The 288358-nt window shown below is 40.8% G+C and overlaps 6 protein-coding genes across 11 annotated transcripts; 4 read left to right on the forward strand and 2 right to left on the reverse strand.

Moving 5' to 3' along the window:
* Positions 1 to 849: 849 nt before the first annotated feature.
* Positions 850 to 3458, forward strand: LOC141003926 (dynactin subunit 6-like). The gene is made up of 7 exons (XM_073475405.1): positions 850 to 884; positions 1124 to 1188; positions 1292 to 1397; positions 1480 to 1568; positions 1817 to 1864; positions 2979 to 3121; positions 3216 to 3458. The coding sequence occupies exons 1-7, from the start codon at positions 850 to 852 to the stop codon at positions 3312 to 3314; spliced, it is 585 nt and encodes a 194-aa protein (XP_073331506.1). The 3' UTR covers positions 3315 to 3458.
* Positions 3459 to 13644: 10186 nt separating this feature from the next.
* On the forward strand, positions 13645 to 51985 carry LOC141003825 (RNA-binding protein with multiple splicing-like). Of its 4 annotated transcripts, none has more exons than XM_073475292.1 (9): positions 13645 to 14075; positions 28584 to 28661; positions 29390 to 29428; positions 32289 to 32351; positions 35406 to 35556; positions 37914 to 38041; positions 40200 to 40269; positions 49024 to 49143; positions 49695 to 51985. In XM_073475292.1, the coding sequence occupies exons 1-7, from the start codon at positions 14013 to 14015 to the stop codon at positions 40260 to 40262; spliced, it is 585 nt and encodes a 194-aa protein (XP_073331393.1). In that variant the 5' UTR covers positions 13645 to 14012; the 3' UTR covers positions 40263 to 40269; positions 49024 to 49143; positions 49695 to 51985. The 4 variants fall into 4 exon arrangements, with proteins under 4 accessions (XP_073331393.1, XP_073331394.1, XP_073331395.1 ...); XM_073475293.1 differs by having other exon boundaries at positions 40200 to 40263; XM_073475294.1 differs by lacking the exon at positions 37914 to 38041.
* Positions 51986 to 58549: 6564 nt separating this feature from the next.
* Positions 58550 to 60108, reverse strand: LOC141003767 (fatty acid-binding protein, intestinal-like). Its single transcript, XM_073475209.1, has 4 exons — positions 60032 to 60108; positions 59512 to 59684; positions 58981 to 59088; positions 58550 to 58860 (listed from the first exon to the last, which is right to left on the reverse strand). Exons 1-4 carry the CDS (start codon positions 60096 to 60098, stop codon positions 58810 to 58812), a joined length of 399 nt encoding a protein of 132 aa, XP_073331310.1. The 5' UTR covers positions 60099 to 60108; the 3' UTR covers positions 58550 to 58809.
* Positions 60109 to 85942: 25834 nt separating this feature from the next.
* On the forward strand, positions 85943 to 87394 carry LOC141003747 (doublesex- and mab-3-related transcription factor A1-like). The gene is made up of 2 exons (XM_073475191.1): positions 85943 to 86408; positions 86619 to 87394. The coding sequence occupies exons 1-2, from the start codon at positions 85943 to 85945 to the stop codon at positions 87392 to 87394; spliced, it is 1242 nt and encodes a 413-aa protein (XP_073331292.1).
* Positions 87395 to 88678: 1284 nt separating this feature from the next.
* Positions 88679 to 215294, forward strand: LOC141003856 (glucosidase 2 subunit beta-like). Its single transcript, XM_073475332.1, has 15 exons — positions 88679 to 88853; positions 89264 to 89380; positions 91593 to 91688; positions 93796 to 93853; positions 94829 to 94946; positions 99795 to 99924; positions 107032 to 107098; positions 112931 to 113009; positions 129917 to 130003; positions 141225 to 141294; positions 172814 to 172883; positions 175220 to 175309; positions 193837 to 193908; positions 209091 to 209190; positions 213434 to 215294. The coding sequence occupies exons 1-15, from the start codon at positions 88772 to 88774 to the stop codon at positions 213569 to 213571; spliced, it is 1374 nt and encodes a 457-aa protein (XP_073331433.1). The 5' UTR covers positions 88679 to 88771; the 3' UTR covers positions 213572 to 215294.
* A 21295-nt stretch (positions 215295 to 236589) lies between these two features.
* On the reverse strand, positions 236590 to 267343 carry LOC141003160 (ELAV-like protein 2). Of its 3 annotated transcripts, none has more exons than XM_073474442.1 (8): positions 267258 to 267343; positions 254472 to 254562; positions 253105 to 253345; positions 247919 to 248022; positions 244486 to 244639; positions 242412 to 242637; positions 241672 to 241710; positions 236590 to 239229 (listed from the first exon to the last, which is right to left on the reverse strand). In XM_073474442.1, the coding sequence occupies exons 2-8, from the start codon at positions 254541 to 254543 to the stop codon at positions 238899 to 238901; spliced, it is 1167 nt and encodes a 388-aa protein (XP_073330543.1). In that variant the 5' UTR covers positions 254544 to 254562; positions 267258 to 267343; the 3' UTR covers positions 236590 to 238898. The 3 variants fall into 3 exon arrangements, with proteins under 3 accessions (XP_073330543.1, XP_073330544.1, XP_073330542.1); XM_073474443.1 differs by having other exon boundaries at positions 242451 to 242637; positions 253105 to 253348; XM_073474441.1 differs by having other exon boundaries at positions 253105 to 253348.
* Between the last annotated feature and the right edge of the window lie 21015 nt (positions 267344 to 288358).

The raw sequence follows: 288358 nt of genomic DNA on the forward strand, positions 1-288358 counted from the left end.
TATCTTTGAATATCTTTTGATTAACTTCTCTAATAATCAGTTGATCATTTTGTTTGTAAAACTTCTGAAAATATTGACACAAGCCGTCACAATAATGCAAAATGCAAACTGATCAAGTACAAATTTGATTGATTAAAATAATTGAAAGAAAAAAGCAGCAGGTCTTCACACTCGAGAAGCTGGAAACCTGAAATGTTTGGCATGTAAATTACTTAAATGATTATCAAATTCTTATAAAATAGTACAATATTTCCCTCTTGAGTGAAGTAAAATAGAAGCAGAAAAGAAAATACTCAAGTTAGGTACCTTCCTTGAGTAAATGTAAGTAGTTACAGCCTTCACTGGAAAAGAAAATGCTTACATTTCAAAACAATAGATGGTACACTGAGAGAAGTCACAAGAAATGGAGGCAAAACCAACATAAACACTGTTCACTATACACTGTAGATTGGTTATATACATAACTAGGTATATGGGTGGAAGGTAAATAGACACTAGGCTAAACAGGAAACATTTTGTGAAGAATATAGTTTGAGGAATGGCAGTAAAAGTATTGGGATTCTTTGTTATATTTGATAAATATTATTATAGATATGTAGCTTAAAAATGGCTTAAAATATAAGCTGATTTGTAGTTAATGAATATTAAGTAGCCTACTTGTATCAACATATAGATAAGCGGTGTAGTTTCAACATATGGATCTGTTCATTGCAGTATCCTTAAAAATGCAGTAGAGGGCAGCAAAACCTCGGGTTGACTGTTTTCAGACAAACTCAATCAACCCCGGAGCTCCAACTCTTTACAAGGATTGATAATCAATCATCGATTAATTTATTCATCATCGCAACGATGTCAGACGCGAAGCAGATCATGGCACAGAAAAGGTAAATGATTATATATTTGATCAGCTTTACATTTTCATATCATGAGATCAATTTTGAGCAATTTTAGCTGTTAGGAAATATAAATGTCGTTTCACCGTTCCGCTGCATAATCGATGGCGACACCCACATGAGCTATAGACGGCTAATTATAGAGGTAATATAATGACTGTCATTGTCTGCCTGTGATGTAGCTTTTATAGCTTTTTCAATATGAAAATATAATCTGTGTGTTGTTGCAGTGCGAAGATTGCAGCTGGAGCTGTTGTGTGTGTCGAGAGTGAAGTAAGAGGAGATGTGACCATTGGTGAGACTCTGTTGCCTCCATGTTTTTTTTATCCAGCCTGTTATTTATTTATTTATTTATTTATTTATTTATTTATTTATTTATTTATTTATTTATTTTCCAGGTGCTAGAACAGTTGTCCACCCCAAAGCTCGGATCATAGCAGAGGCAGGGCCTATTATCATCGGAGAGGGCAATCTGATAGAGGAGCAGGCACTTATTATTAACAGGTATTGTGTGTATTACAACTTAATTTCCCTGTTTGATCATTACACTTTCACCTCATCTCACCTGTGTTTTTGTCCCCTGTAGTTATCCAGAGAACATCCTGCCAGACACAGAAGGAGTGGAGCCAAAAACCATGACGATTGGCACCAACAATGTGTTTGAGGTTGGGTGTGGTATCCTTTCACTGTGCAAATATACAGGCAGCTTATTGAAGATGTGTCTGAATACATGTCAGCTGATAGAAAACAAGAATATATCTACAGGCATACCAGAATATGTGTGGAAACAGTGCTGCCCATCTGTAATTTGTCCACCAGAGAGCACTGTTTGTATCAGCTGTAAAATGTCCCACTCAGCACTTCTCTGATATAAACATACTGTGTGTTTCAGAGCGGTTAAACCTTTAACAATTCTACTTCAGTCTCTCAGGCTCTGAAAATTGGAGACAACAATGTTATTGAGTCGAAAGGTAAGTACTGTAATCACTCTCTGTGTGGCTTTTAGGAGTGTGCAACATGGATACAGTCATCTGTTATGATATGTACCAGTTTATATCTCAGTATCAGTATATATCATGGTATGGTCGATCATACTGAGAGACTGTCAGGAATGGTTGTTATTTGCTAATTTACATGGATGGAATGAAACTAAGTACCTTTACTCAAGTGGTGTACATTTTTGAGGTACTTCTGCTACGTTATACTTCCACTCCGCTATATTTTGCAGGCAAATACTGTATTTTTTTATTTGATAACTTCAGTCACTAGTTACTTTGCAGATTGCATGCTGCATCAGATATTATTTCCATCAGATTAATTAATTTTATTGGCAAATAAATTAATATTGGATCTGATAATCAGTCGACCGAAAGTATACAGCATAAACATGAAAGTAAAAATACGTATAATTCACTTTTACTTGTAGTTTTTGAGCTAAGTACATTCATCACCAGAAAATGAAATTGATCACCTGTTAAATTCATACTCCAAACAAACAGGGGGCAGGGTATCACCAAAGTAACTGCTCACTGCTTATAACTGTACATAGCTGGTTAGCTCAGTTAGCAGTGCAGCTAGCAGGCCTATTAGCGGACCTGAATCTGAGGCTCAGAGCACCAAGGAAGTGTTGATGGCATTCTGGGGGCTAATTTCTAGATAGCTAGCATGCTAACTTCATAGACTTCTTTGACATAACATCAAACGTTACATTCTGTTGATTTTTTTTTTTTACGTTTTAAACAAAAATTCCTACATATTGCACCTTTAAGTACATTTAATATCAGATACTTCAGGGCTTTTACTCAAGTTATATTCATATGGGCGACTTAATAGCTGAGTAATGAAGGTACACCATCACTTTGATATAAAAATCATATAAAAATGCATTATTACTTATTGCGGTCCTGCTTATTTATTTGCAACATTGCACACTCATAGATATTAAAGGGACATAGACCACAGTATAAATAGTATGACTAGGTTGATCAATTTAATTTATCATATTGCCTTTTAACCTTAACTTCCATGTTCCTTTGGTGCATTCCTCTAAGAAATTTGAATCTTTTTGTTGATGTTAAATCCCAGCTGATCTCGGGAGAAACGTGATTCTGACCAGTGGGTGCATCATCGGAGCGTGCTGCCAGGTCAACACGTGCGAGGTCGTGCCGGAGAACACGGTCGTGTACGGTTCAAACTGCATCAGGCGTGTGCAGAGTGAAAAGCCACAGGTCAGCCTCCCTGCCGATACTTCTCTTCGCCTCTGTGTCACGAAGTTTTGTTTTAACCAGCGGTGTTTTTTTTGTGTTTTTTTTTATCTCACAGCCTCAGACTCTACAGCTCGACTTCCTGATGAAGATCCTTCCTAACTACCACCACATGAAGAAGACAGCCAAAGGCAACAGCACACCTGTGAGGAACTGAAGATGGAGACACCAGACACTGAGACATTTCCCTCAACTTGCACTTGTCTTACACTTTAGTCTTTATAATACCTCTGACACTTAAAATGACCATCACACACTCTTTATTTTCCTCCTGTGCATGAGGAATTGCATCATCTCTGAACACGTGACAACTTCTGGCTTTGCACTTTCGCTTTCAGATCAATATTTAGACTATTTATCACATTTTTTGGACATGAAATTCTATACTTTTGTGCCATTTTCTTGTTGATCAATTATAATCATATATATTTATAATTGTTCCAATAAAGATACAAAAATGTTGCAATAAAGATTATGATAAAGATTGCATTTCTGCTTCTTTTTCTTCTTTTTTTTTTTTTTTTACCACAAGGAGGGGCTATTGAGCAACCGTTTGTCCTCCCTCTATCCTGTCTGCTCTGAAGCCTTTGTTTCATCAGGTGATAAATAGGATTTTATAATAATACAACTAAAAATAAATATATTATCATGTTTTTTATGCCAAAAATAGTCCAAAAATCAAGTTTGTGGGCCAAAAATAGTCACAACAAATGACATATTCATTGGCAACTGTTTCAAAAGTGCAATTACAGAACAAAAACAATGCCCTAAAAGATAACCTTGGGTGTGGTGGTCCCTGTCTTGGATTCAGTGGGTTGCCAGTTCTGCCCCCTCCCACCAGGGGTTGCCAAATTGGTGCCCTGGGTACACTGGGAATTCCACACAATGCCTGTTTGATTGTAATTGACACGGGCGTGGCTGCAACTTGCATTTCCGCTGCAGCATGGGCCCGACTAATCCCTGGAGCTCCCCTCCTCATGCCTGAGCCCCTTGGGTGGTGGTCCCATCTGTGCCGCAGCATCTCAGAATTGGGTGTGGATAGATGTGTGTGTATGTGTGTGTGTGTGTGGTGGAGAGTCAGTAGCGCCTCGCTGCCTGAAACACCTAGCGTAAAAAGTTCAGATGTCACATTTAACAGTTGTTTCCTTCAAACTCTTAAATCTCAAGGCCGCCGCTCTGCGGAGTTTTAAAGGCTTTGTGTCGTGCACAGTGCAGCAGCTCCCTGTAGGAGGCTCACAGCTGGTGTCGCACACTGCCAATACTCATTTGAACATGTCACGGTGGAGTCCCACAAGGAGTCCACATCAACCAGGGGCTAATTATTTCAGCCGTGGAGTGCAGCCGGGGCCACGTCTCGGCTCCTTTCCGTTCTCACCTCTTCTGCCCCCCCCCCACTACCACCGTTTTTATTTTAGGGTGTTGCCAAAGCGTCAGTCTGCTTCAATATGACAAGAGAGACAGATGCTTGGCACAGTTGCACGGATGTGCAGAGTGACAAGGACCTCATGGTGAGGGCAAGTGTGGCCTTTTAATCTGCGGTGGGTGTTTAGAGAGGCAAAATGGCTATGATGATAGCAACTCATGGCAGGAATTTGAGAGGAAGTTCAAACATGGTTCTATATTTGGAAGCAGTTATTTATATCTCTCCCTTACTGTACTGTTGTGAAACTGATTTATCAAGCCTCCACTCGTTTGTTAAAGCAGACTTTTGTGCATCGCAGTGGTATGTGCTTTTCTATTCATAGGATTATCGGCAGTCAATATTTGGCCTTTGCTACAAAATGCAGCATTCTTTGAAGAGTCAATAATATCTTATCATAAACAAAGAAGGAGGCATGAGATTTTAGTTTTATAACGCAGAGCTGGATTATGAGGAGGTTGCTGTAAAAATGTGAGTGAAACATTAAGTAAACTCACATTTCCCCACCATTTACAAACATATGAGACTGCGACTATGCGCTGTTATGGTGTGTGTTTTCTGCAGCACATACAGTTCAAGTCTCTGTGTAGACTTCCAGTCAGTCATGGTCAAACAGGCCACCAGTTGGTTTGAGAGGATAAAGGCTTTCTGACAGCTGACCTTTGCATCCAGGTCCACTCCACCTTTGAAAAGTGAAATGTGACCTATAGGCCGCAGTGATTTCCATTGCAATCCCACAGAAATAATTAATTTCATCACAACAGGGACCCTGAAACACTGGAGGTCATGCCTTTTTAGCCAAGCTAGCGACGTGGCACCGAGGATGGCAATGCCGGTCGGCGGGTCCAGACTGAAATACCTCAACAACTGTTGGATAATATACCCTGAAAGTTGGTGCATATATCCATTTTCCCCAGAGGATAAATCTTAATGACGTAGGTGATCCTCTGTCTTTTCCATGAGGTTCACGTGTTGGTTTGAGTGAAAAATCACATCAATGGACATGAATTAACAGACAATATTTTTACCTTGTAATTACACATTATACTGATATGAAGAGTTGTTGTTGTTATTTAATAAAATCATATGCAGTTTAGTCCAACACACATACATGTGCATGGTCAGGATTGATTTACATGCTGTATGCCAACTACATTATTTCAATATTCTTTTCTTTTGGGCGAAAAAACGAATACATAACATGATATGGTGACTTAATAAAAATATGATAGGACAATTAAAAGATGTAGCAAAAAGAGAAAAGTTAAAAATCAGAATAATAACAGACAATAGAAGATTCAAATCCCATGTAAGTGAAGGTCAATACACAAACTTCTGCAGCTCAAAGCAAACTGCAGAAAGCAAACTAACTTTTTTTTTTACACACATTGTTCAATAAAGATTAAAGGTGGTGGGAAAGACAAAGACGTCAAGGGCCGGGTTTTAGCTTAACCTTTTTATTGGTTCTACTGCACTACAAAACAGAAGATATAACTTCACTTACTTCCCTCTGACCTGCTTCAAGACATTTTAGGACCACTCAACGGCATTCAAAGGGAACATTATAGTTCATTACATAGGCCTGTGTCAACATTTGGGAATTCAAGCCTGGGAGACATACTTAGCGTGGTCTCTGCTCTCTACTCAACCTTTCCTCTGCCCGCTGAACCATGAAAGCTTATAGTACAGTCTAATGACACTGGTCCCCCTGACTTGCGTCTTGACGCAACTTCATGTCTTTCCATACATGAGGAGACAGTGAGGTGGTTCGAGGAGTCGAGCTCTTGTTTTTGTTCCGAGCAGGTTTCCTTCTCGTGGCTTGTCAGATTTCACACACGGCTGCACCTGATGACCCCGGCGTGCCCTTGAGGACGAATGCACGTTCTACCTCACTACTCAGTAATGTAACCCAGTTAATCACAAGAGCGCTTGTGATCTCTTTCCCTGAGAACGGAGGAAATATGATGCGGGACAACAGCGACTCATAATAAAGATGATCTTACTAAAACCAACATTTCTTTTTTCCAAAGACCTGCCTCATCAATTTGTACTTTTTGTACTTCTTGAATTATTAACATTATCTTTTCCAATTTGGCTTAGCCATTTTTCCAGCTAACAAAGACAGCCCAAACACAAAGGCACTGACGTTTGTAAGGTGACACGATCTTGAGGGATTATTTCCTGGCAGAAGTTTGCATTTCTTCCTGTGGGTGTTTGGTGATTGACAGTAAGCAGAGCATAACATCATGTGTGCACTGATTTAAAGACACTCAACACCTGCAGACTTGACTAACTGAACTAAAGAAAGACTTCTGGTTTGTTTTAGCTCAAGGGTTTATTCATGCTGGTGGAGTGGCTTCAGGGATGGTAATGTCTATCCGTGGAGTCCAGCACTTTGGTCCTGACTAAAATATCAAAACAACTGGATGAATAGCTATGAAAGAATGAGGTCTGAGCCATGGAATTATCTGGGGCCATCATGATGTCTCAAAAACGTCTGGATGAATTGCAACTTTGTACAAACAATCACTGGTGTGTGACGCGCAAAAACTTCCTGCCAGAAAACCTTTAAGGGTACCTTCTGGGTCTGTATGAGACACCAAGGGACGTGACAAAATGTTGATATTTGACACGCTCTCTTGAGCATAACACTGTCGCAACGTTTTTGAGCCCTTGATTTTTCACTTTGACCTTAGCTGTACTTTTTGTTTTTTACTGCAAAACATCAGCATGTAATATTGTCATTATAAGAATATTAGGACTCTTACATTAGCATTTAGCTTAGCACCGCTGGGAATAAGTAGGCCTGCAACCTAACATTAGCTTCAGCTGTACTTTGAGTACTTTGAGTTCAGTGCTAATTAACAAATATTAGCATGCTGCTAACACTCTAAACTAAGACGGCGAACATGTTAAACATCGTAAATGCGGAAAATCAGAAAGGTAGCATCGTCATTTTAAGAATGTTAGCTTAGCACCATAGCCTCACATTACCACTGCTGTCCTTCAGTGTTCAGTGCTGAAGCTAGTGACAATTGTAGCCTATAGCTTCTAAACATCAGCAAGCTAGCATTGTCATATGAAGAATGTAGGATGCCGACATTTGCGTTTAGCTGAGCACCACTGAGTATAAATAGGCTAGGCCTCTGCTGTAAATGTTTGCATGCTTAAACTCTAATCTAAGTGGGTGTGAACTGCTAAATATCAGCAAGCTAGCGCTGATATTTAAAAAAATCTTAGGATGCTTACGTTAGCATTTAGCTGAGCAACACTGAGTGCAAGTACAGCCTCACAAAGCTGCTGGCATGTCTGTAGGGTCTTGTTAAAGTGTGAAAGAATTTATTGCAGCAAATGGGATCCTTGAGAACAACAAATTAATAAAAACAAACAAAAAACCCTCAAGCGCTGCTGTTTAATGTTATTTCTTTTTTTTTGTCACACAGAGGTTGAGTAAACCGTACTCTTGTTGTGTAAAAGACACTAAAAAGACTGAGCAAAGCATCAAGCTTCTCACGGCCAATTAGAGCCGGTCAATCTGACCACAAATTGCTCATTGGTGATCTTAGAGGAAGATCAAAGGCCACTAAACATAAGGGAGGAACACTGTGTATAACTAAGTCAAAGGAATGGAATGGCCTGGCTCTTAGCCCAATGAGAGCCACTTACCCCACATCACTCATAAGAGTGAAGTGTGTTGCTCTGCCAAACCCAGAGCTGCTTTCTAGTCTACAGGCTTGTTTTTACAGATGACCTCTTGATGGATTTCAACATTGTTCTCCCTCTCTTTTTTTCCCCTTTTGGATGTTTTGGAGGAAGTTACTAACCGTTGAGAACAGTGATGAGGAGTCTGTGTTCATATTGAGTTGCAGGAATGCAAAGAAAGTGAAAAAGGAGGAAGAGACAAGACAACACATCATCTTTGAGTCATCTGACTGAGCGGATTGCAAGAACCGCAGGGGTCCTCCCTCGGGGATCCTCCACCGGTCAATACATCGGCATTGTGTCATGACAAATACTTGTTTTGGTGCTCATATCATGCTGGCCTTTTAGCTATGAGTCAGTGATCCAGAAGACAATATTGGATAATCTGACTGGTGTCTCAATCTTCAGTCCTGCTTTTGTTTCAGCAGAGATTCTTGCAGTATAGTTCTTATGTTTGTTATCTGGGCAACAAAAGATCCCTGGTTCTTAAAGGTCCAGTTTGTAAGATGGTCGATTGTTGAGACTCATTCCCAACTCGTCAGATACTGATGCTTTGAGTCTGTAGGTCAGGGCCAGCCACCTACAGATTCTTACTAATTAGACCATTAAAACACTAGTTGGACTATTTGGGAAATATCCTTATATCACTTTCACTACTAAATGTGAGTCTACAACCGGCAGCCAGTTAGCATAGCTTAGCATAAATACTGGAAACAGTGGGAAACAACTAGCCTGGCTGTTAACATAAACACAATCTACAGAACCTACCAGCACTTTAGCTTTTTCAGTGTTGCATTAAGGGTCGTTAATGCCGAAGCTGGGATAGTGAGTCTTTTTTATAGTCTGTTAGAGTTACAGTCCACGACCTAGGAGAGTTTCTGATGGCTTCTTAATGTGTCTTTGAGGAAATAAATTCCTAACAAGGGAAATTGTCTTCCTAACTGCCAGACAAAACTGCCTCGAAGACTCTGACGAGGACGTGTAAAGATGAAAAGAATGAGTGAACAGATGATGAGCTACAAGTTCAACTTTAATTAAAGTTTGTCATGTCTCACTTTTATAAGATTAAAGTTGGAAGGAATGAGGCCTATCTTCGGTTAGATATGTTGCGCATTCGTGGTGTCAGAATAATCCGAAAAATTGGTTCCCTCCTGCGAAAATTAACTTGAACGCCCCCTTGAGCTGCAACAACCATGAAAGTCTGCAAAAATGTTGGTACACAGCTTGCAAGTTAATGTTTGGTTGATGGTTGGAAACATTTTATTAATACACGTATCTTGTCATTTTTTTGCTAACATGTAGATTATAATATGGAATTAGTGACAAACAGTTGCTGATTCTACCTTTGGACCGAGCTATGCTATCTTATGTTTCTGCCAAGCTAACCTAACCGACTGCTGGCTGTAGCTTCGTATTTAGCGTACAGACATGATATTGGTATTGATCTTCTCATCTCACGCTTGGCAAGAAAAGCGAAAGAGGCGTATTCTCCAATATGCCTCAAACCTTTCTCTTTTCTTACGTCAAATTAACACGCGTGCTCTCTTTTGTCTCCCTGTCAACTCAAACTAAAATAACAAGCCTTCCTCACCCAGTTGAGCCAACATTGTTGTATTTTCTTACACCAGCAGTCTCTTGATAACACAAAGATATCTTCATGTAAGGCTGGACCATGTCAAAGCTTGCTGACATGTTACCCAGGACACCGTGACCAGACAGGCTCCTTGCTGCTCCTCTCCCCCACCCCAGCCTTCTGTGTGTGTGTGTGTGTGTGTGTGTTGTTGGGGGGGGGGCACCCTCCCTCTCCAAGCATCAGACCACACAGCTCAGCCCTGAGACCTGTCAAACACAGCTGGGACATCTCCCCCTTCCCGACTCCTCTCCTCTCCTCCTCCTCCCTACCTCTCCTCCCCCTCCTCGCTCCCCAGACTCCAGCAGGAAGCTTTGATACAGGGGTGTTGAGCAGCAAGGGGAGCATTTCCATTTTTATCTGCTTCGAAGACTCCAGGACCCTCCTCCCTCTCCCCTCATCCCGAACTGCTTCTCATCAGCATAAAAGAGTCTGCCATTTCCCTTCTTCATTGTACATGCTTCAGATGCGGTGTAATTGATATAGACATGATCTGGGAGGGGAAAGAGCAGAAATCTCTAAGACCGATCCATGATGACTGTTTTTCCTTCCTTTGTTGCTTTTGAGGCGCAGGTTCAGCAAAAACGACTGGCTCTGTTTTCTGCACTGGCTGTCATAAAATGGGAGCTTCTGTCCTGTGCAATAAACGTCACACAACATATAGTCAAAGTCTCCACTGCCGAGCTACTGTCAGCTCTTGAACTTTTCAACGCGGAACACAAAGTGAGGCAGTTGCTCAAAATAAATGTTTTGAAACGGGGGAGCGTTCAAGGCTGCCTTGTCACCTGATCGCTGCTTTTAAGGCTGTTTTGCACCCTGCACTGTAGACAATAATAGGTGTGCCAGTAAACTTTTTACTGTTTGCTCATCTCCTCTGTTGTTGAGACATCACTTCCATAGCTCCAGGGTCTGGCTGTTTCCCCACTCAGGGGTCATAAATCAAACAGTCTTGAGTGAGCTCACAGCGGATCAGTCCAACTTGTTATGATATTCAAATCTTGTACAATTTGCAGGTGTTGTCTCCTGTATCGCTTTACATGCACAGCCTGCCACGGCCATTGTAAATCCAGGGTGTATCTGTCTGTGATGTCTGAGGAGAAATATTTGCCTGAAAGCTACTGAAGGCCCTGATAAACCAAGAGCCACGTGAGATGTGTTAAACAGCCAGGTTGATAATTGTCTACGGCTCTGCGCGTCATTACAGATGATGGATTGTGCTGAGTGCTACATTTCAAGGGGCTGAAACAGAGAGAGGAAAGAAGGAAAATACTCTTGAAGGGTAACAAGACATCTCATGATGCCAGATGCCAGATTTACGACAGAAACTGAGTGGTATGTAACGCTGCCTGGTTGAAGGTTAAGTTGTAAACAGGTTAAGATATAGACAATTAGTGACTCTTCAAATACATGCAGTAGGTAAGTAACAGTGAGTGACAGAATACTACTACGGATAGTACAGGGTCAAAACGATAAAAAAAACAACAATGAACAAAACAGAGGCCATATATATATTTAACAAGTGTTGTTGTTGAATGTACTGTACATCTGATAGAGCCTATAGGAGGTGCATAAATTTATTAGAAATGTTTTTTGCTTCAGGTGCAGGTTCGGTCATGACTTTAGCTTATAAACTGTAGTCATGACTGTGTTATCAGTGTTCAGAAATTCAACTATTTCAACTATTTCACCATGTGTCCAAGCAGAAGAATTTTATTCCTGACAGTGTAGCGATGGTTACACATATTATTTTGGTCTCTGATCGACTTTTTTGTCGAGTGGACTTGAGGGACAGAAAGGGAAATTCCGGTATTTTTAAATCTGGGCCCAATATTTACATGTTTACGGTTGTGTTAATGATTCATACTTGCCAAAAGTTTTGGAACTGGTCCAGTAAATCCCAGCTGGCAGCTGTAACACGGCTGCAGAGGCTGCAATGTTATCATGTGGGGCAGCTCCTGTTTTTGTCACTGACCGATTGAGGCTGAATGAAACGATTTCTGTTTTTATGTAATAAGATCCCTTTTGTAACCAGAAACACAAGTCATATTAAAAGAGAAGTGTTGCTCTGAAATCTTGCAGGATGTGAGTTGTCATCGTTGGAAACGTGAGTCAGAGAGTTGGAGAGAGGAGTTTGGAGTTTACTTAGGCCTCGTCTGGAAACAAAAACGTGAACACAACACTTTTTTTGAACACAAAAGGCTTCTTTTTTGTACATTTTGTTCACAAAATTCCTTACATCTATGTCAGTGATCATTTCTGCTTTGCCAAGATAATTCATCCACCTGGTGTGGCCCATTAAGATGCTGATCAAGCAGCGTGATTACTGCGCAGGTGCCTCTGGCTCGTCAAAATAAAAGAACACTCTTAAATGTGCAGCTTTGTCTTGAAAAAAGACACTTCTAGAGGGCCACAGGATGCAGTAAAAACCTCACAAGTGAATTACAAAGCATTAATGTGACCTCAAAAGAGGTGTTTATAGCCTAACGTTAGCTTTTTAGGCTACTTCTGGATGTTTGCATTCACGCTTCAAATACCACTAAGGTGGTGTTCATCTGTGAAGATTATCTTGCCGAGCAAAACACGTGGGGAAAGTATCGAAAACTCGCCACGGAGTTTAGTCTCTGCAATAATCCAAAATCAAATTGAAAAATCCTACAGGCGCTTTTTGTTGTGGGTACCAGGGCAAGAGTGGCCTTTTATTGTGGCAAGCCAAGGCACACCTGTGCAGTAACCAAGCTGTAATCAGCATCTTGATATGCCACACCTGACAGGTGGATGGACCACCTTGGCAAGGGACAAGTAGCCTACTCACTAACACAGAATGAAACAGGATTAAACCAATTCTTTGAACAAAATTGGTAAGAAATAAGCCTTTTGTGTGCATAGAAAAGAAACCTCAGGAAGAGCCACAGAGGAGGGCTCCCTCTCCCAGGACGGACAGACATGCAATAGATGTTGCATGTACAGAACAGAACAACAAAATCACAGTTTACAAATTGCATTGACAGAATATCTCATACAAATCATATAATAAATGTAAAGTGTGCGGATCCAGGAGGACGACTGAGCAGGCCGAGTCATCGCCAAGCAGGCCCGGGCCGCACGACCTCCTCTCCACCCTGGTGACCTGGAAGAGGGCAGGCCATACAAGATAATTAGCAGTAAAAAAAAAAGAAATACAGATAGAAGGAGATAGTAAAACAGAGGAGAGCAACGATCCGGAGCGGAGCGATTCCGGATCTGTCAATATGTGAGGCGACGGGAGCCAGGAGAGGGTAGATGTGCCTGAATGAATGAAGGAAGCGACACAGCTCGCAGCTTGTGGGAACAGAAAAAAAAAAAAGTTAGAGAAATGCAACGTTAATCAGAATAAACAGATTGTTTCTTGTCGGCAGGACAATATTGGTCAGCCTATGTGGGCTTATAGGAAAACACTAACAAACACATCAGCCGGCTCAGTGCAATAATATTACAGGAATGCTGCAGTGACTAAAATAACAGCCAGCTGATCCAAAAGGCGATTGGTGATTGGCACTGATTTTTCCACCGTCGCTCGCACAGCACTTGACAAAACTTGTTAAAGCCCAGCAGACGGTGCATCCCACCCTCTCTACCCCACCCTAAACCCCTCCCTCCTCCCTCCCTCCCTCCTCTCCCCGCCTCACCCTCCCTCACAGGGAGATGAGGAGAGAAGTTTCCCTGCGGCGCAGTCCGCCGAACATTTACTGTATTTCATTTGGGGAACGGCAACAAGAGTCTGCAGGAGAGAGGCTTTCCAGGGAATGGCGCGGAATATCTGACTGCACCGCAAACAACCACTCACAGCTGACTTTTTTCCCCCCCTCCCTCACCTCTTTACAGACGAGAAGAAGAAGAAGAAAAAACAATATAAAAGAAAAAAAAAAATCTCTTACTTAATCATTGATGTCGCCAAAGTGAGCCCGGGTCAAGTAGGACAGCGGCCGCACGCTGACTGTTCGTCCGTCGAGGTCCTGGAGAAGACAGCGAGTCAGAAGCGAAAGACGACAGAAGAAGAGGAGGAAAAAGGAGGAGAAGAAGAAGAAGACAGTCCGAGTGAACGAGAGAAAAGAGTCCGACTCAGAATGAATAACAACAAAATCGAGAAGGAGAACGAGCAGAGTGAATTCACCAACCACGAAGAGGAGGTATGTGTCCGCACGGCACCTGGTCTCACTCATTTCAACGGGGCGGCTCGTGACCCGTAACGACATCTTCATAAAGCATTTATGCTAACATTATAGCGCGTTTTTAACCACCGTTTGCTACTTTATCACCTGTAGTCTCACTCTTATTGCATCCCGATAGCTTTTTAACGTGTGAACGACTCTCTCTAGTTGCGTTTTTGTGCTATTTTAGCTTGTAAAAGTTGCTAGCGTTGCTGTTATATTTATGCAGCATGTCATTCTTTAGCTAATTTGTGCACCTGTTTATTCAGAGGTATAGCCTAGCTTATAGGCTATGTAACCTAGCTGCTGCTGTATGGCAAAGTTAAAGGGCCACTATGTAATTTTGGAGAAGAAATTCAAACTCTTAAAGTTTACAATATCAATGAGGTAATAATACATACTCAGATGTATTTATTTTTTCCATAAGTGAATGAACAAGCTGTTCTCAGAATAAAATAAGGTCCCCGGAACGATGTTTGATGCCAGAAAGGTGGCAGGGTACGCCACTTATAAACAAAGTAAAACAGTATGCAATTGTGTTGTCCTTTAAGGTCAGTTTGTTTGTAGTTTCCTCCATCAAGAAAACAAAGATTTAGACAATAGAAAGTTTGTTTATTTACTTTTAGTCAATGAAGATCTTTTTTCTTCTTCTGATTAAAATTTCTTCCCCAGAACTACATTGTGCACCTTTAAGGTCCACCATGTTTCTTTTTCTTTTAAACATTTAAGCCATCGTTAAGAAAACGTGAGGAACAAAGCAGGACTTAATCACTAATAAGTAGTTTCTGAAGGGCTACATTGAAGATAATGATGAGTTAGGTTAAAAGTGTTGTTAGTTTACTGTACCATAAACCCAGACTTCACACAACACTTAAAAGCATCAGTAAAGGGAATTCAGCCGGGGGGTGGAATTAGTTTTCAAACAACTGCTGCTGCAACATGTAGGCAATGACTCTTTGTACCACTGCATAACAGTTAAGCAAGAGGTGCCTCTCTAGTCTACCAACATGACTTATTAAGTCTTAACACGCCAAAGGATGTTGTTTGTCCAAAAACAAAAAAAAAAATTGTGGTAATCTGTTTAGTTTCTCTCCAAACATGCTGGATAATAGCCCAGTTTCCTCCTCTTCTCCTCTGTAAACACTGTGGATCCATAATGTCTCCTCTTTGGTAAATAAGTTTGTAGTGGTGCTATCTTCACGAGGCGATTTTCTTTGGCACGACAGACTTGTTATTTCAGAGCTCCACACATCCGCAGCCAAGTGGTGTAAGAAAGGTATATTGGATTATATCAGATATTTCTCTCGGAGCAATTTGATTAGGGCTCGGTGTACAGTTCGTCACTTTGTAACCGAATAGCCAAACATACCCGGCCTGATGTATCATCACCATATTTGGTCCACTGTTGAGGTTACTGTGAATGCAGGGAGTCACTGTAGCACCACACAAATGAAGTCAAAAGCACTGACTTCTTGTAAACCTCATGGAGAGTTTCGTTTTGAAGCTTCTCCTTATTCTTCACCTTGTGACCTTCTGTACTCAAGAGTTCTGCTGTAATAGTTTTTCAGATCCTGTATATGTGCCAGCACATAACTCTAGGGCTCAAGTGATTTTTCTGTTTAAAAAAATTATCTTCAGATGTCATGTTTTGCCAAACCAACAGTTCAAAATGCAAAGATATTCAATTTAAAGTCATATAACAGAGAAAGGCAGCAAATCATCATGGCAAATCGTTACAACACTGCACAGCTAAACATCTTTGTCTTAACTGGAAAATGATTGAGTGTAAGCAAAAGGGTTCAAGAAAATGATTTGATTAATTTCCAATTATCAGCTCATGCATGACTCACTTTAGCATCTGACAGCTTTGTTTTAGAGCTCAAACGATTTATTGAGTAGAAAATTACCTTTCAACTCTCAGAGGTTAGGCATTTGATTATTCTGGCTTCTCAAATGTGTGGGTTTGCTTCTTCTCTTTGTTTCATATATTCTAAATTGACCATTTTTTGGCTTATGGATGGGCGGTCGGAGAAAATAAGCAATCTGAAGATGTCAGCCGGGACCGGGAATAATCATTTGTTGCAGCTCTACTTGATAAATAAATCTGGCGAACCTGGCGTCACACGAAAATAAGTTTGAAATTCTGTGAGGTCCACCAGCAGCAGGACGAGACGAGAGTCGTCTCTTGCGCTGTATAAAAGGCAGACAGAGAGACAGGGAGAGTAATGGCCAGAGGAGCCTAATGGTTGTGGGAATGTTTGGAAGCCATCCAGACTTAAATTTACTCAGGTGAATTAACGTAAGGTTGGACAGCACCACTTTATCTTCAGTGTAATGATGTGTGCAGAGGAGCAGCAAGTTTTGGGGAGACTGTACCACACACACACACACACACACACACACACACACACACACATTTACAGTCACAAGAGTGCAGGTGTAGAAATGCGAGTATGACTTGCACTTTTCTCACGTGGAAAATGAGCATTAGAGGTTAGTGTTAACTAGAGGTTAATGTAAGTATAAAACTGCTTTGCTGATGATCAAGAGACTAATTTGACATTTTCACCTTTTGTCTTTAAACACTTTTTCCATCCTCAAAGATCACAAAAGCACTAAATGCAAAATGCCAAACAGCTTTGAGCTTAATAACACTAAAGCAACCATAAACTGTGACCTTATGAGAGCCAAAGTTTAACAACCACGCTGGTATGACTCTCACATGCTGCTCAACAGTGGCATCCCCCCTCCTTCTGCACTCTGTAGTATGCGACTCAATGGATCACTGATTCGCACCAGTAAATCGCCGTGGCGAGCTCGGCTTCTCGTGGCTGCTTCACTGCTCAACCTCACACGCCATCATCACTGTACACCAAAGCTCGATGATGCTTAAATGTTTATCTTCCGCGGACCAGCGCTCACCAAACATGGCGCTGTTGCAGACGAGGTATGCAGGTTTCAGCCCACGGCAGCGTCTAATCTCACGAGCTGGTTTTGATAAGAGTTATTATCAGGTGTTCTGGATGCTTTCACATGCTGTGGCACTCAACGGCCACTGATGTAGTAGAGCTGACACGCCGTCTCCTGCATGGTAAATGTCAAAGATGCGTTTCGACCAGCTGTGGTTTCCACGCCTTGTATGGTCACGAGACCTGAAGGGGTCTTTAGAGTAGACTCCTAAAGAAGTGAACTGAAGGGGGTTTAAACAGACAGATTGTTTATGTTTGTGTGAATGTTTTGTCCTTTTTTTTAACAGTAAAGAGAGTATAAAGTATATTAGACTGAGGTGAGGTGACAAATTCCAGGCATGTTTGTGTCAACAAGATAGCTAGATATTATTTACTTATTTACTAAAAAAAAAAAAAAAATCATAATGATTTGTTGATTAATCAATCAGACAATTAGACAGTTTACAGAATTTGATTGGGAACGATTTTGTTTTTATTAATTGAGTAGTTGATTGAAAAACAAGCAATTGTAAAATAGTTTTGATAATCGATTAATCAGTTTATTAAATCTTTTACCAAAAGTATCAAATATTTGCCAGTTCCAGCTCCTGAAATGTTCAGAGTTTCTGCTTGTCTTTGACATTAAAAAGTAAATGAAGAGTCTTTGGGTTTTGGACTGTTGGACAAAAGAAGCATTTTGACGACGTCACTTTGGGCTCTATGAAATTGTGATGTGCATTTTTAGAAACAATGAATCGATTCATTGTGACAATAATTGGCAGAATAAACGCTAATCAGAATAATCATTTGTTTTAGCCCTTCTATTTAGATGATAGATTAAAACAAATCTGTTCTGACAATAAATTAAAAAACGTGGTTTGTGGATCAGTGTTTGGAAAAAACATCTGAGCACATCACCCTCGCTTTAGGCAGTCATGATGGGCATTTTTCTCTGTTTTGTAGAACAAACAATCAATCAAGCCTATTATCAGCAGATTGATCAATAATGATGATATTCATTCGTTGCTGCTTAAATTTTAATGATCAGCTAATCATTTAAGTCATCTACCAAGCAAAAAGTGTCAAATATTTGGTTCTCAGTGCGAGGATTTGCTACAGTCTTCTGTTTTATGTTGTTATAAATTGAATTTTTGTGTTCTTCAGTAACAAAAGCAATAAGAACATGTCACTTTGGCCAATTTTTCACTATTGTATTACATTTTACAGATCAAAAAGTGAATCTAATTGACAGGAAAATCATAATCTTCTTTGTGTAAAAGGATAGTACACAGTGTAAAGAGGGACTGATGGTAGAGATTAAAGGTGAGAACATTCAGTACAGGTTGTGAGTACATGGAATGCATCATAGCTAACCAAGTCACCAGACTCAGCTTCACCTTTAACCTCCTTGCTGTCAATTTCCCTCCAGCTAACTCGTGTTTATTTAAGTGGAGACCTGCCCAACCTCCTCAACCTTGGAGGTCCACATTCAAGCCGCACCTGATTTTCCACAAACGACTGAGCACAGAGTACACTTCCATTGTTTCCTCCGCAGTATGAAACCATGTTTTACTTAAATCAAAAATCATATTCACAGTTGAACGCAGCAGGAGTTTGAACCTCGTAAAACATCTGTTGATTCTAGTTCCTGGCTCACCATAAACATGTAAGTGGATCTTTACAAGCTTCCAAAGAGAAACAGAATATCACTCAAGCAAAGTTCAGCCAATGTGGCGTATCTCCCTGGGGTGTAATTGGATTGTGCCTGGCCTGCTTTGGGTATCTACCGGGTCCTCTTCAAATAGCAGGTCATGTGGCCAGTGTGACCTTTTCTGTGGAGAGACGTAGGTGGGGAGCTGTGCTTCTGCTGGAGAAGCATGGTGAAGCGGAGGGAGGCCACGTCGTTCCGTAGCACAGTGTTGTGGGCACAGTGGTCTGCACTTGAGCATGTATCTATGAAAAGGGCACGCAGATATATTAACGCTCTGTGACATAAAACGTTATCCGAGGGGAGCCTGTAGGGTAAAGTAGCCATGATAAGACCAAAGGGAAAGAATCTCACGGATTGTTGAAGACAAAAAAACAAAAAAACATTAAAAACAGAGATATACAATGAAATAAACATTCAAATATATAATTTAAAGCATGCTTACAGGCTCACACAGACAGTAAAACCCTGCTCTGAGTTTATTTATAAAAGCACGTCGGGAATTGTCATCTTATCTTAGCCATTTGTCAGCTGTGAGACAAGAGGTATTTGAAAAGACAACAACAAGGCTTAGCGTCATGAACGGCTGCTAGGCTGATGTGAGAAGACAAGAAAAAAAGTCAGAGATAAAGGAGATATTTAAATATATATACACTGTACATCTACAGCTATATATAAACTATTAAAACTGTCCACGAGCGAGGACTAAAGTCTTGTATATGGTGCTGCTTTCCTTGAAAGGCCTCATTTGTCAGCTTGTGAGTTTGCTCTGTTATTTATGACACTACACAAGTGAAGGAAGTGTCAGCTCATGCCTAGACAGCGTCAGCCATCTTCTCTTGCTTTGTCATACTGTATTTATGTGCATGTTCTGTCACCTCCGCTTAATATTGCTTACTCACACGCTATAATTATCCACCTTACAGTAACTCTCCTGTGAACTCTCATTCACACTCCTATTTTGCTCACTTTTCAGCCAACAATTCTCTAATTCATCTAATTTCTTTTCTGACAACCCTCCATCTATCCATCCATACATCCATTCTTCTCCCCCTTCTCTCTTGCTACACTTTTATCTGCCTTCCTCTGTGTTTCCTTCCCTACTTCCTTCCCTCCATCCCACCCTTTTTCTTCCTTCTCCTTATCTTGTTCTCTCACTGTTTCCTCCCTCCCTCCGCCCTGGTACTGTTTATAATTTGCCACTCTTCTTCTCCTCTTTCCTACCACTCCCTTCTTTTTTCATCCTGCTCTCTCTCTCTCTTTCTCTCTCGCGCTTGCCAATTTTAGTCCCAGTAGACAAACTCCTTATCCCTTATCGCCCCATACGTCGGAGGCTTGACCCTGAGATATCTGAACAGAAGGACCGTTTATGGTCATGGAAAGAGCCCTAAAGACGGGAGCGAGCCAGCCAGAACGGTAGCGAGGAGAAGCATGCCTGTCCCAACTATCCAGCTGAGTGCCAACAGCCTGGCCAGCGAGAGTTAGCCATCCAAGGCCAAACTGCTCAAGATTAGCTTGAAAAGATGGGACCAAAGCAAAGTCTGTGGATAAGCTTTGATGGATTAGCCCCTTAAATGCTCTAACTGGGGCTAATTATTTGTTAGGGTGTCCGTTTTAGGCTGGAAAAAAAGATTAGCTTTCTCTCTTGTCAATCCATTTCACAGAAAGTAAAGATACAATATGTTGTATCTGCTGTATATGCTGAGAGCAGAATTTACTAGTTGATTTATTTATTAGTTGATGGACAGAAGCCTATGATTTCAGTCATATTTCAAGAAAAAATACATTCAACTAACTAACCTTTAAAGTAGGTCTATGTAACTTTACAGAGTACATCAAAAGTTCTGCAAAACCCTGGTGTTTATTAAGGCAGTTTGTGTTATTCAGCCTTTTAAAAGTCACATTGTCTTGTTTTAGGGCTTTTTCACACCTAGATTGTTTGGGCCAGACTTTCTGACTTTTCAGTTTGGTCCAAACCAAAATTACAGGTGTGAAACCACGGTGCGGAGCAAACAGACGAAGAGTGGTAGTCTTGGTCTGGATCAAATTGAACCATGGTTCAGTTTGTTTCTAGTGTGAGAACATATTTTTGGATAGTTCAGACTTTAGAATCAATTACAGGAAGTTCTGGCAGGCTATCGTCAGAACCAGAAACAGGAAGAAAACTCAATAAAACAAAATGAGCCGCAGTGACAGGGACGATAAAAGGTTACCCGCTGAATTGAAAACAAACTGACGTCAAACATACACCTGTCTTCAAACCAATCAAAAGCAAGTGATGTAGATTTGCCATGTGTATTTCTTTAGTGCACGCCCATAATTGTGATGTGAAGTCAAAACTAACCAGATAAAATATATATTAAAAATGCAAACCTTGGTCCAGACATTGGTTTGGACTTTAAGGTGCGAAAAAGCCCTTAAACTAAAAACAGATCCTGAATACATTTTGAAAATGAACTGAATTTAGTGCTGAAAGTCCTAATTTTGTGTTTTTCTTTATTGTACATTGATGACATTTAGGCTTTACAGCTTTGGTTGGACAATAAAGCAATTTGAAGAGATCATAGTAGGCTTTGGAAACTTGTCATTTTTTACAATCTTTGACATGAATCCATTAAGAAAATATGTAAATAATCATTATCTTTAAGTGCTGCCACTGATAAACACAGAGGAACAGCTGCACTATCACATAAATGGAACAGCAGTAGGCTTACATTTCTTCAAGGAGACACAGAGGATGACTGAGTATCTGCTGTTGTTTTTGTCTCCACTTGCAACGGACTCTTTAACCCACTGCCCACCCAACCTCAAAACCAAACAGTGTAAGGTGTCCACTTGGGCAGGCGGCAACAAAGGGAGTCCAGGAAGGTCTGAGGAGGACTTGGCCGATTAGTCCGCGTTAATGAGCGCGTTGGAATGTTAAGTCCCTTCATCGAGGCTCATCAGATAAGAGCAAGGAAGAGGAGAGCAAACTAGTATGAAAGATTTGATCAACTCTAAGCTGACAGCCAAGAAGTCAAACTGACAATCTGCGAATGAGTCACTCTTCCACACGTCATCCAAATGACCCCTTCAGGCCTTTTTGTTGCTGTAAAAATGGTTGATAAGAAAGAAAGAGCTCATATGTGTCATTAAGACATGAAAGTATTCTTTTCCAAGTTAGATTTAAAACATGGAGAAAGGAAGAAAAGAGTGAGAGGAGTAAAAAACGCAGTGAAGTGGGCGCTTACTTGCTTTTCCTAGGTCATTTGTTTTAAATGTCTTTTAAAGGCTAACCTGTTGGAACATTTACAGGACCTCACCGAGCTGTAATTGTTGGCCGAAAGCGCTTGTGGGAGAGCGAGAGAAACAAAGAAACTCTGCTCTAAGAGCTCAGCCATGAAGCTCGGCGTGTGCTCAACCTCACAGTCGACCCCTGACCAACACAATAACCAGCGCCTAACCTGTGACCCCTGACCCTGAATGTGAAACTTGACCCGTTGAACCCCGGTGATTAACAGACAAACGGAGTCATCCATTTATGGTCGTTTGACACCTCACGGGGCCTGCAGCCTCTCACTCATCACATTCTCCAACATGAAAGATGAAGGAAGGAAAAAAAACCTTGTGAGGATGATGGAGAGCGATGCCAACACAGTGCAGTGACAAGTCAGATAGCAAAGGAGTGTGGGAGTCTGTCAGTTAGACTGTTTTTAATAACGCCACGCTCAACTGATGCAAGAAAACTCAACTTGCCCTTAGCTCACACAGGCTTATGGGTAGACTTTGATTTTAGCTCGGTCACAGCGAACCAAGACTTGTGTGTGCATTTGAAAGCAACTGCTGTGGGTGTGCGATGAAAGATTTGGGGGCTTTCTTGATTTCATATGCAGGTGATCACAGCAATGTTGCATGCACGCACATGCTACAATTGGCTACTGTACTCTCTCTATCAAGGCTTCAAGGTTAGTGCTTTGTCCTGCTGCATCTGGCTCGAAGAACCTCTATCTATTAACTTGGCCGGCGAACACGCGCATGCACACACACAGTGACGGTGAAAGAAACGCATAGTAATCATCTCACATCGCACCAAGGTCGTGTCCCTCATTTCTGTCGGAATAAACGGTCAAAAAAGCACTCAATTAAAGTCAGTGCAAATATCTGAGAAAATCACAGTATAATGAGGCATTTCAGGCAATAGGTGTAACACATTTTATCTACGTCTACAATGCAAGCTGAATAGAAATGACACATGAATAAGTTGCTAGGTCATTTAATTGGACAAATCAAGCAGCTTTTATAATGGCTGACAAATTGCATTCTGTGCTGGAGAAAAACTCAAAATGCCATAATGCAGGTTTTGAATGGTGTTCCAGTCAGTTATTGTTCCAGCCATCAAGCAGTGGTGCTGTCAATTTTGGCTTTGTTAATTAAAGCTTCATGACATTTGATAATGGGAGTGTTGTTCGATGGGAGGCTGGTCTCTCGGTTTCAGGGCCTAACTACACTTTTTCCTCTCCATGACATTTCATTAGTGAAGTCCAGAAAAACATCATTCTGCAGCTGATATTTTAAGCACCAGATGTTTGAGCTCAATGCTAAATTTATCATCCTTTGTAGTTTTGCTCCTTCATGTGGCTCACTGAAAGGATCATTTTGGTTTATTACAACTTGGATCTTATTTTTCTAAGTCGGATTGTTGTTTCTTGTGGTAGTATTGTCCTTACACAGTCAACTGATGGGATTTTAAAACACAGTAAGACAGGGCAAGAAAGACAAGCAGTCAGAAGATCAGACAGACAACCAAAATTATTTGAAGGTAAACCAAAACCAAAAACCAAAAATAATACAATTATTTCCCAAATCGTCAGTCTTAAACATCCAGACTGACTCTCTGGTTAAATCTGACCTACCGGACTTGTCGTTGAGAGATTATTACACATTTTGGTCTGGTTTGGATAGTCTGAAAATTTGTTTACAGTGATATTATTATTATTATATGATATTCTGAAAATATTAAGTTCCTTGCTCGTTGTGTCCCCAGCAGGGCAGAAACAACTGCTTGATTATTAGACCAGTTGATTGACAGAGAATTATTCAACAACTATTTTGATAATCTGTTAATCATTCTAGTAGTTGTCAAGCAATTATGCCAACAATTATCTGGTTCCAGCTTCTTCAGTGTTAATATGTCAGGCTTTTCTCAGTCATAAACAACAGTATACTGAATTTTCTACGTGTTTCAGACTATTAATCTTAACCCTTAAAAAGGAATTTGATGATGTCACCTTGGGATTTTTCACTAGTACTGTGTTTTCTCAACAGATAGAAACAGAAGACAGTCTTGGAGTAAGATCCAAGTTGTGAAAAACAAGTGTTATCCTTCAAGATAATACCTCACTTATATTGTTGAATGTTGTGAGCACAGACTCGTCACCCCCCCTTCTCCAGCCTTAGGGTGGCACCAGCAAATCTTCAAGTTGCACTGATAAGAGTATCAATAAGGTGATGACCTCATCCGGGGCTTGTGGAGTCAAGGATCTCTGATTAGAGGTACATTGATCCCCTGGGACGCGCTGCAGAAATGGCCTTAATAAGATCTGATGTTTTTGGCCCGGGGCGCCACACTCTGCTGTGCTCCGCCAAGGCGTTGCCAGGGAACTGCGCTGGTAGCCGGCTGTGAAGTACTCAGCTGGCTTGTGGTAGGTAGGGACTGCTGTTTTTGATCGAAGCCTGCCCGCTTGTTGGTGTGTGAGCATGCCATAAATGGTGAATGATTCAAAGGCCTATACCAGGCCACTCAGCACTATGGAAATGCAGGTATGTGACTCACAAAGAACTAATAAAACAAAGCCTCTAAAACCCAATAAAACAGTGGCAGAGGGTTTATCTTTGCTCTTTTACGAATCTGCAGAATCTGCTCAACCCCTGGCCTGACCTTCAGTTTAGTTTACTACATCATGAAACTTTGATGCCTCACTTTACCTGGCAGCAGTGCGTTTACAACTATCTCTACCTTTTTGGAGCTCGTCTCAAAGCGACATAAATAAAGACTCATACTGTAATCAACAGCAGATGTCTGCAGGAGGGAGCTGTTGACACATTTGCCTGTGAATCATCCCGCATCCAGCGTGTGCAGTCAGCTCCACACCGGACGCACAGCGAACTGATCATATATCACAACAGCTGACGTCAGGAAGTCTCAGGAATGAGGTTCGACACAGCCAAGAATGTCCCATTGTTCTGAGGGAGTAGAGGACTCATTGTTGTGTCTGTTTGTCTTAACTTGTGCAGCATATCCAGCTCTCAAGTGTCTATTACCCTTATGACTGGAGATAGGAGTTAAATCAAAGATGGGATCTTTGATAACTTGGTGAAGGAAACTTGGATGACTTTCTTAAGATGTGCGCCAACCTCTTTTTTGTCAAGGCACAATTTGCTGAAAAGCTATGCTATTATTACTCTAATCTTATTTGAAAGGTCAATATAGCTCGCTTATAGTCATTCTGATCCTCAGTTTCGACTTGAACCCACGTAGAGTGAAACTTAAAAGGCTTACAAGTGAAATATAAATCTGTCATCTGAACAGAAAGAGTGAGTGCAACGTCCAATGTTAAATCCTTTGGCTTTGATGTTTTTGGCATCTTTTTGTGGTCATGTGCAGCTCCAACATGATGATCACAGAACAACGAAAACCAGTCTCTGATTGAAATTCAACCTAATATTGATGCCAGTCTTTCTGACTTTGGTTGTCTATTCCTTAAATCACCTTTTTGGATTTTAAGTTTCAGCACCACCTCTATTTTTACTGCATTTTTTTTTACGACAAAACAGTTAGATTCATCTCCTCAACAGCTGTCAGTGAGTGCCCTTGCTCGTGTCTGATTGATGCCATCCTGTTCTGACTCTTTGTTCCCATGTACCTCCATATAAGGAGACCCTCTGAAAGAGTTTATGTAAACAGACCTGCCAGAGACAGAGCCCAGTGACGGCCCGGCAGGGTTCAGCTCAGATAAGATAAGATAAGAGCAAAGGTGAGAAAGTCGGCGAGCTGAGATTTGTTGGCTGGATGGCCGGTTTGGCTCTCACTCCAGCTATTGCTCCCCCAGTTGCTAAGCTCCTTTGTTTGTGTGTTGCTCTGCCTTTGGCATCAGTGGTGCGTATCAGGTTACATGTGGGAATGAGGTGTAGTGTTAGTTCAGCAGTTCCTTTGTCCCCCGAGTTGTGAATCTACTATCTAATGAATCTGGGAGCTTTGAATCTACTCTTTGTAATTGCATACCTCTAAATTCAGCCTTAAATGGAATCAGAATATTGGATAAATAATTAAATCAAACATCCACACAGTGATGTGGGTGTGCACGGTGGAGCTGTTGGAAGTCAGTTTGATGCACACAGTCTATTGTTTGATATGATGTCTCTTGTGCACTGAAGCAATTATTTTCTTGTACCAAGCCAACTTCAATTAGGCGATAATTCCAGGTATGAGGTGTGATTACTGCCTGTGCAGATAATAGAATTATCTCACAAAAACTTCAGTTTATCTATTGTTTCACACTTAGTTATCTTAGTACCACTTTATTTGATTTTTTTCACTGTTAGGTAAAGCTTAAGATGGGTTAAATGCAAAAAATAAAGCTGTTGAGTAAGTAGAAGACACATGTTGTAGTTTATAGTGAGAAATAAGTCTGTTAACAAGTCTTCCCTGTGTTGACCCTTAATTAAGGACACACACATCTACAATTACATGTAACAAGAAGAATTTTCCTTGTTTCATTGCCTCCAAAATGTAACCAGATCTGCATTCATGAGCTGTGACAGGACGTCTCAGCACCTGTGTCTTATAATGCTGCTATGTCTGTGTTTTCTAAATGTTACTGTTGGTGCTAATGCTTCTGCATATGTTGAAAGAACTACAGTAATGCTGTTCACACAAGCCTTTTTAGACATGGCAGCCAGATTGCTGATGGTGTTATTTAAGGAGTGACACTGTAAGTGGGGTTGATAACTCAAATTAACATCTTTGGCCAATTAACTTTGCCAAACAGTGTCAGTTACCCCTTTCACTATGGACCAAAAACACACACCCACAAACATCTGGCTTTTCTGTCTTCACTGGGAAAAGTACAATCACCATTCATTCCTGTGTCAAATGACTCTGCTGTAGTCATGGGTATTTGGCTCCAGAAACATGACACCCAGATGGACATGCTAATTTACACTCCTTCCCTGGCGCAATGTTGTGATGTACATTGAAGTTCCGGACATCGGTGCGGTGCTTAAATAGTTTTCCATCCATCTCCATCTGAAAAATGTTAAGAAACTACTGGCAATGGGAAAAGGAGTTTTCACCCGTTTTGACCAGGTTCATTTTGGTGTAAAAATGGTATGTGTGCCCTGAAAGTACCCACAGTATTGTAACCCAAGCCCGTAGGGTATGTTGAGCATTGAAACCAGGTAAACACCTGCAATTGTTTTTATTAGTAAAAAAGTTTTTGCCCCCTTTTTTTTAAGCAATAGAAACAGGAAGTCAATAGCCAAAATACCCTTATTAATTCTGTTGCTGAGAATTAGATAAGAATATCAATACCAAGAAGGCATTAAGAAGGCTGTGAATCTGGAGCTAGCAGCCAGTTAGCACATATGCTAGCTTCCTGAAACGATGCAATGTGTCATTTTTTGACATCTGTTTTTGGATGGATTAAACCAATAAGATATAACATGTTGATAAATGAGCTTTAGAGGTGCTGGTAGGTGGATTTAATTACCCTCTGACAGAGCCCAGGTAGCTGATCCCCTATTTCTAGTATGTTGCTAAGCTAAGCTAACTACTGGCTCCAGCTTCGGATCACATTGAATGGACATAATGCATTTACATATTTTGTTTTTTCCTTAAGAAATTAAGACCCTTTCAGTGCAGCAGAGTCTTCATTTAACCTTACCTGTCTAACATATCTGCTTAGATCATTACAAAAATACTCTGAATTAGCACCTTTGCTATTGTAATAAAGACAGTTCTGTTTGACATTTGAGTGGCAGGCCTTATGAGACATGGTGTTCAACTGCATTTCTCACATTTCAGTGCACAGAAAAGTTACAGTACATTCGTCTCATAGTTTCCAAAGCAATATTTCAAGTTTATCCTTTTTCTCAGCACATACTGTGTAGTTCCTGAGATGAGTTCACCCCCATCCACCCACTAGCCACCACTCTACTTGTCTCTTACTTACAGAGTTCATCTACCTTTTTTCATCCCTCTCTCTTTAGGCTATGTTTTAAAATAGCCGTAAATTAAGATTTACCTGCTAAAAATAGAGGTGTTACAGCCCAAAACCACACACTGCATGCATGGATATCATATTATCAACAACAACTTCTTTGCGTAGAAACACAGTTTGGAGTCACTCTCATGTTACATCCCCCCGTGGTTTCCCACCTCCTCTGACTCAGTGCAGGCCACAACAATCTTCCTCTAGTCTATCTTTGCTTGCATACAGTATACATACATTGCAATTCCCCAGCAATGCCAGCTCAAGTTGCAAGTTGAAAAGTTCAAATGTAAAACAGAGGCTAGAGCTGCGAGGGAGGATCGCCATAAAGCAAAGCAGGCTGTAGATTACACAGGAGAACACAATACACGTACTGTAGAAAAGGTGTGTGTGTTTGCTGAGCTGAAAGACATCCCTATCAGTGTTTGAAAAGTCTATCTTCTAGCCAACAGAGAACTATTTAACTCATGTTCAGTGTCCCTTTCCTCATAACCTCATCTGTTACTGTCAGGTACTCAAGGTAGCTATTTATAACCAGTGCAGGTTAATGAAAAATACATGATCTCTCTCTTGTCTTCCTCAGGTCCGAACGCTATTTGTCAGTGGGCTACCACTGGATATTAAGCCGAGGGAGCTCTATCTCCTCTTCAGACCATTTAAGGTATGTTTGTATGTTTTAAATGGATGGGCCGCAGCTATTCTTAGCAGCTTTTTCTTTCCAGCAGTCAATGGGACCTCCATTAATGGTGATGAAATAAACGGCAATGGAAACTCTCCCGCGAGGTTCAAGTGTCTGTGTTCCTAAAGCCGAGAGTCAATCACATCTTGATCCAAGGGAAGCCTGTGTGTGTGTATGTGTGTGTGTGTGTGCGTGTGTGTGTGTCATGGAAAAATGGCTCACTGCCTGTAACACGAAAACAAAGCTATTTGCTTCACCTCAGAAACCTTCACTTTGTCACAGGTACAAAGAAAGCCCTCAAGTTTAATTCAGGTGAATGCAGCTTTTTGGACCTTCGCCCAAGAATAATGCACTTTAATGGAGCAGAAGCACAGTTAAAACGAATAATAGGACAATTGTTATGCAACTAATCTCTCTTAGATAATGCTCATGGTATGTACTCGGAATAAGTGGTTTGTATCATGAGCGTTGACAGCAGTAAGTCTCGATTAATCAGGAGTCCATGTGGTCTTCATAAGAGCTCCCTGACTCATGAAACAACCAAGCTGAGTCAGTAGTAACACTGCAGTTCAAACATGTTATGCATATGCAATATTTTGGCACAAAAACAAACATTTTCTCACTACAATCTCCAAAATACCTTGTTCTACATCATATTAAAGCGTTTGTCCACCTTTTCCCATTTCTGACATTTTCTTTCTTTGTTTCAGGGCTATGAAGGCTCCTTGATAAAACTCACTTCTAAACAGGTATGCTACAAGAAACACTGCTTCTATACACAGAAACTAATGAGTGAAGGCATTGGTCAGTCTCTCACCAAGCTGTCACTGCATTCCTGCATTACCCAACTACTTGCTCATCAACACCTTAAATATCTTTGTCTCCGCTTTGTCCCATTTTTTTTTTTTTTTACCTCTGTGTTATCAGCTTGTTGACTATGAAGGATTAGCACCATTTGTCAGGAAGCACGTTGAATAGGAAAATAACTTTATCGAGGGGGGAGTGTTGCACCAACTTGCCTTTGGCTGTCGGATAGTATGCTTGTAGTCACAGACAGTCAACTCCGGTGGGATGTGCGGGGATGGGAAGGGAGACGGGAAAAGAATTTTGAGGTGTCAAAGCGAACGTTTTGACAAGAGCAGTACTGACGGTTGAGTTGTGCCTCCAGGGGCGCGGGACTGAAAATGAGCTCAGCTGGCAGGTGTCCACATCCAGAGTTAAGCAATTTAGCTTGATGTCAGTGTACTTTTTACGCATTACACCGTTTCCCATAAAGACATGACATGCTCATTAGAAGGGTTTAGGGCGATTTAGATCGAATGTGCTGAGTATAATACCCCTAAAACTAAGAACAAAGAGAAGATTTTTCCAGTAGTAAAGTCCATTTTCATCGGTTGGGGTGTGTTGTGTCTAGAGCTGCAGCAAATGATTATTCTTATTGATTAGGGATGCAACTAGCAATTATTTTCATAATTGATTATTATGTCAATTATTTTCAGAGTTAATCAATTCATTTTTTGTATTGTAAAAATGTCAAAAATTGTGAAAAATGCTCAGAATCATAAATGACAAAGAAAAGCAGCAAATCTTTACATTGTTTGTTTCACGCATAAAGTGTTCTCTTTACTGACATGATTAAAGGAGGCATATTGCTAATGCTAATTTTTAGGTTTTATAATTTTAGAATAGAATCTCTGTCTGAAATGCTCTGTTTTACCTACTTTACCTCTCTTTAAGGCCCCCCCCCCCCCCCCCCCCCCCCAAATACTAATTGGTCAGCTCACACATGCCTGAGCCAGCACCGCTAACAACAACAGAGCAGCTGTGCTATATCAACTTATTTTCTTTTGATCAGCTAATTGAAATCGAAAAATCTGCCAATTCTTTTCCTGTATTTTTCTAGTGCCCAAGATGACATCATCAGATGTCTTGTTTCGACTGACCAACAGTCTAAAATCAAACTATAAAGCTTACAATGATTGAAAACAGAAGAAGCAGTAAATCATCCTTGTCAAGAAGCTGGAAACAGAGAATTTTGGCATTTTTGCAGACCAAAAACAGACCAAAACAGTAACTTAAACACCCCCTGAAAATCATGTTGCTGCTTCAGTGGTTTTACTTCAGTGGTTTTACTTCTCACCTTGCAGCAGTGATTTACAGGTGAACATTAGGATTCTATGGCAGCGCTGTTTAATGTGGTCACAGGTGCAACATCACACAAAACCACACCCAGCATCAGTGATGGGTGTGGTGGTGTGCGGTGCTTTCAGCCTGGTGTAAAGTAAACCTTTAAATTATCATCCCCACACTTGCAGATTAATTTATTGTTGATCAAAAAATCAATAAATCAACATTGTGGCTATAATTGTGACTGAAGCTTTACAATCCAAAGGTTACACTGTCCTCTCTCAACCTGCAGGATTCCTCATTTCATAATGTAGAAAATGTGGTTTGTGCAGTTTTTGCTCTTTTTGTTTTGCCTGTTTAATGAATAAGTGAAACACTCAGCAACTCTTAGTGCACTTTGGCCTCTCTTTGCACCTTCTCAACATGCCCCATACTTTCATAATTACCATCTTCGTCAGGACAAATGTCAGCTGATGCTCATGTTCACGTCTCGCAAAGTGCTGTACAACATTCCCGCTTGCCTTTGTTTCGAACGTCCCTCCTCCCGTCTAATGACAAAGGCGATGTAAATCAATCGATCTCCCTCTCCCTCCAGTCCGAGTACACACAGCCATCTCCATATATAGCAAGAGCCAGATCTCAGACCTTTTCTATTTATATTCCTGTTACGCTTCCTCCGCCTGACGTCTTCACTTAGTCCCTCTTTCTTTTTTCTTCGTTTTTCCTCCTCCTCTTTCTCCACTTGTTCAAAATTCCCATAACCCTACACTGCTCTTCCAGATCACACGCAGCAGTGCTACCCCGTGGGAGCAACATGTTTAGAGATTTCGTTCTCTTCTCACCCCCACCTCCTCCCTATATCCCCATTCATCTACACACACACATATACTCTGCAGAAAAGTGTGTTTTTTGTTTTTATCTGACAACCAAATTGATGTCTCCAAAATACAAAACTAATAGATTTGAACAAGAATATATTGCATGGTTGTCCACTGACAGGCCTGTTCGAGGAGGTCTTGAAAACTATTTCTACCTCTCGCCTCACTCTCTTTCATTCTCATTCTCACTCTCACCTTTAACCTCTAAATTCTCATTCTCAAGCCTCCCCTCTATTTGTCTTCTCTATCTCTTCTACTTTTTCAACTTTTGCCCCCCTCTCTGCCTCACTCACACTCTTACATGCACTTTCTCGGTCTCACATTGCCCGTATTTGGGCATAGGGGAGCTGAATGATGAACTCTCCTTGTACGATGTAAGCGTCCAGCCTCCATCTCTCTCCCTCCCTCTCTCTCTTTCTCTGTCGCCACTGTTTTATAAACAGGCCGAGAGAGAGAGAGAGAAAGGCGAGGGGGGGGGGGGGTAAAAAATAAAATAATGAAAAAAAAAGAACAACATGTCTATGTCACTCAGACAGAAATGCAGACTCAGTATTCTGCCTTAAACCATGTTTCTTTCTTTTGTTCTGTCTTCTTGTCTCCCCAGCCGGTGGGGTTTGTCAGCTTTGACAGTCGATCAGAGGCGGAGGCTGCTAAGAATGCCTTGAACGTAAGTGTCATGCCCCCTTTCCTGCTCCTCTCAAGCACCAGCTCGGCGCTTGTATATCTTGTGATGACTCGAAATCGCATCTCTCTGTCTTCTGTGCAAAACGCATTTGATAGCTGGGAGATCCAGACATTTTCTATACGAAAAAAAGCCAGAAAAAGACGTGTCGTGTCTGCTCTACATACCTTATCTGTCTGAATGCTTCTGTTTGAGTAAATAAAAGCCTTTTTCTTAAAGCTTTGCCATGGATCCTGCAAGGTCAGGATGGAAATTAGCTCCTCTTCCACATATAAATAGAAGATATTGATCTAGGGTTTAATTTTAATCTCACTTATTTCAGAAGGTAGCTCAGTAGAAAGCCTTGATGAGGCAGACTCAAATATGAAACAGAGCTCGTCCACACAGGGTTTTACACAGCTCTCTTGAAACAAAGTATAGATAGACGGTAATGAACAGCAGCTCTCACACAGCTTTACTTTCCCATTGTTTTTTTAACCTGTGTAGATATACACTCCCCCTCCTATCGCTTCTTAAGTTTTTGTTGATCCCTTTGTCACAGAAAAAGATAGTTTTTAGCACCCTCCTAAAGTGGGACCGTGACAACACGAGCAGAGTCTGTCAACTTTCAGATGTTGAGATATTGGTGTGCATCAAAGGCAGAGCAGAGAGTTGAAGAAAGGATAAAAATTATCATCTTATTATGGAGCCAACAATAGTCAGACTGTTTCCACAGAATCACTCAGTGGGGCTGAGAATTGAACAGTGCTCTTGTTTTTTCGGGGGAAAGCTACGTCCCGGGGGTCATATGGAGATAAGCCAGATTTTGCAAACATCTATCTGCATATTGAAATATGGGAAAGACAGAGAAAACCAAGGGAAGGAGGGGATTTGTTTCCCCACGTAGTTCTGTTTTATTTTCTCTAAACTATGAGCGTATATAGCTTCTAAAAGAACACTCAAAATCACAAACACCAAAACTGTATAACCAGAAGTGCAAAAGAAGTGTGAAGAAGCTAAAAAAAAAAATCACATCTCAAGGTAGAGATTCAACACAGTTCAATGTGAGATGTACTCAGGCCTCATTATAGCCATGTACCTTATTATACCTCTGCAGCCTCGACTGGCAGAAGCTGCGAGTGCACTGAGCCAAGGCAATCCTAGTTAATTCCCTCCCCTTCATGAGAAGAGTCATCCCTCGCTTGTTTCAGCTCAGCCTTGCCCGAGCCTGCAGGGACGAGCCGAGAAACCCATCCCCGCAGCTTCTCGCTCTTTTGCTACAGAGAACTTCACTCTTGACTGCTTCTCTCCTCCATTGATCTGACCTTCCGTGTTTTCCTGCACGCCTTTTTACAGACAATCGAATGAGGTTAATTAGAGGATGCTTATAGTTCTTCCTGGCCTTGATACTTCCACTGCAGGCAAACAAACAGCCGCTTTGTTTTTGGATGAAAAAGACCTTTGTTGATGTCGCATTCCTCATTTTTTCTCAGGCGAAAGTTATTGAGAGGAAAAATGATTTGGGCTACTGCACATGTGGAGGTTTTTGATGTAGATCAAACCATAAGAGAGAAAAACAACCTTTTACTTGGCTTGTCATGAGCACTGGTATGTCAGAAGGCTTTTAGCATCGGCATCTCAAGAATTTGCCAAGAGTTTTGGCTCACTTTAAGCAGTGATGCTCGCTGTATGTCATGGTGAATGGCGGATTTGAAGTAATGATATTAAGTTACAATTACAGGATACAGTAGGGAGCATAGCTGGGGGCTTGTGGCTCATCTGCCTGTGGTGTAAATGACATCATGCGCTTGCCAGGTTTGTGTCATCAGGTTCTGATTTTCACCTGTCACCTGTCATCACGTGAATCGAACCAGTGTAACACTCCAATCCACAGCCAGCCATGCAGCAGGCTTCAAAGTCTAAGCAACTGAATATGTCCTCTCACTGCCAAGAATTCTGCAGTAAATTCAGTCATAAAATCCTGAAAGATGAAACGTACAGCCAGGTCCCATCGGACATCGAAACAACAGACAACAAGGCTGAGAATGCAAAAGAGGAAGACATGAATGATAACTACCTCCTCAGTGGTCTAAAATAGTCTGCTTCATCACTACTTCAAGGCACAAGTCTATCAATTGCTCTCTCTTATTTTTAACATCACCACTTCATATATGGACAAAATGATTAATATTGGCAGGTTGTTTCATGGTTCCATGTTTTTTTCCATGTTTTTCATGGTTGCTAAAGCAAAGTATTACTGTTCATCATTAAGTGTCGTCATGTGGTGAACCCTAATCTTGCTCAACAAAGACTTTGAGCAACCTTCAGGGAAAACAAGAGATATATGTAAGAACTCTTTACACAACTTGAGGAGAGATTCATAGACATTTAAATAGATTTTCACATTGCCTAAACACATTTTGCTGATGACACTGACCTCTTTCAAGACCTGGATGTGCATGAAACTCTCTTGGTTGAATTATAAATTATTAAAACATCTAAAATTCAAAAGCACAAAACATTACGAACTTAGTCAACTACAACTCCCAAGAAGCATTTGCTACAAAAACATCCAGTCACCAAACTTGCATCTGTGCAGCTGAGTGAAAGCTATAGATGAATAATTTTAGTAGTTTGCTACAACTCTGATTCGTACCTGTAACTGGCTTCTTCTTCATAGCAGCTTTAGCTGAGGATTATGGGCATCATTGTATTTAAAGGTGCAATTTGTCTCAGAGATATCTACTGAGGTTAGCATGCTAACCAGCTAGCCTCTTTCCATCCCAGTCCAATGCTCCTGTGCTAGCGGTTTAAACACCACGCTTCCCCAGAGCTCTGGGTTCCCAGTCTGTACCACTAGCTGGTGGCCAGTTCTCTTAAAGTAATAAAAATGTACCACATACATTTTTGAATAAAAAAAATAGATATATATAAAGAAAACTGTGCCAATCCTTACAGGATTTGAGATTTTTAATAAATTAGTCCAACTATTATATAGCTGTATAAAAGCCTCCTAGGAAGTAACATTTTTGCTGACACATTTTTCTGCTGGCTCTCAAGGGGGTCCGGTTTGATCCAGAGATCCCTCAGACCCTGCGGCTGGAGTTCGCCAAGGCCAACACCAAGATGGCCAAGAACAAGCTGGTTGGCACCCCCAACCCCCCTCCCTCCCAGCAGAGCCCTGGGCCAACGTTCATTGGCAGAGACCCATGTGAGTACTCCGACCATCGTCCGTCCGTCTGTCTGTCTGTCTGTCTGTCTGTCTGTCTGTCTGTCCCTGAGCTCATCATACTTTCTTTTGGTGTTGCTACTTCCTGTGGCTATGAGTTTCTCTTGTTTCGAGGTGACTGGACAGCTGTCCAGTCTCCTCAAACAACAGCTGATATGTTGTCTTTAGTGACGGAGTGTTTGTGCTCCAGCTGTGACTATACACGAAAAATGGAGATTGACTTGGCTGGTAATCACTGAAAAGATTTGTCTTGATGGTGTTGTGTTTGTCATCCCATGGAAAAAGGCTAATCAGAATCAGAATCAGAAATACTTGATGTATTGTTTATTCTAATGTTATATCTCTTAGTAATCTGTAACCAAAAATGGATCGTCTCCAAAGAGTTTCTTTGAAATCAGATTCTGTGCACTTTGGTCATAACGGTTTAACTTGATTAGAGTTCTCCCCCTTAACTACACATGCCCCCTGTTAGATTAATGATTCATAAACAGTGCATGATCGCTGTTAGCCATTGCTCTAATTATTTGGACTGAAGGTCTTTGAGTGGTAGTCGTGTATGGAATTTGCTAATTCAGCTTTGTACTTTCCCGTTTGGTTAAATATTTTTCTAAAGAGTTAAGGGCTCTGCAAGAATCAGCCATTGATAGTTGAACATAGGCCAGCTGTGGTCTTACATTCCTCCTAAATGACCAAACTGCTCTTATCTTGGATTTTTTTTTTTTTTTTTGCCAGAATGAGGGCGTGTACTTGGGGGCCTTGGTGGAAAATGGAAGGAAACGTTTAATGAAACCATGACGTAATCAGCAGGAGAGAAATTGCTGTCATTTCCTGATAAGAGATGTTTAAATCAGCCATTTTTCTGATCCTGCGATGATAAACATTTACCAGAAGAGACTGAGAGTGAAGGGAAATGCTCCTTAAGATTGTTGAGCTATCTGATGGTTCTCTCTCTGTACACTTACTCTGTACCACTCTGCTCTGTCACCGATCTCTTCACTCATGCACTATGCTCTTTTTTCACAGTCACTTTATCCTCGTCTCAGTGAGTAAATCATCATATCTGAGATGGTTTCCCCTCATATTATCCTGGATTAAGTCAACTTTACAGATTTTAGGGGTGTATAATTGGCTGTTTGCTAAGCCCTCCCTCCTTCTGTAGTGAGTGTTGCTAACGTTAGGCCTGTTAAGCTCTTCCGTTCTCACACCAGACGTGCAGTTATAATAACAGGGACAGATTTACAACTTGAGATACTTAAACATTTTTTAAACAGTATGTACTTGATCTCAAAAACGGGTAGACAAATGTAGACTATTCATTTGTAGCCAGCGAACATCAATTTAGCTGGCAGTGATGACAACTGTCACGGCTATAACGTTAGCTAACTAACTAATTAAGTTGCAAATCAAGCTCATGTTAGTTTCATGAGTTTTTTGAGAATACCTGAATTAGTAATGCTTCTGTCAAAGGGGTCCTTAATATGCACTTGATGCTGCATACTAGCTACAAGACAAAAACTGAGCCTAAAGCTACATGTCAAAAAGTTGGCATCGAGATTAGTTCATGTACCATTTAAAAAAACATTTAGTTTAAGAAACAGCAGAGAGTGTTGAGTTGCTGAGTTGAATAATGAGAGTTGTAGTATTTTAATTATGATAAGAAAACAATGTAACATCAGACCATTTCGTTCTAACGTAATCCTGTTTGGTTAGTTAGTTTTCATTGCCTACTTGTTCATATTTAAAACTGTAAGCCTATTTTTTAGGCTACTTAAAGGCAGAAGTGAAAAGGATGTGCAATAACCAACATTTTTGACGAATGTAAGTTCTGGCTTCCCAACATAGGGGAAATATTGGACAGTTGATGTGCTAGTCACGAATGAGGCTAACTTGTAACTTGTACACATAAACTAATGCTCTGAGTTAATGATGTGCTTGGAATTTAAAGGCTTACTTCGCTAGCCGACTACTTTAGGTTGTAAGCGAGTAGATGCACATGCTAACTGCAGTTTAGGCTCTGTTGGAGCAGATAAACACTGTTGTTTGGTAGTATTTTATCAGTTTTACAACAGCCCAATGCATACCACTATGTTGAGAAAGCCAAGAACTGCCACGCCTTGTAACACGAGGGAATTGACTGTACATTCGCTGTTTGAGGGACGGGTTTAGCAAACATTTGGTTTAAAGCAATGAAATGAGAGGAAGCGACTTCAGATCACCGATCCTCACCCTGCACCTCCACGACCACCTATACGACCACCACCTCCACCCTGTCTCTCTAGCCACCCACCTATCCACTGGCCACTCTCCTCACTCCACTCCTCCTCTTCTTCTTTCCACAGATGAGCTCACAGTGCCTGCTCTATATCCCAGCAGCCCAGACGTGTGGGCGTCATACCCGCTGTACCCGGCGGAGCTGTCGCCGGCCCTCCCACCCGCTTTCACCTACCCCTCCTCGCTCCACGCTCAGGTAACCTGCAAACCCATCCCCTCTTCCCCCATCACCACCACCACCTCAACCACTGCCTGTCACCTCATCCTGAGTCCACAAACAGCGGCAGCCATCAGCCCTGAAGTCACTCTCTGCTCCATCTCACAGAGCACACCTTCCAGTCTCTTTCACGCGCCAATTGACAGATCTACTGATTAGCTCCCGTCTCTGCTTGTTCTGATTAATTGTGTTTTATTGTCTCTACACACTGTCAATCAGATCAGGTAGCAGCCATCTTTTCAATGCTACATTCTTCTTTTTAACACACTAAAACGTAACAATCACATGACAACTTTAAATTGCAGTATCTGAAATATTGATGTTAATCTGTTTTGAATGTGCTCCATAAAAGCAGGATGTGGATCAGGAATTTGATACGTGGAATTTGTTTATTGGATAGTTAAATTAGTGACTTTATAAATATTTAATTTACAGAGTGTAGTCCATTTTTTTGCAGATGTGTAATGCTGTTTTAACCTTCTCTAGAGAGGAAGTGCTACCTGATCCCATTAACTTTCAGGAAATCGAACTAAACTCGACCAGTCTCACAGCTCACCATACCCTTAAACTGCATGCAGAGACAAAAGAAAGGGTTTGGCTGACTGGCAATTAATGCTGATTGCAAGCACTTTCTGACTCTGAGAAAAAATAAATAAAATTATCCTCAAAACTTAACTACTTATTTAACCACACAAGGTTCCTGCTTAGGTCTTTTAATCCTTAAAATTAGAGATAAATAATCAACATTATAGTCGGAAGTTTAAAAAGCTTGTGTTACAGTATTTTGTGGAATGAGACACTCATCTGATTTTCATAAAGTGTAGAATCAAGACAAAGAAAAGGTTTAAAATAGAGAAATCACAGCTCATAACAACTCATATCATGCCACTTTTTTTTTTTTATCTCAATTAGTGGCATCATCCATGCAGCTGAAAGCTTGAGTGGTTTGCATCATCATTTGACCATCACTGGCTCTGTTAATTAAATCCCTGTTTTTCAACCAACCATGATCCAGTTTATTGAGGTCTTCTAATCTGCACAGCTCCACTGTGAGTTCACATAAGAGTTCATTATTGATCTCTTGAAATTCTTCTCATGGAGCCTGTTCAGTGCTGGCTGACCCTGATAAGATCTCAGTATTAGACATGCTGTTTCTGAATTTTTGTGTGTTGATTTTGTTTTGAAGCTTGCCACAATTTCTCAGTACTGCTGTATTTTAAGCTCAGTTTGTCTTTTATCTCTGCTATATAGAGCATATTTCAATGTTTAATGCAGATATACGAAGGTTATTTAAGTATAAAGGCCCCTAGCAATTGCACTAAAGCTAAAGCTCCAATGATGTCAGAATTTGAAATGAGCGCAAGTTGAATCTGCCTAGCTGGCATTTTTCCATATGCGTCGGATATGTGAGCAGACACTGACACGCACAAAAAGAGAATCTGGCATTGTGATGTCAGTAGGGGGTTGTAGGTTATGTTAGCATCTCACAGCCTCTTCTGACCTAGAGAAGATGCTGATGTCAGACATAAAAATATGTATATAAATACAACACACACACAAGACTAATCAAATCTATTTTATGTTAACATGAGCTTGTCATCTTATCTAGTTAGAGTGCTGTAATGTTATTGGATCACAAAAAAACAGTATGTTTCTTTGTTGTGTCACATCATGTGAATTTCATTAAAAACAGGAAGATGATTGTGCGAGTTATGTGGAAAGTTATGACATGTGACACTTTGTAATGGGTAACTTTTTAAAGTTATTGAGTCTCAAAGCATCTTGGCCATCAAAATCAATTTAATGTAAGAGCATATTTAAAAAGCTTTATGATTTATAGCAACAGTATGTAACTTTTTTTTCACCTTAAAATAACAGCTTCAAAATCATGTTGATGGTACTGATTGGTGGATTTTGTTAGCTTGGACAGAGGCAGGCTCACTGCTTTCCCCTATTTCCTGTCTAATTGCTAAGAAGATGGTCTAAATTTTTCACAGTTTTTTCCACACAAATGATTTAAATTAAATGTTAAATTAAAGTTTGTTGTTAGCATATAAATAAATTAGCATATAAATGTATCATTTGTCTGATGTATGTGTGCGAGTATGTTGACATACGTGTGATTATGTGTGTTTAGATTCGCTGGCTCCCACCTGCAGATGGAACTCCTCAGGGATGGAAGTCCAGGCAGTTCTGCTGAAGTATGTGTGAGTAACAACACACACACACACACACACACACACACACACACTGTCTACAATGACAAAGACATGTACATTGCGCCCCGCCTTGAAAATACTTCAGTAAATGTTATGACACTTTGTTTAAACAAGAGCAGAGATTTTCCTAAACATATGTCAGGAATATCACGGGGTGTTACTCCATGCACGTGGTTTGTGCGTCAGTGAGCAGCCTTTTCTTGCCCTCCAACCTCACATGAAAAACCACACAGCTAACTGCCAAACTAGCCAACTAATTAGTCACACTTCTGCCAGACATGTAACTCACTAACACAAAACAAATTAGCCTTTTAGAAGGAAATGTGGGAGTGCAAAACCCAGTGGGTCAATGAAACCACAGGCATCATCATAAGAGATGAAAGATGCGATTTAAAGAGGAACTACATTATTTTTCTCCACTCAGGTCACAGGGAACAGTGGGTCGACTTTTCACATTGATGTGATGCTTGATCTCAGGCATCAAAGGCAGCGAGTCAAACAGAATATACAACGAGCTCCGACGCAGATGTTTTAATAAAACAGACTGGGTGGATCTCAGCAAAAATGACTAAAATGCTAATCTCAGCTGCTTTTATAGGTAATGTTGTTACAGTTAGTGGTGAAAGTCACTCTGTACGCTCAACAAAGTGAGTTGAGTATTTTAATTTTATTTTTATTAGGTAGTTGTAGTAAGTAGTTCCTTTTGGTGCAAATATTTCTTTATTTCTACATGCAGTTTTTTATATGTATGTTTCCTCTTTTACTTAAACCTGTATTAATACATTTTTGGCCACTTGGGTGCAGCATGACAAGCTGTAAACACAGCACTGACATACTATTACCTCATGTCATTATAAACGCAAACACAGAGAGACTAAGCAATGTTAGAGTTTCAGTCGAGCTTCAAGCAACCTGACCGTGAAGTCAAATATTCAATCTCTCTTCAGCTCTATTTAATTTCTGCCATAAGGGGTCTTCAAATCAAAACTTCAAAAAAGATGCTAATAGTAAGCCAGTCTGTCTGCCATTTTGCGCGAGTCAGGTAGCAAACTGTGGGTTTAGCAGAACTTTTTGCTTAAAACAGCCACTTACTATGTCTAGAAACAAATTTAAACAACAAATTGTCAGGCTGGAAAACCAAATCAATAAGCTGAAAGAGACTAAAACGCTCCATAGAGCTGAGGGGAGTGGGTTCATCACTATGAGCAACTCAGTTCACAATATCCACCTCATTCCCAGCCCCCTTGATACCTTGCGCGAATTGTGGGCACAACTTGTGTGTACAGTTACTGAACTGGAACCATCTTTTTCCATGGTAACAGGATGCTACTCTGCGTCCTTAGAGCAGTTGGTCTTCACACATTAAAATCTACGTTAGTGATTTTATCAAGTGAATACTACTAACACTATTAATATTATTTAGTCCACTTTGCCAACGCTTCTAAAGCCTTAAAAGTGCCGCAGGTGTGTTAGTTATTATACTTTGTCACTTACGCTAGGTCCACCGAGCACTGAAAGTGTCACGGATAAACATTTTGCCAGTAACCTCATGGATACACAATCATTTAATCCTTTGTCAATGTAAACACATTCAATAGTGCAAGTAAATGATTTGAATACATCAACCACCTTTAATAACGAATTAATTATGATTTGCTATGATTTCCGGACCAAATCTCCTTGTTACACTGAAATGTTTATTCTTCAAGATTAAACATGTTGAGTAGTTTTTATGGAGGAACTTATTGGTTCCACAGATCTGCCTACTGGAAGGACGCCTGATTTTTATTGTACTTGTATGTGAAGGGAATGTTTATTACTGTGTGCTTGGCTCTAACTTTGCCATAATAAACACAGAATATTGTCCTATAATAATGTTGGTGTTGTTCTGGAGATATTAGGGGGTATTTGTCATTTTGTCAAACCCTGGCAGGATGAAATACAGTTTTTAATTTAAAAGATGTTCTTGGCATTTCTGCATTATGACAAAGTACACTGTGGAGAATTATAAAGAAGACGGGACAGAAGGAGATGGAGGATGTGATGCCTCAAACGATCGTAAATGTGGAATATGCACCGTGAACTGCTGACGTACCTGGGTACTGCTGGAAGGGCCCTTTTTATGAATCTTTATTAAAAAATGATTAGCATGGGGCTTTATTTAAAATAAATTACAGATGAATTAATTGTAGTGCTGCTGCCGACGTTACACAGTGGCTTTTATTAAATCAATTTTAACCATGTGTGAGCACATGTGCTTCGCTCTGTAGTTCAGACAAACTAAACGCTGTCATGCTCGCAGAAAAACAAAACCACAAAGCACAACAAATCCCCTGCTTGTCTGTGTATATGTGTTGGCTGACTGGGTGTGTGTGTGTGTGTGTGTGTTTGCACTCGGCGCCAGTCGCACTGTCACCAGTACCCTCCCTCCAATGTCTCGGGACAGGAAGGAACATGTTCTCTCGACCCCTTAGGGAGTCAGTAGGGAGTGGGTGGGTGGGTGTTGATGGTAGCATGGAGGCTAACATTCATCAAGCTGTTGATTGGTGCTAGTCCTGTACATCGCTTTGTAACCTTGAATCATAGCGGCTTATTTCCAGAGACAGAAACATAGTGCATGAGAAACAAAGCTGTTGGAGTAATTTGATGTTTTGGGGGAGTTTGTCTCTGTTGGGGGGGTAAAGGAGAAAGGGAGTGGAGGAGGGAGGGGCTTGGAGGAAATAATTACTCCTCTATCAAACCAGGAGGAAGTCATTTGGCCGGTCAGGCTGCCCCAGTGGATACCAGCCCCTCAGTGAAACAACAACACCCCCACATCCGGCTCACAGTGGAGGGTAAAGTGAAGCCGAGACATCCAGTCAGAATGCTGTGATAATTACAGGCTGCTGCAGCAGATATACACATATGAAACACAGTCAAATTATGTAGTGAGTAGAGTACATGCCCATACATAAGGCGAGCACATACTGTAAAACAGTACGCACACAGAAAGTTTTAGTTCATCCAAATTGGAAAAAAAAAAGAAAAGAAATCTTAACTTCTACTGGTGTCCTTTCATACTTACTGTTTTGTTAATCGTTGTTCAGGTTTCTGCGACTACCCCAGTACTGAGTGAGGGGAAACAAATTTCGTATTAAGTCAGCAGCTTAATGTCTTTCCAGAAACAGTGACCTCGTTCCTCTGCAGAAACAACAGCCCTCACTGTGAGCGGTTTTCTTTGGAACTACGTTTTTCTGAAGAAAGACGACCACTGCTCACAGTGACGTCTGTGGATTATCCTGAATAACAGGGACACTGTTTGTGGAAAGAGATGCTTCTGTTGTTATAGATGTTTTTAATGCGAGCGCCACAAATTAATTCCATCCATCTCTACTTAATAGTGGTGGGGAAGGGCAGAAAAACATGTATCCAAATTTAGATATTACTAGAAGTAGTAACAAGACACGTAGCACTTGCATTTCCACACATTTTTCTGCCACTTCTGACCAAATTTAAACATTGTCTGTCTTTGGGCTGAATGAATAATATCCAATTGTGAAAGTAACCACTGTCTTTGAGATAACCTACAGTATGACGGCAGCAAGCAGCTGTTTTCCTCTGCTACCGTCAGACCTGTTAGACACACTTTTCTTCATGGTCATTTGGAAGTAGACCAAATGACCAGAAAATTACCAGAAAATTCTCACTCAGAATGTTAGACATTGCTATGTGCTCCACTTTCCAAAATCCAGACAAACCAAGCACAACAAACCATGTGACTCATTCAAACTATTACAGCTTTCACTCACACTTTTTCACCAACATGGAACTGGTTCTGTTTCAATTCGTGCACCTGATATTGAACCATTTTGAGCATTCAGACCAAAAATAAATTTGTTCGGAACTCAAAACTTTGGCAAAAATACAATTGTCTCTGAAATGAAGTGTGAACTGAGGTGGGTTTGTAATCCACAGGGCATCGTCCTTGATTACAGTGGTTCCTCTCAAAACTGATGGAAATGTGGGCTGATTTTCTAGACAGCACCAAGGTTCGATTAATCTTGCATTTGTTCTTTCTTGCTTCTGAGAAAAAATTTTTTTTTGTAATTTAGTTGGACTGACCCTTAAAGGCAAGATGTAATTTAAAAGACTGCTCCACAATAATTTCCAGTGTCCATCAACATGACATTGCACATTAACATGACCTAAAAGCCTTCTTTGTAATGCTGGATTGAGCTTAATCACACTGTGAAACATATCTCCTTAGTAGGTCTGTTTACACAGTAAAATCTAATGATACTCGTGGCTCACTGTGTCTGTCTTGCAGTCATAAATTAAAAAAGAAACGCTGGTCGCTTCCCACAATAAACTGTCAGTGTTGAGTTAGCCTTGCTGCTCTGTTTGTCCCTGATATTTTGCAGCTTTCCAAACAAACATCTCAGTTGTACGAGACCTTGTGTTTTTTGGCCCTCCTTGTCTGTTCAGTGGACACAGTAAAGTATCCGAGATGTCTCGATGTGGGCCGCGAGGAGGGTGTTAACGTATTTGTGCAATGCAGTCAGCTTGGGATAGCGCTTGTGAAACACTTAACAACAATTTTAGCTGCAAGACGACAAGAATAAACTTGAACTGAGGTTACAAAGAGATGTCTCTCTTAGTGAAGTCTGCGTTGCAGCACTATTGTACAATCTGTCTGCTATTGATGGGTCATGTGTGATAAAAAAGAGGCAGCATTTGTGACTTGTTACTCATGCTGAAGCCGTCTGGTGACAGTAAACCTTCGCAATAGGAATTAGAGCTCCACAGGCTTGCGGTTGGCAGTCGTTGTCTTGGCGTCTGAATAACAGACACCACTCATAGTTAGAGTATGTGTATTTGAAAGTGTAACCCTGGGAGATTCAAGTGTGTGTGTGTGAACAGCTGAAAGTGAGGTAGTGTTCAGGGGTCTTTAGTCATGAGTGAATTGTCCTAATCATCTGGCATCCTGCCTGTCAAGGGAAGTGTCTTTATTTGCAGCACTGCCACTTGAAGTTGAAACAGGTAGCTACACTGCTTTGTGAGTAGTTTGTGTTGTTTTAATACCCCTGGAGGCTTAGGCTAGTCATTCATCTGAATGTTTGTGAAGCTGAATTATATTTGACATTCATGCTCCGGCACAGAGCTACCTCCAAAGACAACCTAATAGTGGACATTAATGCCTAGTGAACTGGAGGGAAAGGTAATCCGGATTTTCCATCTGACAAGACATGGTGGGGGAGTGTCGAGTGTGTATGTGTGTGCACCCCTACCATGTGTACTTGTGTGTGTGTAGTCTGGCTGCCTGCCCTGAGGAGCTTTTTGGCCAATAGCCCGACAAAAACCAATGGTTCCTGTGCGATGTTGGACTAACTCCCACTGGAGAGCCGAGGGGCCAGCTGGGGCCCCTTCTAATAAGGAAGTGGGACTTTATTCGTTCACCCCCTACTGACAGATAACACACACACACACACACACACACACACACACACACACACACTCACACACACACACAAACAGGCGTACAGTATAGCTCCACTGTGGCCTCGTCCCTGCACCAGGTCTCAGGAGCTGGATACATGTCAGCAGCTGTGTTCATCACCACCCAGCTCCAGCAGCTATTGCTGGTATGTGAGAAACACAGCCAGGGCCTAAAGGCTTTTCTCCGGATTAAAGGGGCTTCAGACGGGGTTCTTTTTCATGGCCATGCTGCACAGGTAGAAATCTTGAAGGACCATATGGCTGTGCTTGCAAGGTTTAGCTTCTGATTTATAAATTCTCACTAACTGTGTTTGAATATGGGCCATACAGTTATGCATTTTTTATGTGTTCTTCCTACATACATACATTATTTTCCTTCTGACATGAAAATCGGTTTGAGGACTCTTGAAGCACATTTATGTCGTGTAATCCATCACCATGAACAGCAACTAGTCTGCATTCATTTTTGCAGTTTAAGTGCAGCTTGATTTGATTTGGGTAGAGCTACAGTACCTCCTAATGTAACAACTGATACTGAATAATTGAGGTTGCTTTGAGGTTAAATCTTTTCTAAAAAAAATCACAATATTTAAAAATAACATGACATTATAAACATGACTATGGTATTTATATAACATGCCAAATGCTGTATATAACATCACAAATGCTGTACATGTTAAATTTAAACCATATGAAGTGCAGTAGTTAATACCACAACTATTATCTTCTCTATCAATTAGTCGACTGACTTCCTTGATTAATTGTTTATTTTATAAAATGTGAGAGAACAGTGCAAAATACACATTACAATTTTCCAATACCCAAGTACACTGAGTTACATGTTTTATATAGCACACATATTTTACCTTTTTTCCTCTTTTCTTAGTGTCTGTTCTTAGTTCTTAGTTTGTCAATTAATTTTCTTTCAGTTATTCAATATTCACTTTTTAAAAACATGAACAAAATATTTGGTAGCACACTTTAAAAGGGTTTATAAATGGTAACTTCTTATTTGTACATATAATCCTTAATAATTTTGTACTTTATGCAAGGTTGTGAAAAAAATATTGATTGATTGTACCATATGTCTACTTTCCTTGCCATAAGTATCTGGACAAAAATGCATTTATTAACAGATGATTTAGCATTTATGAATAATAATCTTTTAATACCACAATTTGTAACAGCATTATCACCAAATAGAGAAGAGAGACAACCTTGGAACCCTAAATTTGTCCTCATCAATGACTTATAACTGATCTATGTCATTAACCATTAATTGAGACATTTGATACCACTTAGATTGTAAACAGGATGGAACAGGAAGGAAAGTTAACTTTGTGCTTTGCCTTTCTGTGCAAAATTTTGTGTTCACTGTGACAGATTACACAACTCAAGAGTCTGTAAATCGATTTTCATATCATACAGAACTGACTGGAAATCGATGATGCCTACAATGGAAGAAAAATACCTTTCTAAAGCACAGCAGCAATGTTGAAGAAATGGTGAGGTGTGATGTAAAGTCATAGTGATTTGTAGTTAATGAGGATATGGACTTTTAATATGGACCATTGATGGATTGAGAGCTGAAGCAAAGCACTGTCAAATGTTGAGTATAAATTTGTCTTCTTTCTTTTCATTTCCGGCACGAGATTGATGATCACTGACAACACAGAGAGGAACGTTTGCTCCATGAAGCTTAGCCGAAAAGGAAAAAAGAGGAAACAGTGCACACATTCATGAGAAATCGAGTCACCTCCCACATTCTCAAACACTACTTGTTTACCTATCTCACATTATGCGCCTGGGCCGAGTTATTGGTTGTAGCACATTAAGCCCGCAAATCACTAAACCTGTTCCTAATCCGCACAGACATGTTCAATGATCAACCCAATGTTTAACCTTGGTGTCTCAGCCAGAACAAATAGGGTGGTCTGGAAGTATGCGTCGTATTAGGTTAGCCAAGCGGCTGTATAACGCATCGATTCCCTCATCCTTGATTGAACGCGCAACAGGGCATTAGCTAGGCCAGCCGTGCCCCTCCTAAAAAAAAACGCAGTTCTCAGAACAGGAAAGAGTTCCCAATCCGTCTCCCTTCTTTTCCTGCAACAGTCTCTCTCTCTCTTCCTTTCTCTTAAGGTCATGTTTGGTTTGCTAATTGTTTATTGTTCCAAAGGGTTTCTACCCTCCTCCGAACCCGAGTTACCACGGTCTCCAAGAGATGTCTATTTTTGGTGATACATCTGGGGTTGGGTGAGGGGGTCCAAGGGTTGACCTTTTTCTCTTCGGTCTGCTGGTGGTGGTGTGGGGGTGGAGAGGGATCATGGGAGATATGGTTGTCAAGCAGAAGTTTTTAAGGCTATTGTCAGCTGACATCCTGTATGTCGCAGCTGGACTTGGAGCTTGTGGCAAAAGACGTCAACACAGTCTTTTTAAGGGTGCAGTCAGTTGATTTTTCACATCTTAATCAGTTTAGTCTCTCGTCAGAGAGTGTGCTACACTTGTTGAGAAAGCATTTGTATAATATCTTCTGTGGAGCTTTGTCAAGCCTGAGAAAATAACTTTAGAGACATCACTTTGAGTCATGTTGGCGTGGGCTAGGAGACAACACATGTTAACAGAAACTGGTGTTTTGAAGTTTGAAAGGTGTGGGTGTTAACCAGACAGAGCATCTAATGACAGATGGAGTTGTATTGTGGGAAGTGAATTAAAGAAAAATTATATTGCACCCTCTGCTCCTTCGATTTTTGCTATTTCTTTTTGCTTTTGCTTTTTTTTTCTACTCTAAGAATATCAGGCAATATATCGATATCAAATTTTGTTAGAAATACCAGTATTGGCATCAGGCTTACAAATCCAGTATCATTCGAGCTCTACTCTGGAGTACCCGAGCTACACAGAAGTACAATACAAAATCTGTAGAGTGTCCCTTTAAAGCTATACACAACTCAGCTCTATACACAGCTCTACTTTGTCATAATTTTAATGAAGGAGCTTTAAATCATGAGTGTCCTTCTGGTTTTTATACAGTTCTTGAGCTTGAAGGATTTGGCAAAAGCTTGAAAAGGTGTCATGTATTCCTTTTTTTTTAAATATGTACCCCTTAAAAATAACTAACATAAATCTGGAGTGAACAGATGCGACATATACAATCCAGTAAACAGAACCACAAAGTGTGGCTATTAAGTTGAATCAGCAAGTAAAACAGCCTCAACAGGAAACAGCTCGTTCCCTTAAGTAAAACTCTAATCTCCTTTGTGTCCTCAGGTTCCTGATGTGTGATGGTGGCCGTGGCCGGCTGTGATGGGCGTTGCTGATTGCCTCTCGTGTCCAATTAGAAACCAGGAGGACTGACCTGTCTCTGGCTCTCGGAGCAGCGTACCGTCGGTGAGTTTACAGCTTGGACTTCACAACCATTGATCCCAGCAGGCGAGGACAAAAGGTGTTAATCTCACCTCGCCACCAAGGCGACTCGACTCTCCCTTCTGGCACAATGTCTGACTGTGAAAGTGTAGATTTATGAAACAAGCTGTGAAAGCCTAGGTATTGCGCTGGCAAAGACGTCTGCTGCAATGAACATAGCAGCATCAAGCCACAGTGACAAGCGTGTCGACTTTCACCTGTGTATGTTCAGCTTTTGCTCAACAGTAAATGTTGTGAAAACAAACCAGAATCGCAGTGCAAGACATTTGTGGGATAAAAGTGTGTGTGGTCTTGGCATCACAACAAGTGAGAGACATTGCGGAGAAAACAAGAAACATATTTTTCTTGTATCCACCTTTTGTGTGTGTGATTTTATGGTTGTGCGATCATGTTTGGTGTCGTGCAACAGTTCCAAACGATCCCCTGTGTTTTCATTAGTGTGCAAGGTTCGTGTGCGGTGAACATGGCAACCTCACCCTTATTTTTTTTTTTTCCTCCCTTTTTCTCTCTCTTAGGCAGCAGCAGCCTCATGGGCCTCAGGACATACTAGACCCCAGCCTCCATCACACATCGAGCACCCCCCGCCCTCCCCAAAGTCCCTCCAACTCTTTTTTTATACTGTTACATACTCGAGATTTACCGGCAGCGCTTTGGCTACACATCCTCTGACACCTCCATGAAAGGTACCGGGCATGCATGACAAAGGCGCACACACCCTTTGTTCACCAGTTGACTGCATTGCCTGTTTAACGTTATCAGGTCTCTTGCAGTGCATTCTGTATATGCAAGTGTAAAGACAGCACAGCCAATGGAGCGCAGACACAATTTTATGCAGGATCTTTGCAAGGCCAGACGCCTGGAAGTGTGGCTAAAGCGCTGCCGGGTAATGTTATTATATGACTATAATTATTACTATTCTGTATATCATTCATATTAATGTTATTATGATTATTAAATACATGTTGAAGCATGACTTTGCAAAAAAAAGACGAAAAAAAACAATGCTGTACATTTTTAGATATTTTAAAGAAATACAAAAAGTATTTTTGTAATCAAGACAATGTTTGATTGGTTCATGTTGTGCTAAAGTGTGTGAGGAACTATAATTTTTTTTTCCTTTTGTCCCTTCCTGTTTTGTGCCATTATAAAATGGCAAGTCGCCCTGCTATACCAAAGCAGTCCTGTTGTCGGTTTGCTCATGTCTTTTCTACATACTGTGCATATTTAAGTTTGCTCGTGCGTGTCTTTTGTGTGGCGTCTTCACCCGACGAAGCCAACATATGAGTCCTTTGTCTGATGTGCTTTGGTTCACCTAAGCAGTCAATGTGAGTGAGACAAACACACCTGATCCAGCTCATAATTTTGCAGTTTGAGGTAATCAGATGTGTTGAAAGTGGCATTGACAGGAATAAGCCATCACCGGTGAAGGTAGACTGACCCCCGGAGACTGCAAAACACAGCAAACTGAGCCCAGCTATAATAAGGAATCTGCTCCTTCATTGTGTAGCAGGAGGACAGCAGCACAGTATAGAGAAACAAAAGACCAAAGGCATTTTTTTATTACACTGGAGAGCTATCTAGGCTAGTGGAATTATTCCATTTTTGACTGCTTTGTAGTCCACAATCTGATTTCTTATGAAGTATGACGTTATTTTTGCTGCATGTCTCTTTTGGTGTCACTCCAAAGAGCCACTCTGCATCTGAAAGGACATTCACTTTAAGCAATTTGTCTCTTTTGTCTATTTTTAGGGAGCCAGCGTGATTCAACCTGCTTTTGTAAATTTTGAATTTACATAGTAATGATTGGAGTGTGGAGGAAAAAAACAATCTTTTGTAATCTTGTGTATTCTGGGCCTGCAATAACGTCTTTGCTGTTTGACATATCATCGATTGATCATATTTCTGTGACATTTTGACGCCAAAATTCTCATTCATGTCGCGTTCTTACAAAAAAAACAAACAGTGATTCTTGTACTTTTCTGATGAGGCTAAGTCACATTTCACAGTAATGTGACAATCAATGGAGATACTGTAAGAAAAACAATCTACTCTGTAATGTTTAGCCCAGGTGTGTACAATCATATTGGAGTGGTTGAATCCTATAGTCAGTGTTTGTAATGAATAATAATGATATGCACATAATATCAACTGATTTTCTGAAGCAGTTTTTGCTTTTACAGACATTTTTTAAGCCAAGTGTGGCACCAAATTTAATAGAACAAGTATTTATAAGGTGTGTGTGTGCGTGTGTTTTTATGGGTATTATGTTTTTAAAGTTCATAGAAGATGCCCATCATATAATTCATTGTAAGTATTATTGTAAGTTTAATTGTATATTCATTTGGTAATTTTCTAGAGCTTCTTTTTGTGTTTGTACCTGATATATGAATACTGTTTTACCTACATAATTCACTGTGAATTCCAGAGAAAAACATGCTCTTTGAACGAATGGATCTTTTTGTGTTTTGCCAGCAGTACGGTACAGAAGTTCCTGGAAATTAATATGATGATCCCTCCTTTTTGTCAATGAGAAATATTCCTTTCAGTATACCATGTGCGTACCTGTGTGTTCTGTGCATGTTCATGGCATGTGTGTGTGTGTTCCTTTTTTTCTTTTTCCTAATGCATACAGTACTGTTGATATTTATGTACTTTAGCCGCTGTAAGGAGAAACTGTATTTCAGTGAATTGCAGAGGTTTGTTTGTTTGAAACCAAAAAAAAAAAAAAAGTAATCAAAATGAGAAGTTTTTATGAAAATGTTAAATGAAGACATTTCAGGCCATCTGCCATTAAAGATTGACGTCATCCCTGCTGTCATGCTTGATTTTTGTCTTCTTTCTGAGTATAATTGTGCTTGTCCTTCATGAAGCATACTTTAAGTTCATGTATTTCTACTTACGGAGCCCCAAAAATGAAAAAATCTCACACGAGCCAAAAACATAACTGATTAAATGATCAAATCAGATGGATAGACCATATTCACTTGGCCATTTCCCTCTGACGCTACGATCAGGGTGTGAAGCTCAAATGCTGGGTAATGTTATGCTGCTGTGTGCCATGTTGCAAGTCATATATACATACTGAATCTGACAAATTGTTATTCCAACGCTTCCCGAAAAGATGGATAGTGAAGATCTGGAGTGACTTATGGCAATTTTTCAAGGTAAATCAGCATATTAGATAACCCGGTAGATAACGTTAGTATTCCTAGCTAACATCACTTTTTAACTACATCCAGTGCGCTTCACTTCCAGGTTTAAATGAATGTGTCCAAGCTGTGTGTGTTGAATTTTCAGAATTATATAATATATTACCAAAAACAATTTTCCATGCCCTCTGCAGTTCCCGAAAACATCAACAAACACGTCATAGCTCGTGAAGGCAGCAGTGTTGTGCACTGCCATAGCTTCATTGGATAACACGTGTAACAGTAGCTTAAGAGTTTAAGCCAGCAGGCTAACACTGAAAAAGTGATCTAGTTAATGCCACTAATACATTTTTAACTTAGCTTTTGAAAAAGTGTCTATTAAAAACCACACAAAATGTTGAGGGTGACACAAAATTCAATTGAGGTCCGTTACCAGGAGGAAGTAACAGTATTTGAAGATGAAAAAGTAATGAAGACAGACATAAGCTATCGTACCTCTGAACTTCTAAGCAACATTGTTTACATTGTTTAGCATTCTTTGCCTGCTGAAACACAGTAAAAAGCAATAGCTAGCATTTGAGTCTGCATGGCATAACAATGCCTGCTACAACGCTAGCTACTGCTATATACCTGGATTATCAACATTGTGCGTGCTGCATGGTGTAGTTAGTTTGTTGGTCTGGTCGGGGTAAAGGCCCCCCATGGTATGTTCCCTCATGCACTGTCCTTGAATGCTCCGTTAATGTTCCACACACACCAATAGTCCTCGTACAGGACATACACACACCTACGCATCTCATTATCATATAAACATAAGAAGAATTGGAAATGAGGTGAGGAAAATGAGAAATGTTGCCTGGGGAAAGTAGAAAAATAGAATTATTTTATCAACTGATGAGAAGAAAATACGTTTTTTCCCTTTTATTATGTCCTTTTGTCAGTTTCGGGGCTCCAGATTCGAGGAGAATTACCAGATTTTGACGATTCGACAGTACTTGGAAGTTGCCTTTCACCCACAAAGAAATCCGACTGCTTAAAACTCAGTTTCCTCTTCCTCTCTCACACTTGTCATTGGATAACACCTCCCCCACGCTCCCAGGAGGCCATCAAAACATGATGTGGGATCCTATAAAGTGGTTTGTGTAGCAGGGGAGCTGGAGACCTCTCCCTGCCCTCTATAAGAATAGCCCACCTAACCCAGGGGCTGGCTACTCCTGAGACAGAGGCCACAGCCAATTTAGTTTCACTCTTTGCTGTCTCCACTCTCTGCTGTCTGCTCAGTCACACCAGGTGGCACGCACCAGCTTCTCACATGACACACGCTCGTCCGTGCCCGGAGGGGGTTACACACTGGGTGTCAGAGCGGAGTAAGGCTTGAGTGTAAAAAGTGCTTGAGTGTGCCTACACGGGGGCAAGGGGGACATAATCATCTGGGTGCATGCATGCATACGCCTAACTGGCAACACTTTGTAATGGTGTTACTCCCTTTGACGAGTCCATTAAAGAGGTGTTTCTGTCCTGTTTCACTCATCCTCGTCCAGCCGCAGCAGTAAGGGCCAAGGTCCATATTAAAATGTGTTCATATTTTCTCAGCGCTCAACGGTCAAAACTACATTGAAATTAAAAATCCGCTTGGGATTGACTCGGACATCAGGGCCTCTATTTTGTTTTGATGCCCCTATCAACTGTGTTGCTTGGCTCATCACAGTAAAACATTGACCACTGCTTACTCTAATAGGCAACCGTGGTATGCCATCATACACCGCTGTTGCAGACAGTGCCTGAAGAGTGTGTTGATTCAGGGTGTTCATGATACATTTAATGCTCTTATTCACAAAGCATTTGACGTTGACCCCTTAAAATCAAGCAATGTCCACTCATTACCCATTGTCAAAGATTGGTGTAATATTTTTAGGAACTTTTGAGCGATTCAGCAGCAGTTCAATGGTATAATCCGCTTTTGTAATTGTTTTATTGAATCATTTTAGAGGCCTGAATGGGTTTAAAGACTCCTCAGTAACCAAGAGAATAGTCAAAAACTAAAATCTTCACAGCCATGCTAATGGCAATCTCAAGGTTCAAAGTTCAGCGTTTCGAGGCTCATTTATTTGTCATTCTACAACACAGGTTTGTACAACAAAATGCAAATTGCAGTCAGTGTCACACAAGATTTGGCAGCAGAGTGGCTGTTATATGTGGCTATTTGGCAATGACAGTGCTAGCATGTGGACTTTGAGCAGATACTGTGTTTACTGTGTTAACCATTGTATTTTAGTGGGTTAGCATGCTAAAATTCTACCACTAAACATAAAGTACAGCCTCCCGAGCTACCAGTCCGAACCACTAGATGCACAGCTGACTGAGCTTACTAGCTAACGATAGCTAAGGTGCGCAGCAGTTAGCAGTTATCCTCGTGATATGCTGCTCCCTAATTGTTCTGAGTATGAATTTGACTGGTGGCCAATTCTTACATATTGCACCTTTAATAGAAATACTTCACATAAGGGGTTCACACATTGTTGTTCACTTTCAAACAAGGGAACGACCCGAGTGTACGATTTACTGTGTGTAATTGTGAAGCCATCATCGTACTTTTAATCACAATAGCGCTTCCAAATTACACTCCGAGCAAGTACAGTGACATGAATCTCAGGGCATTTGAGAAATCTCAGATACAGTATTCAGCACTGACTAACTGGTGACTCATTATTCAACAGCCTGCATATGTCTGTGGTCAGGTCTGCACAGTCATTGTCCAAACAGTGATTGGCCAAAAAGGCGGCTGTGTCTTCTTAGAAAGATTGCCCAACCAAGAACGCCCTGACACCTCCCCACCGCGCTGTTGCTGTCTTTTGTGATCGTTACTCTTCCAGATAAGCTGACGACTTCAGAGTGAGTCAGTGAATTTGATTTCACCACGGGGGGCAAGAGGAGGGCGAGGACTATTTTCTTCCTGCACTGTCCTCACTTTCAGTCTTTTCTCTGTCCACCTCTCACTATTTTTCCTCCTCCTCCTCCTCCTCCTCTCTCATCCACAGCTCTCATCTCCCTTGGGTGGGCCCCTGCTCCCTCGGTCTCACAGCAATCAAAACACCGAAGGCTAACTCTCCCACTACTTTCCTGTTTCTCAGTGCCTTCATGTTGCTACAGTCTGCTCTTTGATTCCAGATAAGTACAGGGAGATATTATTTTAATAATTTGAGTGGAGATCCAATAATTATGTAGGTGTGTGTTGTCTGTCTGTACAAACAGGGTGTGTGTCATACGATAACTTGGCTGAGGATGACATCATAGAAGGAGCGAGGCCCTTTCTCTGAGAAGATAAAGAGCTCCACAGTGCTACCCAATGGTTATGAAAATGCATTACAGCAATGATCTACAGTACATGACAATGTTCCCATTATCAGATACATAGATCTATTCTGTTTGTGTTAGCTATAGTAATTGTGAAGCTATTTGAAAAAAAGACACAACTTATCAAAAGTATTAGTAATTTAAAAATGGAGGCCACAAAGGTCACTTTAGACTGCAGATCCAAACACAGTCGGCCCACCAACCCATCTTGGCCTTAAAATCTGCAGGCTCACAGTCCTCCAGCCTCACAGCATCTGAGGGGTCTCAGAGGGCTGCTCTTCCCGTGGTGGGTTCAGGGGCAAACCTGTGTTCAAAGCAGCCCCTGCCTCTGCCAGATTAGCCTTGTGAGCAGCGGGTTTATACCTCCATGAAAGAGGGTGCCACTCAGGGCTCAGTGGGGGGGCTGCGATCGATTGATGCCAGACATCATCTCAGGCTGCATGGGTGTCTGTATGGATGGTTGCACCTCTGCTGTTTATTAGTTATTAACTGTGCTTGGAGGAGATTTTCTGGTGTATTTTAAATTTAGCATGGCTTTTGTTAATTTGGCAAATATGCAAACAGGAGGCTTAGGCAGCGATTCAATATTGGCATTGATCATCTCATTCTGGAATCATATTGTGATGATATGATCATAACACTGCAAAATCCTGCTGTCTTAGTGAACTGTTGGCTTTGAAATGGTAATGGTTTTGTTAAGTGTTCGACAAAATCAGCCAACAACGAAATGTTCTCTATTTGTAATATTGATAATACATTTTTTTTCATAAAATACTTTATGAGCCATTTATGAAGCAGTTGTTTATTGTAAAGTTATAGCTGATCTTTATAAACCTTTAAAATCGCTTGATAAATGGTTTAGGACACATTTCTTTGTTTGTAAACTGTGAAATAACTATTAACTTAAGTCTAAATAATTATACATTGATCCTTTTTGAAAAATGGTAACTATGAAGTCGTTCTGTCATGTTAAATTATCTCCGTATCCCTTGACGTTGGCTTTTTGTTTCTCTCTAGATAACAAGAGAAATGTATCCGTTATCATGAAAAAGCTAGCTTTAATTATCTTTATCATGAGGTCATTAAATAATTAACTTAGTGATGTCGAGATAATGGAATTATATCTTTACATCCTGAGATTATTGTATGGAAGCAGGAAAGGAAAGAATAAATGAAAACTTAGTCTTAATAAAAATAAAACATAATAAAATCAGACTAAACTGACCTAAATTGAATCATATGATTTGATAAATGAAAATGATGCTGGACCATGAGCATTTTTAATTTCATACCTAAGTTTACATCTACTTCTCCCTCTTAATGGCAGAAATGGGCTTCCATACAATAGATCATATACATATAGATACACTATATAATCAGCTCTACATTGGCCATCTCTAAAACATACAATCAATATAAGCACTCAGTACCCAGCAGGGTAGAACAGCACATCATGAACAGCAGTTAGTTTAAATCTGTCAGTGCAACTCTGAAGTAAAAGTTGGCACATATCGCCCCCCTGTGGTCGGAGAGACTCGGTGGATGTCCTCCTCATTTCTTTATTGCTCTACACTGACTGAATGTCAACAGCATGTCAACAGCCCCATCTTGTGAGAAAGTCTAGCGGTTCAGACTGACTGCTGAGGATAGCACCTAGGGGCCAGCACATGAGAGCACAAGACTCTGCTGTCATCATGTGATCAGGCTGCTGTGCAGTGGAGGCGTCAGAGTCTAAGATGCTGTATGTGTGACATTTCCCCCAGAATCGAGACAGTCGTTGTGAACTTATGGTGCTCATAAAATGTTATCACCAAGATATGATCTTTGAGCTTGATCGTGATGACTTGATATCGATTGAGTTTTATCTGTCTTGATATCGACTGACTGCCCTGAAGGAAACATGACTTGCAAGTTCAAACTTGTGGAGGACATTTATCCAGCAATGCACATTGTACTGTGATGTGTTAAGAATAACACCGGACTCAAGTGACACGCACAATTGCTTTATTGTTACAGACTACATAATATATCAGAGCCATTAGTGCAAATGGACTTGTTTCCAAAATGTTAAAAGACAATATCTAATATATTTCATGTTGTTTGGGATCAGCGATGAAGTCTAGAGTGGGATGCTCTAATTTTGAGGTAATTAACAGTACGGAAAAGTCTAGTTGTATCAAATCCTGCTGATATTTTTGGGTATTTTTTTGCCCAAAAGTGGAAGAATTGTCTCCGGCCACATTAAAGAGATTCGACAATAGCACATATTCATTGGAACTATGACATACCAATGGACTAGTCCCTCCGAAAACTGTTGACAGCTTGTTCTGTGTATTATTCTGAGTAGCTTGGCCATTGTTTCTGGAGAGATGAGCTACTATTGAATCTTTTAAATGACATTTTGAATGCCTCCCGGGTGGCAATTATAGGTGCAATGTGTAAGAATTGGCCACCTGTCAAATTCATACTCCAAACAAATAGGGGGCAGCATGTCACCAAAGTTACCGCTGACTGCTTGTGACTGTTAGTTAGTTAGCTGAGTTTGCAGTGCAGCTAGTGGCCCTATTAGCTGACTCAATACTGAGGCTCAGAGCACCATTGCATTCTGGGGGCTAACTTCTACCTAACTAGCAATGCTAACTTCATAGACTTCTTTGACAAAACGTCGAAGTTACATTCTGCTTTTTCATTTTTGTTAATTTTTTGATATGTTTTAAACTAAAATTTCTACATATTGCACCTTTAAATCTCAGAATCTGGGCAAAGAAAACTATCTGCATGGCTTGATACCACTAGAGTCTTTTAGAGCCATTTATGGGATACTTTTTGATTCTCTTTAAGACACATTAGACCGACATGCTGACTGTCTGTTCTCCCTGTTAGCTTCTTGTGTATTTTTCCTGTTATACTTTGTGTCTACACCTACTTCCAGACATGTTAACATTGATCATTTCAGTGCAATGCAGTGTTCAACTATTTAAAACATCATCATTTTTGAGGTATACGAAGTAGAATCCCATGAGAATACACTCGACTTAGCCTTGTCTTAGTGTTAGAAAATAGCTAACCACAAATCTATATATCGTGTCATCTATATAAAAATAACATATGAACTTCAGACTTCAGGTTACTGCTTCTTGAAAATCCTTTTAGCATCCACTCCCTCATAGTTGTAAGTCTGCGAGGGAAGAGAAAGAGATAGAGAGAGTGGTGTGTGTCATGTTTCAGAGAGGTTTATCGCAACTAAACAAATTAGCATAATGCATATTGTTGATGAAATGCATCTGGATCTACTGACCTGTACGAGCTCTCCTCCCACCAGAGATCTGGTGGTGGTCAGGACCTTGCTGTTGTCTTTCCTGCTGAATTTGCCTTTCAGCATGTCACCCTCCATCTCCCACGCACCCTGGGTGAAAATGTACAATGATGAGTGATAGAAGCTCTTTAAAGCTGTTGTATTACATTTATGTACATTTAATTGGCAGCATGTGTCTGCTTTTGATTGTCATTCCAGCAACTAAACATCCACTGAGTTATTATTCACTACTTTTCCATTGCTTTCAGCTTTGGCTTTATTTGGCTTCACTTGTATTTTCCCCATTAGTTAACCCTAACCCTAACCCTGACCACAACCCTAAACCTAATCCTTACCATAAACACAATCCTAACCCATAACCCTAACCCTGGCCCATAACCCTAACCCTAGTCCATCAATCTTATAAGATAAACCATCTTTTCCTACAGCAAACCATTTCCTGCTACCATCAATGAAATGACAACAGAGCACCTGAACCAGCTGCTGTCGTTTTGATAATTATAGGACACTCACCGAGACTTCGGTGCCATCAGCCAGGCTGTAGTCGAACTGGACACCCAGGGTGAAGTCGATGTCTTTGGTGCGGAATGTGCTCGACTCCTTGATGTGAAACTTGTCCCCGGTCTGCTCGATGGTGATCTTCAGGTTGTCGTGCTCCGCCAGCTTGCGCTTCACGGCATTAACGCCTTAATTGTCAACCAGAAAGAATAGAAACATGTAGCTGGACTGTTGCCATGACGGGTTGAAACGAAGGTCATTAATTGAAAGGCGACAATTTATCTTTAACTTTCCAAGCATTTGACTGTGACCACAGAAAGATCTTAAATTAGCTGCTGCTATTATTACAGGGAGCACTATAAACACCTCAAACTTATCATCAGCTCACTGCACTGTGTGATACTCACACAGCAATGTCAAAGTGAATGGAAACAAACTGTTACACACATTGCTCTCATAAACTAGATCATAAGGCCGGACACAGCACGAAAAATAGTGCTGAGGCACAGCAGGATTCAGTGTGATCCACACTCACCCATTTGCTCCATGAACTTGTCATAGTTTTCACTGCGGTCGACCTTCCAGGTTCCGTTGAACGCCATGGCTGCAGGCTCTGTGGGTTGAAGGCAGCTGGTGATGAAAGCACTAGTAGACCGTGGGATTGTGAATGCCCATTGGCCTCCATTTATATACACCCCTCCCTTCACCCTATCAACCCCCTACACCACCCCACCCTCCCTGAGTTGGCATGGAAGCTCCTCTTCTTTATCTCACTGATTATCTGTCTGCTGATGTGGCCTTTTAAAGAGTGTGTCAAATGTAGGGCGATTGCCGCACGACCTCGAGGATACACTCATAAATAACCACAGGGCAACTTCTCTTGGCGAATCTGGCACAGTTAGACACTGTCGCATTGTTCTGCGGGAGTGAGGGGGGAAAAAAAGGGAAAGGGTGGGCTGTTTGTGTGGCCATGCCCATGGCAGTCACTCAACTGAGCCCTTTTCTGTTCCTCAATCTTTTCTCTGTCACCCTGTTTGTGCCTGGCATGAAAACGAGGACTAAAGGACTATTTGACAGTGACAACTTGAGCTGGCGTCCTTACAAAAAGTAGTGGCCCAGTAGAAACAAATGGCAAGAATGGAAACGTTCTATTTGTCCAGAGTTAACAGGCCAAAGCAGTAGCATCAGTTGTGTAAACTCTGCAACATATATAAAATGTTTTTTTTGATTGGGTTTTGTTGATGTAGTATCTTTTCAATTCTAAGCAGCCAGTGGATTTAATTCATGTCTTTATGGGTATAAAAGCTTAACCTTGCTTAACCTGTTCTTATTCCTTTTAATTGATGTTAAATTATCCCAAAACGCCTATCACAGTCCAGTAAATTCAAAGCTGTTGTTGAACCATTTGGAGTGCAGGCGTGGTTTTGGGCTCTTTTGAAAGGTTATAAGCTGATTTCTTTTCCCTGAAGCTGTCAGAAACTCTGTAAGTGCTTCAGGCATTAATCTATAGGAGTCTGAACGCTGATTTATTTATTTATTTATTGCCTAAATTTTTGAATGCAAAAATAAGCCTTCAGATGACCTCCTATTAGCTGGAAAACACAGTGGGTCCACATCATATAGTCTTACATGGTCCAAGTTCAAATTCAAGAACAATATCATTGAAAATGGACATGTATGGTTCTAAAAACGCAGAATAAAATGTTGGCATTTTACTTTACACGCAAGAGTGAGCAATACAAACAATAGTAACCAACAGAGTGGCGAGCTAGTAAGTTCATCAATGTCCTTCCTCACACTTTAATATATCATTTTTATACATAAATGAATGAATGGAAGCACATGGATGACACATGGAAAACAGTAGCATTGTTTGCAAATTGTTGGCTGGTGCTGTGGACTTTAAAGTGGCAAAGTAGTTGTCATTCAGCTTGTGTCCTTGGACAACGGGGCCACTGTAGCTGCATTCTTGAGGGGAAGAGCTTTGTACTCAGAGCCCGACTGTTGGATTATGGACACTGAGAGAATACTGAATACATTGTTCACACTCAGTCACCACAACACTCCACTTCCATTTAATATAACAGCATTAGCAGAGGAGCAAATTGGGAATGAGACAGGTAAATGATACAATGACAGCATAAGTCATGTTTTAGCTATAGTAATCACAGTTCACCACTGCTACAAAATACATATTCTTTACATGCTGCATGGTTAAAAACACATGCTGTATGAGATGGGAGCTAGAGATCACGGACGAATGAGTGTAGTTTGTCTCACGTAGCAAGATGGATGTTGCTGTTAATAAAAGATGGTTGGAATCAGAATCTGGAAGCATACCTGCAGTTACATAACACCAATGGGATGTTTTTACAATTTAAGTGTAACAGTCATTACAAAGTAATGATATCATTGTATGTTGGAGTCTGATTATAGCTGTGTCTCCCATTCCGTAATCCCTTTTACAGCTGTCAATAAAGACAGTGTGGACTTTGCCTCTTTGTTGAGCTCACCTGATACAATTTGCACTATAGACTGCACCATTATGAGATTAACAGATGTAATTAGAGTTTTATAAATCTGCTTATATCAACAGAAAAACCACACCGTGTCCACCCATCATCATTGTTTATGACGATGTCGCAGCCTGTAGAGATTTCTCTCTCTGTGTGTCTCTGGGGCTGATGTTACACTTCGATGTCAAACACTGATGTAACTCTATATAATCTCACTAATGAGTCTGTTTTTAAACATGTAATTAGTCGATTGATCTGCCCCCCATATCGCTGTGTCCCGGAGGTCTTAATTACACTTATTAATGTTAACACCACATCTGGCACTTTTCCAGTGTACATTTGTGTTACATGTCTGCATTTATACAGGTAAGACAAACCCGTGGGAAACATCATGTATATCTGACAGGAGCGATCGCTGCATTATCTGGTAATTATCACTGTATTTTTTTTTTTTTCTTGTGTTTCATCACCTTGATGAACAGGGCACTGTTTAATTGGATGAAACAAGAAGCTGCATCACACACAGTCATTTAAAGAGTACTTATCGATATGGCCTTTATACAATACTGTTGTAAAAATGTTCACATGCTATAATAATAAAAGCTCAGCTGCTGACAGTGGTGGAAGAAATACACAAGTCATTTACTTAAATAAAAGCGGCAGTAACGGCAGCATAGAATTACTCTGTTACAAGTCATATATTCAATATTTTAGTAAGGTAAAAGTACAAAAGTATAGCGTCAAAATATACCTCAATTGAACAAAAGTAAAAGTACCCATATCAGAAAATGATTGGAGTATAATCATTAATAGATGATGTTGCAGCTGGTAGAGGTGGGGCTAATTATAACTCATTTATATGCTGCCTTGTATCTTAGTCATTCATTTCATTTGCTGATTAACTTTTGTACTGATAATCTGAGTTCGTAAAGTAAGGTGTCACACAATGTATCAAATAAATGTGAAGGAGTAAATAAAGGAGTCTGAAATACAATTAAGTACAAGAATAGTTAAAACTGTAATTGAGTAAATTATGTGAGTAAATGTACTGAGTTTCTCTCCACTACTTACTGCTGATAGATATTCCACATATTTTTACTGCTTCAGTGCAGTGAGGAACCAGTTAGTCAATTAATTGATCATTCAATAGTTGATTAGTTGATCAGCAAAAAAACAAAACAAACTTCTCTTTAAAATTGAATATTTATGACTAATTGAGCAGCGACCAAAGCTAAGGTTTGGAAAAAAACCCCATCTTAAGTTCATAAGTTGGTCATATTTTAAAAAGAATGAAACACTCCAGAGCTTCTGTAGGACTGTGTTAGTGAGGTCTGATCAGATTCGACTTCGCGGCAACACAAGCACAACAACACCTCGACTGGCATCACAGTTTGATCAAAGGTGACTGAACTCTGAGCGGTGCACAGAAGTTCATGACATCAGGGTTTGCTGCGGTCTGTTTTCACATCACTGTAGACTGAATATTCTATCGGCTTTGGACTGTCAGTCAGAGAACGCAAATGATTTAGACGTCCCCTTGGGCTCTGTGACATAGAGCATTTCTCTCTATTTTGTAGGTCAAACATTTAAACAATAAATAATAATAGACAATAATTGGTGAATTAGTCAAGAGTGACAATAATAGAGCCCTCGTAGCTCAAGTGGTAGTGCAGGTGACCCATGTACCAGAGGCTGAGGGTTAGAGAGCCTGTGGTCCTTTGCTTCAAGTTTACAAAAGCCCCAAACAGATTTTAAAAAATTAGATCGATTCAAGAAAAGAGATGACAAGGAAAGAAAAAGAGAAAAATACACACAATTTATCCACCCACTCGATTCATTACTGACGTTTTCAAAAAGCATTTTCCCTCAACATTGTCCCATTACTGCTGGTTCTATTTGTTTCAGTCACAGCGGACATGAAAATGTGACATTGTCATTATTAATCAGACCTTTAAAGATGCGCCCTAGATGTATCTCTCTGCTTATGTGACTAGAAGCACTCTTCAGTGATGTAGTCCTCCATCTAGTGGACCACAGACGCAGCTGCAGTGTGCGCCTCACTTCATTGTTGGCACACAGCTACAGATGCTAATGTTCATACTTGACTTTTGGGGAGTTTGGGGACTAAATTTATGTTTAACAAACCACCCTAAACTATTGAGAGTCACACGTTTGCCAATTAAAAAGCAGCATCTTAGATTTCTATCAGTTTTGGCTGCATTTTAATAATGATTTCCACTTCCTGTAAGCCAGACTTAACTTTCTGTTGCAGTCCAGAACAGCCCCAGATGCTGTAAGACATACTGTAAGAAAAAAAAACACAATCCTGTCCTAAATATATCCCTGGTGCCTCTGGAGAGTAAGTGAAAGTCAATATTATTGAGGCTCAGCAATGAGGCAATATTTGAATTTCAAATGAGCCTCAGACAGTGGAGAAAGCGAGCATTCAGTCACCCTGACGAGAGTGCGTACACGAATGGTGAAGAGGCGAGCGCATGACACAGCGTTGACAAATAGCCGCTGCATTATGCTGAATGAGAAACACTGTTTCAGAGGAGGGGAAATGGGATAATTGATCCAAATTAGGAAAGAGTGACCTAAAGCACTTTGCAAACAGGCAGCATGTGAGTGGTGTTCTTCTCACATGAAGTAGAAACGTACAATCCTGCATGTGTAAATGTGATGATTTATGCAGTCAAATGAAGGAATATGTGCAAGTCCATTTGATAGAGCGCTTTGGCTGCATAGTTTGAATGTTTTACAGCAAAGTAACAGCACTTTTTTCCTTCTATATTAAAATATTCTACTTCTCAGCATCGTGAAATCATATAAAAACAATCCTGGTAATAGCATCTCCCCTCATTCACCCCTCCATATTTATTTTCCTGCATCAGCAGTGCGTTCCAACTCTGAGAGAGGGATTACACGCCTGGCTTCGTCTACATCCTACAGCCTCTGCAGGGACTGCTGCTGCCACCCACCACAGGAGCTCGGCTGCTCCGGGGCTACCAGCATGGCTCGGGTGTGGGTTTATAAATGATCCGGGACCAGGCGCCACGCAGTGCCACCCCCCGAGCAGACCCCAGAAACAACCCTGACCTACGTACATGTACTCACAGAATTAAATAACAGCGTTACACCATAACACTTGTTAGATACAACTGTTCCTCTTTTTAGGTTTTTGCGTGTTCATAGTGCCTACAAGTAAAATATAGTGCAATAAAAACAGACAGAAGGCTCATCTTTCGGGGACTATGAATCAGATTTTGATGTTTAATTGGCCTGATGGTGGTGCACGAGTAGAGGGCAGTGGATCACTCAAAAAAAATGCATGTATAGTGTGTTATAGTGAATAAATAAGAAATGCTACAATTTCCCTGCAGTCTCCTCTAATTATCAATAAATCCACCATGGACCAGAGTTTCACAGGAGCAAAAATTTGATATAATACAGTCATTTCCCAACATGAGCTTCCCAGATAAGAACAGTAAAGACCAGTGGTTATTACGTCTCACAGTTGGAGACCAACCGACCTTATCATATAAGATGCAGTGGTGAGTTTTGTAATTATCTCCAGTAATGAAGCTGAGAGATTCTCTGGGTCTAAGTATGGAGGCAGCAGTGTGCCTATAAATCATCCCCATAATCCAAGACCGAGAGGAAAACGGCTTCAGCAGTTCAGAAGGAGACAAGGGTTGTCGACAGGATATGGCTTAATAATAAGATTGCAGCACTAAACCATGGTATGAAATTTGATGGCTATCATACCATGTAAATTTGCTTCTCGATATAGCCTTTATTTTCTTAGGAAGTGAGATTAAAATCTCTTTTACAAGTGAGACCTAGCTAAAACAGCAGCACGAAGGACAAGTCAACATCAAATCCAATCACAATAGCAGAAAACAACTTTACCTAAATTTTGATACAGATTGGTCAAATAGTTAATGTAATTAAATAGCTAAATCTTGTATTGCAAAGGTTATTTTCGGAACATTTTCTCAATCTGCAGCTGAATTCAGATCTGCATGAACAATAACCACTTATTCTTAGTTAACAATCTGTTAGCAAGTTATGAGATATCCTGTTTGTTTTAACACATACTAGCACAAAATGTCCATATATACTGTATTTATCAAGTATCTGAATATATATAAAAAACAGATAATATTTTGTATATTCATAGTAAAGATTAAAAGGAACAAATTAGTCGTCACCCTGAAGAAATTTCAGCGCATCTCTTACTGAACACCCCTCCTCTATCTTCATGATAAAATCTCTCCAGATGTCATGCGCTTGCCATTCTCTCATCCACAAATCACAGGTGTGTGCAGCTGTTCCACGCTTCATCAAGTTGTTCAGACGTGTTTTTTTTGTACGATAGCATTTAATCATAAGCAAGAAATTGTTATTATGCTGATTAAAAAGTTTTACACGAAGTTGTTGAGCTCATCCCAGAAGGTCCACGTGTGTGTCTGGTCCTTTAAAACAGAAGAAGCGATATCGTACCACCTGAGAAAGTCCTTGGAGTTGAGCGATAAATGTAAAACACAAAGCTATAATTCCCACACTCCAGCTTGATTGAAGAGATGTTAATTACAATCATCTCCTCTCCCTTTGCTGATTTTAATTTGCACTCAGTGCATTTGACCCAATTTTGTTTTAATGAAGTTGGCATTTTGAGTAAAGTTCAGGAGACGGAAATGTTTCAGCAGAGACAACTTTCTGGATTACACTGCGAGGCCTGAACTTGCAGTTCTGTATCCGACATTTTACTGTATATTGAACGACTTCAGTGTTTTTGTGCTTCTCGTGACAACTTAACACCTTCTCTTCCACAGCAGATGTCCACGTATTAACTGCCAGATCCAGCATATGTGCAAACAAACAGAGGCTTGTTCATGATGTGTGTGACCGCGGTGCAAACCTCCGACCCAAGTCGTTAAAGTGCTTAATTGTCATCAATAGCCACTAGTTATCAAACCCTCCACAATTACTCTTCCGCGGGGTATAAGGTGACTGTCCTCCAGCGTCCTGTAAGTAATACTCTGTGACAAATGTCTTCATTCTCACAAGTTTTTCTAATGCCCTCGCAGTACTTCCCACCTAATCTTGACGTTTCCTCTCCTCTCCTCGCTCACTAAGGGTTTTGTGCTGAGAGGACGAACTCTAAGCTCTTAATTGCAGGTGGTGTGTGTGTACGCTTCTCCCAATCCCAGCCCCTTTTGTTCGCGCCGCTGTGGGAGAAACAAAGGTTCCTTTTTCTACTCCCTGCCTTGACTCTCAGAAGTAGTGTGAGGATGACGAAAGGATTAAGTCAACATTTCTCATGACCTCTGAGGCCTGGGGTTGAAGGGGAGGCCTGCATGGTGCTTACAATAGGCAACCTGGCAGAGGCGTGTGTGTTTTTTGTGAAGAATTCAGCAAATAAATATTTTTTCACTACAAGCCTGAAAAACACTTCGCAGACATGCCCGTTCAATGTCATTTTATAGTGTGCCTAATATTCAGACATTCCCTCAAAACAGAAATCAAGTGCTAATATAATTCTGAGCGGTGCTGCTCCAAAAATCTCTCCCGCTGAGACTGAATGAGTCATAAAGCATGGCGCAAGGCTGCTACAGTTAACTGTTGTTGTTCATTTGTTTCCCATTACAGAAGCTCCATTTTGGCTAATTAGTCTTGACAGTAACTTTTCCCTGCGGTGTTGATTAGATCCAATTAATGACTGCAGGCAAGATGGAGGACTGGTGTCCTGAAGGAGCCATTTTCATACGTCCCTGGGTAATTCAAGCTATCCTTTTTGTCGCCACGAAGACAAAACTGTTTTTGTAGATTTTGTTCTCATTATTGTTTCAAAACTTTTGCTTAATATTCAATCAATAGTCCTGTTACTGTTTATACAGTATGTGATGTAGCTTCTGGTAGTCCAGTTGTACCTTTGGAAAAGGAGGAAGTCAGAGCGAGAAAGTCCATGGATGACGGAGGTTGGGGTGGATGGATGGCTCAAACAAAGACAGGACTTTCATTATTCGCTGTTTGTGATTGATTTTTGATTTTAAGTAGTTTTGTTGCCTGAACCACATAATGACGTCAGGTATCGATCCAGTGACCTTTTCGCAGCGTTAACCATGTAAAGAGTGTATGGCATGCAGCCTGTTGCTGGTACTCTCCCTTGCGCTCACAATTTACATTTTAGGTGTCATTAATAATTGGCATATTCAGTCTTGAGTCAGGTTTGAGGATGTGTTGGTCTTTGAGCAAAGCGCTGATTCCTTAACTTCACTTAAATACATGAATATGAAGCAGGCTGCGCTGGAGGAAAAAAAAGCACACACAAGCAAACTTTCTCTGGATTAATCAAGTTTAAATGTAAATGTAAAATGTAAATCATCTGCAAGGTTATAATTTTGTGATACAACTTTGTAAAACAACGGGAAGTTTCTTTAGGCAGTTTGTCAGTGAGCTTTCCTGACCCCTGCTCCTTTCTCCAACATTGCATCATACAGTCATTATCTTTCCACAGTAACTCATCCACATCTGCCTGCCACCTCCCATCAGTCCAGTGGAGTGGAGAGCTTTAGGGGGATTAGATCTGAAGCGAATGTCTCATCGGAAAACACCATGCCAAACTATGCATGTCGCAGGGGAGCAGATCGTCAGGACAATCTGATTAACAGTGTGAAAACGCACCTTATCTGCGATGACTTGAAACCTCCATACAAAGGCAGCAACAGCCAGAGAGAGAGAGGGAGAGAGGAGATGAGATGATTAGGGTGGAGATGGATTCGTCACGTAAGTACATCTGCCAACAAGTCACAGCAACACTTTTTCAAATCTTCCAAGAGGCCAGACTCAACACAAACCGTCTTAAAGTTTAATTAATGTGCGAAAGAACCAATAAGAGTTGTTCTGTATCTTCTATTTTTGGATTTATCTGAAATTGATCTGCAGATATGAGTAAAATTATAGTGTAAAAATTCATTATAAATATGAATAAATAAATATGCCTGTTTAAAAAAGTTACAGGCTTGTGCAACATGCAAAGTCTGCTGTTCTATGTAATCCAAATGGTTTCTTTTTTCTCTCTTTTTAGATGAAACTAAGAGAAGATCATGCCAATAATTTTACCCTTCACTAAACCAAACAACTAAAGCTCAGTTACCAAACTCGTTTAGCAAAAACATGACCAAAATATCTAAAACCTAAGGCGACACAAGGCATATTTTCACATTTTCATGTAAGAGGGGACGCTCACAGGAATCATCACCCAGCTCTGTGCTTCCTCTTAGCTGCGTTAGCTAGCATTTTAGCATCTTTAAGCCAATGTTTTTGCGATTACTTTTGGTTTTCCAGTCCACCATTCTATCTATCTGTTGAATATGAGGCTGCAACCGGCATACGGTTAGCTTAGCATAAAGACTGCTAACAGGTGGGGAAGTCATTGCTCTGCAGCTCACTAATTAATTAGTCGGTTAAAAAATTGTAGCTTAAGAACAATGTTATCTCACAAAATCAGCGTTATCATTGTCACTCTCCTACTTCAACACCTGTGTGATTTCAGTTCCGATCCCACTTTTAAACATATTCCATCATTGTTATCTAAATTTTACCCTTTATTTCCGTCAACGCTGTTGGTCCCATTTGACAGAAACCACTTTATTCCTATGCTGGTACAACAAGCCTTAACAGTATTACAGTATTTACACCAGCCACTTGGCCTATATACCTACCCCACATTTTTTTTTTCCGACATGCGGTGCGTAATGACTGCATAGCTGGGGAGAGATACTGTATGTGGGCTCCCGGTGAGCGTTGCATACAGGGCTGGTGTCGGTGTGTCTCGGAGCCCCTGATGTTTATCTGGAGATACTCTGGATTCTGATCACGGACACGCCTGCCTCCATCACCACCTGCTCGCTGAAATCCAAATAATTACCTGCGTGCTAATGTGGGTGGTGGTCCTTATCTGCAGCCAATCGCGTTGAAGCATGAAGGAATCGCTGCCATTGCTCATGGCATTGCTCATGTCTTCCAAGATGAAGATGGGAAGGGAGCTCCTATTATCAGTATTATTTTCTGCAGCTGCTCTCTCTGTACTATTTCTGAGTATTTCAGATCAATAAAAGCTTACCTTATCTTTAGTCCATGCCAAATAATGCCTTCATGAATGTGATTCTACCATTTTTACTGTCTTTTGTTGCATTGACTGCCACAAAAAAAAAAGAAAGAAGATAAACATGATTACCATAGGGAGCTGAACAGGCCTGACTTGTTAAGCGGACCAGTTTCTGATCCCAGAGATGAACCAAGATGCTGATGGACGGAGACAAATTGGCTTGTTTTGTTGGGAAAAGTGTAGCGTTCATCCGTCACCATAGGCTTGTTGACAGAACAGAAGTAGTGGTGAGTAATGGTCTGTAAATTTCGTCTTGCTGTCTGATTCATTTTGACGGGCAAGCGCTGATTTAAAGAGACAGTTTATGATGTATGGCAAGGCAGTGGAGTAAAGGGTTGTGCCTTGTCTTTACGGATGGTAAGGTTGGTCTGTTCGTCTTCCACTTTGGTTCAGACTGAAATATCTCTGGGATTAATTAGCACAAATTTTTGTACAGGCATTCGTGGTTCCCAGAGGATGAATCCTGATGACTTCGGCGATCTCCTGACTTTTCATCTAGCGACACCATGATGTTTAGATATGTTGTGGTTTTAATTGAAATGTCTAAACAACATAAACTTCATATATACATATCTGTATTTGTGAATGTATTTGTGAAATACATTGCATATATGTATGTCTTATGTATAAATAATTATATATGTGACATATACAAAAATATGTCATTTACATACATAAACATAGAAATTTGTATGGGCTGTACATATATGTCAATATATGAAATTGTTCCAATTTCTAATAGGTTTCATGTTTGTAAATATATGTACATATACAGTATGTCTTATGGGAATTCCATATACAGTATGTTATAGTGTAGGGGCCCTAATTTGTTTTCTTCCAGTGTACTTACATTTAAGTACCTAAGTGCTAATTAGCTAGTGTTAGCATACTAACCAGCTAAACTACAATAATTAACATGTTAAACAATATATCTTGTTAACGTCAGCATATAAACATTGACACTGTGAGCATGTCGCCATGCTACTGTTAGCCTTTTGCATTTAGCAAAGCTGAACAGAGCTGCTAGCATAGCTGTAGACTCTTGTCCCTCCTTGTTTTTAACATAAACCTTATTAAACATTGCACAGATAATCACGTATTTATTTTTTATTGGTCTATCTGAGCGAATATGTAAATTCTCTGAGGGCACTGTGCGTCCTTGGTTTGAAAGACTGACAGGAGGCTGGCCCAGCTCTGCAGATCTGGTCCATCCTGCTCCTGAGGTATCTCTCCACCTGTTAAAATCCCGCTCCACCCACCACTCTTAATCCCAGCATGACAGACACACAACCGGGCAGGACTCCCAGGGTCTCAACAATGCCGAACCTCCCTCAAACACAGGGGAAACATTTGGGGATTACGACGAAAAGTTTTTCAGAGTCAATCACCTAGAAAATAGAGCCCCTGAATGGATGCCCATGCCAGTATAATATATGGTCACTTAGGCACAGAAGGCCGACCAAAGAGCACAGTCAGGTGGAAGGAATACAGGCATGCTGGGAGCTGAGAATGTGAATTAAAACTCACCCACGGATAAAAAATGTGGAGCAACTTTTCTCACGTTTCCAGATCTGCTCACAATAGCTGTCAAACTGGCATGAGTCAATTGTTGCTTGGATATGCAGGAGCAAAAAGAAAAAAAAGAAAAAAGTGGTAGTGAGTGATTTGCTTGTTGCTATTCTCATTGTGCAGTGGCATAATTTTGCCGCATTTTGATGTCGAAAGTGATGAGATTTACTCCTCACGCGCACACTCCTAATGCTGATGAGTCTACTTACACAATTACTCACACAAAGTTTCATCCGCCGTCATTACTCTCTCGCAGCTCTGAATTATTCATGAGATTGGAATCTCTTGAGCGTGTGTCGCCTGCAAACTCAAAATCGCATTTTCGCATTTGTACACTCATTGCCAAGTCATGACATTGCACATATTGAGATGGATGGCAATTACTGTTCATCAGTGTTCAGCAGAATTTATTCCAAAGATGATTGAGGCCACTGAGGACATGGACGCCTGGAGCCAAATATATATAAAAAAATATTATACTGAACGACATAGAATACTTAAAATGTGGCTGCAGTTTGAGGAGGAAACTCTAATCATGATTAAATGTGAAGCAATGTTTAACTGAGATTAGCATCGTTTTATTGTCGTTATCAAACACCTCTATTGACAGTCCTATACACTGCTTAAACTGGGGAATGTGCTGCATTCTGAGTCCTACACTTCACTGCAGCCCATTTAATAAACATTCAGATTTTTCCTGCATGGCAAAATCTGATTGCATGAGGCAGTTTAATCCTAAACCTTTGGAATTTCACAATGAGATCATGAACGTGGTATGTTTGAGTTCCTCACTTCAAATGTCCATCTGATTTTCTGTGCTCAGAATGCATGTTGGAATTATCATTACAGCGTATTTTGGCCACACGTATCGGCATTGAAATCCTCATGGATATAGTAGAGTCTATTCTGGGAGACTGCTCCGACTCAGGAACAACATTTCCTTTCACAAGATTCCTAAAAGTACCGAAACCTGGAAATAAGTTCGAATTTTTGAACTTCAAGGCCCGTTGTTTGGGAGCCAGTGGGGTTGCTCATCTGGACATAGTCGGACATAGTTTGTGCGTGTATTAGAAAAAATCTTGTACTGAAATGTTATCTCAATCATTTGAATGTTCAGACACTGGCCTGAAAACACAGCACACGACACTAAAAGAGGAATTCACAGGAAATACAACGCATTTATTGTTTTTGTTTGACCTTGAACTAACTTTTCTAAGTCTTCACCACAAGAAGGTCCCTGTTTGAAGAATTTCACACCTTGTTATCTTGAGCTTGTTCCTTGTAGTGTTACCTGAATCAAAGAGCGATTGTAATCTACATGGACAGGTAAATCCACCTGACGACAGAGAACAAAACTCTGCTGTTGTCAGAATCGCCTTACTCTTAATTACACATTTGATCCTGCCCCCGTTAGCCGTCTCTGCAGATGTCAAAATCATCAATCAGTTGAATTAAACACCGAATGTTAATGTATGGGGCCTCCTGCTACTTAGAGTCTACCCAGCAAAAATGCAGCATATGCTTATGTTAAATTTATTGATAAATATCTAACAGTGTGCAGAAATCTGATTGTTAAAAAACATACCAAATCACAAATATACACTGTGCGTCATGTAACGAAGTAATTCCAAAACGATTCCTCGCAATATTAAATTCAAATTGACCAGGATTTTGAGTTGTACCCTGAAATATATTTTGACGCCACTGCTGAAAGTGGAAACAGATATAAAGCAGCATAAACACTGTAAGAGGTGAAAGTGTGTTTACCACACTAATGAAAGGGTATCACATGGAAAAATAAGAAACACAAATAAACTGTAGCGCTTAAACTGCGCTGTGCAATTACCTGAAAATTCACCTGCGTTTTTCTCAGTGGGAACCCTCTAACAAATAGGTGTTTTTCCCTGACGCGGTCACACTTTGATGTTTTTCCCTGTTGTGTTCAGCTTTTGTTGCGGGTGGACAGCCCATCTTTATTCAATGCTAGCAGGGTAGCGGGGCTTCACAAGCTTTTCCAACCACTGTTTTCACGCTTTAAAGCTTTCATCTCATTTGCTGGTCGAGGAAGTGTCATGCTGCTGCGGAGTGGTGTGTTGTTTTGTGTTGAGGGGCAGCCTCAGCTTGCCTCCCTCATCGGGGGGTTGAAGCACCCTGCTTGCTATAGGAAACCAGGCTGGCCTTAATAAGACAAAGTCCAGGCATTGATTTGACAAAATAGTATGTGGAATTAGATGTTGCAGCACAGGCAAATCACAGCTGGGGTAAAAACAATTCTCCCGTCAGGGGGCGGTCGACCCTTAGGGGACTACTGTACCCCCTGCCTACCCGAGAGGATCAAAACCAGCTCTTAAAGGAAAGAGAGACAAATTTATCAGGATGAAAATCCTCCCTATGAGTGCAAAAAGAGGAAACACATGTTAGCTTATTAGCTTAAGAGGCTAAAGGCTGATTACAATAATTCTTCCCAGTTGTTTTTGATGGGATGGTGTTTGATGATTTAAGCCTGACGATAAATCAGCTTATCAAAGAAATATTGGTATTGACGTATACAGTATGTTGTCCAATATGTGCCGGTATGAATGAAAACTTTTTAAAATGTTTTAAACTTTTGTTATTGTTTCAGTGCAAGAATATTGGCCAATATATACAGATATCGGAATTAATTTTTAAAAAAGGTAGCACTGAAGAAGTGAGAAGAAATTTAAACTAAAAAGTATTTTTTTAATCCAATAACTGAATAAACAAATTTTTTTCAGATAAAGTAAGGTCCACACTGTTTGAAACTAGAAAGGTGGCAAAAATTCTTCCCAAAACTACATAGTGCACCTTATCCGTATCGCATCAGGACCAAAAGGAAACCAGAAACCGGAAGAAAAGCTCGAAAGTGGACCTTGAATTAGAATTTTTTTTTCTCAAGGGATGAAATTTAGTGTCATGTTGTCATGTTTCACAACTTTTCTTTAAATCAATGTTAATCCACTCTTATCCTCAGGCATTCATAGAAAAAAAGCTACTTAAAAGGTGACGAACTGAGGCCTGCCATTAAAACAAACACTTGTGGAAAAAATAGTTTTCAAAGCCACTATGAAGTTAATCACTTGTCAAAGGGCTCATTATTATGGGAGAGGGACGAGCCCGACGAGAATCAGACAAAAGCGACACAGCAGAGGCACTTTAGTTTCAATGAGCCACTCTGCCAGTGCAGGGGTGACATCAGAGGTCCTCTAAGCTGTCCTTTGTATCCTTTCCTCGTACGCCTTGTCTCTTGGGCCATCCCCCTTGTTCACACCAGCAGGTCGTTTTCTCGTCCTCTCATTAAGCCCTGATCCCAAAATGAGAAGCCCTCCAAACACCACATCTGACCGTGCTGTGACCCTTTGTGTCATGCTGAGGACAAGACACAGGCATGTTCTGGTCACAGGTGTCCAACTCCGTCTCTAAATATTTGTGTTGTGTTGTACGATTTTTGTTTCAGCGGTGTTTTCTTTACATTCCAGTAACTGTTACGTTCTTGAAATGGAGATTAATGGGGATTTGGGTGGATGGTGGATGTAAGAATTGCAGGATGTTATGTGCCCTGCCTGTGGTTAAATATATGATATGTAACATTTCCACATAAAATGTATAACTAGACCTTTCTTATATATATATTGTTGAATCTTGTATACTTATCGCAAATGTTTCCAACAATGTTCAAACCCAGAGAAATCCGTAATTTTACTCAAGGTAACTTTGCGTTTCATTTGGTCGCTTGTCGCTATAACTTCCGGGAGAGAGTGAGGAAGGTAGTCACTCTTCCATGACTTTAAACTGTCAAAGACTACCTCGTCTGTGGAAATCTCTGAGTAACATCAGATAGATTGTCATCTGCAATGGTGGTTGTTTAACAGTAGAAACAACAACTACCATGATTGAGAGAAGTTACGTACTGTGCATTTAAATTGAGGCTACCAAACCACTTTGGTTGGTTTGGTTAGGTATAGGTTAGGTTGCACATTTGGTAAATTATTGAAGAAGTAAATCATTGTTTTATATTTAACACAGAATGTGATCCTTCCCTAACTAAGTGTAAGACAAGTTTAATAAACTATAGTGAAACATTTAAAATTAGTCATAACAATAGCAGAAAATACTGGGTTGATGGGCCCAATGTTCCACTCCTTGTAGATGATGCAGTTTTGTACGTTTCTGCAGTCCGGTCCTCAGAATAAAATGATATGATGACATTTTCCAACTGTAAAGAAACATAAACATATGCATTGTTGAAGTGTTGATATGATCTGTATGAAATGTACAAATATAACATATCCATGTTCTGCAGAAACCAACATGTACTCTGGCGATTGTGTTGGTTTTAACAACAACAACAGCAACAAAAACTGGCTACAGGAGACTCATGTTCCAGCTTAAATAAACACGTAACCTGTTTTGTTGTTGGAACACAATGCCCCGATATGTAACAGAGATTTGATGGAAAGGAGACACTGGTGACTGTTAAATGCCTCATGGCTTAATCCTTCCTGGTAGATGCTCAAGATGAAGATTCTCACCAACCTCATACCAACAGTGATGATTGAACATGTCACTGGATTTATTGAAGTGCTAATAATGCACCTCTGATTGTTTCATCCTGCTAGATTTACACTGAATAACACGGCCTATGTCCTGAGTTTGACTGAGCAGTCCTGAGACTTTATGATGCAACAAAAGAGCCTTTTGTCAAAGCCCTGCAAAAGTTTGTAAACAGTTTTATGACTTCAAATAAGGTGGAGTACTTTCTCACACTCTCTGAAGCCTCATGAAGAGGATCTTAACCAAAATGTGAACGATAGCGATGATAAGCTGTGCTCGCGATTCAGGACATCATGATCAGATAAATTCCCCAAAGCCTGTGAACTAAAGGTTGCAGTTCTTAGAATCTACAGCCCGCGTTCTACAATTATACAACATCTAAACTGATAAAAGGTCCCATTTATCTTGGGGTGGGGTTTCTGTAGATGTGAAGGAGCTTCAAAAAGTTCCCCAAAGATCCATACAGTCCCCCATTTGTAAATGTTTTTGAAAACGCTGCTTTGTTCACACCTGTGGTCAGCACTGTATTTTGTGTTTTTCCTTTATCTGGGTTTAATCTGCATGCAGCCAGCATTTTGCAGTCTATAGTTCTGAATAGACTGCAGTGTGTATTGTTATCTGTTCCTCTGTCTCTGTACCTGACTGGCTGTGGTTCCCTGGTGGCTTTGAACCACAACCAGGTGTCAGTCCTTGTAGATGCATGTTGCTATGGTTTGGTGCCAACTGTGCTTAATCTGAAGGAAACAAATCTTACTTGAATATCACAAAGTCGTGTCAAATCAATGTCACGAGGCTTCTGTGTAGTTTTTGGTTTCAGTGCAGATGCATTATTCTGTGTTGTGAAGTTATATGTTTCAGTTGTCAGAGTACAAAGTCAAAGTGAGACTGATTTGATCTAAAGTAGCAACAGCTAATCGAGCAGGGCTGTATCCAGGATTTTAGAAATACTGAGACAATTTTGACTCTGACTTCTGACTTTGTTAAAAAACTACTTGGATATGTAACCTATCCTTGTTTTCTGCCTAATTTAAAATATGAAAATAAAGTTGTGTAGAGGCTCATCTTTATTCATTATGTCACATCAGAACTGTATTACATGGTATGTTGACCACATTTATAAAAACAAATCCAACCTTGAGATGCTTCATTGCTTCGTTGCTTCATTAAATGTCACGTGTGCCTCTTGATGACATCATTAGAAATGTTCTGGCAAGTGTTTTGCTTTTCAATAGTCATATTCATATTTAAGAAGAAAACTATCCACAAAGACAGCAGTTGAAAAGTTTTTGAACTGGTGTTTATAGTAACACTTTTTCTTTCTTTTTTTACATTTAAAGGGAAGTGTGACATTTTTGGAAACCAGCACGGTCACGCTGCTCTGGTCATGACAGGTAAAAATAAATAACGTGCAACAAAAATAAAGAAAGTATTGTGATCTTTCTGTTCAACTGTAACAGACTTTTCACGCCTCAGTTGTTTCCTCTGTGAGAAATGAACAGAGTTCATGTGAACTCAGGTATGCTGGGACAAAGACAGCAGGGCAAGCCAGGTCAGTTTTCTAAATCTGTGCTGCAAGGTGGAGAGATACTCTGGCTCTGCTGCATCTTAGAAATAAACACAGTGTGAATAATTCAAAAAATAACATACTCAAAATGTCAGACCAGTGCTTTTGGATTTGAACCAATAAAACATTCGTAATAAAACATACATGCTGGAACAATTCACCACGTAACACACATTTACTTCTGAATGCTTCCGCTCCTCTGACGGTTTCATGTTTCCTCTAATCTCTGTGGCAACTCATATCTGATCAGTTTGCAGATGCCAGTATCTGAGACAATGTTTAACAATTTCTATGCTGTTATTGTCTGTAGCTGAAAGCCTAGAATATTTTCCCATAACACTGTGGCAGAGATGTACAGCACTGATGTCTCTGCCTGTCCTCTGCGTTCATCTGATAGCACACTCGCCTCCTGCTTTATGCTTCACCTCCCCCTTTCCTTGTACGTCTTTTTGTTCTCAACGTTGCAACAGTGAAACAGTTAACTATCACAGATCTGTGGGAAATGTTTGACCGAATGAACAACGCACGTTTAGCACGTACTTCTTTCGCCCATTTTATCTGCCTCACACATCAACTTGATATTTTGTAATCATAAAGTTTCTGTCTTGAAAAAATTATGATAAAGTTCAAATTAAAGGGTCACATTTCAAAATAAAAGTGTTTCTATCATGTTCACTCAATATCAATAAATTAAATAACTTACATAAACATTACTTGTTTATTCAAGTATAAATACAGGGTTAAGGAGAACTTCTACATAATCAAATTTATTCAGATATGATAGAAAAACTTATATTGAACTCAATGAAAGATTGATAATAAATAAAATACTTAATGTCAAATTATTTTAAAGCTGCTATTGTGACTTTTTATAAATCCTAACAATGACTCAAATCACTACTTAAAATGTAAAATGGCCCACTCATAGTGAATAACCAAGAAAAAAAATCACCCAACTCGACATTTCCTTTCAAATTTACAATGTGTTTAGGGTCTTTCAGCTGATTGTTTTGGTTTTGCAGCCTGCAACTTAAAGGTGCCATGTGTAAGAATTTGGCACCTGTCGAATTCATGCTCATTGAGGGCAGCGTACCACCAGTGTCTTTTTTTTTAGTAAACATATTAGCACTGTCAGTAATATTATACGATAAGCTACTTTTATGACCTAGCACAAAATACGTAACGTTAGCAGCTGTTTGCTAACGTTGGCTGTTTTCTAGAAAAAACATTGCCCAGGTTAATTGATTAGCATGCTTATTTCAGTAGATATCTGCAACACATAATATAAACATCTTTGATATAACATCCAAACTGTTATTTCTTCTTAATTCTGTAGACACACTTAGATAATATTTGAATCTTTTAACCTAAACTTACATATAGCTCCAGTCTCCCTTCTATTGTTAGTGCTTACCAGCAGCTAGCTAGTGAATATTGGTTTTCGGTGGCTTGAACATGTTTTTGCTGACTGTGTCATTAGCTAACATACTTTCCATAGCATTTTTATAAAGTGATAATAAACTAGTTTTTCTGAAAGAAAGCAATTAAGGTGGGTCTAAAGGACAATTCCTAAAAACAATAGGGCTGTTGAATTTCTTTCTTGCTGCTATTATTTTATAACTCTTCCAAAGCACACAGCCGACATCAGATTTAATGCTCTGAGAAGATTGTTCCAGCCTCCTCATCTGATCCAAACGACATCTGAGGACCCTCACAGCTGGAGGAAATCTTTTCAGCAAACAGAAATGAAGCAGAATCCTTTGCCATGAGGAGGACAACAGATCCTTTCACTCGAGACCCTGTAAACAACACTTTGGAGGTCTGATTGTTTGCTTATTTGTATATGAGAATGAAGAGAGGGAGAATCTCCCTTTCATTAGGGCTTTTGAGCTCAGTGACAAGCCAACTATTGCGTTTAATCTGAAATAATCAATACAATCGCTCTGTAAATGTACAAATTTGCAAAATGTGAAGCTTAAACAAAGAGTGGAGCTCATAATTGTCAAAATATTTCCTACCTATCTATCACCTCGGACATAATCACTCAAGCCTCGGGGTAAAGTGCGTATTCATATTTGCAAAGTACCAACAGAGAGTTCTTTCCCACGTTGCATCTGTCATTAACACATCCATTTCCTTGTTAATGTCTGTCAAGTGTCACATTTTTAATGAGAAAAAACACTTAGAAACTCAATTCTTCAAATCCCTCACAGAGGGTTGTGCTCATCTGCCACTAAGTTATGCATTGTTGAGCTGCAAAGCTCTCCTAGCAAGTGTATCGTTAAATAAAGAAGCGTCTTTGACAGGAAACAAACAGAGAGTGTAGCCAGAGTAAGTGCAGAACGAGGAACTCTCAGGGTTCAATCTCAGCCTGTTTAGACAGCGAAGGTTGCATTCACTGGCACCTGACCAGAACCTTTCAAGGTACTAATGCTCCCTACCCACACACACATGTGCACACGCACTCACACATATTAGCACTTAAAGCTCTTAAATGCGCGCACAAACACACACACACACACACACACATACAATGAGCCAGTATGGAAAAGCAAACCTGCATTTCCTTATAGATGCACAGTGTTGATGCAGATGTAATATGCATGATTAAAACAGGTACACATGGGTGCACACACAACCCACCCACACACACATCCAGAGCCAGTGCTCATGAGCAAACTTGGCTGTCTCTGGCCCACCATTGTTCACTGGCACTGAGGCATTGCCGGGCTAAGTGAGGGGCCCTGATGGATACCTACCAGACTCAGACCACCAGTAAAGGTGTGAGAGGAGGACAGAGGGAGTAAAAGGAGGGATACTGAATAGGGGGGAAGAAGATGGCATAAGATAGCAGAATATAGGAATAGGTGGAAAATCTATTGTCACATGCATTCAAATGCACAGGTGTGTGTATGGGTGTTATATGGATGCTCCCTTGCTTATCTGCATGGGTTGCAAAATGTCAGTCATCTTGACTGAATAGCAAAGACTCCACTGCAAGAATTGTGGGCAAGAAAGTCATAAGCTCACTTTCCAACTAACTGTATTTTTTTTAAAAAGGGAAAATAGTATAATTTCATGTAAAGTTAGCAAAACCATAGTGAGAAAATACTTGCTGCCCTGCTTTAAAACAGTTGGTTAAAGGTGCAATATGTAAGAGCTGGCCACTATTACAAATAGGGGACAGCATATAACCAGAGTTACCGCTAACGGCTGCTAACTGTAGCTGCCGTTAGCTAGTAAGCTCAGTTAAGTGTGCAGCCAGCGCTTGTATTAGCTCACTCTGCCCCAGTTTGGAGCTTGGAGCAGCGGGGGGACTGTTGGTGATGTTTACTATCGGACTATCATCTCTTACAAAGTACAAAGTGGCTGTTGGCTAACTGGTTAGCATGCTAACTTCTGTAGGTATCTCTGCAACACAGTACAGACACGTCTTGGACATAATGTAAAAACTGTTATTTCTTTAAATTCTGTTGATAATTTTAGTTAATTTTTCGAATGTTTCTTTTTTAAATCTTACATATTGCACCTTTAAAGCTGCTCTCATCAATCATTTTGTATTGAGAATGGGTCAAGTGTCTATACAAATGTTAAAGGGGTTGCTTGTGTCACAATTTAATGTATAGCACTATATTGTTAATACCGTAGATGTAACTGATAATTCTAGCTGTCAAATAAAAGTCGTATAATGAAATGTATGATATTTACCCCGTAAAATGATAAAGTTGTACCGAACGGAAACACTCATATCAAGTACAAGTATCTCTAAAGTAGTGAGTGTGTAAGCCAGATAGGTCACCTGCAATCCTGAGGGAGATTATCAGTTTGACTCTGGTGTTATCAGTGATTTCTGAAGACTCGATGCCTTTTTTTGTCAAACGTCACAAAAATGTGACTTTTGTAACAAAACATATTTCAACGTGAAAGCAAGCAACTAATCTGATCTCCAGAGAAAGATGTGTGAGGATATTTCCGTAGGATGCTGGCAAAGGCGTAACTTCTGCTCCAGGCGTTGTAAACACAGACGCCAGGTCCGACTGCGCAGCAACAGTCAACATCCCCTGGCACATAAAATGAAATTCAGAGGAAACGATCTTGAAAGCTCGACTTAAAGCAAAGTTGCTTGTTGAACTCCGCTGAGGCCACGCACGTCACATTGAACACACATCAACTTACTCTATGGTGTTTGGGTTTTTTTTTTCTTCACACAGCTTTAACACAAAAAAGTGCCACTGACATCAAACTCCAACAGTGGGGCGACATTTGAATTCACATCAAGAAAAATTAAAAAGGACTGAGTCTGTTGATCACAGCGGCCAACCTGATGGCCATCACTGGTGGCCACTCGCCCGTCAGCGGTGAAGTGGAGGCTACTGTGTGGCACTTAAACAACAAGGGTGTGAAGTGACAGATGAGAAAGTAAACACACAAAGGTCAAGATGCCTCACATGCTGCAAGAGAGGGAAATCTGTTGTAACTCGAGTGCTGGATTTTCCCGAACAATGGCGCAGTCTTGAAACTTAAGAAATGTTTATATGTCAGAGAGGTGTCAGGTGAATCATCTGTGATTCAGAGTTGGCAACAATAACATGATCTCAGTTTGACCCTTTGTGCACTCGAAGACATGCAGCTACAGAACAAAAATCTGATCTAATTGGATTAACAGTGTGACAGTATACTTAAAGGAAACCTATTATGCTTATTCGTTTTATAGATATTTCATATATGGGAGATTCATGTGCATGTAAAAGATCTTGAAAGTGAAAAAGGTCAGAGAAGCTCCTCTCTCCCACAGAAAACACTGCTCCTGAAACACCTCTTTATTTACTTTATGTCTATTGGCTAGTTTTGGTGTGTAAGAAATGATTTAGCACAGCTGCTCTGTTGCTGTTAGCGGTGCTGGCTCAGGCGTGTTTGAGCTGACCAATGACCAATCAGAGCAGACTAGGGGGCCTTAAACAGACAGGAGCTAAAACAGAGGGTTTCAGACAGAAGGGGAATACAGTGGGAATCAAATTATTAACCATAACATGTCTCCTTTAAAAATGTGATCTGAATGCACAACATCTTGCTGTTGGACATTGTATAAAGAAAAGATGTAAGTCCAGATGCCTGATTTGTGACTTAATGGCAGTCTCCTCTTCCTCTGCCCTACCTCCTCACCCCCCTCCCTCCCTCCCCCTCTCCATCTCTCTGACAGTGGGAGACATAATCAGGTTTTGTGAGATTTGGCAGTAGATTAGCAGCCACCTTGCTTCAGATAAGAAGCTGCACTGATAAAGCCCTGTCCAAGGAGGCACATGGCTGTGATTAAACACCATATCTGACATGAGCAGATCTGTTAAGAACACAATTAAGACACTGTCTAGCCGTATCTACTCTAAGTGCACTTGCCCCTGCTAATCCCAGCGTTCTGTGTTTGGCGTGAAGTTGTAAAATTCTGACTAAAAACATATCATCCGTGCAAACATTGGAACTGGACTTATACAGATAAGATTAGTATATACTAGCTGTTCTGTATAAATTAGATTATGATCAAGTCGTAGAATGACACAAACTAGAAGACTAGAGAAATGGCCTTATCGCAAGGTGAAACTGATCTGGTTTGAAGGCGCGCCTTGAAGTAATCCCATGATGCAGATAGAAACAGAAAAGGCAGTAAATGAGTAAATATAACATTACGGCTTTTATTCATAATCCAATTTATAGAAGCTTTTCCAAAACCGCTATTTTGGTACCATTTTCCTCCTCTGGGTAATTACGAATAAGACTGAAAAAGAACCTTTCTACGAGCTCAATACGCAGTGGCACACATATTTAAACAGGCTTTTCAAAACCATGCTGCTCCCAGCCACCGTTCCCAGAAGAAAACGCCCTAACTGGTCCATATAAACCGCATAAGTGGTCATGTATAGAAAGCCAGGTGAGAGCAGCTTAATGTGCCTGGATAAACTTGCCAGCCACAGATCCAAACTTCAAATTCCCCTTCACAGTGGATGAAATGATAAGGGCTGCATGTGCGTCCGCGCAGCCTCGGCATTTATTTATGCTTTTAGTATTCTTTGTTGATGGATGCATTTCAGGTTATCTTCGTGTCCTCCTGCACAGCTGGAGTGAGTCTGTACCAACCCCTATCTATCCAGGCCCATAACTTGTGGAACATCTTTCTGCAAATAGCAGACTCGCTTCTCCAAACCTCTTTCTGTATACGAGTGCATTACCGCTTTTGCTTTTGGTACTACACATGCAAACAGATTTTTTTCTTTTTATGTGTGTGTTTGCTCCTTGCATGCATTGCAATGGGACAGGTGGGCAGGTATGCTGCTGATAAAATCCAACACTTAAAGATGAAAAAAGTACCCAGAAGTCAAACTTGAGTAAAAGTAAAGATATGGTTTTAAAACATTATTTTGGTATAAGTCACCTACAGTATACAAATAATACTTGATGAAGTATTTTTCTCACAATAAATGTACTTCATTCCCGTTATCGGCGTTGACGTCATCGACCTGGCAAGCTACCAGATCCGATATTCAGCATTTTTCTGATTATCAGAATCAGTGTTTTTAATTTTTTTAATCTGATTGCTGATCAGATAGATTCATTTTTAAATGTGCTGCTTTGGCTCTGATGCAGCATGTAATCTGCAAAGTAACTAGTAACTAAAGTTATCAAATAAATGTAGTGCAGTGAAAAGTACAACATTTGCATGGAGTGGAAGTATAAAGTCGCAGAAAAATGAAAGACTCAAGTAACGTTAAAGTTTCTCAAAGTTGCACAGTACTTGAGTAAATGTACTTCTACTTCTTTTCACCAGCAATTTCAAACACCTACAGGTCTGTATGTGGTGTACGTAGTAATACTAAAGACTAATAATAGCAACGTCTGCATCATATCATCGTCTATTATACCATAAGCAGTTTCCCTGGCCTCTGCTGTTGCAGCCCTTCCTCGGAGATGCCTTTCTGGGATTCATTATCTCTGTAAAACACCACAAGGGGGTTGAGTGCTTCCATCCACTGCCTCTTTAACCCACATCCATTATTCAGAGACAGTCTAGTGGAGTCAGAACTACAGGGAGACCAAGAGAAGCCACTGATGTTTCACTCTTGCACACACACATAATTAGGAGATGTTTAATAGCTGTTAGGGTGATATTTCTGACAATTCAGTCACCATTTTTTCCTTGTTTTTGCACATGACAGAGCATATACTGTATGCAAATGTTGACGCAGACAGCGTGCTAGTCTGCAAATGCAGGACTAACAATGTTATGTGTCTCCCTTGGTGACTGCCGCTGCGTTTGTCACATTATGCCCAACTTGTTTTCTCCATGTAATAATAATAACTGTAAGGCAATCTGTCGCCTGTAACCGGATCCTGTTAGGATGGAGAAGAGTGAATGAAACATGTGACAAGGTGTGATTAGTTAGCTACCAATCTCGCTTGGTGTTTGTTGACAGATGGGTCTTTTGTCGAGGTAATTTGTTCAACAGAATAACCAGGTAGATAATTACCTGTTGCTTTTGTGGCTATTAGGGCCATTGTTGTGTTAAATCATCCTCATAGTGAATATTCATCGCTCAGTGGGGGCAGCCGAAGGGGTCATTGTATGCAGCTGACCTGAGGCAATATGTTTTTCTTGCTGATTTGAAAAAAAAAGGCTTCTTGTTTACACCTAATTCAACACCCTTTGACATGTGGTGCATTTTAAACACAAGAAATCCTTAAATCAACGAAAAACTCAATGCAGTTCTGAATGTAATTTCCCAACTTCTCACTTTTTCTTAAACTACAGCTGCGTTTAGGCTCAGTTGCATCAGATTAGACCACTATTCACCCGGGATGCAAATAAACATGATAGGGTATTAAGAGGCTGGAGCGGAAAGGGGTGTGACGAGGGTGTTGTATTTCATGTCAAACCACCTGGAGAGGAGACACTTAAGGCGCGCGGGTTGAGGGTGCCAGCGGCAGTAGAGAGACGCCACTCACTAAACAAGGCCACATCACTTGAGTGACTGCTCTGGACTTTGCATCCCCCCTCAGGAAATGGACAGCAGGATCAGACCGCTCGGCCTGGCCGGGCACACCGCCAACCCGCTCGGTGGCTTGCAGGTGCCCACGTCCCTCCTGCGCCCTCCACCTCTCTTCCTCCGGGCTTGTAACCCCACGCTGGAGAGGGGATACCCCCGCACTCCGAAGTGCGCCAGATGCAGGAACCACGGCGTGGTCTCCGCGCTCAAGGGCCACAAGCGCTTCTGTCGCTGGAGGGACTGCGTGTGCGCAAAGTGCACCCTGATCGCGGAGAGGCAGCGGGTGATGGCCGCGCAGGTGGCGCTGAGGAGGCAGCAGGCTCAGGAGGAGAGCGAGGCCCGGGAGCTCCGGCTCTTGTACCCCGGTGGGGAAACCGGGATCCCTCAGGGGTCACCCGTGGGACCCGGGGTGCCAGCAGCAACCAGCAGCGCTCCAACACCTCCGAGTTTTGATGTTTTTGGAGCAGAGAACCAAAAAGACGGTAAGATAACAATAAAATATTAATTTTTAGATTGTTTTACCTATTTCTGTCTAATAAAGTAGCTGATAATCGCTTTTATTCAAGGAAAATAGTTTATTTTGCAGTTTAAGTTACCACAAAATATAATTTTGCACATTTTTACGCACATTTGATGGACAGAACCATGCCGGAATGATTTTAAACCACTTGTTTTTCTTGTCCACATTTCAGATGACAAACTGAGCAAGTACAACTTTTATAACGGGTTCATGGGTCGACCCCTCTTTGCGCCCCAGGCCGCGTGCCTGCCCTCTCCAACAGACAGCAAGGACCTGTCTCCAAACAAGGACATAAACACCGCCTCATCCACTGAGGACAGCGCAAGTCCATCCCCGGTGTTTCACCACACGGAGAGTCCACAGAGGTCGCTTTCCTCCTCGGATCCGGAGTCTGGCAGCGAGTCGGAGAAACCCAAGCACTCCCCGAGCCTGGACCGGGACCCCACCGACATCATGGCCAAGATCTTCCCCCACCAGAAACGGGACACCCTGGAGTCTATGGTGAGAACGTGCAAGGGCGACATTGTCAGATCCATTGAACTGGCTTTGAGCTCCAAAGAGAACAAAATCGACTCCGAAAGCTTGGCTCTGTCTAGTCACCCAAACGCGCTCAGGCCTTCTGTTGGACTGCCTGGAGCGCTCGGTGCTCTGGGGAACAAGTCAGCCTTCTCCCCGCTCCACATGACGGCCGCCGGGGGAGACAGCATGTACGGGCTCAGCCCTCGCCTCGGTGTCAGCCCCCTGCGGCTGGCATATTCCTCCGCGAACGGTGGGATGGCAGGTTTCATGTCTCCATACATGACATCCGGACTGATGCCAGTGTTTCCACTGCGTCCACCTTTGGACTCATATTCCTTTCCCGGCATGATCCGAGACCTCTCTTACCTTCAGAATAAGGAGTCACTATGCAGCACGGGTCTTTACACACGACTTAATAGCGACAAATGACCAGTGAAACATTTACAAATGAAAAATGTGATTCTTTAGTTAATCTTATTGTAAACTGACTTCCAGATTTGCCTTAAAAATGCCTTTCAAGTGCCTCAAACAGCGACAATTTCCCTTTAAAACTTGTTTGTTTTTACAGTGTACATGTTGTAAAGATTGTTTTTATTAATAAAGCCATAAACAGGTGCTCTTGTCCATGATTTTGTTCTTATATTTTATCTATCTATCTATCTATCTATCTATCTATCTATCTATCTATCTATCTATCTATCTATCTACACAAAAATATTTTTTTTCCTCTTTAAAACACACATTTAGTGACAAATTCACCATATCCTACAGCTCCTTGTAGTCTGACAATGTGCCTTTCTAAAAATGTGATGGCTTTTAACAGATTTTCCATCCTCCATCTTCATATTTTCATCAGCCCATGCCTATATTAGGTGATGCAGGTTACAAATAATGAAAAAAAGGTTGGAATTTTACCATATGGAAATGTCCTTTAACATCAAGGAGTTGCAATGTTAGGCTACATGTATTAATTGTGGCCATTCAGTATTGAGCCAGTAGGCTATGTGTCTGGTTGCCAGAGTAATTACTGCCCCCTCTCGCTTTAAAGGGGCACTATGTAGTTTTGGATTTGTAACATGCACAATATTATCAAGGTAATAATACAAACTCAGAAATATAAATTTTTTCCATAAGCGAATAAACAAGCGGTTCTCAGAGGAAAATAAGACCCCCAAAACAAGGTGGCAGGGTCCGCCTAATATAAACAAAGTGAAACAGTGTGAAATTGTCCTTTAAGGTATGTTTGTTCATTCTGCCGTGAGTTTGTTTAGTTAGTTGGTTTAGGCATTAAAAAAACAACAGTCAATGAAGATATCTTCCCCAAAATTACATGGTGCACCTTTAATGAAAACTTGATACATCTGATAAAAAGTCCTCACCACCTGCTGTGCTGCAGCTACAGTAGTGAGGGGTGCATATTTGTTCACAATATTCATCACATGTTGCCTGACATGCACTTCTTACCAACTAGAAAACGTAAAACACGTTTCTTATAAATTAAAAATATATTTAACTCGGGTAAAAATGCTCAAAAACTGCTGGCTTTAAGTCTACAATGAGAATGTGAACAAGTGCATTCCTGTCTCCGCCCCAGAAAGCCATCCTCACTCATGATTGGCTAAAGCCGCCACATGCCGCTCGGATACAAACCAATAAGAAGCCCCAGGTGCGTCACGTGACCGCATGTTTCAGGAAGTCGGGACACGGGCCAGTTTGAAATGTTGAATGCATATCATGAGTTTGAAACGCGATTGAGCGGGTTTTTGTGAGGCAGAGGGGAGACGCTTTACGTTTCTGTCATCTGACATGCGTCTCCACGTTATTATCGCCGCTGTCTGTTGGTGTGGCTTCGTAGACTCGCGGAAAATAAGAGGGATATCTTCGTCCTGTGAGTTCACTGTCCCCCCCTTCTAGCTAGCTTCAAGGCTAAGCAGCTATCATCATGTTTGTAAATAACCGTGCGTGGTTCAACGTGCTGTGGCTTTGTCAGCTCACATGCTTCGACACAGACCACATGTCGCATGTTTTTGTGGAGTTGCCATCACCGCATATAGTTTCTAACAACTGTACTCGGCATTTAAAGTTTGCTCTGATGGTAGCAATACTTCCAATACTAATACCTTTAGTGTTTTTAAATAGTTCCAGTAGTATTCTTAACAAACTTAAGCGTCTTCTATCGTGAAATAAACATTACAACGTAGGAAATGTTGTTCTAAGTCTGCACATTGGGTTGAATTTCTAGCTGCAGTTCAAGGTCATCAACCTGCATCAGTGTGTAATGGTTCTGCTCTGTAACAGACAAGCGGTTCTACAGGGAGAGGAAGTCCTTTCTGTGCATCGATGGGTCCAAAGTCATCCCCTTTGAGCAGGTGAACGATGACTACTGTGACTGTGAAGATGGCTCCGATGAACCAGGTAAAAAGTTGACCCATGGCCGAGTTTACCAATGTTGGCAAACAGTGAGTCACTGTTAATAATTACTGCACACTACTTCCTGGACATAATATTAAGCATCCAGGATTGCTTTTTGTGTCATTTCTCTGTGATACAGCCCACTAACAGCTCCATATCTCCATTTTTTGGAGTTAAAGCACCACCTGTTCTTCCCTGGGGAATCAGATCCTCTGAGGATTTGCTGTTTTAAAAATTAAAAGAAGCGTTTTTGTCTGCTGATGGATTCATTAAATTAATGATTTAATTCACCATTTCAGCTCAGTGGAACAACTCCAACTCCACATGTGCACGCTCAGAGTTTTTCCAAGAAGATTACTGTGCTTTTTAAAGACTGGAATATAAATAATGTCAACCACTAGCTAAAGTACATAATCTCCTTTTGCTGCTGGGATTAGGGCTGTCATGATATCAGATTTTCACTTCATGTTTATCATGGCTTAAAGAATTCACAATAGCAATGTTACTGTGATTCTATAGAAAATAAAAAAAACCATTAATAATGCTGTGTCAAATTCATCTTTACCTTTTGTTTGTTGTGTGTTTTGTCTCTTCTGGAAACAAATTACACTTAAAATGCAGGTGTAGGGAAGTGCATGTAAGAACAATAACACTTCATGAAGTTTATGTTTTATGGCAGGTGGCAACCAGCGTATATATCAGTATTTCATTTTTAAATATCACTGTTGTTGTCAATGCTGGCATATCACGACACCCCTAGCTGGGGTAAATCCAACCACTATGACTGTCTGCTACTTAAAGGGTTACAATAAAGTGTGTTTACTGGTCTTTGGGAGTACTACTACACATGTGAAAAAAGTATCATAAAGCCTTTTGTGGCTCCAGAAGAAGCTGCATGGAATCTGATAAGTTGCCTCCAGTGATGTCACTCGGTGGCTACATTGCATTGTGGGTAATGTAGTCGCCATGTTTTGAAAAGGAAGAAGAATTTGTGTAATAAAAACAGTTGATATCTCTGGTTCTGCTGTATTGATTTTCCTTGTGTTTTTAAACTGTCCAAAATGAGTGTTACAGAAGTGCAATGATAGACCTTTGGACTGCTATTCAAAAACTTGTTGCCTACATAAAAGCACCTTTATCAGATCACATGCAGCTTCCTCCGGAGCCACAAAAGGCTTGATGCTACTTTTTCCACATATGCAGTAGAACTCCACAAGACCTGTAAACGTACTTTAATCAGCTTGAAAATTGGTGTAGTTACCCTTTAAGTGTAAACACCATAAGGAAATTATCTAGTCAATACAATATTTAAATGAGGTAGGAAAGGCAAGAGGTGATTAAATCAATATTGAGCATACACACCAAGACTTAATAGTGATTGACCCCTCATCTAAAGCCCTGAAAGTCCCACCGGTGTGATGGTTATGACAGTACTTTAGTTATTAGGCTAGTTCCACTGAGCACCGAAGTATGACCCAGTGACCCCCCAGGAAACTCATGGATACAGTTTGACTTGTATCCAATTTCCATGTAGTTCTGTATGTAGTACATTAAAGTTGCACTATGTAGTTTGGAAAAGAAATTCAAACCCAGAATCGTGATATATACATAAATATGGTAATAATAAAAACTAAAGAAATATTTATTTTTTCCATGACTGATTAAATATTAACTGTCCTTAAAGGAGAATAAGTTCCCCAGAACACTGTTTTAAGCTAGAAAGGTGGCAGGGTCCGCCAAATATAAACAAAGTAAAAACAGTAGAAATTGTGTTGTCCTTTGGAAACAGTTTTTTTCTTTATTCAGTCCTAAAAATCAAATAATAAAGAACATTCTCTTCTGACTAAAATTGCTTCCTGGAAAAAAACTTTTTAAAGTATACTTAACAAAGTCAGAATTAGCTCCTAGTCTGCATTCAAGGCAAAGTTTTCTAAGTGACAGTGCTAACAACTTAACTAAACAAGGGTTTGAGAAACACACTCAGTCTTTAAACAGTGGGCAGACTGTTTTGTTAGAAACAACCGACAAATGAATCATAAATCAACAACAAAAACATAAAAGAACTCCAGCATCATCAGTACAAGTTCCTGTTAAAAAGGTTGAAAAGGAACGTTCTGTACGTGACTCCCTGTGCATGTGTTATGACTAGTTCTGATTAGATTCATTTGTTACTGAAAGTTAGCTTGTTCTGACCTCTGCCCTTGCCCCCACATAGGCACCTCCGCCTGTCCTCGTGGCCGATTCTACTGCACCAATCTGGGTTTCCGCCCACACTACATCCCATCATCGCGAGTCAATGATGGCATCTGCGGTAAGGCTTTTTTCTATTACATTATATTGGATGAAATAATGCTCTCCTGAGAGTTGACTTTAATAAACTTAGCAGGATCTTTTTGAAGCGAGGCAACATATCAACAATGTTTTCTGCTTCAGCGTTTTTCAAGGACAACAAGGGCATCGGTGTAACTGCTGAGGGTGGTGAACAGATTGCTTCTCACGGAAAATTAAACGCTGTCTTATTTGTTCGAAATAGCTGGTGGAAATGTTTGATGCTGAACGCGCTCTAATATCTTGCCACTTAATTCATTTCATAGGTGGTAGTGGGGGGTTTAATCAAAATCTATTTTTTATCAGGCAGGAAATCGTTTTGTTTGCTTTTCCGCTTTTGTGTTGTGTTCTTCAAACACCGACATGAATTCATATTTTACATGATGTCAAGAATCGGACGTGTTGGTGTGCAAACTGTCACTCCTTTTGTGGCACAAACAAACAGATGAAGCAGACACAGCAAACAAAACCTGGCTCTCTAACACACACGTGCCGACACGCTCACTCTCCACACAGTTTTCCTTGAAAAACATCCTGTCCCTTTCCTCAAGGCCTTTCCAGATTTTTTCTTGTAAAATCCGCCACGCTCAATGCCTAATCACATAGTTTTTCAGCCCCTGCTTTCTCATCCACGTCTGTTCTCCCGTAGCTCTCCACTTTGGATAAAATCAATACATTCCGTTGTCGACATTTCCTCTCTGTCACCAGCGCTTTCAGCGGCATTCAAACTATCTCGGATAAAAAAAACAACAAAAACTGAAGGAATGAAGAATGAGAGAGCAGTAGTGGAATATTTCTCAAAGCCTCCTTTTCCCTTTACTCACTCCCACCTGTCTTCTCACACCTCCGCTGCCCTGAATGGAGCCACTTAATAGCTAACACGCCGTTGCTTTTCCCCTTCGACTGGCTGTTGAGAGATTTTCATTGGCTTCCCTGTTCTGGGCTCTAAAGCTCTCGTCCCACCGGTCGCAGATAGGGTTCTGGATCACTGATAAATGTCACAACGTGCTGACTCTCTTGGGTGAAACATGTGAGCAAAAGCCAGGTCTGAGCACTTAGAAACACCATGCAGCTGATCTAATGAGTGGTTGATCTCTAGCTCCCCTCTCTGAAACACAGATATCAGACACAAAGGTCTGATCTTCACTGAGGATGCGATCATTTTAAGGATTTAGGGCTTTAACCAACAGTTATATACGCTTACTTGCTTTCTGGCAGTGAGTTAGATGAGAAGATTTTTTCTTTCACGCTAAAATCTGTCAGATAAATTAAAGGCTACAGCAAGCAGCTGGTTAGCTTAGCTTTAAACGAATACTAGAAACTGCTGGTTTTTATTCTTCAGTTTCTGTACGGATTAAACAGACATATAACATGTTATCTATGGAGCTTTAGAGGTGCAGGTAGGCAGATTGTGTTACCTTCGGTGAGTCTGCAAGCTAACAGGAGCTAAGTGGCAATCAGTAGTGGCTTCATGTTTACCATACAGACATGAGAATGGTAAAAATCTTCCCATCTTTCTCCTGAGAAGTGAGCAAACATGTCTAGGGATTTCTTTGATGTGATGATTATTTCTATTCAAATACTAAAAGATTTCCTGAAGTTTCGTCCAAAATGTTCAGTTAACTAGCAGATATGGCAAAGAACAGCTGCAAATCCTCACATTTGAGCTTTTTGAATCAGGGATTATTTGGCATTTTCTCCTGGAAAATGACTGAAACGAGGAAGTGATCATCAAAACAGTTGCTGATTAATTTTCTGACATTTGCCAAGTTCAGCTGTTTCAGCTTTACGCTCATATCTTGTTAGTAAAATATTCTGTTTATATCAGTAAATTAAAAGATTATAGGAGTCAGACTTTTAGGGGCAAAGGTGAGTGATACCGTGCTTCCAAAGTACCTGAAATGAAAGAATTTATCGTTGCTGATGTTTTTTTTTACTTCTATATGTGTTCATATCTGTTGCCAGATTCTGTATTGATCACCTCATTTGGAATAAAGACACATTGCTCACCTCTCCTTGCTGATAACGTTGACTGCTCTTCTGTTCTCTTGTATGTGCATTGGATCGGTTTCTCCCGTGTCTCGTGCCAGATTGCTGCGATGCTTCAGATGAATACAACAGCCACGCTCACTGCCAGAACACTTGCTGGTCAGTTGAATCAAAACTGAGATTCAATATTTATAAAATAACACATGCAGATTTTGACTCCAAATATGGCATTAGAGGCCCACGCACAGCTAAAAAAGATAAACATCCAACCGGGCCATTTTACTTGGGAATTGTATCAAACAGTAGATTTTGAGTAATTAGATAAAAATGCAGCTCTTGTTAGATCCAGTTTGCTCTTAACATGAAGCTATTTATCATAGCATCAGTGTGATAGACTCTCATGTGATGGTGACTCATTCACCGTGCCACCAGGGGGCATGGTGTCACTACGATTTAAAAACGTGATGTAGTTCCGACCTCCTTTTGTAATGTATATGCATCACAATATTGTTTTGAAGGGCTCATCCATGATAAAGACAGATCTGACTCTCCACCTCATTGTACCTTAAATTGTACTCTCAATAACTCCATCCAGAGGTGTGTTTTGATGTAGATAATTCAGTTTCTACAGGATGAAAATTACATACTGCACAGACTGTATGCGTAAATAAAAATATTTATAAGAACGCAGGCTCCTGCAGGGTCATATTTATCATCTTCTCCGAGCTGCGCAGCAAAGATTGTCCAGAGTATGATGCTGAAATGTAGCCCGCTGTGTAAATGTAACTTCTAATACAGTAGCCCACTTCTTTTGTTGACAGTCCTCTGTTATTTAATTCGCTGCCACTCGGGCCAAAACCACATACAAGCAGAGTATATCTCATTATGTTTTCACAAGGTCCGCACTCATATTGTGTTTGCCAGGCTTCAAAAACAATTTAGTTCAGCCACAGAGCATCAGCCCCCATCTTATTTACTCTTCTATTTTTCCCATTTGGATTCCTGCTGCATTGTGCGGCCCTTAAAAAATTGGATTGCACCATCTCGGTGACCATAGCAGGGGTGGCTGTGGACGTTTTTCTCGGTAATGACAGGACCGTGTGTGTATGTATCCTCTGTCTCGCTCTCCTCCAGGAATCTGGGACAGAGAGAGAGAGCATACGTGGAGGGCCAGATGAGGACCTTGGACGAGGGTTTGCAACTCAAGCAGCAGCTTATTGAGGAAGGTGTGCTGCTCTGGAGGGAGAAACAGGTACACTGTATTCTGCTGAAGGAACTGTATGGCACAAAGTAGTAACAGAGGGTAGTCATCAGGGTTTTCCAGCAAAAGCTTTATCCTGTTCCTGTTGTGAGAAAACCAGTATCTTTCTGTTGTGTTTGTTTTTCACTGCTTTTCAAACTTTAGTTCAGTTTGACCTGCACAAAGTATACTCTAGGTTCATTAAGTGTTCTATATGTAGTATATGGCAGGCTATTTATTTTAAGTTGATTGTGTTACCAAAGAGAACCCATGTGATTCCAGATGTATAGGAGCCTAATAAACCAGATTGGTATATGGTAGTTTGGCCGAGTTTGGTCTCCTTCTAACTTTTTACGCTAGTTGCTAACTTTTTCATTCATGAGCACCAGCACATGTTGTAATTACGGTGCACCAAATAATACACCTTAATTAAATTTCCAAACACATTATGTAAATGGTTTTAAACAGGAATAAAGGTGCAAATACAGGTTTTCTTCATGTTTTTCTAAATCACATCACACGCAACAAGAAACAGCGAGAACCCGAATTGAGTTATGAGATAAACTGCTAGAAAAAATATTGATATTTCAACAATGTTGTAGGAATTACTGTTGATACTTAATGCAGACTTTAAAACTAGAAAAAGACATCACTTATACTGTGTTACAGTAAAACAATATCTGAAATGTGAGTCGATATATGTCTCATATCATGATAACGATGTGATATCGATATATTGCCCAGTCCTATCTGTAACCTTACTTCTGGCACACCAGGATGCAAAGTGGGTCCTGTAGCCTGCATGAAAGACTGGCCTGTTGTCAGAGCCTGTTGCAGTCAACATGGTGAACCCATGGATGCATTCTGAACTGCAGAGACTCATGTGTGTTGTGTTTCAGGCTGCGCTGCATTCAGTGAATTCATTTTGCCCTGAAATGCAGTAGCTCTGGAGTACTTGGTTGCAGTTCATTGCAGTATCTTGGGTATAATTATCCTCCTTCATGTGTTTTTCTTCCTCTTTCTGTTTTTTGTTACTAGAATTATACAAATGTACCAAAGTGTCTCTACCTACTGTGTGTAGATATTTTTCTGTTTTTCTCAACAGATTTAATTAACATTTTGCCCCGGATACTTGTGCTGCCACTCAGTCGCTGTCGTGTTATTACCTGGCTCGCTAGCTAACACACTTGATTGATAGGGACGTCGAGGTTAATTTGCTTCTCTATGTGCTACCGCTCCGAGAATTCCTGCTCTAAATGAGCAGCTTGTGCTATGTGATATTGTTTTGACCATACATGTTAATGGCATCTGCTGCTACGGGCGTCTGCTGTGCGATTTCCATCAGCAACCTTAGCCTGCTGTGCAGTTACTTTTTTTTGCCATGTCAACGTGAGATGTTCACTGTTTTCTGGTTCTTTTTTTCCAGCTACTAACACATGCATCTCTGTGTTATAGTTGGTCAATTTATGCCATTCCCTAGTGAGTGTCATGTCGTGTTTTTATGAAAATATTAAGAAATGTACCAAAAATTTGCATTTTAGTGTATCTTTTAAAGGGGCACTAGGTAGTCAGACATATTTATCTTTTCCATAACTGAATAAACAAGCTGTTCACAGAGGGAAATAAGGTCCCCAGAACACTGTTTGAAGCTAGAAAGGTGGCAGGGTCCGCCACATATAAACAAAGTAAAACAGTATGCAGTTGTGTTGTTCTTTAAGGTCAGTTTGTTTATTCAGTCATGAAAATTAAGAATTATTTGTTTTGTTTGTTTAGACATGAAGATCTTTCTTCTCTGATTAAAATTTCTTCCCCAAAACCACATAGTGCACCTTTAAGGATTTCAACTGTAACCACGCTCATTTGTAGTCTCGCTAAAGCAGCAAGCAAACGGTTCGGGGTAACGTAAACAAGTACCTGAGTCATCAAGCCCAGTTTGAATCAACATGCTCCTTTACAGAGCTTCAAGATAAGCAGGAACTACTTCACAGTTTCTCCCCTGCTCTCCATTTGCACATTTAGTTCAACAAGCACTAGGCCAAATTAGAAACTGGAGCCCTGGAGTTCGGTGCAAATTAAATTTGGCAGCTGAGGGTCTCTTTAGATGTTTGTAAGTTATATTTACTGGTTCAGCGGTCTCATTACTTAATGCATTATCTTCATTTAGGAAATTCAAGTTGCCCCCTTCCCACTGTTTGATGGTCAAGTCTCGCTCACGTACTCCACATATAAAGACAATTCTCCTTGTTTTATGGTGTATTAGTACAAAATTGTAGGAGCATTTTTCATTATTTTCATATAAAGTATATATCTGGGCTTCTGAAAGAGCTGTAAAATGTTGCTGCCCTTTCTCAGGGCTGACCTCAATCTTTGTGTTATTCTGTGCATCGATGCTGAGAGAAATTACTTTATTTCAAGGTATTTTGAAGCACTTGAGCCCCTCGATTGTGTGAAAAATGCATTTGAAGAATGTCAGGCTTGTTTAAAATATCTATCGCTTATAATGGAAGACGCAGTTAAGATACACCTTTTACGTGACAGCAGAGATTTCAACTGAAGGCCACTTTTTGTCACTCTTTTGCCAGCTGATGGTCCGTGAGTGTGTACCCTGCACTCTCCTTTTCTGTTCTCTTCTCTCTGTTTTTTTCCCCCCTCGTGTTCTTTTCTGTGTCGGCTGATTGGCAGATCGAGGTTGAAGTGTCACCCAGCCCTCCCAGCCAAGCCGCACATTGTGATATCCCCCCTCCTCTCAGCGTGCGTCTCTGTTGATACGGCAGGGTTACCTCAGGGGCATCGTCTTCAAAAAACCTTCCACAATGACCCAAAAGTGAACTCCTCCTGCGGTTCAAGGGGTTAAAGAAGACGCTTGAAAAGGATGCCGGAAAACTTTTTAATCAAATTAGAAGCCTCTACACAATGAAGTGTGGCGTGTCAGCAGTGCACGCCCCAGAACCAGCAGAAATAGGAACGCTGCTGTTAATTAAATACAAATTGGTATTCAATAAAATCCTCTTTCAGGAGGTTTGTGATTATCTTTCGGTTGATTGGCCGACTGTAAGTGCACATTTTAAAGCAGGGAACAGCAGGGAATGGTGTGCAGCATTTTGTTAGTCCTCAATCCATTTTAAGATATTTGTTTCTCTTTCCAGCACAGCTTTGTCTTAATTTTGCCAGTATTTCAGAGGAACCTACAGTGCTTTTATTGTGCAGCTTTCCAAGAGTTGAGAGAAGTCTCCAACACTGTGTACTGAATCAGCACTCCTAGGTCTTTAATCACCAAACACTATATTATTTTCACTCATCCCAGTTGTAATATTGCTTATTTTTAAGATTATTACGCAACTAACCAGATCGTTCTTTATAGAGCTCAGATTTTCAGTCCAAAAAACCTTTTGGAAATTTGAAAATCTGTGTGGAGGGACCTTTTTACATGGGTGTTATTCACAAGTAAATATGTTCCTGTACACTCAAAATGGAGCCCATAAATCACTGCAGCAAACTGAAGGTGTCTAAGCAGGTAGCGTGGCCTAGAAAGGTAGTCATCCCTGTCCGAACTGAGCAGAATCCATCACTGCATTATGAGAGTCTCTGAGGAGAGATTGGAAGGCTGTATTGACACGCATGCACACACACACACACACACACACACACACACACACACACACACACACACACACACACACACACAAACACACACAAACAAGGGGCTTCTGCTCTTTCATATTAATTGGTCCATTACAGAGAGTGATGATAGGTTATGCTCGCTTGTCAAAAGCTGTCATTTTTGGTGTGACGGCAACACCTCCTGACGCAAGTCATTTAAATAGTCTATTGTGCAGGCCCGACTGCTGTAGGACGAGTTTTTGTGTGTACATGGGCTGGTTGTGGTCTGGAGGTAGATGCAGTGACGCGTACAGAAATAGAAGGTAAGAGGAGAGGAAACGGAGACAAATTAAATCATTTGCTAATGTCATTGCAGGCGCTACTTTCTTGAAATTCTTTTAAAGCTGCAAGTCACTTATTAATGTTGTATTCCTCACAGTGCTTTGAGATAAATGCTAACATTAGCAGTTCGAATGTGCTCACAGTGATGATGCTAACATGCCAATGTTTCCCAGGTAAAATGTTCATGTTCACCCACTTTAGTTACATTAGCTGATTAGCATTAAACACAAAGTACAGCTGAGGCTTAATGGAATGTATTTAAAGCACAATTATGTAACTTTTTACCTTTAAAATAACAGCTTCAAACTCATGTTGATGGTACAGTGTCTTGTAATAGGGAAGACAAATTGTTACGTGTTTGAGAAATACAAAGTTAACCATTTGTTAACATGGTGTTTTCTATTTAGCCAGCCAATAAAATACTTTTGAACAGATCCGAAGTGATCAATAACCAACAAGCCGACACAGACACCAAATGTCCTCGCATAGCATATGGTGTTTGGTTTGTGTCATTTGTCTGTTAATGTGTAGTGGATGATAGTTTCAATGGAGCCAAGATTTAAATAATGAGATGGAAGAGTGATGGGAAACGTCCATGGGTGGTTTCATTGGTACAGAATGTTCAGAGTTTTAAGATTTTAATTGCATTTTTATTTTTTTGTGGGGATTCAGGACCAGGTCTTAAAGAGCTCAAATCCGAATTTAAATATTGTTTTTTCTGTTCAGATAGGGTCCAAAAATGAGTGACAGTATCAGGTAGAGAAATACGTTTGATTGTGCCACTGACTTGCAAACTGGCATTAAACTAGAAAGGCATGGCATTCACTAACTGTACTTTCAATCAGCCTGCAGCTTGAACATTTGCCATGTTACGCTGATCTTAGACATTGTGTTTGTCTCTATGTCGTCCCTCTTCAGGCTCAGCTCCGAGAGCTTCAGCAGGCGGCCGAGGACTTACAGATTAAATTAGAGGAACACAGGAGGAGGAAACACGAGGCCGACCGACGCAAAGAGCAAACACTGAAGGCGCTGGAAGCAGGGGACAGCGGTAAGTGTCTTGAAACCTTTAACCTGCCATGATTTGGTTCGAGTCCATTCAAAGCAATTCAATCCACAGAATTGCTCGAGTTTGTAGTTAGGTCATTGTTGCGGCGACCACAGGGCACCTTCCCTTTTATTTCAGCTCAGTCTTTCATTCAACAAAAGTAAATTGACCTTAGAACTTCAGGCTAGATGGTCAGGATGACATATGGCAGAACAGCTAGAAGGGTTAAATACAGATGCCTGCGCCATTGAAATAAATGGACTGGGAGAGGAGTGCTGAGCAACGGCATATTGCGGTCCCACAGCTGTCGCTTTTACGTTCCTCAAACCTTCAGAGAGAAGGTGCTCATGACTCACAGGAAATTCCCTTATCGCTCCGAGCACTAGCTGGCTCGGCATTTAAGTGACGTTCAGACTTGTGTGTGTGTGAATGTACAGAAATTTCGGGGCTGGATTGGAAAATGGGCTCAATCATTTTTGCATTGAAGTCCAGAAAGATTTAGAATCATTATGTGTGTATGTGTGTGTTGGGAAGGCATGAGATTGAGACTGTTGGACGGAAACTAGCTTAAACTGACAATATACCAAACAAGTGCGTCAAAACAACAAATGTATTCAGAAGAATGTCATTTGTCTACTTTTTAACGCTTAGCATTCACGTTTCTGACGTTTCTCCCTGATGTCACGAAATTCTGGTAATTGATTGTCCGTCTGCTGTCAAACGGGCGCTCAAGTGAAAGTTTTGATTGCAGTAAAGGTCATTTGACTTCACCGGTTCCACTGAGCACGCATCCATCATGCATCCCACTGCGTGTGCTGACCTTTGCTAGATGTCACACGCCCCCCTCCATGTTCTTACGCCCGTCATTCTTTACTTCCATTACAGCTCATCTTCAGGGCGTAACAACCATCAGTTTTCATTTCTGTGGTCGTGCGTTGGCATGTCTTGTCCATGTTGGCTATCTATCCAGGCTTATTATTCAGTTCTAATGACATTGTGTGTATTGCTGAAGTTGAAGGGATGCTTTTTATTTCCTGCCTGCAGATTATGACATTACATATTGATTAATACTTGAATTTTTAATGAATAAGCACCATTAATCTGTGAACAGTATAACACTTTATGGCTCCCCAAATGGCCTTACGGTTATTATTTGAGGTGGGAAGTTGCTTTCATGCACATTCTGATTTAATTGCTGGAGTTGAAAAGCAGACACAGTAAAGCAGAGATTATACAGGTGAAGTAATCGTGAAAAGATATCTTTCCGATGTGTAACTTTTACTTTTGATGGAATTTTAAACGTGATCTAGGCTAATGCACTTCAAAAGAGCAACCTAAGCAGTTGTGCTTTTACTATAGTTTCAATGTGTGGAGAGATTCTTGGATTGGAAAGCTCCTATAAAATATCAAGTAAATGGCCACAGTTATAATAACTCTTTGTCTTAGCTGACTTCCTTTACACCTCTTTTTAACCCGTAATGCACTGACGTATTGTATGAACATGTCTCCTAACATGTACAAATAGTGTGACTGCTTCCACATTATTTGTTAAATCTTATAAACAATTGCCCTAAAAGATCCTTAAACCTACACAGGACCCATGAGGACAAATATTGAGTTTATATCTCAATTAAATATAGGAACATCACAGCAAAGAAACATTGTTTTTTTCTCCCCTTTATGATCTGTCAATAGCTCATCCCAAAATAGGAATAAAAAGCCAGAAAACAAGCAGCTGAGCCTGCAAACTAGAACTTAACAGTCTTTCCCTTTACTGCTGCTGTCGCTCAAACATGTCTCCAGGGCTTCACGTGAAGTTATTGAAAAGTGTTAAAGGCCAGGTTCTTTGTACCCTTAAAGGAAATTGCAGTTTCTCATGGTGCAGTGCTTTTGTTTGGATGAAACAATAATTGCAGGATGTGTTGGGTAGGGATGTTCTAAACGACTTATTTTAGATAGATTGCGACACGTGATATACACCGATCAGCCACATCATTAAAACTACCTGCTTAATATTGTGCTGGTTCCCCTTGTGGAGCCAAAACAGCATGGACACAAGACTTCTCATGGTGTCTGACACCGGGACGTTGCCATTGGGGAGTGCCGTTGCCAGGAGGTTGTTGGGCAACATGTGACTAAAAGAAGACATGACATTTCAGTGCAAATTATGTCTATGTAATTTAAATGAGAACATTAATAAAAATAATAAGTTTAACTGACTAGTGCTTCTGGTGTCGACTAGCAATGGTAGGAACGTTTAATGGATTAGCTGACTAATAGCGCACATCCCTTGTGTTGGGGAACCGCTGTGCTAATGTGATACCATTACACAGCCCAGTGTATGATTATTACGTTTTTATGGATAGAAGACTTTTGCACATTTTCACAGATTAGTGGGAACACATAATTAAGATTCATCCTGTCATTTCATTAGCGAGCTTAGTATTTACAATTCCGTCACATTTCTGATTGAATCCTCATTGAATAACAAAGACTTTGCTGTTACTGGCTACTCAGAAAGGACGCTGATCATGTGCTTGTTTTTCGACCAAAAAAGAAAAATCCCTGTTAATGCCAACATCAATAAACTGCGGGTTCACGTGAAGGTCTCTCCCTTCTCCGGTGATGTTTATTTGATGTGATCCCCTCATATGGAGACATACTGAATTTAATGTCTGTTACTCACTTTAATGATACGCCCCAATATGCAAAGCTACACTGTCACAGAGTTCAGCCACAGTTTGAGGGGCTTTCCTCAAGTTCATCGTTAATCCAGTGGTTGACCTATTTTCAAAGCACGTTCCTACTATTCGTGTTTTCCAAAGGTACATGAGTCCAGTCGAACACACGTAGCATAAATTAAGTGTACTGAGATGGCAGCAGCTTCGTTTATTGTATCACACAGAATCCCAAAACCTTTGAAGATGTTGAATTGAAATGATAAAGTATTGAAGAAGTCTTGAAGAATGTTTTGACAGTGTCACAGTCACATTTAGCAGAGCCTAAATGATCATTTTCACATAGTCGGTCATGTCATTTTGTGTACGTGCGGGTTGTCCATTCTCTTTTGAGTCAATTTTGTCATTAGCAATTCATGAAACCACAATGTAGTGAAAAAAAATAGCGCCTTGTTCTCGCCCAGATGGTATTGTTAGACTGACCAGAACGTTTTTGATGCATGAATAAGGAAACCACATGAGCATTCATTTAGTATAAGAAGGTGTGACACTTGCAATAACAAACGCTTATCTGTTCCCCCGCCATACCTGCCTGAGGGAGATAATTATTGTTTGTCAGGGAAGACGATTATTGTTTTTACCATATTATTAGTCATTTGGCTAATTATCAGAGGAGGCCTGGAGGCACAGAATGGCCAATTTCAGAAAAATAAGACATGATGATGGAAAGACCCCATTTACACCTGACAGAAACGTGTGATCTGGATACGTTCTCTTGACAATGATACCTGATCACAGGCTTTTGAATTGACACCTGCTCTTAAAAGCACATTTTTGTTATTTGGATTCTTCCCACATTCTGATCCGACCTCAATATGCAAATGTAGGTAGGTGGAGCTAGAGGACTTGTTGAGTGTGTGTTTATCCTTCGCCTTATTATGAGACACCTTCAGATGTTTTAGTTAATACTGGCACTGGAGAGAGTTTCACACCCGTTCGCCATCTGTTTGGCCAGGTATTTATGAACTGGGGGAATTTTGTAGCACGTCTCCAGTTTTATGCTTGAACAGTGCTGTCCCTCCACAGTGCTGTTAAACATCCTGCAGAATAAATGTATTCTGGATGATCAGATCCGATAGCATTTAGATTGAATTCTGCATGCATTTACACCAGCGCTACTGTGCACTTTTCCAAAAGATATCCAGATACACATCACATGCTAATAGTAAGTGTCATAGGTTTACAGTAGGGATGTTTTTTCCCCAAGCAAAATGACCCTTTGACTCAGAACCATTGATTAAATGTGAACCTGACAATCTCCCCTCAGCCCATCAGGTCTGCTAGTGAGTTTAATGAGTGACTCATACTTTTGCCAAGTGGGTTTGCAGTATACCTACCTGTTCTTGTCTGTTTTTGCTTTGGCTCCTCTCTGCTGTTCTGTTAGATTAATGATATAGCAGCTTAAATGTTAGACTTACGCTGATATCTCTCAATAAAAAGCTGCCGTCTAGTTAGCTAAAGTTACCGTCACATACACTGCTTTACAGAATAATGTTAAAACCTAAGTCAGTGGTGCGGTGACTGTACAGGGATCTTTTTTACAGGTGGTTGACAGTTCAAAGAAGAACCCAACATAAATCTTGTAGTCTTTGAAACTCACCCCATTCTCCTTAAGGTGTCCATTTGATTCACATCATTTTTATTCTCATCAAGTCATCCCCTGACCCCTCATGTCATGTTTGAAAGCATCTGCATGTGTTGTGTATCAGTTATTCAGGTTTTTACTTGAATTCGCCACACATCTGTACATGACCAGTTACTGCAAATTTGCACAATATGTCTCGTGTTTGAGCATGTCTTCGTATATTTGCATGTCGCCCTATGTATGTGGGATGTTGCATAGGGCAGTAAGGATGTTAAGAAACATGGAACACGCAGTGAAGAAAGAATATTTGTCTCCAAGATTGTCTTTGAGGATTTCTGTTGAAGTTCCCCCGAGGTAACAAAGATGCAACAGATCCGGTGCCAAACATTTCATGTTCCTTTGATATATTCCAATTACTCCCTACAGTAAAAAATAATATAGGGACCCCTCAACTGCTGAAAATGTATATTTCCTTTGAAACACAGAAGGGGAGGCACATTTTTGATTTATCATAATGTTCTGTCTGTTTCCTTCAATACAATATGAATATTTACTTGCAGTGTCTGGAAATTTAAGACAGACCATCAATCTCAGGGAATATTCAGCAGCCTTTTACTTTTTTATTTATTTGCGAATATATTTTTGTGGCATTTTAAGCTTATATTAGAAAGACAGAGACAAAAGTCAACAAGGTTTATTCAGAATCAAACCAAGGATGTTACCGTTCACGGTCGGCACCTTAACCCTAATGGCAGTAAAAGCATAGATATCTTTTCAATATATACAGAAAACACGCTTAATGGAAATATGAAATATGCAAAGGCATATTAATTATTTGTCTAATTTTGTCCGTCACGTCTGACCTATCTTGTAAATCACTAACCGTATCACCATGTGGGAACCTTGAGAAGCTCGACTCACAGCCCTGATGAATTTGCAAACAAATTTAAATCACTAAGGCACTGATCTTGTACACTGCAAGGTTCTTATTGTGCTGCGATGTTTTCTAAATGTGATGCAGCATCGGAAACCCGCAGCATCGGAAACCCCCACCATCCGAAGCACCCTTAAGGTTAAAACACTTATTTGCAGATCTTTATAGTTACAGTATCTCCTCTTCTGTGAAAAGTTCAATGCAACACCTGCAGCCTTTTGATCCATTTCCATCTCAAAGCATTTTCTTTTCCACTCAGAAAAGGGGTAATTTCCTGCCTCGAAATATTGCTTAATAGCGTATAACAGAAAGCAAAATGTGTGTTTTTGTTAGCCTCGGAGTGCAGAGCTGACAATAACAAAGAAAGCTCTGTGTGGATAACATGGTCTGTAGCCTCGGCATAGATCTGCAGTCTCCTGCTGATATGTTCCATTTTCTCTGTTCTCTTTGTGCCTCTCTTTATTTTACGAGTGTGCTGTGCTATCGCCAGGGCAACATGGGTGGATGAGTGATGGTGTCCATTAGTAAACACAGCCCCCTATATGTGCCATCGGCCTAAAGAGCCAACGTCTTCAACCTCCCTTTTCTCTTTTTTTTTTCTCCGCCCTCCTACTCTCTCCTCACTTATTTTCCACATTCATCCCCACTCTTCCTCTTACCTTTTTACCACATGGCCCCCCACCCCACTCCATCTTGCCTTCCTCTCCTCCCTTCTCCATCTATCTATCCTCCTTATGGTTGTTTCTCATAGCTTTGGCTCCGCAGCAGAGGGAGGGACGAGACCATATCTCTTCCTCCTTGGTGCACTCATTTTTGCGAGACGGTAGCGACCAGAGGATGGGTCGAGAATGTCAAGCATTAGGTTGGGAATTGAGCGCTGCTCAAACAAAAGAATAGGCCACTAATATGACAGATGCTGCGTGTTTTGCAGGAGAATATTAGCAAATCTCGAAGCAACAAGGGGGTGAGGAATACGGCTTCTTTATAGACATTTTCTGCTGCGCAGTCTTTTTAAACTTAAATCCAAAAAGCAGCTTTATAAATATGGATTTGAGGTTCATTTTGGCAAGGCTGCATTTATGAACTGGGGTTTAGTTTTTCATCTTTTTATTTTGTACACCCTCACAACACATGCGCTCTACTGTACACTGGGTTAAAAAAAAAATGCTAATTTCACAATTAGCTTTTCTGCAATTAGTACGGGAAGGTAATTGCGGCGGATGCGCAATTAGCATTATGTAAAGTGCTTTTCCCCAGACTTAGGGGCCAATCAGTTTGCCCCTTTACATTCTCCGTTCTGCTGATGATGTGGGAGACGCTTAGTGCCGAGCATAAGAGAACTTCCTCTCCCTCCCACTCCAATGAATGCGATTCACAAAATGAATCAGCTGGGGTCACATGCTCGCTGGAATAGGGGGTTGAGGAAGTTTTTGCGTCTCCTTTTCATCTGCCTGCGAATATGAATGGAGAAGAGGGAAATCACTGTCATAGCAGCCGTTACAGCACAAAGCCTCCTGATTGCATTCTGGACTCTGACATGCCTTTTTTTTTTTTTTCCTACAGGGAAACCAAATGTTCTTGCACAGCGTGACTGACTCATTGCCTGATTGCCCAAAAACCTCCATCCCCCCCCCCCACCTCCTCCTCCACTCCCCCCCGCTCCCCCATGTTTTTAAATCTAACTCCAGCTCCATCCCTTTCTCTATCCCTGCCTCTCAGTTTGCATCCAGATGGATTAGTGTTTATAGCGGTGATTGGTGGTTGAATAGCAAATCCATCATAGCTTTGCGGAAAAGAAATATTACTTCCATCAGGTAATTTCGCATTAACCCTGATATGGTTTCTCCTTTTAGGTCTGAGACGTCAGAACAGCACAGTAACCGGCATTTTCAAGTTACTGGACAGCAATAAAGATGGCAGGTAACCAACACGCTGATTATTTCATCATTGACAGTCCAGTCCAGTTTTCTTGTCCATGCCCCTTAAATAGTTACCCCTTAAAAGTCCATGTGTATGTTTAAAATGCTGAATAAAAATAGAAATATATTCTCTTGTTAGTTGTAAAACATTCTCTGCAAAGGTTTTTAGATATTGAAGGCCACCACTGATATTTTTATACTGAATCAGTTTTTCCCTCAGGATTTTACTCTTGCCAGGGTGAAAAGGCTTCTGTCACAGTATTTAGATTGCTATGAAATCCAATACTAAAGGAATTCTTAAAGCGTATTTGCTCCCAGTTTGGGCTTTTTCTCCTCCCGCTGTGCAGTTTTAAAAATGTATCAGAGTGGGCATGAAAGCTTGGGAGTGTGGAAGAAAAAGGAACACGGTTGAAGGTTTAAAATCTAGTGTTATATTTTCCTTTTATTTCTTCTACCAAATAATCTACTGTCCTTGAACATTGTGCCAACTGAACTGCCTAATTGAACCGCCGGATGCCAAAGTGAGCAAGGTCTAGTGAAATGAATATAGCTGTGGCACATTTTGTGCTCAAATGTTGATGACCGTCCTTTTTAGGACGTCAGAGGTCATATTATGCTACTTTTCACGTTCATACTTTTATTTGTGGGTCCTGGTAGAATAGGTTTACACACTTTAATTTTCAAAAAAGACATTTTTCTTATGTGGTGCGTTGCTGCACCATCCCTTTTCACACTGTGTCTTGAACGCTCTGTTTTATCTACAGAGTGAGACGTCCTGCCTCTGTTCAATCTATGGTGAGGGTTACACATTGCACATTAATTAACGGGCAGGATGTCGCCAATCAGAGGCAGAGTAGGGCGGGTGATGCCGAGCAAGGTAGTGTGATCTAAAATAACGCAACTACAGCAGTAGCAACTGTGTGTCTGCTGACTGACTGGATACATTTGTATATATTGTGTAAACATATATGTATGTGTGTGTATATTTTATAATAAATATATACGTATAAATATTTATGCCCAAATATGCTACATAACACAATAAAGGAAAGGCAAAAACCCGAAAAGCATAATATGACCTCTTGTAAGAGTAAGCTACAAAATACAAGTTAACTCAAAAAGTAGGATGGATCTTGATATTGCTAGTTCTGAGGTGTGAAGCTATTTCTATAGCAAACTTAGCTGACTAATGTAATAGCATTCAGCTAATTACATAAAAATGCTACAAAAAATGAAAAACAATCACCCTTTAGGGCAGGTAAGTACAACACAATACATGGAAACAAAGGCAGGTTTATGTAGAGAATAAAATTTGTAATTCCTGTCAATGAGGTAAGGGGAGTTTTGGGAATTATTACCTTGTCAGATGGGGCAACAAATTCCCAGAACTCATGTTCACTCTCTTGTTATTCTTGTTGTCCTCGAGAGAAATGCTAATTCAGCAAAGTGAAACCAAAACAACATAAAAGATTAAAAAAAAGATCCATAACACTGCATTAAAATAATGACACATTTATTCTTATCTGATATCGCCCCTGCTATAAGATAAATGGGTGTTTCATAAGGACCTAATTCACATCAATATGTATATGTACTACACTCATTAGTTCCACCTTAACTTCTGATGCAGTGAAGTCTCATCAGTCTGACTTGAGTGCACACGTCTCGTTCCCTGAAACTCCCAGCACCTATTTGTTCCGCAGCAAACTTCAAAAAAAGTAATTCATTCCCGTATGTGCATTGTTTAATCTTTAAGTCCCAACAGACACACTTTTCGTCCCCCCCGCAAAAAAAAATCCCCAATCTCCCAGCTTCCCCTCGGCCACCCAAGATGATAACTTGCTGTCGTGAGCAGTGTTTAACCTCTGCCAGCTTTAAAGAGAATGGCATCCATTTTGCTCTCAGGCAAGATACTTAAATGTGCTGGTGGCTTGCAGAAAAAACAGAGCTCATGATATCCAACTAGCCTGTCCCCTTCATGCTTTTTCTCTGCTGCTATCCCCACCCTCGCTCTCCTCACCTTCCCACACCACGCCTGGAAAAAAAAAAAAATCAATACTGCTTAAGCTAACTGGGCAAATTCTCCCGGAAAGGAAGCGAGGCTGGGCATAGTAAACTGAAAGCGCTATAAAACATATGGCTGCATCGAGGAGGAAGTGCTTGTGCAGCGATTTTGCTGGGAGCACTGTGTGCCCACTTATGCATTCCTGCGCCTGGATGTGTACCATTATTCAGCCCTTCTGCACCCCCACCCTCGATTCCCTTCCCTCCCCAGCTCTGCGTCCATCCATCCACTCTATCCCCTCCATCCCAAGCGGTGTCTCTCAACGGGGCTACTGTGCTTAAACAAACACATTACTAAGCTGAAATATCTGCAAGTGCCTGCTTATTTCTACACAGCCATTGTTTCAGACTGTCAGTCAATGGCATCCGGTGAGATGGCCATCTTGAGGCAGGACATGTATTGATGCTCATTTGAATAAAGGAGCGGGTCGGAGGCTCTGTATATGTATGCTACATCACCATTTTTTCTGAAAGCCTCTGCAGCTCACATGCCCAGGTGTCAAGCTCGATTTAGTCGCCGTTAAATGATAAATGCAAAGTCCATAGTCACCGGTATATACCTGATGCTCGCACACCACCAGGCAATTTGCTGACTTTGAACCGGATTAGCATGCACATTGCAGACTCTTTATCTTGTACAAAAAAGCTCTTGGCTTTGTCCCTAATGACACTTAGCAAAACACTACCCCGTTCTTAATCCACTCGATTGGAATTGCTAATTATCTTTTAATGCAGATTCACAGATAATTGTTCTCTCATTTATACTGTGAACTAATCTCATTTTTGCGTCCATTTAGCCGCCAATAATTGCTTCATGACAAAAATGCAGCGCTTTTTTTTTTCATGAAGTTTTCAATCCACTCTGAAACACATAAAAGAATAAGTCAGAAGCTAACACGCTGTTGATTATCAGCATAATTGTATTTTAGTAAAAATATTAACCCATTAATGACGGAAGTAGAATTTTATAGTTTCCTTTATAGCACTTGAAGGAGGCCTACTAGCTGAGATTAGCACAAAGCCACTGAACATTTTCAAATTCGTCAAAAGTATGAGGCTACACCGCAAGCTGCTCTTAACATTCAAATTAATATTATACAAATATGTCTGAATTTTTTATTTTTTTTAAAAATGAATTTACAGAGTGCAGCTTTTGCACACCTTAGGGTCGACAGGTGCATAGAAGTTCGTCTTTAGACAAAAAAATAAAGTATTTAACTTCTGCTGCTCAGGGTCTCTCAAGTAGGGATGGACATTTCAAAACAAAATGCTATTCGATAGTCCACAGGAACTATTGGACGATTATTCGATTATTCGAAGACTTTTTTTTTGTGTACTGTAGCATTATGCTGACCTTGTGTGGAAAAGACCATGCTACATGCATTTTACCGGAGCCTGGTAAAAATAATGCCATTCTACCAAGACCTGTAATAACACGATACAAAAAAAAAAATAAAAACAAGGGAAACGTTAAGTCAGATTTGCCGATCTCCTTCCTCACTTTATGACGTATCATCTGATCTAAAGTTTCATGGAAGTTATAGCGACAGGCGACCACATTAAAAACTCACCTTTACTTTAAGTAAAATTAGAACTTGGTTGAACATTGTTGGAAACATTTGAGATAATGGAAATACACAACTCAATAGGATATACAACAAGGTGTAGTCATTTTTAGACTTTTTAATTAGGATATGTTACATATTATATCCTTAAGAAATGATGAATATACTGTATAAAATCAAAAACTTGTTTCGACAGTTTCCACAGCCAGTTTCTACCTCAAACAGAAAAAAAATCCTGCAGCGCTTTTCCTTAACATACTAAATGTAGTCATTAGTCATTAATGGGTTAACAACTGTGAAATGTCATTGTTCCTGTGATTTGTGGATTAGCAGGTCCGGACATTTTTGTCACACAGAACATGTAGTTAGTGGTTCAGTCTGGAAGTTTCTTCCTCTCAGTTTGTACTATGGGGAAAAAAAACCTCTCCCTCACACATTGGTCATTAAGGTAGCTTCTGGACTGCCTCACCATTAATGCATCCCGAACCACGACACACAAGTGCAACCCACTGTGCCAGCTGGCAGGCAGTTGGCAGCCCAGTGCAGGATTAACTGGTACCAGTATGCTGGCCTATAAATAGAGTCTACCAACTGCTTCAGGAAATGAACCATGATGGAGCCTCCCAGAGGCCCATGAACAGGTTGTGCTTTTTATCCCCTCCTCTCTGTCAGGATTATAAGTGTATGTGTGTGTGACAGCGAGTTCCCCAATGTTTATTACTATCTCTTTCAGTCGAACCCGCTGTAGGTGTGCATTGCAAAGCACCTGCTTTTACGATGCCATGGTCTGTACTGTATGTATGAATAAATGCCCTCTGTGATTGGGGCCGAAGCCAGTTTTCTTCACACGTGTTTTCAGAGCTGCAGCCTCTCTGCCGCCTCACAATGGAGAGAGCCATTGTTTTTCTCCAGCACTTACCCCGAGCATTGATCCTCTGTAGTGGAACAAGCCATTCGCTTTGTATGTTTGCCTGCTCTTCCGCTTTTGATGGACTCCCGGGATTGATTCTGGCTATGCAGTCATTATCTCAGCTCAGTAATGTTAGTTTAGGTGGAGCCTCTGGAAGAAAGGCATCAGCAGGGAAGAATGGCTGAAGAAAAGATCTAAGTGTTCTCGGATAAGAGGTGGTGTGTCTGATTTTTATTTATTTTTTTTGGATTGTGCTGTGTGTCGCTTTTTTGTGTCGTGTTCCAGTCGTTGTGTTGTGTGCCACTCGATGCGATGCTGACTGAGCCCAAACTGACCTAACAAATGAGCTCGCCCAGTAATGACAATGTTCAGCTTACCCTCATATCAGTTAAAACACCAGTTTGTTTGGAGTTCAACATCCAGTGAGTTAGCTAGTGCTGCTTTTTGCTATCATCACAGAGGAAAACAAAAGCACAGACTGGTTCATTGATACCTTGTGCACCAATAATCATTTTTGTGGAGACAAGAGATGATGTTTTATGCCCAAAATTACAATATTTATTTCATTATCTCAAATGTTTTCCTTAATTTCAAAACTCAAGGCTTTCTGCAGCACGTCCAGTGCAAAAGCGCAGCAATATGTACATCGTGAAGAGGTTGCTGGTTACAGTTGCATGTTATTACGGACCCCACCCGAGTTCTCACAAGACTGGCCCTCACGCTCACAGTGACTCTGGTAATGTCTGTCTTTGGCGTTTTTTCAGCTGTTTTGCGGCTAAACACACCGACCTCTTCGGAGCAGCAGAAGATCCAGAGAGAGGCCGGAGAGGTCAAAAACAACATAACCAGAGCTACTTGTGTTGTAACTAGTTAACAGTTTGAGTCAAACAGCAACCAACGCAGCCACACCAATCAAATGCGAAGTAGGGCAGGTCTTGTGAGAACTCAGTTGGGGTCCATAATAACAGCAGTGCAGTGGTGAAGGCTTCGACCTGTCCAGTGCATCATACTATAAAACATTGTGTATGCCCAGTCCACAATGTGCTTTCAACTGTGAGGAATGCTAATGTACCACTAACCACAATTTGTTGATACACTTGAGTTGATGAATTGAGTAAATGACTTTCATTTGGCTCATCTCAAGACTGGAGCTGATTTTTTTTTTTTTTTTATTCAAGTGGAATTTTAAGTTGGCTTAAACTGACACATTAAGTGTTTTTTTTAATTTTTGAGTGTATGAGGAAAATAACTTAAAATACTAACTCGCACTCCTTTCACCTTTTTTACACAACAGTTTAACAGTCGATGAAGTCCAGGCTAAAGTGGCACTCGTCCATGATGAGGAGCGGGTTCTCTCTGAGGATGAAGCAGTGGTAAGTTGTCTTTCATTCATACAGGTTACTAAAATGCTGGCAAATATAGTGAGGGGCTAGTGCCTTCACTCTGATTTCGCTAGGCTTGAATCCATGTCCTGTCTGACTTAGTCGTGCTTGGTTTCCCTGACCACAAACAACAAATGAGTGTATAGCAAGGTATTATAATATACAGTAAAGGCCTGCATCAAATGAGGAAAATCACCAATGTGTGATTGCACATTTTAATATTGCGATGAAAATTGTATTGGAAATAAACATATTAGCTATTCTCCTTTTACTTATCCACTGTGCTAGCTGCCCTCACAGTCAACACCAAATTGAGACCAGGTTGCAAAAATTGTACGTAAGCTCATGATTAAATGACCCTACTTCTCACCTGATTTATCACCTCAGTAAACAGTTTCCTAATGAGTTTATGGTCTCAATTTCTAGTTTCAAGTCCTCCTCAATGCGGCGTGATGTTGAGTTTGTAAATTATGATCCCATTTAGAGCAAAATGTACACTAAAGGAGGGTAAAATTTAGGGCGTGGCTACCTTGTGATGAGTCTCTTCCACTTCATGTCCTCAGGTTCTTAGTCTTAGCATAGTCAGTCCTCTCCTAAACTCCACCCTCTGGTCCAAATAATGTCATTTCTGCCTTTAAAAAACCAAGATGGTGACGGCCATAAAGCCAATCTTAAGGCTTGAAACGGCTGTCCACAAGCCAATGGGTGACAACGTCACAGTGAGCTTACACTTGACTGACACACATTCAGTGCACTAGAGAGTCTTTACAGCACTGGGGGATATGAGATTGAATCAAGAGCTCACAAATCCTGGCCACCATCATTATCCATACATCCACAATATCAGATCTGCATCTAATCTAAATGCTTTAAAATATCCAATATTAGCGACAACAAGCCGATATAAATCTACATCCACCTTGCCTTCACCGTGATTTTTGTGTCTTGCTTGGGTTGACTGTCTGTCTGGGTCCACTGTTTCCTCCCCTTGTACAACAAGGTCCCTTCCACATTAATTTAAATGCTGAACAGGACGAGCGCAGTTTCCCCAACAGTGATTTTCCCTCGAGCTGCGACGTGTGTGAATGCGGCTGTCTGTTTCACTTTAAACTTGTTGAGCCTCCCTCTTACCAGGCAGCAGATAATCAGAATCTCTGGCTGTAAACAAAATGGCTAGAGCTCAATTTTTTCCCTCTTCTTCTCCCTGTTCCCTTTTCTACTATAAATGGCATTTGGTATGCACATTAATACGCACAAGCACAAGAAACGTCTGCTGGGTTCTCCTACTGCAGGGCAGTAAAAGTTCACCTCGTGAGTAGCTTGTCACATTGCAGAAAATGTGTTTACAGAGATGTTCAAATTTATCAAAAATTAAGTTATCTCTATTTATGGTTGGCACAGAAATACCCTCCACTCTGTTCAGCGGTGTATCTTGGATTAGCTTACAGATTTCGGCTGCTGTAAAATATCCATCTAGAAAAATAGCTTGATGTGGTGTTGGTATATATCAGAAAAACACCTAAGCAAGCACCAAAGCTGTAACCAACATGAGAGGCTCTCGGATGGGAAAAATCAGAGCTCATTTGTTGTTTCTGCTGGCTAATGGGGAGGCATTCCTAATGAATTCAGCTGCATCTGAGGAGGATGAATCGGTATGAATATGCATGAATTATGAAAATGTGTACTTAACTGCAACCACAACAAACGGTGATCAAGCTGGGTAAATTAAACAGGGTGCCATTGACAGTACTTAACAGGCAATTTACATTAGAACTGACAAGCGGCCCTGTGTTAGCACCTTAATCAAGGTCCAAGGGCAGCAACAGTTGTACCATATGAGAAGTTAATTCTCTGTACTGGGAGGGATTTAGAGAAGCGATTTTGCTTCATAGCCATCCATTAATTCTTTGCTATCGCCTCTGTGGCGTCTCCATTATAGAACTACTTGCATGGGGAATTTAATATTGCAGTTATGTTGCTGTACAGCCAGTGTGTACCCTAAATATGTGTAAATCCTTTCAGACCGATGAATACATGTCGCTGTTGTCGAGAGAACTGAAGAACACTTTTTGTATATATGTGGACAGAAAGGAAAAGAAAAGAGTTGTTTCCTGTCTGAAGACCTTGATTACTTTTCTGCTGTCACACTCACAGTTAGGGACACACACACACACACACACACACACACTCAACACACATACATGCATATATATATTTGCACGCTTATTCAATTTGTATCATTTTCATACCTTTTTATTAGTTTCCCCCTTCTTTTTCCTCGCTCTTAAGAAGCTTTGGCCTCCACAGAAAATTCAGTTTCCACTTCAGCGGCCCAGATAATTCAAGAACAGAGAGGATTTTCAGGAGAACAATTTGATGATCAAAGGAGGCACTCCACTCGGGAGGGAAAAGGGATATTCTGAAGGCTCTCTCCCTCAGTATTCTATCATTATGTTATAGCACTCCATTCCTGTAGAAACCACTGTTAATGTAGATTCAAGTTCACTCGCTTTTAGAAGGTAATCATAGGTATCCAAGAGGAACGTCTTACCATTGGAAAAAATATATAATAATAAGCAGCGTTTGTGTCGAGTTTTCTCCTTTTTGAGAGTGTCACAACACGACACAGAGACCTGAAGAGAGATCATTTCAATACTCAACCCAAGCATTCGCACGAAATCAGCTCTTAGCGCAACCCTTGCAAAGAGAGGACTGTCCTCTCCTTTGGCATTAACCATAGGACAACACATTCTCAGGAGCACTGATGTGTGACCAAGCTCGGACTGTAGCTGTGTGCTGGTGAACAGAGCTGCAGGAAATTGCCTTCTCTCAAGAAATAGGCATTGGTGCAGAGGTGAATTTCACTTATCCATCTACTACCCAGCTGCCTCCCTTCAAAGCCCCTTTACTCAGTCTTCCAGAAACGGAGAAAGACTGAATATAGAATATGTTTTTCTTTTTCCTCTGAACGGGAAAACGAACAAATCCCCCTGATTAAAAAAAAAAGTAAACCTTTGGTGATAAGAACAGAGAAAATGGAGGAATTGCACTGTTTTTTCTTTAAGGGCGTCGATGAAAAACATTGCTGTAGGTGCACGAATGGTTGGGAAGTCCCCGTAACAGCTTGCTAGTGAGTATGGAAAGATCTTACTTGTTTCACAGTTAAATAATATTGGCTATGCCCCAGGGGGTAGTTCCTATATACAGTAAAGCAGATGAAGCTGGGATTAGTTGGTAACAAGGCAGAAATGAAGACAATGTAGTTGGGAGGTAGTGGTGCATGGACTAAGTGGGAAAACAGAACCTTAAAGATCTCATTATAATGAACACTTTGGCATCTATAACTACCTTTTAGAAAACCCTGTATGGCATAGCACTAGGAGACTAATACTCCATTTATAGTGCTGCAGTTTTATTCTCCTCTCATTCAGACTTAAGAGTTTAAATGTATTATGGAGTAGTTGACAAAGCAGCAACCGTATCACTTGATCCTGAGCAGCAAATGCAGTTGGCCACCTGTCATGGATTTTCAGAGACTTTTAACAAATTGCCCGATAGCTAAAGTCGTCATAAATACAGATAGAATACAGTATTTAGAGCTGAAGATATTGGTCTATTCAATGTCAAAAATTAGCTACGATTCTGATGATGAAGTCGGCCTTAATTTGAAATGAAAAGCGTTTTCAGTGGAATTGGCTTCCCTAATGTGAGTATTTGTAGCCATTTTCTGTTTAATTGAATTGTAAATTGAATATCTTCTAGTTTTTGGGCTGTTGAACAAAGCTAGTAATTTGAAGATGTTGCCTCTGGCTTTTTGTGCATTTTCACTATTTTCAAGCCTTTTATAGACCACAATTAAAGCGGTCAAAAATGAAAGAGAAGTTATTGGAAAGAAGAAAAAAACAAAATCTAGAATAAAGTTATATCTCTTAAAACCACCACCACACCATTCATCCATCCATATTTGACATTTTTCTTGCCGTAGTGACAGATTGACAGCATCCCACAGAGGCAGAAAGCACCTGCAAAGCGAGCCGGTCTAACGTGACTTCACCTTTCTATCTTGGCAACAACACTGAGCTCTCTTGATGTTCACAACATTCACTGATGCACAAAACAACAAAACACCCGGTGCTTCTTATTGCCCTCGCACCCCTAGTCACCAGCAACCAAGGTCAGACGCTCGGCCCCAGCTCTTCTCACCATCTGTTTAGGCTGGTCGACATTTGGCCCTAGCCAACACTGAAATCTCACTTCAGAGGGGGGCCCGTCATATCTGCATTCTGTTTTTGTATTTTGTACTAAGAAGGCAATTCTTTTCATTTTAATTAACTTTCAACTTAATTTGCAAGATATCAGCAAAGAGAGAGATTTAGGGGTACATATTAAATCAGCGTGGAGGCTTTTAAAATATACAGTAGAATGGCATTTGACTAACCATCAATGCTGCATATAAACTGCCCATTACACCAAGAGTCCAGATTTAACCCCGACTGTAATTTTTGCACATTTAATCAACCCAAAAGACTCTAATGTTATAATTCAAATCACAGCCAAATGAATTTGGAAGGCAGGCATTACAGTACATCTTGCCCGATGATGTCTCGCCGGCCTCCAGAAGGGGGCAGCAGGCCTCTAAGTTGACTGCGAGCTAATGGAAAAAATGGAAAGTCACATTCACAGGTCATTTAATCTCTTTGTTTTGTCATGGGCTGGGCCTCTGGTGCTGCTCTCCTGCCTCGCTCCCTCTCAGAAAGAAAGCGAGAGGGAGAGAGGAAGAGATGCCTCCCGTTCAGAAAAGGAAACAATTCTCCTCTGCCTCCAAGAACTTCCTTTTTTCATGCATTTGTAAGGGAGGTTTTGCAAGCTCGCAGTGATTCTAGGATTTAATGTGTGTGTTCTGAGGAGAGTTCTGGGTCTGGATTGGGCTATGAGAGCTGGTGTTTTTATTTAACTTTATGAAACGCCTTTTTTTTTTAGAGCAATTCGTGCTCTTGCGTCACTGAGAGTAACCTAGAAGTCTGATATTTGCAGACCTAAGCTGTTAGGATTCCTTACTGACTGTATGGATGTAGGCCATGATGTTACTTTACAGTGTATGCACAGGCTTACCATTTCACGCTGTGGTTGCTTGTGGATTATACAGCAGTTAAGGTAACCCATACGCAGCTTACACCGTGTGATCTCAGTTATTTCGATGGTGGAATTTGGTACGTGCAGGCGAGCAGAGTCATGGTAGTAAATACTCGCAGCCATATATGGGTTTTGCATATCATTTTCTGTACTCCAACGAGATTATAGTCTTGTGTTAAAAGCCTCCTGGGTATATGAGGCTAGCTGGGTTGATGGAAAAAGGGGTTTGTCTGCGCCTTCCCCCCCCTCAGTACCATTCATCACCTCCCATCACACGCGTCATGTTTTTGCTCCCCAGCTGGAGTGCTTTCAAGTTATATAATGCGAAATGACAGGCTGAAACCAGAGGTGGAGTGATATGTGGTTTGTAGAGCTGAGGTAGAGAAAACTGACCTGCTAAAAAAACACTGTAATGTGTCATGTTCTTTTGAGATAGGAGGACAGTGAGGGGAGGCGGAGGAGGGAGGGAACCACATCAGAATCAGAAACAGATTTATTGCCAAGAAGGATTTTACACCAACAATTTGGGCGAAATACTTTTCTTTTATTATTTGTTCCAGGCCGCACAGCTGACACTCCTCGGTCTCTTGCCCTGCCCTCTTCCTCTGCGCCTCCGATCTGCTTCGCACTCGTTGTTTGTTATGTAACTGTCGTGATTGGATGCGCTCGAGGTCGCGCGGGTGGAACAGGTAATGGAACCAGTGGGAGGTCAAAGGCAAGAGAGGGAAGGAGCAAAGTGAAGGGGCATCGCTTTATGCTGCTCCAACAAGTCTTGAGAGAGGTGTTCTATATCAAGAGGCGTCTTATTTGTCTGTGTACATGTCTGTTTACCTACTCTGTCTGTTTATCTGTCACTCAAATTAATGGGGAAAAAAGTGTGTTGTATAAAAAAAAAAACACAGTGACAGACTTAAGGAAGTTGAATCACACAGCTGCGTTTGTGCCTCTTTGACTCGCTGAAAATTCTGTCTTACAAGCTGCACTGACAAACCAGCCTTAAAGCAAGCTCAGGGCAATCATTTGTATTCTTATCAGCTTTAACCACTTGACAAATACTATTGATGTTGCACCCGTGTATCTGCAGCTCCCGAGAACAGGGTACACGATGTGCAACGAGCGACGTCCACAGAGAATAGACACAGGCTTCCTCTGGGACAATCTATGCTGGTGCCTCCCAGGTGAATGCATTGATCAGCGATCTTATACTGTATCACAAGAACAGACAGGATGTTGTAGCAGTGGGAGCAGTCTCTAAATACCCCGCTAACATTTTGGGAGCATTTTAGAGGAATTAATCTGAAATTATGCTAATGCGAAAAATTATAATCTGCTTATTTTTATATATATTCATTTATTTTTGAAGTATGGCTGGGTTGAGTGATGTAGTTCAAGTCAGAATCATGATATTAAAGCTCTTAAGATATTAGTCAGGATTTGGCGACACCTCTGGTTACTTTTGGTAACGGCAATTGCAGTTTATGCAGAAACACAAAAAAGGAGAAACTGCCAGCTAGCATTGCTTGTCAGTCAAGCTCTCGACCTGTAAAAGGAGTTGTTACCTTCCTGAGAAGATGAAAGTTGTGCCTGAAATAACTACTGTACTGTGTTTTGTTATTGTTTTTGGTGAACAGTCTTGGTCAGTGCTACCCGTGGTGACAAAAACATGAATACAGTTTTTTGCGTGACCACTTTACATTAAAAGTCCGCCAATTATTGCCAACCGCACGCTTTTAATGTGAAAAGCCAAAAGGTCGAGTGTGCATTAGCATTGACTTACCAGCTCTGATATGGCTGTAGGGTAGTGAACAGGGAATAGTAAGGCGGATAAGGATCAAATTAAAAACTGTAATGCTGGATTACATGCTGCGTTGTTTCCTGTGAATCCCTCATATGTGAAGGCAATTACGAAATGATATATATAGTGGTAAATACTAAATGTAAATACACTTTGAGCTGCTGTGAGCGTTGTCATCATTTTAGCTAACTTCCTGTGCATTTTGCAGTTAGCAATCCCCTCCAAAAAAAATAACTTTCCCTCTTAGTTGTCAGAAATTGATTTATTTTGTGATGTTGCAATCACAATCACATATAAAAATCTAAATAATATTCGGTGCAATGAACTCTAAAGCAAACAAAACTCTTCAAACATGCAAAAACATGAAACTCTATCCGTAAAAGATAACATGATATCATCAATAATCACAATAAGATTGTATTTAAAGTCAAAGATAATACTTAATTATTGCCAGTCCCACGGTACAGTCAGCTTCCTGTTTGCTAGGTTTATATAAAGCATCACACATCCCACAAATAACAGCCTGAACTGCATCTGTTTGCAGCTGAATTGCAGGATTCTGTATATTATTTCTAAATACCAAGTCACATCTTATATCCTCTGACCCCAGACAGACCACTGGCTCCTGGAAGAACATCTTGTTGAAGAACCTCATGTCCTTTGTTGAGAACCGGTTGATGTGTTTTGTGTTGCCATGGTGACTCCGCCGCACAGCACATAAGACAATAATGAAAGCCTCTCAAAGGCCGCAGGGGCACCAGAAAAGTGCACGTCCTCAACGTTTCAGCTATTGTGGCACTTGGAGGAGTTATACAACCTGACGTTCACCCTGAGAATGTTTCCTTCCCCCCATCATCTCAGGGCTTTTGAGACCGGCAAAGATTGGGCTTGCTAGCAAAGGGATGACACACGGAATGACAAAACTCCTGTGTCTGTCTGTCAGGCTTGGTCTTTATCCGACTGACATTTGCTGGCTCAGGCTCATCCAGGCTCTGGAGAAGCCAGGGATAAGAGTCAGACACAGATGGCTTTTTCCCTTGCAATTCTGTCTAGCGCGAGATTCAGAGGGGGAATGAAAAAATTGTTTCCAAATCTTCATCCTGTTTTTACAGACTCTGAAATATAATTGCCTCTACAAAAGTACAAGAAAGCAGCGAGTCTTCACATACTGCAACAGTGTGTTTTTTATTGTTATATGTTCTCTCGCTGTGCTTTATTCTTTTTTTTGCTGTGCTGACCCAACCTATTGGTGATTAAGTCTTGATAGGGCTGTTACTTCAGCAGAGACATTTCTTGTCCTCTGAGTAAGTCAAAAGAACAATGCAAGAATGCCTTGTGCCATTTAAAACTGATGAGCCAAAGCCAGCATGAAGGAGGAGAGGGGAGGTGTAGGTGTTAAATTGATTGGCGAGAGAAAAAAGCATCTGCTTTGCAATAGCTTAACAGTTGCCTCAGAAGCACGCCTGCTATTGTTTCCAAACAAGAATACCCACTTCTGTGTGCCGAGGAGTGTCGCCTTCAGAAGAAATGTGTGAGAGGGATAGAAATTGTTGCATAAGAAACATTTAGAGACATCTTCTGTTTTTTTTGCAGCTTTCCAGGACCTTGATCTATTTTCTTTTTTTCACAGCTGCCTCAATTCCTTTTCTGTTCTCCAGGCAGTTCACAGTTAATACGTGGGCAGAGAACAAAAGACAGGGGATACAGGGCCGGAGTCAGCAGCTGATCCAATGACAGAAATGGCACCGAGGCGAGAGGGTCCCAGGTGTAGTCATGACTCAAGTAGCACTCCACGATAGGGGGTTGTGATTGGAGCGGGGCAAGGAGTGAAAAAAGAAGCAGGGGGTAGGCGGGGGCAGCATGGAAGCTTGCGTCCAGTGTGACAAGCTGCCTGTTGTGTGCATATACTCCCTGACAGCAGGAAAAGCAAATAGACAGGACACCTGACCCTTTTGACCTTCACCAAAGTAAGACAGGACTCAGACTTCCGTTACTGAACAGCGGTGGCATGAGTGTGCGCCTCTCTTGTGTCTGCATTTATTTCAGGAAACTGCTAGATACTATTCTCCTGACTGGAAAGGCTAAAATGCAATGAGAAAATATTTTGTACGAAGATTTTCTTTACATAATTTTCCCACATCTGGAAATCCTGATGTGAAATAAAAAGCTAGACATATTTGAAAGTATGCAAGTCACTTGTTTAATGTAAATTTCTTAAAGGTGCAGTATGATACATTTTAGTTAAAAACATTCAAAAATTCAATCAACAGAATGAAGACATAGCAGTTTTGATGTCATGACGTCTTTGTATTGTGTTGCAGAGATATTTACTGAAGTTAGCATGCTAACCAGCTAGCAATAGCCAGTTCTAGTCCAACATTCCTGTGCTCTTGGTGTAAACACCAACACCCCCCTGGAGCTCCAAGCTCCATGTCTGGACCACTAGATGCACAGCTAAATGAGCTAACTAGCTAATGGCAGCCACAGTCAGCTGCAGTAAGTGGTTACTCTGGTGATATGCTGCCCCCTGTTTGTCTTAAGTATGAAGTTGACCAGTGTCCACCACACTGATTGTGTGCTACATACAAGCAGGAAGGTGAGGCTGAAACTAACGGCTTGAACTTGCATCAAGTATAACACAAGATCAGCCACATTAGTGCCAGTTGCTGGAAAGGGTTAGCTATTAGCAGAGTATGGGATGTATATTATCTTTGTTCAAATTCATGAGGCTTTGTTTCCCTTTTACACAGACCATAAAGATTGGTTAATAATGGTCAACTAAATCATTATTGTGTGATGTGTATTCACGGAAAATCCTGCACAGTCCTTCTTGTACCAAACCCAATTGTTTTTGAAGCCTAACTGAAACTAGCTTTGCATACGAATATCTTTAGCCGTTGTCACTTGCAATTATCTGCTTTTTATGGGCACAAATCCACTTAAATGACAAACTACACTTGCAATATACCATATACTCGTCGCTATTCTTTCGCCATTCTTTCAAGTCTAACTAGCTAATTAACGAAGCTGTCAATCACACATGAAAGGCGACGTTCAGGGAAGAGCAGAATTCCATAATTAGAAACATTCCTCCTTTTTTTCCCCACGTACGCTCCATTAAAACTATTTCAACCCCGTCTCCTAGAAATTATTTTCATTCAATACTAATTGTTTTTTTTTTTCCCAATTTGACACATTTACAGTCTGACCACACAGTTAATGGCAGGTGGTTGGGATGGGCGGCGGGTAATCAAAGGGACGACTTTGATACCCGAGACCAGAGATTGCATTTTAAGTAATGTGTTGAGGTTTAGGCTACAAATCAGTTTGGTTAAGATCAGGGAAGGACTGTATTTTTTCTTAAATGTTAATCCAGTAAATGCCTCGTATCTCAAGTCAGTGTGGCTCATCTGTCACAAATAACCACCCCGATTCAAGAGGAGATGGGATGCTGTGTAAAATGTAACTGAAAACAGCATCATTTACAAGTTTTGTAGTCTCTGTAGGGTTTGTAGGCGCTTACACCACAAGCACAGGCCTTTGGACTGGGATGTGCTGGGGCTAGCTGGTTAGCATGCTAATACACAGACATCATGACGCCATAACCCTTATGCCTCCACAATTTGTTGATAATTTAGTTAATTTTTTAAATGTTTTCAGCTAAAGTCCTCACATTTTTCACCTTTTTAAGTTAATGAGGTAAATCCTTAGATATACTGTCCTTTGTGTTGTTTTGTCAACACAAATTATGTCATTCTGTTTCATTTATATTTTACTCAGCATCCCAACATGTTTTGATTGGGGGTTTTATCGTATATACACCGAATTAAAGGAGACGGGATATGTTATTTTAAATTATATTAATTAATTATAAATTTGTCGTGACCAGCCATCAAATGTCTCCGTCTCATCAAAAGCTGAAAGAAAGCTTCAATATTCAGTGTTAAACCGACCCCGAATCCCACTGAACTCCTCCATGTCAACTAGAAATAATAATATAACACTTCAGTTGATCACTCACAGGTATACTACACAGGTCAAACACAGCCTTGTCTCTTTTAAATTGAAGCACCACTGATACACATGTACACAAGTACAAACCAGCGTGTTACTGCCGTGGTTGATGAACAACATCTGCTGGAGGGTTTTTTTCAGTGTAACAGTCTGGAGGATGATCTGAGTTTCACTGAGTCACTCGTCTTTTTGAAAACTGGGTCTGTCATTGATTTGTCACAAAACTGCGGCGCTGCGAACTGACTTGGTTATCATCGTGTTGTTGGTCGAAATGCACCCACGCTCGCAGGTGGCAGTTCTGTGCACTGGAGCGCTCATTGTCTGTGTTTTTACCCAACATTTAACAGAAGCAGCTGGTAAAAGAGTTAACACTGAAAATACAGAGGGATACTTCTCAAAATGAACTCATATTTGTGTCCGGTGTGTGCACGCTTGGAAACAAATTGCAGCCACATTTACAGCCTTCGTGCTTATTATACCGGAGAAAGGGTTGTGAAAACACTCGTGTGTCTCTTTAGTTACATGTTTTATAACAAGGGTTAAACTAACAACATGATTTTACTCATGTCCTCATGCTTGTATAATCTACGTCCCTTGTGTTTGTCATAGAGCTACATGTGCCGGGTGTGGTTGTGTGCCTTTGCACTTAAATCAGGATCAGTATTGTTGTCACTCCTGCCACCCTGCTTCTTCCTCTTTTCTCACGCACTCCCCTCACTCCCTCTACAGAGTGACATTCATTAATTAAATATGGTGTACTGCCGCAGGATGTGCTTCCCTTTCCACTATCTCCAGACACTAATAATTACATTGGCATTTAGCTCCGCGATAAGCCGACCCTATGGCCTTTATGAAATGTTCCCTGGGCCCGGATACTGAGCAAAATATAGACTGATGCGATGCTATGTATCGATCCATCTGCCTGTCTTCTTGCTTTTATCTAAAGAAAAGAGGGCTCTTTCATTAGCATGGTCAAAGAAGCTAACAACAACACCTGATTTTTACATCATTAAGGGTTGAAACTCGAGCTTTGCTGGATTCTGTGCATAGGTGGGCTGTTTAGAGAAAGCTGATAGTGACAAGTTATTAGAGTAAAATGAATGCTACAGGGACAGCGGTCAGTTATGAACATACACTTCTGTAGTTTAAAGATTTTTTTTTTAAGGCACAGTGTAGAAGTTGGGGCTACAAATAACAAATATTTTCACGATTAATTAATCTACTCTCTATCAGTTGTCAGCTCAGTCACCAGGATAAAATGATAGTAGTACTGTAACGTTTCTGCAAACCACAGATATGTCCATACGCATGTGTCATAGGCTATATTGACATTTGTACAAACCGTGCAACACTATGTTCACATTACATGTTTATTACCTGACTTTCATATCAGGAGGTGATGGTCGAGATACAGGCGTCAAGGATGGGAAGCCGATCCAAACAGCCCATGCAACGATTGCCTTGTTTGTCCAAAAGTAAAACCTCCAAAGATATATATATGTTTTTGCCTAATGTTGCAACTCTAGTAGATTTATTGCTAATATGCTGTGAAAACAACGTTTTTACTCGTATGAGCTAGTTCCTTGAGTTCATCATTAACCCTTCTGTCAAATTCTGTTTTTTAATCAATCCACGAGACATTTGCAGTCATCTACAATGTAGGACAATAGAGGAAAATGCCTCCCAAAGTTTCCTGAATCCCAATGTCTTCACATTTCATTTTTGTTTGACTAACAGGAAAAAAAACAACAAATATATTCACTTTATAGGGTTAACACAGAAAACCACACATTTGAAAAGGTAGAACCACTCAATATTTGGCAGTTTTGCTCGACATCAACTCAAATAGATTTTTTTTTTTGATCAATTTCCTGCCTAATTTGGCTTGTTGCGTAATGACACAGTGCACCACATACTTCTGGTACCTTCGACATGTGCCAAAAATCAAGGCTGTTACCTCAAAAGTACTAAACTATTAAAATTCAATCTGAGTAACAAAAACACCAAAATGTATTGTGACTTCCACCGATGTACATAAGGCTGAAATTTGTACCAGCAGCAGTTTGAATAAGCAAACAAATGACATGAATGTACTACTACAGTATTTCCCCTGTAAGATTATGCGTCTGCAGATACAAATGAAGTTTTAAGCTTTAGAATATTAAGTTTGATTTTGCTTTACCTAATTACTTTGCCTCAGGTGGCCTAATCAGGCTGGTACATTGCACAATTATTATGGTGCTTATCAGCTTCAGGGATGTATCAATTGATGCTTAAGTCACAATTACAGTAAACATGCATCATTTAGTTTGTAAAAAGCTTGTGTGCACTAGTTACATTTTAATAAGTTGTCAGCAAATAGCCTGCCACCTTTTCCCTCAGCAACCTGGTATCACTTTCCTTTTTCTTGTTTTATTGACAGATTAATATTTGCTGTAAACTTGAGACATTTTAACTCTATCATTCAGATGTCTAAGGTTCTTTCGCATAGCCTGAAATGTCGTTTTCCACTCCGGGGGTTAGAAGAATACTGTAATTTCCACAGAACTGTGCGAAGCAATCACTCCAGGTTTGCCTGAATAATCTCTGATCACCAAATTAAACTTGAGATGTGAGGCTCACTTATTCCAGAATGGCCCTGGCTGAAATTACCAGGGAAAGGTTTCAGTGAAAACCATCTGGGCTTCAAATTGGACCTCTGGACTCGGGGGAACGTATGTACCATTCGGTATCAGCTAAGATGACCAGTGTTCTTGCTACCTTGGGAAATCTGCCTCTGACTTCTATTATTTTGGTCGATGTTTCCGTCCTCATCTGTCAGAGGGCCTGAAAGGGGATCACTAGCGAGTACTTTTCTATCCGAACAACATGCTGTGCTGCTGTATTTGTCGCCGGGTACTTGACTGAGCAGAGAATAAAAGCCAGAATTGAGTGACAGAGATGCTTAGATGAGGCAAACTGACATAAGTGGCTGGCAGCTTTATTACATATGTGACTCTGTGTACATTCAGTATGCACACATGCTGTATCTGCTTTAATACTGTGTGGGAGTGGTAATATTTTCACTTGTGTGGGTTCATGGTAATAAATGTCTCATCTTTTCGTTTGTGCTGTTTCCACATATTTGCAAGGTGATGCATTTCATAACTCCGACTAGAAACCCAATATTCTCTTGCCAGGTGGATATAAGTGGTATTTGTAGAACTGTGCTTGTGGGACCAGCTGGATCTATCAAATAACATAACGCAGTATGTAACAATGTTATTTGATCTTTCCTCTCTTCGCTCTCTCTGTAAGGCAATATCTTTGCATACTGTTTTATCAGCCCTCGTGTTCGTTCGACTAAATCAACTACAGTGCTTATTTGTCGGAACTGTTGGTGAATATTCGCATAAGAGAATACAAATCTCTGAGAAATTGAAGTTCAGATGATGTTTACGGACGAGGTGTAGTGCTTAATGCGCAATTTGACCACAAGTATTTATATAAAAACCCCTTAATTTACAGTTCAGATGAGGACTTTGATGGAATTTCTGAGTTCATTTTCTTTTCTTCACCCACAATTGTTGCATTTTGGCATGCAAACAACACTTTGTTCCCTTGTTGCCAGCCAGATTTCAGTAAATTAACATGAACAGGGTTATTACAGTCATTACAGTTGTACACCGAGGGAGCGGTAAAGGTTCACATTACTTCCCCAGTCATCTTTATGTTTTTTAAACTGTTGGCCAAGCAAGCAAAGATGGTTATTTTGATGGGTGTAAAACAGCTGCAGCCGTGAGTCTAATGCCTGAATTTGTGGCAGCTGCCAAACCGAACAAATCTAACAAACTACAGTACAGGGTTGGAACTAAGGGTGTTTTCATGATCGATTAATCTCATGGCCCTTTTCCGTGCACATGTCCTGGCTTGGCTTGACTCGGTGTGACTCGGCGTGTCAGCCTAGTGCGTCAGGGATTTTCATCTCCATTACAACTGGGTTTGTACTTGAAGGTGTACTTGAACAGATGTACTTGCCTTAAGAAGATGAGGTTTGAAAGCAGCAGCCTCTTTACTATTGCACTGTGCAGCCATTGTCGGTAGCCAGCTCCTTATCATCAGGGATTTTCAGGCTGTTGCTACAATTTTACTTGGCACCTACCGCTTTTTGCTTGAAAAAGGCGACTGGATGACGAACTGGATCTAGAAGAGATCACAGCCCACTTGGAGGCAGTTGGGCATGCTTTGACCCGACTCTGGAGATGGTCCATCAACGCGGCACAGTTTGAATAAATGCGGCCAAATGGAAAAGCCCTTTTAGTTTGGTCAATTTGAAATTTTGCTTCTTAAATGACTTAAATGCCTTATTAACTAGAATGACACATTCTAGCACATGCCGCCACCAAGACCCAACAGTGCCCCTTAATTCACCTCATTCATGAATACCAACCACCAAAATAGGCGTGATTTTTTTCATCAATATCCATGCATAAAACCCTGAGAAATTAACGAAAAATGCCCTATCTTCTCTGTTAAAAATGGTGAAAGATAATTCCTGGATGCGTTCATTTATCTGGTCAGTGGAGTCTATTCTGGGTCGAGACACATCCTCTATCCCAGTTTTTCCGTTCAGTAGATTTTGTGTAATCCTGCTGACAAATCATCCAACCCACCAAGCAAACTAGCCAACCAACCAACAAAACAGACCTGGGTGAAAACATAACCTCCTTGGCCGAGGTAATAATAAGAAATAGTTTTCGATGAATCGGCTGGCTCTTCTACAGAAACTATCCAACCATAATTTTCAGGGTACAAAGAGCATGTCACCGGTAACAAAGGATAAAGACTGAATACTGCATAACAAACTGTGAACTTCAGCCTCAGACAAAACTCGCATTCAGCTCATTTCCTCTCAGTGCACACAGCATCATTTGTATGCATTTCAAACAAACACATTTCAATTTGGCTTTGAAAAGGCTACCTAAGCACAAAAGAACTTTTCACAGCACCTGCCTTCCAGTCCAAATGTCCAGATCCGCAGTTATGTTTATTAGCTTAGCTTAATTGTGCATAGTATCTAAAGGTCAGTGCCTGCTGTGATACATCGCTGCCAAAATGGCTTCCAGGGGACACTGTTTCAGATGAATAAACACTGAAAGCTCCGCCACCTTCCACTCCTCCGTCCCCATCCTTTACCTCCCAGTGTGCCGCAGCATCGCATTCGGCTCTTTTCAGGCCTTGCACAAGGTCCTGTGACTGATGGGCATCCACTGGTACGCACCGCCTCACTGACTTCCATTTCAGCCGGCAAAAGACAGCAGATTAATTCGCTTGTCAATGTTTTCCCCTCCCTTTTTTTTTTTTTTTTTTCCCCCTGGAGTTTATTCAGATAGGAGGAATGATGTGTTTGTCCTCCAGTGAATTAAAACATGCAGTTTATCTGTATAACTACAGCCTTCTCCGTGATTAATGGTATTTGACTTCTATAAGCAGTAAACTTCTTCCGTTTGGCTGTAAAAGCTGATTTAATGAGAGAGTGACTTGAATAGATAAGCAGATATGGCAGCGGGGATTATTGGGAGGTGAGCTGAATGGGAGATGGATGCTGTGCAGTTTATTATCAGTCATGTAATGCACTTTTTATAAGCCCATACCTGTGGGGCCAGCAGGCACTCTGCAATAGATGCAAGATTATGAGCTTGTGTGCAGCCCAAGATATGTGTCAGAATATATACATGCTTTTGAGGAGACGTGTACACTCATGGTGCAGCTTGTGTATTAGGTTGTATTAAGAATTTACAAGAGAAGAAAGTGTTGTATGTTGAGTGCCTGTAAAGATATTGGGCCCATATAAATTGAATATGTTTGTATGCTATTTGACTAAAAGCTGCTTGTTTAACTGCTTAGCTACAGTTAATCATGCTTAATTTTAAAAAGTACTCTATTTGAGCATGACACTTACCTGTTCACCCCCCAGGCTTTGTTGGGAGGAGGCCATCAGATGGATCTCACCAAGTTTCAGCACACACTCTGGGACATCCTGACAAAAGGAGACAGCGTCAAGGTGAGCTCCGTCGATCTTTTGTGTTTCTCTTTAACTACATTCGTCATTCAGTCCTCATCCTTCATTCCTTTTTTTCACTGGAGTAGTTTGCAGTTACACCAGAAATTGGCGCAAAGAAATTCATCGATTTATCCTTTTGATATCTGTGACGAACCTTGGTGATATTCAGTAGAGGGTTTTGTAAATGTTGGAACATACTTCGACACAAATGTTAAGGGATATAATTCGTAAATGTTTGTGTCACTGTTTTTTAAATTGTATAGTGTGAATGTGTCATGCTAGTATGGCTCAATAGATGTGAATTCATTGGTCCTCCACTTTGCTCAGGACTCAAGCGCCTCAACAACTCTTGGATCGATTCCCATTAAATTTGGTACACTCATTCATGGTACGGTATGGTAACTTGGTGATCCCTTGATTTTTCCTCTAGTGCCTCCAACATGTTAAAGTTGTCACCTTTTGTCAGTGAAATATCTCAACAACTACTGGATGAATTGGCATTACATTTGGTACAGACATTCATGGTACCCAGAGGATAAAATTTAAGTAATTTGGTGATCCCTTGACATTTCAGGAAGATGCATCCCAATTAATTTGGGTGAAATGTCTCTTATTGTTTTGTCTAATGCTTGATCAACCTTAATCTATGACCATATCCATGCAAAACCAATTATATTCCCTTCAACTTCAACCTAACTTTGAGTTCAGCAAATGTTATCATGCTAACATGAAACTAAGATGGTAAAAGATGGAACATTATACCATTTAGCTCAAAGCACCATTGTACCTGTACACTGTACAGTAGTTTCACGTTTTGACTTCATCGGTTCCCTCAAAGGACACTATCATGACAGATTTCAGTTGGTAAAATGGTGGGAATTTGCATGCCAAAGTTCATCACAGTGGTTAAGTTTGTATCTGTGAGATGATTGCAGCAATTTTACTGAGATTGACTATTTAAATGCTGTGTGAACAAGCCCTTATAAGTCGTACATCGTTGATCTCTTCCTTTATCTACCTATAGCAGATTCAGATCTTTCTTTCTCTGTGCCATTTTGCTTCTCATCCACACCCAAAACCTTTCCACAGCTGTTCAACAAAAGCTTCCTAAAACTGACTAGATGGATACATAAGAAAATAAAGCACTGGTATCTTCACTGACTGTGTGCAGTAACCTCCAGGAACAATATAGAGACAAGAGAAAACCTAGACGATAAGCACAGAATGAGGAAGAATTGTATTGCTTCAACCGAAATGTGCAGAAGCTTGATTACTCCAGAGTTGTAAATGTAGCCGCTGGTGACTCGACGCCGTGATGTTCTTCTAGTTACCAGCGTGTGATTAGATTTATCTCACGGTTCTATCCTATCTTGACAGCCACAACACAAACAACCTCATAATACCTTCCTTTCTTCAGTCTGTGTTAATTTAGAGTCCCTAAGCTGCCGACATATTTTTTCCGAGCACAGGTTTATAAACCACACGTTTTCATCTGACAGCAATGGCCTAAAAGAAAATGTCCGTGCCTCTCCCTGTCTCCTGAACTGAGGACGCAGAGAGTGCGAGATACCATCCTTTCATTTCCGCTCCTCCAGATAAAAAGATGAGAGAGGGAGAGGACGAAAGTGAGGCCTGTATCGCTGGGCAGCAGTGATTGAGTCCCATCGCTAAGCCACAGCGAGGATCTGCTCAAATAACCCACTCTGCCGATAAGAAGCTCGTCATTTCCATAGACAAAAAACACTGGGGTTCAGATTAGATTTCACCATGCGCCTAGCTTCTCTTAGTGTAGCTTTATCATAGAATGTGAATTATAAGGCAAGGTCCTCCGTCTTTTCATGGAAACACCACTGAAATACATATGGACTTGAATGGAATGATTTTATTTCCACTATTACTGTTGGCAGTAGCAGCGCTGGTCTGAATTTTGATACCTGCATTAGAAATATCACCAAAACTGCCTCTTTTTTCTCACCATTTCTGTTACTGGTAGACGCTTAAATTGCAGGGCTGATTACAGTGATGCTCTTTTCAGGCCAAGGAAGTCATAAAAATATAACGCCAAAGTGTCCTAAATTCATCGCTCTTTCACGTTTCAGAACCATTTAGAAGAATCTGCCCTTGGTTTTCATACCAGTCATTCAGCTAGAAACTGAATAATGTACATGTGAAACTTACTTATAACTTAAGTGGGACCTTCCTAGATCTTAATTTATGTAGGGTCAAGTATCATTTCATAAATGTTTGATATTGTTGCCAATGTGAAAGTGCCATTTCAATACTGATAGAGGCTGGAATATAAACACCTTTAAAAATGAGCTCAAATGTGATGAAATAACAGTTTTTAAGTAATGTTAAAGACTGCTATGTGTTAGTTAGCATGCTTACCAGGTAGCCTGAGCCTGAAAACCTTTTTCCTAGCAGTCCAAAGCTCCCGTGCTAGTGGTGTAAACACCTACACTCCCCCCAGCTAGCTGCATGGCTAACTAATCTCACAAGCTAACAATAGCTACAGTCATGGATGCATAGTCAGAATACAGTTAGCTGTAGGTAGCAGTCATTCAGGTGATATGCTGCCCCTACTTGGGAGAATGAATTTAACAGGTCTTACATATTGCCCCTTTAAGTCTTCAGGTTTGGAAGGCAAAAAAATTAGCTTCCGTAAAATAGTTACTAGTCTTCCTGGGGGTAAAACGACCCTTGAGGTACATAGATGTTCATTTTTTGTGAAAAAAGATATTCGAGAGTCTTTTTTAGTCCTATACTGGTTAGTATTTATTTTATTTATGGACATGGCTGTAGAGAAAGTAGGTGCTGAAAAACTGCTGGGTTGTTTGGAAATCCTTCAAACTCTCATTGTACCTGTAAATAAGATAATTCCTGGCACTCAAAAGCTCTTTCTTTTGTTTCTAGATGATGATGATAGCAGGTTGTTGGTAAGTGCTCTCATAGTTCTTATAGGTACAGTATAAGATGTGATGCAGTACAGGGTATGTGCTTTTACTTGTTTATCTTGTATTTTCTTTCCTCTGTTGACATTTTATCATCTCTGTGTAAAAAAAAAAGGGAAGTTTTTTTTGGATTGCGGGATATTATACATTTTTAATGTTCACGGCTTCCTGCTGGTGTGATGGAGTTGATTTATTTAACACTGTACGCAAAATGGCTACTAACCGACTCGTGAAAAGTGTTGATAAGCGATCGCCTTCTATAATCAAACAATCATAAGCTTCACTTCTGTTACTGTAAGATACATTTAAGTGGCTATATGGCACTTAAACATCCGTATGACACTTATATTCTCAAGAGGTTGCCAGCCACTCCATACCTCTTCACTGCTTGATCAAGCATCTCTGTTCCAGCCATATGTCCAGTTCACTCAGACTCCTCTTTGATTTTCTAGGGAGATGAAAAAAAAAAACCTGATCTGGAAATGAGTGGATTATAGAATGTGCTACATTAAGACTGAGGACAAACTTAACCTTCTCACACAGATACAAAGAACCGGGTCTGGTCGTCTCATGTTGAAGCCTTGAATTGTAGCAGTGGCGACTCATTTTTTTTTGTTCCACGCATCATCCCGGCAACAGAGGCCATCACGAATGCAATGGCCATGACAGTGTTTTCTGTTTAAAAGGCAAACATTGTTAATGAATCACTGCATCTCTCATACAGCCTAATTAGAAGCTAATTGTTCAGTCTTTTCTCTAATTTTATATGACTTGAGCTTGCCCCCCCCCATCTGCCTTGTCAAAGGGTCGCCAGACTACTGCAGGCCTTGGTTACAGTGAATAAGATTTGAGGAGATTTGTGCAGCCCAACCAAACCCCATACATCTTTTACTTATTTTTGCATTGTTCACGCTTTCCTTACAGCAGTCAAAGTTGGTGTAGTCTGGTATTTGCAAAAAGATATCACTGGATGGAATGGCTATAAATACACAGTAGTTCAGTTTTAAATGTCAAAGTGAATCCTGGTTTGAAAGCAATGAATTCACTGTCTGTAATCTACACAAAATGGCTGCACTAACTGCTTTAAAGGTGCTACTCAAGCATCAATAAATGAAAATATTGAATTGTCTTTACATGTTAAAAAATAAATCTTTCGCAAAAAGCGAGAACCAGCGGCGTCAGCAGAACTAGCAAAAGCATGCTTTGGATATTTGGAGAGTGCAGCAGAATTAGCAGAGTATTTTGGGAGACTGGGGGCCTTTGCTCTTGAGACTGGCACGCTGTTAGGGGTACACTTTTGTGAACATTTAATGGACCCCCTGCCGGTCTCCCTGTTGCCCTCCCCCCTTGTAAAGAGGCCTAAGCAAAGCTGACATCAAGAGCATTTGGGGGACTCTCCATATCTATCTATCGCAGCACATTTTTTTGGCTCCCCCTTGCTCTCCCTCTCCTTTTTAAGCAAAGACAACTTTAGTGAATATTTCATGGGGTACATTGCCTCAGTTTCACTGTGTCGAGCAGGGAGAGTGGCACGCAATGACGACTGACAGGGCCATACGCCGGCGTCCGCTAGGAGACAGCCTTTCTTTTTGGTCTGTCTTCTTGACACTCCTACTCCCTTTTACCCTCCCGTTTTCCTTCTGTCACATACAACTTCAGGCAAGACTCTGGCTGCGGATCATTTAGCTGCTTCTTTAAATTTTAGTACGACTACAGAACTTCTGCCGATCCATCTGATACTGTTAGCTAAAATGCCAACATATGGTTACAAATCTGTTTTTGCACAGACTGCAACATTTATAGCACTTAATGATACGATTACACGCTTTTAAGATCATACAGAAACTTAACTTGGCTTCTTTTGCCAACTTTGATGTCTACATTTATGAGTGGAGTATTAAATTATCAAAAGGGAAGTGTTATTTCATATCTCCAAGTGACTTTCTCGTGACGCAGGATGATTCCATCTGCATTTACCTTTTTAAGCTGACCTCAGCCTTCCCTCAGCTGCACATTACAGAAAAATGCTGCATCGACCATAAAATAATACCACTAAATAATCACTTTTGTTGTTTCTTTCAGCGCTGCTCGAACTCCAGCGCCAGCCTCTCAATATCATATTTCTCAAGTGCAAGCTTCAGTGATTGCCTTTACTGTTATTGGAAGGCACACTTCATTTCCCTCCCCAACATTCAATTTCATGGAGGGATGACAAAATGCTGCCTTTCCATGCTACTTACGAAGATTTGACAACACTACAGTATGCTCACTTTGCCGCTGCCGCCGTCGCATCGCCGCTCTCTCCCCTCTCTCCCCTGTCTCCCCTGTCTCCCGCTCTCTTATTTAATAAACAGTGTGCTTGCATGACTTACAGTAGGTTTCCACCTTGCTTTGCTCAGTGTGACGAGCAGCTGAATGGTGTCACAGTTAACAGGGGCGGCTCGGCTGCTCTGTTGTGACAACATTCGTTTGATGTAGAAGTGGTAGTCCTCGGCTGCCATGTTCTCCCCTTCTGCTCTTTTTCTTGTTCCTGCTCTGTCTGGATCTCACCGCAGTCGCACGTCGGGGAAGCCAACTGGCATGACCTGAAAGCGCGACGGCGACACGCAAGCTGCCGGTTTCCTCGCCGTTGATATCCATCCAGCACGCATGCATACATCAAGAGAAATGCAGTCATTTTTCCAGATTAAAGAACTTTAATTGGCTCTCGCTCTTGTCTGAACCGGTGTCCCAGGATGCAGCAGAGGGTGCCAGTGATGTATAAAAGATGCTATGTGTGTGTCCCTCATTTTCATAAAACTGTGTGTTTTCTACAAACTTAGTCACACATAAATCCACCATATGTTCATGAATTTACCGCTGACTGTAGTTTTCAAAGTCAAGTATGCCACTCAGACAACCAGCATCATACTTATCTCTCTCTTGCTTACACACCCATAAACACACACAGAAACAGATGCAGACAAACTTTAAAAAGTGCAGTATTCATCACAGCCTTTTGTCTGTATCAGTGCTGTTTAAAGTCTAAACACGGTTTTGCAGAAGACATGACTCATTCAGTAAAAGGTGCAAAATGTGCAACTGCAGTTACCCGTTGTAATCTTTTTCAGTCTCAAACATAATCTCAACTCGTGTCGGAAAATAAAACATGATAACGTGCAGTAATAGACGGGAAAATCGGCTCCTAGTGGAGGAAGATTTTGTTAGCAAGTGCCATTAAAATTAATCAAAGGATTCACTTGTTAAAACCGCCATGACTCACTCCGTCACTCTTCTGGCTGTGAGCTGGAGATACAGAAGAGGAAAGTGCCAGCAGCCATGTATGGGATTGGAAAAAGGAAAACCACTCGGGGCGTCTTTGTCCTCTGTTTAAACAGTGCCACAGGGGGGGAGGGAGAGGAGTGGGAGGAGAGGAGAGGGAGGGGGGGGACCAGAGGAAGTGGGTATAAGACAGAAGAAGTTTCTCACAGCTGCCCAGCCTGAGGCCCCCAATATGAGGCGCTTTCCTCGTCACCGCGTCACCAGCCATCCGTTCTCGCCTGTCATTATTTTACCTCTCGCAGAGCACACACGGCGTCTCCCAGGCACACATATGCACAGTTACACCACCACACACTGTCTGTGCCGCCTTGATCTGCTCTTGAGTGCTGCCAGAATCAGATCCTCAAACATGGCCAACTTAAACAGAATGGAAAAACACAGGCTGCGAAAAGGAATGCATTTTTCATTAAACTGTTAAAATACTGTCGGTTGTATTAGAAGGATGGTATGTATTTCAGTGGAAAAGATAATAAATCAGTTGTTGATTCCAACTAGTTATTACTAGGTACTCTAAAACTATATTTAGCATTGTTATAAATACTGACGAACAAGAGTGTGACGTGAAATACTTGTTTGTATTGTTTTTATTGGCGTTACGCTCATAGTAAGGGTGGGCGATCTGGTCCAAGAATAATATCATGATCTATTTAATCGCAATCACGACCCACGATCTAAATTGGGATCTGTTTTTCTCAGTTTTGAAATGCCCCGTACACTGCAGCGAGACTTTAAATAGCCTATGAATTCAGCATCATCACTCTACCAAAGAGGTTGTGTGATTTTTGGAAACAGGAATAAGATCGCATTTAATATCGAGATCCCTACAGTTCGACTGAAAAGTGGATTGTGGACGCCTTCAAGATAGATCTCGATCTAAAATCATCAGCTTGTCTAACCCTAGGCCATAAAATCCAAACAAAGTATATTTTAGCGATCATTTATGGTTCTATGGTGTGTTCATGGTGTGTTTTTCTGTGCAGACTGTTCTCAGCAGAGAATTGGCGTTGGTTGTGTCGTTCAGCTGCCACAAGAATCTTGTTGTCCTCAGATGAGTAATGTGAAAAACATCTGACATCGATCAGTAGCAAAGGCAGATGTAAGGTTATGTCGTTAGTACATAAAGCCTTATGGTGACGACCCACTGAATGCAGCATGATGTGAGCAACGTTCCGTCCAGTTTCTCTGTTTTAAGGGACACAAGAGAACTTTCACAGCTTTGTGGGATAGCAGGCGATGCAGGACTGACCAGACACATACAAAAATAGAGTCTATGCATTTAAGGGAATCATTCAACCACTAACTGTAGTGTTTTGCTGAAAAACTCACTGAAGAATATCGTGTTTTTTGCAGTACCGCCAGCTTGGCTCTACTGAATTTGACTCGGCACAGCAGCCCAGTGCTGCGGGGATTTTCATTTCCATTACTCCAATGCTAACTAATTAACTAATGACGTGCTTGTTTTGTGTACTGGTCAAAAGAGCGTCTGTAAACACTCTTCCTCCTCACAGCGCTATCACAAAAAACACTTCTTTACAATAAAACCTCCTCTGTTATAATTTGAAATCGGTTTGACACTTGTTGAGCTAAAGCAGATCTACCTTGTGGTTTCATGGAGACTTACCAGTCATGAAGATCAGGTGACTGGTAAGAAAATGCTCATGAATCATTCTTAGAGCGGATTGCTTCGGAAGGCTCTGGAAAAATCAGCCCATTTCTAAGACAAGGTACAAGAAGTTGCTTGGTGCAGTAAGTGGGGAGCTCTGCAAAAGGTCCACGCAGGGTTCATATCGACCCTCCATTCTGCACTCCTGTCCAAAAGTCAGACTGTGCAGAGGCTTCCACAAATGTCACAGTCAAGTTCAGTTTGCATTAGCAAGAGTGTCACGAGGCAGAGGAGATTCTGGGAGCTCTGCAAACATTGTGCTGCTGCCACATTCACCATTAAACCCTGTGCCTCTGCAGAGATACCGGTCGTGCCTTGAACACTGCAGTCTCCACATGAATCCCAAAATTTGACTCTAGTACAGCTGACGCCTGAGTGTTAAATTGCTCTAGCAGCTTCTGTTTGAATTAACAGAGAGCTGGTGGACACTGAGAGATGTGGCGTCACAGTGCAATCTGTTGTATTGGGCTTTGTGGCAGCAACAAATCCATTAAAACTCCGGCTCAAGGGAAACTTGACGATCCATCCATCTCCCATGTTTCACCTTACCTAGGCATCACCGGTCGACTATAACGGAGCTCGCAAGCTACTGGCTGTTTAGAATGAGTCACCGCTTCATTGTGTAAGAAATGTCTACCAAGAGTCGGAGGAATGTGGAGCAGCGAGCGCATAAAAAGTCATGCAGAGCGCACAGATGTACACAAATGAAGACAACGCATGCGTTAAGTGCATTCAAACAGACTAAAAGCATGTGACACATAAAATATTAAAAATATTCTGTAAAATATGACACACTCACGAACTGAGCATGCTGCAGAGGGAATACAACATAACACACACATAGAAGGAGGCCGTGTCTCTCCTACTTGGCTGTCATGAATATAGGTCTGCCAAACTGAGCAACAACACACAAAAAAGCCACCGAAAGTATTACATAAGTTAGGATTCTCTGTGATTTCAACCTTAAGTCGCTGCACAGGCGGCTATTTAAATTGCATCAGTTCCTCTGATGTAAATGTGTATAGCCTTCAACTCCCTTAGAGCTTTTAGTCATTTATTTTGATTAGGGCTGTATTTATAAGATAAGTCTCTTAAGTAAGTCGCCTGGGAAGATTGGTTGGCGAGGATGGTGGTGGGGGAACAAAATGAAGTCTGTTTGATGATTATAAATTTCGAAATATCTGCTTGTCAATTAATTAGGCACTTCCTGGGTATGTGTGCCCCTCTTTTCATTTAGTGGGCCTGGCTCTCGGTGGACAAATACCCGCGGTGCATCCATTGTATGTCTAAGCTGTTACACACATCTCCGGCAGCTGGGGAGCGGAGAATAAAGATCCTTCAAAGGCAGACAGTTTTCAAGAGCTAGCCTCTGTTTTCATGTGCCGGCTGATTCCTTAAAGGGAGGCATGTGGCCGCTTGAAGGCTTTACGCTGCCTATGTCTCGTTCCCATACACAAACAATAACTGCAGAATGAGGTGGACATGAAAAGATAGGTAGGACTGAGAGGACGGAGCTTGAAGTGATGCTTTCATTATTTCCGCCTCTCACAGCGCAACAATACGTGCAGGAGACTTCTCTTGTTGTGGCGACGGTGGCGAGGTGAGCATTGACTGGTGTCCTGAGGATACTTCAACTTTTGTAGCGGATCAAAACCATAAAAAATGGACTGTATTTCATATCAAAAATTGAAGTAGAATCAAACATACATGGACACATCCTTAGCCACAAACCTATTTATAGTCACTTTGATAGTTGCAGTTAGCACAGCGTGTTTTACCTGGATAAGATTAACACAAGGTAAATTAGTTTGCACTGAAAAATTATCTGATGATTATTTGCTTGCTATTAGATGCCTGGCTGGCTATTCCCACCCCAGTGTTTATGCTAAGCTAAGCTAACTGGCTGCTAGCTTGTAGAGTGAGAGGGAGAATCTTCTCATCTAACTTTTGGCAGGAAATTGAATAAGCCTATTTCTGAAATGTCATGCCACTGCTATAGATGTAATAGAGATACTGCACTAAATCAAATGTCAGTGTGCCACCTAAAAACTTCGACTCAGCTCAGTATTGTTATTCTTGCATTTTGAAATGCTTTTCTCGTCATTAATGCTGTCGAAGTCTGCTCCTTTAATGACAGACTAAATAACTGTAACCTGGATGTTATGGGGGAAAACTATCAAGAACGCAGAGCTGCGATCAATGGACCGATTTCGGTATTAATAGAAATTGCCTTCCAGATGTCTTACCTGAGCTGACAACACTTCATGGGGGTAACATTTGTGGATTATTGTTTTAAAAGATCTTTCCAACACAGTCACTCAGTGGCGTGTTTTCTTATTTTTTCGGCATGACAGTTTTCACATTTGTATTCAGTCCAATCTGTCAAAATATTCTGTACCGCAAATACTGCCTGCGATGTCACAGTGATCTTAAGCAGGTTTTTGTTCTCCTCAGAGGTGGTGAGTCACATTGCATTTGGCGACGTCTCTCACTTGCACAGTTGAGTTTACTGTCTGGTTTCCAGTGAAGGAAAAAAATGTCAGCGTGCGACAAGCCTTCGACTCAGACCCATATTTCCCCTGCTCCATATGTGGGAATCTTGTCATGTTCATTCCTCCACAGCATCATGAACACTCTGGAAAGAGTTGATGCTTTGCACAATATTTTTTTTTTCGCTTTAATATCATAATAGAGAATGCCCACAAGCATCAACAACAGAATATAACACACATTTTTATATCCTCAGGTCCCAGCTAGAGATAAATGTCAATATTTTGATATTCAGTATATCAATATTTTACAGCCACTGCTTGTGATTATCTCCCTAAAACCTTCCACAAGGTTAGTATCCACAACATGACTTTCTAAATGCATGTGGCATCAAGAAAATTAAAGACCTAAAATTGTTTTGGCTCTGCCTGTTTTTCCCCTGTGACCTAAAACAGAACACTAGCATCCAGGCATGTTGTCTTTCATCATTAAACTGTCTCTCAAAGACTCCTGGGAGCCTCCTAGAGCACAGAAAGGAACCTTGTATTTTTGCAACATCAAGCGCATACTGTTCAGCCTTCATGTCTGCTGGGAGGTGCATATTAGAGTCATGGACTTGAGCTGAAATGATCTTTCAAAATCACTTTCTCTGTCTCACGCACACAGACACACACTCGCACATACACACGCCTGTTGTCGCCTCATACATTAATGCAGGTGATACCCAAGGTCTTATAAGTGTATAGATCTTTGACCTTGTTTTCTGTCCCTCTCTGCTTCCATTATGTGCTTGTAGATCAAAGACACACAGGGTGCACCAGGCAGTCTTGTGGGTGAAGATCCTCACTTAAAGGCAGTTGACAGAGGTAAGCTATTAAACCTTCTCCATGTCCTCTCTTCCCCTAAAACTCCTCCACATAAAGCTACTTTACATGCCCGTGTGTGCGAACATCAATGCATGCGTGAGTTCATTTATGAGATTAAATTAATCTTTTTTATTGTGACACAAATTTTACTAATGCCCAAAGTTTACTTATGCTTTTAACACAAGAGGTTTGCGTGTTTTTTTTTTTAGCCTGATGCTAGTTTCACATGATTTAATCAGGGTCCCCCACAATTGATCAGCCAGAATGAGTGTGTAATTTGCACTGTGTTTAGAGAATTTGCAGTGCTTCCTTCAAAATAAAGGCGAAAGAAGGAACACAAACGCCTGCATGGCAAAACCGACCCACCTAAGGGAGCGTATAGTCCAAGCGCGCAAAGATAATAGTGATGTTTGCGAGGTATGAAATCGCAAGATGCGGCTATACCACAGACATTCTGCTAAAAGCATCGTCTGACTCTGCAGGACAAATTTTAAAGCGACCAAGTGTAAAGGTTTATGTGATTAAAGGATCTTTCAAAGAAGAAAATGAGACCGTGACTTAAACCTGCACTCTTTCTAATGGCCAACGGGGGGCGACTCTACTGGTTTCAAAAAGAAGTCTGATTGTATGTAAGCTTATGAGAAAATGACACTGCTTCTCACTTTATTTATAAACTCAGTAAACAGTTTCCTAATGAGTTTTTGGTCTCCATTGCTAATTTGTAGTCTTCTTCAATACAGCATGATGTTTATTGAGTAAATTATGGTCCCATTTAGAGTAAAATAGACGACAAAGCAGGGTATGCTTTAGGGCATGGCCAGCTTAGTTTTCAGTAAATATGGCTTCAAAAACCAAGATGTTCACGGCCACAATGCCAAACTTGAGCCTTTAAAGGCTCTTGCTGGATGGCGGTACAGGTTTTCTCTGTCTGATGTCTTTTTTTATACTACAACTCAGAAATGTACAAATTCTTAATAGTGGCTTTAGTGTATTATTAATAACTGAATAAAGAGCTATTTATATATAAAAATGATAAATTAACTTTTGTTAAAGGATAATTATTTACACACATAATTAATTTTAGATATTTATCGGAGGTTCAGATAATTACTACAATTGATTCATTATTGTTGTATGTCAGTTTTGGGACATTTGATCTCCCCTAGAATCTTCTTTAAACCACAATTTATGGTGTTGAAATTGTGCTGGCAGAGGAGTGGATGGGAACTCTACAGCAAATATAGTCTTCCAAAAATATTCAGTTGCTTGAATAGAGGCATACCTAGAAGCTTGGCTATTGTCTGAAAATAACAAAGAGATTATCCATGCATAAGAGAGCTTTGTTTACCATACATCTATTCCTTTGGCCATACTTCCAAACAAATCTAAGCGTGCTGCACTGAGTGTAGATGTGTGCTTGATGCAGAAAGCTGTTTGCGTGTCTCGTGTTTTTTTATTTTCAAGGTGATGCAGCTAGTTTATTCCCCCTTCACACCGCGAGCATATTATCCCGCTCCAGCTGCTGGGAGGAGACAGGCCCAGGTATTTATGGCTAGCATAAAAAGTGTGTGCATTCCCTGTCACCCTACAGCTCGAGATTTACAGCACATTTGACAAACACACTGAATTAAAAAAAAAAAGGGTGTTCAATTTGTATAGGAGTTTAGAGCCTGTCTGTTGAGCGTGCTCCCAACGGATTCAGCTGTTAGTACATGTGTGTGCGCATGTGTCTCGCTGTCTATGTACGCCTCCCGCTGTGTGAGAATGTGTCGATCTGTCTGCCTGTCTGTGTGCGTATGCGCGCGTGTGCACGCCTGTGTGTGTTTTCGTGTGCATGAGCGAGTGTGTGCACACCGAGCCCGCCTGCTCTGAAACACCAGCAACAGATAACAGATGGTCCCCCTGCATTAGAAGTGTTTTATTTCCCTGCGGAAGCCAGATATGTCAAAAATAAGCATGTGCAACATTAGTCATTTGGAATATTCATGCCCCTGCCGTCCGATGGTTTCCTTTTCACAGCCAAAATACCAGCAGCCCAATTCTCCTAAGGAAGTGAGAGGAATAAGGGGGAGAGGGGAAAAAGCAGTCATCAGCTGAACTGATGGAGGGGGGAAAGGCTGAGGCCTATATGCAGCGTTAATGGAGAAATTTTTTTTTTTCCTCTCCTGGACACTTCTTTAGCATGCCAGGGCTGTAATTAAAACAGGGGCTACAGTGTGTAGATGTGTTCATATTAAGATCCACATCCCCCAGCCCCATTAGACACAGCAATGTGAATATGCACACATGTCCATATGCCTGCCTGGCTGCGTACACACATACTCACACAAAATACTAATTTGCACCCACGTCGAATCACCTCATCCAGAAGATCCAGCTTCTTTTGCATTCCTTCATAGACTCATCTTTGGGAGTCCTCCTCCTCCTCTCCTGTCCCTTTCCACTACTTATCTTCCCATTTCTCCTCTCCACCTCCATCTCTTCAACTATCCCAATTCTCTATGGCTTCACTTGCTTTAATCTCCACCTCCTCTCCTCCCAGGCTTTCTACTCCCCCCCCATCTCCCACCATTGAGCGTGGCTGCCATCCTTGTCCTTGGTGGCGGACATGGGCATGCATCATTATCAGGCCTGATTAACCGTCCACGTAGTTGGCAGCCTGGGCTCCACCAGGGGCCAATGGCATGGTTTTTTCCACTACCGCCGAAAACATGAATTTTGAGCAGCACTTTCTCACTCGCCGTGGTCCCTCATGATCAGGGTTAATTCGTGGCAGCATGCGTGAATGGTGTAGAGAGAAGAGAGGAGGAAGAAAAAGGAGGAGGAAAAGCTACCAAACAGTAGTGCACTGCTTATCGCAGAAATGCAATATGATTTATTCAGGAATATGCAAATCCAACAATCACTCTGCCTTGTTTACCGAAGGGACCTGCTGATTCAGAGTCTGAAAGAGAGGGAGAGAGAGAGAGGGGAGAGAGAAACAATCCCAATCACAGAAGCCAACATACAGTGCATGCACTAAGACAGCCACCAGCCACTAAATCAGTGGTTTTTCCTTAGAATCACGAAATGAAGGGTGTCGGACAATTTCTCGGTTGTTTCACAGCTTCAGAAAGCTTCAAATTTATTCTGGTTAAGCCGGATTGTTGATGTAAAGAGTGAAGGGTTATATGCAGTGCATGCCTTATGGTATGGAAATAGAGTAATTCTCAAAAAGCACTATAGGGAGCACTTGGATTCATTAATACCAGCATGCTACATGCTATGGCTTTCAGTGATTACACATAAGGACTCTGGAATGTAAAGGATATGGTGTGAATATGAAAGACCGTAAAACTCTCAAAGCTGGGATTAAGTCTGGTAACACTTTATACTCATCATTAATAAATGGAAAAAATTATAGTTAATTAAACTTTGGTTATTAGTTATTTCACAATTATCAAACAATGAAATGCTTTATAAACCATGTATGAAGCAATTGTAAATATTTATAAGCATCAGTTGCAACTCTTGAAGGGGACATATTAGGCTCATCTTCAGGTCCATGATTTTATTTTGGGCTACAACTAGAATATAAACATCTGTTTTCTCATACTGTCTAGTGCTGCAGCTCTGTATTCCCCCTCTGTCTGAAACGCTCTGTTTAAGCTCCTGTCTCTTTAAGCCCCCCCCCCCCCAGATACCCAGTCTCCTCTGATTGGTCAGCTCACACACACCTGACCCAGCACTGCTAACAACAACAAAGCGGCTGTGCTAAATCAATTCCTTTCATGCAAAACTAGCTGCTAGGCATAAATTATTCAAATGCGTGACTCTGTGTAGTAGTGCGACGTCACAAAATCATGGAATTAAGGCCGGGACTACTGGCGAGGCGTTAAAACAGCTAGCATATAACACTATAGCACTATAAAACAGTGAAGGAAAGGACAACAAGTGAAATAAAAGCATGATAGGGCTCCCTTAATAAATGGTTAATAAAGCATTTAATTGTTGTTGACTATTATTAATGATGATTACTAGTGTTACTAAATGTTTAGACACCATCTGTCATTTAAGAAGACTGACTTCTTTTGTTAGTTGTAAAGAAGCTTATATTAGCACAAGCAGTATTACCTGTATCTGGTATTGCACTCGCACAAGCCGTGGCATTTCAGTTTAATAATAAGTAGCAGAACAGTATATTTACAAGGCCATGACAAAAGCATTAGCATACTTATTATGTTAAGACTTATGGGTTAATGTTTCTATAATGCTCAGTCTCTGTTTTCCTTCCTTTGGGTCAAACAGTCACACCCACAAGTAAATATCACTAACACATTTCTCAAAACATGCGAGTGTTTGCTTTACTCTCGCAATGAGAACATATGTATGTATGTACACATATAAATATTAGTTCTCCATCGCTCCGTGTTGGTGCCCTATTCTGTCGTTTCCTGCATGTCGACTATGCGAGTCAATGTTCCATTTAGACTTGACAGCCTGCTTAACGACTTCATTATCATGTTACCTTTGCTGTAGTCATGCCTCATTTGCATCATCATGTTCTCTGTTAAATACTCATCTACACCTACTGCTGAGAAGTATTTGTTAAACCTATTCAGTTTTGTCTGCTTGTAAGGCACCGAAGTTACATTAACTTGTGGATACTTGTCTTACATATGGTCGGATCACTGGATGGTGTGCAAAGAAATCCAAGGTGTTGTAAGCTGATAAGGGCATTTGCCGTGCTATGAAGGGCTACGGGGCAATCCAATGATTGTTTGACTAACATGTATGAATCAGTATCTTTGAAGCAGCTTTCAGCACCAGTAGATAAGCTACTGTATCACTATGCTGCTTGCCTAAAGAAAAAAAGAGTAAAGATTTTCTCTAACCACAGGAGATCTGATATTCAAGGCACTGTGGCAAAAGAGAATGTGCGGTTTAAAAAATGTACAAAGACGGTCATGTACTGTGAATAAATGTAATATACCATGTGCAACCGTCCAGTGTTGAAGGGAAAGACTTGGATTTGATGAGAAGTCTAGGTGAGAAGCAGCTGAATCCAACTGTATTCTATTTGCAGACGTGCTTTTTTCATGAGGTGCACACACTCTTGCATGTCACATTCAATTTTTGCTCTTCATCTTTCTTTGGCTTGGAGAAATGGGTGTGAGTTGCAGCCATTTCCTGACTCTCTGCTGCGAGCCCAATTAGCGCTGTTGTACAGAATTGATTTCTCTGCACTATATTGCATGTACTTTTCCAGGTGAGTCCCGACAGCTAAGCGCGAGTGTATGGAAGACAACAATTATCCCCTCTAGCAGAATCTCTGAGGCCGCACAAAAGGGAGCAGAGCTCAGAAAATTGATCTCTTCAGGCTCGCGAGTCGTCGTGCGGATGAGCAGACAAAAGCAACCACAACTGGGTGATACCTTTAAGCTACAACATGCAACTTTTATAAGTCAGAACCCAGTAATTACATTCTTTAAACTTTTATTCCCCCTGCTTATTCTCACTGCGACATCAAGCACTGAGACCTGGCCTGTGGATAAAAAGATAATAAACAGCATGTATGATACAACATCAGTCTGGGTCTTTTGGACCATGTTCACATCAGTATAAAATTGCCTGAAATGGGCAATTTGGTGCTTTTTTTAGCTGTATGCCATTTGCAGTGGTCGTGGTCATGAACTGGCTTGTAGCATTCAAGCACAGGAAGTCATAGCAACAACAATAACAGCAGAAAGGAAACAGTTGCACATTAATATTAGCTTTTATTTAGATTTTCTTCAGTGTGTGTTTTGGATTTATGGATGCTGATTGTGACATCTTCGGGTGTTTTAAGGCCATGAACTTGACTATTTGAGGCAAAGTAAATAGGGGTACAGTAGTATTTGTTGTCTCAATTCTCAGGACGGCTCTAAATCCTGAAAAAATACCTTCCTAAACCTCACTGAGTACATCTTAAGGTACATCTCTACTTTTTATCTTGGTGACATTATATATGTTACACTTTTGCATAAAACTGCGTAAAAAATCCTTCAGAGATACTTTATTCTAATAGTGAACAGATACCCTGCAGGTATGTCCAGCTTCTCCATAAGCTTTAATGTTTGATGAGCAGAGTGCTTTGTTTATCTTCTGTACTATCAGTCAGTTTGGAGAATGGAGTGAGCATGATTTTTTGATATGTGAAGGCACTTTTTGAGCAGAGATTTTGTATTTCTTTTTTTTTTTTTAAGGCTCAGTAAACCACTGGTGTGCTTTATTTTATTCATTGATTTTTTACCAAGGAATGCTGTCTAGGGTTTTTCTGAGATAGTTTCTGATCTTTAGAACCAGCACTAAAGGATACTAAAAGACAGCAATTAGCTGTAGCTTTTCGGCTTCCATCATTACTTCATATTTGACTGGCATACAGTGACAGTTTTTATGGTGAGTATCACGTCCTAACTTTTACATGTAGGTATTTAATTTATTATGACAGAAGCTTAATTGTTGGTAGGAAACATTGGCAGTCTCTGCCACATTTTAATTTATTTGTCTAGAAGGGCAGACTTTGATTGCAAATAGCGGCTGCTCATTGCTTTTGAAAGTGAAAATCTCTTTGGGTGGAGGAAATCTTTTTAGACTGGCTGCCCGAATACTGCAATGTGAGTAGCTATCTTAAACTGTAAGCATACAGGGGTCATTATTACTTATTAAACTGAGAATCACATTTACCGATTTATACCCTTAAATTTTCTACACATGCAATGTTTTCGAATCCTTGCGCTCGTTTATCCTGTGAGTGACCCCAGCTCGTCTCCCTTCCCATCTTCATCCTGCAACTTAACTGACTGCAAGATTTTTCTCATTTCGCTAGGAATGTATGTCATATCAACAACGTGATGCTAATCTGCTGGAGTCATGCGCCCTCCACCATGCTATTTTTGCCACACACATGTTGCCCGAGAGGTCAGCAGAGTAGCAGGGTTCTTACTAGGTTGAATTGCTCGGAGGCAGAAGTTAATTTCCAACTCAACAGAGATAAATGACTTTGCTTTGACCTGCTTGCTGGCACAACAAAGACTTTGTGCTTTTCTAGGAGACGGGCACAGCAAATATCTGTAATTTGAAAGCAGCTGTTATTATTATTTGCAGTATGACATGATTTGATAACAATGATTAGCCTGTGATTTTCTGCTGAGTGCCGATAAAATTACTTAAATAAACTTTGTTTTGCACTATACAGAGCGCAAAGGCATTGAAGAACAAACTAAAGAGAGCAGTTCACTTTTAAGAAGTCAGTTTACATGCACACAAATACTTAAATCAAAGTGATTCTCCCAACTATTGATATGTTATGGAATGTAGATTTATAATAACTAAGGGCTCAATCTTAATGCTAGTAAGCATATACAGATGAACATTTTTGAGCAATAGTTAAGTGGGTGAGTTTGGGGGGGTCGTGCATGTTGGTTTGCTGGAACTTACATTTGTAGGTGTTATATCTACAGTGAACGCTGCACACTGCAGTGCAATGTAGTACCGTAACTGTTAGACAGCTAGCGAGCAATATTGCAATAGTGTAATTGAAATCAAGCCTGAATTGACTGTTTACTAAGTCACGCCCCCCTAAGGTTAGCTACTGTTGCTACTCCTGTTTAACTTACAATTCTTGTGCAAAACATTTTCACAGTGACAGATTTGATTTTGCAAATGTATTAGTAATTTCTTTTTTTATCACAATAGCAAACGAACAAAAACAGACAAAAGTAGTTGGCAACTGTTTTTCTGTTAGAATTTGCAGCCTTCACTTGCAGATTCTATCAGCTTTAGTAGTATGACCTGCTACTTGATGTTAAGCTAACTTAGCTCCATGAATCTTTTGAGGGCAGCATCTAAAACCATTGTTTTATCATTTTCACGCTTATGTTTTTTGATTTTTGAACATCTAACAAGAAAAGACACAATCCTTCAAATGATTTACATACAGAGTATCACCCTGATTATCACTTTTTAATTATGAAATCCAATGCTTGTCAAGTCTGCCATGTCTCGTGCCGTGAGTGGACAATGGTTGTTGCAGGGAAATGGTTTAGTCAACGATCAGTTTGATAGATTAATGTAATTGGAGTATCGCAGTGCAAGCAAACTCAGTGACGAGCCTCTGTTCACTCACGTTGCTTCCTTCTCCTTGATCTGTTCACTTACAAAGTGGTCTGAGCTCCTGGTGTACAACACCTCACTTATTAATAAGGCTGTTACATTGTTACATAAATTATTCAATCTAGATGTGTTCAGGGCCCCTGTGTCCAAGGTTTTTATGACATTTTAACATCATTTGTGTTCTCAACGTTTTTCTCACACTGGCTGTCAGTATGCTGTATGTCTCCTCCATAAAGATATCCCCAAATGTATTATAATTTTCACTCCAGGTGTGAGCATAGCTTTGCTGAAGACCTTTGTAGTAGTTCAATCCTTGGTTTGTACCATAGTTCAATACAGGCAAAATAAGAATTCGCATGAAATTATTTGAAATAGTTTTCTACAACAAGGTTGTGTCGTGACAGAACATAGTGGAACATTCAGCGCCATTAAAACTGCCAAATTTACATGCAAGCTAGGGGAAAAAATTACAAACTGAATTCCATTTTCTTCAAGGCTTATTACACTTGATTTTAGTTTCAATGTCAGAGTCACTTTTGAATATTTTTAAGCCTAACTTTGCCCAGTCTTGTTTCAGACACACATTGCTGCACTGAAATTGTGTCTATTTAAAGTCAGCTCATTGATAAGAAAAAGTGAGCACTAAATGGGTGCAGGATTTGACCATTTAATATTTGTTCTCAGTGTGAGTTGAAATGCAGTGATTGTTTTGGAGTCTTGGTGCTACTGAAGCAGGTCTAGTTCTCACCATTTGCAATTTTAACAACGATTCCCGTGGCCGAACCAACCTTAAAGTGGGCCCTGGGGCAAAATTGACTCCCTCAGTCCTCCCAGCATACATTGCGATTGCACCCTGCTTGACCATCGAATACAGCAGACACATGCAAGTTGATTATATTTTGCCTAGAGCCCCAGAAACTAACCAATTCTCATTCAGTGTAATACACATTTTCACCAGGTTTGTATGTGTCATTCTCTTCGGTGTCAACAATGAAGTTAAAGACAATCTTGTGTAGGGATGTTTACTCTTTAAGTATCGTATCATTTAAGATGTTAAAGTTCTTAAAACTGCAGTAGCTGCAGTATCAGGTTTGGACAAAAAGCAACTCTCAAGATCAGGTAATGATACAGCACCTGCCTTAAGGCCGTTAGAATTTCAGCTGATACTTTGCTTTAACGGCGCATATTCCCAAATAAATATGCAATGCAATGAATCAAATTACCACAAGCCAAATGACACACAGTAAACCTGAGGCTTCAGGGGCCCCTGGGGGTCTGAGAGCTAGGACAGTTGCTTACTTTTCCTGGTCGGTAAGCCAGCCTCGCAGGCTGCAAGCATAAACATGAGCCAGTATTTCTAGTGAAAATAACATCTAAAGCGGTAAATATAAAATAGTAATCCAAGGATTTTTCCATTTTCACATCCTCAGTGGAATTACCTCTTTTATACATAACCCACGTGTATCCTCAGAGTATATTGTGAAGGCCAGTTAACTGATACGCTGGACTCTTGGATGTGCCTGGCTATATTTAACACAGAGGTTATACATGCTGTAACTGACCATTATGCTCTCAATTATCACCGTGTGTTCTCCCCCACTGCCCCCCATGCTGCTTTAGCACTTATTAGGGGCACACACTCGAGGCTCACCCACACAGTTCACCTTCAGCCCACATTTGGCAAGTAATGAGCTTGACGGAGGAGACGGCATTAGACACATTTCCTGCCAGAGATCATCGAGGGGTGACCTTGGTGAAAGCCAGTCTGGTGGTCTGTATTGATTTGTGACTCTTCAATGATAGCAATGGTCAAAAGATCGGCATTATTCAATTACTAATTGACCTCATTTCCTCCGGGCTGTTGAGGATGAGACCATGCTGTATGATAAATGTTTTCTTTTTCTTAGATCTGTTGGAGCTTGCTAAGCAATAACATTGCAGACTGGAAAGCTGGTAGCATTGTGGCACCTACAGACTGCGCAATAGCAACAATCTTTCAAGCCCGTTGCATGTCACGTTGTGCGAGATCCGCTTGATACAGTCTTCTTGCAATCTGTACTTGTACATTTTCTACCACAGTGATATTCAGCTTGACTATCCCAGGCTTTCAAGTCCTGTTACAATCTATCCTGGCAGCAGCCGACTGAAAGGCAGTTCAAGAAACTGAAATTCTGCTGTCCCATGTTGCTTTGAAAAACTGGGCTATTGGCAGATCTGCTTATCATTAGATGTGCCTGTCAGATTTTATTGGAACTCGTGCTTACTGAAGAATTAAAGAATTCAAGCATAGCACATCATGGAGACAGGTGGTTGCCAGCCTTGTAATGATACATAAAAAACATAAGTTGTCTCCCACATTGGATTGGTGTTAATTGCAGGGTACACTTGGAGATGATGCTTGACTACAGGCTTGGCTATGAATACACTGAGGAGATGCTGACCATACCAAGACAGAGCACTCTTCTTTGTGCTGTCTTAGCTTTGTTTGCTATGATTACATTCTCAGTTGTTTAAGTTGGTTTCTATATATTGCAAAAGCTGCAGTCTTGTGTTCCCCAGAGATTTGATGGCCGTTCATACACAGAAAGACTTTCACGAGGAAGCGTGAGAGCAGCGGAAATACTCAGCCATGGGATTTACCTGTCAGCTGCGCTTAAGCGTGTGGGATAACATACACTAGACGCTGTGATGGTAAAATAAGGGCTGACACGCCTTTCCTGTGATCCTCGGTCACTGACGGCTTCATGTATGTCAACGCCTCGCAGCTAAGTAGAAAATAAACTTGCATTAAAAGATGGTTGGATGGATGTCTGTGTTTTTGAAGCACAGGCATCAGTGTCTTGGAAATCATTTTTCATGTCAGCTTATCACAGGCAAATATTTGATATGTAAGCCAACATTTCATGAAACGCTCACTTCTTTACTCGCCTCATTCCTTTGCTTCATCGTTTAATATATCATTTTACTGCATGGTAGGAGTGCAAATTAAATTATTATATCTTGTCAAATTGCAGAGCTATATTTGACAGAGTTCAATAAAGGTCTGAGTGTATATTGAAAGGAGAATTCACCATTTCTCCCTACAATGCACAACTCGTTAGTCTGGATAATTGAAACCTTACCAAGTGAATAAGCCTAAAGATGTTTGCAAAAGTAACAGTATACTTACATGTAACTGAAAAGCTCACCCGTTTGCAGAAGCTCCTGTAATGTCTCTCCACGAGTGAAAAATGAACAATCTCATCTCACCTAACAAGGAACAAAATGTAGCGCCGTATTAACATTTGAAATCTGCAGTTGCTCGCTCAGTTTCAGACTGCCGTATCTAAAAGTACAGAGCAGAGTTTGGGGATTTAACTAAGCACAAGAACTCGGCTCAATTCCCAAAGCATCCGCCAACCACCCAACTGCACAGCACTTTTGGAAAATAGACACACAGGTAACTGATTTCTCCACTGACAATGCAACAGAAGAAAAGCTTGCTCTATCATTCCAACCATCTGGAAGTCTGGCTCAGACTTGAGGCTGATGTGTAACTTTTAATTGGAGAGACAGTGGTGGGAGGCAGAAGAGTAGGAAGGAATGATCCCAGTGGATCGACAGGCACTGCCTGCTGCCAGATGGACAACCTGAGTTTGCTGGAGTGCACAGCATTTCATTCTCGGGCCAATGTGGTGTGTGTTCTATTTTACAAAGAGCTTGTTGGAGAGTTGCAGTTTGGCCCAAGACATCGCGAGTGCTGCAAAATGCTGCTGTTTCCACAGGACAGAATTCAGGAAGCAACAATGCTTAGGTTGTATATTTCAATTTCCATCTACTTCACCCCTCTTAGCAGCTATCTAAGCTAGGTGATCCAGCTTGAAGTTCAGAAATTCTTTGAGCTTTTAAATGATAAAATGTTTGCACACAGAAAATCGTTTTTTTTCATCATTGTATCAAATTGATTTTAAGATCAGATAACCTCATTTAATTATTTGCCAATAACAGAGCCAATATAGACCAGCTGGTGAACAAAGTGTGCATTTATCAGATAAAGAGCCAAATAATTTACTCTGGAGTTGGTGGAGACTCAAAATAGAGCTAAAAGAGAATACATATTGGACTTACATCCATTGGAAATTATGTTTCTGGACATGTAAGTACGCAACTGTTTGCTTACAGTTCGCAATATCAATTTAAAAGGTGATAATATGTCAATGATGTACTTTTAACCTGTTTCTGCTGCCTCCAAGTGGCAACAAATCAAACACTTCTCGCAAGTTTGAGGATTATAGGAAAAGCTCAACATTTTTGGGAATTCATTTATTTATCAATCTCAAGGTACAAACTAGAGTCAGGACTTATTTACCCTTGCTTAGCCTGCTAACACCTCTAAAGCTTAACAGTTAATCACAGCGAGGTTGCCAGGTTTGGTACCATTGTGTCAAAACCTGTGTGCACTGACCGCATTTTGCAACCTGCTTCTGAAGCAGAAGCACAAATTGACAGGATTAAACGCTCTCTGTGATCTCGGTCGGGATGTTTTTTCACTTTTAATGGTGCCAGGCTCCAGTCGTTATGCTAAGCAAAGCCAAACACATTCTTACTCCACCCTCCATTCATACTGCACAGACAGAGTATCAATCTATTAATCTATCTCACAATTAAAGGCATACAAACAAATTTCTCTAAATGTAAGAATATTTCATAAAATCTTTGAATGTTTTCAGGTTGGCTTGGATGTACCACCAGACTGTGGTGTGTACTTTTTCATAATCATGCTTTGTTTGCTCATCCTGCTGCTCTCCATAGGGAATAAATAAACTTGTATGATGCTATTTAGTAGGGTTGGTCCTGTTTCTAATTTCCCAAGTGTGATGCATTGTGAGAGCAGTGAATATTTCTCCGCAACGACTGCTCCAGTATTCGTCGGTGTAAGACAATCTGGCGTCATTAAAAAGGACCATGGCGACACCAGCTAGCAGCAGAGATGAATGTTCAAACATTTTTTCTGGTGTGTAAGCCCCCCAACAATGCTTCAGTGGTTGCACTGGAATGTGTGTACAGTATAAGAGACAGAGAGAGAAATTTGGGGAGAGGTGTCCTGGAAGTTTGTTGATGTGCTCGGTTGTAGATTTCTTCCCAAAAGATTTTTCTCATTGTGAAACTGAATATAAACAAGCATTTGTGCAGCAGTGGCTGCCTTTGCTTTTGTTCCCTTGGAATGCAAAGCGTGTGTTATGTGTGAGCTCCTACAAAAGTTGAAATGACACATCCTGTGCGGGGCCAGTGTGTTGTGCAGAGTTGTACTGTATCAACTTCCCCAGCAGTCTTGTCCCCCAGTATTTCAACAACAATATCTTCAGTACCTGGCAGAATTAGATCCCCACAGACGGTTTGTGGTGTCTGTGCGGACCATCTGATAGGAAGCTATAAAGGACCCCTTCAGGGCTCGCTCAGAATGGCCGCTTGTTGCTTCAATACAGTCGGCTGTCTGTTTAGCTTGTCTCACCTTTCTCTTTGTGGTGGTGAAGCCATACTTCACTCAGGCAAATTCCTGCTTGTGAATCGTAGTGCTGACCTTTTGTGTGTGTTTTGCAGCTGAGGCATGAACTTTATCTTTTTCTGCTGAATAGTCTACAGCCCCTGCACGAATATGGAATCTTGTGATATTTTGTGAATAACACCAATTCCAATTTTACGAGTGACTTTGCAATTTTGCCTAGCTCTCGCAAAATCTCCACAAAAAAAATGTTAAATTGGAAGAACACTTGCATCCTGCTCGCTGTGAGCAGTACACAGCCTGGTAGTAGAATGGAGGTTAAAGTCAGATGATATTCAGTGTTTTTTTCTCATTGTCAGAAAAATCCCATGAAAGGACAAAAACTAATGATGAATTGATCATGTAGCCAAAGCCTGTCATATCTTTTTCTTCCGTGCCTCAAATATTGCACTGGGCGACTCATTATTATACTGATTTGCGGCTCAGATGTGTTTTAATCTTCAGCTGGAAAATTCCTCAACAAAATGTACTATTAACTCCAGAGGTCTTCAGCGTTCTTTCAGGCCAAGGACTCCTTAGTTAACCGAGAGCCTCCTACTCGATAAGTTCAAAACAACTCATTGCCGCTCACTAGAATGTCCATACACTTGGGATAATAATACAGATATGTGGCCAATATGTCTCAATAATAAATAGTTAGCTGACTCGTTCGTTTGAGTTAGCCTGTCATCATTGGTATCTATCATCAATGTTGTATCATTTTTTTTTTTTGCTAATAAAAGGTTGGATTCATGTTAATTTTCAGACACATAAACATTTTTGAAAAAAATTCAACTGTCCAAATATTTATCAAACAGTAATTTGGTGGCCCGCCTGCAGTGACTCTGAGGACCCTCTGTTGAAGAACCGAGGTTTACTGCACTTTGGGTAATGTTTGCTACAAACTCCAGTGCCCAGCTGTTTAAGGAAACGACTAAGCTTTTAAGAAGGACACTACATATTGGTGAGGCTTTTAAAGAATTACATCCTCAGTAGGAATCAATGGGCTTGAAGCCACATACAGGCAAGGATAATAAGGATATATTGAGAGGCTAACTCAACGACTAATTGTTGTTTTCAGTCTTTTTATGGGATTTTTTTGAAAGATAGAGAAAAACACAACCTGAGTCCTTTTAATGTACTTGCATTACATTATAATCGTTTAACTATGTATACATATATAGGTAGTAATAACATTTTGCAGACACAAATCATATGAATGTGCATTTCTGTTGAAATTTAACGTGTTAAAAAAAACAAACAGCTGTCACTTTAACAGATACACGACACAGAAATGTCAGGTGTTCCCTGTCTGACAAGAGTTTTATTTTTAAGTAGACACAGTGATAAACAGTGGTTTGTGGTTGTGGGTCCAAGTTAAACTCTGAAATGTGTGAACTGATGCCTTCCTCAGGAGTCACCTGCCCCATTACGCCCCTCCTTCCTTTCCTCCATTCACCAGCCTCTTCAGGCATGTGTTTGTTTTTCTTCATTTCACACCTCTCTCGCACTGCATATTCATTTTTCACTACTATTGCCTTCCTGCTAGGCACCCCACCCCCCACCCCCCCATACACCTTTCCGCCCAACCTCAAACCCCTTGACGTGGGAATTCAATTTGTACTGTATGTTTCATTTCTACTCCGATTTAGATTTATTTCATGTTGGCTGCTTTTAATTAACTCTCTGGATATGCAATGAGAGGAGGAGGGGGTGAAAGAAGAGAGAGTGAGAGAGACAGAGAGATAGATCAAAACTCCTCACATCCACCAATGAGTTACACCGGCAATCATTTACCACTTAGACAGTAGTGCAGAAGCCCCCTGTTCGTTGCCCTGGCAACCGGTGCCTTGGTGATTGATTCCTCGCCAGTGTGGCATCGCTGCGGGGAATAGAGCGCATGAGCTTACCGTGCCCGCTACATCTTTCTAATTAAAATGGGATTACAGAGTCATCGCCGTTGTATGTTCAAACAAATGCAAGGCTGTGAAGGAAATCAATTTTGGTAAATGTCAGGGCTTTTAAATACAACTATGGATAAACAAATGTGAGCAAGCTCAATGCACTGATATGAACACTGTATGCACACTATACATGGAGACGTGCCTCCGTGCGATCTGCATGTCGGGGCTGTGGCGATTGACAGCAACGGTGCGTCCCTCCATCCGGGAGTCAAGCTTGATTGACAGCGCCTGAATCATGTTATGCAGCACAAATCACCAGACACAACAATTAGTCTGTTTGTTGCTGCCTGCTAATCAGAAAATATTCTTCAAATTGGAGCTTAATGTACATCTTAAATGAACAACGGTTTCTTAATGTAATTGGATTAGGCAAGTCAATCATATCTACGCAGTTTATGCTGTTGTCTTTCACACTAGTGTGTATTGAGGGACTAAATATTCTCCCATGCGCAGAGCTGAGACTTTATTACTGCACCTGCACCATGGGGATACTGTAGCACACCGATATTATATTTCAAAACATGGTCTTACATACATATGAATAAGAAATTGGTGGAGAATGCATTAGATGGTGTAGCAGAGGTACGGGAATAACAAATAATGTAAGACAATGTAGTAGCATTTTACAAATGGTGGAGCAGGACCAATGGGTCCATTTTAATTACATATAATAATTCTATCCTTGAAAGTCAAGTGCATACATTACATTTACTACATAGTTATATATATATAAAAGTCTGCTGGTACCTTATTGTTAAAGATCAAACCTACTGAGCAAAAACATATCCAAAAGACATCTTTTCAATGTCTGTGCAGACGTTGAAGACATCCAGTGGAGAGTCTTTTTTAGCCGTCTTTTCAACGTTCACTAGTGATGTCCAAGTGACATCCGTACAGGGAAAGTTTTTATGATGGAAATGTACACGTCTTTTCAATGTCAGTCACAGACGTCTAAAGAACTTTTTGGAGTTCAAAATTAAAGTTTTTATGACGGCGAAATTTTACTTCATGCAGTAAGTAGATTCGAACCCCAAGCCTCAACCTCAGTAGCCTGTAGGAGGAATGTTCTTTTACCAGGTGAGCTATTTATCAGCTGTACTACAAGCCATGAGTTGGTCATTAAACCTTCATGGGGTAGGCTAATGTTCCAAGGTTGAATTACCAAAACATGGTAAAGCTGATAAATAGCTCTCCTGGTAAAGTGCACGCCTCATACGTCTTTTAGATGTGTTTTTACTCAGTGGGAAGCAACTACAACTTTATTAAAGTGCCGTTCTTCAAGATAATTGTGTACTTGCGAATCACATTCTTAAGTCTGTACTTCATTTTGTTTAGTGGGCTCTCAAAGCCATCGACGAACCCCAAGTGGCCCTTGAACTCCTGAGCATAAAAGAGCAGAAGATAGAGAGCAGAGCAAAATGGAAAAACAAGGTCTCACGCTCGTTTTTTTCAGATTTCAATCACTACAATACAGTTAGCAAGGTGTAACCTAGTGCCTTTGGACCTGCTCCCAAGTGGAGCTCTTTGGCACTGGCTGTGTGGGATGTGTCATTACAGCAAAGGTAATAATAGACCAGGGAATTTATAATGTGACGCCTTTTACGCGCCTATGAAAGAGTGCCTGAAAGCTCTGGGACTGCTGGCAGGAAAAAAAGGAAAAAATCATGTTGGGTTGTAAACAATGAAAAGCCATATCATTGGCTTATGTGTCATGCGACTGAAACATATATTAAACCTCTCATGAAGGACCTCTGGAATGGAACACACTTCAATTTCACCCGTATACCTGCAGACTGGGGGTGCACCATGAGTCCCACGTAGCTCCACTATATCATTGCATGGCGCAGAGGTTTTTACAGGGCTCCTTGTGGCTAACAAACTACTCTCTGAAATGAAAGTGCAGTTACAGTCTTATGAAACTGAGTGCCCAGATTAGGCATAAATCACATTCAGTCTTGTTTTGCCCTCTCAGTCATTACTCAGTATGGGTGCCTGGCTTTTGTGTGCTCAGCAAGCATGCTAATATGTTTTTTTTTCTCTTTGTACTGTGAAAGACATTTGAGAACATGAAGCTGCCTGAAGTCTTTCATTGCCCTCTAAATTGTGTAAATTGAAAACATGTCTATTTGTGGGAATACCACTGAGCAAGCCATCTACTTGATTCAGTAGAGTTTATGCATCCACATGGCTCTGATTTACATACCATGCAGACTTTCAATGCAAATCAGCACAAATAAATGAAGGTGTAGTCACAGGGTATCATTGCCATGTCAGCCAGAGGTCTTTATCCTGGAACAAAGGAGCCAAAAAAGCCTTAGCCGCGCTAGCACTATCGCTCTAGGAATGGCAATGTTGACTAGTCACTTTGGTCCAGATTGGAATGTTTCATCATCTACTGGATACCTTTTCATGGAATTTAATATGTTTACTCTGCAGGTAAACCCCACTGACACCATGAGGTTGACATTTTTTATTTTTTTGTGCAATGTTTCATGTGCCTTTGAATGGATTGCCACCAAATTCTTTTTTAATGAAACTTTGGTGATGTCCTGACTTTTCATTTAGCACCAAAGGCCGGTAAGCATTCACTTATCCGGGGAAATATCTGAACATCTAATAGATGGAACATTTTGTTAATTCGAATGTATTTTACTCCAGAGCCTCTGTATGGTTGACATCTTTTTATTTGTATTTTTCGATGGATTGCAATACATTTTGGCACTGACATTGTGAGAATTTTAGTTGAAAACAAAGAAATAGCCGTTTTGACATTATGACATGTATGTATTGTGTTGCTGTGATATGTACTGAGGTTAGCATACTAACTACCTAGCCCCATTCCAAAGCTACCTAACGTCCCAGTCCAAAGCTCCTGTGCTAGCGGTGTAAACACTGACACTCCAATAGTCCCCAAGCTACAAGTCAGAACCACTAGCTCTATTGCTAACTGAGCTAACAGCATTTAAGGTTAGCAGCTCTAAGCAGATACTCTGGTGATATGCTGCCCCCTGTTTGTATTGAGTATGAATTTGACAGATGATCAGTTCTTACATATGGCACCTTTTAACTGTTCATCTAAAGCCATCATGAGGTCAAAAATGTAATGTGTTGAATACTTTGCTTCCTCAACCTCAGCTGTACTTTGCGTTCAGTGCTCATTAGTAAATATTAGCACGCTAATATGCTAAACTAAGATGACACTTCTAGCATGTTAGCATGTTAATGTTAGCATTTAGGTCAAACACTGCTATAAGTAAAGCCCAACAGAGTTGATGGCATAACTGTAGACTGTTAGGGTTGTTATTCCTGACCATCAAAAGACAACGTCATCTACTGTAATATACAATTCTGTCTGAATGATCTTTTTGAGATCAAGCCAACCATTTTTACTCCAAACAGGTTGAAAGAAAGGAACTATTTGCCCATTTTTATGTAGCCCTGTCTTTCACATCTCTTAGTCAGGATAACAGGAAATGGGCCTGACTCCTCCAACTGAAGGAGGATGACAATCCACTGTTTTCTTTTTTTTTCCTTCCTCCCTTTTGGGGTGCTTGTTAAAAATCACACATACGTGTGCGCGAATGGCGTCGGGTTCGCTCTCCTCTCGAGCGGAGAAGAAAACCATCTGGGATTGTGTTTGTGTTAAGCAAAGTGCAATGGTTCTCCTCTCTCTCATTCACACCGGCGCCTGGCATCACGTAGGGACTAATGTGGAATCTAAATCTGGACCTTGTTGATAGAAAATGGCAGGTCACACTGTTTGGCATGTGACTCTCACAAACCCCAGTGCAGGCAATGGTGCTAATAGATAATTGCCAGCTTTAATAGGAGGTGACATGCTTGTATGATGTTATACTCGGAGCCGAATAGCGATCTTTACTGAGAATACAGCCTCCGTATTTTCTTTCTTTTTCAGGTGGAGGCCTTGAAAGATGTTTTAACTGATTTGTCTTCTTATAAAAATAGTGAATTGTTTCTTGTCTTATAATTACTTCTAATAACACTGAGATTTTATCATACTTTTAATAAAACGAGACCTGTCACTGCTGCATTTAATGCAACTGCAACAACACGTCTTCATTTACATGACAGCATGAATACAAAACATGAAAATCGAGCGCCTTTTTTCTCCTCCCGTGAACTTTTGTTTTCATGGATTGCAACAATTTGCGTGCAGAGCTCTCTCTCTCGCTTCCTCACACACATAAGTCCTCTCATAGACACACACACGCTCATCATAACCGTTCGCTGTGGACTCACACCCCCCCTCCCTTCGCCTCCCACTCATCCTACTGATTGGAGTTGTCAGGAGTCAGAGGGTCACAGTGGAGGATGTCAATAGGCCTCATTCACAGACACAGAGAAGCACACACATGTACACACACTCTTACACACACACACACACACACGCAAAAGCAATAAAGGAGGGAAGCAGACAAAATGATAGACAGACAGTAATGTGGTCCTATCTTAAGTGTGTATAAACACACCCCACAATCACCCCATCACGTCAACAGCTGTGCATCAGCTCGCTCTCCCACTCACCGCAGCCGTGCACGCCGGCGAAGAGCATTCGATTTATATTCATTATTCACCAGTCAACTGCCTTGATTTCAGTGATTGGATATACCCTCTACCATCCGCTGGCTCCTCCCCCCGCTCTCCTCGGTCCCATGGGAAGTCTCAATGTCTCCCAGCTACTCATGGAGTGGATAGCTGTGTGAGTGCGTGTGGTTGTGAGTCTTTTATGCATGTTAAACGGTGCCGTGTGTGTGGCAGTAATACGGCTTTTGGGATATGAGTAGAGAGCACATGTGATTGGATGGGTTTCATCAGGACTTATCTCTAAAGAAAAAGAGGCAGCAGGAAAAAAAATCAGCAGAAAAGGTTCAAAGCATTTAAGACTCATACTTGCATGAAAACCAGTGGGTGGTATATTTAAACTTTTCTTTTTCTTTCTGTTTTTTTGATATTGATGACTGATGTATCCTTATTTTAAATGTGTGGTTTAGTTCTAAACCTTTTCTGTGATCAGTTTATTTTTTATTGGTTAGCACAGTGTTCTTCAGTCCTGGCGTTCAGCGCTCTCTGCGATGGATGTTTATAGATGTTTCCCTGCAACAACACCCCTGATTGAAATGAATGGGTCGTTATCGGACTTCAGCAGAGCTTAATGATTGTTGGAGCAGGGAAACATCTGCATTCTACATTCCTGATCAGTTATTTGTTCAAGGAAAAATGCTAAAAAATCTGCTCATGCTACTTACTTAAATGTGAGGCTTTTTCTGCTTTTATTTGTCTTGTATGAAAACATACTGAACTTCTTTTTGTTTTGGACTGTAACTTGCACAAATAAGCAGTTTGGAGACGTCACCTTGGGCTCTTGGAACATTTTTCACAATTTTCTGACTAATCATAGATGGCATAGACAGGCTCAAGGGCCTTTCATTCTCTTTGTCCAGCCCTCTTCTCATGCACATCAGCTCATAAATAACTAAAAAATAGTTATTTAGTCAGTATTATATAACCCCTTTATGGTCTGCTACATTACAATGACGCATCCTCCCTAACACACAGTGCCCATCGCCAGACTTTGTCCAAACCGAAACAAAAAAAGCTACAAAAACACAAATCAACACGTCCTTAAGTTCAAACATAAAAACAAACAGCAAAATTCCTTTAAAATTTGTCTGAAAGCAAATATTAATGATCCCCCTCATTGACATAAAAAGATATGTAAATCCAAGTTTCAAGTTTCTACATTACACATGTTTAGGCCGCATACTGCACCATGATTGGCTCCAAACTAGTTGTGATGTCACAAGTCCTGCTCGTTCAAACACAATCAGATTTAAGGCGATCGGAGAAACTTTCCCTGTCGGCAGATGAACTTGAAAGCAGCCCTCTATTATCAAACCGTGCACTTGCTGAGAACCTTCTAGTTCACCCCCCACGGAAATGTTAAAACCATGCAATTAAAGCCTTGTTAGATAATTTGGGTTGGTACCTTAATCGCCTCTCCCATCCCCCCCTTCGTACCTCGCAGGTCTGTTACAATTGGCTTCAGGTAACTGGTGAAACCACCAACACACAGCATCTCAGTAACAAGATGCTCATCAGAAAGAATCCAGCTGAGACGTAAAAGAGACGCTGGCTTGACGAGACATTGGCTTGGCTATCTTTATCTCCAACCATAAGCAGGGACAACCACACGCAGAAGCTCACAGGCAGTTTGCGCTCAAATTGTTTTGGGCACCTGTCATCCTCTATTATAATTAGCAAGTGGACGTCTAAATAATTGCCATCAGGCTGCGGCTGCTGTATCAGTGTTGGTAGCCAGAGCCTTCCCTCGCCTTTAGTTCTAGTATTATTTAAAGGAGCGGCGCGCCGTCACAAAGCATTGCCCTCAGCAAAGTCTTAAGCTGTGTATTCAGTCAGCGACAGCATCTGGAGCGCTGAAAATAATTAACTGACACAAGAGGGTTCGGTGTTGGCTTCACCATTTGTTTTGTCCACACTTGTCCCAGACACACGCGCAGACACACATATGCATGCGCATACAGGCAGCTTTTGATCATAATTGTGACACTGCCAGGAGAGAGGGAGGTAACGCGCTCGTCCCAGTGGGGATTGGGGATGGTTGTAAAAGTAAATGAGGCAGATGGGTCCGTCTTGAAAAGTAGTGTGAAGAAAAAATGAAAAAGCTCCTTTGAGGAATGAAGATAGAATAGTTAAGTTGAAAGCGCTTGTTTAATTTGAAGAGGGCAGTACTTGCAGAGCTACAGTGGGAATATTATGGAATAAAAGTACAGTGATTTTGTGATTCTGCGTGTTTAGGACTGCACAGTATAGTTAAAAAACATCATGTTGTGATTTTGTTTTGACAGATAATGCGAGTGGGATCAGATTTTACCTTCATCAAAAAAATCCCAACTTTTGCAATCTGGATTATTGCGCTTTTTGTGCTGCTCGATCATGATTTAACAAACAGCCCATGAATCAGTAACGTATGTCCCAAAGTTCTAAATCATTGATGTAAAAACTGATGGAAACTTGCATTCTGAATCACGCAACAACATCCAGCTCTGCTTCAAACTGTAAGGCGGCGTGTCTGTTGGTTAAAAAATGCAGGTGCATCCTCTCATTGTGTTGCGTGTGTGTGTTTGCGAGTGTGTCTCAGAACGGGGCTTTGCTGCTATAAAGAGCTCCGCTCCGGGGCCGGTGAGAGCTATCCCGGAGTGTATCGCCAGCCGTAGCGTGATGACTTGACTCACACTTGTCGTTCTCCCTTCTCCCTCTTTCCCCCCGATTAGACTGATGCACTGTGGAGATGTATGTCAGGGCCACACACGCACACACACACACACACATATATATAGCATATTCGCTAAGAGCTGTTGCCTGTGGGAAGACAATAGCTCACCAGGCCTGTCTCCACCAACCCCCTCGCTCAGGGCCACTGAAGCTGGTTGAGGTCACTGCTGCTCAACAGCGCCCTCTCGTTCAGACGTTCAGTTGAACAATAACATCTGACATTAACACACACCCTCTCCCTTCCCCCTCCTCCATATCGCCCTCCCCCCCTTACTCTCTGTTGTTCTACAAGCTACCTCTGTCACACTCATACAGTAGGCTCCCTTTGTTGTTTGTGTGTCAGCATGTCTCTCTCTCTCTCTGTGTGTTTGCCTCTTTCTCTCGCCTGCTAATTCTCTAATTTGTCTGACATGTCCTGAAAAGCCCTCATTTGGAGAGACACTGGTGTAGCACGGCTCAGAGTGCAGCGCAGAAATCGCTTCCTGTACGGAGAGGGACAGGACGGAGTTCTTGTGTTTGCTCCGCTCTCATAGTTTCCCCCTTAAAATTTGAGCTCAATAATCAATGTCACTTCTACTAACCACCTATTATGATCCAGGCACATGTTTTCAGGCCCTCTGGTCAGATGTGGTAAAAAAAACGCAGCTTTTAGAGTAGTATCTTGAATCTCAACACTGCCATTGTAATGCCGTGTTATGCTGCAGTTCATGAGTTACTAGCCCAGCCTTTTTCTGTGCGGTCTATTTTTCCTTAGTGCCTGCTCAGCAAGCGCTCTCCATGGTGCTGACTTAGATGGGGCAAACCGGTGCTGTCCATGGTGCTATCATCACTGGTCCAATTTCAGTTGGTCCTCGCTGAGCTACAGCTGACTGTGTTAGCTTTTGTCGACTCTATCCTTTGTGCTACCTCATCTGTTTCGAACAGAGCACGTGCCATCCGCAGTGCTAACGCTGCTGGTTTGGTCCACGATGCAGTCAGAGCTGCCCAGTAACCACTTAGTGCAAGCCGAGCCAATGTCTGCCACAGATTATAAGCCGCTAACTGCCACTCTGGATCCATTTTCCGAATCCTCAGGAGCAACCTTTTTTATATCCTGCTCATATCCTGCCAGTTAAATGTGTGTCAGGAAGCAGATTTGTCATTGCTCTAGCTTATGGGCTCTATCTTCGTGGCATTTTCCTGATGTGCAGTGAGGATTTTCCAGGTTCTGTGTTTTGGTGACTCACTGTGCGCTGCAGTAGGGGGAGTGTCCCAGGCGGCCTAGCGGCGCACTGCAATTTCCATCGACCACATTATGCGCCGTCAGCTACCTGTCTACTCTGAGCAGGGGTGGAGCACATGTCGCACCTGAATTCTGCACTTTTTCTTTCTTTCTCACTTTTATTATCCACGTTTAACGTTGTAACACTTGTAGTTAGACAGAAATTGATGTTTTTTTGTTTGTTTTTTCCCCCCATACATCCTGATGAATTTCGTCTTGCAAACCAAACAAATCATGTTCCGAGTTGTCCATATATCCGGTCATGCCAGTGTCGATAACTCAATATCTCAGGAATACTCTTAGGGAATTTCTTTATATTTGGCACCGACGTCCACTTGAACACAAGGATGAACTAATTAGAATTTGGTAGTCAAAGGTCAAAGGTCAAGGTCACTGTTGCCTCTTAAGGCTTGTTTTTGGCCATAACCCAGAAATTCATACATTAATTATGAGAAAAATTCACACAAATGTCTAACAGGATGAAATGACGACATTTTACATCCAAAAGGTCAAACGTCATCTTCACTGTGACATCATAGCGGTCTGCAAAATTACTTTTCTGGCCATAATTGAACGCCATAACTCTGAAAGAGAAGGGGAGATTGTGACTATATTTCACATGTGGTCAGATACTGAATTGAGCTTCAGATGGTTGTTGTTGCACCGTGTGACAAAGCTCTCTTATCAGTCCTCTTTAGTATATATACTATATATATAATAGTTTATAAAGACAGATTGTTTCTGGAAATTATTCACTGGAATCAAACATGCAAACAAACAATCTAAAAAAGTAATCTTGAAAAAGTAATCATGAATCATAAGGTCTTTCTGTACACATACAGGATGAATAAATGATGGATAGCTCATCCCCCTGTTGATTTTAGTTTGAAATCCAAAGTATTTACACACATCCGATCTAACTTGTTTTTGCGGGGGATACAATGTGCAAGCGGAGGCTTTGACCATGATGACAGGTTTAGGGAATTTCAAATAAACCAGGAAACTAATATAGGACTGAGTATAGTTACAGCTGTGCAGTCCTGGTTGTCATTTTTGTCGTGCTACTTGCTGCTTTAAGTAGTATAAAGTCAGAATCCCTGTGATCTGATTTAGTGAGGCTGCATCTAAAGATACAAGGTTGTGTTGAAGAAGAATTAATTTACGAGACTTAAGATGGTATAACATGAGGTATTTGGATGTGTAGCAGATCACAATTATCTCTTAAACATGAATTTTATTCTATCATAACTCTCTATCAACATTCCCCTGCTAAATTTAAGTTGGTAGCTTATTTAACCAGCGTCTTGTCTACATAAAAATGTTTGCATGACAGCCCTCTACATAAATTGCACTCCTACACGTCCGTCTCCCACATACAAATGCTTCAACATGTCGCTCAGTTCACATCGGGGTGGTGACCAAGGGAGGCTTTTTTTGAAGACAACATAGCTCAGCACTCAACAAATGAATTGGCATGTGAGGCGGCAGAGCCTCCTGAGTAAGAGAGCACGGGGATTGGTGCTCTGGCAGGTTACAAACCTTGGTGTAAGGGCTGATGTTAATTAAAGGCTCTGTTCAGCACTTTCCAAATTAGATGTGAAATGTTAAGCAGGAGGGGTTTGCCATTAACGTGGTGCTCGGCGAGACCTCTGACCCCGGCCGAGGGCGACACGTCCTTGAGACATAATTGTGCTCACCTTGAGTGCTGGTTGGACAGCAGGAACAATGGGGGAGTCAAGAGACGGGCAGGGTGGAAAAAAGTGTAGCGAGCTTCCCTCTGCTATAGAATGAGCAAGTACAGTACATTCTCCCTCTTCTTGCATTAAGCCATTGCGAGGTTGAAACGATTTGCCTCTCGCCCTCTCTCGCCCTCGTTCGTGTGTTTTGATAGCCACAGGAGGAATGTATTGGATTGCAACTGTTTGAGGGATACACCAAATTAGCCCATTTTCACTTATCAAATGTTGGAAGTCTGATTTGAGCGGCTGCCAGCTTTCTGTCTCTCATGTTGTCTGAAATAGATTTTTCTTTCCGAGCTCCTGAAGCTAACAGCGTTTGGCACCATACCAAGATGATCCCAGATAAAGATATTTCATGAGATGGTGTAGACGAACACTCTCCAGTGTGCAGCCCCAGTTATGTCGAGAGCTCTCTTTTGTCTGTTCCTACTTGTCCATCACACATTTACTCCATTTCCTGTGTCTCCTTGTGTTCGTGGCACACGACTGCTTGAATACACATTCAAAACACGAGTCATTTGTTTTTTTAACGCGACTCCCTTAGAACCCGTACAAATCGATTGTTTTTGATTCCTGCATCTACATTTACGCAGCAGACATGATAAACTTGTCAAAACTCAACATCAGTATCCGTGTAATGAATGAATAACCTGTCATTGCCGGATCCCGATTGTTCCCTCAGCTGCACAACCACCTATTGAGCACTTTCCCTCAGCAGACGGTGATCATCGCTTACAAAACCATCAAAAGGGAGCATGTTGATTTGTACATCCTTCCTGCTATTACAGTATGTTGCAAGATGACAGAGTTACCCCGGAAGGGGACCAAGTCATGAGCAGAGGAGACACAGAAGTAGGTCAGCTCCAAGGCGTTTGTTACATCATACATATTCATAAACAGCACCCAGTTGTTGCAGAGTGAACTCGCTCCACACAGACTGTTTATTCTGTTCATTGGGCCCCCTTCTCTGTTTAAATGTTAAATAGTGATTACGCATCGTGATGATAATCTGAGCAATTGAGTCTGACTGCCGCGTTTAGATGCCTTTTACCGCTATTACGTGAATAGTACGCTGTTGTAATCACATGTTAACACCTCTGCATCTCGTCAAGTCACGCACTTCATTGGCTTTAAAACATCAGCAATCCCACATTTAGTTGACACAAAAGTCAGGACAATACATCATTTAAAGGAATGCTGTGACATTTTGAGAAATATGCTTATTTGCTGTCTCGCTGAGAGTAAAATGAAAAGATTGATATCGCTGTCATATCTGTCTGTCAGATATAAGGGTGCAGCCGGCAGCTGGTTAGATAAGCCTGGCACAGAGACTGGAAGTTGGAGGTGGCAGTATATTTCTTGGTCCGGGAGCAGTGACTCTGCTGATTCCCCTGTACTTCACTGCTCCAGGGCAAGTTATTGTCCAACACATGACACCCTGTAAAACCACAACATGTACTTTTTATGCTCGGTACAGATTAAATACAATGTTTTATTTAGTGAGCTTTAAAGGTGTTGGTGGATGAATCTGTTACTTTCACACAGGCTTGCAGTGTTGAGGCTAAGCTACGCTAACTGGCTAGCTTCATATTACTTAGATAGGCATATTGACCAAAATGTCAAACTTTTCCTTTTGAGGTATACTATGCAGGATTTTCCTAAAAATTTATTTATAGGCTCATACCAAATAATCCCTCTAAATCATCACTTATGACCCACTAGAGGTCTGTGGTGGTGTCTGCTGCTTTCTGCCTGTAATTTCTTCTTATTTAGTTGTGTTCGGGATGTTTCTGGACATCAGCAATAGTTTGATTGTTGGGTCTCATTCCCAGGTCGTCAAAGTGTGATACTTTCAGCAGCCCAAGGCGTATTTTACTACCTGCAAATGAAATTCAAGTGTCTTTCACCTCCGAGTGTTATGTTTATAAACAGCAACCAGCAAATCCTGCATAGTATTCCTTCAGGTCCTCTAGAATTTAGTAACTTAATTAGATGCTGGTACAAATAGTTTTGTTCCTAGATGCATAATTTTTCAATTTACAACAGTATAAAAACAAAACAAAGTAGCAAATCCAAACATGTGGGAAGCTGAAAACAGTAGAATTTGACCTTTCCTCCATAACGGCCTGAGTGATTGAACACAATAACTATATACTATATACTTATGAAACATTCTTTTTCAAATCATCACAGTTGAAACATCTGAGTGCATTGTAATAATCAAATCATATGATGTGGTCGCTGGTGCTCACATTCTCAGTATTGGTTCATACAATTTGAAATAATGGTAGTTGAGCAGTGAATGGACCCATTCTTAATTTCAGCGCGTCCTAGTCGTGGTGCTGCGCTCGTCCTTCAGAATCGCTGTGGACAAAAAAAGAGAGTTGCAGGAGAGTGTGGGAGAATGAATACAAACTGAGTCAGTCACTAGGGCTATGAATTGCACTGATAGTTCAAAACATGATGCTATTTCTGCCTGCCACTGTTATTCACTCAACCCTAATACAATCAGACACTCCAACACAACGATTATGCAGGGGGCGAGATTGACCCTCTCCTCAACTCCCAGCTGCCTGCGCTGCTGTTTCAGAATCATTTGTGAGATTTGGGCGGATAAAGAGGGAAATGTAAGGAAACAGAAGTGTAAGGCCTGTATTTAAATTTTTAATTTTTATTCTTAAATGCAAACATTCGTCAGTTTCTCTATCATGTAACACCTCTCTTATTACCTTTTAATGAATTTACGGCTTCTTTTAAGAAAAAAGGAGTAATTTGCACCTCTGGGCGGTCGTGTTTGATACTCACAGGTGGCTATTAATGCTCTCGCCAGCAGCACTGTTGGCAGTATCTGAAAGGCCTCTGGTTCATTGTTTCAACCTGCCGTAAACATTTCATTACAGAAATCCACAACCTATACTTTCGCTCTCTCCCCGCTCACCCACTCTGCAGTCAGAACAAGTTTGTCAGTCGAGGAGAGAAACTGAGGGGGAACTGGAGCCGGAGCGAGAGGGAGTTGAGGGTGACAGGAAAACTCTGAGGAGCTCATGCTGAAAATGTTGAAGTCAAAATGGAAAGAAGAAAAGGGGATGATAGATGGAGATGGAGATGGAGATGAATAACAGAGGTAATAAAGGAAAGTGAATAGGAACCAACGTGGAAGCTTGCGCATGCTGTCTTCATTTAAAAGAGCAGGCTTTTACAGACAACAAAGCATACTCCTACATGTGCCTTATGGTCGACGTAATCTAGCTGAAGGTGTCTGTTGCTTGTGTGAGTGTGAGGTTCGAGGGTAGCCTCACTGCATTGCCCTTGTTTTGTTAAGCATCGCCGTGGCGCACATTGCACAGACTCCCAGGCTTCTTTTCTTAGAGCTGCAGAGAAATTGCCTTGCCTATTGATCCGTTCGCATGTAAACAGAGCATCTCCGGTCTACTGGCTCAAGGTATGTATGCACAGGAGATTTCTGGCAGAAGATGGCATATACTATGCAGTGCATACCTCCTCCTTTTTCTATTTTTGTACGCGGCCTCTGTGATTTAGAAAACCTCCTGATAGCGTCTAGTGCTAAAAGCAAAGTACAGTACACTTCCTGAAGTGGAAAATGTCATTCGCTGGTCAATTTAGCATCTACATGCAATCATTTGTCCTACATTTTCCATATGGATGTAAAAAACAGTAGATTTTTGTTCACAACAATACATAACTGACAGGATCTGATTGTTAAAGAGCCATTATGTTGATTAGGATCAAAGTGCACGCTACCCAAAGATGTGGCACGAACACATTACGAACAGGCTTGAGCAGTGATTGTGATGCCATGACATCCGTTGACCGTATGACAGATAATCTAATCCTAGCAGTCATTAGACCATAAGCATGAGGTCTTTTTTGGTATACTGTACATCGGCCTCAGGTTATGTCGGCCTGACTGGTGCAGAGACGGCTCCGGAGGCTCTACTCGCCCTGTGTTCCCTGCTCTGGGTGCTTCTGCACGCCTGGCTGCACTCTCAGACTTCCTCCTCCCTCCTCACCGTCGCCACACTCTCCATACACGACTGGGCTGCTGCAAGGGGTCAAATGTCACCCACTTGAGATTCTGCATCTCTTTGTCATCGCCGTGCCCGATGATTGGTGTGTGTGTGTGTGAGAAAGAAAGAAATAGGGCAAGAGAGGGGAATCTTGAGAGTATGCAAGAGAGAGGCTGGAGAACATTCTTGTGTGAGTGACTGATTTTCTGGAGGAGTTTGAGGGGATCGGGGGTGGGTTAGGGACAGATCTCCTCTTCTTGGTGCTATAAAAATAGCCATTACAGCATGGGAAATCACAGCTTGCCTCTTGGACACGCCACATCTGTATTAGGTTCGGCAAGAAATAGGTGCCGGGGGAATTGTGTGGGGGGTATCTTCATGGCGACCAGCTGAGACCACGTGCAGGGAACATGCTAATTGGTATTCAGGCCAGGGCTGTGACAGCTTCCCACACACACACACACACACACACACACACGAGCCTTACTGCATACACATTCCTTGTCTTTGCAGCCATGCCCAGCAAGAGTTTCAGGAACCTGTCCACTACAATGACCACAATAATATCCCCAGCTGCATCAGCGGTGGAGAATTACACTAGAGTCTGTTCAGCCTTTCCTCACCTCTGCTTTCTGCCACCTTCTCTCTCTTCGGCTTTTAAGCCTCTTTGTTCATATGTTATCCTGTTTTTAGTGTTGTGATCCATAACGGATAACCAATGACTAAATCAGATGTAAACATAATTTTGAAGTAGCCTACCACATGTAGGTGCGAGCCTGTATGAGATCAGCATCAATGAAAAGAGTACTGACCTTAACTGGCTGCAAGCTACACGTCAATACATCAATATGGCTTGATGTTCTTCTCATTTAATTTAGTTTAGTTTGGTACCTCTTGTACATTTGAGATCATTTTTATATACTTGATACTGTATATACGCTGTATGTATTCGATAATATGTCCATATTGGGTTTACCGCTTGTTCCTCTTTACCCAAGTGGCCAAAACATTAGTTAGTGCTGCTTTAAAAACAATTAACAAATTATTAAAATGTTGTTAATAATTTCATGTTGATCAACAATTAATCAACGGCTAATGTTCAGAACAAAGAGATTTTCATTGTAATTGTAAAATACGCAACCAAAAGGGTTTTAAATACAGTATTTCCAGTAACGTAATGTTTTTTTTTTTGTTTTTTTTCACTTTTCACACTCACTTGAATAACTCACTTTAACATTGTGTCATACAAAGAACATGCTTGTGCGGCAAAGAGAGACAAACATATCGGCGGTGTGGCCACCTCTGCTGCTCTCACACTCCCTCTGACTTCTTTTCTCCGTTAATACAATTGTCAGTGCAAAGAGACTGATAAGCCTGCGGGCCTTTCTGCAGTTACCACACCTGGAAATAACATTTTTTTCTGTTTATACGCAGGCCTCGCTCCTCTCTCAGTCCTAGATATAACAGCCTATATTAAGAGCCCAGTGTTTGGCAACACGCAGCTGTTGAGATGCAACAACTCTGCATTGTTAATTTGTCTGACCTTTTGTTTTGTCTAGCTGCAGAGTGGGAGGCTACCAATCTAAAGAAGGTAGAAGAAGCCTATGAGACAGTCAACATGGAAATAAGGTAAGGGAAAAACAAAGAAATAGAAGCAGAGGTTTTTGCCTCCATTGTCACAGATTTGTGGCTAAATCCTCAACACGTCATGTGGACGATGCATTTGCTTCTTACATTGCTACAGCACTTTAAGCAGGGCGGCATGGTATGTAACCAGGCCTTAAAATAGACTCCATCCTTCTGTGCTAAAGAGTTAAGCTGCACAGTAATGAATTTGCACTGTGTGATACCTAAGGCTAATTTTAATGAAGAAAAACAAACGCTATGGGTTGCCTACTGTGCTCTGATGGGTAGGCCTATTCCAACTTACTTTGTGCCAAACAGTGTCTGCCTGGGTATGAATTATCCAAACTTCTTTGTGCCATTGTTTCAAGACAGACATGGCACAAATTAGTGCTGCAAACACTGTAATTATTCCGTGTTAATGGACAGAAATGACCTCCTGTCACAACAAATTAGTGACGCACTTACATTTCCAGCCAGAAAATCTGTCAGCCTCAAAATGCTGCAAAATATGTTTCCAAATTAAGAAGGTTCATTGATTGTGTAGTAGAGATGCACCGATCGACCGGCCAGGGATGGGAATCAGTGTCAGATATATCTGATTGTTCGCGCCAGCACCAACTAAAAGAAAGAAACTAAACATTTTATTTATTTGCCCAAATTATGTGCACTTTGCGGGTCAGTGTGAGAGTCTTTACTGCGTTCTGCCATCATTTAACAGTGCACTTTCTGACGCGAGTTGAGAACAGGATGTGTTTTGATCTGTTGCACCAGTTTTTTTTCCGGGGAAAGTAAAACATTGTAGCCGAGGGTTATGAATTCCACATTTACTTTAAGGATAAGGATCCGTTGTCTGAGCCAGTGCAGCGCTATTCCACTCACATGTCGGCGCATTACAGACAGACTCCTTCTGTTTTTATCTTTCACAATAGGAGTCCCGGATATACCAGAATACGCTGCGTAAATGCTTATAAGAGGGAGACATTTCACTAACAGGCCATTAAAATAGCTTACAACGTGTTATTTTAATTAGTTCTTTCATAGTCGAACACACAATTGAATTTTACATTAAAAAAAGCGTTACAAATACGTTTTTCGTATGCTGTTAATTATAGTTCTTAGAAAGAAAAAAAATAAGAATTGGCAGGTCAGACTTTGACCAAGAAAATTGCAATCGTTGCTTTTCTGTAAGTCTCTTCTTCTAATCCTTGCTAACATTACACAGTACATACAGTCACACACCATGACGGCTGATAAGACAAAACCTGAGCAGGTCTGCTCGAGAATTCCTGTTACATGCTCGTGCTCCCGCTCAGATGTTTTCACAGAGCTCTGAGCCAGCCAGCAATAGCTGATAAGTAGCTACTGTGGCCCTTAGGCCTCCAAACTGTTCATTACAGTGCGAGAGCCAGCCGCAGAGATGGCAGTTACCAAAAGGTCAAGATTTCTTCCCCCTAAACAAACCTGCATGAGGGGAAAGGAGGAAAAAAGAAGCTGGCGTGACTTCAGTTGCTCTATTTCTTAGATGTCCACCTAGCTTCAGTTGCTCCTGGTCAAATTACTCACTATCATTTCTGTGTGTTGGAGCATCCCCCCCACTTCTCTTCAGGCCATGTCCTTTATCAGGTTTGCAGATATAAATGTGCTAGTGCATTTGTGTCTTCATGAACTGGCATGAAATTAAAGCGTCTTCCTCATTAGTCCACACCTTTCATTCCTTTAACGTGCTGTAAAGGGCAATTTCCGCAAAATTGGCTCTGTGTGTGAGCGCTTTGACCCCTGCCCTGCAGAGAATCACATGCGCACACAGTTACGCAACCTGCATTGCTTTTCCGACCCCGAATCTTCCCCCTGCAGAACCCCGCCTTATCAACCTCAAGCGAAACAATCACCCTCCCTAAACATTTGTTAACCCCATTAGCAATTCCAGGTTATGAATATGGAAATAAGGGCCTGTGCGCCATTAGAGATAGGGCCCAGTTCCCTTATTTGCGATTAGTGAAGAAAAGCAGCCCTCGCCAGCTCAGATAATTGGAAACTGGGGATGGGCTTTAAAGGGCCACCTCATCAACACTCCATCCAAGAAGTCAGTCACTTAAAGCTGCAAGTTAAGCATTGTCCAGCACAGTTAGGAGTCATGTAGAAGTTATTAAGCAAGGACTTTGTCAGGGACTTAAAACAAATGGCTCACAACACTGGAACACACAAGTAACAAGCCATTACGCAACCTAAATTTGCAACCTTTTACTTTATAACATAAAACGTTATTTGCTTAAAACCATGCCACTAGTGTTCTTTCAAAGGTTAAAGTGTGCCTAATATATTTATTTTGGTTTCCTCAGTGATCTCCAGAAGAAGCTGGCGATAGACTACGGAACAGATTGGGAGTTTCTGTTTTTGAACAGCCAGTGTTACAAGCTCAAAGTATACGAGTAAGTACTGACAGAATATTGATTGCTTTTTTGTTTTATATGCTTATTTGTGTCTGGCATCAATATGGAAACTAGTCGGGAACATACATACAAACATCTGTTAGCCTCAAAATACAGAATACACTCATTATAAAATCTTCTCACTGAGGCACACGCTGACAGAAAAATACATCTGACACTGTTGTCAGGAATTGGTAAAGCTTTTAATATTTAGGTCTAATATCAATAATGGGAATCATGGAAAGCAATTTCTTGTGTGATACCTTTGCACTGCAGGTAGCCATGAAAATCGCTGGATTGAAAAGTAAACAGTTTCAAACACCCATCCCAAAATCAATATGTTAACCAGAGGCTGGAATCCATCTTATTTTGAGCAACTGTACTAAAACAAATTCTATCTGTAGCAAATGTGAACCCTCTCAGTAAAGATCCACCATTTAAAGTTTATAATTTGTGAGCTCCAAGTCACCCTGGAGAAAGCCAAGCAGCTAAATCAACTAAATTTAATCAACAGAATGAGCTTCTTTTACTCTCTCCTGCTGCATCCCTATGGCCCCTGCTGGGGTAGAATCTGTTCTCCTCAGGATTGCTTGCCAGCTGGAGCTTTAGAGGCCTGTGGGTGGTTGCAGTTTTGAAAGAAAATTATCTGAGATCTGCACTGAGATCTGCACTGCAAATACATTTTTCAGACATCCTTGGAATCAGTGGTTTTCCCATGCCCTTATACACCAGTGTGATTTGTTTGCTTAGTTTGCCATTTAGGAGGCAAAATCTGAAAAAAGGGAAGTTGCAGTTTCTGTACTTGCGCCAGACAAAATCTATTTCAGTCTTTTACTGGAGACAGTATTAGATAATATTGCACATTGATTGCAAGGGTGTTTGTCATGATGTAGGCAAGTAGAGCTCGCTCCTATGATATTGATCATCCTTTACTTCTGTGAATGCAAAGACCTAAACATATATGTAACAATGTCCACATTGATAATGTCCAAAAATTAGTTTTGTTATATATTTGTTATATATATTTTGTTTGGATGTATACTTATGTGTCCCTAAATTTTCCATCAATGTTCAAACCCAGAGAAATGCATAAATCTATTCAAAGTAACAGGGCATTTCTTTTAGTTGCCTGTCGCTCTAACTTCCGGGGAAACATCAGATAATATGCCAGAGAGTGAGAAAGGAAGTAGACGTGAACGTTAATAGAACTTGAACTGGAAAACTTACCGTGGCCATTAACATTTCTGCCAGAGTCACATCAGACTACAACTCCCATGATCCCATGCTACTTCACGACGTTATCAAACTACTTTTGTTTTGCATCTCAGGCTAACTAGCTTACTTTTGGTAATTGGGCATTACTTCCAAGGCCAAACAGATTATCATAAGCCAACATCATTATAGGGTAAGATGTTATATTTACTGTCCTAGTCACAGTAGAACATCCACCGTGTAGTAATTCCTCACTGTTTTGAAGCTGGCCCTTTTATGCTAGCAGAGTTTAGGCTAATGGTAGCAGCTCAGCCCTGCTATTGATTGAATTTCAGGATGCTTACACTCCAGTTTCAACTTAACTCAACCAAACTTGTTGTCTGGTAAAGCATTACATTCACTGAACATATTGGTTGGTCCTGACTCTATGAGCCTTTTCTATTTTAACGTTAAAATGAACTGACCAGGTATATGTCAAACTTCTGTCTTGAGCAGCTGAAATATATTAATGTCCGCTTAAGCCTCAGTCTTTTAGCATGATATCATATATGTAGCGTCAAGTATATCGATGCTCTCATTTTGAAGCGAATCAGATGCTAACATTAAAACATCAGCTGGAACTCATGGAGCTAACGTTAGCTTAAATAGCTAGCTGCTGTGCGGGACTGATGAGCTAAACAGGCACTGCAATAGCAATTAATAGGACTAATGTTAGCAGTATCTTGCAAACCTGTTAACGTCACCAAATTATAAGAATTTACTTGTATATAGCTGTTTCACACATTAGAATGGTAAAGAATAGCATACCTAAAACTTAATCCCATTCGTACAAGCTTCATTTTCTATATATATATATATTTATTTTAATCTAGTTTTTAGATTCTTTTATATGATATTTGTATCCATTTGTTCGACTAGGCACAAGAATTCCTCTGTATGATGTACTGTGTAGGATTGTATATGTGACGAGTTGATTTGATTTGATTTGATTTGAGATGTATCAAGTCACATTATCTCTCACACCTTCAGTCCTCATCCGGGGCACAGAAACCCACACTGTACTCTGTTACCTTTCTTTCCCCGCCCTATTGGTATCATAGACTCCATGTTATTTTTCATCCTTCAACTCATTGAAGAGCACAATATCCACCAGCGTCAACTCAGCTGAAGGTCCTTTGACCTACCAGCACCCCTCTCAGCAATGTACCAGTTCCCATCCCTGCCCCCCTTTATCCTTGCTGTTCGCCTTGAACCGTGATCCTGAAAAGACATGACATTGACAGACACATAAACCAACGGCTTTCTATAGCACTTCCTCCCATGCCCTCGAGTGAGCGAACGAGCAGAGCTACAGTTTCTCTCCAATAATGGAACAGAATCACACACTTCTCTTTCCAGCTTCTTGATCATCGGTTGAATTCGTCTTACATCCGCCCTCCCCGGTGTTTAGATCTCTCACGTTTGATTAAATTGCTCCCCCCCTTTTTTTTTTTTTCTTTTCTTGAGTGAAAGCCAATATTGGAAAAAAAGTGCCCTGAGCCATAAAAGTTTGCTGAGCAGGAACACTGTCTATCTGTAATGTAACTAATAGCTTATTTCACTGAATGGATTTCAACTGGCGCTGGTGTTGGGCGTGGTAGGGAAACGGTTTGCTGCCAGCTGAGGATCATTGATGGAGCAGGGAAATAGAAGCGATTGCTTTTCAGGAGATTTGCTCTTGTTTACACTTACAGTATATACTGCGGGCCGAACTTGTTAACGTTCAGAGTGTGTTTCATTTCTATCTGAGGGTGTCAGCTGAGATTTCTCCTTTTGTCTCTGCGAAGGAGGATCCCTTTCTCTGCACCTCGTTGTCGAGTTATTTCTTCCGCCTTGCCTCATGATGGTGTGAATCACTTCTGCAAACCAGGGCTTGAAGCCTTCTCTTGTTTGTCCAGGGAAAAAAATATATAATTGCTTTGATTTCAGAGGGGGGAAAAAATAGCAGCCTTTTGTTGTTGAATACTTTCAAGTGAGAATGATTAAGGGCGAAATTAGAAGCTAAATCTTGTGTAGTAGCACACTCCACATTGCCTTCTCATCAGTTTCTCTCTAAACACCATAAACAACATGAATAAAAGCTTAGAGAGGGAGCTTGTTCTTGGTGCATTATCATTTAATGGCATTATTCCTAAAATTCCACCCCAGACTTACCTTTTTTTTTTTTAAGATTACATCACACTCGCTATTGAAGCTCACCTCCCAAAAATTCAGCCATTAAAAATCCATGTATTTCCCCAGAAATGGTCTTTAGGCTGCTGGTGGGCCCTTATCAAGAGTCGGGAATTTAAAACGCAGGCTTCTGCCAGTGAATCAGAAATAAGCTTGGCAATTCAGTCAACACAGCCTGGCACAGCATGAAGGAAGACACCCCATAATGAGTTCTCAGAGGCGGAGTCCCTACCTACAGCAGAGTCTAATATTCCTCCCGTGGATTTGTTGACACTCCTCAAAGCAACTTAAATCGAAGGGCCGTGATTTATGCAAGACTGTCAGGTCAGATTGACTCAGCCTCCGCTCTCGTGTCATTAGAAAGTACAGCACTTCAGTGAGTCATGCCCGCCACTGTGGTTCAGCTTTGACAGAGAAGAGAGAAGGATAACGCAGCACAAGTGACACTTCCAACTGTCTGTAGAACATCACATGGCCTTAGCAGTGCACTGGGTTATTCTAGGGAAGAAAGAGACTCCATCAGGATAGCCTAGAGGGAGCTGTTTCAAATTGGATATAAACCATTGCAAGGCGGGTGGTTTGGAGTCCTAGATGTGTCTGCTCGCTGTCGTGAGAGTAGCATGGAAATGAAGAGCCATATATGTGGTGGATTTCATAAGGGCTGTGCCATGAATACCATCCTCGTACAAATAGGGTTTGACAAGGACCATTGGGATATTTAGACAGTATTTGCTGTCTGGCAGATACTTGTCAGGAATGGAAACATTCCACTGAACTTGTTGCTACTAATGATATTCTTAAGAGCATCTGCTGTGTCAGTTTTCTGAGATTAAATAGTAAAAAGAAGACGTTAGCTTTCGATGTTAGGCCGTGTGCTATTAGAAATTTATGTAACACCAGAAAGCAAACCAGCTAACAACAGACGAATGCATGCATGCGCACAAATGAAATGCAAACCTTGTTTGCTCGGGTTTATGGAGGGGGACAGAGAGGCAGAGGGCCTGGTTAACCATAATTGGAACGATGTTAAAATAAGTGGTTGTGCTGCAGTGGCTGTTTATGCAGATCCATGCCTCGGAGCGTGAGCACTTTGTCACACCCAGTAGCTCTCAAATTATGATAGATGTGGCACAGACACTGTTGTTAAATTAAAGCATGAAATTTAGCATTACTCTTAATGAGCTGCTCATGCAATTAATTAGCTTCAAAAGGTCATGTTTGGTCCAGAGGGGGCAGGGAGATTGCATTCACCTGCATTAAGATCTGCATTCTGTAGTGTCAAGGAGAAGGCGGCATTGTTAAAAGATAATACTTTCTGACAGCCTGACCCTGTTTGTGGCTCAAGCCTTAATTTTATTTTGGGTTACTACTAGAATATGTTTACATGCTTTAAAGCTCAAAAAACACATCAGTTTTGTCATACTGTCCAGTATAGCAGCTCTGTATTCCCCCTCTGTCTGAAACACTCCTGTCTCTTTAAAGCCCCCCCCCCTCCTGAATTCCCAGTCTGCTCTGATTGGTCTGCTCACACATGCCTGAGCCAGCACTGCTCACCATGTCTCCACTCAGCTCCATCGTGTTTTTAGCTTCACTTCTACCAAGAATACAGGCATAAATTATGCAAATGTGTGACATGGTGACGTAGTGTGATTTTAAGAATTGCAGGCGGTATTACCGATGAGGTGTTTAAGGGGCAGTGTTTGCTGTGGGAGAGAGGAACTCCCATTGGTGCAAACCTTCAAGATCTTCATGCACAAAAAAGCATAATAGGTCACCTTTAAATACATATTACATTTGCATGCTTTCATTGAAAAAAGAAAGAAAAAGAAAAAATCAGCGAGGAATTGTTTGGTGTAAATAGGCAATTTGTCAGTAAGTATTTACAACAGCAGGGCTGAAAATAAACCTGACAACAATGGAGATCTTTGGCACAGAGGAAGAAGCTGCATCAGGCTCTGACTACACAGATTAAATTCATCGGACTTATTGGCTGTGAGAAAAATATAAAATATTACCAGTCTCATTTTAGTCAGGTTTTATCATCGATTCTGAACCTCTCATCGCAGTGAACTGAAATGACCACAGATTTTAACACCCATTAATAACATTTAATTCTTTTAAAGGCCTTTTCAAGGACATTTTACATAATCATGAATAATTGTTTTATATATAGAAGAAAGAGCAACAATTTGAAACCGTTCTCCCACTCTGTGTGTTTCTGAATCGTGTACTGCATCTTCATTTCTGCACCAGCCAAACAATTTAATTAGTTAAACTGGTGCAGCATCTCTGCTGTGAGGTATTTATTTATAAAACCGTATGCCGCCTAATAAGTTTTTCCGAGACGCCATGTTGAACAGCACAGTCAGTTTATCTTCCTGTTGAATCACCGCCTCCCTCAACCAATTGTGATCCAACAAAGCCTTTGGCTTTCAAGATGCTGGTTGCTTCCTGTAAGCAACCGAAAGCACGTGGACATCCTGCCCATTCCACAGCAGGGGTGGCCATCTGAAGTAGCATGAGTTTTTCCGTTGGTCCAGCAGACCTGTGGGCTGGCAGTGAGCTGCATGTGTGTCTGGTGGGGTCATAAAATCATTACATCTCATCAGTCTTTGTTAAGCTGCCAACTGTATGGCCAGAGAAGTGGGCAGTGTGCAGAGTTTCTGTGGGTTGGTGGTGTTGAAACAGTCCAGGTCAAATTTTTAGAGATCTTTTTTTTTTTTTTTTGTTTGTTTGTTTCTCCCAGCTTGTCACTGCACACCAGGACTCGCCGTTTCTAAATCAGAGTGAGATAATTCGGAGCCGAGCTAATCATCTTTATTGTTGTCATTATTGTCAGTGCTGTACCAGTTCAGGTTAAGCTTTCATCTGCTTGCTGTTGCACAGGCATTGCACTTTAGTCAGAGAGCACATAACACACAAAAACACCAAACCTAGCCACAAAAACATGAGCTGCAATTAAGCTTAATTTCTTCTGCACTGAGTAAACCACGAAGCAACAGCGGAGCCTCCCTGTGTTATGTGTGCCTGGGTCAACTTGGACTGAAGCTTTTTATATTTAGGATTTTCGCTTGTGTGTGTCTGAGGGGTTTCTCTTCAGTTTCAGGCAGGCGCTGATAAAATATCCAACATGTCTTAAATGTATCAAAATATTGATTACTGGGAGAGCAGATGCCGCTACAGCTGATGAAAGATGCAATTGGATGAAAAAACACTGCATGTTTGTTTCAAGATTGACAGTGTCACCATTAATTCAGTATTAATAGATCATGTTTCATGTATACTTCAGCTCTCTGTTTGCCAATTACCTTATTCTGATTAACTATTTTGAATAACTCCAAGGCAAAATAATGGGATTGTTGAGTGAGAGCTGATCTAAATCTACAGGATTTTTGCAGGCAGGAGCTTTGGAAGGCCTAGACGTCACCCTTCCCTTCAGCTTTGTATACAAGGTCGAGCAGTGTGGATGAGTGTGGTTATTTTATGAATAAAACAATTTAGAGTAAGTTAAGGTCAGTGTAACATCACTACTGGCAGATGCATTGACGTCAACCATATATAATAGATGGCTGGAAACTGGTGCAAAGATTTTCATATTCCTTATCATGCTGACTGGTTTGGTTCGGACCTACAGTTAAAATGGTCAACAAAAGAGTCTGTAGGTTTAATGGAGAGACCCAGGAGAGAATTAAGCATAGAGTAAAAATCCATAAAACCCCCAAAGACAGACAGCAAATAGTCTCAGTGCATACATATTACAATCCCTGGGTTTAATCAGTGTTTATATTATATTTCTTTTCGCGCTGTGTCTCATTTACAGGCTGTGCTGTGACAACCTGAACTTCCTGGTGAGATCAACAGCTATCTGATCAAATCAAATAAGATCTAGTTTAGCAACTGTAAGAAATTTCTGTCACAGTATAATTATTTTTCTATACATACACATTAAGCAACTCAACAATATTATGGTGTAATTTATGACATAAAACATGTGCTTGGGCAATGTTTGTTCATTGTTGTATCTTCAGTCAAGCTAAATGCACACGATACAAACACAGTATGATTGCTGTAAGAAGACTCTGCACCCTGTTAGACATTTATGTCTGTATTTACTGAGGAGTTTCTGCATTAGCATAGCTGTGGTGGTTCTGATCTACTAACCTCTTACCCCGAGCATTTTCTGCACGGAAACGGGGCCGAGACTTTAAGTGCGTTTGACCCATTTAATGAGTATTTTGAGGAGTGACAATGGTATGGTGCAAATTGGAGCAAATTATTGAAATGGATCGCTCCCATCAGTTTACTACACTAAAACACCTGTGATTGAGAATGATATTTCACAGCCAGAGGAAGCACATCTCGTCACCCCGAGAGAGCCGTTTCTGTTATGTTGTTCAAATGCTCAACACGCAGAGAAAATAACTCTGTAATAGGATTGTTCCATTTGGAAATTACTCTCTTTGAATGTCAGAATATGAGATGAAGTTGTTAAAAGCGAGCCATAGTTAGGCATAAAAATAGAAGTCATGGTGTTATCTCATCATCTTAAGACCAGGGTCGATTATACATGAACTTTTTCAAACCTGTATATTGAAAGCATTTATATTCATGTGTGACGTTCTGATCTAGGATGTTTGATTTTATATTGCGATCGATACTGATCTTGGTAGCAGGCCTGGCTATCAATGTGACTCATTTAAAACAATATACTGTAATAACATCTGTGCAAGCGTAATGTTGGTCTATAAACATCTCCACATGTAGTTAGACAAAATATCCTTCACTTAAGGTCAATGTACTAGCTTGTTCTGGAGCTTCCAGCATAACATTGCCTTCATCGGCGGATACAGTTTACTGGTTTTCACTTGTCATGAAAATTTTGTTATGTAACCGCAGTATATCAGAGCAATTATCTCCATGACAACTGACTCCATCTGTGGAGGTACATTGCAATATGTGGTTGAAGACCCCAGAAAAAGCTAATAAGGGGACCTTGAATGATGAATATTTTGTCAAAATGCTTTTTCCAAGTTCAAGAGTTGCTTTCCACTTACACACATGTCCATATATAGTTAAGTCTTATGTAGCTGCTGCTCTGTTGTTAGTTTAGTCATACAGTACGGGGCCATAATTTGGTGGACCCAAGGGACAGAACACAATTAAATTTCAGAAAACACAAAAACATTGAATAAAACACAACAACATTTCAGTATATGGATACCTCTTACCCAAACCATGGGGATATCCAGACATAACAGCCATGTGGTTTTGGAACATCTAATTCTATAACAATAGAGATTAGTATGCTGCTGTAACAGCCTTCGCCCTTCTTGGAAAGGTTTCCACAAGATTATGGAACCTGCCTGCAGGCATTTGCTCCCATTCAGCCCCAAGAGCGTTAGCAATGTCGGGCAGTGACGTAGCACGATGAGGCCTGGCTCTCTCTCGGTATTCCACTTCATCCCCCAGGTGATGGATGCGGTTGAGGCCAGGGCTTCGTGCAGGCCTGTCAAGTTCTGACTCACTGACCTCTTGGAACCATTCCTTCATGGACCTCACTTTGTTATCAGACCGTGACATCCCCTTACACTAACCCTTTCGTTATCCGAATTGGCAAAAAGGAGAATAAGTAAGATTGGGCCCATTGTTAAAGCCTATTATGCAATATCCTACCTTACTTTCTTCTCATGAAAATCTCCAGCGACTGTTTTTACACACCTTTTGTGATGGAAGTGAAAGCTACCCTCTGTATTTCCACTCTGTTAGTTTTAGCGCACGTCTTAAACACAGACCGTGCGAGAAGGGAACACATTTAAAATATAGAACAGATGTTTCACAGTCACTCTCTAAGTTTCAAAGTCTCTGATTCCTGGCTTCGCTCTTCTTTTTCACTTTTAATGTGGGAACTCTAATTATCACTTTAAGTCATGTTGAAGTAGATTTCCTAACACGTTTAAGTGTTATGAGCCTTTTTTTTTCTTTTTTTTTTTTTTACACCTTTGAGGAGGAAAAGTGTAAAATATTATTTTGAGCCAACTTGCTCAACACCTACGTAGGATCATTTACATTCCGTTATATATACTGTATATATTATTGATAATCCCTCAAAGGTAGCTTCAGGCGTGCAAAACAAAGCCTGCTGATTATTGTCTTTACCGTAGCTCGCATTGAAATTTGATGAAAAGACGATAGTACCTTTACATTTGTGTAGCTGCTACTCACAAACTCATCACATCTGTTTTATGAAAGATTAATTGAGAAACTGCATTATTTAAACCAGCAATTATGACCTTAAAATAACTCCTCAATCAGATTTTAATAATATAAAATACTTACAACAAACACATAGCATTTTAGTACTTTTAAAGCACCACGATTCTGTAATTCTGTGATTTTTTTCGGACATTTGAAAGACGGATAAAGACCAGCTGCTGTCCCTCACTGCCGACCATATTTTCCATGAGCCTCAACCTTCACCTGTTTCGAGACGAAAATAGCAGCAGTGATAATGTAACATCTTGGGAGATGGCAGGGAGAATGCAGCCTTAAATGATCTGCCAGAGGCCATTTGCCTCATTGCCCTTAGTGATGGCTTTAAAAACTAAATTGGCTTCAAGTTTGGCTTGTTTCGTTTCCCCGTTTTTCGCATATAAATTGAGGCATCATCTTCGAGAGGCTCTATCGCTCAGTATTATTTTTATTTTTTCATTTTTCCGGGTAATTTATGTTAGAACGAGGCCTCTGCCGTGCATCCGCCTTCCCTCTTCATGTTGTTTCACAGAAACTAAATGTAATAATGTAAAAGATGAAAAAAGTATATATCTTGTGCATTGAATCTCGGGTCTGCATAAAGAGTTTCAGGGCCAAAATATGATAAGCTGTCAGGAAAAATGAACTTCAATCAGGCTCATCGTAAAAACACTGTACAGCATTCTTTATTCAGACTTGCATTTGTGGTTCGCCATGTGGAAAATTTAGGTAAACTGAAAAATGGCCTACTTTCAGTCCGTCTTCTTCTTAAACTGGCTCGAGATGTATGAACCGGCATCGAGTCTTTGGGCTGCCAGCGAACTCTCAACATGATTGTGAAGTGAAGGGAATTGCAATGACCCAATCTCACAATGATCATGAGTTCTGGAGATGGAAATGTCCTCCTATTAGATACAATACCGGGATTTGATTCTGTAATTGCACTTGAGGCCTAATGAGCTGACCGTTCATGTGCTGAAAGTAAAGCTCTCGTCATGGCTGCACTTTTTTATGCTTTTACTGTAGGAGAGAGATCCAAACACTGCAGAACTTTTTTCACCGCCAAGACATAAATCAAAGTGTCTCACTCCCACCTTCGTGCTCTACAGTAGGTGCTCTTATATCAGAAAAACACCTGCTGTTGTAATACAAGGCAATTGCACCTTAAATATAAGAACAGGCCTTGCTCCCTTCATCAGTTACAGTTACTGCAGTTAAAACAATAAAGTGATTGGTATAATAAAAGGTGCATGGAAACATTTGCATTTCCTGACTGTAATATACGGAGAAAAATAAAGTTTGTCATGCTTATTAATACATTAAACGGTATGTTTATAGCCATCAGTGCAGTTAAATAGCACGTTCTCTGTATATGCTTGCTGCTTTCTAAACAAAACTTTCTTTTCAAGGGAGGTGTGTTTTTCATGTGCGTGTTTGAGAATTCGAACAACACATAACAAAAAGGCATTTAAAATACGTTAATACTGATTCATCTATGCTTCAAAAAACACATTTATTGTAAGCACACACTTAAGTGCTCTTCTAATTTTCCGATGTCCTATTGATTCACATTAAAATACAAGAAAATCATTGCAGGTAAACATTTAAAGTAGGGAAACAGCAGCAGAACCAGAGAGAAAACGGCCTCGGACAATTACAATATGTTGGAGCATCCCTAGCTCAGCATTTTTCTAAGTTTAAAAACTCAGCTCATCAGCACTTATCTGAGTTTAGTCCAGGGAATGCCCCTTTTCCAGGTGCCCATTTTTAAAATAAAGGTAGGCCTACGCAATGTGCAATGCAGGTTTTTTCAGTAAGGTGTATAATCCATAATGGCTGTGTGTTTTCTGTTTGGTCGGTAACCTTGCACTTGAGGATAGACGGAGCATTCCAGTCACATATAGAGCCTGTATTGCTGTCAGCTGTTACCAGTAAGAAGGGTTCAGTTGCCGCTCTAACCTGCACCGAGGACACCTCAGCAAGGTGTAGACTTGTTGACACAGAGGCTTAAAGCTGGATCTGCTGATTAAAGGACAGACAGGCGCTAGACAACCCTGCAGCCTTTACACTCAGGTCAGATGATTCACTATTGATTCAGGTTGTGAAGGGAGAACAAAAACACCTATCTGATGTCTCCACATAACGAAATGTGTGAGTCTGTTTAAAGATTTAATATGTGAATTAGATTCCAAAAATAAGTTTCACAGCTGCTCCTTTACAATATCGAGTGAGTGAACTTGATAATCAGAAGAGCCTGTAGTTACTGTAGGGTATGTTCACACTGAATACATGTTTGCCAATTCCTCTTAAAGGAGTAGTTCAACATTTTGGGAAATAGGCTTATTTGTATCCTTGCTGAGAGTTTGATGGAAAGATTGATGCCGCTTCATCTCACTAATTAACATGTTACAGTACGCCTCATTTGTTTCGCTGTTTCCCCCCTGTTTACACTCTTTGCTAAGCTAACTAGCTGCTACCTGTGGCTTCATATATATGCTATGGAGGTTATAGTGGTATCAATCTATTCATCCAACTCTAGCCAACAAAACAAAACGCAACACAAACAAAAATAGGATAGAGCCAGACAAAATGTCCTTCCAAACTGGTCATTATATTAATACAGTTTTTTCCCCCCAATCAAATTAGGCAGATGTTGCATATTCATTTGGTTGATACCAGGGCATTTACTATTATTTACGTAAATATGACCATTATTAGCTTTTAATTATAAAACACCTTGCACATTGCATGCAAAAAGGTGATAAAACAATTAACTGTTATCTCATAATTCCTCATAGTTCAACGGAAAAGCTGCTCATTTTCGAGACTGTGCCTCTTTGTTTCTATGGCAGTGTATATTTTTGTGTGCTTCATCTTTCTAACAATTACACAAATACCTTTTTTTATCAACAGCTTTTCTAAGATTCACTTTTTATTCATTTCTGAATTTGATTAAAAAAAAAGTCAATCTTAAAATATCTTCAACATGAAGATGACTTAGTAAATTAATAAAGCTCAGTGGAGTTTAACCTCTCCTGCAATGTTAAAAGTGTTGAAACATTTTCTACTTATAGACATGTGACCTAACGTTGCTCTGTGCTATCAACAAAAACAGTGTTAGTTTTTTCTTAAAGTTTGCTTCTAAACAATTAACCACATCACGTTACACTGCTGAGTCACCTCTGACCTGTATGGCATGCCAGCCGAGCGTACACAACGTTACCTGTAAACCAATTAGCTAGTGTTGACTTGCTGCAGTTTGCAGTGTCACCCTCACTGAACTCCACCCACGCCGTCACATAGCAGTCTCGTGGGAGAAGGGCTTAATTGCTGTCTCTCTCCTTCTCTCTCTCTTGACTGGATCTCAGTGGACTGTGGAATAAATCTCTCTCTTCCTGTATAGCCCTGGTGACTACCAGTTGGGTGTCTGTGTCAGATCTGTAATTAACAATGGACTGTCAAAGAATAATTATAGTTTATAGCAACTTGGGTCTTATTTTTGGTGTTTGGGCTGTAAATGCTATGTGTAAAAATAACCCTGTACTCAGCAAATGGATTGATCTATGAACACTATCGCTAGAGAAAGGTTTGGGACAAAAACAAACCATGAGGAGTCAGGTGATCAGAAAGGTTCTAAACAAATCTTTGAAATTCTCTATAAGAAAGTGCTATCGCTACAATGACCGCAAACTGCTGCCAACTGTACCTGCATTTAGCTAGTTAGCTCAGTTTGCCGCGCAGCTAGCAACCCAGCTGCGAGCGCCAGGGAAGTTTTGGTGTTTCCACTACTAGGATAGAAGCTTTGAACCAGGACGGGGCTAGCTGGTTAGCATGCTAAAAATGCTTTGCAATACAATGCATAGATGTCATGACGCTAAAACTGTTATTCCTACACATTCTGATGATAGTTGATTAATAGTTGGTTGATTTTGAATGTTTTCAAGCAACATTCTTGCATACTGCGATTTTAACTAGCATAATACAAAACTACTCCCTACCCATGGGTGTTGCCATTGTTGTGTGACGTCAGTGGTGTTGTATTGTACTTTTTCTAGCAGGAGGCGCGGCAATTTTTTTGAGTTCTGAGTTGGATTAGTTTGATGACACTGATGAAGTAGCTTGGGATCATGGGAGCTGTCGACTTCATCAGAATCAGCTTCATTAGCCAAGAATATGTACACCAACAAGGACTCCGGTTAAATTTGCTCTCAATGTACAGGGAATAGTTTTAAACATTAAATCTAAAAAGAAAATAAATTAATGTGAAATTGAGACTAATATGTAATGTAAGAAAAAAAATAGTGCAATTGTATGGAGAGCAGGATTTTCTGCAGTATTTACATTAAAAACAGTGGCAGGATTTATTGCACAGTGGTTTTTGCTGACACTCTGACTGTTAAGTTGTTTTTGTTAAATTGTTAAAACCACCATTGCGGATGAAAATCTGTCTGACGTGACTCAGGCAGAAATTTTCACGGACGAGGTAATATAATAAAGTTTTGTTCACGCTTGTGATTTACCTTCTCCAAATGTAATGAACCATTGCCTTGGGTAAAATGACAGATTTGTCTGTGTTTTAACATTGTTTCAACTCAATAATATATATAACAAAAGTCTAGCCATATAGACATTTTATGTAATTTTAGGTAAATGTTACAAAATATACTTTTGAATTGGAAAGTATTCAGTTTGGAACTAGTTCTCCTCCAGACATCAGCAGAGTCCTGAGTGAACCGGAGCCTGAGGTCCGATCCAGTGAAGCTTGAAATGCTGCCTGAGGGGCTAAGTGGTAGCATCTAAGATATTTATTCTCTAACTGTGTACCTTCAGGCCCCAGAACACCTGCCGAAGATTGACACAGTGGTACCGACTTATTATGGCTAGTGTCTGAGCTGCATTGTCAGCCGGTGACAGATGGAACGTGGGGGACAGAAAGAGGAGAAGTGTTGTCATTTCTGATCTGCTGCTCATCATAGCCTTCTAATTGTCGTCAAAGGTTAAACGAGTGACCCACCAACTTTTATCCTCTCTCCCTCTTATCCTTGGCATCATCCGCCCAGTGTCCCCCTTGCTGCACGTCATCATCTGTCATATTCGCGGCCTGTTCAGTCGTGATTCATGTGATCAGCGTCACCACCAGCACTCTCTGACTCCCTCCCACGCTCTTTTGCGTACTTTTATTTCTTTTTTATCTTTCTGTCTTCCCCTTTTCCTCTGTCTTTGTCTTTTATTTCCATCGCTGTCAGTCAGCCTTTGTCACCGCCCGTCCATCTCGGCGGACATCCCCTCCTTCGTGTCACACTGTGCTCATTTGCTGGGGACAGTTTGTGTAAATGTGCCTGTTTGACCTTTCTGCTGCGTCCCATTTATGTAACGCAGGCGGCAGAATGTGAAGTGTCTGTCTCGGAGACAGACAGCTAATCAACCTGCACCTCCGTCCGCATGTTGGGCTCGGCATTTCTTATCTCTCCTAACTTTTTTTTTTTCTTTTTTTACCCAGCGACACATTTTCTGTGTTGCCTTGCCGGCTTTTGTTTTCTCACAGGCTGCCACATGGAGGCGAGCATCCAAGGTCAGATTGCAGTGCCCCCGCACACAAATAGCCTCGCCTTTTTTTTTTGGTGCAGCACTGGCATGTCAGCAAAAGTGGGCAGGGATGGATGGCTTTGCCTTGAGGGTAAGAGAGAGGGTGATAGAGAGGGGGAAGAGAGGTACAGACGTACAGGGGTACTCCCTTAAGGGACTCATTTGATTGCTTTTTCACTGTGTTACCCCTTTTCCTTCCCCCCTTCTTCTGCTCAGTGTACCTCTGTCTATCAGGTGCCATCTGTTTCCGGGCTCAGATGAGGATGTTTGTTGTTGCTGAAACACCTGCTTTACAAACTTAATGAATCTAGTGGCTTGTATGAGGAACAATAAAGCCAGTCTCGAGAGGGAGTTCTGATTTATTTATTTTTATTATTCAGTTATTTGTAGTATGTGAGGCTATTTGGCTCACAAGACATTGTTTTATTTGGCATCGATTGCACTTTTAAAGGTCCTGGTCGGTTAATTTGTTGTACATCTTAAAATTTTGGACCAAGGCTCTGATGAGTTTCGATTTCTGCCTTGAGCTACCATGCAGCAGTTATGTAAGGTCTCCATTGGACCGTCAGGCGTGGGTGCCCTGCTAACTTGTAATGTAATGTTGGAGCTGAAGGTGTTGAGTATCCTTGATAAGGTCAAGGCCAGCTGTGAAGAAACCTTTCACCTAATCTCGGGTCTTCTTGTATCCTGAAGAGGTGAGCGAGACCAAGCGTCTGCAGGCATGCTAGCATCCCTTTGAGGCTGTACAGCTAAGTTGCAGTGACAGTGTGGCTGTATGCTAACAGTGACAGTGCCAACAAGTTAATGTTTACCACTTTCACCATTTTGTTAACAATTGCTAAAGCACTAAACACAAAGTCCAGCTGAGGTTAATGGGAATGTTATTAGTTACTCTAGTATTTGGTCATAAATCAAAGTAGTGGACACGTTTGTCATGATGAGGGTTCTAGATAAAAGTCAGGGCTTCAAAAAGACATTTCCCTTAAATCCACCTTATAGGTGATGCTAAAGGGATCACAGGGGATCACCAAAGTGATCAGACTAGATCCTCTGTGGACCACTAATATGTGTCCAAAAGTGACTGTGCTCCGATCATTGTATTTTCATGTGTGTTCTTGAGTATCGCAGTAGCAAAAGTTAATGGAAATGTAAAAACACAAAACAGTTTTGACGCTCAAGAGTTAACATGGTTGATGGGAGATAAAATGCTTTTTCTAAATCAGCTTTGACGTAGCTAACATTTAACTCGCATGGCTGATCGGCATTTTCACTGTTCTGGGTTCTGCCCCACTGAGCAGATAAAAATAGTGGCAGATTAAACGTTTCCTCGTTGCTCCACACGGATCTGATGTAACCTTCCTCACATTTTACACGAAAATGCACAAAATTTCATATTTCAATCTTGTTCTCTACATGTTTTCAAGTTGGAGCTTCAACAGCTTCGAATTAGCACCATGTACTGAACCAGTACGTGGTGCACGTGTTCAGGTATCTCAAAGGAAAGCTTTTACCTTGTGCTAGCGCTAAAGAAAACAAACAGAGATTCATCAATATCAATGGGAATAACTCTTGGGAGAACATGAATGTCCACCCAATAGTTCTGGAGATATTTCAGTCCGGACCAAAGTGGTGGACTGACCAAAACTGCTGCTAGCATGGCTGAAGAATATAAAGTAGCAGAATAAACTAATAGAATACAAATAAATAAGCAAACATCCCAGTAGGAACCTTGTTACAAAGCGTCAAAAGTCTTGGAGGGGTAATGTAGTCGACAAATTTTCATTCTACTGCTTCCACTGCAGTGAAATAAGATGCTCCTGTTATTTTTTCCTTGCCCTTATATCTTGTGGATGGGGAAAGGGGCATCCCCTTGGAAACATACAGTAGACATGAAAGGATAAATGCTTAAATGAAAGCCTCAGAGATGAGAAGCATTTAATGCAATCCGCAAACAAGCGCATGAGCGAGAGAAGTCGGCAGCCAATCCCTTACCTCTCTCCCACCATCTCCCTTTATCTGATGTTCATCATTTTCTTTTCTTTCATCTTGCTTTTCTCTAATGCGGCTTTTGATCCCCCCTCCGCACTTCCTGGCCCACGTCTACTGACGCTGCAGCCATTTTTTTCCCTCCACCCGGCACTTTCTCACTCACTCGTTCACTCTATCTTTTTTTTCTCTCTGTCACCGTGGCTGTCTGGGCATCCTCTGCTCTTTTATAACAGTGAGTGTAATGGTTCAAATGTCAAGGAAAAGAGCCCGGCTGCCTTGCCCCCTGTCAGTTTCACCATCAAGGTCTTTGATCAGTTTGTTACTGGAGCTAGTGATCATGCCTTTGCTCTCCAGCTCTATCGCCAGCAAGAACATTTAGTTATGGTCTCTGCTAATTGCTAAGTCCTTTAGACTCCTCTTTGCCTTAGTGTGGGGAGCTGCGGGTGGCAGGCTAGCTCCCTGTCAATCTTCTGTCCCAGTAGATAGCCACTCAGCCTGGATGGAGTCTCACTGTTCAATAATTCTGCTTGGTAAAAGACAGACTTTTACTGTCTTCGCTTTAGCTTGCTTGTCTGCTGTGGGTTTTTCATAGAGCCTGACAACTTGCTTCTTTTTTTCCTTTTTTTAAATCAGGTATAAACACAACATTTAAACCTACAGTATGTACACATCCAGACGTGTAGCAACATTAGCATCCATTTGGAGTCATTGTTTCTGGACACTTGCCAAATGAAAGTCCAATATTCACTCAGCTTTTAGCTCTGCTGTGTTCACCAGCCACTGTAGCTGCTAACTTTTTTCACTTTGCCAGCAGTTAGCCAAAACAAAACAACCAAAACAGTAAGCTAAAAGTGTCTAAACGAGTGCAATTTAAAAATACTGTGTAGAGTTGCTTTAATCTAGCTTTAGCTTTAATGTAAGTGCTGCATAACATCACATTTATAATAAGGATTAAAGGTCCACCTTTGTAAGAAAGTTGAAAGAATCAATCTTCTGGTAAAGTGGACCTTTGAATTTGGTTATGAAAGAATATTGACCCCAATATGCAGTGTGACATTTTACAATTGAAAAATAAACTTGACTGTGTTTAACAGATCGACTGTACAACAGCAACACTTTGCCAAAACTGATGTATACTGTATCTCTGGTCTTTCATCAAAGCCAAGGAAAAAGAGCAGCTGAAAAGATCTGCTGTGAGGAAAAGTATAACCACCATGGATTGAACCTTGTGCACCAGTTTTCTCAATGTGAACATTATGTTTTCTTTTTCCGCTCTGCAGGTATACTTACACCCTGTGTCCGTTCAATCAAGTCACTCAAAAGAGCACTGCAGGAACAGAGGTCTCATTAGGGTAAGTACCTCAGTTATCTTCTCATATGTCCCCATGGTCAAAGTACAAAAACAATAACCTGCCAGGCCATGTCAGGTAAAGTGGAAATGTGGGAACTATTTCCAGAAAGAGCTTTAGAGCATTGTGAGCACACTGTGTTCTGTGACATTTAGATTCTATATCAGAACACACTCACTCTTCTAATAAGAAGCCACAAAAGGAGTTTTTTTTCTGCACCAGCTGTATAAATCCAACATAAATGTTGTTATCCTTGGTCTTTTCATCATGCAATGAAGCCAGAAAAGTTCAATTGTTCTTATTTATACCAATTAGATAAATTCACACGACAGCATTTCTCATTTCATAAGTGGGCATGAAACAAATCCCACTGCTGCACTCCGATGAAAGCTCTTTAATCATTGTTATAGTGCTCATATCAAGTTACCCTAAGACCAATATTTGCGCTATTGATTTTTAAAAATAATTCGTATTCAATCTCTGTTAGGCTTCATACGACCTTTAATCAATCGCTTACAGATCTCTATTATGGTTTTAATGCCTTTTGATCAATGACAAACAGGGGGCGAGTTTCATATACTGCTGGGGTTGTATTTCCTCAGCCTCGAAGGGTTTCAATTTCATCTGAAGGATTACGCTCTGGCCTTTTACCATCCCCTTGGGATTGGCTGTGTCGCCGGCTGGACATTGGTGTGTATCAAAATGCCTACGTGCTATGAAAGATGCCACTCAGTCCCCATGGAAACGCACCTTTTAGATGTTCAGCTTTGTCGGTGTAGATTGGAGGTGAAATTGCTCTATGGGATCAACAAAAACCCTGGCTATAGTGTAATAGTAACTCTCTATTTCAAGTTTTTGTACCCGCTGAAACAACCGTTAAAGAAAAAACATTAATATCATACTGATGTTTTCCTTGTTTTTTTTTAACTTTTCTCTTTGAGTTTTGAGGTGATGATTACGGGATGTCGTCTCGCTGTCCTTTCACACTCTCATTAGCCCTTAACCGTCAGTGATCCGACGTTTTTATATGGTGCAATTATGGAAACGCTTTTCCATCGACATCTCTCTGCAAAAAAAAAAAAAAAGCTTTTATGATCTGCTGCAGCTCCTCCCAAAAGAGGAGGACTGTTTTGGTTAAAGCAGGCACATAGGCTAACTACATGTTTTGCTAGCAGACAATATAAAGGCATAAATGACCGCTGCAAATTTGCGACGAAGTGTCAAAACATCTCGTCTCCTTTGAGATGTGATGCCATTAGGCTCGACTTGTCTTCTTTTGGCATTTGAAGTGAGACGTTAAAGATAATTCATTAGCAATTATCCCTTTCTGCACATGTAGTTTCAGATGGCAAATTAATTGGAATCTGAAGCAGGGCTGTGTTCTTTTTTGCACCGCCACCTCCCACACTACCCACTCACTTTTGGAGCGGAAAGTGCAATGCTTCACCATGTTTTTAGCGCAGGAAAGAGGAAGAACAGAATGCTAACTGTGAGTAATGTGACCCCGGCGCTTCTGCCTGCCTGTCACTCATGATGGTATGGAAGGGCAGAAGGACCAAACGGAACCAGTGGTCAATCACGTCTCCGCTCATGAGAGTTGGTCACTCTGTTTGGAAGAAATCGCTGCCAGACAGACCTCGAGGGAATGATTTCTAATATATATATTTATGTTTAAAATGTTTTACCAAATGCAGGAGAAAATATTATGGATGGCCATTTCCCGCTCCCAAGAAAGTCTAGAAGGATGTTGGACTTTTTATTCTACGTAAAAATAATACTAGTTTGATATCACTTGTTTTATGACATGGACACACAAACCCCTTGGTTGTAGGCAGCACTATATGATGTACTACACAGTTTCTAGAGAGTGTGTAGTGAGGGGTATATGTGGAATGGTTTTGGGAGAGGAGGGGATGCGGGGGGAGGACATGAATCATAGCTCACACGCTGGGAATAAAGTTCATTTTTTATCCAGACAGACCATCAGTCAGCCCTTGCAGGATGTGGCTGGGCCTCCTGATATCAATCTGCATGGAGGCATCCTCCTTCTCCCCAGAGGGGGTGAGGGGGGGAGAGGGGAGTGCTTTGATTTAAACGGCAGCATTTATCACACCTGCTTCGGCATCCTAAAGGACAACCATGTGAGAGAGAGAGAGGAGGGGAGGGAGAAGGAGAGACGGCATTAACATGTGTGGCCTGTCGACGAGAGTGTGAAGCTGGAACCGTGACTGCTGCGGCGATGACATTGCTAATACTTGGTCGTGCCATTTGGACTAATTTGGATTAGTTATGTTACGTTTCTGCGGCATTAAATGGAGGCTGTTGCTGCTGATTTTTGATTACCGCTCATGGCCGGCGCTCAGTTGGTGAAGTGTGTCAAGGCTCATAAAAGTTAAAATTGTTCCCAGAGTCCTAACCTTCCTTCATGCTTGGTTTTGCAGCATAGTTGGTGTTAGGCCATTAACTTTACAAATGTTCTTAAGGAACAATAAATCAGCCCGGGAACACTTCCTTTTGTAGCTGCTTGCTCTGATATTGTGGCCACACACATGGCCATAAAGATTTCATAAGGCACAGCAGTCATACTGTATGCTCCCAATTATCTGTAAATGTAGATATTATACAACTCGTATTCACCTCCTGAATTCCAATGTCTCCGTTTTCCATTTAGCCGTTTCTGCCTTTCGGTCTCAGCAGCTCAACCGCTTCCTGAAATGGCTATTGTAACAATAACATCAGCCACCATAATGATAATAGAGTAGAAGAAAATGCTTGCATTGCGACAAACACCATCCCACTGTGACAGCGTCGTCCATCTTCGTAATGTCCCCCTCTACCCACAGCTCCCACAGTCCCCCCCCACCCCGGGCAGACATGGTGGGTACACTGACAGGCCAGCAAACATGAGGTTTAGTGATACGGTCCACCTGAAAACACAGACAAACACATGCATATGTAAAACAGTAATGTGCAGGAGCATACAGGACACACACTGTTTGTTACCGTCTTTAGCTTACGTAACATGAAAGTACCGACTTTCTACTTTGTTTGAGGAACAAACGAGACACACACACACAAACACACACACACTCTCTGTGCATGCCGTATATACAAACAGAACATTATCACCCTTTGTCGCCAGCATGCCGCATTCATTTACCACAAGCGTCCATGGTATTAACGTGTTTCTCTACAATGTCACAACTGAAGTATGTGTGCTAATAGTGAGTTGTTTTTCGAGTCTCTCTCATCTTCTCGACTCAACTCGATGGTCTTTTTTTTTTTTTTTTTAAGTGCAAATATTCCTTAAGTGTCTTCAGACGCGGCTGGTCCTGGAACTACCGTCTCTCTTTTGTTGTGTTTGGCATTTGATCATTTTCTACATTTTTCCCACTTGCCTACACAATATTGTAGTTTGTGACTAATGCATAAGCAGTTCAGACAGCAACTTTCTAGCCTCTTTGCACACATGTATATGTTGCCTTGAAGAAAACTTCATGGCAGATATAAGAGAATGGTATTTTGGGTAGATAAAGCTATTCTCTTTCTTGCTGAGGGTGAGATACGACCATCATTACCACTTCTGTGTCCGTGCTTTACGCGTGATTTTAAGGAGGAAGCTACCAGCACCCCAGAGCTCACTAATTAACATGTTTTATCTTGCTTGTTAAATTTGTTTAAATGAAAGGTCTAGAAAAGACAATTTGTGGTTTTACGGGGAGTTATGTGCTGCACTATATTTAGGCCGGGAGCAGTTAGTTCCAGTGTTTATGCTAATCTAAGCTAGCCTCCTCCTGGCCCTAGCACAGACATTAGAGTCGTATCAACATCTCATTTAACTTTTGCGCCTGACTGATACTGGATTTTTGGGGCTGATATCGATATTAGGCAGTAAAAACATCCAATCTTGATATATCTGCAGATATTGCAATGATCCCTCAAGTGTGGTTATCAAACACTCGTGACAAAGATACATAACAGGGCACTGGAACAGTAAACTTAATGAGAATTTAATAAGTATAAATTATCCTAACCATTTTTTTCTATATAATTATCTCTAAAAAAAAATTTGGTTTTATATCGGCACACGTTGGGCAACATGTACATCGATACTATCGACCAACCGACATATCTGTCTGGCTCTACTTATTATAGCTGAATCCAAATTTGTTTCCAGCTTAATATTACTCACGTTTATGACTCTTGAGGCAGTTTTCAGTCATTGCTGCCTAAGTTTCTGGACAAAATTAAATGCAACGGTGCACAGTCAGGTAACAAGGAAGGACATTCAATGCTATGTGAATACAGAAAGTAGAGTGATTTGGTAGTCAAAACTGAAGAGGAAATAAACAGAAAACGAAGAAACTCAGGCATCGACTGCTGTTTATCATGGTGCCCACAACCATGTCCTTAATAATCTATTAATATGTGACAAGGGTCTTCGTGCTTCGCCACCCTACGGCTGATTGGTTGCGTTGGGAATTGAGAGTGCTCATGGGTCAAAAGTCCAGGTTGAAAAAAGGGAACTAAAGCAGCATTAAAAATGGGGCAAAACACAAAGAACAGAGAAAAGCAAAGTGCGACAGCCTTTTTCTTATTTTAGAAGATTCAAGTGAAACAAAAACGCTACAATGGTAAATCACAGGGACATAATCAAATGCAGTGACATTATGCCACTGTTGGGAACATGATGACAAAGCACAGATTAAAGTAAAGTGTAATTTCAAAATCTCATTGGCAGAAGCACGGAGTGTGAAGTCAACTACAAACAAGAAACAGGTTCATACTGAGGCGATACAATCAACAATCAAGTGTATAACACCAGACACCAGCAGCAGTTTCTTCCAGTTTGCACTGAGCACCCAAAACAACCTCATATTATTATTTCTTTCTTCTAATGGCTTAAATACATGCAGCACCAGAGCTCACTATCACTCTGATGCATTTAAGTTTTTAAGTCCCCAGGAAGTCAATTGTCAACATCCAGTAATTAGCTTAGTGTTCAAGCCATTTCCTGCAAGAACCACAGAAAACAGCCCTTTAACGGCGTCTGGCCAGATAACCTTTCAGCATGAGCAGAAGTGCATTTGAAATATTTATGTAGCCCCTCTCAGCGTCAGCTTAGGATAAACACATGTAAATAACTCCAAATGCAATAATGTGGAAGAATCGGGACTCAGACAAGAAGTTTGAACTCAGAAACCTTCATTCTGTATTATAATTTATGCTCTCATAAAGGCCAGTCAAAACAAAGGATGTAAGAAAAATGTATATCAAACATGAATCTACAGACTTTATAGATTGTGGCCAGGGAAAACAAATATATAAAAGATGCAACACTGCTAGAATAATAGCATCTCCATGCTAAGATGAAGCATATTCTCCTCTAGACGGAGGAGGGTGGGATGATTTAAATGTAGCTGTGGAGGAGGAAGGGATCAGTCGAGGGGTCATCCAATGAGTTTTTGTTTTGGGACTCCAGGGAAATCAGGTGGCCAAGCAGTCGGGATCACGGGGGCGGCGCGCGTCGCCCTGCAAAGGTCAAGGAGCCGGGGCCTTCTATTGTGCCGGGGTCAAACTGCTTTGCACTCGTCATCGTCGGGAGATGGCGGGGAGAGAGACAAAAGGCAGGGCTGAAATTGAGCAGGGCCTCGGCGAGCACCTCGCTTATTCACCCTTCAACCTTGGAAACACATTGTTTTTGTCAGTCCGCGCTTGGAATACGCCCAACATCCAACGCTGAAAACAGGATAGACTAAACAAGAATAATAATAACTCCTAGACACTGCTGGGCGGATATGAATATACGAGCCATAAAAGAACTGTGGAAGACTACAAAGGGAAGATTTTCACCACTCAGATATGACTCAGATTGTACACTTTTAAAACAGGAAAATCTATCCGGAGAAGGTTATAAATGTTCTGATATATGAATATTTTGACTGAAGGAGATGCATGGGCTGTAGAGGTAGGCGCAGATAGTGCTGCTGCGCAATCGAGTCGAGGGGAAAAAGAAAAAAGGGTATTGTGAAATACAAAAAAAGGCTATTAGTGTTGTCAGTTACTCCTGCAGGTTCATATCGCTCAGTATTCAAACCCACAGGTCTCCCTTGAACTGCTTTATTGAACAGTAGATTTTCAAACAGAAAACAGTGGAGAAGTGAGGTAGCCTAGCAACATTGAAACCACAGTGAATGACTGTGTATGCCCACTGCGAAGGAGCCAGGCAGTTGAAATGACAGCGCGGAGCAACCCCAGAGAGAGTGGGATGTGCTGGCCACCGTGGAAAATACAAATAGGTTGGCTGTTTGTAGCAGCACACTGTAGACATACGCATGCTGTTTACAGATCTGCCTTTTTTTTTTTTGAGCTACATACGGACATAGTTTAACGATGTTTTCCCACACCTGCTGCCAGGCTCACTTTAAAAACCAGCGCTCGTGACCGTATATTGTTTTCGCCACGATGCGGTTCTTGTAAATAAAAGATGTCCAAAATGTAACGTAGAGAAAAGAAAAAAAAATCCCCAGGTGCAGAGAGAAAGAGGTGCAGTGATGTGAATGCCTCCAGGCTGTCAAAGTCCTTTGAGGGGCTTGAATGATCCAGCTGAGCAAATTTATTGGCGGAGGCCCGAGAAAGAGGAGACTCTACTCTGTGACCATGGTAATATGGAAATATGTTTCATTTGATCAATAAGAGTCAATTTCTCACCGGGCTGCTGAAATGCCCAATGTCTTTTTAAAAGTATTAAAAGGAGCGACAGGAAATAAATCACGTCCCTTCTCCTTTTAAGATTAATTACTGTTCACTTGCAGTTTTCTGCAGTGGCTGCGCATGTATAAATAGGAGAAAAGTACTGTGGCTAATTATCTCGATAGGTGGCCATTTTTATTGCACAGCAATCACAAGGGAGCTGTAAGATTATTGCTGTTAAAACTACTCAAACACAAGCAGGTTGCAAATGAGCACAAAAGAAATGGTACATCAACCTGAGATTGAATGTGGAGATGACACACTCCAGCAACTCCTGGCAAAATAGCCTCACGTAAGTACGGCAGTTAGAGGCTAAAAATACAATCGGAATGTTTTCTGGCATTTTGACAATGTTGATATTTGACAATATTTTTCAGCATCCACTAACTCGGCGTGAGTCACCAAACAATGTCGGATGAGTTGTGAGAACAGGAACACAAAACAAAACTTAACTGCATACAAAGTCGTGTTGTCAAGCTGACCTGACTTGATGTGTACTGTGGGTTACAGGAGGAAAGAGGTTTGAATCATCATGGTGGCCATTATTTACTAAATGAAACCACCGGACTATCTTAGCATCATACAGAGTGGTTGTTAGATATGTGCTAAATTAGCTACACTAGCACTTCATATTAAAGTTCAAACCTTCATGCTCTTTTAGCATGCATGGTTACGCCATCGTAACTTGGTATCCATGCTTAATTGTCAGGTCATTTCTTCTATCTTTTTAGCTGTAATCTCAGCTACTGAAAAACATCCACTCTGTTCTGCTGTTGTGGCCGCTCTGTGATCTACCCGTGGATTGCCGTGCCTCATAGCCCATGTCATGCCTGCCTGATATCGCTGACTTGCTCAGATTGCGTTTATTTCATGACTTTTCTTGATTGTTGTGCTTCTACCATGGATGAGAAGGCTACGTAGTGAAATTGCTTATTCTTGTGTCTGTTTTAAGCGTGGTAATATTTCCGACTCTGTTGCGCTGCAGGTGTCACGTCTGCGCAGGGTGATTTATTTTGAAAATGGACCAGATGCTCTATGCTGCTCCAGTGTCTGACTTCTTGCCTGGCCTCGATCTGCGCTATGCATCTTGACAGACATGCCGGTGTGATCTGGGGGTTATTCTCCAAGCTGGTGACGATGGTCTTTTGAAGGGTTACAGGTTGTTACAGGTGTCTGAAAAAATAACCTATAGTACTTTTTCTTTTAACACCATCCCTGTCTTGGATTAAGTTCTATTGTCTGTAATCATTATCATTATCATTATCTGTATCATTTGTATACTCCACAATTATTCCTACCTGCTGATTTTTACATCAGGGGATTCGTTTTGCCTCAGTTATGTTACCTTTAATGATCCTTGTAGGGAAAATCATTCACTGCATTCAATCTCTTAAGAATCAGCGGCGTTGCAGAGGTACCAAGTCCAGTTCTTAGCCAGTGCCTTGGTCAAGAGCACTGACAGGATATTATTGATATATTTCACATTTTCATCAGCTAAAGGTTAACACAGCGCTGGAGTTCTTATTACATTACATACATTAATTTGCAGTTTGGATTTAATTTTTAATCAGTCTGTCAAGCACAAAACAAGCACGTAACATTTCAATGTCTATTCCTTTTTCAGTAAAAATGACTAATGGCTGTGTTTGTTGCTCTCCTCTCCACTGCTTTGCTTTTTTGAATGTGCTCACTTAATGAGTGGAGTGATGCTCCCTTTCATGTGTTCATATCAAAGCCGGTGCCGTCCCTTAATTGTTTTGATAGACATTCGGCAAGAAAAAAAAGGATTTATTTGATTATTTAATTTTTTCATCTTATCTAAGCCGTAATGACTTAACCTACAGAGTAGTGACAGTTCCACTGGAACAAGTGCATAATTATACATTTAAGTGTTCTACTTAATGTGCTCATTTTCAAGCTGTCAAGGTCATTCGCTGGAGTGCCATTAGCAAAGAGAGGGGCCCTCTTTACCTGGGAACATGGCAGCCGCTTAATGCCCAACACTGAAGAGGAGAGCATGGCACAGTATACTAGTGCAGCCTCTGACAGCCAGGCGGATACAGAAATTCATTTATATAGCACACTCACTTATATGGGAAACGTAACGCCTATATATTTGTCTTCCTAATGTGTTTGTTGTATGGTCCCTGAACCCTGAGCAGCCCACACTTTATCTCGCAATCAAGGCGAAAGGGTAATGACTCTTGTGTGTCTGAGGAGAGGGTTAAAGTGGTAGGGAGTGGAGAGCGGGGGGAGCTGACACTGTGAACCCCTGATGGCCTTTCCGCTGGGTAGCCATGGCAACATCTAGCCCAGTCGTTAATGAGGCACAAGTGAGCTGTTAACAGAATACTGATTTGGGTTTGACATCAGCCCTAATTCATATCTGTCAGGAGGTGTTGATGAAATATGCACCCTGAGTTTGTTTTATAGCTGCACATAAAATGGCCTCTGCGTTGTGTTTATGCAAAACAAAATGTGCCACGGATCAGGGTCAGCGCGCTATATACGTAAGAAAAGCGGCCAGCACAACATCCAGGATGTCGCCTGAAATTTCAATAGACCCGATGAAGATGTATTTATGTCGCCACATACGCTATTATGTAGAATAATGTATTTTAAATTCTGCTCTGTGCCCCATAATTCAGAAATACAATGAAAAAAAGGGAATGAAGTGATAGCAAAGCCCTGACTGAGCATGTGCCCTTCACATGTTCCTATGGTTATGAATTATTTATTAAGGTGCTGGGCACAATGGGTGGTAGGAAGGGTGAGAGGAGCATCAGTGACTGGCACAGTAATGACAGTGTCTGGACTCGTCTCAAAACGCCGCTTTCTGATTGGTGACCTTACACGAGTGGCAGAGGTTAGCGATGCTTGGCACCGCTCGGCTATGACAGCGACGCTGCTGCTTCACAGAATCCAAATTAGCCAGCGGCTCCCAAATTGCTCTCTCTACCTGCCAGTGCAGCGCGGCGTCTCATGCTGAAAATGATTAGCGCATTAACAGCATAGTGAGGGGACTAACTTGCTGCTCCAGACCCCTTGTTAAAGCAGTGAAAAGCATAGCTGTGAGGTATAATTCATTGCGGTGGCAGCTAATGAGTGGATGCTACAGTGGGAAGGTGACGGTAATAAGCACAGACTTTACACCATCTTAACACAGGTGAGGATTCAGGATGAGGAGCGGGTTGTTGGGGAAGTATTTACAAGTAATCTAAAGCTGAGTTGGCACATGCGGTCGTTGAGAGTTGCTGCAAATGAATGTGAGTGTATTTGGAGGCTTAATGTTGAAATTCTCTAACAACAGAAACTGATGGGAGATGCCTCTGGAGCTGGGTATCATGTGAAGCGGCTGCTAGTGCCAGAACAATCCCTGGGTTTCAGCACCTTTACCTAACGACCTTTGTGATACCGCACATCGAGAAATATTGACATGTTTTTAGCTGCGACTTAAAGAGCCAAGGTCACTCTGTTAGTCCACAAATACTGACCCACCCTTTTGCAGCCACCAGGAGGCTGAAATTTGGCATTACAAGTAAAAAAACAAAGCGAATATTGTGAAATATCGATAAACAGCATGCTCCCACTAACGCCACCCCTTGTATTTTTAAGCGCAGCGCCAAACACATTGTAAGAACTGATCAGTAATCCACCTGCCAGATTATCAGATCTGATGGTCAGCATTTTTCCAATTATAAGAATCAGTGTTTGTTTATTGTTTTCTGATTGCTGATAAAATAAATGTATTACCCCTACCAAGGAGGTTATATTTTTTGAATGGTGGATGCGTCTCAACCCAGAATAGACCCCTTTAACTTTTGGTGCAGAACCAGTTAAAGGGACATTTCCAGGGATTTTCTTCTTACTTTACATTGCAAGACAGGGTTTGTTTTTTGTTGTACAATTTTTTGCATGGATCTAAAAATTAGACATATTTAGGTGGCTGTTATCTTTGAGTTGATACAATCTGATGCGGATCCTGAAAAAAATCTGTTATTCTTCCACAAAACAATGGAGATTATAATTCCGTCTGCATTGTTTTGTTGTCCTAGTGGTTGGCTGTTACAGATCTGGAGAGCTTAAATTATAGTTAAGCAGCTATGGGTGGTTTAAAATTTATAGCAATACAGGGCTATCAAGTTTGATATTGGATTCGGCTTGATTAAATTAAAGGGGACTGTGGGGCCTTGGCGGAGGTATGTGCGCGACCGAGTGCCATTCTAGTTTCAAAATGTGTTTTATGACTCTGATACAGCTGCCTCTATTTTTACTCCATGTTCCTCCCACAACATTTATGATTGGGGTTACACATCACCAGTAATAGCCTCGCAACACTGACTTACATCAATCTACAAAGTAACTTATAACTAAAGTTATCAAATCATGAAGAGAGAAAAAATCCGGTATTTGCCTCCAAACCAAACCTGTTTCTTCTTCATTTAGTGAAGCAAGACAACAAGTGAGAAAAGACAAGACACAACTTGATTCACTGGGAGACATGACAGGATTAGCACGTCAAGGGGAAACAAAGAACTTAGTTACATTCCATGAGTAGTTATTCTAAACTTTTACACTAAGATCGTCATTCATCATTCAAATGTATCAGTCTTATCAGTATCTGCCTTGCAAAAACAATACGTTTTTGATACTTAAGAAGAACCTAACCAAGCAGCCAGAGACGGTTTGAAGTTGTCGACACCACCGGCACATTTCAGTTGATGCCTCATAAAGTATTGAAGCTGAACAGCCAGCCCCTGTTGCCTCCATGTTCAAGTGTCTCTGTGTGTTTGTAAAAGCACAAGATGTGAAAATATAAATATAATTCATTTACATGCACTACACATGTATGCAAACACGTTTCATACATAAATATATGCAGGCAGTTCGCCGCTGTGCATGAGAAGCAGTGATGGTGACGCTTCAGTGGAGTTTACGTCAGCTTTCTAATGTCTACAAACATACAGAGAAAGCACTGAAGGCAAATGAGCAAATTTATATTCCGTTTTTCTTGAGGAAACCGCAGACGTACCAAACGGGGCCACCATTGTGTTCTTTTCTCCCTGTGGTTTTGTTCATCCATTTTCTCTCCAGTGAAGGCCCAGGGTCTCGAGGCACACACAAACATACACAGACACACATCAAGGCGTGCACAAACACACTTTTGGCCCAGATTCCCCCCCTTCTCTCAGTATCTGCGGGGTGTTTAAACACCAGAGTAGAGTTGTCTAAATGATAATTGCTTCTGAAAGGTTGATTTGTGGCTATATCAGAGGGGGTAACTCTCCTCTCAGTGTTGAGCGAGATTAGCCGTGGATCTTCGGGATTTATCACTCGAGGCGTACGGATTAATGCCGCGATGAAGTTTTAAAACAGAATCACTGGCGACCGCTTCGTTTTAAAGAAATAAGAGGAGCTTATATCAGCTCAAGCCATTATCAGAAGAAGAAAAGGAAGCTAATCAGCTTCTTTAATGCTAATTATTCCTAATGAGGATTAGATTATAAAAAACAATACTCTGAGACCAATTTTGTCAAAAAAGTGTTTCGCAATGTTCTTAAACTCCTAAATTAACAGTTTGGACATACATGATAACAACATATTATCTTTATTGAGTCTTACGGTAAACTTGGCTCTGAAGGCATTAAGGAAACTGCTATTTTAATGTTGTTTTTGTGGATACTGGATCTAATTAAATCACAACTCCATCTGCTATTCTGTGTGTCAATAGAAATCACACCTTAGTGATTCAGAGAGAAAATTAAATAAGATTGACTCCCTAATGTGTGCGGTGAGGCCCACTATCTCACCCCCAACGCAAAGTAAATGTAAGGATAATAGGTTTAGCTGCCTAGATATGCTGCTATTACAGGTTTTATCTGTGATGGAAGGTGCATTTTATGGCATTAGAGGAGGCCAGACAAAGAATGACTCACACGCCAGATATCTGTAAATAAAATTCTCAAGGTTTTTAAGCCTTAAAAGGAGCATGTGTTCAGTGGCTCCCGTCATTAATCATTAAAAGGAAGCCTGCGTTAGTGGCCCCTCCCTTGTCTGCAGTCGGTCGGAAATGGATTTTCTACAAAAGCTACGATGCAATTTACTCTCCGCTGCCAACGTTAATCTATTTACATACTTTAATTATCTTCATTCATGCTATTTCATTGGACAGAAATGTGCCCGTTTCCACTGAAAAACGTAGTCCCTGCTGTGATCTGAATAGCGAACATTTTGTTGGGCAGGCAAACAGCATTTTCCTGCTTTGGCTGCAGAAAACAGGTGCAGCAGATACATAGATACAGCAACCCAGATGATTTAAGGAGACTGTGTCTTGTGATAAGCCAAACTGTGTTAAATTAAGCAATACGGCCCAATGTGATGTTTACACAGGTGTAAATAACCGGCTCTGCACTAGCCTGGTGATAACTGTAGAATGACTGTAGAAAATGGCCTGCCAATACAAGTGCACGTAGGTATTATTACAGGGAGTGATCTGTCAATAACATCCCATCTTGTGACTCCAAATGACTGGAGTGTGTTCACTACATCTCAGGGATAACTTAAACCTAATTGACAGCCCGCACTGCCTCCTGGGCCACACGGACGGTTGACAGAGCGAGAATGGAGATTAAGGAAGGAAGTGAACAAAGGTGTAGTGAGGGAATGAGGTGCTCGTGTGCGTTGGGGGGGGCGATGGGTTTACGCTAGACAAGAAGGCACAGAGGTGACGCGCAAGGGATCGCTGGTCAACTAGCAGCGAGAGCCGGAGCACTGTCACTTTCCGCGCTTTGCCACGTCTGCCGGCCCTGACAGCAATCCATTTGAGGGCCTCGTGGTACTAAGAGAGTGCTAAAACCCAATCAAACAGGCTGGAAGGAAAAAGGCGAGACGCTCGGGCCCAGCCGGCTTCCACTTGTGTGAGCAATTCACCTCTGACTGACCTGTTCAGGCATCTTAAATAAGCTATGCACATCATGGACGGCGGAAAAGCCGCACTCGGGGACCTGAAGACAGCCATGTATCTGTGAAAGCTGGAGAGTGCTTTTTGAAATCGAAGGAGGACTCCCATGTTTGCCCTCATCAAGGTCAAATGAGTATGAAACAGAAATTTAAAGAAATGTGGAAGGAAACTCTCTGTTTGTTGAACGCAAGACTTTTTCCTCCTAACTCTTTTTCTATTTTATTCTACGTCTTGTCTTTCATCTAGGATTTGTAATTACTTCTGTTTGTTGTTGGGGAAAAATATTAATGAAAACCATTAATAACAGATTAACCTATGCATTTGTGTTTGTCGCTGAGCTTTAGAAACATCTACAGCTACAAAAGGTATTATCTGCAATCGAGATCAATTGCAGAACCAATGAAAATACAGTAATAGGTCATGAAATGCAGGAGATTAGCTTCAATAACACTAAAAGCAGTGTTCAAAGAAGAGAGCCGATCGTGCCACTTTAATCTCTTCTCTAAAGGTCAATGCAGTTGAATCAAGTGTTGCACATTTGTGACACGGTTGGCACTGGTGAGAAAAGCACTTAGGCAGATTAAAAAGAACAATTCGCAGTATTTTATAGCTTTTGGAGCTTTTTATCCAGGATAAATTCACAGCTTACAAAAACAGACCATCAGGTTACTTTTCCGACGTGTGTTTTCCTGAGTTCGAAAAAGATTCATTTTATTATTTGTATTTGGCATTGCACTCAGAAAAGATTCGTTAGCCTCAAAGAAACAGACATTTTCAGTAGAGATCTTCAGTCAACCATGCACCAAATGTAGAAAAGATTTTCCTCCCCGACAGGATTACAGCGTTCCACAAAAATCAATACTCACCAGCAGCACGACTGCAGCCGCTGCCACCTCAAAGACGCTGCTCAAGTTCAGCAAAAGATCAGAGGAAGTTAGCTGCTGAAAGCGTAATCAAATGGCATCTGTCGGTGCTGCGAGCAGTGTTGGACAGTGTCCACTGGCACCCCGGTTTGCTTTGGTTTTCCAAATGTTTGGTGAGAATGTAATTAGCTAGCACTGGGCAGGCACAACCTCATTTGAGATGGGCTTCGCTAACGTCGTGTGTTTTTCCTCTTCTCCTTCCCTCGTGTGTTACTGCACACAGAATTAACTCTGACAAAATGGTAATTAATATTTCCCCTCCATTGTTGAAGAGGAGAGAGGACGCGAGAGCTCCGGTGCCAGGATCCAAAGGAGGGCACTGCCAGACTGGCCATCTTGCCAGCTTTTTATTTTTTGCTGGGAGAAAGTGTTTTTCAATAAGCCAACCTAGTGGTGTTTAGAAAAAATGCATGTTTCTGTGCTCAATCTGTCCCAACTGTTTATAAAAGATTAGGGAATGACTGATTTTTATTTGGCCTGACTGATAGACAGAAACTTTATTTCCACAGGCACTTAAGCATTTCTTTATTTGTCCTTATTTATCACAGGAAGTGGGGGATGTGGGCAGGAACACCAAAGAACCAGTACAGTCAGATGGTGTATGAGAACGGAGAACCCTGCTGGCAAGGAGGCTCACGCAGTACTACAGTAAGTGTTTCCCACAAAACTACATACAAGACCCTCGCACACATACACACACACACTCATAGTAGTGGGAGCATATGAGAGCACAAAGAGGCAGACATGAATAAACTAATAGACAGACAGTCGAACAAATGGTACGTACACACTGACAGACTGTCAGATCCACAGATGGGGAGATGATACAGTAAAAGATGAGGGAACAAAAAGAAGTCGTTTGCACAGCTCATTAGAGTTGCACCCTAAATTAAAGATGTGATAAAGACCCCGCATGGATTTTAATTCATTATGACAGATGCCGCCATTTTAGACTTTAAAACGTTAGATTAAAATAATATTCCAATTATACTTTCTATTTTTTTGGCTGTAGGCGAGCTTCAGATACGTTCATCAAACAATCCAGTAAACATCTGCACCATAAAACCAATTTTCTTTGAGAAAACAAAACTTAAAATGCCAGTCAGCACAAAAAAAAATACTGTAAAATCTCTAACGTTGGCTGATGCCTTTATTTAAAACCCTGGTATTTAATTATATCAAATTATATTTTAAAAAGAAGTCACCATGTTAATGCAAATTCAGCTTCCATCAGTACAACAGTCATTCTATACAACCCAGTTTCTTTCCTCTAACATGAAAGTGCAGTTGTTCATTTATACCCAAGTTACCGTCCATGCACCGAGACATCCATTATATTAATAGCCTGGGCCGTGACCATAGGTAGGAATCACCGATAGCATGGTAAATCTTACTATAAAGGGAATAATGTCTGTCTGGATGTATTCATATGTTTCAAGAGCCATTCATTCGATCTACTTTACACTTGGCGGGGTTGTTGATACTTGACGCGTTCGAAAAGAATACATTTTGAACAAACGGGGAACACCGCTACGTACAGCGTGGCTTTAGCGCGTTGGCTTCATGGCTCTGTAGCGGGGCTCATACATGATCCCTCTCACTTGAGCTCATGGGGAAGCAGACGTAAACAAAATTGAGATTAGCATGGTGCAAAAACTTGCTGTAGTAACGCGTTTTCTTCGGGATAACAGGAGGTGAGCTTATAAGTTTCTGACAGTAGTATGTTGTTTGGAAAATGTACATTCTTACCATCCGGGGGCCTGATCCATATTAAGCTACAACGTGTTTCCTTTTGACTTTTAATGTGAAAATTCTGGAGGAGTTTTAAGTTTCATTCTTGACAGATTGTTAGGGGAAATAGGTGCGACTTAGATAAAATGACTTTGGTTTAAGTTAGCCTTGTCTGAGAGATCACCGTCTGAGTGTTCTGCTGCCAACCCAACACTCACAGTATGGGAACATTTTTTTTTTTTAAAAAGTGTCTTTCCAGAAACAATGTCCTCATTACTTTGGACAGAACCCTCTGGCAACCGTCAAGCGACTACTCTGAAAATTATTCATGTAATACTGACTGAGGACTGGTTGCCACAGTGAGGTTTTTAGCTCTTTTTGACCTGAGTCATAGATCATACATGATGCTGAACTCACTTTATGCATAAGACCAAGGAGATTCTTAAGCTAGGACACTTAAAAAAAAAACCACTCCCTCCACCAAAGAAGCCCACAGATGCTGTGGATAATGACTTCCACCTTAAAAATAAATACAACACAAGTTAACTGTACAAAGAGGCCATGCACTGCCTATTTCCAGAAGGAAAGCTAAAGAAAACAGCCAAACGAAGCTCCTCTCACCAAATTCATCGGGGACAATCTGAAGCCCAGTCTGCTCTCTGCATGCCTCATTCTGCGCATGTGTGTTTCAACAATGGGGAGTTAGTCAGTCAATCAGTAAAAGACGTTCAGTCCTCATGGCCCACTCAGCAGCCTGGCAAAAAGATGTTTTGTTCGAAGCCAAGTGATGGAAGCTGACTTGCTTTCCCCCCTCTGTCAGTCTTCATTGGTTTTATGGTTAATGTCGCTCCGGTTGCATTCTCCCGCAGCTTCCTCGTCTTCTACTCCTCTCTTCATTTTCCCAGCATTCCCTCCTCTTTCAGTCACTTTTATGAGCTCCATTTACATTTTTGTGTGAGAATTTGCTCAATTAAAAATGCAGCACTTTTAATCATCTTATTTTCTATGCCTGGCCCCCTCTTCAAATCAGAGTCCAATAAATGCCGTTTGCAAATGTATGTACTCGTGCCATCCGGGGGCCCCCTTTGAAAAGACTAAATTGAATTCCTTTGATACAACCCCCTAACCGTGTGCAGTCGGCATAAATGAAGTCTCGTCAGAAGTCGACGCTCATTATATTTGAAATGCTGAACCTCGTCTTCGCTCTCTCTTTCAGCGGTGAAACACACTTTGTACTTGAGTAGTGGGACCAGTGATGTATTGTTTCAGTGGTGGATATTGAGGTAATCCAAATTCAAGCAGCGTGCAGTGTTTCTTAAGAGTCTGTAGGGAAGGGTGAACTCAACTGTTTCAGTTATTAATTAAATTCAAAGTGCTGGACTGTGACTGTTACATGTGAGCAGTGAGTTCAGCTACAACTAGCACAACTGTAGCGCCAGTTCTTAAGCAGCCTCTACCATTGTTTAAAGGATTCCAGCTTGTAAGAACTAGTCCAGTTTTTGTTGATTTAGCTATTATTTCTATTGGTCATGATAATATTGTACTCACCAAGATCTGAGCGTGGGGAAACACTGACACGAACAACACATCCTCATACCTAAACAACAAAATAGGTCGACTGCCAGTGACCAAAACGACATTCAGTACGTCACCGTTCCCAAAACAGCATGACTGTGCAGCACACCAGCGACAGGTGTACTGGACCTTCATAATACGTTTGAAGTTTCGTTAGGTCTAGGCAAGAAAACTACCTGGTTAGGTTCAGGAAATCATTGTGATATGACTTGAAATAACGACTTTAATTAACTTCACTGATGAACGTACCTGTAACTTCAAAGTGTCCGTTTTAAACATCCAGCACAGTTAACACAGCAGCTTCACCTACTATAGTTGCTGCACAAAAACAGTTTTCCTGCACTACCTTTGGGGGCGGCTCACTTTCACCAATAGCAGATTTTATATCTACACTTGTTGCGTAGTATTGTGCAGAGAACTTGCGAGAGACACATTAAAAAGAGAATGGACAGAAGGGATGAAACAGAAGCCAAGATATACTGATTTTTGGTCCATATCGCTAAAAACCTAGATACTACATTTCCCATAATGCAACTCATTAGCATCTTTCATCAGAGTGTCCATGCCTGGTGAACGCCCACCCCTTTTCGACTCCGCATTTCCAATTTGTAGTCTCAAAGTCCAAGATGAGACAACCCTGATGACATCACAATGACATCACAGGAAACTAACTGTTTTTACAGGCTGAAAAGTGCGATCTGTGATCAATAAACTGATCCTCATGTGTATCAGTATCAGTGGAGTTCCACTTCCTATAAGAAGGAAGCATCGATACACACATGCTGGAAAAGTTAGACTCACAAAAATAGGCCTTTAATTCTAAGGTACTGCCCGTCCAAACTGATCTATGGCTGTCGCACCTGCAAGTTAAAATTGAATCACCAATAATCATGCACACACACATCGGGAAACACTTTGTCTCACCGAGTGGCACACACCCACTTAATGTCTCTGTGCAACAAGATACCAAGTGACATAACAAAAGACTCTATTTTTAATCCAAGCGCGGGACAAAACCAAATCACCACTTGTACCAGCCTGAAACTTCAGCACAATAATACCTGTCAAGTCCCCATCTCTCTCCCTCTTCAGGTGCTTTTGTTCGCTGGAGGGATCGTCTGTTCAGGGCGCAGTATGATGTGAGGGGTTGCTATGGAAACCCCCTAGAAGTAAAATACGTTTTTTTCTCCTTGCAGAGGGTGTCAAAGTCGCCTATTAAAGTCATGACATTGGTAATCACATCGTTGCCCATCCTGTTCACACACACACACACACTGTCCCGCAGTCACAGCGTCACTTTGACTCGGCAGTGATGAAACTCTTCATGTGGAGTGCGATCATTTCATTTGACGAGAGACCTGATACCGTTTGATTCACCACTAGTGCTGTAGTTTTCAGCATAATTCTATCATTTGTAGTGAATCTCATTTCTTCACAGAAGTTTGAAAACCCTTAAAGCAAGAGGTAGGACAGTGTCTTCAATCAGCCCCCTCCGGGAGATAAAACTGGCATGGCTCTTGACTCAGGCTAACTACGGCTCGTCTCCCCGCACCACCTCAACTTTCCTTTCTTTGTGCTTTTCTAGGTCACTCTGACATGCGGAACGGAGACAGCCTTGCGATCGGTGAAGGAGCCCAGCAAATGCCAGTACATCATGGACTTTCAGACTCCTGTGGCCTGTCAGCCGGTGCTAAAGCAGCGGGGCATACACAGTGAACTGTGACCCTTCCCTTCCCTTACTGGCCTAGCCTAGATTCATTTAGCCCTCCCCTACCCCCACCCCCTTGGCTAGCCTGCGGTGACAGGCTGGGGTCCTGAGGGTCCCCTCTGACATCTGTGTTGTCAGAACATATATACTTCCAAATAAGTCTTGCTAAGGTCAGAATCTGATTTTCAGAACACTGCTGCTAGACAACTTTAGTTCTCATTGATTGTTACAGTGCTGCTTTAAATTGTTACACGTTAATACTTTAATAGATGGTTTATCAAATGATTTAGTATTCTTCCATTACAGTATATGCCTGACACGTGTTTACACTTAAGGTCCAACAAAATTACAGTGTAAATAATCAAAGTGAAACTAGATCAACTGCAGAGTCTAGTGACAGTATGTCACTAATGTAACTGCTGTAAGAGAAAACTGCTCATTCATGAGCACAAATAAAAGGAATGTGTCCTTCTGCTTCACTAAACTGTAGTGGCTAAGTTACTCAGCCTTCCTTAGAGGAAATGTCGAATCATAGTATATATTTTTCTTACTGTCAACAAATACCATGAAAAGACCAAAACCAAAAATGATGTGATTCTCCTTACAAGTCTTACTTGTTTAGTGATAGCCTGTTTTAGCTTAGCATAGAGCTCCATTTCATTATATTTGTTTCATTATGATGAACATGAGCAATGTAATTCTGAGTCCATCCCTCTGCTGTGAAGCACAAAATGTGTATAAATCCACAGCTGAAAATAGTCCCCAGAAAATGCACTATTCACTCGTCTGTTTTAGGAAATGATTCAGCCTTTTTTTAAAAAAGAAGTTAACTATATAGTAATCATTTATCATTATATATCATAATACTGCCAGACAAAAAAAGGCTAGGGCCTTAGCGTCACCAACAGGGTAGTGAAGTCACATAGTAATACAATTAAAGGGTAACTCCATGAATTTTACATATCAAAGCAACATTATGTAACTTTTCACCTTAAAATAACAGCTTCAAACTCATGTTGATGGTACAGTGTCTTGTAATAGGGTGAATGGTGTCTGTCTCAGCCACTCCGCCCTCCTATCACTTGTTTCTGCACTATGTAACTTCAGTGAGAGGGTAGGATCACAGCGTTACACACGTTTACTTCAACATATAACATTGTTATGACGTAATGAGTTTTGTTTGTAGTTAGCACCTACATTACAGTACGTCAAATGGTGAAAAAAGCAGTGTAAAGCCTTTTGTGGCTCCAGAAGAAGCTGCATGTAATCTGATAAATTACCTCCAGTGATGTCACGCAGTGGTTAAGTTGCATTGTGGGTAATGTAGGCGCCAGGTTTTATAAAAGTGTAATATAAAAAGTGATATCTCCTGTTCTGCTATCACATTAGATTATTTGTTTTTAATGCTAGACCAGTGGACTGCTTTTAAAAAAACAGTGCCTACATTACCCACAATGCAACTTAGCCGCTGACTTACATCACTGGAGACAGTAATCAGATTCCATGCAGCTTCCTCTGGAGCCACAAAAGGTTTTATACTAATTTTTTTTTACATATGCAGTCATACTCCTCAAGACCTGTAAACACAGTTTAATGTGTGACATTGGTGGAGTTGCCCTTTAAGCGTCAACATTACCATGTAGATAGCTGAACAAATACAGTGACATTGCCAGTAATGTAACTGCTGTAACAAATAACTGCTTAAGCACAAATAAAATGATTGTCTTATTTTATTAAAGCCTTGCTTAATTCTTCCCTTGATTCTGCTTTTACTGTGACGGTTTAATCTGACGACACATTATTTACTAAACAGTTTTAGTGTTTAAAAACTATAAACCATTGGTGGATGTATTTCTGCAGCCACATTCATCTATAGTCTGTTAACACTTTCATAATATTTGCACACTTTAAGCGGTTATGAGTGATGCATTGTGTATTGAATATAACATATCATGATTTCACAAGATTTTGCCCGCGTTAGCAGTATGCTTCTTACTGTGCATGCTATTTATGATGTTGTTATGTAACAGATTGTTGGGTTTCTGCAGCAGAGCCCTCTGCTCATTAAGGGGGAGCTAAATCAGCTGTCAGGTATCCAATAGGCTGCCAGATATATTCCTACCCTGCTGGGGCAGCTGGGTGGCTGTTTGCCTGCTAGCAGTGCAATAGCCTTAGGCCCTGTTGCCCAGGGACTGCTGTGTTTTTATTTATCTGGCTTCAGCTCTCATTCACGTTCTCTATTTGATGGCGATTCTTTACCATTTGCGTTCACCTTCAGTTTTTTTGGGAGAGTGGTCGAGTTGGTTTGAGGTGTCAACCAAGTCGGACAAAATTCTAGAAACTAAACGGTTGAAGTGAATCAACTTCAGATCAGAGTGGAACAAAATGTGTAAAAGCAGCAAAATCTGACACCTCGCACCATCATTTTTATCTTGCATCTGTAAAGGCAAACACTGGAAGGAAAGGGAGCTCAAAGGATATAATCCATTTTGATTCCTCGCCATCTCAAGGAGAAAAAAAAAAACAAAAACACAACATCGCTGTATATTTTAATCTCCAAAAATGCAACAGATGCCAAAGCTGATGTCAGCATAAAAACAGGAAGCGTTCACAGGCTCCTGACTCCACCAACAGCTGGAAATACTGCCAATCACTGAGTGTCATGAGCAGCACTCTGTCTAATACTGCATTACTGGCATCTGGAGAAAACTTTACGTTGTATCATTGCCATATGGTGACCACGTGATGGCGTCTCATGCAGAACTTTTCCTTCCTCTCACAAAGGAACAGATTCCAACAATCTGCAGGGTATCAACAGCTCCTCACTATACTGAATGATCATCATGTGTTAAATTACTTGCGTGCTTCACCCCACACAGCGTGGGTGGGAGCCAACGTTGGAAGATTGCAGTTTAAATGGACAGTTGTTTAGGAATAGAGAGAAGCGAGGGAAAAAAAAAAGGCAGCACTGTGAGTTTCTGTACTGGGTTTTTTTGAACTGACTGGCCATTGATGTGTTGCTGCAGATCAGAAAAGGGAAGGAGGGAGATGTGGGAAGGATTCAGCCGGGAAACCGAGCACACGCTGAGCACACACAGACACGCACACAGCAGCACATACTTACACACCTCCATTCAGCACATTTGCACATGAAGGGGCAGGGATGGAAAGTCTTTCCAGTTGAGCGTGGGCGTATTTGTGTGTTGACTCCAAATTGCTAAAAGGGCCCAGAGGCTTTATATTGCATTAAATCTCCGACTCAGCTTTGTAGAAACTAGTTCAGGGTACCTGTTCTCTGGAGTGGGAGACAGCGAGGCCTTCGCCTGACTGACTGACTAGTGAGTGACTGACTGGTTGACTGACGCCCACCACAACCCAGCACCGCTTTCACTCTTTTGGAGATTGTTTTTAAGCTTCCTCCTTTGAAGGGAGGCCAGTTATACCCTCAGGGTTGAGAGAGGGAAAAAAAAAAGGGCGCTCGCGTTGAGTCGGCGTGCGACAGTCACATCCATCTCCCTCGCGTCCACACTTACTCCAGTCTATTCAGTCACGATACTGACGCTTCACAGTCAGCCTCTAGCCTACATATTCTTTGCAAACAACACCATTTAGAGGCGTTTGTTTTGTGAGTACATATATAAACATATATACAGTTTCAGGCCTACACTCACTTATGCGGTACAGTAACACATTTCTATTTCTGAAGATATCTCAAGGTTTCAAGTGACTCATATGTTGATTAGCATTATTTACTTTTATCATGTTTTGCAACTAATATTTAAGTCTATGGGAGGCTGTTTTTCTCAGGAGTAGGTGAAAAACTCGGGTCAGCGGTGAGCATTTTATTGAGATTGATGATAAGCACTGTTTGCTTCAGCAGCTCTTGTCAATCAGATGTATTTGTCTTTTTTAGCCAAATAGTTCAACATACCTTTAGAATAACATTAACACCTGCAAAAATAGTTTGAAAAGAAATCATCAAATCCATTAGATTTAATAAAAAGTCACTTATTACCTGCAACCTGTGAGGAAAAAAATGTTTTAGGCCCCTTGGGGGCAGCAAAAACAAGTTAATAACTGACATATTATAACCTATATGCAAATATGAACACGCAAACACAACACGACCATGGCATTTCCAGGTGGTATTGTTGTTGGCACCGCTGTCGCAAACAAAACCAAAACGCTTTTCTTTTTTTTCATTCCTCAGAGCCTAGCAACAGCCAACAACACACGACGTATGCCTTTGTTTACCCGTTGTTAGACAGAATTGCATAGTAAAAGCTCATAGGGAGCCGATCTAACAGTAGATGTCATTGTGCAATCGACATTTGTTATCATGCTTAGATAGAACAAAAAGGTTGTCTATTGGCAGTTTAACTGTGCAATATGTAGGATTTTTGGTTAAAAAAATAAGAAAGTAATAAGAATTATCAACAGAATGTGACGTTTGACATTATGACAAAGAAGTCTATGAAGTTAGCATGCTAGTTAGCTAGAAGTTAGCCCCCAGAATGCCCCCCTAAGCTCCTGTGCTAGTGGTATATAAACATCAACACTCTCCACGCTGCTCCGAGCCTCAGAATCAAGTCAGCTAATAGTGCCATTAGCTGCATTGCTAACTAAGCTAACTAGCTAACCATAGCTACAGTAATAACTAGTTAGCGGTTACTTTGGTGATACGCTGCCCTCTATTTGTTTGCCGTATGAATTTGACACATGGCCAATTTCTATATATTGCACCTTTAATATGGTAAAACCAAGCAGTCAGCAGAAACAAAGCAGTGGTAGCATCCATTTGGAGTCATGCTTCTTGTCACCTGATGAATTTAAGTCCAGTATTTACTCTCCTTTTATCTCTTTTATGGTCTCCACCAACTAGAGTGAAACATCTGTCTCTTTTGCTGCTAAATGCTAACTCGCAAACGGTTTCTGCCTGCCGTTGGGGGCCTGAGCATGTAGTGTCAAAATGCGGCAGATGAGAGCTGTGAGACTGAACCACAACAGTATATCCGAGGGCCATTAAACCGACGCAAGGAGCTAAAAGACGCTCTAAAGCTTGACCTTTAAAGTTCATGCTAAAACCTACTGTAAGAGCACAAGCAGAGGAGTCGTTAACTCAGTGTGTAAAACATTTTTTTAAAAAGGCTGCGTTTATTCTACTTTTCATTTGTAAGAGGCAAAAACTTGTATTTCTTCTTTCAAAAGTTACCTAGTCTGGCTTTAAAGTTGCTCCATTGTGTCCTAATTAAGGTTTCTGATAAGCTTACGGCAACTTTTTCCACACAGGCTGCTTTTATTTTACTGCGCAATATTTCATGAACAAAACAAAGTCTAATAAGAGTCTGAGGTATTAAATCAAAACTCAAAACACTGGTAACTGCAGAGTATCACCAGCTTCAGCATCACACGTCGCATTACTCAGGAAGAGAGCGCGCTGACACCGTATAGGAATGAAGAGGAGTGAGAGAATTAGAGATGCAGATGAACAAAGACTAATATTGACAGGAGGATGGGAAGGAGAAGGAGGGGAGGGAAGAGAGAGCTACACAGACAGACAAATAAACAGCAGCAGAAATGACAGAGAGCAGGACGAAGCTTGAGGGAGAACGGCGCTTTGAGAGGAGGAGAGAGACAAACTGACTGAGTAGAAAACAGCGATGGGAGGAGCAGAGAGGGAGAGAGAGAGATGTGAAACTGGGAGAGGGAAGGAAGGAGGGAGGAAGGAAGGAAGGAAGAGAGGGGGGGTAGAAGCAGCAGTGGAGGGTAAATGTTTCTGTGTTTGTGCTCTCACGTCGGCGAGCGAGGCTCAACACTTCCCCTGTGGAGTGGATGAGTGTAAGCATGTCGCGGTTGGAGGCTGGAAGGCCGAGCTGTGATAGCATGTGGTTACCCGCAGTTGGCTTCTCCCACTTATTATTATACTTACAGTAGAGGAGGCTGTTAGAGAGGAGGAGCAGGACCTCCTCTCTAACAGCCAGGGAACAAATGGGGATGTTTAAATTTCACATCGATTAGAAGAACTGTAACGGAGGAGACGTCTTCAGTGAAGGACAATGCCACATAGCTGAGGCATTTTAGATATAATGTCAGTTTGGTGATCAACACTAATATTTGCTTTTTGAAGCGCCACCCATGAATATAGCGATTGGTTTAAAGAGCGTTTGTTCCCCCTATACCAGAATGAGAATAGTTCATTTTACAGGAGGCATTTTAAAGGTGCTATATTTAAGACTTTTAGTAGAAAACATTCAAAACTAACTAAAATTATCCACAGACTGTGAAGAAATAACTGTTTTGATGTTCTGATGTCATGATAGCATGCTAACCAGCTAGCTGCCTCCTGTCCCAGTCCAAAGCTCCTGTGCCAGCAGAGTAAACACCAACACTCCCTGAGTGCTTTGGGCTCTCAGTCTGAACTGCTAGCTGCACTATTGTTGTGTGTGCTGGGGAGGTCCGTTTATGCAACCTCAGCTGATGTTTAGAATGAACGCTGATTTTTTATTTTTATTTATTTATTTTTTTACTTATTAGAATTTTAAAGAAAATGGTTGGTAGAAGACAATTTTCAAGCTTTTAATGCAGAGTATAAACCAATCATCCATCTATGGATTGTTTTTTGTTTTTTTCTATAACTGAATGAACAAGCTGTTCAGGGAGGAAAATCGGTTCCTCAGAACACTGTAACACTCTAAGCTAGAAAGGTGGCAGGGTCCGCCAAATATAAACAAAATAAAATAGTATGAAGTCGTGATGTCCTTTAAGGTAAGTGTGTGTATTCGGTAATGCAAATTAAGACAGTTTGTTTATTTTTTAATGAAGATTTTTCTCTTCTGATTAAAATTTCCTCCCAAAAACTACATAATGCACCTTTAAAGCAGACTGCGGAGGACTGTTTACAGCACCACGGTTCTGATTTTGACAACACATGCCACTTAAACACAAGCATAAATGCCATTTAGGTGTTGGAGTGTCTGTGGATGTATCTGCTGATGACAATTTTGGCTTTTGGAGAGGTTGGTCATGTGCCACCAGCGCCATGTAAATAAACCCATTGGCAGGCCTGAACTTGATCAACAAGTTCCAATCCAAACACTTTCCTTGCCCTTCTGTGGCTGCTTCTCCCTCGGCAAATTGTTGTTTTTTTCCCTCTTGTAGCCCCCATTAGGATGATAGATGAGAGGAGATGCAGAGGGGATGGTTAATCTTTCAGGGAGAGAAAGACCAGCGAGAGGAGGGGAGGGGAGGGGAGGGGAGGTGGTGAGCAGCGTGCCATGCACATAAATAAACAGGATGTTGGGATTTAGCAGGGAAATGTGAGGAGGGGAGAAGCCGCTCGCAGATAGGAGGATGGAGGGCCGAAAAAAAAGGGGACAAAGACGAGCGAAGAGATAGAAAGTGATTGAAACAGAACAACGTGCATAACAGATGGAATAAAGAGCAGGAGAAAGAGGAGGGAGAAAGTGGGATATAACGAGAGGGAGACAGAGAGCAGCAGGATCCTGGTGGGCGAGGGGAGGGGATTCTGGAGGGCTATATTGAGCTTGGTTTTCTCCACAGGAGCTGCTTAATGAGCACAGAGTTTGTAAGTAATTATTGGTTATCAACCTGATAATAGTCATTGCTCCATTTTGTGTAGCAGTTTCCACATACTTATACAATTATGGCAATTATTAACGAAGCGCCGTCTTTGCGTCGCTGCTTTGCATTTCAAACGTATAGTGTGGCCAGACTGGGCCATTATTTTTGTGTTGCATAATGCAGGTTCCCAGGGAGGTGCACACACACACAAAAAAAAGTAAGTACTGCATTCTTCTAAGCAATAGGGTAAACAATGAGGAGCCAATTTAGCTTTCAAAACAAATACCAGAATTTCATTTAGGAAAGGAGGAAAACAGAGAGTGGATTATAACACTGCTAGCTTGAACAGCAGCTAATATTTGCTTGCATTTAATGCCCCCAAAACATCAAAAATAATGGTGAGAAGTGACTGCTAGCATGTGGCAGAGAGGGTAAGGAAGGAAAAGAGACAAAGAAGAAGAGTGATGGTTGAGCCAAGTGTGCGCGGCAGCCTCCGCTGTGCAGGGAAGTCATCCATTTTAAGGGCTGCAGCAGGAGTACCTGCTAGCTTTTCATTAGCAGGTGAGACACACTGATAGGATTGGAGGCTGCGGACGGATGGCCAGCCAGACAGACAGATGGCTCCCTGCTCCATTACCCAGGGACGCAGCGCTGCACTGGACACATCATACTCTCCACTCCACACACACACTGGATTGCAGGCAGACAAAAGAAGAGAGCACTTGACTCTTTTAAGAGAATAAAAGAGGCGGAAAAGCGTGTAGAGATGCGTCGGGGTGATCTACAAATCTGAACAAGAGATGTGAACACACTGACAGTGTAGCCTCAGGATTTATGGAGTTTTTGTGAATGAAATTTGTCTCTTTGGACAATAGAGCTTGTTTTTTTTCCCCCTCTTTTTCGAAGTATTGGATTTAAATTTCAGATGAGTGCTGAGAGGGAAAAGAGACGCGATCGCTGCTCAGCCGAAAAAGCAAAGAAGTCAGCGGTTACTTCTCCACTCTGTGTTTGATTCAGTCATCAATTACTGTACAACAGCAGCAGCAGCGGTCGTGGTAAATAAAAGTCAACAACTGACTAACTGCAAAGCCCCGTCATTGGCACTCATCCAGCGCCTGCTGCAACATATTGAGTTATAGACCTTCAGTATCCGCCTGCCCGTATACACACATCATTGATCTCTATAAGTTCTTCTTCAAAGTCTACACATTTGATCAAAGCTAGTGGAGGGTGGATGGCATTTTTCGAAAGCGAAAAGACCAGCGATACACCTGAGGAAGAATCGGGGGGGAGGGCGTCTCTTCTGCCACGACAGATCTGGATCAAAAGTACCTATTGCAGAATCAAAGTCAGCGCCATCAATATTTCATCATAGGAGAACCTGCCGGTCGTCACACACCCCCCTCCTGCAACCTTTCCTTTTCTGTCCTTTCCTTAACTAGGCTACTATTTTTGTGGGCTCACAGGCTTCCTATAGAACAACTGCAATTTCACAGAGTTTGGTGTTAAATGCAATTACCAATGCCTCCAGTTACAGACAGCAGTTTGTTGTCTAAATCACTAGACCCTGGGTCACTGACAATATCCCTAAATCATGTTAATCTCTAAATCACTCTTTAGCTCATCCTCTATTTGTCATTTTGAGCTTTGGTGGGGCCATTTTTGGTGAACAGCATAAACCCTTTAAATCCAAAAGGGGTAGCAATTAAGCATGACACCTTCACATACAGCTGTAGTTTAGAGATTTGACAAAAGGTAGATCAACAAGAGGGAGTCCACAGCCATGCTAGCGGACCTGCAAAGCTGTACGTAGGCACAGCGATGCTTTGAGCTTAACGTTAACATTAGCTACTATCCATCCAATAGTTGTTAAGATATTTCATTCTGGACCAAAGTGGTAAACATTAAGGCAGCAAAGGCTGAGAATCTTTTATCCTACATTTACCATATTTGATAGCATCTTTCATTTAACCCTCCCTGCCTGGTCCGCAACCCCAGTTAGTAACTCAGCCTTTCTGTTATACATTTATAATCGCCAAACCCATTTCTATTCAATTTGAACTGTTTTCTATATTTGAGTAAACTGTTCATCATGTGTAAAACTGGTGGAGTGCCCCTTTTAGAATGTACAATATTGGAAAGAAGCTGAAATAAACTCAGTTGTAGTGAGAGGAACTTTCTTTGTCACGTGTTGTGAGGGGATTCTGTTTTTTTATGCCGCAAAATAATTCCTAAATTTTAACTCACAATTTTAACATTTACAATATTAATGGGGTAATAATTAATATAAGGTCTCCAGGACACTGTTTGAAGCTAGAAAGGTGGCAGGGTCCGCCAAATATAAACAAAGTAAAACAGTATGAAACTGTGTTGTCCTTTAATGCCAGTTTGTTTATTCAGTCATTAATTTTTTTTCATTTATTTAGGCATACAAATTAGCGGATGAAGATCTTTCTCTTCCGATTCAAATTTGTTTTCAAAAACTGTACAGTGCACCTTTAACAATTACAATGAGCTCAGTTTTAGATGTTATGAGCTCTGTTCCACTTGATAGTAGCAATAACTATAAATAGGGCAGACCTACCTTAAGTTGAACTTCTTAAGAAAAAAATAACAAGCAGCCATCTCTTGGCCTAAAAAAAGTTTTTAAAAAATCGCCTCAACTTGAACAACCAAACCTCCATCATGAAGCCTGTTAAGTTGTCAGCCGTCTCCAGGTTCAGTCTAATTAAGGCCGAGCGATACCGACACATCCAGCTGTTCAGAACGGGAAACTTCATCTGTGCACCGAATAAATAATTGAATTTAGTGTCGTCATGCACAAAAGATTAAAACTTATGAGAGATCTATGCAAATAAAACTCCAACAAGTTTAAAGAACTTTGGCTCGACAGTATGTCATATTCATGAATACAACCCCAATGTGTCAGAATTTGGATTCTTCTCCAATCCCAAAACAGGGAGGGAGCAACATTCATGCTGTGCAGAAACTAGGCTACGCTGTGCTTAACATGGCACCACACTGACTGATACAGGAAGAGGTTAAGTTAATGCATTCGCGAGAGGGGGAGAAAGAAAGTGGGGGAGACTTCCCCACCCCCCTCACAATAGCTGTAAGGGAGTGGAGGGAAATGAAAACTTTGCATTATTTTTAGAAGGAAATTATGTCTGTGCATCTCAGTAATTATAAAGCAATTCAGAACTGACTGATAGGCCTCCGGTGGACTTTTTTTTTTTTTTTCTCTCCCTACTCTCACAGCCTTATCTTTCCCCACCACAACTGCACAGACTCCTACATGCATTTTAATATGGTAATTATCGAGTGAATTCTAAACATTAACCAAAAGGAAAAAGCTGGTGAAAGCATTTAAAATGGTATTCAGCCACCAGTCTCCTATATCAACACAACTCATGCTTCTCCCGCTTCCTGATTAGGAGGATTTATTCAGGGTATTTATAGCCCCTATCTCCTTTGTGTCTAGTGGCAGGCGTGCTATTTACAGTATTTTGCCGTCATTTGGCTGATTTGCAAACGCGATAAACTTAGTCAATGAATGAGGGAGCTTATTATTAAAAAATGATATTATTGTTAAGCATAGGAGAGCACTGGCTATTCTTTAAGACATGTATTCATTCCATACATCGTTACATACTACAATAAAGAATACTTCTGGAAAGCTGAGTTTGCAGATTTGCTTTTTCTAACTACACACACCTCCGCTGTGGGGAAATAAAAAAAGTGTTGTTTGACAACCCTGGTCCCAAAGTTGTTTTTTGCCAGCTTAAATAAATGGATACAGAAGGAGAGAGAAAGAGCGAGAGGGGGAGGCGAGGACCTCCCTACGGACTCCTCTATCTCCAGGCAAATTCTTCTCTTGTTTGATGGAGCTCAACAGACAAGAGTTTTCTCACTGAGGCAAAGTTAAGGGGAACTGCGGCTGAGAACTCACTGTTTACCAAAAAATCGGTTGCAGGGGAAGGGAGACCAAAGTTGCTCTTTTCCGCTTTGTTTAAGAGGTCACCGAGGCCAATAGATCCATTTGTTTCAAGTATTTGTTGGAGTGGGTTGGACCTGGATACTCTTTAGTTTTTTAAAAGTCCTCTCTCGCTGGAGCGCACGTCTGCTGTCAGTCTCCCTCTCACTCGAAATTCAGAGGTGGTATCCAGTTATTCCAGTCGGAGAAAGCGAGTGGCGTTGTAGGAGATGCATTTTTAATAGAGCAAGAATGTCAATATCCGAAAACCTGAGGCTTGTAGTTTGGGCAAAAGACCTTCCTGTATCACTTTCTGAATTCAATTCACTGTTTATATCTCTGCTGTGTGACTTCTTCTCCTCCTATATTTACTTGCAGAAAACACAGTGAGGTGAGTCTCAACTGAAGGCACCTAAACACAGAATCCATGCCATTCAATCACACACCTAATTAAGCAATTTGCAAGATATGGTCAGAAACTTTGTTTAAAACGTTAAAAAATTAACCAACATCATCAACAGAATGTGAAGAAACAACAGTAGTAACATTAGGTCAAAGACATCTATGTTTTGTATAGCAGAGATTTCTACTTTAGGATGTCACGCTGACCAGCTAACCTGACCTGGCCTGTTCCTTAATACCACTTTGTGCCACCAGAGACGAAAGTCCAATAGCCCCTGCAGTTTCAGTTGGGAACTGCATGACAGCAGTGAGTGCTACGTTTCACAAGGCCTCCAAGAAAATTTGAAAAAAAAAATGAACAAAATAAACTCAAAATCTATGTCTTCCTTCCTAAAATACAACCATACACCGTCTGAAGTCAAGTTTCTCTCTTTTACTGAACTAAGACAAGCTTAATGGTCTTGTTAACTCGTAAAACAAACATAAATGTAATGAAACTCACCAAAACGAACCAAATTGGCTTGGTTGAAATAAATCCCCAATTACTGAGAAAGATGTGAAGACGTGCCCGATTTTTTTTCTCGCTCCTCTTCTACTGCACACCACTTCTGTCCACTGAGTCATAGTCCTGATCGGCGCCCCTGTAAATCGCCTCCATACTGTATCCTCTTTCGTCTCTGGGTGTGACAACAGCTTGTTTTATTCTGGTGTCGTAGTGGAAGACAACCAACAAAGCATCCTGACAACAAAAGACTCTGGGCCGACAATCACCCTTTGTTCAACAGTATCACACCTAAATAATGTGGTCACGTGGCATCAGCTGCTGCACACTCAACCTCTTTCTTCCCCAAATAAGGACAAACACAGATCTCACCTTCACACTTCAGTGACAATGGATGGTCCCAAGTTCTGTTTCATTCATTAATCGGTAATCAGAAATTGTAAAGATGTTGTGCTGTCAGGTGTAACGAAGTTGATTTCTGGTTCTTTACTAGGTCACACAAGACATGACCAAGCCATGATTGGTCGGGGTCTGCCATGTCCTAGTTCAAAGCAAGAATATGCAAGAATTTGTTCGCTTGATTTGACATGATGACCATCTTGAAAGATCCTGGCATTAATAATCAATGGAGATGGCTAACTCAGGACATTTTGTGTGATTTCCTTGTGTTTTGCAGCCTAACATCTCCCAGTCCTAGCAGGTACTGTAGCCTTACTCTTCACCATTTTATCCTCTCTGTATATATCTACAATTCCCACGCATGATTTGTCCTTTCTTCTGTCCTCCTCTCTCTATCTCTTCTTCCCTCCTGGGTTAGCTTTGCAGCCTAGCCTGTGGGCCCAGGGATGTTGTATTAATTAACTCGCCTCACTGCACTCTCATCAAGCTGCCGGTAAATGGCCCCGCTCCAAGTTTCCCTCCCGGAGCGCACCAAGATGGCAGCATCCGTAAACAACTTCAAATTTACGGTACTGCAGTCACAGCGGCGAGGCCCCTGCTACTCCCTCACACTGAGGGAAGGCAGGCTGGAGCGTGCAATTCAAACAGAGCCTCGCTCCGCACGCTGCTGTGTGGTTTAATATGTAAATGCATTTTCGTTAGACTCAAACTGCCATCGCAGTCATCTATTTTTCCTCCACCTCTTTGACGTCTGTGATTTGCAATTGCAGCTCGGAACAAAGTGCAATCTTTTTTAATGTGCACCGCAGTACAGAATGTGCCTATTGCTCAGCGGTGGAGCAGTCATAAACAACTTTGTATACCTTTTACGTGGCGTGATTAAAATGGGTGCAAATCTTTGTCAATATTAACGTGGTTTGACAAGCAGCCATGCAAATGACTCTTCTCCTCAGAGAGAGTGCAGACTGTAATGAGGTAAACACTACCGTTCCTTTCTGTAGCATTCAAGCTGAGCTGCTGAGGAAACTAAAGGTGGATAAATACAACCCACAATCCCAGAGGATTTCCAAGCCCTACTTTTGCTTTGAATAGCAGCTAAGCATAATCAAATCCAATCAGAATGGACATTTTAATAAAGTGTTTGTTAAAAGAGCTAATTAGTTTTAAGTATTCCCTTTTCTTTTTGTTTGTTTTCTCCCCTATAAGCCACATTTTACCTCATGATCAGCAGTGATGGTTTAATAAAACCTTGGCAGAGCACTCTCTGTTGGTGCTAATACACTCAATTGTTTTGTCAAAATAAAACATTTAGAACTAATTCAGAATAATCACGATAATCCATCCGTATTAGTAAATCAATGCAAAGTATTTAATGCAGCACCCAAAAACTTTTCTTTTTTTTGGAGCTTCACAACAACAAATGATTATGCTTTACTCGCTGCAGTTCAGTTGCAGTTTTTCAACAAACTGTTGGAAAGCTATTGCTTCACCTTAATAAGATGAACAACATCAAGAAAGAAACATGAAACACAAAAGGACTGCAAAAAGAGACACAAAACAGCTACAAAGAGAAGCAAATGAAGACACAAAGAGATGCAAAAAGATTACAACGATACAGAAAGAGAGACAAAAGAAACAACAAATAGAAGCAAAGAGATGTACAATGACTACAAAAGTGTAAAATGACCACAAAGAGGCACAGCGCCACTACACATATATGCACAATGACTACAAAGATGCATCAAATGACTGCAGTCACACAAAAGAGACACAAAACTACTACAAAAAGAAACAAATGGACTACAAAGACACAAAGAGATGCAAAACAGTTAACAAATACACAAATAGAGATGAGACTAGAAAAAGAAGCAAACAATTTCAAAGAGACGTACAATGACTACAAAAAAAGTGCAAAATGACTACAAAGACAACAAGAAACACAAAACGACTAAAAAGAGACGTAAAGTGACCACAAAGAGGCACAGAATGACGACGCATGACGACTACAAAGCGGCTTGAAATGACTACAACAACACAAAAGGGACGCAAAACCACTACAAAGAACAACAAATGGACTACAAAGACACAAAGAGACACAAGACAGACTATAAAGAGAAGCAAAAAACCTTCAAAGAGACGTACAATGACTACAAAAAGTATAAAATGACCACACAGAGATGCAAGACAACTACAAAGGGTGACTATCAAGGGAAGCAAAATGACAACAAAGAGACATAGGATTACAATAAAAGACGTGAGGGGGTCTTTCAGTCCGGGAGTCTTGCTCATATGTACTACAGGAGAGGTGTAGGGTATTTTACATTTCTTTGTTCATGCTTACTGTGTTATTAGAACACCTTTTTCTTTTCATGTTGAGCAAATGCAGCCTCTCCAACCTGAGTTGGTCAGGAGCATCTGAGAGGAATGCAATAAGCTAAGAAACCGGTAGTGAGTCACGCTATCAACAGCGCAACACAGGAGCCCCTTTCATTCTGAAGGCCGAGCACAGAAATACACCAACCTCGCATCATCCATAAACAATGATCTGAGGCTTTTTCTCTCCTGTGGACATAGCTTCTGTCTGTTTTCTCTCTCAGTGGCAGCAGTGGATGAAAATAGCCCTCGCAGAGACACACCCAGAAGAGAGTCAAATCAAACATCATTATTCCCTGGGTAAATATTGTGAAGAGATCTCATCTCCACTGGCAGCAGAGGAAATGAGGGACAAGGCACTATTTCCTGGTGTGCTCTGGTCAACCTTAAATCAGGTCTTATTACAGGAGAACAGAGGCTGGCGAGGCAGCCAGCAGCCACTTCAGCCTCCGCCTCGCACGCATGTAAACGCGGTGGTGCCAGCCTCACATCGCATTAATGTATGGACACATCATAAACATGCAAAATGCATCCAGATGTGCAACACACAGGAACTGACTTGTAGGACAAACAGACACACTCATGCTGAGCTTTCATCAAGGCCTCATGCATATATCAACATGCTCGGTGGGGTGTTGCAATCTGTCAAGTGTCCAAAAAGCCTCTTTGCCTCATGCGCAGAGCGAGCAAAAGAAATGGAAGGTCATCAGATGCATGTAGTTATATTCTGTTTGCTTTATGGGGAAGTTGTTTTACCATTTATGCTGAAAAAAAAAAGCATTACACACTGCTGAGGACATAAAATGACAGTGGTAAACCTGACACTAGCATGCTACAGACGGTGCTCCGCATCGCCCACCATTGTCATTCATATCATTGAGCTGCAGTTGCTGTGCAAGTGGTAGAAAATGGCCAGAACTGCAGCAGCTCATCAGGCTGTGCTGCTGCGATGAGAGAGCCTGACACTCGTGTCGAATCCAGTGTGATTCCACCTACCTGAGACCATTTCTAGGGGATTTTACCAGAGTACAACACGCTGACAGGTTTCATCGACATCACTATAAAAGGGAGAAAATCACAACAGTGCAGAGGTTGCAGCTGTTAATTTTTATTCAATGATAGCTAATAAAATGTTTGCTATCGTTTTGGCATGTGATAATAAAAATTGTAATCCTAAGCGTTCAATTCATACCTTCTCTGACACAAAGTGTTGAAAGACTTTCATTCATTTGCTTTAATTAACTAGTCCGCTGACAGTTTCATGGTTATTTGTCTAACAGATTGTATCTTACGGTGTTAGCTCAAAGGAGTACCTCAAGGATCAGTGTTCGGTCCTTTTCTGTTCGCTGTACATGAATGAAATTGTGACGCAATTAGGTTCATTATTACTGCGTCATTAGCAAATATTACAACTCTCAAGGTAATGAACAACTGCAGCTTGCTTTTAGTGATATTAAAAGAGCTTTTTATGTGTGATCTCAATTTTCAAACTTGCATTCTTTGTTAAATGTGTCTTGAATCAGTCGTTTTCCCCCAGATCATTCAGAGGTAATAAGGTGCAAGCCATCCGTCTTTCAGTCATTAATTGATTTCATCTGTGAACAGGCATCACTTTTCACTCCAAATTCCCCGGATTAAATCTATCCATCACTATGCAGCTTTTTTTTTTTATGCGCATCTCGTTTTTGACTTGCAAATTGGACATGCTTTGTAAAAGAGGGCTCTTGCTGCTCAGCGAGTCTTTCCGAATGTAAATTATGTTTCAATTGGAATTATTAATACTGGAAAATATTGCATATAATGCTCCGTCTGATCTTGTTTTTTGGGGCAACAAGCACTTACAGCTCTGTACAGAGGATTAGGGCCACTGTGAAGAACATTTTGAGTTTTGACCTTTTTTCTCAGAGTTCTGAGGGAAAAAAAAGTCAGAACAATTTTTTTTTTTTAAAGTGGCCCTAATCCTCCTCCATAGTTCTGCCATAAGTCACAAGGGGCATTTCTACATTCATCACAAAGTTTCTCTTTTTAAGATTAACTCAGTGAAAAATAATGCTTTACCAGAGCTCAGTTTGAATATGCTTGCACATAATAGTTTCTTCATTTTTTTGATTGCTGCTGCTGTAAATTCTTCTGACCAGCAGGGGCCCCTAGTGAACACTTTCAGCCTGAAGAAATAAATCCATATTCCAAAACTATTGTCTGGGAAGCCTCGCTGCTTCAAGAAAGCCTCACTGAAGTCAAGACTTATCGATAACAATCACTGGCAGAACACTCTCTGTCCCTGAGATGGGAGGCTGGAGTCCTCACTAGTTTCCTCCGGGCTGAAACTCATCTTTGATTTCCAAAGTCAACCGTCAGAGGCATGGATTTCCTCTCTGTTCTGCTCAGACTATTGGTGGGAGCTCAGAAAAAAGAGCGAGCAGAGAGAGACAGGGGAAGAAGCTATGTTTTGTTGATTGCCATCCTTGTGCCGGCGGCTTGCCACAGCCGCTATTCTTGGGGCTTGTTTTTGCGTGGGGGTTGAGAGAGAGGAGAGATTTTGCCATGGCACTGCAAAATGAGAAATGACACGGTTCCCCCAAACGTGGCGCCTCATCGGCCTGTTATGGATTAGTTAAGGCTGTTATTCTAATCTGCACCCCTTTTCTTCACTGCCTCATTATGGAACGGAGGTGCCAAGGCCTCATAGGGAGAATAACATGGAGCCCTGTTAAGAGTCGTTAGAGAAGATAGATGATGCCATGTTGATGGAAGTCAGTGCTGAGCTGACGGGGCAGGATGAAGCCAAGCTGCAACCATTTGTGATGTAAGAACTTAAATCCAATCACTGAACATGTTTGACCGTGGACTGCAAGAAATAGGAAGACGGCAGAACAAGGTCCTATACTGATCTGAATGTCTTTGATGTCTGAAAAATGGAAAAATGATGCAAAAAGAGGAGCATTCAACATTGTATAGTACACTGTGTAAGCCACATGGCATGTCTGTCAGTGGCAGCAGGGGACGGAGAGACATTTGTGCATGTGGTGCATAACAAAAGGCATTCCTACCTTTGAACTTCAGCATTTACTCCATTTCAAGTTGGACCAAAATGCTACTTTAACTCCATTTCACTCTTTTCAACTTTGCAATTGACTCATTTGAATTTATGCGCAATCGAACCACTGATCACCACTTATCCTCTTAAATAGACAGTGGCAACGTGTCTAACCCTTCGTAACCGCTTGTTAAAAAGAATATTTCAGGCCGTGCTAAATGGCAGAACCTCGCACAAAGAGAAGGTACTTGTGAATTTACCTGGGAATTATCCGTGACACCGGGGCCATTAAAGGGATCATATACAAGTCACATAAAGGGCCATTATTCATCCACTCCACCCCAATCAGCTTAAAGGCCTTTTCATTTAAAATGCTCGAGAGCATTTCATCGCTGGATGAAAGACAATGTTCCGCAGAGGACAAATACTCAGTGATCAACTTCACTGTAAATCAGAGGAAAGCCAGATGAATGACACAAATGTGTTTGAGCACTTCCAGCAGTGAGGTATGCTGTTAATGTCAAGGACCACACAAACAAACACCAAGATAATAGGTAGCTGAACTAGATGTCTGACATTGAACGTTAATAAAACAACTGAAAAGAAACACAAAATGGCTCCACACAGCTCGTTTTCGGATTTTTTTTAAGTGTAATACTTCGCTGTAGCTGCTAAGCTAAAAGCGTTAGCGCACAACTGGTCGTGAGGTTGGTTTCTTTGTGTGTGTTTTTTTCAAATCCAGACTTTTTACGCCAGGTGAGGTGTATGGAGCCTTACTTTCGGTTGTTTTTTATTTACATTTTATAACAGGTCCCCATCCTCTTCAGTTGTTTAGGAGAATGCTGCAACACTGTTTTGCTGTGAACCTCCAGAAATGTTTTGCGGACTACGAAACTTCAACTGGCTTTCCATCGTCATGAGGAAACTTTGGTTTTTGGCTGAGCCGTTCCTTTAATGTGGTGATTGACTGATTCCTCTAACAGGTGAAATGAGGCGTCTCGCCATGTTTCATCGTCTCAAAATCCCCTGAAGCCATCCTGTTTGTTATATATTCAACATTTTAAGCCAACAATAGGTTTGTTACATGTCATGTCCTCATGTTTGACCTACAGGACATCATCTCAAATTCAGGTAAGTCCAGATTTTCTTTATAGCTTTCGATGCGTTCCAGTTTCACAGCGGTAACCCTCGCAAAGGATTCGTCGGTATGCAGAACGCTGGTGTTCCAACTCGTGCAGATTTTGTTGCCTTTGTGCTCAAAAGTGCAAACATCCTGTCATTAACAAACTTCTATTATCCCATTTATCTGTGCATGAATACAAGCTCTCAACCTACACAAAGGGGAGAAAACCAAGAGATGAACACGGCCCTTTGTGTCTCACTTCTACTGCGGTGGAGTCTGAACAGGAGGGTAGGTGCAAATTATAAATGAGTGTAATAGAAAACCTGGTGGGCCATAAATCACATCAGCGGCAAAGACCGTATGCAAGTATGTTTATGTGAGCCTGCTGACATCAGCAGCTCTGGACAAAATGTACAAGCATATTTTATTTATCTCCTGTCCCATTAGGCTGCAAACCATGCTATAGTACGTCAGGTTTTACAAGAGCAAGGGGACAGTTAAGAGGGTGAGAGCACCAAATGGGTGGCATGGTAATGGAGGGACCATCTGTGTGACCCTTTTCTTCATTAACACAGACTGAAATGTAGGGTGGATAATGTATAGAGGACACACTGCTGGCCATGTGGGGACTGCAGGTCAAAGCCGTTTCACTCTACACCTACTGTACATCAAGGACATACAGGATAAAGGTTTTTTTTATACCCTAGAAAATGATACCATTATGCAAATGGATCACAAAGGCTGTGTAAAAACAGCACAGACAGCATCAACCACATGTTACTTAGACCAGGTATTCCCAAACGTTGGTACTTAAATTATGATTTGATGAAAAAAAACATCCACAGTCAGCTGTAACACCTGAACGCTACAGTGTGTGTTACGCCTAAAAGGGCATCAGCTCTAGCTGAAGTAGTAGAGATCCAAACAGTTACAATTAGTAACTGTAAGTAAGTATTAGCTAGGTGACATAATTGGAATGGTTGAGATAAACTGGCAAAAAAAATGGACTATAAATAATAGATAAATAGTTGAAAGTTAGCTAGATGTAGGCCTAATGGATGAACAGTTGAAATTGCCAGTAGTAAGAGATAAACAGTGTAGACAGTGTAGTTAAAGGTAGCCTAATTGATGATCAGTGAAGTAGTTAGCTGAAAGAAAAGGAGGAATGGTTGATAATTTAAGTAATGAATAGTTGGAATTGTTAGCCTATAAACTATATTTAAAGAGTTGAAACAATGTGCTAAAAGTAATGGATTAATAGTTAAGAGTTTGCTAAATGGAAAAAATTGTTTAGTGCTAAACTGCTGAATATAAATGGTAGAAATAGTCAAAACTCAGTCTTGTTACATTGGCTAAATGGCTAAATTAAACATGGTGTCTGACATTCGAAGTGGTAGCAGCCTATTAGGATACACTTAAACTGACCTAAACACTGGCATTTTATAAAGTCTCAACAATATTCATCAGGCTTATTAATAGTGCCATATAACATCCTGTTTAAATACAATACAAATGAACACAAATAGAACAGGACATGGTCAAAGCATAGGCTTCATCTAACAGGGCTGTGGGCTCAGGCTACATCTGACAAAAACCGTCTGGGAACGGCTGCATTACAAGGACCAGATGGTGCCACAGCTAGGTAATGAGACTTCTTTTCCCTTTATGTTCCGGGTCGGCTTGATATGGCAGCTTCCATCAAAACACAATTTAATATTTTGGCCTTTGCATAACTAGGCACTGAGATGTCAGTCAGGATAAAATGGTGTCCTCTTCCAAGTTAAAAGCTCATTTTTGTCCCTTGTACTTCATTTTGCGATCTGAATGACTGCTTGTCCAAAGCATTCAAAAAGGAGTCAAAGTAATTTTCAAGCGGCAGTCAAAACCCCCGATGATTCAGTGCACTGCGAGAAGAAACTCACTGACTTCAAATCTTGTTTCTTCGCGTCAAGTAACTAAGAAGGACATGTGACATCAACTTACACCAACTCATCTGTGATGGCCATTAACTGCTGAAGCCTAATCCTATTTTTACTCGCAGCATGTAATCACAACATGTAGCAGGAGAATGCCCAATCACAGCACTCGTCTGCCGCGATAAGACCAGTTTCAGCTGCGAGAAAGCGCCTAAAACATGCCAGATAAGAAACAAACATGCTGTCACTCAGCCAAAGCTCCTCACACCAATATCTGTTTCCAGTAAAGCACAACAAACCCGAGAAGTGCCATGCAACCTTAACGTTGATGTGCGGGATGCTTTTAAACTGCACAAATGACTCCTTTCACAATAAAAACTGCTGTCAGGAAAGATTACTTCTGGCCTAACATGCAGGCTAATGGAACAGTAAATATCAGGGAGATTCTGAAAGCTTTTTAAGCAGCACACAGATTAGCCTCCTTATCTTCTGCTAGCCAAACAGAGTGCTAAAATGACTACATGATTGTGCATGCCATAAATATTGTTTTCATTACACTGAGCGACGTGCTGGAGCTGGAACTTTTTTTGTTTTGTTTTTTTTAAACCCAAACAGTGAATAGTTTAAAGCTTTCTTTACAAAAAGGCAGTGTGGTTTCACCAGCGGCTCCCATCTGCGTCCTTGCAGTGCCCCTAAAATGACAGTCGGGTAGTGTGAGGTGGCTGCGCAGTAGGGAAGCGCACTTCAAAGCAGGCCATTTCATCTTCAGTGAGGCTGTCTGCCTCAAGTGGAGCATGAGATAAAAAAAAAAAAAAGAAAAGGGGAAAAAAAGAAAAATCAATAACTCTATATCAGGCTTCTTCCTTCAAGCCTTGTGCTGATCTTTGTGACAAGCCAGCACCTGAACTATGCCCCAATTATCTATTGTGGTTGAACAGATCATATTTTTTCAGACATTTGAACTTGAAAAACTGTATTTAAACTAAAACTGCATTTGTTGTTTCTTTAACCTCAATGCTGTTGTGTGATAAATGACAAGCTACAATCTGAGATTCAACTTAACACCACAGGGTATTAATTGACAAGTGTAGCAAGCATGACTGCCATGACAATGATTCATCACTAAAATATAAAACTGTGTTCTAATAGCTACTTTAAAAATAGATATCAATAATCCACAAAAATGAAAAAAATCACTAATATGAATGAAAGTCATAACAGTAAAATTCAGTCTAGAAAAAAATTCAGTCTAGAATAGTTTGACATTTTGTGAAATATACCTATTCACTTCGTTGCTGAGAGATAACGTCTGTCAAATAGTTAGCTAAGCTTAGCATAAAGAGTGCTAGCAAAAACAGCTAGCCCAGCTCTAATCAAAAGGATTTTTTGTAAAAACTTCGGACCAGCACCTTTAAATCTCTGTAAAAGTAACAATTTATGGTGTCAGGGTCAGAATATTCATTATTATGTTTTTAACGGACAAATCTGACTCGAGATTTTTTTTGCATTTTTAGCAGCCACCATAGAGGAGGGTGAGACAAGGGGTGCTCAGTTGGTTGCAATCTGCAGATGCTAGATGCCACTAAATCCTATGTACTATGTCCTACGTAACAAGACAGAACGGTGAAAAATAAAAATATGAATTTGACATTTCTACAAGCTGAACTGGCAAAACATCTTTTAGACGACAGGAAAAAGGAATGATGGGATCCATTCACAAAGCTGCATTGCCCTTCAACTTATTTATTGATGTACTGAACATGGAAAAAATCCAAAGTATCCAAACACAAAGTAAAGAACATGTACATCCTTTTAAATACTCAACAAAAGATATTCTATTCCAAAAATGCTGTGAACCAAGTCAGACTATACAACTTGAAATAAATAATCATTCTCATATTAAGAATCGAGATAAGAGGGGTGGGAGGCGACATTTTCTCATGCCGGACCATCAGCACAATTTGTCAAGACCAAATAATCATGAAGAAGAAGTTACAAAAAGAAAAACGCTGTTTTCAACAATGACAGGTCAGGCATGAAAAATGTCACCTCTACCCCACAGCAGCAAGTATCACAAATCATCTAGACTTAAATTTAATTTGTACAAGTAACACAAAGAAGGAATAGATAAACGAGAAAAAGCAGTTGCGAAGATAATTATATAATGCATAGCACACTGCTCATTTAAGGGGAAGCATGACTAGTAATTGGTTTAAATACCAAGCAGGATGCAGGTGCAGTATTCAGTGCATCTAAGGCTCGACTAGCCTCCATTTGTTTGTTCAAGATGAGTTAGATGTTGGTAAAACTCTTGCAACCGATTTTGCTATCATTAATGGAACTGCTTCACTGACCTTCCCCCAAAGTGAATAAAGCAATATACACCTTTTTACGATTTTAAAGACAGGTTATATGCATTACGTATATATATGAGTATGAAAAAAAAAACTAATCAAATAGTTCAAAACTGTGGTTTATATCCATTCTTTACCACATAAATATATATCTATAATGTTTATATATAAAAAACAAAACATATGTCTATAGTTTCTTAATACCTTTTTTACGAAGCAAGACTATCTACAGACCAAACAACCAACAAATTTGATGCACTGTAATGCTAGTCCATGGGACAACAAACCAAGGATTTCAACTCAAGGCAAACTGAAAATTAACAAGGTTCATATCCAAAATGAAAATACCTTACATACTCCATAAAAGAAAAAACAAAACGATATATATTAATATCACACTTTCCGATGAAGTCCAAACTAGAACCAAAAGAAGTCGGCCAAATACTCAACATAAAAAAGGACTTATTTACATAGCTCAAAGCTCAGGAGTAATCCGTTCTATTCTTCAGACTAGTTTTTCTTAAGCTGCTGCCTTCATTGGCTTGTCCTTAATCTTTCATACAAAGTATGTAAAAACCCTTATTGGTTGATATTAAGACAAAATCAGTCTAATGATATATTGTAGGTACACCACAAAACACCATGAGCTCCGTCTGAAGGGAATCCTTTAGGAAGAACTGATTTTTATCCCCCATTTACCTTTTAAGATATCTCCACGTTATAATTTTGCATGCAGTTTTGCGAATAAACCTTTGTATTTTTGTCCATTTCCAAATCAAATCGGAAAGCGAGTTTCTAGTCATATAACAACTAGGATGACAGGGGGACCCACAGATGATTTTACAAATGAAACCAGCACTGCCACTGATTCTATAATCTAAAGATAATACAAAGATCTCAAAAGGTATCTTTTACATCATAAATCTCCCCAGAAATTTCAACCACTGCAAACTTTCCTGTAAAGTTCAAAAGCTCACAAGGTGTCATATGAAGATATTTCTCAAAGTATCCAAGTCAAAATATTTTGTTCCAGGTCCAGTAAAAAGTTTCTCCAAATTTTTCTTTTTATAAAAATAGATGCTTTTTAAACCCACATCAAAGAGGTTCTTAGCTCTTTGGCAAGGTACTGCTTTAAGAATTTTTTTTTTGTCTTTTATCCGTTAAGTTTACAATAAGCAACATTATGCAGCCAACCAATAACCAACTCATATTACAATGAACGGAATACTTACAAAATCAACAGAACTGCAAATAGTTCAAAATAAGTACTTGCTAACCACTGAAGGCATAACGCACCTAAGGCAAATCAGGACACAGAAAAATACAAAGAAAATCACTACACATAACCTTACAAGACTTACTGTTTCAAAGCAGATGTGCAACAAAATGACAAAACCTATAGTAACGTTTTAGATGGTCCATCTGTAAAGACAGCAAGAGATTCAACATCACAGGCATTCAGACCTGCTGGATTTTTTTTCTTGTTTTAAAGTATATTGAGAAGATTCAAAGCGTAGCAATGGAACGAAAGAAAAATCACATTGTTGGACGCTAAATATTGTTTTTCTTCGTAACACTGATTTACAAAGCTGTTTTTACTAATGTAGAAAGTTACGGTCGATGCGCTTCCATTTTCTGTTTCCATTTTCTGCTGAGTTTTCTAGAAACAATCTCAGTGGGTATTAGGCTTTGTGTGTTTTGTTGGTTTTGAATGAGACTTGCAGCACTCTGTCCCCGAGGCGGTATCCATTCAAGCTGGCGATGGCCACGGCTGCCTCGTCGTAGTTAGTCATGGTGACAAAACCAAATCCTTTGCACTTGTTTGTGTTGAAGTCGCGAATAACCTTGACGTTTGTGACGGCACCAAACGGCCCAAACATCTGCCAAAGGATGCTTTCGTCTGCGTCTGGAGCCAGGTTGTAGACGAAGATACACCAGCCAGTGCCTGCATGCCCCGGGATGTTGATGCCAGCCAAGCTGGTCACCCCGTCAATGGCCATCGGGGAGAACCGGCTGCAAAAGACAAAAGGTAACATGGTTCAAGGCGAGAGCCAAAATGAGGACAAAATGGGCCTTTTTATAAGACAAGAGATCGTGCCAACAAGCCTAACAGAATCTGACAAGTCTCTACAGAGATCAGCACTCGCTCTGCTCCTCTCTGACTGTAGCAGCAATGTAAACACTGCTCACAGTGTCATCACCCTACTTTCATTTCACATACCTCTTTTTTTCAGAACTCATTAGATGACGCAGATATTCTCTATAAAGTAAATATTTTCCCTCAGCTGGGCCATACTGACTCCACAGCAAAAAGGGCAGTACACAGCCAGTCAACATGTATGCACATTCACTTATCTCATATCAGAGCTAGAAAGGAGAAATCCAGCTTTTCACACTTCTTACAAACTGTAGCTGCCTCTTGAGCTCATCATGTTTCTACAAGGACAGGAGCACAGAATTATTTACTCAAGAACAAAATGGGCCGTATTATAATGCTAAACAAGAGCCATATTAAAGTTGAAGTTGTGCCAGGGCTGGAATAAAAAGGCATGAAAATGCCCTGGTCTTTGGTAAATGTGGATTTGCAGTTTAAAGAAACAAAATTCAAAGTGCATGGAAAGCCTATGAATTATTGCAGCAGGTGTCACGTAAGATTAGCTGCTCCAGTTGGTCTCTCAGGGAACATCCACCATGACAGGTGTGCTCCCAGCATCAAGGACACGGAGAGAGATTTGGCAACGAAGACGTCAGCCAATGAGCAGGGCAGGAGAGAAATCACAAGTCTATTGTGGCTGGTGACGGGCCTTTGAGCTCTCAGGTGATTGGACTTCAATCATACTCGGGGAAAGCATTCTTATAAAACTCAACTTAGACAAACTGGTATCCTGGTGAATCCTGAAAGACGCCTGACGCAACAAAGTTTAAAACAGGACAGGGCTGTCCATAATAGATCAAGGTAAGAGTATGGAGCTCAAACTACGAGTATGCAATTTTGTGCAATAGCAAGTAAGAGATTGTAAAAGTCTGTCCTTTGTTATGTAGACAAGCAGTGTAGACACCGCTTTAATCTAGACATGTTGTGACATTATGTCAAGATTAAAGCACTTCACTGCATCACTGTCACTAACCTCATTTTAGAGAGGGACACATTCAATTATTACCAGTCAAAATGAAGCGTAAGGCACAAATGACTGAACATGCACATATTTAATTAATGGAACTGGATTTCTAAAGTGTATATTGTCGAGTCCGGCCAATAACACAGAAGGCCATTATCGTTTCCACTAATCAGATTAACAGTTTCAGCATATATGTGTATATACACACACTATATGTGGGCAGGTAAGGAACAACAGGTACGCGTCAGGTAAATTACAATGGGTTATTATTACACAGTCTCTGTTTAGCAGCTCAGCCTAGACTACTGCTTTCAAAACACCCCGCAGCTGAATAAATTTGAACATAATGAATCTTTAAAGCATGGAGGCTCAGTGTCTACGACTTCCGCCAAGTTTTCAGAATGTCCTGGGGCCTCACTTATAAAACAGACATAAGATCAGTTTTGATCTCAAGTCCTTACGTAGAAAACAATGTATAAGTTGTTATTTATAAAACCTTTCTTTGCTCAGGAGATGAGATCATTTCTATGTAAAGTTTACACTTGACTTAAGTAAAGCTCCTGCTGGTTGTGTAGGGGTATTGCAGTTTGGGACACGTATGCGTCGAAGCTTGTGGCGAGTTTTTTTAAACAATGTGCTGCACTGTTTTGTCAACCCACTATTTAGTCCACTGGCTAATACGTGTCGTCTGGCTTCAATCTCTTTTCTCAGTTTGACCCTCTCTTTTGGTCCATGGCTATTCCTGACTAATCGAATACAAGCAAAAGATCTTGAGACATATTTCGAGTACAAATCTAATCATATTTTTATTTGTTTGAATGCCACTGGGGCCTTGTTGTATGACTATCTCTGTGAATATTAAGTATGTTAAGTAGTTATATTAGTCTCAATGTATGAGAATGGGCTACAAAAGTATAGATTAACATAACTGAAATCAATAAAGAATCCAGAAGCTGTAGCATTCTGAGGCAGAGGGAAAGTGATTGTTGCAGGTCAGAGGAGGAGGTAGGAGGAGGTGATGGGTAGTGACACCCATCACTGTTTCCTAGCAGCATGTGTGGCACATACACATGTTAAATATTTACACCATCACTTGCTGTTAAGACAAACAGCCTGATTCACTCACACCAACTAGCTTATACAGTATATATGGTTGTTTGTAGAGATGAGCACTAATGCATGCCCACAAAAACATTTCTTTGATCAACAACCTCATACTGCATCAGTGCAACCTTATGCACTGTTAACTACCTACACAATGCTGCCAAGAGCACATGCAGGAAAATATCCCTCATGTTCAGCTGAATAAGAGATCTAAACAAGAAAATCAATTTACCTTTTGACTCCATAGGCCATGTTCAGCAGATTGTCCAACCTAAGAAATCAAACACCAAAAACACAAACACATTAATGTCATAATAAAAAAAGCTTTTAATGAGATGAATGATGCATTTTGACAGGATGACAGAGATGAGTAATATTTCTGATACAGTAAAGTCAGATGTCCAATTCAAGTAAACTCCAGACAATTACATCCTTATTAACCTGTTGACTAAACTCATTTATCAATCTTCAACCTACACAAACACAGCCAACAGGAGACATTCACTTCACAAAGAGGGCTCGGGTTAGAACGGAAATACTGCAGCATTCACTGAATATTACGCAAAAATTCTAATTTCACAAATTGTAATCTTTTTTGGGCATACCCCTGAGGTCAATCAGTGGACTGAAAAAGCAAATTATTTTCCAAATCATTTTCCACATTAATGGCCACCAACCAGACTAATTGCCTACAAAAAACATCTACTGATTCTCCCACCAGAGTATAGTACTCATCTCATTATCAGATTTGCATCATAGGCCTACATCTGCAACAGGAGGAACACAGCAAAGTTCAAGATGTGAATATGGGGATGAATTATTCTGTCCAGAGTATTGATGAGCTCCAACACAGAATATTTTCATAATACTGCTGTGAGACAATTTAAATGCTAATTTCAAATAGCCTCAGACATCACTAGCAGTATGACTCATCTTTTTTTTTCTCTTTTTTTTTTTGGTGTGCCCCTTTACCTGAAGCGTTGTGCCTGCTGTGCGAGGGGTCCTGGGTACCTTCGATTCGGCGACTGATACAGCTGGGAGAGCAGCGCCTGGCTGGTCTTCTGGCTCGGGTTGTTTGCAAACTTGACTGTAATGGGTTCGGTGGCACCAGGCGGCTTCTGGCAGTTCAGACCTTTGATGGCCTCCTCGGCCTCAACTCGCCGATCAAAACGAATGAAGCCAACCCCTCTGGAAACGCCTGAGGAGAGCACATTAATACATTAAGTAAACATCAGTAATACGCAGAGTTCCTCCTGACAGCCATGAAAACATTCGGTTATAATTTAGGGCTCATAAAGCTTGAGTTTATTGGGGTGGATGTAGTGATTACATGTTTAATTTATTTTGCCTTAACAGTGATGGGATTACATTATTTTAAGATTTTACCAAAACCCTCAGAAAACTCCAAAATGCAGTGCACTGCTGCATCACTGGCCTGCAATGCTACAAAACTGAGTCATTAGAAGTGTGAGAATACCTTTAACAGCTACAAATCTTGATTAATGATGGCAGAAGGCATACAATCAAACTTGAATAAATGGCTATACCAAGGAAATTAGAATGTTTTGCATTTGCATTTCTCAGTCAATAGTTCAAAACACAGATACACATCCAAAAATATTGCAAATATAAAAAGGTGGAAGCACAAGTATCAGTAGTTGCCCTTTCCAAAATCAAGAAAAGCTGCAAATACCAGAAGCACAAGAGAAATGTTTAACAAGAGAAAAGAAATGATGGAGGTGAAAAAGTGGCTGTGTTTTATTAGTGAGCACCAGCAACCGTATGAAGCCTTTTCATCACTGGACACTGGCAGGCAGCAGAGAGAAACCAGACCCAGACAAAAGACCGTGACATGCACAGACGTCCCAAGACGGCAGAGAGGTGGGGAAAAAAAGAAACCAAGTTTATTTAAACATTTCTGGAACTAAAGTTTTACAGACTCCTAGATTAGTACAAAGCTAGCTATTTGGGGTAAAAATCAATTAATTCACAGATTTTATGACGTTTATATAATCTTTAACTTATTTACCTCTCACTGCCTTCTTGCAACATCCATGCATGTCTTTTGGCTCTTGGTCTTGTTTCTTCCTGCTGCCTGCCAATCAGCCTTGAGCTTCAGTATCTTTGCCAAGTCAAAAAGAGGTCCATCGCTCTAGTAACCATTGTTGCTTATGGTCCTGCTTATTGTTGCACATTTGTCATTTTGATACTTGCTTTGTTTCTTGTTAAGTGCATTTCTCTTACGGTTTGTGCTCTTGTATTTTGCATGCAACATCTGATTTGGAGTGCATTCGCTGAAATGTTTGTGCTTTAATTCTTGTACGCTTTTGTCCTTGAGAGCCACCGTATTAAAATGGGCATCTGTAAGGATGATTTACTTTGTAATAAATGTTGCTCTGTTATAAAAGCTGGTTGCAGTGCTGCTTTGGATTTGGTGATTGGGTTTTCCCCTTTTCTGACAGTTGGATCACAGACTGTGCCCATTAACAAAGCAAAATTGAAAATGAATTCTCCAGAAACAAGTTGTTTTTGTGTTGGAACCATTCCCAAAACACATGTCTGAATGAATATTGTAAGTTTCAGCAGCCCACAGGGAAAGAATCATTGGGAAAAGTCTCGGTGAAAGATTGTTTATTAGTGTTTCATAAGGGTTCTGCTTCTACATGACAGTTGAAAAATGGAAAATGTATCCACATGCATTTCATTTCTTGCCTTGAAACAGGCATGGCATGGACACCTTGGGACAAGATGAGAAAGGGGGAGAAAGTAGGAGAAGGTGAGTGCAAGAAGAAGGGAGATTGGATGTAAAAAGAAATTATGAAGCATTAAGTCCTGCTACTTTACACCCATTTTATATATTCTATCCATCTGTGCATTTTTATGAACCCTTCTTGTGGAAAATTGCATTTTTGGGGACTTCTGATGCATTTCTCATGCCTGGCTGTGTCATTTTGTTAGGGAGTAACTGAGGGAAGGAGGCAAACCAAAAAAGGAACCAAAAGGGGGAAAAAGCAACACCATGGGCCAGCTGTCATGTCCTACTCACCAGTCACCTGGTCCACCAGGATGCGTGAGGTAATGATGCGTCCATACTGAGAGAAGAGCTGCTCCAGTTCTTTCTGAGTCATGGTTTTTGGCAAGCCACTGACGTACAAATTTGCATCTCTGATGGAGGCGGAGCTTGGACGCGCATAGGAAACCTACAGGCAGAGAGTTCACATGACCATGGGTACATCGCCATTTCACATGCAGTAATAAATTCACAAACCTCCAATATACATTTTATACAAACACCTGTTATTTTACGATCGTTTGAACTAACACAGGAAGAGCTTGATTTTAAAATGCTTCAACTTGAGCTAAAGTTTCAAAGCTGAGAGACTCCATGACTGTATCGACAAATGGGAGAGAGGAGAATAATGATCAGTGTGGTGGCACACACAGTGTGACCCAGCAGACAGGTCACACTGAAGTATTTTAAAGCAATACATCTTCTCTGCATTACACAACTGTATCAATCGTCCATGTGCCAGCTACCTTTGAATGAAAAGTGTTTCACAAATGTAAGTCAACATTATGTCCACCACTGAATGAAGCCTTATATTTTTTTAATGTTATTTTAAAAAGGTGTAAAGTAGAGAAAAAAGGGAAAGGGACAGTAAAGTATAGATAATGAAGGTAAAATAACTATTAAGATTAAAGATGGACAGAGCAACGTTAGCAGCTAGTGTTGGTATACTTTAACAACGCTTTTTCAGACTGTCCGCCGTCGGACGCAATGCATTCTGTGGCACTTGAGTATGTGTAGTAAGCTGACGGCGTATACTCCAAATGTAGTATATACATCCAGGAATTTCTTGCATACACAAAATTTACATCCCATGGAGTTGAAATGCAGTATAAACTCAACTGGACTTCATAATAAGTTTGAATGGTACATTAGTATGCAATTCCGAACACAGTCAGTGCCTGCTACAGCTAACATCATTGGCTGTTCGTGGCTAATCAACGCAAACTGAGAACAAAAACAAAAAAACACTACACAGCTAAGATTGGAATGGTATTAAATTTTCATGGTACAACAACCATTTTAAAAAACTATCACTGTTTAACTGTGTCACAGTATAAGGTATTACAATTATTTTTATCAGTTACAATTACCTTTAATAGGATAAAAACAAAGGGTTTGTTTCAACAAACACTTAGAATTTCATAAAATATCATGGCAGACATGAAACTCTTGAGTTGAAAAATATTTTTTTAACACTACTAATACAAAAGAATTAAATACCACAGATAAGCAAATGTAGATGTATGATAATCCACCGTATAACTTGAAAATGGCATCTCTGCAACTGTTAAATTTGTTCAAATAAAGCAAAACACATGTGCTTCCTGCTCAGCCTGAACACACTAATCTGTCTAAACATGAACTAAACATCAACAGATCTTTGTTGATAGACTTTTGTTTGGTTGTTGTGGAGCATGAACATGAGGCAAATATAAATAAATAGTGATTCATGGTGCACTTAAAAATTAGCCATACAGTAAACCTCTATTCATCCCATTGGTAGGCCAAGTTTTGTCCATTTTGATTGTTTTTATAATCATTTGGATCCGACAACAATAGAGTGATGCATTGCAATAATTTGTGTGCTCCACAGTCTGTTTGTCACCCTATTTTATTTCCCCCCCAGTGCATACTTAATTATAACTCTCATTGGATAAATGGACAGTGACAAATCAGTCTGTCTAGAAAAAAGTTAAAGTGACACATTTTCTGCCCATCAACGCAGTTGGAAACCTGACAGAGATGGATGCAGTGTCAGGCCTGTCTAGACAGCTCTCATTTAAAAGTAAATTTATCATTTCTTGAAAGTTTTTATAGACAACAGAGCAGTGTGGCTGTCTCTTAAAACCAATCTCGCCCACTGGCATCTTGAAGTCAAGAGGAGAGCCCCCAGCACCAGGCCAGATAGATATGCAGCATAAATCAACATTTGTCCATAAACATAGCCGAGTAATAGAAAACAGAGAGGGACCAGAGAGTCATCTACCAGGTCCTGTGGATCAATACATCATTACACCCCTGAGTAGTCATAAATTCATTCTTTCGCAGGACACCATCCCATTTTCAGTCATGTAGACATTTATACAATAACATGCAGAAGGAAGCCATACAGCCTAAATTTAGGAGCCGATGTGCAAGAATGGCTTGAGGAGGGTTTGTGGAGGATCACACAGAGAGAGAAGAAAGAAACGCTGCAGAGTCAAGCGCCTGCTGTATCGTGCTACTCCCATCTGGTGGCTCCAGGTTCTTGTGACTCGACTGTCAATTACCTGAATAGCACCACAGCTGTATTTAATTACAACGTCTCACACATTAAATGCTCTTACAACCAAGTCCCTCACTGCAATGGATGGTATGAAAGGCAAAAAAAAAAAAATCCCTCACATTAATTAAACCTTCAAAAAGGATTCCTTTTTGTGCTCTCAGATCGATAAGAACCCCACTTGCTCCCCCACCACCTCACACTCACCCTGTTCCTGCCCTGAAGGGAAGGCTGACAAAGTGAACGTGAAAGCTAAAGCTCCCTGCCCACAGCCAGGCAACTCCCTCGCCTCTCCCCAGCCCTGCCTCCGTCCTGGTCTCACCTTCACACTTCATTTGATGCTAATATTTGCAAAGTATATTCCTCCACCTCACTGGGGTTTATTTGCACTTCTGACAGAGCAGCTACAGACTTTTGAATGTGTGATATACATCTAAAAAAATGCTCCCATGTTCTACTTTCACGAGGTATGAACTGAGGAGGAGAGGTGGAGAGAAAAGATATGTTCTGTCTGATTCATGGGAATGTAGAGGTACGGCTGTCAATATTCAAACATTAAATACAGAAATAATCAAGCGTTCAGCTGAAATTTGATGCAATTCAAACATGAATTTTCTACCACAAAATGTGTTTCTGCTCACAGACATTTTCATTAATACCCCTTTGCCCGATGTGAGGAGGGAGCTGGCTAGCACCTTGTCAGACCACTGTGGTAAAATATCACATCTAATAATCTGGGTCTACCATCCACAAATCCTGCAGCACTATATGAAGCAAATGAGTTTTTCCACCAGCACATTGAGTGCTACATTGCCTGATGAATGCTAATGGCAGCCACCTCCCTGTAAAGGCATACAGCAGTGCTACAGCACATGCAACCATAGAAACAGTTCTGCTCTACTTGAGGCCCAGGCGAAGCCGCATGTGCCCAGATTAACAATAGGCTCCCTTTCCACCCCACATTTCTCCAGCCTCATTATGCTTCGACTCCAGCATCGAGAGCTAGACATGAACGGCATATTTTGGATTTTTGGTAACGGATTTCAGTGAGTTGAATATGTCCGTCTGATTAGGCTCTTTATTTCACATAACAAACATGTCAGTGTCTGTTTATAATTACATTAAGAAATAGAAATTATATCTTACCTTGATGGTTTTGGTCTGAAGTCTCAAGCCATTTAAGGTATTGATGGCTTTTTCTGCGTCCTTTGGGTCCACGTAATTCACAAACCCATATCCTAGGCTCTGCCCTGCAGTCACAACACAAGAACATACACAGAGGGTCACACAAATGCACACAGACAAAATATGGACAACACTTCCTTTCATGAATTATTGGTAAATGGCATCAATGCCAAAGAGTCAGTAATACTACACACAGATGAACAGTCGGTGTTTATTTCTTATTTGATAGAGCATGAAGAAAACAGGAGGTCACAAGCCCAGTTCCAAACAAACATCTACTTGGCTTACAACCTTTAATAAATTCTCAAACCAACTCTTTGACAAGTGCATCTCAAATTAAAAACGACAGGCTCTGCTTTCACACCAACTCATCTCTGACACAGTGCAGTAGCCGAGGCTCAATGTGTTCCCCCTCCCTCTACAGTTTATCTCTAAAATGTACAATAGATTGACACCCACTCTTTATGTGCACAGAGGCAATTCAATTTCCTCCACCCACACTGCTGGGTCTCTGCAATTTCACTGCCGGTCAAGTTCACTAGCTCAAGCAGCTTCAGCATATTAATACAGTCCATAAGCAACTTGAATTTTGTCGAAAACTTTAGATGAGATTAGATGGAGTTAATATTTTTATATACCCCAAAATGTAATTTAACCACAAGACATGATTGACAGTGTCTGTAAGAAAGGTTCCCTTTTCTTTTTTAAATTAAATTCAAACTGCAATTACAATTTCATCTGTGTATATGTGACACTGTGACAATATACAAAGTTTTTTTTTTATAAAAAAGGAAATTACAAAACAGAACCCCCACTGTTAAATATTACTTTCACCATTGCTATTAAATAAGCATTACTAAACATCTAAACGACCTGAACGATCCATACTTGCTTACCACCATGAGTCACTGCTCTCATGGGTTGTTCTGCTGTGATCAAGTAAAGTTCATAAACTTAATTTCACCTTCCTTCTCAGGGACTGTTATAGCCAGGAGAAACATGCCGAGCCTTTGAAATGTGCTGGTGAAATGACACTTTTACTTAAGCCTGGAGGGCAAACTGCCTGCATCGCCTCGCTCTACTGTACACGCTGTATGTGGGCACACTACGCCCTTATAGTAATGTCTTCCTGTGTATCCGCTACATCCGCTGCAAACATGTTCCTATAACGAACAACTTGCTTACTTTCAGTTGTCATTAAGGAGTCGAGGAGACATGCTGAGAACTGCACCCGGCTTCTAGTACAAGACTAGTGCTGCCCATAGTGGGAGGAAAACGACACAAAGACTAAGCTGCTGCTGCAGCAGCAGCAGCCAAGGCGAGAACATTTAAAGCAAAGAGGAAGCATGCATCTCTCTGGTGATTACTTAACAACTGATGTAGCACCAGTACACAGATGTAGGCTGGCTTAAATCCATTGCCACAGGGCCAAGGGAGAGACAAAAGCAACACAGTCTGGAGGGGATAGGGTTTTATGTAGAGCTGAAATTGAAATCAGAGCATCATTCCTGAGAAATGACTTGGAGGCTTTGAATAACATTAAGAGCCTAATTTCTTCCCAACTGAGTTTGAAGTCAGTTTTTCCCACCCCAATTCAAGCTTTTATCAGCTAAAAATAATTTAAAATACTAGTTTAACTGCTTTCTTTATAATAGCCCACTGCTTAGATACTGCAGATGAGCATAATCAATCCATACTGCAGCTTGTATGAACAAATTGATGCCTTATAATGCCTGCATTGTCAAAAACTACTGTCCGACAGTAGGGATTGTTCCCCCGCTTTAAAATTCTTAGTCCTGGGATGTAAAAGCAGATATGTAAATCTTGAAATTTGCAAATGTGACCAAACACAACCGAAACTGGTTTGTGACACATGCTAAATAAATTTGGCCGAGCACACAAAGCAATAATGGGCATGCTGAAACTTTAGCAACTCCTTCAGAGCAAGCACTGGAACCGGAGTCAATTTTTTTGTTTGAAGTTTGAATTTGTCTATGTCAGAGCAGCTTATACATTTACCTAAAAAGAAATTTGCCTCCCTGAGGTGTCCTCTTTGACAAGTATCTACTGCCAGCCAGAGAGCTAAGAACTCACTCTTTTCCAGCTGGCTGCATTTGTATTTCTTTAATAAAAAGGCAATTTGTTTTTTACAAGGCTAATTACTGCTAATCAGATCACCACTGATGCTAAGAGCCTTTGGAGCAGACCCCATCCATCTACACACTTTGTTTCACTAAAGATGCTGGTGCAACTGTCACCCCTAATCCAATTGAACAGAATCTCCCATCCTGAAAACAAAGTCCAACTTGTGTAATTCTATACTCTCCATTACTTGCTCCATTTTGTAAAAGGTGTAAACTAGAAATTAACATGACACATGCACGTTTTCACAGACGCGTACGTCTTTCCAATGCTCAAACACGAGATTGAACATGACTGCAACGCTACACACAAACATAAAAAACACAGATCAAGCGCCAGTCTTATTCAACTGTACAGCTGTGACTGTCTAAAACAGGATATCTGCATAAGCCAGTCGAATAGACTACTGACAAACAATTACTACACCATCTAAGGTAGCATGGGACCATCCCTTAGAGAAACAGATATTGCAGACAATGACACTGGTACTTTTGAAAGGTTCTTTTTTAAAAAAAAAAACAAAAAAAAAAACTAATGTCTGTCCCTGGTAGCAAATAATTCTGACTTAAAATATATTTGTGATTGGATTGATCAGGAAAAGGAAGACACACTATGATGTAGTTCAATTAAATGGCTGTTGACACCAAAAACAAACATATCATTTCTATTTTCCTCTCCTTTAGTCTTTATTCAATTTTGGTGATTAAACTACATTTTTGCAGTTGCCTCCAAGTTTTTTCTTCTTCTTTAGAGGTTGAGGAGTACATGACCATTTTACAACCCTGAAGATGACTATAGAAAGGTGCATAACGCAAGCTATTCCAACTATACACTAACATTTAGAACAGTGGCCCTGTATGCAGATAAAATATAGTCTAGTCAGACATGCATTAGATTTCCAGACATATTAGTCTTTAGTCTCAAAAAAAATTAGCAGCTCATTAATGTACTTTACAAACTCATCTAAATGTATATACCAGTAAAAGAAACAAGCCCATTAAACAACCAGCTGGTGCCAAAATCTAAATCAACATTAAAAAGGAGAGAAAGTCTACAAGGTTAAGCAGTCTGGTTGGATCCACTCATTACCTTTTTTTTCTGCTTTTAAATCAATTTTTAAAATCAACTGTCTATAAAATAACACGCAGACATACACACAGCACCATAGAGGAACACACGCTTTTGTTACATTTGTTTATTCATAAGCTTTTTTTATGTTACTTCATTTACAGGTCAACTAAAAGATCAAAACTTGATTTCAAGTGTTACTTTTTAAAATGTGAGTCATTGGAGGGCCTGCAGTAAATTGTTTTCTTGGTTAAAAAAAGAGAAAAGAAAAAAGGTTCAGTTATGTTACTTGCTGAATCTTAATCTACATTTCTACTGCCCCACTTTATAGGGGCATGCGGTATTGCCTCAGGGGCAGGCTGATTTCAAACAACCCGTTTTATTCCGTTTCTTGCACTTAAATTACGTGAGAGTGCTATGTTCACACTTGTTCCTCTAAATATGCAACCTATCAAGCATGTTTATGTTCAATCACCCAAGCAGACTGTGTCCGACACCGATTTTAAACAAGGATCACTTGTCAATTCAGCTCAAGCCATTTCACACATTAACAATCAAATGCATTTCTTGTATGCATGGCTAAACAAGGGCATTTATTCCATGCAAGACTACACACTTGACAAGTTTCATCATTGCTGCGTGACAAAAGTATAAATTCAGTAAATACATAGCGAGAGCCCACAAATACACCAACCTCCGCGGCTACTATTTGTTTCCAGTGACATAAAATATAAAAGCTCTAGTTTTGTTTATGGAGCATCTATGATAGAAACGCTTTTTAGTGAAAGCCTAAAACCAGACAGCATAGTGTGGTTAAGAAGCACAAAGTCGAACATACTCTTTACACTTTACAACATTTTTAGAGTTTAGGCTGTTATTACCAGTAGCAACCATGCAAGGACAGACCTGTGAATACCGGTCAGCTATACATAAGCATTGTGAAATATTTAACATTATTAATAATTCAAAGCCTGATGTGGCTTCTATGTTAATTTAATGGAGGTGACTACCTTGGACTCCCAGAATAGAGATAATCTAGAATTATTAAAGCTCTAGCCTCTTTGTTCAACAGTGCTTCTCAGAAAGAGATCTATTCAGCCGAGTGGTTGATTTCTCGAAACCAAATGCAAATGAAAGAGACGCATGCACACATCCTTAAAAAGGCCTGAGAGGCTCATGTCCCTGACCATCAGTCAGCATTATAAGAAGCAGATGGAGGAAGGTCTCAGTAACCTTGACCAAAACAGCAAGAGCCAAGAACCCAGCAGCCTCAGCCATCATCTACCTGCTCATGTCACATAGGCGATGTCAGCTACTTTCCGCCTAATAAAAACTGAAATGATACCTGCTCAAATATAAGGAATGTAAAAGTGAGATTAAATTTAAGACACTATTGAAATTCCAATAGTTAAATACCCTCTTTGAGTAGAAAACCCTCCCTAGCATTTTTTTTTGGAAATGCCATTTTGCTTGTGGCACTAGTATCATCCTACATATTAAAGCAGTATTAATAGTAATTCAAATCAGTCCTGATGCTGCTGCTTGGAGGGTTTTATAATGGCTACTATGTAAAGACAGTGCCCGATATTCTCCATAATGAGATGCAAAATGATTGGCTGACTTTCAAAACAGAGGCCTCTGCATTTATTGGGGGTAAGACGGTCCATAATTTATGATGCTAGATGTCAAATATACAAAGAGCAAATCACATGCTGTGCATGCATAAACAGACAAGCTTATGACATGGACAATACTGCTCATAGGGCCCCACTGATACATTATTTGGTTTAACGTTAATGTTACAATTTTCAACTTAAATCTATTTTTTATAATAATTATGAATCCAATTATGTGCCAATTTAATAGCAAAATGAGCACACAGTACCAGTTGGGCCTGAGCTATTAACCAGCCATAGCAATGAAAACAGTTGTGTTACCTGTTATTTTGTCTCGCACTAGTTTACAGGATTCAATTTCTCCGATGCTCCCAAACAAACTCTTCAGCTCCTCTTGGGTCATGTTCTGAGGCAGATAGTTGACTATCAAGTTAGTTTTACTGTCCTCTATGCTCCCTGACTCTACAGGTGAGGAGCAGTTGTTTGAGATTGTTGAGGGACCGTTGCTTGTGTTGTTGCAAGTTGGCCCATTGGACAGCTGTGTTTCCATGGCAGCAATTACCTGCTAAAGAGACAGAGAAAAATCAAGTCAAAACCACATGCAGATCAAACTAAACAAATCTAAAAGCAGCTCATAGTTAAAAAGGACACTCTTCACACATTGAAATTTGTTTTGGTGGTAAACTGTTGATTTCTACTTAAATCAGAAAGGTTTTTTGCAGGTAACAGTGCTGTGTCAATTCTTCATGCAGTTGTTTCTGTGTAGCATAGCAGAACCTTATAGGTCGTTAACTTCTTTAAAAACTGTAAAGGTCAATACTTTGTCTACCCAGAACAGGTCGGGATAGGTTTTATGTAAATTGTGCCTTTAGCACAGATATCTAAAATGTTACATCTTACATCACTACCACAGATGGGGAAAGTAAATACAGTTAAATTGTTTTAAACAAAAAAAAAAAAAAAAAAAAAAAAAAAAAAAGCACAATGAATTCCTTCTCTACTATTCATGATTGCTGCTTTTGTTTCTGGGCAAACAGAAGAGACTTTCTACTGAGAAAGCAATGTGATGGTCTATTAATCTGTCAGAAGCTTAACAATTGATAAAGCAGTATTAAAGTTGGTAAGTGGCATGTTTAAACATATCTTTCAAAGTTAAATGTGGCGACCAAAGTGAAACATTTAATTTCGGCAAAATAAGCTAGATATGCAAAGCCTATAACAGCACCAAATCTGCAGCCATCAGTATGCTAGCATCGGACAACAGGCCTTAAACAATGTGGTAATCAGTTAAGACAACCAGCAACAAGTTAATGTATGAAGAGTCATCCTTTATTAACACGTTCACCATGCGCTGATCAGTAAAATCACACCACTGTGCATATTCTTCTATCACATTTTGACTAATTTGTGCACAAAAGGACAAAAAAGCTATAATTTAATATAGTTTTCTATGGAGATAAATATATCAGTAGACAGAAGCAGACAGGTTGAGACCATACCAATACAGTCAAACATTAGCGAGCTTATCGTAAACAAAACCCAAAAATGCCCAAATTCCAAATTAAACATGATGATTTTGATTTGAGCATCAAAAATATGACTGAGAGCTAATGTCATTGGTATGGCCTGAGCACAGACAAAAAGCAGGCCTTCTGGCCAAGTGATTTAAAAAAAGAAGTGCCACAGACCCCAGTCCAAGGCTCAGGCGCCCACGAACCACTTCTAAGCAGAGAAGCCACATCGCACAGTCTGACTGCCATGTTAGTTTGGAGTTGCCGTCTGAAAATGTGGACACAAAAAGTACTTCATGTTAGATCAACAAGAACAAAGCAACAGTCAGATGTGATCACATGTCATTGTTGGGGGGAGGAGGAGGAGGCTATTTTTTTTTTTTTGAACTAGCTGTCCATGCAGTTTGGCTTAAACCAGAGAGAAGCAAAAAGCAATGTTTCACTCAGTCACAATACATCTTCAGTAAGGAGCAAACAGCAGAACTGAGAAGTGTAGAGTGTTCAGTCAAGAGAGAAACCTGGCCACAACAACACTGACAGTAAGCATGAGGAATGGCAATTGGTTAAATGAATGGGAAAGCTGCACAAAGATGATCACTGAAATTGGAAAGCAAAAATCAATTGGTCCACTCAGATTGCTCTCATCCAGCAAAAGAGCTGATGCTTAAGTTACGCTGACACATACTGCACTTCAGCTCTCACAGCATCAGAACTGCAAATATCCATATAGAAATTATCGACAAGTTTCCCACAAGTCTTAATATGCTCATACTTTGAAAACAAACCACTGACAACTGGTTCAGATCATCATGATGAGATGAGAAGCCTGAGTTCACAAATAAAGGCAATAACTTAAGGCTTATATCCAACTTAAATGGCCGTGAAAGTAGGTAAAAAGCTACACCAGTTCAACATGTATCAAATTACTAATAAACAGGCAAAATTAACAGAACATTTTTTTTTAAAAAAATCAAAACTAGTTCATCACGTTGACATTACTATTCAAACAATTAAAGGGTATTTGTTATACTTTCTTAAAAATTTAATTGTCCACGATAGTTAAGTACAAAATTGACCACAGTTGACAATTAAAATCATAATTTTGAATTGCTGTCCACTTTGTAATTAAAAATGTGGGTCAGGTTGACTTGTCCACTTCACAAAAAGGTTTCTCACAGGGTTTTTGAGAGGAGGCAACCCACCTCGCCTGAAATGACAAACACCTCTGCTAGCATCATAGGAAATGATTGCATGTTTATAAGCTCATCACCTCTGTTGATCAATTTCCTGGGTGAAAACCCCCCAGGAACAGCTTTGAAGCTTTGTTTGACATACTGGCCAAATTGTCATTATGTAATTAAAGACTTTTCCCCACAAGCTTACATTGTCGAAGAAGCAGCTGTGAAATGCTGGATACATTTTTTTTTAGCATCACAACCCCTGCAAAATGACGATCAGAATTTCTTTCATTCTGTCTGCTGACATTTGAACAGTCTCAAAAGGACCACACCATTAAATAATTATATTTCCATTCGTGTCAGTGGATGGTTAAACTGGAAGTCAGGAGCACGACCACTGGAAGTCTCTAGTAGGCACACTCTAGGGGTCACCATACAGAATCTATGCGCAAGATTCAGGTAACTTTACACCCAGGAAGTCAAACTTTTTTGGCTTCATTCATCACTGAGCAGGTTTTATAGGAATATACGGGGCTCGACCTTTGATGCTGTATCCATATTTTCCCTTATTGGATCCATGGGTGAAACCCTGTGCCTAAACCTCCTTCAATGTTGTGTTAACCCTTGTCAAAATAAACTGACAAACACCGCAATGTCAGGAAAACAAATATGCAAAGGCAGTATGAACGCTACAACACAATTCAGCTTGTTCCAAACAGTTTTCATTTCCTTATTATGTGGCTTAACAACCACTTCAGTCTATTATACCTATACAGACATTATGTTAATGCTACTGTTACACATGTGCATTATGTATTGGTAAATTAAAGTTTCACTATTGATTATAGAGGATCTTTAGGCTGCATGCTTTTCAAAACCATCCAGATATACAGCACAGATAACTGAGCACGAAGTGTCCTATTTATGATTTGTTCCACCGTATTGGTTGCATCCAGTGAAAATGTCAACTTGCCATAACTCAAATGCAAATGGATTTTCTCTACTCAAGTGATGAAAAACTGCACAGCAACTGTCAGATGGACAGGTTTAACCCAATAAACCTGATCAATATTTCTTAGTGGAGAGCATCTCAAACTACAGTAAGTGCATAGCCAAACTCAGACAGAGAGCTGGATAATATACAAATCAAAAACATTAAATCTTATATTTCCTTATTATTTCAGTAAGCCAGAAGAAGAGATTCTTTATGCCATCTTGATTGCACTGCCTTTTGCCTACTATGTAAAATATACTGTTCTGTGCACGTTCTTTGAAGTATATGCAGGTGTCGATAAACATATACTGTGTACTGGAGATTTCACACATCCTCCCTCAGTCGTTTTATTTATTTATTTATTTATTTCTACAATATTTTAGTCCTAGACGTATTTTGAATCTCGAATATATAAAGTCAGTGCAGCTGTCATGATTGAAGAGGATCATCTTTGAGTTTTTGAACAAGCAGCTTCTTCATTTGCTGCATTTCTCGGTCTGTTAATTGTGTTACGACACTGTCACAGCTCAGCTGTCACTGTCAGATGCAGCGATTGGTTGTGCCATGCATCATCATATACATAAATGCACGTGCACTGACAAATTGCAGCAAACAGCTCGGTGTCAGTCGGATCAAACAGCTGTAGATCCGCTCTGGATTCTGATTCAAGTTGAAAATAATTACGACCTCAGCTTATCCAAGTGTGAAAAACTGGAGGTGTACTGTGAGTGTGTGTGATTAGAGTCCACTGTGATAGCTTGACTAAAAATGTACTTAGAGCAAAAAGATGTAAATATCAAGATAAATAACACTGCTAAGAGCATAATTAGACTACATAGAACAAATAGGGAACATCAACATCAATAGGGAAAATATGCCTGCGCCTGAGCACAGAGCAGACTAATCAGGACTGTAAAGAACAGAAGGGTTTGCGTGCATCATCATTACATGTTGCCAATAGCTTGTTTTTAATTTCAAATTCTCTCCAAGGGTCCCAAAAATGGCTGAAATAATATGTATTGGCAGATAGATATTATTATGGGACCTAAAATTTGGATCATCGATAATTTCTGTCCATCCTCATTTGAAGCACAGTTTTTCTTAAGCCTGTAAGTCTGACGCAAAGCATCCACTTTGCACATTTAGCCATGGAAAATTGCAATCTTGTCAGACACAGGTTATAATTTGTCATTTGTAAAAGCGTTTCAAGCAGTTTGTTTTTCCTCAGTCAAATCTGAATGCACAAGTCGATCAATGGATGACTACTCTGTTAGACATGTTCACTTATCTCATCATCCATATCAAGCTAGTAACAAGAACGAATCTCCATGCAGTTGTATTCAAGTGCCTGTGTGAGAACCTTCTCACAACAGTGCATCCTTGTCTGAATCAAACATTGTTGCTGTTGCTGACAATATGCTTATTTCAGTGTTGGCCGATATGTGGCAGATCAGAAGCCATGTGTAAATTGGTGTAATGCACATATTCCTCGGTGCACCCATGAAAATACACTGCAACTGCCTTAACAGCTTGCTGCTTTACAGTAACTGTGCCTACTGACTGACTTGTTCTGTGTTAGGGCATATAACTAAACTTGACAATGAGATTTGCTGCTCTTGTGATTCATACTGTTAATTTAATATCTTTTTTAACTGACGGTCTGACAAAAATGCAATTTTAAGTCGTGCATTTGTCTTTATTTTTGACATTTTAAAACACAGAAAATGATTTCTGGAGCCATTCAAAATGAAAATGATAAAACTGGCACAATGACGCTCTACAGGAGCCGTTTTACTACACTAATAAAATGTGAAGATGACTGAAAAGTCCAATAACTAATCTATACTGTGAAAGTTGAACATTCAGACCAACATTACTTGGGTGTTGGGGAGACATTTCTGTGTAATGTACATGGAGTTTTTCTAGTTTTACATCCGTTTCAAGAAATAAATCCATCTTTACCGTCACTGTTTTCAGGCTTCTTTATGTACTGTAGACAGACCGCATTGCCAGTGTTGCAGTGCTCAAGTGCAAATACATGACTCACTTGATTCACTGGCCTGTCCCTAAACCAAGGTCAAACCACACTGACTACATAACCCATGCAAAAATAGAAACTAGAGCCATACAGCAAACAGCTTCAGCCCGCATGACCCATTACCACAAATACATTTCATTCACTAGCAGGAACAATGACCCCTGATGAGTGTATATGATCGCCACGTGGAAGACAAACAAGAGAATATTATGGCAACATTCAAAGTCTCAACAAGGACAATCTATTGTCCAAGGCCAGTGAGAAGTATGCTAGTAGGCATTACGCAAATCAGCTTTAATAAAAGCAAGCTGAGATAACTACAGATACCTGCATCTTTACATTGCTTTACCATCCTCACGTGTTACCCAATCTCCTGTGAAGCCTATGTAGCTTGTGTTTTGAAAAGCAATTGCAAGATGTACAAATAATGGCAAGCATCAAAACCTTGCCAGCAAGGCGCTTAGACTTCTCTTTTCAACATGCAAAGAGAAGGTAAAAGGAGCTAAGGCAGTGAACTAGAAACATTAGATGGACAGCCGCCGACTACAAGTGTTAATTGCTGCAACACATCGAGGTATAAACACAACTTCTACCATGCTGTTGCTCTCTCATGCTCAGGAGATATGATTCCCTGAATTAAATTGCCAGACAATGTTATAGTTTTATGGTGTATTTTGGGGATTTATATCACGGTATACCTCGGAACCGGAATATGTCTTTAACCCATATAAACACTAATAAAATCACATCACACAATAGAGGATTTTATCCATATTCTCATATCCTATTCTCTCTGTTTGGCCGACTACAGATGCTGATGTGCACATACACATTATTAAATCTTGTAGAGTCGATGAGTATATTAGTTAGTAACAAAACTCTCCTTTCGTATAACTGCACGAGTCAATATAGCCACACTTTTGATTGTGATTTTCACCTTTTTGAATACTCTCTGTGCCAAGGTGGCAGCCATGTTGTTGTGTGTGTATATTGTGCAAGACGACATAGTTCACACAAAACCTAATGGTACTTTAGTGTCTTCAAGATAAATTGTAACTTTGACTTACAAAATGATCTTTTAAAATGTCAAACATCATATGTGTAATTCAGGACACAATTCAAACTGTATCAAAAAACTATAAGTCTCTCGCCACTAACCACCATATATATTTTTTTATGAAATAAAGTCCCATGGTGGAAACCAGAAGAGGAGATAAAACTTGCTCCATATAGAGAATACTGATAGTAGTGTAGTAGTAAACAAACTGCTGCGTGTACTCTTTCCACTACAGGTGAAGGCTAGAAGGCCGCAGGCAATGATATACTTGGTATACTACAATGAACTTGTCTGTGGCATCATAAACCGCATACTTCTGAATTATCATACTTGCTCTACTCCAGACAGCCCCAGGTTACTCCCTATTAATATTCTGCAAGTGCAGCAAAAACAATACCAATCATATCAAATCAAAGATTGCTCATCAGTTTCCAACTTCAACTGATTAAAGCAACACTAATTGAAGCAAGTACAGTCAACATCTACACCAAATACACTGCAAGCATCCCAGTCGTGCACAGATGGGGGCTTGAACTTTACAGGTCAACTGAACACCCCTGCTGCTCTTTCCATCTGTTATTTGTCTCAAAGTATAAAACCACTGGGTGACTGTAAAATGTAAGTAATGCTTTCACATGTTAACTTTTAGTGGTTTTGTTAACGCGACAAAATGGGCACAAAGACAGACATTTCAAAAACCTAAGAGATATTCAGCCAATGTTTCTCACATGCCAAAAAATGCAATCCTAAGCAGTTATCGGCTCCACAAGCAGCCTCCCCCACGTGCAGAGTAACAGAGAGAAAAGCAGGCCACAGGAGAACATATTGTTGAGGAAAAATGACTTCCTTCAATCTTCATTTCATATGTTTCACCTTTTATTCTAAGTACAAAGCACAAACATTGGCTATTGTCCCGCTTGAGATAGTGCCACAAGGCAGAAATATTTCATTAGATAAACACTTGGAAGAGAAGGCTTGGCAAGACGCCGCTCCCCAAAAATTTCAGTCAAGGCTTTCACTGCGTGCAGCCAGCCAGCAGCCTTCTTTTAGTGCAGGCATTTGAGTGCGGTGCTGCTCGTTTCCCTGGAGGCCTTGCCTCACAGTTTTCGTCAGAAACCAGCCCCAGATAAAGACCACGAGGTTCTTTTTTTGTTTCCCCATCATTGCTAAGATAAACCCATCCACCTCCACACTTTTACCCGACTGAGCGGGCTGCCTTTTAGGACTCATTAAAGTGTAGCGTGTTTAGTTATTGGTACTCTCAGATCCCACAGCCTGCTCACAAGGGGGAGAGAAGCCTCTGCACGCAGTGTTACTATGAAGAGAATGCAGAGATTTCCAAAGCAAACACAAAACACTTTTGACCTTAAACACAAGCTAAAAGTTATCCATACCGTCACAATGACAATATGCATAAAGAAGAAACTAATGACATGGCTGAGCGATAACTTTACATGCAGTTACTATACGTTTGTGCCTAAGCCACACATCATCCTACAACCTCTGAAGCTGGTGGTGCTGGCTCTGCTTTTGCAGCTCACTGATTGTGCTAATTAATTACATGGAAAAGTGACTTTGAGTGGGTGTTTGAAAGCAAGATTTCACCGCTGATCAAACTCTCTTGAAGTACAGCTGTAAATTAACTGATATGGAATCAATCACACGCTGATAACATTTCATACCTGAATCCTGTTCAGAGCTAAACTAATTAGTCAATTTATTGATCATCCATCCACTCTCCTGGAGACTCCTCCTGGAAACTGGATGGATGATCAATCCAGGTCCTCAAATGTGTGCATTTTATACTTTTCTTTTACTTCATTAACTGAATATATTCAGGGTTTGACCTGCAAACAGAGCGCAACAATGAAAATTGCCTGGGACAAGTAAAATGATGGAAGTAGCTAAGGAGTGAGCCATCTCACTTCTTTCTTATCCCTATTGAGAGTCGCACATGTGCAGTACTGAGCGGGCATTCACGAGAAAATGGTGGCGGAAAAAGACCTTTATGAGCTGAAGCTCATCCTGATAAGAGAAGTTAATATTTTGTGTATGCAAGAATGTCTGTTGGTCGCATCTGTAACACACTGTCTTTGTTCTGATTTATTTACTTAAATATTTAACATCACAACTAACTTTAGTTATTTGATTACCACTGATAAATAAAACAATTTGTATAGGGGCAAGTAAAAAAACATCAACTTTGAACTCTGTGTTAATTGGATAAATTAAGCAGTTCTAAGTTCTACACTTTTGACTAATCATAAAAATTATCAACAAATGAATCCATATGAAAACAATCACTGGTTGCAGCACTAATCTCATTCAGTTGTAAAACTCTCCTGATGCACAAGTACCTGGGAATAGACATGTATGATAAATGTACCATAGAAACTATACCAAAACTCCATTAGCTCTACAATAAAATTCAACACAAATTATGTATTTTAAATAGCAACTGCGACTTGATATATTAGACTGCCATTTTAGTTTCAAGTAACAGAAGCTTCAGTAAAGGCCATCAAACAATATACTCTAAGTTGACAAACATGACTGTCATACTTGCAAGTATTAGTTTTTAAATTTAGTTTGATTTCTTTTAAAGATTTAAACTAAGGGCAGGCAGCAACAAAGTACACTAAACTCTGTTATCACTCTTGCACAGCAGATATCTGAGCCTGCACACTGATAGTGATTTTATGTTTTCCTCCTCTAGTATGAGCACACCGAATTATATTTTAAAAACATTGCCAGTTATATTGCACAAAATGATTATTTTGAGTATGCATTGGTGGAAAAGGCCTGTTTTCTTCAGATTATTAGTGCCTGATTGATACTGGATTTTTGGGGCGGATGCCGATGCCAATATTAGGAAGTAAAACATTCCAATATGCACACATTTTGTGCAATGATACCTAAAATCTATTTATCAAATATTTGTGATATAGAATATGTAACAAATGGTGTATATTTTACAGTAGCTGGCCTCTAGATTACATAAAACATATTGTATCAGTAATTTCATTTAGACCTTTAATGGGATCAAAACAATGGGATGAAGGGAAGGGAAATGCAGTAGAATAAAGTTTTTCCATTTTTCCATACATAAATAATTAAATAAATTTTTAAAAGAAAGCCATCTACAGATCTGAGTAACTGCAGAAGTTCTTTAAGTTGGACCTGAAGCCAACAGTGAGATCAGCATGTTCTGATGTGACACTTAGCACTTAAAGTGAGGAGGCACGAATCTCTGCTACGAGCTCCTCAGAGGATTAAATTGACCAAGTATGCGTGACAAGCTGCAGAGTGAAGAACTCCGGAGTGCACACACAGACATGCACGGTCTGTCTCTTCAGCTCTCAAGCTCATTACTTGCATTGCACTGGTACACTTTACCTTATGTTTGTATGTATATGTGTACATACACTTATATTGCCTGTTTATGCCTGCACATGTCACAGTTCAGACACATTTACAAGCTATTAAACCATCAATCACAGTATATACGTCTCTGTGCATCACCTGTTCATCACTACCACACACAGTACCTCTACTGTATTCATTTTATATATTCCATTTTATTTCTATATATTAACGAGAACCCCCATTTATGTCTTGGACTTGGATTTTCATTTTTCTCATCTCTCATTTACTCATTTAGAGAGACGAATTTCATTGCCAACAACTGCTTTACTGTTGCTGTGCATATGACAAATAAAGAACTTAAACTGTCCTTGAAAACTAAAAGCCCACAAGTAACAGTTCAAAATATCCCAGCTGAAAACACAGATGTGACTAGTCTACCCACACAATGACGTGTACAAGGACAAATGAAGAAAGAACATCCAATGCTGTAATACAGTAATACTTGTACCTTGATGAGAAAAATAAAGAGTAATGTGATGGCAGTGCTGGGGAGGATGGCCCCAGGATGTTAAGCTTTACCAAACATCTGTACATCTTAACCTATCTCCCTTTTAGATTTCCATGTACTTGTCCCTGGTGCATCTAAAATATACCCTTTTATAACTTAATTTTTTTTTAATATGTTAATATTTAAGCAAACAATGTTAAGAACATCATTTCCATCACATGCTGGATGGACCACTCCTGTATTTTAGACGCTGTGTTGCTCAGAAGTCCTTAAATACATGCTCAGTGTTTTCAATAGTACATTCCCTCTACCATTCCTACAAGCAAGACAGCTTTGTTTGCAGATTAACATTTAAAGAAATCTATCAACACAGACTCACGCTCAGTACTTTGATAAAGTTTGTCCTGAAGGAGCCAATCTACAGTGGGTATGGGGCTGAGAGCGGGGTAGTTATGCAGCAGCTCTCTCACACCAGCGCCAGTCAGAATAATACTAAAAAGTGATGCAATGTCGAGTTATGATTGGCAGTCTGCCTCCGAAGTAAAAATGTACGATTTCTTACCAACACTACTGGAGAAAGGAATAATCCAGATATGTTAGTAGGAAAAAAAAAACATTTACTACAGAGTCCGCCTGAAATAAAATTCAGTTGGGTAGTTTTCCATTGCTCAAGAGACAGAAACACATGTTCATCAATATTGACTTGTTCTGAAATTTTGACCAGAGGCATTTTTATTCTTCCTGGCTTGATGCTGTTAGAGAACCAATGTAAAAATATCCACATGCCATTGCTTGTGTAAAATAATGCTCTTCATATTTTCGCTGTTAACACAGTATTCCTTTACTTCATTAAAAAGTAACTGAAATAAATCTGAGCCTGCTATGGTCAAATTAACTACTTCTTCCAACACTATTAATTATGATTCGTGTTGACTCAGAGGTCCTCTGGTAAGTACTTAATACACTGATGTCAAATCTATGGACTCAGACAATATACTAATGGTAATAGTCAAAAAGTAACATTACCAAATATTGGATTGAGAGTCGAACCTATAGCAGGCACTGATTTTCAGATACTGCCACATCTGCTTTCATCCAAAAAAAAAAAAAAGAAAAGGTGTGTGGGCCATATGTTATAAAAAAAAAAAAACGGCTGACAGCGTGATGCTAAAACCTGGACTTAATATTCAACACCGATACCAAACAGCTTGAAAGAAAACAAACCTTTTGATACCTTTTAAAACTTAAAAGTCAGAGTGCTTAAAACTAAGAAACTGATTATTTAGAACCAGGTTCATCACAGAAGTTTTGACATTTCAAGTGACTATTAAACTATTAACCTCAAAAAGTAGTTACTTGGATTTTTGGCAATTTAGCAGTCAAGCACCAAATTGTAAATCTGGGTTTACATTTTCTATGAGCTTCAATGCAATGATCTAAAATAAAAAAGAAATGTCTGGATTGTTTAGATACCACATGGTATATTCACACTACCTCTGCTTCTCGCCACCATAGGCCTACACACTAATACAGCCAAATTACACTAATCAACACTCAGCACATAACACCTATACAGAGCATGAGATGTGGTGATCTATAAAAGCTGCTGTGATGCAGCGACAGGGTCAAGAACACTGCATCGCTGAGCTCCAGTAATGACCCACACATGCAGAGGCAGGGCCACCCTGTGGCCAACACACAATAAGGACCAAATGAAAATAGTCCTGTGCAGTATCCACAGAGACCAGACTGGATCAGCTGCAGCGTTGGGAGTGTAGAGGGAGGCCGCGAGAGAAGAAAGGGGGATGGGATGGACATTTTAGAAGGACAATGGGGACAAAAATTGCTTTTTTGCTAAAGCCACCCACTGTATACTAACCCAGTTCTGACAGCAACACACATTGCTGTACAGAGCACAGTGATGTGGCCTTTGGAAGTTCACTCACTGTCCTGCATTTTAGTCACTCTGTCAGCAGCCTTTATTTAGAAAGGCAAACGTGGGGGCTCAATAATACATTAAGACAACCGCTCTTATCTCTTGTCCCTCTCAGGAGCAGCACAGAGGCTGAAGAAATTGTTCAGGCTGCATGAACACTGAGGAGGGAAAATGCCTGAAAACAGAACATATCCATATAGAAATAGGAACATGTGGGCATCTATCATCTATAATAAAGCTGAACGTGTCATGAGCTCTGTAATGATACTTATTTTGAATTAAAATCTTCTCATGCTCTTATACCAATAGCAAAATAGCTTGATAAAGAAATACATATATATGACTAAAAGTAGTATTTAATTAGTTGATCAGACCCAGCCAACTACTTTATTAGCAACAAATACTGCATTTCTAATCTAATAATGATATTCTACTTTATCTGCCCTACGAGCCCTTTCTTACTGGTTACATAGCGTACAATCAATATTGAGATTTTTTCAAATAAATGTAAAGAAAACACTAAAAGTGTAAATGTCTTACTTATTAATCCTCTTCAAACTCAAGAATACCGAATGTATCACACCCTCTAAAAGCACCCCGTGTCATTTTTCTGGACTGTCCCCCTGCACCCACAGGACCACAGATGTCCTGCGTGTTGGCAAGCCTCCTGGTAAATTAACTGGTCAGGCTCTTAGCTGCTGGCTCGACGATATGCAATCTTTTCATGACCCACCGACTGAAGATTACTCACCGCAGACTGCCAGCTATAACTCGAGATGCCTGTGGCTTCAACATATTCATGCTTAATATTCAAGGCCATATAATGCGTTCATAAGCATGACAAAATGCAAACTAGAGAAGAGTATGCTTTTGTTTATACAACAGATTACAGTCTAGCAGCTGTCTGTGAAGCCTTTGAGCACTGAAATTACAATTCACCTGCTCCTTTACCTGGAGTTGGTTTAACCCAAAACAGCATCATGATATCAGGCGATAAATTAAGACTGCTGTCTCTGTAATGGATGACTGAACTACATACACATTCTAAATAAATACTGATTTTGTAGTCTTAACTTTTTGGAAACAATATAAACGGTGTAAGATAGTGCCACAAAAAGCACACCTGCTACATTAGAGCATGCATGTATTTATTGTTTCTGTAACCCCGTGGAAAACAGGTAAAGGTGACTTGAAACTAGCTGAGTTTAAAAAGGTAGTCCGTCTTTAAATGAGGCCTTTCTAATTAGGTGAGCTACAGCGGGAGGTGGATGAAGGGGGAGCGTTCAGAGAGCAGCCTTGCTTAATTGATTCATCAGAGACACCTGTGCTACTGCGGTCAACAAGACCAACCTGCCACTCAGAGTCCAAATTATGCTACCACGCAAATGCTAAATCGCCAAAAATGTGCTTTTATTAAAACTGCACCTTCATGCTAGTCTTAGCTAAGGCTGCACCAGCAAGCGGCGTGGTTGTCCGAGCCAAACGCGGTTTGGACAATTGCCAAAAGCAAAGACTTCAGCGAGCACGGCCATTAGACAACAGCCAGCGTCCTTTCGGCTGTGGCGTGTCTGAAATTCAGCTCATGCAGCTCAATTCTCATCACAAACGCGTAATTTTGCGTGTTAGCTAACAAACACGTTTTTTTTGCGCCTGTGCTCGCTATTACAGCAACTATTAATTTGGCTAGCTAAACACTATAAAACATTGTGCAACGTCACGCCACGTTAAAAACACGAATAATTCCAGTGAAGTTCTGCGTGCTGCTCGTTTGCGCGACCTTGCTAGCTACGTTAGTTCATTAAATGCCCTTTTTTCGTTGGACTTTTTTTCAGTACAGTTGCTTTCGGCAGTTAATATTTTCACACTGTTCCACCGTGGTGTCTTACCTTGAGGTGTTGAGTCGGCGTAGCGGGTATTTATTGATGTAAAGTCTGCAGATATCAAACTTTCGGTCGCAGTCTATGCGCAGTTGAAAAAGGGGGCGGTGGCGGGAACGAGGCCACCCTAAGTAAACTAATCAGAGCCTCGGCCAATCAGCGAGGACCCGGTCTATAACCCGGAAATACACGATTAGCTGATTGATTTGCTGCAGGTGTACTTCTGCTTCATGCTACCCAGCCTTGGGTGCCTTTTTCTAGAAAACTGTCAACGCAAAGGGAAAACACACAACAGTGACACTGCCGGAGCTGTGGCCCCCAAAGCGGCGTCAAGGGTGTCACGACGATCCTTGGGGGTGTTTAGGGACACCCCGGCAAAATTCGAGATTTGAGGAGAATTTGGCAGAGGTTAAGAGAATGAATAAGCATTGCTATTTCTATTTCGGATGACTGACCCCACTGTCACTTTTTGTGCGCCTACAAAACAGACATATGCTTGAACACAAGTAGCCTATAAAAAGATCAAATCCTAATAAAATGAGAATTATAAGTTGCTTCTTGCGTGGAAAAAAAAGATTAGGATGCAAATCCAGAGTGGTTTTTCAAGAATTTACAATTTACACCTGCATTTAAAATTCAGCATTTCCATCCAAGCATGCCCACGACAGCAGAACTTACAGAATATCATCCAGCAACTCCAAGTAGTGCAACACACAGGCTGCACTTAACCTATATAGCAGGGATGCTTTTTAAGAGAGTTACGCTGAATCTTCAGCCATATAGGCTGATAAAAAGCTAGTTGGTTTGAGTCACATTTATATGTGGCCATGTTTTTAAATTTATATCCCACAAAAATGCAAGTTTTCATATTGATAAAAACAGCTCAGATCACCAAAAAAATCAAGTAAATTTGGCTCATTTGCTCACTGAAGCTATTATTTAATTCCCTAATGTAAAATTCTGCATACAAGAACAGTGCTGGTGGTCTAATATTTCCAACATGATAACGTTTTCACTTAAGATGCGGTGAAATAAGCGACTACTATGCGGATCCCACGTTTCAGCACTCTGCCAAAGGCCTATATTTCTACACACTGGAGCAATAAATCCGTCCGTCCATGTCTGAGACCCTGGGACGATATCTGAACGGAGCACATGTAGCCTTCCTCATCCTGTCGTGTAATATTGCCAAGGCACCGCAATTCAGAGTTGTGGGGAGAAGAAGAAAAAAAAAATCATCAGCCGTCAGTGGAAACATGAATGCATCACGGTGACTTCCCCATCGCGTTCACATGCAAGAAAGATAAGCCTGAGACTACACAGTGGATGCATGGTCTGCTCTAGGATGGACACAGGTTAAAAAATCTCGATGTTCAAAATGTCTGAGGTGAATGAGCAAATGTGTAAAAAATATCTTACCGTTTCTACAAATGAAAGTTATGGACGTCCTTTAGGGCAAACAATCTCTGAATGAAAAACACCTGGCACACCAATAGCTTGTAAAATGATGGATTCCGCTCTCTTTAGTTCAAACTTGGAAACATAAAAAGCCAACACAAACAAGATAAAATGGAGGAAATGAAATATTTATTAAATCAAAACACAGAAATGAGTTCCTTTCAGCAAATGCATGAAACAAAAGGAAAAAAAAAACGGAACAGAAGAAATAAAAGGAATCAAATAATTAAAAAAGCCGGCTTCTGCCTGTCTCGCTCTTTACAGGTGCGCCACACAAATACGCGACATCACTGAGTGGAAACCAATGCGAGGAGGAGGTTGTCTTTAAAAGGAAGATAGTCCTGCCGGCGAATATATAGGGCCGTATCACAGCATGCCTATACCTCTCCGCTCTCTCCGTTTCATCCATTCAACCTACACACGAACACGCATCGGACGCGGAAGTATACCCGGAGTAGCTCCCCTCCACCGCTTATGCACACACGAGCTCTGCGCTGCCATTGGCCCCGCGCGCGCTCCCTCGTCTGGGAGCTCGAGCGCGCCCCCCCTCCTCCCTCCCAAATCGCGCGACGCCATTCGTCGCCGACGCAGTCACTCAAAGCGATCAAGCGATTTTTTCTCCTAAATATGGCATTTGAAGTCAAACATCGCCTCGCCGAGACACGCACGGTGCAGCGGGCGGGAATAACACCACGGCTACAGAGCGGGTTTTTTTTTTTATTTATTTATTTATTTTTTTTAAACACCACATCACCACACTGTCACCATCATCATCCAAGAGAAAGGACAGAAAAGATCTGACCGTATCGGACTACGTTAGGGATCACTCATCTGCTTTATTCCCATAAAAACAAAGCAAAAAAACAACCTCTCTTTCCCCCCCTCAGCCCTCTCACATCATCATCTGAAGGGACAACACATCTGATTCCGTTTTTCTTTGTCGCTTCAGCACCACGGACAGTTCCCTCTCCGCCGCTACAGCAGCGGCAGCAGCGGCAGCAGCGGAGCAGCCCACACGCTGCTTTTTCTTCCCACCGTCTGCCTCACACACACGCTCAGTCAATGATCAGCCCTCGATACTCAAACCTATCGGCTCGGAACACAAGCGTGGGCGTCAGTTCGGGCTCCCCTGGCACGTTTTTTTTTGTTTGTTTGTTTGTTTAAACAATAGGAAAAACGCCCTTTTGAGCGCTTTTTTTTGTGTGATGTCTAACAGCAGCGTGAGCACGACGCACGCTTTCTCCATCCAGCAGGAGCGGGAGCGGTCGCAGGCTTATCCCGTTGCACATCTTTTTGGGTGGAGCAACAGTTAGGAGTGAAAAAGGCAGATCGATGCTGTTTCAAACATATAAAGCCGGTTAGTAGCAAAAAAGAGACAGCAAAGAGGCTGTCTGCAGGAAAGCTTTAACACAACAGGACCAGGCTGTGGCGTCTTATACATTATCCACATATGCATGCTACATCTTTTAAACACACTTTACTCATTGGGGAAAAAGGCCATTAAAGGAGTGTGTGAAAAGTTATCCATAGAAACACATTTAATCATTACACAAATAATGAGAAACCTCATGTGATACTACTCTAGTCTCAAATCAGAGATCCTGGCTGGAGAAATGAGCACACCGGGGTCCCTAAGATTGAAAAAAACTACAAAATGAAACACAGGAAAAACAGGAATATGCTCCATATTCTAATAGAAAGAAGGGAGTGTGCTGGTTTCAGTTTCTGAACAGGCCCCACGTTAACCTTTGGCACAACCACAGCAAAACAGGAAGCAATAGGAGGCCTGGAAGCCATAACATAATGCCCGTTCATGATGCAGCCAATTAATTGCGGAAAGTAAATCAAACCTGGTGGACAGCTTACTTTAAAGGCAATCTAGATGAGACACCAGTGTGCAAATGTGTTCGTACACATGAGAGCAGTCACACGAACGTGAGTGTCTGACGCGTTAAAGTCAGTAGTAGTACAAACACACACACACATATACAGTACAGTACCTGATGTGCAAGAAATGACTCAGTAAGTCTCCTCAACCAAAACAAATAACGTTATATTCTCACTCGTGTCATTTCACAATCGTACATCAGGCACTGTATCTATTCAAGGACAGTGTGCAGTACTATACGTGTTCATGGGACAGTTCCCATGTGTACATAAGGTGGCGTTGTGCAGCGTCACTCTGTCTGACAAAGGGCAGTGTTGTGTGTTGTCACTACTCTGGTGCATTAAATAAGTGGATACCGGAGTCATCCTGTTTCAGTTTTGCTCACTGGCCTTTTATGGCGTGGATGTGCATGTATAATCCTATTTCTGATCATTTGTACACCGGCTTGGGGAGCAAAGGATGACATGTAAAGGGATTATGTAATCAGGATACAAAAAAAGGTAACTGTATTCCGGTAAAGTTACATAAAGAAAGATGTCATTAACTTACAGATACATTTAGTAAAAAAAAAGGGGGATTACTAACGTGATTACAATGTTAAAATAAAGAATGATATAAAGTCTCACACAACATCACTGTGGTGGTGTTGTGTGAATCTGTCAGTGATCTTTTGGATGTCCATGTCATTTAACTCTAAATCACTGCATCTACACAGCTTTTTGTAGCTTTTCACACGTAATGAGAAAGGAGTTGGTGCTGCCTGCAGTGTGAACACCTTTTAAATAACATTACATAAGAAATAAAGATAAATAAGTTAAACATTAAAGAGAATACCACTGAAGTCAATGCACTGTAGGGTCCCACATCTTACATGCTGTATCGGCTACTATACAGTGGCATATATATAATTCTGAGTATTCTTTGTATCTAGAAGATTCACATGGAGAAGAATGCAAACATGTCTGCTATAATCCCGAGACACCATTATAGAAAACACAAAATGGAAGTGCTACTTGTCCATAAATGTTCCCAGTACTTCCAGGTGACAGAAGAATTAAAGAAGTGGCCATGTAGCCTTTTAGCTTAGATTGTACAGATTTTAGGGATGTGAAGCATTTTGAGATTATTATTTCCATTTCTGTGGCAGAGAAGTATTACAAGAGGTAAAAGTCAAGAACACCTGGGCTATACCTTTGACTTCGCTCTTCAATTAAATGCAACTCAAAGCTGGACAATAAGTGAAAAAAGTACAAATAAATAAATAATAAAAATAAAAACTAACACCTACTTGTGAACGCTTGTTATCTAAATTGTGACGTTCTCAAATTTGAACAGAAATCATTCAAAAGTCAGAGCATGGATGATGTCTGCCACCGCATGCCATGCATCATTTCCTGTTAGTATAAAATGACAAAGAACAGGGATTGCCAAAAAAAAGTGCACTTAGTGCCGACATGAGTATACAAACCATTAAGGATATGAAGCATGTGCTGCTGACTTTCCTGCTCCACTGAAAATCCGTTCAGTTAGTTTGATGTAGTCCAATTTTCTGTCTCCAAAGACTTTACATTTGCATGACAAAACTCAAACATTTTAAAGGAAAAAAAAAAAAAAATCATCAAAATCAATCTCCTACAAGGTATTTCAAGGCTTTACATCTTGATGACAGCACATGTTTAAGTCTCGCCGCTCCGCTTTCTGGCTTTGGGGGAAGTTATTCATGCCCACAAATATCAATTAGATCATTAGCATTTAGATAGCATATAAGAATTCTTAAAATGAAGGAGAACATGGACCTTTTGGCCCTATTTTTAATGGTGATTTGTGAAAGTGTGTCTCAAAAGAATGTCAGGGAGAATTACTGGCGAGGTAGATTATATTTAAAAGATCAGACACAAGGAAGGGTCAATACATCACGACAAATCAGGGAAGTGGAAGGGCAGCAGTGATTCTGTGTGACTTGTTTCCAGGAATAGACTTAGACAGGAAAAATATGGAGGCAGCAAATTAACACCTAATAAAGGGGCTGCTAAGCTAATTTCTCTTGCCTGCTGAACAAACTGACAAATCGTCTCTTTCACTTCAGGTACTGCTGGGCTTCCTCTTAAAATCTGACTTACATGAAGCTGAATCCATGGGGACATTATCACAGTCTGGCAGTCAATAATTCTGGCTTGGGGATGAACAAATAAAAAAAAAAGGAAGAAAGAAAGAAAAGAAAGTCTCACAACACTTTAATATTATGCTACTCTGGAGATTTTCCCTGCGTGGCAGCCAGGGCAACAATCATTAGAAAATCTTACCAGACTCCTGTAAGCCTCAGTCCAGCACCATCGTCCTGTCAGGGCCTCACAGCATGCTTCCGGCCAGATACACCGCACCCAGGGAGCAGCAGGGAAACAACCATCTTGAGACAAAGAAGCACAATGCAGTAATGGAGAATGGACATGTTTGACCCTCTGAGTGCTCAGACACCACACCACTTGTACTTGTAAGTTGTTTGTTTTTTTAAGCATGTGTGCATGAGGTTTTTTTTTCCACATCGTCTCAGCAGCTGCAGCCGCAGCCGTTGTTTTGTAGGTTCAACACCATGTTTGTGGCTCACATCAGCTCAACTTCCTGGTCTGACACCGAAAAGCTGTTGGTGTGGCAAACAGTTTTCTGACCACACCCATGATGGGCTGTGCGAGGGGTGTGGCCTTAAAGGAACACCTTTGACAAAAAGAAATAATGGCAGCAAAAGGTGAATGAGGTGTTAAAGATACAGCTGAAGATGGAGACTTTTTTGGATGTATGGTCACCATGGACATCAGCCGTGTCAAACATAAAGACATGAAGGTCGTAAAATATAGAAAAACGCTATGTCCCATTTTCCATGTGTTTGTTTTGGATTCTTTTGTTGTTGTTACGTATTTATTTATTTATTTGTCTTTGGGTCTTGGTTTGTTCTTCACATATCTTCAGTCCATGAACTTCATATGTAGAGCTATAAAAAAAAAAGATTGTGCCCATGTTTACTTAAATTAATTTTGTGGTATAAATAAAAAGTAATAAAACCTCCAAATATGGACACATTCTTCTATTGTGTGTTGCTTTCATCACAATATAAAAAAGGCAAAGACAGTCCAAATGTTAACTTGGAGATATGAAATATGAAAATCACCCAGTAGATTTCTTACATTAAGATAATTATTTTTTTGTATTGCGTCTTAAGTTTTCTAAAAAAAAAAAAAAAACACAAAGAAAAAAACGTGTTCAACAACTTTATGTAAATGAGGCAATAGCTAATTTGTATAGATTTCCAGAAGCGAAATCTGAACATTGGATAAAACCAGGTTCAATATTCTTGTTGGACTTTATTAACATATTAGAGTCAAATTTAGGATATGTCTTTTTTAATACTCCATAAATCAGAAAATGCCTTCAATGCCCCCTCTTACACATACATTTTGATATTCAGTAAACACACAAAACATCACATGATTATTAGTATGATCTTTAATTTACTTAGGTATATATAAGAATATACAGAATATATTTAATAAAAACAAAGTAGAGAAAGAGTAAAATCATAAAATACAGAATTTCTAAATGCCTTCCTGTAAAAGAAGGTTTCAAGAGAAGATTTAAAACATGGTACCTGTCTGATTTCACACAAGACCATTCAAAGCTTTAAAAGTCATGAGTAAAATCTTTAAACAGAACTCGAATACACTCCAAAATGTATATTTTGGATGTTTTCTTCTTTCCTACTGAAATAGGAAATGTTAACGAAGCAAAATAGCCCCCAATCTAAAAATGTAATTAAAAGGGCATGAAAAAAACTTTTTAACCTACCATGCCTGGCTTTAAATTAAGAAGTGAAAATGTACTCGAAGCAAGAATGAAACAGACATAAGAAAAAGACAATAACTGAAGAGGATTTTGGTTACAGGAGCCTAATATCCATCTGGGAGTCACCATTATGTCACGCTGCAAGGTGCTTACTGGCCGCGGGCTAAAAGGTGGCAAACAGGTTCATCAGGGGACTCTTTTCCTGAAAAGCAATATAACTCTAATGGAGAGAAAGCTGACTACGGATCAGATATCCATCTATATTTCAGGGCCACAAATATGAACGAATGTGTAATATGGACACCCCCTCCTTAGAGGGAATGTAGGTCAATGCTGGGGTCATTAACCTAATCCATCTCTGTAATGTGGACCGCCAAGGACTCATTTGGACGGTATGGATTGGGTGCTCTTTTTTTTCTTTTTTTTGAACTTGTTCCAGGTCAATAAGTAGGCACTGTCTCCACGCAGTAGGGGGCGCTCTTTTCTACATGAGTGAATCACTAAATGACTCAGACTTATTGTGTTCTTTAGCTAATTTGGCATGCAGTGAAGTACAATTTGAGATACTTTTACTTTAATTGAATATTTCCCTTGTATTCTACTTTATACCTGTACTAGTCTTAGAAGGAAATTAGATTTATCTTACAGCTGTAGTCACTTCTTTACAGATGAAACATTTGCGAATATAAGATCTGCATATAATTATGATTGAAAGGTTAGAAAATATGATTACTTATGTGCACTTAACATTAGCTTTACTTCAAGAAGCTGCTGTCTAATCAACAATGAATCAATACAAATAATAATCCAAAATATTTAATCATATCAAATGTTGCATAATAAGAACTTGTGCTCTCTCTCTGTACTTAAGTTTATCTTGTGGTGGAGTATACAGTGGTACTTATACTTACTTACACATACTGCACATTTTTAAGGAAAGTGCATGGACTTAATCCAGATGGCAAAGCAATTTTCATCAGTAAAATGGATGCTGTGATGAAGCAAAAGAAAGAACCAAGGTACTTGTATCACTGACCTGGTCCAACTCATAAAACATTCCCATTTCAATCCCCTCTCCAGCTGGATCGTCTCATCTCCCCTCCGCTCATTGATAATCTGTATGACTGATCCAGTGTGTCCCACCTCCTGCTATTAAATGTCAAGGGTGAGTGCTCTTGACCTCCGCACCCTCCCCGCACACTTACTGGCAACCAGCGAGGCTGACAGGCCAGCATTTTGTCAGACCCAGGCTTTCTTGTCTCTCCAATAGATTCTAGCAGAGGGACTAAGATGTCAATAGTGGTTCCTTTGAGACATTAACGTTCCCCGTGCTGGAGCCTCTTGTGTGACAATGGTCTCAGTGTTGCACGGAGGTGATTATTAATGCTCCCTGCTGGGACTGGGCAAAAATATGTCGAAATGAGCTTCCCGAAAGGCTGCAAAAGAGGGTAATAAGCAGCAGCACTGCTGTAAAATCTCTCTTTGAATGTGCCTTTTCCTCTTTTAGCCCAAAGATTGCTATGATCAGAGAAAAGTGTCGAGACAGGGGTTCTCTTCAGGGACTTTGCTCAATTATTTCTTAGTATAACAACCGTTTCGTGGAAACAGCTCTATCTATTTAAATCAAAGGGCACGCAGCCATTTTTAAGAGCTCACATGTCACACTCTTGGCTTTAATATATGTCACTTGATACAATAAGAACCAAGAAATGCTTACTTTGCAAGGTCGCTGGGATGTAAAACAGTTTCAAATTGTGCTACAAACCTGTTGGACATGCTAGAACACAAACTCTATGTTGGTGTGGTGACTAAGCTTGTCTCCAACACGCAGTGTAATGATATGGGAGCAGCTGTTAATGCTACATTTCTAGTAAAATCGCAACTCTTAGGATAATCTCTGGGAGAAAGCACAACCGAAATCGGTTATATGAAAAATTACAATTTCTTTTCAACAAATTAGTGAACTACATGGGTTGTTTACTCGATTAAAGGCCCAATTTGAGAGATAGTTGATTGCTGAGTCTCTTTCCCAACTCGCTGGCAACTCAACAACTAAGTATCTTACAAACTGGACCTCTGATCACTCGAGGGGAAACTAGTTTGGTCGTCCATGGACATCAACAAATAACAAAACATACACAAGTCAGACAGGTTAGTTTACACCCAAAATATTTACTGTAGCTTCTAAGCTAAAAGTGTTAGCGCACCCCATCTGAGGTGGGTGCACAAGCTTGACTGTGCGTCAAGGGTGTAAATTCTTGACGCACCCTTGATGGATATGTGTCAGGTTTCAAACAATATCAGGTCAACTGTAAATTTATTGCGGGTAGAACAGACCCTGGATAATCCACCTCTATCGTATCTCAAACAAGCAGCCCTGGACCATCAAAGGAGGTACTGTACCTTGAAAGAGGTACATTTAGTATTACAGTACGAGCACTTCTATTCTACAAACTGTTAATAGCATTGATAAATGTATGTCATGTAACAGTTCTAGGTCGTGTTTTCATGTGCTCTCTCCTTCCATATAACCTTTACTTCTAAAAATGTTTCATTCAAAGTAAAAGAACAAGCAGAAAGAACATCAAGTCTTCAAGCCATAAAGAACACGATCACTTACGATGTCTCTGCTCTTGTGATGCTAATGTCTTGCTGTCATGTCACCTCTTTAAACCAGAAGGAGAAGAGAAAAAAAGCCTTGGGGGCTTGACTGAGATCACTGCCTCTCTGTATATTTCCCTGAGTATTAGAGGTTGACACTTGTGCATGATGTCATTGATTGTAGACCATCCAATATGGGTCCTGCTGGGAAGCTCGAGCTCCCACTGTGCCCGTTAGGGCTATGTAATGGAAGACTGGGTGATGTCATCCCGAGAGCACAGGGGCCAGACAAAAAATGACTGTGTGACATATTGGCACATAATACAGCTAGACACATTAATATGGGATATTTGATGTAGGACAAATGGGATTTATTGAAATGGAATTATTTTTTGTGTATTTAAGTGTTTTACATGGCCCTGTGCCAAAAGTGAGTACAGTGGGTGTCTCTGGAGACATACGATATCAGGAAAACCCACACAAAGGAGTTTTTATTACAATAGCTACATTTTACATCGGCAGCCGTCATGTTCTCAGTCCCTACTTGTCAAATATGGCAGCTTCCGTCAGTGGCCTTAGAGTGATAGCTGGGGCCATTTGATGTGGGGTTGTATGAGGTACTTATCCCAGATCACCGTATTACCTGCAGTAGATGACCGTCGGCTCTCCCCCGTGTGGAGAAGCAGCACGTAGCAGCAACAGGGAAGAAGAGCATTGTTCTGTTAAACAGTACAGACAGCAAGACATATTTTTGCCACCTAAAAGAAGGCACACCTAAAAAATAAACAACTGCATTTTTAACTTTTGGTGCTTTACATGGCCGTCGGTGCTGTTGCTGCAACATTCAAACTCAGTTCTCATGGGTGGAGGTCCTATGTTTGACCCACCAAACCAAACCAACCACCTCCTGATACAGACCTTTCTCGCTCTATACTTCTATGCTAGAGGGCCGCCTCCAGACATGATGCTAGAGGGGTACCTCCAGCCTCATAGTATAAAGCGTTGGGCCACTGGCAAAGCTGAGTGAGAATAGACCGTGGCAGCATCTCCTCAAGTCGGGTGAAAGTTAGATTTTTAATAGACATCCTTAGGTGACATATCCTCATTGAGACTGAAAGAAGCCGTATCACATTTTAAGACCTTTGTCAAACATTATGATTGACGAGAAAGAACAGCTGAAGTCACTCTTTGACACTCAGATGAATAAAAAATGAGAGCGGCTGTGAATAGAAGTGCATTTGTTTCTATTTTGCAAAAAAAAATCATGACGTCTATGCATGCACACAAAATGAATTCCTCTTTAATGAAAGAAACAGAGAGCTCATTGGGATTTTTCACTACCTATCAGACGAACCAAATCAATTGCAGTTACTTTGTCTGCCGAACAAAAAAAGGCACTTTTATTGAAAAGCTGCTCTAGCGTGATGAAAAAAACAAAAGCCCTTAAAGCAACGAGAAACCAAATAAAACCTCAAAACATTTTCTTTCATCCCGACCCTTGGGGAAATTCTGCTTGCGGTAGAACAGAGCAAAGTTTTTCGAATCTCTGAGAAAATAAGCCATGAAATCTCAATTAGATGTGTCAAGATCCTGAGAAATTTCTAGGCTTTTTTTGCTACACACACGTCTCTGGGAGACACCGAGGAGCGCTTGACCACCCAGTGCCTCAATCTCCCCTTGAAATAGCCTGGTCTAAATAGTCTGATTGGAGAGCAGGATGGACAGCATGGGCCTATCTCTTTGCGGGGTGAAGGGGAGGGGAGCAGGTGCAAGGTAGACAACGATCGATCTGGTTGTCCGCAGATAAAATAAGAAATCAAGGGGGTTTTAGGTGGTGCCGCTCCCTGGCAAGCCTTCACAGAGTCCAGGAGATTAGAAAGTAAAGTTCCCCCCAAAAAAACACAAATAAAGGGCATCATTTAACAACAGCTCTAGACTGCTCACACTTCGTCTCTTAAGTGCAATTTGATCTTTGGCTCCCTTTTAAATCCAAACGTCTGAGAAGAAGAGGGAGTTTCTGAGCTCTTGTCTGATTGAAAGCCAATTGTCTCTGCCTTCAGCCTCTGGCACAAGTCTTTACACGAGAAATACACTGACTGGAAAAATAAGCTCTTTGATTAGCAACAGTTTCTTCCCTGTGTCTCCAGTATTTGTTTCATTTTCAGTAGTGCGTGCTCATTATACCGCCATTAGAACTGTAACGCTTTAGCACATTGTGCCTTAATTGATGAAAAAGCCTCGTGTTGCTTCATCAGGAGCATCATAGTGCACTCAACAATGAAGACACGGGGGGTCAAACCGTGACCAAGGGAGAATAAGTCGCGAGCTAATTTATTTCAGGTTGGTGCATTGCTTTAAGCTGCTTAAATGATTCTTTTTCAATTAAGCACAATCCTTTAAAAGGCTATTTGTTTGCAGCTGCCAGCCAGGCAAACAAAACACAGGTCCATTTACAATTTGCTGCTTTCAAGCCTCATGTTTACCTGACACACACTGCACAGTCCGTCCTTGTGTCATTTCACCCACTAATCAATTACAGTAAAAATCAATCCGGGAAAATGAGCGACACACATCACGGCTCAGAGGGTGTTTGACTTTGATTTCATCGGGGGCTTAAAAAACATGAAAACCCCCATTGTAGTGCAGGCACACGCATGATCGGCTGTGGTTATTGTCAGCCAAAATCTATTTCCACCTTTGCCTGCTATTGTTTGCTGGTGTTTTGGTCGTTGCCATGTAAAAGCCTTCCACTGCAGCTCCAAAATGTCAGCTTTTGAAAAACAAACAATAAAATAACATTTTGTTTTTTTAGTATAACAGCCACAAATAGCAGTACTGTACTTAAGTACAAACTTAATGCACTCCTAATGTCACTTTATACCTCCACTGCACTTCATTTTAAAAGGAGATATTGTAGTTTTTAATTCACTACTTGTATCTATAAACGATAGATCAATATGCAGTATATACTGTAAAGTGAAGTAACCAGCTTAGAGGTTGGAGGCGAAGGTAACCTTACTGTAGAGTCAACTCTATGTCAATCACATCACCCTTCACTGTTAGCTTACAGTTAAAGGTGAAATATGTCAGAATCATCCAAACTTCTAGCTGCACGGCTAACTGAGCTAACTAGCTAAGGGCAGCTACAGCTAGCAGCAGTTAGCAGTTACTCTGGTCATATGCTGCCTCCTATTTGTGTTGAGTATGAAAGTAACAGGTGGCCAATTCTTACATATTGCACCTTTAACTGGATACATTACAAACTATTCACCCTACAATGAGGATGTGATGGTCATGACAGTGTGGCAGACTTCATGCTGGCATCTGACACGGGAGCTTCAAACAGCTGGCCCCGGGCTCTGACATATGAGTTCCGACATGGATACTGAATATTTGCTTTTACGATCTGCCAGCTGATAATCGAGATGACTAAATTTCTGGGTATCATGCGACACAGATAAACTAACTCTAACTCTAAGATTTATACGGTCACATATATGAAATCCAAGAGGCTTTTGTTATACTTGAAGGTGTTCCTGACCTTGTATTTTCAAAAGTGCCACATAACCGCAATTTATTATGCATAAGACAAATCAAGAGTCAGCCAGGACTGCTGAACTAAACACGAAGCGCCAACATTTTTCACAAATTAAAGAAGGGATTTCATTAGAAGGCGAAGAGCGAGGGGATAAATGTTATACATTCGGGTCAAACAAACAAGTGATGGGATGATTAATTATTCAGCCATGGCAGTTTGCTGAGATAATGGCTTCTCCGCCCTGATGAATTTAACTAAAGGGAAACACGTTGGATCCTATTTTGGTTCACTATCTGAGGAACGATTCAGCTCTGCAGTGTCACATTAGTGCATCACTACAGTTAATTGCTTTCACCCAAAGAAATATTTGTACAAATTAGACAGCCCAGCTTTACTGGGAAGATGAATTGAGCATGTATCTCATTCATTATTGCAAAGGGATTTATGTGATGTGATTGGAAAAGCATTCACAGAGGACAAAGAGGACTCGCTCACTCATTTGGAACTACTTTGGTCCAAGGCCTCGTAGAGAGTAGCCTATATGTGTTTACATTCCTTCCTTTATTCATTCAGTCCTTTAGTCAAGATGGACGAGTAGTGGGTAAAGTATATGTAGTGGGAGACTTATTTCAATATGTAGAACTCAAAGTTACTGAAAGCGTGACAAAAGGAAAAACTTTTGTCATTATTCATCCTCTGTCAGTTCAGCTCCATTTATTTTGTAATAAACCCCCAAAAAGTTCACTTTGCCTCAAAAAACTTAAATCCAAAATCGAAAAGTTTTTCTGGCAGTAGTGTCCATACTGAACACTTTCGACATTTGCTGATTAAATGTATCTTTCTGTTCACACTATTATTTAAAAAGTAGTTCTTGAGAGTAAACAGGCACAACTTTGCCATAGGGAGCGCAAAAATAATGTCAGTCCATCCCATAACTGTTGAAATATGCCACTGAAAACAAAAATGTCAGCCTTGTTGTGGCGCTACGTGAATAGTCGAGGGATCACCAAAGTTATGAAGGTGCATCCTCTGGACAGAATGAATTTCTTTATGCATTATTTTATTTTAATTTATTTTATTCATACAGTAGATGTTATTCCTTTCACAATAAAGTCAGGTGATCATCAAGGTCATTAGGATGATTCCTCTGGGGACCATGAAATTTCATGTAATCCAACAATACATTTGTTGAGATACTTCATTCAAGACCAACCAACTGACATCGCCATCCCCACAGCCATGCTGCCACTATGCATAAACGCCATTCAAGCATTTCTAGTAAAACCTCAGACCTTGGCGAGTCAGAGATCTTTAGGAGTCCGTCAGAATGTGAAAGAAGACGACAAAAATCCATTTCTATTACAGTCTCAGAATGGAACATCCAGGAGAGAGGATAATCTCAACCACCTCTCTCAGGCCTGCAGACACTGATCATACGGGCCCTTACAGGGAGCTCAATTAACGTAGACCCAGGGGAGAGTTCAATCATGGAGACAAACATTCCCCCAACATAGCTTACGTGACCTGCAACCAATGGTCCATCTTAGCTCCATTGATTGAGTTCAACAGGTTTGGAATGGTGGGCCTCGCAGACGTCCACTTGAAACATACAGTCAAGTCAGAGCCTGGGAAGAAAAAGGGGTATTTTTGTGGAGCTGCTGTTATTGAGGTTCTATATTCAAGCTCTGCAATAAAGAAAAAGGAGGGAATGAAAGAGAGTCTTAACCACCCAATAAGTCTTAGTCATGTTTAGCCCAGTGCCAAGACCTCCAAATACAAGCCTTTGCTCTGATTTTACACTTTGAGCAGCTGTGTGTTTGCAATTTCCCATCGACACGGTCTCATGTACGCTCGCATATCTTCCCCTCCATTCTCATGCAAAGTTAAATATACCTGCGCTCGCTGTGAAAAAGGGGATGAATATTCTACAGAGACTGGCATCACAAATCCGTTTGATACAAGTCTTTTTGCAGATCACACATATAGGTCCCGTGAATTACTCCCTTTCCATCTCAAAGCGCTACAATCTGGGATTTTTTTTTTTTACAGCAAATATATCTCATTTAAAATGGAACCGTAATTGAATCTGAGATCACGCGCTCCCAGATATGGCGCCTGTTCCCTCGACGCGGGCATATCAGACGCATCCGACGTTTTCAAAGTGGCTTTCATGCGATTTCATGAGAATATGGCTAATACGGTGTGCTTAGGCAGATCACAATGGGCATAATCCCGTGTTTGGAAGACTACCTCCCAGTGGCGCGCAAATAATAAAGAACCCCCTGTCTCCAACAGACGAAATGCTTCAGTCGCTCTGATCTGTTGTGACTGAGACCGAGATTGAACAGTAAAAATGTGACAACCAGAAAAAGACAATTGTCTTCTTCTTTGCCTCTGCTACTGTACACTGAGCACCATTCGTGGGCAGCAGGAGACAACATAAACTGAGGCTAGAAAGGAGACAGAAATAGAAATGCTGTAGACAGTATCTTGATTTGAAAACCAGGAGGAGTCCCTTGAAATCAAAAAGGTAACCACCCTTAATCTTTCTGTGCCTTGCTAACGCCTGATTTGAATAAAAGATTTGCTACGTAATACACTATTTGATCCTGTGTTGCCATTGGTAACCTCTTTGGTACAACCACTTGCTGCCCAATTAAGTGAATCTTTAATTCACAGCGCTCATTTTTTAAAGCTACGCCTCACAAAATGTAATTTAGGGCTGGCTGGCACGTTGCTTTGCGCTTCACACAGCCTCTGCCCTCCTGGGAGGAGAAGACAGGCATTTTTGAGCAAATCAATATCAATAGCTATCTAAAGGGGGCGAATCTAACGACATTAATCTTCTGGATCCACCACTGATTCTGCCTGTAATTAATCAATGCTCTAAACTGGAGAAATTTGGCGATTAATCTTTAATTCTCTAATGGAACATCCACACAGAGGCGAAAAAAGCAGCTAACAGTGAGGCTGAGTTGCACCAGCTCAGAGCTTATTCAATACAAGTCTAATGAGGTCTATTATGAGTCAAATGTGGGCTTTTTGAAGCAGCCGAGTGTGCAGGAAGAGGGCCCCATGAAGTGCAGGCTACAAGTCATTATGCTCGACGTTTTGCAAAATGCCCGACTGTGAGGGAACTTCAATAAGAACGGCTCAGCTGGCCCCCATGGAGATTTTTTTTGTCCACCACCAAAAAAAAAAAAAAAAAAAAAAAGCACCCAAGCTTAAAGATCATCATATGTCCCATGGCATTTGATGAACTTTAAATGAACTTCATCGTGGCGTTCAAAGTTTCAGCTGATTTTTACTGATTCTGTCCCACGTTTTACGAGTAAACGAGCGATCCATCGCTGCGGCCAAGAAAAAAAAAAAAAAAGAAACGAGGAGGCCTTCCTCGCACAGGATCAGACACGCAGTTCACTCTGCATTTGTGTAAGCTTTATCAAACAGGTGAATCCGCCGTGGCACCTGCTCAGCGAGAGCCTGAACAAAACAAAAAAAAAAACAGTAGAGAAGAGAAATCAGTCAAGCCTGTCGCATTGACCTACTTGACAGCGGTTGTGTGAGCTGAACAGTGAGAGCTCGGGAAGTCAGTGTCTGTCTTTTCCCTTCGCCTCGTCTCCTCTTCCTCTCTCTCTCCTTTTCTGTTTTGTCTTTGTGAATCACACACCAAATAAATCCATTACCATAAAGGACAAAGTGGCATTTTGCTTTGAATACAAATCAATTTCATGAGTCTAATTAAATATCACAGCTCTTATTTTGCTCATTTAGGAATCAAATTAAGAAGCATTTAGAAGATTTGGAAGAAAGCGACGATATCTCACCGGCGAGGAGGGGAAGAAGAAAAAGTTGCCAAGGGCACCACTGAAAGCAAGCTGGTAAAACACGAGGCAATTGTTACACCTCTGCCATCTTACCTTCAATTCTTACGTTTACCGTATGCAAAAGACAGTTAAAGTTAGTGAGGGAAATAGAGAAATAGTGCACCACAGGCTCCGGCTCTCGCTGTCACTCATTATCCGACTGCCATGGTAACTGTTGGTGAGGCTAAATAACATTTCAGCTGAACATGTGAGGAAACAAACTTGGGTTCTCCCTCTTTTTTCTCGGCTACACCTGAAGCACAACGGTACACGTGTGACACAGTTTGCAGAGTGGTTTCTCGATCCCAGTGATGTGTGACTGAACAGGCGTCGAGGCGGCGGCGGAGGGGGGAGTCGAATCCTACAGTTTGTTTGCGTTTCATGCTACTTTAGGACTTCTCGCTGCCGCCGTGGCATTTCCGGATTTCACACGAGCCGGATCCAGCAGATACATTTTACGCAACGAAAAACGATACTTGTCTGCAGCTCATCTGCGGCATGGTTTTCTTTTATGAGGTACAAATTGAATGCACTTGAAGGCGGATGTCAGTCTCATGTCTGTGCATCATACAGAGCTGCAGTCAGAGCATGTTTACGATAGCTTAGCATTAAGAAACAGCCAGCCTGGTGCCGATCAAAACACCTTTAAAGCCCAAGTAGTATCTCCATTGTTCACAGTGTGTCTTCTTAATTTAACTAATTCAAAAGTTCTTAGGCGCAGCGTGCCGTATTACAAAGCCTTGTCCTCACAGTGAGGTTGCCAGGTTGAGTGGCATCATGTACCTGAACCAGAACCTGTGCCTTCGTACCGCTCCTGGCAACCCGTGTCATAGCCGGAGAAATGGCCTCAGGGCTTGCTAGCTAAGAGATGACAGCGCCGAAAAATATACACAACAACTCTGAGTCGCAGTAAACATCTCAGTTTATTCAAGTACACTTTTATTCAAGTATATAGAAACGTCTGAGGAAAGAAAAGGAAGAAGAAGCAAAGGTCAGTACAAGATAAGTTGATGATATAAGATGGAGACATGTTGCCCCAGCTAGTGGTGCTAGAGGAACCGTTTGGGAAGGACAACAATCTGCAGCTGACAGGATGTCAAGAAATGTTGAAGCCTCCTCCTGACATGGAAGTCAGCTCATACACTGTACTTGTATCCAAACGTGTAAATGCATGTATTGTAGAAATGTTGGTGCCATTCGTATGAAATGTACAGATTTATCGTGTCCATGGTTTGCAGAAGCGTGAACATTCATTGTGGCGACTGAGGGCCCCGGCTCCAACTCCAACTGTACTCGAGCGCACAGACATGAGACTGATACAAATCTTCTCAACTCACTCTTGGAAGGAAAAGCAAACAGCGAGCGTATTTCCCCAAACGCTGAACTATTTCTTCCGCAGAAATCAACTGAACGCAAAGAATCCCTCCTAGGCCGAATACAAAAAGGAATATTCTGGCCTTCCTCACACCATGTAGAGAGGAAGCCAATCCTCACATTGTTCACTACAAACTCTACATTTCACTCGTTTTATTCTCTGTCATGGCAGCTACTCCCGACACGGGGGAACAGTTTAGAATCAAACTGCCAGGAGTCGACAGCTCTGGTGTTTAGGGAGGGAGAGAGGAAAAGCTAGAAAGAGCGAGCCGGGGAGGAAGAAATGTGGAGGCACAACAGGTAGCTCTGTCAAACTCCAGGGGTCTGCCTTGCTGATCCCTGCCTCTCATTAGAACAGAAGGATGACACACAGGCAGTGTAGGAAGAGGGGAGGATTCTGGGAAGGAGGCAGAAACAAGGAAGGGCAAAGTGGGCTCCTAAAAGCTGACAGGTTTGGTGTAGCTGAGATATGTTTCAGGGAATGGTGCTGGTAAAACAAAGCTTCACGAGAGGAAGGTTGGGTGGGTGAAAGACAAGTAATTGGGAGCTGTGGCATGACAGGCTGTTGAGCGAATCCCCCCTGACCCACTGACTCACGAGCAGGGCTGCTTTCTGGAGGTAACTGGAACTGCGGTGTGAGCTCGGGGAGACGCCGCCCCCACAGTTAGACAACAAAAGTCTCTGTGGGTGTGGAGAGAATGAAAACACAGGAATCCTCCTCCTCCAAATATGTATAGAGCCAACATACACACAATCCTCACGATGGTGGGAGTTTGCAAGTCTCACCTTACAAAACTCCACATTTGACAGTTTTCCTGGGAGGGGAGGGGGAAGCGCTGCCATGAGGAACACAGTCACAATCTGTATGCGTGGTGAAATACCAAAAACCAGCGGCTGGCACGAAAGCACCGTCATCAAATGCGGAGACGGTGCGAGAGGCTGTCAAGCACCAGGTACTGTACAAGAGCCCTGCTGTCTGTAACGACAGAATTTTACGCTCCGGTGAACATGCAGGGACCACCGTGTCACAGCGTTCACACAGAGACACCGTGAAGTGCGAAAAATAGAAGAACTTGACACACACCGAGAGAAACAAAATGGCCTCCTGTCAAGACAGGTCAGCGGGAGGAGGCTGGCCACGGGCCTCGGAAATAGAAAAGTCGGCATTGCAAGTTCATGTGCAACTTTTGTGCAATTAGCAGGAAGTCAGGACGGATTCACAACCTAATTTCAGCGTGCACAACATGAGAGTGAGTCATCGTGGCTGTGTGGTTTTAACAGCAAGGTGTTTTCATACAGTTCCCTCACACAATAAAAACCTGAAGATAACACACGGACAGAGAGACGTGTGGCGCTGCTTGTTTGCCAGCTCTGAATCCAAGAAGGAGAAAATGGAAAAACAGCTATAAATTATTGAACGTCTGACCAACCGACCCCACCCCCCCTTAAAATAATAAAGGAAAAAAAGCCTAAATGCTGTGTCTAGACACAACATTGTGTTACTGACGCTTGACTTGTTGATGCACCAGCAGCACTCAAGTATTTACATAATTAGTTCTGCTAGATGAACACTCGGAATAAAGTGGCTGCTGCCAATTTCGTGTTGTTTTTTTATTCTTTTAGGTAAAGTGAGCTTTTAGAAACACGAATATAATGAAGTTTGTCTTTTTTTTTTGTGTTCGTTTTTCGTAAGTCGAAAACACTGACTGATAGCAGTAAGCATGGCTAATTTGATGTTTTTATTCAGGTTCTGTAACTTTAACAAGGTGTCTTACTAACATTTAAATGTGTTTTCATCGAGTTTTCCCAAAGAATATTACATTTTTAGACTTCTGAACTGCTTTGAAATCAGGGCGAAACCATAACACTACTTTAAATGGGCACCCATTACCTTTGGTCATATAAATAATACATCGATGTAAAATATATCTCTAATGTGAATTTATCCCTTTTAACAATCACCCATTTTAATATAACATGTAGAGCCTTGCAATAAATTTGGTCATAACATTAAAGGTTCGCTTTAAAGGTTCTGTAGGGTTACACTATGCTGTTAAAGGTCCCCTTCAGACATGTTTTATGATATATAAAATGCTCAGCTTTGAGTAATGAATTCTACATGTCCTCATATTTGAAATGACCTTATTGGTTGATTGTCGATGACTTCCAAAAAGACATATATGACCATTCCCACAGTGACACTAAAACTACGGCATATGACCGCTGAGAGTATCAGTGACAGGCGAACCAAACCGGATCTTCGCTGGTATGTGGTAAACGTGAAATGGTCTTGCAGTTTGGGTTAGGTTTAGGTACAAAACACTTGGTTAGGCTCAGGTACAAAAACACTTGGTTAGGTTTAGGTACAAAAACACTTGGTTAGGTTCAGGTACAAAACACTTGGTTAGGCTCAGGTACAAAAACACTTGGTTAGGTTTAGGTACAAAAACACTTGGTTAGGTTCAGGTACAAAAACACTTGGTTAGGTTTAGGTACAAAAACACTTGGTTAGGTTTAGGTACAAAAACACTTGGTTAGGTTTAGGTACAAA

This window comes from Pagrus major, chromosome 10 (genome assembly GCF_040436345.1).
Source record: "Pagrus major chromosome 10, Pma_NU_1.0".
NCBI classification, from domain to species: domain Eukaryota; kingdom Metazoa; phylum Chordata; class Actinopteri; order Spariformes; family Sparidae; genus Pagrus; species Pagrus major.

Bases quoted from the DNA above. Each gene is read 5' to 3' on its own strand.
- LOC141003160 (XM_073474441.1), bottom strand. From the start codon at position 254,543: ATGGCAGTCAGACTGTGCGATGTGGCTTCTCTGCTTAGAAGTGGTTCG. The intron at 248,023-253,104 runs GTAACACAACTG...TTGTGACTGCAG, and splicing joins AGTGCGAGACAAAATAACAG to GGCAGAGCCTAGGATATGGG. The intron at 241,711-242,411 runs GTAAAGGGGCAC...TTGATTTCTTAG, and splicing joins CAGCAGGCACAACGCTTCAG to GTTGGACAATCTGCTGAACA.
- LOC141003856 (XM_073475332.1), top strand. From the start codon at position 88,772: ATGCGTCTCCACGTTATTATCGCCGCTGTCTGTTGGTGTGGCTTCGTA. The intron at 130,004-141,224 runs GTGAGCTCCGTC...ATGTGCTTGTAG, and splicing joins CAAAAGGAGACAGCGTCAAG to ATCAAAGACACACAGGGTGC. The intron at 172,884-175,219 runs GTAAGGGAAAAA...TGGTTTCCTCAG, and splicing joins ACAGTCAACATGGAAATAAG to TGATCTCCAGAAGAAGCTGG.
- LOC141003926 (XM_073475405.1), top strand. From the start codon at position 850: ATGTCAGACGCGAAGCAGATCATGGCACAGAAAAG. The intron at 885-1,123 runs GTAAATGATTAT...GTGTTGTTGCAG, and splicing joins CAGATCATGGCACAGAAAAG to TGCGAAGATTGCAGCTGGAG. The intron at 3,122-3,215 runs GTCAGCCTCCCT...TTTATCTCACAG, and splicing joins TGCAGAGTGAAAAGCCACAG to CCTCAGACTCTACAGCTCGA.
- LOC141003767 (XM_073475209.1), bottom strand. From the start codon at position 60,098: ATGGCGTTCAACGGAACCTGGAAGGTCGACCGCAGTGAAAACTATGAC. The intron at 59,089-59,511 runs GTGAGTGTCCTA...ATTTTCACCCAG, and splicing joins CTGATGGCACCGAAGTCTCG to GGTGCGTGGGAGATGGAGGG. The intron at 58,861-58,980 runs GTCAGTAGATCC...CTTCCCTCGCAG, and splicing joins TGGGAGGAGAGCTCGTACAG to ACTTACAACTATGAGGGAGT.
- LOC141003747 (XM_073475191.1), top strand. From the start codon at position 85,943: ATGGACAGCAGGATCAGACCGCTCGGCCTGGCCGGGCACACCGCCAAC. The intron at 86,409-86,618 runs GTAAGATAACAA...TCCACATTTCAG, and splicing joins AGCAGAGAACCAAAAAGACG to ATGACAAACTGAGCAAGTAC.
- LOC141003825 (XM_073475292.1), top strand. From the start codon at position 14,013: ATGAATAACAACAAAATCGAGAAGGAGAACGAGCAGAGTGAATTCACC. The intron at 28,662-29,389 runs GTATGTTTGTAT...TCTTTGTTTCAG, and splicing joins TCCTCTTCAGACCATTTAAG to GGCTATGAAGGCTCCTTGAT. The intron at 38,042-40,199 runs GTAACCTGCAAA...ATGTGTGTTTAG, and splicing joins CCTCCTCGCTCCACGCTCAG to ATTCGCTGGCTCCCACCTGC.